General features: G+C 50.7%; 11 protein-coding genes and 1 non-coding gene across 15 annotated transcripts in view; 5 read left to right on the forward strand and 7 right to left on the reverse strand.

Annotated features, from left to right (window-relative positions):
- The window catches only part of OXTR (oxytocin receptor), a 7235-nt gene extending 571 nt beyond the window's left edge, over positions 1 to 6664 (reverse strand). The window contains exons 1-2 of the mRNA XM_036391011.2: positions 5591 to 6664; positions 1 to 1391 (exon numbers count right to left, since the gene is read on the reverse strand). The exon at positions 1 to 1391 is cut by the window's left edge and continues 571 nt beyond it. Coding sequence (XP_036246904.1) covers positions 1150 to 1391; positions 5591 to 6521 — 1173 coding nt within the window. The 5' untranslated portion in view covers positions 6522 to 6664 and the 3' untranslated portion in view covers positions 1 to 1149. The remainder of the gene's footprint in view (positions 1392 to 5590) is intronic.
- A 7405-nt stretch (positions 6665 to 14069) lies between these two features.
- RAD18 (RAD18 E3 ubiquitin protein ligase) lies at positions 14070 to 43087 on the reverse strand. Of its 2 annotated transcripts, none has more exons than XM_036391129.2 (13): positions 42974 to 43087; positions 42782 to 42863; positions 40463 to 40524; positions 39474 to 39544; positions 35098 to 35426; positions 33803 to 33902; positions 31301 to 31485; positions 30054 to 30130; positions 29310 to 29370; positions 26980 to 27114; positions 23723 to 23870; positions 16794 to 16856; positions 14070 to 15143 (listed from the first exon to the last, which is right to left on the reverse strand). In XM_036391129.2, the coding sequence occupies exons 1-13, from the start codon at positions 43031 to 43033 to the stop codon at positions 15044 to 15046; spliced, it is 1473 nt and encodes a 490-aa protein (XP_036247022.1). In that variant the 5' UTR covers positions 43034 to 43087; the 3' UTR covers positions 14070 to 15043. The 2 variants fall into 2 exon arrangements, with proteins under 2 accessions (XP_036247022.1, XP_036247021.1); XM_036391128.2 differs by having other exon boundaries at positions 14070 to 15146.
- An 11531-nt stretch (positions 43088 to 54618) lies between these two features.
- SRGAP3 (SLIT-ROBO Rho GTPase activating protein 3) lies at positions 54619 to 130668 on the reverse strand. Of its 2 annotated transcripts, none has more exons than XM_036390762.2 (22): positions 130385 to 130668; positions 100178 to 100370; positions 96421 to 96583; positions 91004 to 91066; positions 83312 to 83497; positions 81800 to 81928; positions 75789 to 76010; positions 75249 to 75350; positions 74827 to 75024; positions 73475 to 73559; positions 72928 to 72955; positions 69767 to 69797; positions 69064 to 69124; positions 68634 to 68711; positions 67509 to 67643; positions 66092 to 66197; positions 65303 to 65530; positions 64254 to 64333; positions 61713 to 61893; positions 61005 to 61154; positions 60220 to 60547; positions 54619 to 59094 (listed from the first exon to the last, which is right to left on the reverse strand). In XM_036390762.2, exons 1-22 carry the CDS (start codon positions 130449 to 130451, stop codon positions 58678 to 58680), a joined length of 3231 nt encoding a protein of 1076 aa, XP_036246655.1. In that variant the 5' UTR covers positions 130452 to 130668; the 3' UTR covers positions 54619 to 58677. The 2 variants fall into 2 exon arrangements, with proteins under 2 accessions (XP_036246655.1, XP_036246653.1); XM_036390760.2 differs by lacking the exon at positions 69767 to 69797 and adding an exon at positions 71091 to 71193 and having other exon boundaries at positions 130385 to 130523.
- Positions 130669 to 150034: 19366 nt separating this feature from the next.
- On the forward strand, positions 150035 to 155756 carry THUMPD3 (THUMP domain containing 3). Of its 2 annotated transcripts, none has more exons than XM_036390921.2 (9): positions 150035 to 150336; positions 150708 to 150785; positions 151291 to 151827; positions 152651 to 152781; positions 153219 to 153288; positions 153670 to 153785; positions 153962 to 154072; positions 154286 to 154409; positions 154643 to 155756. In XM_036390921.2, the coding sequence occupies exons 1-9, from the start codon at positions 150124 to 150126 to the stop codon at positions 154772 to 154774; spliced, it is 1512 nt and encodes a 503-aa protein (XP_036246814.1). In that variant the 5' UTR covers positions 150035 to 150123; the 3' UTR covers positions 154775 to 155756. The 2 variants fall into 2 exon arrangements, with proteins under 2 accessions (XP_036246814.1, XP_036246815.1); XM_036390922.2 differs by having other exon boundaries at positions 153965 to 154072.
- Positions 155757 to 156235: 479 nt separating this feature from the next.
- VHL (von Hippel-Lindau tumor suppressor) lies at positions 156236 to 159396 on the forward strand. Its single transcript, XM_036390924.1, has 3 exons — positions 156236 to 156487; positions 156883 to 156993; positions 157364 to 159396. The coding sequence occupies exons 1-3, from the start codon at positions 156271 to 156273 to the stop codon at positions 157534 to 157536; spliced, it is 501 nt and encodes a 166-aa protein (XP_036246817.1). The 5' UTR covers positions 156236 to 156270; the 3' UTR covers positions 157537 to 159396.
- A 1847-nt stretch (positions 159397 to 161243) lies between these two features.
- On the forward strand, positions 161244 to 175722 carry LOC118691866 (interleukin-1 receptor-associated kinase-like 2). The gene is given in 14 exon segments (XM_036391291.2): positions 161244 to 161445; positions 162786 to 162965; positions 165660 to 165824; positions 166516 to 166628; positions 168010 to 168204; positions 168643 to 168707; positions 169505 to 169619; positions 169911 to 170020; positions 170397 to 170592; positions 171270 to 171332; positions 172366 to 172566; positions 172735 to 172789; positions 172792 to 173253; positions 173547 to 175722. Coding segments are annotated over 14 exon segments (2238 nt in total). The 5' UTR covers positions 161244 to 161246; the 3' UTR covers positions 173666 to 175722.
- A 614-nt stretch (positions 175723 to 176336) lies between these two features.
- SEC13 (SEC13 homolog, nuclear pore and COPII coat complex component) lies at positions 176337 to 182907 on the reverse strand. The gene is made up of 9 exons (XM_036390700.1): positions 182821 to 182907; positions 182367 to 182411; positions 181267 to 181382; positions 180695 to 180846; positions 180003 to 180136; positions 179090 to 179223; positions 178484 to 178604; positions 177556 to 177702; positions 176337 to 177193 (listed from the first exon to the last, which is right to left on the reverse strand). The coding sequence occupies exons 1-9, from the start codon at positions 182821 to 182823 to the stop codon at positions 177083 to 177085; spliced, it is 963 nt and encodes a 320-aa protein (XP_036246593.1). The 5' UTR covers positions 182824 to 182907; the 3' UTR covers positions 176337 to 177082.
- A 54-nt stretch (positions 182908 to 182961) lies between these two features.
- Positions 182962 to 198058, forward strand: LOC118691504 (cullin-associated NEDD8-dissociated protein 1-like). Its single transcript, XM_036390699.1, has 15 exons — positions 182962 to 183263; positions 186548 to 186691; positions 187918 to 188072; positions 188476 to 188599; positions 189238 to 189494; positions 190107 to 190212; positions 191314 to 191459; positions 191619 to 191911; positions 192302 to 192443; positions 193046 to 194551; positions 194917 to 195012; positions 195701 to 195870; positions 195981 to 196145; positions 196419 to 196526; positions 196730 to 198058. The coding sequence occupies exons 1-15, from the start codon at positions 183196 to 183198 to the stop codon at positions 196955 to 196957; spliced, it is 3708 nt and encodes a 1235-aa protein (XP_036246592.1). The 5' UTR covers positions 182962 to 183195; the 3' UTR covers positions 196958 to 198058.
- Positions 198059 to 198175: 117 nt separating this feature from the next.
- RPL32 (ribosomal protein L32) lies at positions 198176 to 199972 on the reverse strand. The gene is made up of 4 exons (XM_036390701.2): positions 199853 to 199972; positions 199202 to 199302; positions 198826 to 199007; positions 198176 to 198348 (listed from the first exon to the last, which is right to left on the reverse strand). Exons 2-4 carry the CDS (start codon positions 199295 to 199297, stop codon positions 198219 to 198221), a joined length of 408 nt encoding a protein of 135 aa, XP_036246594.1. The 5' UTR covers positions 199298 to 199302; positions 199853 to 199972; the 3' UTR covers positions 198176 to 198218.
- On the reverse strand, positions 199366 to 199502 carry LOC118691905 (small nucleolar RNA SNORA7). The gene has a single exon (XR_004981093.1). It is a non-coding gene; the product is annotated as a small nucleolar RNA SNORA7 (small nucleolar RNA).
- A 641-nt stretch (positions 199973 to 200613) lies between the features above and the next one.
- MBD4 (methyl-CpG binding domain 4, DNA glycosylase) lies at positions 200614 to 204277 on the reverse strand (the record flags this gene model as incomplete). The annotated part of the gene is made up of 7 exons (XM_036391216.1): positions 200614 to 200820; positions 200953 to 201056; positions 201705 to 201854; positions 202089 to 202223; positions 202502 to 202576; positions 202929 to 203734; positions 203928 to 204277. Coding segments are annotated over 7 exons (1698 nt in total), but the record flags the coding sequence as incomplete, so codon positions are not given.
- A 177-nt stretch (positions 204278 to 204454) lies between these two features.
- On the forward strand, positions 204455 to 234598 carry IFT122 (intraflagellar transport 122). The gene is made up of 29 exons (XM_054516042.1): positions 204455 to 204565; positions 204798 to 204864; positions 205989 to 206073; positions 206871 to 206949; positions 207676 to 207752; positions 208179 to 208245; positions 209014 to 209160; positions 209847 to 209922; positions 210458 to 210649; positions 211357 to 211493; positions 212089 to 212293; positions 212769 to 212906; positions 213623 to 213787; positions 214632 to 214829; positions 216385 to 216525; positions 218195 to 218248; positions 220510 to 220671; positions 223388 to 223554; positions 224408 to 224579; positions 225141 to 225243; positions 226715 to 226855; positions 227829 to 227926; positions 228796 to 228896; positions 230026 to 230191; positions 231150 to 231261; positions 231663 to 231791; positions 232613 to 232692; positions 233331 to 233495; positions 234161 to 234598. Exons 1-29 carry the CDS (start codon positions 204525 to 204527, stop codon positions 234248 to 234250), a joined length of 3555 nt encoding a protein of 1184 aa, XP_054372017.1. The 5' UTR covers positions 204455 to 204524; the 3' UTR covers positions 234251 to 234598.
- The last annotated feature ends 2799 nt before the right edge of the window (positions 234599 to 237397 follow it).

The following is a 237397-nucleotide window of genomic DNA, read 5'->3' on the forward strand; positions in this document are numbered from 1 at the left end:
CAGGGCTGGCATGGTGCAGGCTGGCATGATTCAGAGCTGCAGAGCTGCAGGGCAGCCAGGGCGCAGGGCTGCAGGGCTGGCATGGTGCAGGGCTGGCATAGTTCAGAGCTGCAGGGCTGGCATGGTTCAGGGCTGCAGGGCTGGCATGGTTCAGGGCTGGCATGGTTCAGAGCTGCAGGGCTGGCATGGTGCAGGCTGGCATGGTGCAGGGCTGCAGGGCTGGCATGATTCAGAGCTGCAGAGCTGCAGGGCAGCCAGGGCGCAGGGCTGCAGGGCTGGCATGGTGCAGGGCTGGCATAGTTCAGAGCTGCAGGGCTGGCATGGTGCAGGCTGGCATGGTGCAGGGCTGGCATGGTTCAGGGCTGGCATGGTTCAGAGCTGCAGGGCTGGCATGGTGCAGGCTGGCATGGTGCAGGGCTGCAGGTCTGGCATGGTGCAAGCAGGCATGATTCAGAGCTGCAGAGCTGCAGGGCTGGCATGGTTCAGAGCTGGCATGGTTCAGGGCTGCAGGGCTGGCATGGTTCAGAGCTGCAGGGCTGGCATGGTTCAGAGCTGGCATGGTTCAGGGCTGCAGGGCTGGCCTGGTTCAGAGCTGGCATGGTTCAGGGCTGCAGGGCTGGCATGGTTCAGAGCTGCAGGGCTGGCATGGTTCAGAGCTGGCATGGTTCAGAGCTTCAGGGCTGCAGGGACGGGGCTGCCTCCGCCCCGCAGGCTGCAAGTGAAGCGAGCACTCCGTGCTGAGACCGTGGTGCCAGGCGCTGCCATCCTGCAGGATCCTGCTGCAGGGGGAGTGGGACAGTGCCCAGCCACGTACCAGGGGTGACACCACCCATCTCCCTGTGCCGCAGCAGCCCCTTCCATCGCACCTGCCCCAGCTGCACCGCGTCCTTTGTCCCTCCTGGTGGCACTCACAAGACACTGAGGTCAGGTCTGGGGCTCAGGAACGGGTTCCTGCTGTCTAATCCCAGGCAGCACTGAAAGCTGGACACAGAATTCCTCGCCCACTCCAGTCTCGGTTAAATAACGCCTCTGTACATGCTTACAGCCATATATACACCTGTGTACAGACCCCTCCTGTCCGGGCCCGCTGTCCCCAGGGAAGCACCAGAGCAGCGCAGCAGAGGCACAAAGTCCTGGCTGGCCGTGGCCTCACGTCGTGGGCGGCTGCACGAAGCTCCTCTGGCTCGTGGCCCTGCAGCTGAGGACGAAGGAGGAGGAGTTGCTCCTCTTGCTCAGCTCGCAGGCCGGCCGCGACTTCAGGTAGCGCGTGGAGCAGCAGAGGAAGCGGCGCATCAGGTCATGGAAGAGGTGCCCGGTGTAGAGCATGTAGATCCAGGGGTTGCAGCAGCTGTTGAGGCTGGCCAGGAGCATGGCGATGATGAAGGGGGAGGCTGCGAGACAGAGGCACAAGAGCTGGCTCAAGGTGTCGGCACGGAACACGGCCCCGGGCAGAGCCCCAGGCACCCCGAGACCCCTCCCCGGCAGGGCTGAGCCCCCAGGGACACCCGGGAAAGGAGAGGCCACAGGAACAGCAGGGAAAGGAAAGTCCACAGGAACACCCGGGAAAGGAGAGCCCGCAGGGACAGCAGGGAAAGGAGAGCCGGCAGGGACACCAGGGAAAGGAGAGCCCGCAGGAACAGCAGGGAAAGGAGAGCCCGCAGAAATATCCCGGGAAAGGAGATGCCACAGGAACAGCCCAGGAAAGGAGAGCCCGCAGGAACAGCAGGGAAAGGAGAGGCCACAGGAATATCCCGGGAAAGGAGAGGCCACAGGAACACCCGGGAAAGGAGAGCCCGCAGGGACAGCAGGGAAAGGAGAGCCGGCAGGAACAGCAGGGAAAGGAGAGCCCCCAGGAACAGCAGGGAAAGGAGAGCCCGCAGGAACAGCCCAGGAAAGGAGAGGCCACAGGAACAGCAGGGAAAGGAGAGCCCGCAGGAACAGCAGGGAAAGGAGAGCCCGCAGGAACAGCAGGGAAAGGAAAGTCCACAGGAACACCCGGGAAAGGAGAGCCCGCAGGAACAGCACTGACAGGAGAGCTGCTGCTGCTGCTGCTGCTGCTGCTGCAGGGGAGGGAAGGAGGGGACGAGTCTCAGTTCCAGCGCCTCGGGGTTCGGCTTTTCCCCACCAGAGCTGCGTTTCTCCGCTCGCTCCGGCGCTCCCTGGCGCCGCTCAGGAGGCAGAGCCTCGAGGCGCCCGAAGCGGGGAAGGCACCGCGGCCCTGGCAGCTGCCCTGGCCAAGAGCAGCTCTGGGAGCAAGCGGAGGCGGTGGCTCATTCGTGCACAGCGGAGGCTGCTTTGGGACGGGCTCTCGGCTCCAGCCCTCGGGCTGTGGCACAGCCTCGCTCCTGGGCTGTCCCCACGGCCCGCCCGGCCCTGGCCGAGCCCTCGGCCCGGTGCTCTCCCTGCACCTCTCTCCAGCCATCTTTCTTTCCCCGAATTAATGCTCCCCACACGGTGCTCTGCCAGGGGGGAGGACATTCCCACATCAGGGATGAAGCCCGGGAGCCTGGCATCCCCGGTGGCAGCGCAGTGCCAGGATGTCAAGCCCTGGCTGCTGCTGTCTGTGCCCAGAGCACAAAGCACCGACTGTCCCACCTGGAGGCTGGATCAGCACCGTCTGGTGACAAGGGGCGGGTGGCACTGGCATCTGCCACGGCACCAGGACAAGGAGGGACGAGCCCTCCATGAGGTGGCTGCGGGTGGAGATGGAGCCTCTGTCCTGCTCCCTGTGCCCCAGCTCATCTCCTCAGCCCCTCTGCTCCCAGAGGACACACCAGCAGCAAGGATGAGCATGACGGCTTTGGCTGCTCTGGCCCCTTCGTGCCTCTGCAAAAAACCACTGGCAGCCTTTAGACCAGTGAAGAAATGTGGCTATAAATGCTGCCTTCCAAATTCCTTTAGCCAATGGATGCGTAATGCCTGCTCTTGTGACGTCTGCTCCAACTACTTTTAATTTCAAGTATATTCTAAAAAATAATTAACAATTAATTTCAAGTAACATTAATATTTCAACAATAATTAATTTCAGGTATGTGCTAAAAAAATAATTCCATGCAGAGGCACAAGACCTGAAATATATCCCAGTGTTTCTACCCACTTGAAAACATCCAGCCAGGGCTGACTCAGCTCTTCCTCTCTGCAGGAGGCAAATTGAATTTCAGGGAGCTTGCTGCAGGGCAGGTCTGGAGGGTGGATCGCTCCCCTCCCTGGCCGGAGCACCAGGGACGCCCGAGGCGTGCTGAACTGCTAGTGTCCCTCAGGGACGGCCTCTGTCCCCAGGCCCTGCTGGAGGGTGGGCAGACGTGCAGGCTGCGCCCCAGCAGGGCTGGGGGGCTCTGCTGCCAACACCAGCACAGGAGGAATGGGACAAGGGGGTCCCCAGCTCCCAGCACTGACTGCAGCACCTGTCCCAGGGGGAAGGGGCTCCGAGGGGGAGGTAGGACAGCCGAGGTGTTTCACAGCCCTGCTCTTGCCCTCACAGGTGCCTTGAGCCAGCTCTGTCCCCAAGCTCAGAATCCTGCAGGTGTTCCCTGTGATGTGTGTGCAGCAGGAGCCTCCCGTGGAGGGGCCCCAGTGCTTACACCAGCACCTGGATCATAGCGTGCAGCTCCCACTCACCTTGCAGAGGCTCTGGGGTGTGTGGCCACCCAAGGGGGATCTCTGCTGCCTGGCCAGTCGCCCCCAGTGCAGCTCATGGGGTGCAGTCGTGCCCCCATTGCCGCTGACACCAGGGACCCCCTGCCCTCCTTCCCCTCTGCCCACACAGCTGTGGGGGGAGGAACAGCCACATTCCCTTCCCAGCACGGGGAACCCCTCCCCTGCACCCACCACGCTGCCTGGGCCAGCACCCGAGCCCCAGCACGGGAAGGGTGCGAGGTCAGGCAGGGCTGTGGGAATGCTGCAGGCAAAGCCCCAGTGCTCTGCAGAGAGATCTGACTGCGCTGCCCCCCTCGTGCCTCTGGGCAGCCAAAAGGAGCAGGAGAGCACGGAAGGAAGGGTTGGGGTCTCCCAACACTTGTATCCACCCCAGGCTTTTCCTCCCCGTGCCTCCAGCGAGAGCCCTGGCAGAGCTCCCACCCTGTGCCGCAGCCTCGGGCTGCCCAGAGGTGGGAGTGGGGAAGGGGGCACAGCCCAGAGGGGATGGAGAGCACTCCTTCCTGAAAGCAAAGGGGGAAGGGAAAAGGAAAAGGGAAAAGTGCTGCAAGGCCTACGGCACAGGGTGAGCAGGGAAAGGTTCCCCATGCAGCCAGAAGGATTGGGATGGACAAATCCTGTCCATCGAGGGTCAGCAAAGCAGCAGAGATTTGGGTGCTGCCGAGGGCTGTGTGCTGGGAAGGGAGGGGCAGCCCTCAAGGCCGCAGGATTAAAATAAGCACAAGGAGGGCTGCTTCACCCCGGAGCCCGTGTAGGAACTGGAAGTTTTGACCAGCCTGAATCAGGTGGAAAACCCCTGGAGCACCCAGGGAGGTGCATGAGCCACATTCCACTTCTCCTGAAATAAACGGAGCACAGAGAAGCAGGAGAGGCAAAGCACGGCTCCCTGGCAGCCCGGGGGCACACGGCTGCGGGGCACGGGGCTTGCCCTGGGCTGCGCGGCGGGGATGGGCTCGGCACGGGCAGGGCTGGGCTCAGCTGTGCCCTGCGGGCTGCCCCGAGCCAGCCGCACAGCCCGGGCCGCCAGGGAGCAGCTCCTCCTCGGTCTCCTGCTGGGCTGGCTCCGTCTGCCCGCGGCGCTCTCATCCCTGAGGGCCCTTTCCTGCCCCGTCTCCCACCTCACAAAGTCGTGAAGAGTTTTTGCTTAAGGTCTCCCAGGTGGTTCTCCCGTCTGGCGGGGACAGCACAGACCTGCACAGCTCCAGCCGTGTCAGACCAGGCAGGGGGACGCTTTCTGTTCTATCTGCAACTTCAGGGACGACAGCAGCCAGCCCAATATAAAAAATGGCCAATCCGTGACACCCAATCTTTAGGAAAAGGTTTCGCTCATAAATCAGGGTTTTTCTACGGGAAGCGTGCTCCAGTCAGAGATCAAATAACAGCAGCACAGTGCCGGGGTGGATGGAGCAGGAGGAAAGGGAGAAGAGGCCAAGAGCAGAAGGCAAAAAGTCAGCGAGGAAGAAACAATACAACAAAGGAAAGGAATTCAGGCTGTGCAGTTTCTCCTGAGCTCCCGCACAGCCCCCGGCATGTCCCAGCACCCGGGGTGGGGAGGGAATCTCCAGGGACCCCAGAGCAGCCCCCAGGGACCGGCACCGTGCAGGGACCGGCACCGTGCAGGGACAGTGGCCATGCAAGGACCGGCACCGTGCAGGGACCGGCACCGTGCAGGGACAGCCCCTGCACTGCCCACCCACCCTGTGCAGTGCCGGCCCCGAGCCGCAGTGCCCGGAGTTTGCCAGAGCCACGGCAGCCCTTCAGCCCTTGACCCCGGAGGCTGCGGCTCAGCCACTGCTGCCTGCCGGGGTTTCTGTGCTCAGGACTTTGTCCCCTCTCCCTGCCACCCCCAAGCCCAGCCCGGAGCGGTTTCCCCCGGGTGTCGCCAGGTGCTGAGCAGAGCCCCCAAGGCCAGCAGGGCAAGGGAGGGGAGCTGTACCTTCCTGCGGGGCGTTGGTGTCCCACACAGACCACATCTGCACGAAGAAGAAGGGAGTCCAACACACGATGAAGGCCAGCACGATGATAAACGTCATTTTGACTGTCCGGATCTTGGCTTTAGAGATGAGCCTGGTGCTGCTGACCCTGGCAAACACCATCCCGCCGCGGGAGCCCGAGCCCAGACCCGCGCTGGGCCCGTGAGACGTCTTCAGCTTCACGTTCTGCCAGATTTTGAAGCTGATTAAGCCATAGCAGATGCTCAGCATCAACACAGGGATGATATAGACCATGAGGGTGATCCAGGTAACATAGGCTTTCGGTCCCCAGGGCTGGATGAAATCTGCCCAACAGTCATAAACCCCGTTCCCCACATCCCTTAGAGAAAATATGTGGATCTGAGGGATGCTGACCAGCAGGCACAGCAGCCAGGTGAGGAGGACAGAGACCCGGTCAGCCCTCCTGTGCAGGGACCTCAGAGGCTGACAGATGGCCAAGCAGCGGTCCAGGGACATCAGCAGCAGCATGTAGGTGGAAGCGAACATTCCCACCACCTGCAGGTACTTGATCAAGCGGCAGAGGAAGTCTGGCCCGTAGAACCTGAAGGTGATGTCCCAGATGAGCTGGGGCAGCACCTGGAAGATGGCCACAACCAGGTCAGCGATGCTCAGGTGCTTCATGAAGAAGTACATGCGGGAGTGCTTGTGGCGGGTGGTGTGGATGGCCAGGAGCACGCAGAGGTTGCCGGTCAGGGCGAGGAACAGGATGAGGCACAGGACTGTCACCTCCACCTTGGCCATGTCCTCGTTCCTCTTCAGCGGGTCGGCGGTGCTGTTCCTGCCGGCGCTCAGGTTCTCCAGCCGGAGGCTGCCGTTCCCCAGGGAGCTGTTGATGATCCAGGTGCTGCTCCCCGCCAGGTACAGCTTCTCCATGGCCAGCGCCGGCCCGCATCGAGCCTGGGGCAGGGTGAGGACAGAGAGTGGGCAGAGCTCCTTCCGATGCGTTCCCGTGCGGTAGCTGGCTGTCCCCGCCGCTCTCTCCGCGTCTCCCCGGTTCTCAGTGTTCCGCGGCTCTCCGTGCGCCCCCGCTCCGTGTCCGCTGCCGTCCCCTCCCCGCCGTGCCGCTCCCTGTGCCCGCCCGTCCCTGTCCCCTGTCCCGGCTGGCGGCTCCTCCCTGTCCCCTCGCCGGTCACTCGGCGTCTCCGCCGGCGGCTGCCCCGCCACCAGCCCCGGCGCAGGGGCCGGGCGAGCGGCGGGGGCGCGGGCAGAGGCGGGTCCGGCCCGGCCCCTCGGGGCCCGCCCGCGGCCTCTGGCCCCGCACCCGGACCCGCCTCAGCATCTTCCCCGCGCCCTCTGCGGAGCGCGGCCGTTCGCGCACCCGGCCGGCAGCGCCGCTTCCCCGCAGCCCCTTTCGGGCAGCCCCGGTTCCCCGGGCAGCCCCGCTTCGTTCGGGCAGCCCCCGCTCCCCCGGGCCGTCCCCCTTCCCCGCAGCCCTTCTAGGGCAGCCCCGGTTCCCCGGAGCGCTGCTGCGGTGATGGGCGGGGGCCAGCGCAGCCCACAGCCCAAAGCCCCCGGTGCGGCGGCTCCGGGCACGTCACGGAGGGTGGGTGGGTGGGTGGGAGCACGGACCAGGCTCACCCCCAGCCCTGCCCTGCCGGGGCTGCTGTCACAGGATGCCAGGGAAGGTCCCCCCGTTGGTGCCAGCCCGGCCTCGTCCCGGGAGCAGGTTCAGGAGTTGGGCACTCGGCAATTAACACACCCACCAAGAACTTGCCTTTCCTTTATTATTTCTATAAAAGATGGAGCAGTACTATGAGTGACACCATTTGTCACCAGCTCATCAGCACAGCTCAATGGCTGTCCCCATTTTCAGGCTCCCTACAAGGGATCCAGAACCTGAAAGTGCAGGTGGGATGCTGAGAAGAGCATGGAACCCTCCCAGTCCTCCCCTCAGTCCAGCAGCCCTGAAGGCCCCCAGCATCACCACCCTTGGCTCCCCACTTCCAAGTCACATCTCAAATCCTCCTCAGCCCAGCCTTAGGCCCTGAACAAACATCCCTGCAGCTATTTTTAAAGAGTTTTTGGGAAGTTTTAGCTCCATGCAAGATGAAGAAATGTTACATACTTTGGCATGTTCTTCCCTCTAGGGTTCACGTTCTTCCATCTTCAGGCAATAAAACTGCTGTGGGAATCGCTGCTCACCATGTGCAATGCTGCTTTTTTTACTGTTCTGCTGGTTCTGGGAGAGCTCTCGGAGGAGGTGGCTGGGGCAAAGTAGAGGCAAGGAAAGGTTTGTCCTTGGCTTCTGCTCAGTTCCCTGGGGACTCAGGTGTGGCTGAGCACCCGTGAGAGGGTGCCTGGGTGAGGCAGAGCAGGCACTGCTCCTCTCTGGCCTTGGACGAGGTGTCACTCACAGCTGCATAGACCCAGCTCCCTTCAGAACAGACCTGAACTGCTGGAAAGAGCCCAGTGTCCCTCGAGCAGCCCCTGCACGAGGCAGCTGAGCAGCTCCAGGGGTGCTGTGCAGCTCTGAAATGCATTTGATGGCAGCAGGAGGCCCAGGTGCTCAGCTGGGGAAGAGCTGTGCCAGGATTGCCCCTGTTTGTCCCCATGCCAGTGCCACACTGCTCCCAGGGCCACGTGCTCTGACACACTGCCTTGACTTGGAGTGCAGGAGCAGCAGAGCGGGGACTGCACACCCAGGGCCTGAAACCTGGGGATCCATCAGGATAACATCCAGCTCCTGGGGCCCTTCCCCAGGTGAGCCCATCAGGGCTGGGCATTGGCCCCAACAGCCAGAGATGCTCAGTCCTTATTCAGGCAAAGCTGCAGCTGCTCCACAACTAAAACCCAAACACACGTGATTTTGAAGCAAAGAATCCTGTGAGAATCAAAGGGTTTTCTGAGTCATCCCTACTTCTTCCAGCTTTAAATGTTCAGGGATGCCATGGAGCTGGAAACAGTTTTATTTTAAAATACATGCTTCGGGACAATCAAAAGCACAAACACTAAATAAAGCTAAATTTAATTGCATTTTGGTTTACTGCTGGATCTGAAATAGCTGTTTTTCCAATAGCTATCTGGAATCACAACTTTATGGTCCCCAGGACAGTAGAGGGCTGGCAAAATGTCAAGCCCAGGCCACAGCTTTGCAGATGGAGCTGCAGCCGCCCATGAACTCGTGCATGGCTGCAGCCCACAGCAGGCTGGAGAGCCAGGGTACAGCACCTGGCTGCTCTTGCATGGCAATTTCTCTTTATCCTAGCATTTTTCCCAGTCCTCATCTCTTGCACTCAGCCTGCAGGAAGCCTAACTCTGGTAAATCTACCAAAACCATGGAAATGAGCAGTGCCATGGACTCATCTTCATGGAAAAGGCATACCTGTGCTTCCACACAGAGCTGATGAATGCTGGGTGTTAAATCAGGCTTGGGAACATCCTGAGGGCACAGTAAATTACAACTTTTCTGTGTCTTTCTTAAATGTGCACATGAGTAAATTCTCAAGTCTGATATCAAATTCCTCCATGGCTCACCAGCTGGTGTACTGATTTCCAGAAAAATACACAATCAATATTGTAATCTGCACCAAAGGAAACAAGGCTTTGGAGACAAAACATGGAAATATCAGCAATGCACAGAATTATTTGGTTCCAAACCCATACACCCAATTCCTTGTGTCACTGGGTTCACTGCTCAGGGGGAACATAAGCCAGTCCAGACCTGTGTGCTCAGATGCAGGTGACAGTCACACTGCTGGGTAATGCTGTGTCATCCATCACATCCCCTGCACCGTCCTCTGGCCATGTTATTTCTTTCTGTTAGCTGAAAAACAACAATGACCAAAAAACCCAGCCAAAAACCTAGTACTCAGATTGATCACAATTAAAAAAATGAATAATAAAAAAAAAAAAAAAAACAGAAAAAACCTGCAAACTGCAGCCATGGTCAGTGCCAGAATTGCTGGCCTGTCACACTACCTGGCTGCCAGACTTGTGCTGTGGCTGGGGAGGGCTTTGGAAACTGAGTCATCAGAACATTACTGGGAAGGGAGAAGGAGCCAGAGAAGCTGACTTGTGTACGCAGACAAATGGAGAAGGGAGGATCTACTTGGATGCTGCAGTCTCGAGTTCTATAAAGCATTCACAGCAGAAAGAGAATTCACACGAATTCACGCACATATCAAGAAAATTTCTTCTTTTCTCTTCCCCAGTGTGAAAAGAAAAGAAGTGTGGCACTACACTAAACTTACTCAGTGCTAGAGAACCTTTCACATCATGTCCCTAAAAGGTTTGTGGGATTCAAACCATTTCCTCTGGGTCCCCAGCTCACTGAAATCCACCGGCCTCTGCTCCCATGGCCTCCAGCCCACAGCAGCACTGGAGTCAGGCTCATCCAGCTTTGGGAGCTAAATCCTGGAAAAGGAGCCTGAACCTCCCGGCATGGAGCCAGCACACATTTCCATGGCCAGGATTGCTGGCACTCCATGAGAAACCCGCAGAGCCTCTGCAGACACATCCCAGAGCACACAGGGGCCACCTCCGCCCCAGGGCGAGCCCTGGGACACAGCAGCTGGGCTCTGATCAAATCAACCGGCCGAAACCCATTTAGAGGAGAGCAGGCTATGGATCCTGCTGATCCGATAATCCAGGCTGATCCTGCCATCCTGACAGTCCCAGCCAGGCTGGCCGCAGCCTCACAGGGTGGATGCAGGATGGTTTCTGTGGAACTCCCCCACTCCCAGCCGCCCATCGCACCCCGAGCCCAGCAAAGGGGGACAGAGGCTCTCCCCAGGCACCTCCCTGAGCAGCCAGGCCTGCACAGGGCTCCCAAGGACGCTGTTTGTGCTAAAATGTTCCTTGCTTCATCCCATTATGGCCTCAAAGCCCATAAAACCAATGGAGCCTGCCCAGACCCTGGGAGTAACAAGTTGGGATAATAAAGTTGAAATATGTATCCATGTGGTTTTTAACAAAGAGGCTTCAGGTTCAAGCTGTTGGGAGATAATCATTTTACTACTTTTGGGGGGATTACTACATTTGTGTGTAACTTCAAGGTGTTCATTGCAGCGCCCTGAACTCCCACTCACCATGAAGGAATGAAAAGCAAAGTGAGCCCCCGAGCCCTGGGGCTGTACCCGTGGCACTGGGATGCACACCTGCAGCACTGACAGACAGGGCCTACAGGACCTGCACACCCAGTGTCACACTCAGTGCCACTCCTGGGTCGGGGATGTTAACTAAACCTTCCCAGAGCCAGAGGTGTGGATCAGCCAGGTAATGGCAGGCACAGCACTGCCTGCAGCCCCTGCACACACCCTGATGCTTCTGCCCACTGAAGAGAGGCACTTTTCTCTTTGAACAAAATATAAATAGCAAGATCTATCTGAGATTTTGTTAGGTAAAAATAGAAGACTCAGCAAAACCAGAATAGAGTCTGGTTTAATGTATTCATATGCAAATTCTACATTTATTTGCATATGTATATAAAAGAAAGTGAGTCACGTTTGTTGCTCATCACTCCAACAATCTTAGCCAAGTGATAGGAAGGAGACTGCAATCCCCAGGATAATTCAGTAGATATGTGAGTGTCTAAGCAGATGTGTCTGGGAATGCCCACATAGGTGAGGATTCTTCCACACAGCCCCCATTTCTCTCCCACCAAATACCTGCAATGAAATCCCCAGTCCAGGCTCCAGGAACGCCTCTGTAGGGCCAAATAATTAACCAGAGCAGTGAGCTTTCACTGCAAGACTGAAGCCCAGCTACATTTATATAAACTTTTCAGCCTCACTAATTACTTCCCATTGGCAGTAATATGTTTACCTTCTTCCTGAAGCTGGTAACTCATGCTCTTCTTTATTTAGTTCCAGGTGGTTGTTTTGGAGCCAACTCACCAATTTGTCCAAATCGTTTTGAATTCAGGCCCTCTGGCTCCTCCAGTGCCAGGTAGGACAGAACCATGATTACTCTCTCCTCTGGGCAGCAGATCCTCGTGTTGGGTTTGCCCAGCAGGTAGCTGTGATTCATCTTCAATTCCTCTGCTCGTGTGAGGTGCTCCAACTCCAGAATAGCTGCTCTTCTATCAAAACAGACCCTCCTTCAACCAAAAGGCTTTTTATTTTTAACTCCTGCCAGCAAACACAGCACCCTGGGAGAAGTGGCCTCGAGAGCCCCTGACCCTCCTGTCCCCAGTGGCCACAGGTCCCTCCTGGGGTGCTCAGCCACCCCCGTGTCCTGAGCTCGCAGTGCCTGGTCCTGGCTGGCAGGGAACCTCTCCAGCCCAGGGCACTGGGACAGCTCCCCAGGTGCCAGCTGTGTACCAGCTGTGTGCCAGCTGTGTGCCAGCTCTCCCTGTGTGCCCAGGAGTGTGCCAGCTGTGTGCCAGCTGTGCCAGTGACCCCAGCTCTCGCCGTGTGCCCAGGAGTGTGCCAGCTGTGTGCCAGCTCCCTGTGTGCCAGATGTGTGCCAGCTCCCTGTGTGCCAGATGTGTGCCAGCTCTCCCTGTGTGCCCAGGAGTGTGCCAGCTGTGTGCCACCTCCCTGTGTGCCAGCTGTGTGCCACCTCCCTGTGTGCCAGCTGTGCCTGTGACCCCAGCTCTCCCTGTGTGCCCAGGAGTGTGCCAGCTGTGTGCCACCTCCCTGTGTGCCAGCTGTGCCAGTGACCCCAGCTCTCCCTGTGTGCCCAGGAGTGTGCCAGCTGTGCCAGTGACCCCAGCTCTCGCCGTGTGCCCAGCTCACTCAGTGAGCTTGAGGAAGGTCTGGGAACAGAGCAGGACCTGTTCTGAGCAGGCAGAGCCTGGCACCCAGCCTGGGCACAAGGCACCCCTGCCTGCCAAAAGCAATGCCACAGAAGCCCCCTGGTATCTGCAGAGCCGACCAAAGCCAGGTGCTGCCCCTGCCCCACGCTGCAGGGTCAGCCCCAGCTGCTCCTTGCAGAGGGTGCCTGCGGTGGGAGGCAGCAGGGAGGCGCCTGTCCTGCACGGTGACTGCTCCTGCTTCTGCCCCGCTGCCTTTCTCACGGCTCCTGCCGGCCTGGGGGACAGGAGGAACAGGACATCTTTGCTTTTTGATTATTTTGTTTCCACTTTCGCCCTTCTGCCCCGGCCTGAGGGACTGCTCCGTGACTGAATTCATTTCCTGCAGAATGGACTCCCTGCCCAAAGCAGCCCTTCCCAAAGCCTTCCAGGGGCAGCCCAGCCCAGCCCCACCCTGGCTGCCAGGATCAGTCCCCTGGGAGCTCCTGCCCCACTCCCAGTTCTCCAGGGAGCCACAGTCATCGGGAACCTGCCTCGGATCCAGGAATGGGCCCACAGCAGGGTGGGATGGAGGGGCCCCAGGACAGGGTGAGACAGGGGGCCCTGGACTCCCACCCCTGCCCAGCCCAAGGCTGCAGGGATGTGACAAACACCACTCACCATCAGTGAAAGGTATCAGGAGGCTGCACAATGGTGGGTGGGGTTTTCCCCCGATGGGGCCATGCTCAGCCCCAGCAGGACCCTGTCCCCCATCACCCTGAGCATCACCCCCGTCAGCGCCAGCTCGGCTCCTCTGGCTGTGACCTGTGCCCCCAGCCCGGCTGTCCCCAGCTGCTCCCGGTGCCCCTTGACTCAGTGACGGAGGAGCAGAGCTGCCCAGGGGAGAGCGCAGCGTGGGGAGGACACTGTGTTTCCTTCCCTGCTGTTTTTTCCCTTATGTTATGCAGTTCCTGTGACTCTTGGGTTGGTGAGATGTGCAGCAAGCATCATTTATGGCACCCGGGGGACCAGCAGCCACTCCGGGCAAAGGCTGGGCCTGGCAGCACCGTGGCACTGCCTGGGGCTGGAGCTGGCCCTGGGTGTGGCACAGAGACTGGGTCCTGCCCAGGCACCCACTCCATGGGGGTGGCAATGAGGCAGACCATCAAATCCTTGTGTTTTCCTAACCCTGCATCCACACTGCCCAGGGTGCAGCCTCCCCCTGCACCTCAGCCACCACCATCTCTCACAGCCACACACCCCAGTCACGTTTGCCAACTCCAGAGTGGCACCACCCTCCTCTGGCATCAGCCCCATCAAAAGGAGGGGGAAAAGCTCCAGCTCAGGCAAAGGTCACCAGTTTGGACGTTAAATGGTGATGACAACAATAAGTGATATAAAAAACCCTAATCGTCACAGCTTGTCAGCAAACCAGTCTGATTTGTGCCCTATTCAATGTGTCAGCTGCTCTCTGCCCTCTCTGCCCCCTGGAATTGCCACAGCTCTCGTGGCAGTGGCTCCTCAGCTCCGTTCCAGTGGGAATGTCAGTACTGCAGCCACAGCAGGCTCGGTGTCCCCACACCAGGCCCTCCCCAGCACAGCAGCAGCTGCTCTGCAAACGCCTGCAGAAAGCCCTTTATGATACTAATTTACTGTATTATTACCATTCACTGGCCAACTGCAACCAATTCCAATGCCTGAGGTGAGCTGCTGTGAGAAAAAGGCAGCCCTAAAGCAGACATCAATAATTGTCTTTCAAAAGGTTTGGTTTAGTAAAAAAAGAACAAAATCAACACAACCAGATTTCTGTTTTGCCTCTGCATCACTCCACTTCATGCACTTGTGATATTTATATGTGCCATGATTTAGCCTGTTCCAAACACAAATACTCCTGGGAACCATGGCTTGAGGAGGATTATTCCTGAATCCCAGCTTCACTCTGAAGTCAAGACACAATAACCCTCAATCTTACCCAGACTTTGTGCCTTCTTTGCCAAGCTCCCACTGACCAAATCTTCAGGGCTCAGCAAAAGGACCTGAAGTATTTTCATATTTTGCTTACAAGCTTTATTTTTCAAAGCCTTTCCTGGTGTTCAGGTTTCTTGTATTTCCTTCATTTTCTTGCACTACAAAATCCCACCACCGCCTAAGGAAGATCACACTTTTCAATGTAACTATTTGCTTGAAAGCTAAAATATTTCATGTCCAACAACCTTCCGACTTCCTCCCAGTCTCAGGACCTCAAACTGAAATAATGACACATAATACTGAGTAATTTTACAAAGACATATATAAAAAAAGCCTGTGAGTGTAGGGCAGAATCTCCCTGCCTCCCTTGGTCCCTCCCTCCCCTGGCTGTGCCTGTACTGGGGCACCAGGACCTGCCCACCCCCATGCAAACACCGTCCTGCAGCTGCTCCCAGGAGGGCACATGGGGCTGGCCCAGGTGCAAGCAGAACAGGGGCAGCACAAGCCCAGGTGCTGCACCAGCGAGGGAACTCGGGCACAGGAGCCAGGCCAGGCTCCTGCAGGGCTCTGGACTCCGTGCCCAACCTCAACCATCAAGGGCCCGCAGGGCTGCGGGCAAACCCAGCAGCCCGGTGATGAAGGCAGCTGGAATGGCAGTGATGTGAAAATACAGCATTTTACTCAGCACCCGACAGGCAGAGAATGGGAGAAGGCAGGAGGTGTTTCCCAGGCTGAGCTGGGCATGCCTGCAGCACTAGCTCCTCTTCCTCTTGCCCTGGGGCACGGCCCCGCTGCGCTCGGGGACGCGCGGCCGCCGCAGCTTCCTCTTGTTCCCGGTCGGGGCCACGGAGCTGCTGCTGGGGAGAGAACACAAGGGAAACGGGGTTTGCCAGGGCCCCAAACACAGCACACGCTGCTCCTGCTGCTGTGCACAAGCACTGGGAGCAGTACACAGATGCTGCACACGTACGTGCTACAGGTCATGGGGAACCAGGGCATGGTTTGGGTTGGAAGAGACCTTAAAGAGCATCTCATTCCACCCTGCCCTGGGCAGGGACACCTTCCACTATCCCAGGGTGCTCCAAAGCCCTGTCCAGTCTGGCCTTGAACACCTCCAGGGATGGGGAGAGAAATATTTCTCTGCCTTCTCATTTGAGGAAGGTGACAGCACCACAAATCACCCCACAGCCCCAGAGCCCGCAGGAACAGGGTCATCACAATGCCTCTCCTTCTGTCCCCAGAGACCAGTTTGGAACCCAAGGAACAGCAGCAACCCCCTAGATTCTGTGTCCATAACTGAGGACAGCCCCTGGCGCTGACAAAACCATAAGGATGTTCTATCAGAAAAGGCAGTTTGGGGCACAGCCACCTGGAAGCAGGATGAGAGGTTGGTCAGCATTACCCCCAAAGGAGGGCTTGGGGCCTGCAGCCTTGCCAGGCACTCTCCTCATTTATGGACAAAGTATTTCCCACAGAAAACTCAACAACTGCTTTATTTTTAGTCACAGTTAATTTTAAAGAAAAAATTCTTAAACAAGCTGTATGTAAATGAAGCAGCTGATTTCTATCATTCAGCCTTGGAGCTTAAAATTCCACATCGTGTTGACACAAAAGATGCCACTAATCTGTCAACAGCTTTTACTAATTAAACATTCCTTTAAAGTGCACTCTGTTTTGTACCATCTGCTAGGCTGAATCCATCCTGCAGGGACTATTCATTTGTCTTAAACTGGGAATTCACAACTGAAAATGACAATGAACAACTCCGAGATGCTCAGTCCACATCTGCCGACTGCCACCAGATACACACTAAGATGCAGCAGGAACAAGTTGTGTTTCAGAGCTGCACCACGATGGAAATGGCTCTCCTGCATGCCTGGGACCCCCAGCCATGCCCAGGGAGATCTGTGTGAACCCCAGCATCATATCTGGGCTTTGGTGCTGGCACTGAACACACATTCCCAGAGCACCAAGGGGCCTCGTGGACCCAGGGCCCTCTCCAGCTCTCCCCAGCCCCTTCACATGGATTTTCATATGGGAAACAGAAACATGATTCAAACTTGCAGACACTGAGATTTTAACAACCAAGAAGTGCTCTTCTAATCTCAAACAGAAGTAAATCAAAACAGATGCTCAATTCCAGCGTGTTCAACTTGTCAGCCTCACCTACAGCTCTGTCAACAATGGAATTTTCAAATGCAATAGAAGATCAAATTTAATTTTCCATAACAAAGTAGTTTCATCTTTTTTTTTTTAAATTAAAATATATAGTTATATATCCCTTGGAATAAAGATATTCAGTTGGGCATCTGTGGATTCTTGGACGACTCAGGGATCCTTTTTCAAGGATCCACATACACTGACCAAACTGTGCTTCCCAGAACTGTGGGGATTCTTCAAGAATCTGACTTTCCTGAGGCATTTGCTTCTCCAGGATTCCACCAACTGCAAGCTACAGACCTAAACCCATCCCAAGGACTTCAGCTCTTGGATATTCTACTCACCTGTCAGAGGACGCTGAACACGTCTCAGACCCTTCCACATCTGCCAGAATGTCCGAATTGGTGCTGAAGGGGAAAACAAAATGGATGGAAATTATTTCAGCCACACCTACAGCAATGCAGGGCTCCACTCAGCAATGGCAGCAGAACCCCTGGATGAGACCAACCCCTCCAGTACCAACAGCAATGAGAAATAACACCAACCTACAGCACAGTCCAGAAACTTCTGTCTCACTTCATTTTTAGTTATCCCTGGGGTCTCATTACCATTATTTAACACATGAGACAGTTCTATGTTTATGTCTGTTAGGTGGTAACTACACCACCTCTGTATTGCCAGGCACCAGAAAGTTTCTCTGGAGAGGATCTGCAAGGGGTCTTGGGGAGAAAAGTGTACCTTCTTTCTTTAAAGTCTCTCTTAAATAAATCAGCGTGACATAAAATTTCTGTAAGACAGCAGGATTTTTTCACCCTTTGCCATTTTGTCTCCCCTGTGAAGTGAGAGTCCTCAGCTGTTACTGTGGCGATAACTACAGAACCAACAGGAATTTGGCTGGACAAACAACACCAAGTTAGAGTAACCTCCAACACATGCACATTCAGTCATACAGATAAAAAGGAAAAAGATACCAAAAATGGATGGGAAACATTTTGAAAGTCAACCTTGTTTTTACTCTCAGAATTAGAAGCCCATCAAAAGCTCATTTTCGGTGCACAAAGTGGATGCCCAGGGAATGAGTTATCATCATATTTCCAAACCCCACTCTGATGTTCCAGTTGCATTTTAAAAAAGAACTGGGGAGGACACAGGGCTATTTGTGTGCTTTTAGTCCCCCAAAATAGAAAAAGAACAGGTTTGAGGCCTGAACATGATGTACTTCCCTGCCTTGAAAACTGCAGCATTTATCACCCGCCGCGTTTGTCACCGCAAAACAATAAAACTGAAGAAGTCTGGCCAACGTTCAAACCAGTAATGTGCGTTCAGAATTCACATGTGGAATCCATGGTCTAGGCCTACCAAACTTTTTTAAAACCAAGTACAAAACGTCCTGGAGCGAGTTCCACCTTTGGCCTACACATGGAGCCATGAGGGGCCCTTGACGCCACAGCCGTCGTTCCCCAGAGAAGCCAATTAACTCCTACGCCCTAATTGCAGTGAGAGACTGAGGGGCTGCAGTAGCTGTGCAAAGCAGGGCTCTGGACTTCCAGCTGAAGCAGCTTTGCTTCAGGATCTCTTCCAGCATCCCCCTGCTCCATGCCAGCCACTCAGCGCTCTGCATCCCACTCTGCCAGACATCAGTCTCAGTTACTGAGCCCAAGCAAGGCTGGCTTTGGAGCGGAGGTAATTACACACCTTGCTGGTAATTACACCCCCTTTCTGCCAGGGGACAAAAGTGTTTGAAAATTTAAAAAAAATATCCTCAAATATGCCATAGCTGAAAAACAATTATCAAAAACCACTGTCAACTAAACAAAAGCCACTTTGACCACCAACTGAATTTGTATTTTAATTTAACTTTTTCTTTCCCTGAAGAAAACTCCTCCCTCTTCTTAGCATCAAATGATTAGCCCTTAAACTGAAGACTATGAATTAAATAAGAGAAACAGCCACCTCATTCTGAAGGAGTCTTTTTCTATAAATTTTAGCCCACAGAAGCTAATGAGATCACAGAATTTAGAATTTTTGTTTTGTTCATTTCTCCAATGTTTTCTGCCTTTTGAATACTTCAGAGGTATCGATCTACATTGCATGCAGCACAGCAAAACACCCCTTCAGACTTCATTTGGACTCCAAATTCAAGACAAATTCCCACAACAGGTTATCTGTCCTTTTCTTAAGTGAAGGTCACTAATCTCTGCCACAATTTTACAGATCATTTCCAGATGAGTCAATTTTTACAGCCAAAGCAATTTAAGTTCTTCACCTGAACTGCTCAAGATACAGCCAGCATCCTGTGGCAGGGTGATCCTGCACTTATTCACGCCTCCACGTTGGGAAAAATGCATCTCCAGTGACTCAGGCAATTCTCCCACTCCATATTCCTGCAGGATTGGTTCCCCTGATCCCCTACAGCCAGTCAACCAAGAGTCAACTCTTCCTTTCTTGACCATCAGCAGGGTTTGACTTCCACCACCCCCCCTTTTTCATTTAAGATAAACACACCACCCAAAAATAGAGAGAAAAAAGCTGATCTAAGTGTGAATGACATGTCTTGCTCTAAAACTGAGAGGAGCAAACAGCCCTTTGAATTGGTTTATTTTAAGGCAGATTAGGTTCCTCCTCGGCCTTGTGTGAGCAGCCAGCATCCTCCCATCCATCCATGTGCTCTGGCCCAGGCTCCAGGCTTGTTTTCCCTCAATGCTGGCACAAGAGATGAGCTCCAGCCCATCTCATTTTACCAATGTTATCTGGAGGTGAATGCCCAGGAGTGAGGGCAAGCAGCTTTCCCCTCTTGCAATCCTGCCTGCACCTGTCCCCCTGCAAGGAACGGGATGAGCTCGCTGCTGGAGCAGCCAGGCACCATGCCATGTCCAAGATGAGCTGTGCAACACAGCATCCTCCATGGCTTTCCAGAACCTCCTCTTCAGACCACGTGCCTGTGGCTTGCTGCTCCTGTCTCTGGCTTTCTAGAACCTCCTCTTCAGAGCACATGGCCATGGATCCATGCTCCTGTCTCTGGAGAGGTCTGCCAGCCTTGGCTTTGCCCAGGCCCCCACAGAGGGCTCTTGTCTGCACCAAACCCTGCACAGGTTCCACCATCTTGCTGGTTTTCTTGACTCTTTCCAGGCTTCCTTAGTTTTTCACGCCCCCCTCTGCAGCCTGAGAAGATTTCTCAAGGAACAGCCTCAGAGGTAAGGGAAAGATCTGCTGCATCTTCCTGAACTGCTTCCCTCAGGAGTCTGGCAGCAGTGGGATGTGGCGGCTGAAGCACCAGGAGCACTCCCTGCCACAACTCCTGCTTCCAGGGCTCAGAGATGTCCCCAGCCAGGGGGACCAGGGACTGATGGCCTCCTGGACACAGCCTGTATGTAAGAGCTTCCACCACACACATCCGAGGCCACCAGCCGGCCCTATCTGACAAGCACCCCAGGACTTGCCACCAGGCCTCACAGCTCCTGCCATTTGTTACAGCTCAAAGTTTTGGGAAGAAAAGTATGAATCAACAGCATAGCAGAAAAGTATCATCATCCTTTCACCATGAACCCGTATTTGAGGCCAAAACTCACAGATCAAACACTGTGATACAAATCATCGCTGGGCCAAAGCAGTGCAAGATTTATTAAGTTAAAAAGTCCTGAAGATCTATAAAAGGCAATTATTGCACTGATCAACACATTTTCATACACTTCTCTCATCTGACAGCGATGGCCAGGGCGCAGGACAGCGCTGCCTCCAAGCTCAGGCTGAGGCAGCTGCCCAGGAAGAGCTCACACAGCATTTCCAAGCACTCCATCCTGCCAGCTTTGCCAGCCCCTGTCACCCATTTCAGAGGGTTGCTGCCATCCAGTGCACTCTGTTTCTACCTCTTCTGCTGAACTAAAGCCCATACTATGTAAAGCACATAAATCCAAGGATAAGTGACCTGCTAAACCCAGAGCTTGGATCCTGATCAATGGCTCCTAAACTAACTGCCAAAAAGCCCCATTTATTGATTGCAAATGGGGCCCCTTCCTTGGGCATGAACCCCTCCTGGCAGACACTGCAGTCACTCTGGGTATTCCAACAGCACAGGGATTTATACAGGCTGTGGACACAGCATTTCCCCACCAGGATTTCAAAATTCTGACTGTGTTTCAGCATCTCAGACATGGCCAGTGCTGGGTTTTGTCTGCTGTTCAGGTCTCACTCCAGTCACCAAGAACCGACACTTGTGTAGAACACAGTTTTAAGAAAAAATAATTTGCTTAAAGAACTGCATGTTATCCCCATTATATAAAACACTTATAATGGAATATTTCCTTTAAATAGCTCATTAACTGGCTTATCATTGTTCCTCCTAATTTATTTTCTAATTTTCCTATTGTTTAAGCAGTTGCGTAAAATCTGGCTTCAGTCCCAGGAAGTCAAAGAACTCCACAGGACTATTCACATGGAGCACTGCAGTCCTGTGGAAGCCCAGTGCAACCATGACTTCAGAGCTTGGAAAAATTACACTTTCAAAGCCATGGCTGTGTTTTGGTGCTTATCTGTAACACACAGTTTGCTCTCTTGGTGGGATCATCAATCTCCCTAGAGCACAAGCACGTTTGGGGCACTGCTACAACCTCCTTGCCTGGCCTGGATCTTTTCTCCAGCAGGAGTAAAATTCTCATTTCTTCAGTTTTAGCAAAGACCTTTGAATAATATCAGTTCATCAGTGATTAGTGTACAATGGATGAATTTCTAATCTTGACCAACTATTCCCTTAGCAAGTATTGACATGAAACTGAAAAGGAACAAACCTTATGAAGGAGAAAACAGAAGAATCACATCTTTTTGCAGAACAAACATTTCAACTCTGACTTGTGGATTATTCTGTTACATTCTATATGCTACTCAACACCCTCATTTTGTTTTAATTCATCAATACAACAGCCCTCCATTTAGAAGTGCCCTCCTCACAGGAGCATAGCATGCAGATTGGAATTCCAAATATATTTCCAGTTCTGACATTTCAATGTGAAAAACATTTACTCTTGGCAAAGGATACCCTCTCGTTATCAGAAAAACACAAGCCTCAGAAACCCATTACTTGATACAATACCACAATACTACTAAAACCATCAACATCTAAATCATTCTTGTTTGATTGCTGCTGGATTTATTTCACTACAATTAACAAAATCCCAGCCTCATGGTAAGACAGTGATAAAATGTCTTTCTTTCATGCAGTTGGAATGACTACAATGGTTTTCCAGCCCCTGGCAGTGCTGCCACAATGCAGGGCCCTTTGGACACGGAGCCCTGGGGAGCAGCAGGCTGGGAGGAAGAGCTGCAGTCCTGGATGGAACTGCACAGTCCAAAGCTGCTCCGTGGGCACAGCAGGACCCCACAGGCCTTACCAGGACCTGGGCACTGCCAGCAGCCCTCCTGCCCCTTCACAGCAGCCACCAGGAGCACAGAGGGTCCAGACAAAGAGCACATTTGACTCTTTTCAGTACGTGCTCCTCTACCTCAGCATTTGCAAAGGGGGAAACTCCCTGCAGCCTCTCTCTATTTCCCAGCAAACCCAGGAAAACACTCTAAAGTGCTCCTTAGGAAGGCACATGAGGAACACTGTGGTCGGACAGGAGGGACCTTCCATCCCCAGCAGGCAGCACCTGTCACCTCAGCTGAGCCTTCCCTGCATTACTGCTGCTGCTGCTCTCACCTCCTCGTGCTGGAGCTGGATGCAAAGGAGGAGAAGCTGCAGGGTGTGATGCCCCAAGGCTCCCTGGGCCTCTCCAGCTGCCCCTGCCCTGGGCAGAGTCAGACCAGGGGGTCACCCACCCTCTGCAGTCCCACTGGGAGCTGGGGCACCTGCCCCAGGCAGCACACCTGGAAACAAGGCACTCCACCAGGGGCTGTGGCAAGGTGAGCTCTGGGACAACCCAGACACGGGCAGGAGAACAGCTCCCTGGTCACAGGGAAGGGAAAACTGCCATCATCACTTACATCCTGAGAAACTGAGAGAAATCTGGTCCAGTGCTCACCTTAAAGGCTTCTTACACACTGAACAGCAAATAAACTGATTTGTTGCCTTTATCAATTTTATAGTCCCAGCTCAGGCAGAAAGACACAGAGAGCACAGAGGGGAAAGGCCACAGGAAGGGAAGGGCTTTACTGGGTATAAGGCAGGTCTGAAGTCAAACAGATGCAGAGATATTCTGAAAGGGCAACAACGACCCTTCCTGCCTCCCCAGGTGCTTGCCCATCAGCAGATTGCTGTTTACTGACAAATATTTACTGTATGCTCCCACTCAGGCAAGTAAATGGAAACAGGCAGCAAAGTCTGATCCTGTAAAGCAAAGACATTTACTGTTTGATGCTCTCTCATCCCCCGAGCTGATCTTCCCCTTCCAAGGTCTCCCTAGGCTTTCACTCAGAGCTCAACATTTCCCTCTGTGGAAGGGAACCCTCCTGATGACTTCTTAAAGCCCTTTAACCCTCATGATGACTTCTTAAAGCTCTTTGTGAACCAAATGACTTTAGGAAAATTGGTTTCTGTTAAAGTATTTCAATTAGATTGCTCTGTTAATAACCAACAATGATGCCAATCACTACCTTACTCTTAATATTTGCAGAACAAGGAGGAAGAGGCAGGTACTAGGGGTCTAAGGGGTGGGAAATCAAGAAATGTCACTCCTAGCTCAGCTGCTGACCTTCAGCTACTTTCTCTGATTATCTCCCACTTCTAAAAACACAGGAAACCCTTTTATTCCTGGCAATGCAGACCTGCATTCTCCTCTCAAATCTGTTACCAACAAGATGGTAAGATTAGCTCTCTTGCTTTCAGACACATAGCAAAACCCAATTATTCTGTATTTGTTTTCAATGACTTTTTCACCTTTCCTCCAGAAACTGGGGTCACAGGTCCTTACAGCTATACTATTTAAAAGCCTGAGGCCATATCAATTTCAGGACCTTTCTAATAAAACTTCCAGCAGATGGGAGGGTAAAGCAGTGGAAGGGACTCACCAAACACACTCCTGGTTCCCCAGACATTCCACTCCCTGCTTCTGTATCAAAAGGAACAGTTACACTAGCAGTCCCTTATGAAGGCATTCCAAAGCACGAAGTGGATTCTACATGTACTTTAGCTCCATTGCTGAAGCTAGGGAAGCCCAGAACAGGTGCAGCAGGAATTGTGAGCCCAGCCAGCAGCCCTCCTGCGAGCTGGGTGCCTGCACTGCTCCCTGGCAGTGCCACAGCTCTCCCCAGCACACAGCAGCAGCAGGGCTGCCTCACTGACCTGCATGTTGAGCCAGATGACAGGGAGAACTCGGGAGAGGCTGATCTCTGCCATTGCTTCAAGCCAGGAGATTCACTTCTTTGGCCATCGGGAATTTCTGACTGGAGTGCTTGGGCTTTTCCAGCTGTGGGATCCTCTTCTCCAGGTTCTACCAAGTGGAAAGACAGATGAGAATGAATGATAATGCAAAATACTATTGTTTAGGATTCTGCAGCCTAGAGATAAGATTTTCAAGAAAAAATTAAGTTATAAACATTTAAATACCAACATCTCATTCCCACATACTTATTTTCCAAAACTTTAACAGTTTCAAAGGTTGAATTTCTTTTCATGTATATTTAAAAAAGAAACCAACCGACAACTCTCTGAGAACCAGAAATGTTTCACGTTGAGTTTCAAACACAAGGAGAGAAATAAAGGGTGAGGATGTGTTACACATTTCAGAAGATGGAATTTATTTCAGAAATTAGCAAGCACTTCATGAGTGCTGCTGGCTGCTTGTGCTACCAATTCCTTTCAGCCCCTACATCAGACAGCTTGAGCTTTAAGTTTTACAGACCAAGTTAACAGGCTTATTTTCAGTTGTGATTTACTTCCTTATGCAGCTCAGACAAGGCCAGTGCACTGACATTTCCATTTCAACAGGAAAAATAATTTCTACAACACAACAGACAAAAATTGAAAACACTTCTTCTGGTTTTTGTGTCAAGTGTTTTGTTCAATGAAAAGATGAACAGTTCTCTGAAAAGAGACCTCCAAAGAGAAAACAGATACAGGTTAAAGATTCTGGTATGAAAAGGCAGACTGCCCTCATGCCATACCCACAAACATTTGCAAGTGAGTTACTGAACTAACAAACCACTCAGGACACGAAGCCTCTGCAGCCCCATCTCAGCGATAACTGATTCTGGCAGTCACAGACATCCCTGGCTCCACCCCAGGGCCCAAGCCCTGCTCCTGCTCAAACCACCCCGACTTCTCTGCCCCTCCAGCAATGCTTAGGACAGAAATGGCCAAAAAGAACTTTAATGAGAGTGTGGAGGGGCTTCACAGTCTTTGGACTCAGCTCAGCTTGCCCTTTCTCTCCTGCTAACAGGCATAATTAAATACCAGGGGCATATTTTTGTCTGCTGAAAACAACCAGCAGATCCCAGTGAGTCGGTTGTCCAACTAATGAAACACAACTCTCTGAAATTAGCAGGGTAAAAATAGCAAAGGCCTGTGCAATAATGCAGCTCAGCACAGTTAATATTTATTGAATCAAATTATTTAGCACCAATATATATCAAATCCTTATGGCGCCTTCCCCTTAGACAAAGCACAGCCCCATGTTTAAAAGTTATAAAGACTGGGAAACATATTTTAAACTTAAAGATGAAAAGCAGGATGACGTAAATCAGGAACAGATGATTAAAATGTCACCACAAACAGAGTGAGGTTAAATTACATCAACCAATACAGGAGAGGCAATGGGAGAGATGGAGGAGGAAATGAGTATAAATGAACAAACCAACAAAACCCCAATCAAACCAAAGATCTCTTTCAATTCTGTACAATTCCACCACTTCCATGAGAACACAAAGCAAGTGGGTAAGGAATGCAGACAAAGCCTTGGCTTTACCAGCTTACCATCAGGCCATTACTGCCTTCTTCCTTTCCCATGCTGTAATTCCCAATTTAATACAAAGGCAATTGCTGTTCCAAGGAACCAAGAGCAAACAGGCTTTAGGCATCTGTTCCCTCCCCTGTAAATCACCTTTTTCTTTTTCAGTTGTTTATAAACAGTCATCCGAGTGCAGATGTTTTGCATAAAACTGAAATTCCAAGGATTATTGGAAGCTCCAAGAACAAAGTGTAATGGAAATTGTGCAGGTTTGCCAGAACCAAATAAGGTCCTGTCACATTCTGAACATGATGCAGAATGATACATCTGATTCAAGTTATTTTCTACCTGATCACTCTTTTGGAAAAACTCCATGGTTTTACATCAGTTCTTCTCAGAGCCTGCAGGGCAGCACACACAGAACAGCTCACACAGGAGACAGAAACCCCAAAATCCACAGCAGCCCATCCCTCCCTTCCAGAGCTGGAAATCAAGGCTGTGACCCCACTATCCAATAACCCATTGCCTCTTCTTCTGCTATAGAAGAGGAACAGTTTAAAATCTTTTATTTATTTATAAGGAATCCTTGAGATTTTACCCTTCACACTGAATGGATCATGCACTGGTCCAAGGTCTGCAGGAAACAACAAGGATAAAATTCATACTATTATACTGTTCTCTTAATTTCTTTTCATTCTGCAGAGCTCTGCTGGAAGAGCTAGCACTGGAGAGAGGCCCAGATGAAGTCAGCTCAAGAGCACAGGGATTTGTGAGGGCTGGGGCAAACAACACTGCCATGTTTTCCTGAGAGTTCCGACAGCAGCACGTCCCACTCTGGCCAGGGGGCTCTCCAGAACTCAGCCTCTCACATTAGAAATCCACAAGTTCTGTTAGGCTGAGGAATGCTCTCCTAAACCCCACATTCAAAGCCAGATGCTCCCTGCCCAAGCAGCCAGGAAGCACAAGGCAGAGGAGACCAACGGCTCCTGCAGGCAGCGCTGCCAGGGCACAGCCCGGTGATGCCTGGGGCTGGGGAGGATGCAGAACCAGGTGCCCCTTCCTCCCAGCCAGGGAGGAGCTGCAGCCATCCCTCCCAGCTCCCACTGTGCTCCAGGGTACAAACACAAAACACAGCAAGTCAGAGAGGGGCAGCACCCTGCATGAACGGCCGGAAACAAGCCCAAGGATTTTATTGCTTCAGTCTCAGGACGAAAAAATCCTGAACCCAATTCCCACAAATGCATCTGCAGCTCCCAGTTACCAACCCCCTCTCACAGTAATGATCCTGGAAGGCTGAAAGGCAGCAAGCAGCACCCATCCTCACCTTCATTCCAGAGTGGTCATGGGGCCACCCTCAGCACACCTGAGCCAGAACCTGACAGCCCCTTTCAGCCCACTGAACGTGCCCCAGATAAAGCACATCCACACCCAGCACACAGAAACCAAACTAATGTATCTATTATGGGTCATGCCTATGTTCCACACTAAAATCAATAGCAGTAAATCACTCTAGGGTCTGTTTGATCTTTATGCTGGTTGGGCTTTTTACCCCTTAAAGGGTCTAAAAGAACAACAACAAATGAAAGACCATTTCTTTGGGAATCCATCACTTCTTAGTGTGGTCCAAGAGGGGACAATATGAAATGTGACTGACCTGCAGCTGCTGGCAGCTCTTCGACAGCAACTTCCTCTTTGTTTTGAGCACTTTCTGCTTTCCTCTCACCCATTTTCTTCCACCGTTTATTTACTTGATCCACCAAGAACTTGAATTCACTTCTGTGTTTGTTTCCTGAAAGGTACAGAGCATCAGTGACCACCCCCACAGGACTAAGGTATGGCACAAACACCGCAAGGATGTGAACAGAAATGGACACCAAAAACTGAATTAAAAGCATTTTTGTTACAGCAGAGGAAAACCAACCCAGCACTGTGATATGTTCCACATTCTATTAAGGATCCAAATCCCTGTCTGTGCTGTTACAGAGCTGCCCACAGCCCAGAGCACAGCACAGATGAACGATTCAGGCTCTGTGTCACGCCCATTACACTGCTGGGATTCAGATCCTTTAAGTAAGTTAACACTCCAAATACTCTCTGCACTTTCAATCATGTTTTAAGCGCTCCTCTGGTGCTCAGCCAAAGCAATGGAATTGTTTAAGCTTGGCAGTGCAAATGCTTTACTGAGAGGCTGGGAAAATGCCCGGTGTCCTGAGTAGGATGCTGTGGGTCACCTCAGCCTGGCCAGGCAGGGAGGGACAGCCAGGTGTGGCTCAGGCTCTGCCCCCAGGAACAGCCTCAGGCTGGACATCAGCAGGGATTTCTCCTCAGAAAGGACTGCCAAGCACTGTGTCACCTCCCTGAGGAGCCCATTCCAATGGCTGACCACCCTTCCAGTGAAGAAAGTCTTTGATGTATTCAACTATAAAACACCAAGTTCTGCCCCACAGAAGGAAACAGATTTGACAGAGACTCCCTTTCCCTGAGTAGCTGAAAACACCACATAAGGCCAAAAATTCTGTTAATAAAAAGCAAGTTCTGTCCCAGATGTCGTGTCTGAGTGGCTGCGCTCTCATTACGGAATTCCTCTGGCACTTCAGTTTTTCCAGCATTACTATCTTTTGTTGTGCTGGCTCATGGCAGAACTACAAAGCTTTCTGAAAAGAAATGTCCTGGCACACAAGCACTGCTCAGCTATGCTGTAAATCACTGTGGTGCTGAAACAACACCCCAAGCACATCCCACCAAACTGCAGCAACATAAACCAGCCCCAGACAGAACAACAAATATTTAAAACACGAGACAAAGCAGCAGACCTCCAAAGAACATGGCAAATGAAAAGATTTATAGCAGAAAAGGCAACCAAATATTTTTTTTTCACAGATGTATTTCCTTTCCTGTAGACTTTTAACTCTTTAAATAGAGACCACAAAAAAAGCAGAGTGGGCTGAGGGTGTCTTTGAGTCCTGTGGGGCAGAAGGAAATGACAGTGGCTCTAAGTGCCAGGCAGAGCTCCCATCCTCAGGTTCATCAAGCCAAAGTATTAATTGCTATTTCACAAACAGCAAAAAAAAAAAAAAGCCAACAGTGCAATGTGCAAATTGCCTAGAGCCTGGGGAAATGCAAAGAAGCAGAAAAAAAGTGTTTTCTCCCAAACAGTTTGTCCTGCCTTTCCCCAAGGCTGCTCACAGTGTGTTTTTTTCATATGGAAAAGCAGAACAAAAATATATCTGAAGGTTTTTATTCAGAATTTACACCACAGTTCATTAATTCATTCAGCTGGAATTAGGGTCTGGGTGCAAATGCTGTAAAATAAAAGAAAAAAAAAGCATTGTGCAACAAAGCTTTTTAAAGCTTTAAAGTCTATCTGTTTTATGGTGAAATAATGGCATTTGATAAGAATTCTTTAATCTCAAACTGTTTTTGAATTTTAACATACAGTTCTTTTTTCATGCTTATGATTTCTTCCTTATTATGAGAAATAATTACCTGACACCACTTACCATTTGCCTCTTTGGTCAGTATTTTTTATTAATTTTAAAACCATATCTTCCCATTAAAATACTTTTCTATCTTCCCCTTTTTCCTATTTTTTTAACTTCTCAATTTTCAGTTAACCTGCTTGAGACTATCAAGAACTCCAAGTGATTAGTCTTGTAGCCATGCCCTCTTAGCAATCCCAACTCAATCAAATACCTGCCTTTGAAAAATTAAGACAGTATTTAATATATTTTGTTCTAAATGTGTACAACAGGCCAAGAAAATAAAACCAGGAGCAGGAAGGCCTTCCAGAGCAGTGACCACACAACTGCACATCCCACACCCTGCTCTGCTGCTTCCATGGCCAGCAAACATGGCAGCACGCTAAGAAAGAACAAAGTGCATAAATAGAGAAGCCTTTGGAGGCAATCAGTGTGTGCATTTCAGCTCAAAGGAAAAAAAGGTAGATTTAAAAGCAAATTGAGGTGAAATTCGCATGTTACTTACGATATTCAGTGTGGATCTCATCTATTTCTTCCTCTGTCTGGTCCTTTGTGAAGGTCAAGCTCTACAGAAATCACACAAATGTTTTTAACATAAATAAAAAGATGCTAAAGCTGCAGACTTTGAAATTACAGACGTAAAACTGGAAGAAGCAACTGTTTGTTTTCCCCCCCAGCTTTCAGTACCTCATCACATTAATCCACATTTCCAGAACATGTCCACAGTGTCCTGCCCTGCTTCCACCGAGTCACCAGGACCAAGCCAGCCCATGTAACACTCAGCATATTATATAAACATACATATTCCTACCACTGTGCAGCAAACAGGCTTCAAAAGTCACCGCAGTATCAGATGTCATGGGAAGAGAACAGGCGCCCTCGCTGATACGGAAGCATGGAATTTGCTAGCTAAATCCTAGAGAATTCTAGGAAGCAAAATATTCCCCACACTGCCATGAAGGGTCAAAATCTTCCAGCATGGCCAAGGAGAACTTAACTCAAGAATGTTTACTGCAGTCAAAAATGGCTCCTACTTAAAGGGTTTGGGCGTAAAGCTCAGCAGTGCACCCAGGACTGCCCACGACAAATGTGTGGTGTGAGAAAATCAGGTTCACTACAGGATGCTGAATGTGAATTCTAATATGCAGGCTGGGAATTCCCACAATAAAGCAATAGGCAGACATTCCCAGTGCCCTCTCTGCAGTTTCTGCTGGCCACCCCTCTGTGGGAACCAAGAGCAGTCACTTACATTTTCACCAGGTTTATTACACTCCAGCTGAACCCGAATCTTCTCATTCTTTTCCAGCTCTTTAACAACCTCTGCAACTGTTTGGAAATACAAGAAAGAGATCACTGAAACAGGAGCTGGGTAATAAAAAGCTGTAATAACACAGACTCAAACTACCCTGCATTTAAAACACAAACAGCATTAGCCCTCCAAGAGGGAAAGCTCAGGCTCCAATCCCAGGCAAACGTGCTGACTTTCCACATCCTACCAACCTTCCCTCCTGCACACAACAGTGCTTGTGGCACACAGGCTGCCATTCAGAGAGATTTTCCATTTCACATTGGATGTTTCAATGGAAGCACAATAATTGCATCTACTGTTTATCTTACTTTGTCCCCCAAACCACCTTCCAGGGCAACAGAACCATGTGCAGACTCAAGGGGAAAGCTCACAGAGGAATTACAACCAACTTCACCAAGTGTCAGACACATCCAAAGCCTATAAACAACATAACTGTAACATTTAACTAGAGCCACAGCTATGCAGAACCCTGCACAGTTTACTTTGACATTTACTTCTACAAATCTCTTTCTGCATTTCATCATCCCCACAGAACTGCCAAGCAGCTGTGGGCAGTTATTAAAACAAACACTTCACCAGACAGTGAAGCAGGCAGAACAAAAGCTCATTAAGCTGTGAAAGAATAAAACCTGTTCCAAACTGGTTTAAGCACACTCCAGGAATTTGGCACCTGTGCTTCCTCAGAAGCTCAGCTATTGGTGTTCCACAGCGACCTCAGGCTCCCTGCTACCACCCAAAATGCACATCTGCATCTTAAGTGTGGCTTTAATAATTCACCCTTTGTGCACAGGCTCTGAACACAGGAGGGGTTTGGCATTACTGGGCACAGGCTCTGAACACAGGAGGGGTTTGGCATTACTGGGCACAGGCTCTGAACACAGGAGGGGTTTGGCATTACTGGGGAGAGCAGCTGGAGTGCACGCCACACACCCCAGCACTCTTGCTGCCCTCTGGCTGAGCGAGGCACAGGCTGGGTGCCACTCCATCCACCAGCAGCACTGAGTGTGGGCTCAGCCCAAGCACCCCCAGCAGGTTAAAGCAGCATTCTGCACTGATCTGGACTTCCCAACACAAATCCTTCCAGCTCCAGTTCTCCCAGTGTTCAGCCTACCCTGAGAGCCAGCAGAAGGGGAAATGCAGACTGCTGGTTTGGGATGGCAGCAGCCTCCCTGCAGCCTCTCACTCACCAGATTTGGGGTTCAGGGAATCACACTGAGCATTGTACATGTGCACAAACTCCTGGTGTCTCTTGATGAGCTGCTGGCGGGTCCCAGAGGTGGACAGACCGTGCTCCTTGAGCTTCTTCCTCAGATCCCGATCCGACAGCAGGTTATAAACAACTTTGGACATCAGCTTCCTTTTGTGGTCAGAACTGCCAAAGGAAAACAGGAGAGACCTTATTTAATTAATACTCCTATGAAAATCAAACTATTTGCAATTACTTAAGGGTACCTCATCCACTCAGGATAACATACACATGAAAGAACATACACATTGGGTTTTCCACCCCAGTGCTGGCCATGGCTTACTTGAATCAGCTGGAGAAATATTAAAAGTATTAAAACATCAAGCCAAAACTCAAATTAGGAGATTTTTCCAGCTTTCTGGAAAAATGTCTTTGAGAAAAATAGTCATGTACCTGAAGGCAGCAGCTCTCAGCTAACAGAAGGGTGGTTTGGTGATACAGAGACATTAAAGATAAGTAACAGTGCTCCCAGAGGAATAACATCTAAATCCAAAACTTACTGCTTTCCACTGCTTTCTGTCAGGACCCAACATTCCTGGCACAGCTGGGGAAAACATCTTAATTACAGGAAACTGCCAGAGAAAATTCAAGTCCTAGCACAACTTTTGTCACCTAAAATTAGCAGAGCATTTCCTCCTGTCAAATTAGCTCAGGCTGCCCTACACCTCCTGGTGAGATACTCTCAAACCAGGAAAAACAAAGGGGCCAAAACCCATCTGCAGCCTTACTCATCTTCTGCAACTGCAGTAATTCACAGAGGAACAGCATTTAATTAGACATTTTTCTTTCTGCAGCAGAATAAAGCTCAGCTGCATTACTCTGGATTAGAGAGCAGCTAACAGCTTTCCACTGTGAAAATGATAGATTTATTTGAAAGCCATTCAGCACTTTCAACTTAGCACATTGAAAATTTCAAGGTTAAAAAAAAAGTTTTACACAAAAACTGTCAATAATTCATTTACTCTCATCCAGGCCTGTAGCATGGCTGGTAAACAGAAGATGGATTACCACAATACACTCTTCAGGGAAGCTTTTTTCAGATTCTTTTGGGAAATATAAAAAATTTCACTGAATAATTAAGGTAAATCTTTTGAAAGTCCTACAGAAGCTTGTTGTGTATTCCAGCTCACCAGCAGCATGACCTAAAGTGTGCTGACAGCTTTCCAGCAGCCAGCCACAGGAAAACACCTCACAACAGGTTTAAATCCTAATGTTGGTTGGGTTTCCCCATGCTTGAGAAACACAGTGTTCCCTGGAAACGCATTCACATGTTGGAATTACCCCTGTGGAGCTTTGGGGGCTGACTGAGCAGCTCATTCTGGAACTGCTCAGCTGTCAACACAGCCTGGGTTGAGAACAAACAGAGCTCACACTCCTCAGGGAGGCACGGGGGATGTGCTGCTTCCAGCACCAAACAGCGCCCAGCAGGCTCTGCCCAGGGCAGTGTCTGCTCTGACTCCTGCTGAAGGCCCAAGCAGCCTAGAGATTAAATAAGCAGAACCTTAAATCCTGTTAGGGACATGGGCGTGACACCAAGGACAGATCTGGCTTATTTGTCCATTTGTTAAGAACAGAGAAAGCACTCAACCACTCCAAATGGAAATTAAATGTAACATCAGATTTCAATATTCATTTACCATTTTTTTATCTTGAAAGTCCTTTAGCTTACAGATTGTGCCCTAGGCATGACTGGGCAAAACAAGAGCTTTAACATAAAATTACTTTCTAATTCAAGTTTCAGGGGAATTGGGAAAACAAGCATTGAAGTACAAATCCTCCCAGTTCTTCAGTCTGATCAGTCAGAAATAACAACAGCCTAAACTTCAGTCTGATCAGTCAGAAATAATAACAGCCTAAATTTCTGCTGTAAGTAAAACAAACTGAAACTCCACTTCTGATGTGAATGTGGTGACCATGACCAATGCTGGGGCAGGGGCACAAAGCCAAAGGAATGAATTAATCTTATGGAAATCGAGATCTTCAGGAAACCTCAACAGCCCCACAGAGAGGGGAGAAAGGTGCAATTTTTATTCTTTAACTTGACAGCTATTGAAGAAAATGTCTCTTGGCACACCTGAACGGAAGGAAGCAATTCCTTCAGCAAATGAAAAATGGGAACCAGTGTTATCTGAGGGGAATTTTAATGCCAGGGAGCAGAAAGGTGACAAGAACAACACACAGACTAAGCTCTCCCTGTGATGAACCTTTTAAAGAATTGGCCACTGTTTTCCTGCCACTAAAAGCCAAAGAGTGACTGAGCTGGCAATCCACACTCTTTCTCAAGGGGGGACAATGCCCACAGTGATTTCAGAGCGCTCCACACAGCAGGGAAGCCAGAAACAAACACAAACCACCAGTAACACACCCCAGCAGCACACAGCTCTCAGTCCAGCAGTGCTCAAAGCAGCCACACACGTTTGGAGCTCTCAGAGCTGCTCCTTACCTTCGCAGGCTGTCCTTCTTCTCCCCTCTGGTCAAGCAGCTGTCCAGATGTTTGTTTATGTATTGCTCCAGAATAGCAACCTCACAAACAGGACATTCCACTGAAAGCAAGGGAGAAGGAATTTACTAGTGTGGATGTAACAGCAAAGAGCGAATGTTTTCCTCTAAAACAAAACTAACAGCTGGGACAGTAACAAAGCACACTAGCCCTGAGCTGTTACTGTGCTGGAAGTTACATCTGAGGTCTCAGAACAGGAACAAATAACACTAAACCCTCTCACTTCAGGTGTTTCACAAATACTGTCTGACCAACTACTTTGCATCTGTGGAGATAATTTCCATGTGCTGCACGCTCAAAGATTCAAAAAGATCATAGAATGGGAAGCAAGTGAAAGTTTTAATTGCTCAAAAATAAACACACAGTAAAATTTCACGTGAGTTTAACTTATCAACACAAGCAGGTCTGATGTAAAACCATGACAGGTTTCCCCTGGCTCCCTTCCTGGCTGTGGCACCTCTTTCAGCAGGATCCATCCAGCTAATGAATACATATGAACTTCAGAGTTCCAGATGAATAAATCATTACACAAAACAGCAGCTAAATTTGAACTAATAAGAACCAGGGGTGTACTCCTACATAGTGTTTTGTTTTAATTTAGGCTTTTAGCTAGGCCAATAGGATGGCTGCCAGCACATCAGAACTAAGAGGATTCTGCCACTTTATTGTGGTTGATTGGTATAAATGAGCTTTTTTGTGCTTCAAAGTAAATTCACCTTAACTCTCTAGAATTACAAAGAATAAAGCAGATGACTCTTTTAGAGAGTGTGGAAACAAAAAAAATATTAACAGAACTGCTGCCATGCTCATTTTGAGTTCAGGTTCACCCCTCAAATAACAAACACATTATAAAATAACCTGCTCAAGGATACAAGAGCAGAATAAATGCCAGTGTCTGTCTAGTCATTAGGGGGAAGGAGAGAAATTACTTCATTTTTACTAAGACTGTTGCACAACTATTGTTTTTCCGTGTTGTTACTCAAAGCAAAGGAATCCATAAGCACTGAATTCCATTTAACTCCTTGGCAGCAGCTGAAGCTTTTTGTGAAGACACACTTGGAGCAGAGCTGTCCCACACGAGCAGTGCTGTGAAGGCACACGGGCCAGTTAAAGGGGAAGGAGCTGGACGTGCCAGCACAGAGCAGAACCACAGGAGAAATGGGATGAGTGCTCTAACACATGCAGCCAGCCACACGTGGGGGAGAGAGCAGGACACAACCAGAAATCAAACACCTCACCTTTCTTGTCTCCTTTGAGCACAGATGTAGAAGGCTTTTCATGACTTTGGGTGCACCCAGGAATCTCTTGTGAAATCACTTTGCTGTCGTTACCACCAAGCTCTGCAGAAGTGCTGTGTAGGCCATGGTGTTCCTCAGTTTCGAGACTCTTCTCACCAGTCCATGCCAGGCCACCTGCCTTGGTGGAGGTGCAGACTTTGTCCTTGCTCAGGGAGCTGTCAATGCCTGGCACCTGCTCAGACTCGGGCTGAGAACCAGGACTCCAGTGGCTGCGGGCCGGGGGGGATGGAACCGGGGGAGCCTCCAACACCAACTGCAGCAGCTGCTGCCTAGGAGCACCCAGGAGAAAGCACACGGCTAGCACACTGCATGTGGGAGGAACCCGAAAACCTGTGTGCCAACACACGCTCTCTTTGGGCTGTGAAAATCCTAGGACTGAGGGCAAAAGAGGAGGGACACACTGGCTTCTCCCAGAATGTGGTTTTTGGGCTCATGAGCAGCTGGGTGACAACATCTCACAGTCCCACACCCCAGGGACAGAAGGGCCAGGGCACAGCAGACGCTCCTGGCACAGCCCTGGGCTCTAGGACAGAACATCATCACCTGCCTCCCTCCCTCCCTCAGCACCAGAGTGAAGCACTCAAACTTCTCAGTAATCACAGAAACTCTGACAGGTGTGACTGGAGAGATTCAGACACGCATGACTCAACTAGAAGCTCATCCATCATCCAGCAAGCCCAGAGAAAGCACACAGTGATGGAAGGGTCCAGCCTCTGCCAGCCCCAGCCTGGCCAGCTCACCTGGGAGCTGCTCCTATGGCAAACCTCGTGTTCAAACACCTCTGCATATTGGGTACGGTCTCAGCATTATCTGTGATACTCTAAGAACTTAACAGACTGCTACGAGCTCTGAGCTGACAGAATTTTACCTTCCTGGCACAAAGCAGTAACTGCAGCACAGCTGACAATGCTCAGTTTATGAGCAGAGCAGTGTCCTTCCCTTTGAAGGCTGAGAGATGAATCAAGCAGGTGTCAGAACAGCCACTACCCAAACCCTCCTGCCAGCCCCATCCTCCTCAGTCGCTGAGACGGGTCAGGGCAGGGAGGTAAAAATCACCTGTTTAACTAAGATGGATGGTTTCTAAACATCCTCCCCCTGCTTCAACAACAGCATAAACAGCTTCCCACTTTTTTCCTTCAGATCTGTAACACCCACAAAAACTAAGTGTCCTTCATCAGGCTCCTGGTTCCCATTTTACAGTCTGTTTACTTCTCTCTTGCTGAAGCAGCAATGAAGCAGAGTTGTTGGGAATCTAAGGCTTCCACATAAATAAATTCCAAGGAAGAGATGGAGCTGTGAATTTTCCTAGCAAGAACTCACACAGAACAGTCCCAACTGCACTAAAAGCAATGTATCTCTTTGAAATTCCTCCTGCATTCCTGCTCAATCGCTGTATCAGCAATGACAGCACCTGCTCTCTCCAGCACCCAGAGTCGATGTGTTTATTCCTCTGACTCACTACCTGTCCCCCTGACTAGGAAACAGAGATAAAGACATAAAGGTAAAGACATTTTTCTTCCCTATGTATGAAGAAAAACAGAGATTCTTTTCAGCAAGGACTACTACTTTTCTATTTAACACGGTGATGCAGAAACTGACAAATTTTCTCAAAATAATCTCTTTAGTAGAGGGCAATGAAATCAATTCTTTACACTTCACACAAAACTTCGCCTGTTATTTTTAAAGGTACTGGCCTCACTGCAACTGGTAAGAGAAGTCTTCATTAAGGTCAGCTCATGCAAATACTGCTCCTCATCTTTCTCTCCTGGCCTGGCCAGAGCCACGAGTTCTGCCCCAGAGCACAGACAGGTGAGGGAACAGAAAAGTGCTCACAGCAATGCCCCCAAGCTCCTGCCCCGCTGGGGTCAGGGTGTGCCCTCACCAGGGCACTGCACAGCCACAGGAGCCTGCTCCTCTCCCTGCACCCACAGAAACACCCACAGACAGCCCCAGTGCCCCTGAGAGCCCACCTCTGCACAGGGAGGGAGCTGCATTCCCACACACCCCCACAGCATGCACACACCCAATGCTGAGCAGAGTGAAACGGGATTAGTGCTGTCTGCCTGAATGATCCCCATTGCCTGCAAACACCCCCCACAGCATGCACACACCCAATGCTGAGCAGAGCAAAACGGGATCAGGCTCAGTCTGCCTGAATGATTCCCATTCCCTGCAAACACCCCACCTAGGGGGCACACACCCAATGCTGAGCAGAGCGAAACGGGATCAGGCTCAGTCTGCCTGAATGATCCCCATTCCCTGCAAACACCCCACCTAGGGGGCACACACCCAGTGCTGAGCAGAGCAAAACGGGATTAGTGCTCAGTCTGCCTGAATGATCCCCATTGCCTGCAAACACCCCCCACAGCATGCACACACCCAATGCTGAGCAGAGCGAAACGGGATTAGTGCTCAGTCTGCCTGAATGATCCCCATTCCCTGCAAACACCCCCTACAGCATGCACACACCCAATGCTGAGCAGAGCGAAACGGGATCAGGCTCAGTCTGCCTGAATGATTCCCATTCCCTGCTCAAGCTGACCTTGGAGCACAGCTTTCACTCTAAGTGCCACCAACATTACCATTTTCTTCCCCTCCAGGCCTGACTTAAGAAATGGGTTTGCACTTTGTGAAATGCTGAGAAGATTTAAGGCCTAATTTTCATCAAACTACCCAAGGCTCAAAGTCAAGTTAGAACATACTTGATCTTTCAAACATGCTGATTCCTTCAAGCCCTGGACTGTGGATTTGGCTCTGGGGACAGCCAAGGGGAGACAAAGCAGATGGAGAAGGAGGGGGAGACAGAAGAGCTGTCCTGTTCCAGCACCAGCAGGACAGAGAGCAGTGCTGCTCTGACTGAATGAGGCTCGTGCCCTGGGACACTCTCCAGACAAGCAGTGTCCCCTCAGCTCAGGGCATCAGCAGCCCCAGGGACAGCCCCAGCCCAGGTACCGAGCCCTGGACACCACACTGCCCACTGCCTGCTGCCCCAGGGGTCTGTCCCATCAGAGCAGCCAGCAGGGAGCCTTCCCCACCCAGACCCTGCTCTGGTTCCCCCCAGCCAGCCCAGACTGGGCTCCACAGCCCCACTGATCCAGCTTCATGTGAGAAATGGACTGGAGCTCCAAGTCACAAAAGGAAAGGTTATTGAGCTACTCTCACTGGTAAGATTTATACTGATCCATTAAACCAGTCCAAAAAAAAATTAACATTTAAGATTCAATATCATAATGGATCCAAGTCAGCACTACTTGTTCCCCACAAAATTAGACGTTAGCAAAAAAAATAGTAATCCATTTATCACTAGGAAGCACCAGAATTCGAGCTGAAACAGGGGAACTGTAAGATTTAAATTACTCAAATAAATCAATTAAATCCAGTAGTGGTCATATAGAAGATTAGATCTATCTACATTCTATGATCTTCATCAGAGAAAAATTCCCTCATGAAACAAAGCCATCAACTGAACTATGCTTCTTGTCACTAACGAAGCCAAGAGTCTCATTGACTTCCACCTCCAAGTTAATCTCAGAGAAAAAGATGAAAGGGCATTTGTCTCGTACAGAGACAGGAACACCCACAGAATTCCCAGCAAATCACTGAGTAGCTTCTCATCAAAAGAAAACAGATACAGGAACTTCATGTATCTACTGATGTATCATCATCTGTGATACACGTTGTGACACTGTTGTGATATTTTACCAAGTCATATTTATTCTGTTGTTCCTGTCTTTTAAAGGGATGTGAAGCTCAAAAATGACTTAAAAACAAGAAAAGTAGCTAAGAAATCAAGCTGAAAGCACGGCACTCCATTACTTTCCTTACCCAAGAAAACTCACATTTTCAGTCTTTCAATAGCTGTATTTTTCCTAGCCAGTGACTTCACCAAAAGAATGCTCTTGCAAGGTGACCATAACCACTGGACAAAATCCTTCTATTCAGAATCTCCTCTGCACACATAGGAAGGATCCTGAAGAAAATCTTTACTGCCATTATTTCCCCCAGAGAATCCTGACATATCTGTTGACTTCCTACACATTGGCAGGGACTGCAACTTCCAGAGCAGCTAACCAGAAGCAGAACCAAAACAAGCTTGTAAAACCTCCACATCACTTGAGTGTGCAGCACCCTTCAGCCAGAACACTGCAGGATTTTCCCAAAGTGTGAACATTCATCCTGGACAACGCTTCTGTGACACCACATTTGTTTTGCTCAGTTCTCACACCACTCCCCTCCAGGGCTCTGAGCTTGGTCACACACAGTCACACCTTGCAGCTGCCAAACCAGAGAGAGCAGCTATAAAATTACATCAATACCTTGCAGAATTAAAGCTCTTCACTAGATCATCTAAAATCCGGTTGTTTTTCAGGTCAGATTCTGAGACTGCCTATAAAAGAAAGAAAGAGAAAGAAAAAAAACAAAAAAACCAAAACAAACAAACATTCAAATGCAGTGAAAGCAGCAAGTGCCCACAAAATGTTCAAGTGATCAATAACTTGCTTCTTGGCTCCATGCCTCAACTACCCCCACTGAAGTGCTACAGGGATTAAAATGCTTAAAGGGTAAACACCTCTTCCCCAAAAATATCTCATATTAAAATAACTGCCTGAGAACTTAATTCTGGGATATTAAGGTAACAGGTAAAAACAAAGCATAAAGCTAAAGAAACAAAGCCCAGTCTGCCCAGGCTCCAACAATGGTTTACTGCAGCACACGTCTAATAATTTTGAAAACCAAACCAAACCATCTTCTGAAGGTGGTAAGAACCTTAAGCAACAAAGCATGAAAACTGAAACTGATGAAGGGAAATGTTAATCTTCTGATTATGGAATGAAAATATTAATTATGAGATGCCTTTCTGCATTCAATTCATTCTTTTTAAACAATTTCTGATTTTTACCTCATTGCAACTCTCTCTGCTCTTCTTTTAAACAAAGCTTTTATTATTTTTTTAATTTTTAATTTGAGATGAAATGGAGCCACTCACACACAGAAAATAAAGCGATTATGTTTCAGCACTGCTGGTTTAAATGATGGCGTGTGTTAACAAATTAACATTAAATGTTTTGTGGCAGATTGTACACACAGCCCTGAGCCAAGCCCAGGCCTGATGCTCCATCCACGTCTGCCTGCGCTGACAGAGGAGCGCCTCTGGAACAGGAGAATTCCAGGTGCAAGAGCACCACGCTTTGCCCATGCAATCAGAATTGATTATTTGGTGTGGTCCAAAGGGAAAAGCTCCTGAGATTTGCCAAAAGAAAAAAAATAAACTGAGGGGCAAAAACCAACCCAAAACCACGCTTACCACACAGCACGTTGGACACTGGGATTTGTAGGACAAAGACTTGCGGATACAAAGGGAACAATCTGGAAAAAGGAAACACATCATTTTGAACATTATTCCAAATGCAGTTCCACATCCTTGCTCGTGTATTTCCTTGTACAATACATGCAAGCTATTCCACAATACACAAATATTGAAAACACACCATTTTTACATGGAATTGAGATTATCATTGTTACAAAACAATCCATATTTTATACAAACGTGTTTCAACATCAAATATCAGCTCCTCCACCTAAAGCTGATGTTTGTTTCCTTTTGTTCCCAGTGCAAGAAACCCTTCATCAGCCCCCACCACTCCAGCAGTGGTTGCACTGCTCACTCCCTCACCACGCTGGGTTTTTGACATGACTAATGCTGATCACTTCTATTTTCCTGCATAGCCCCAGACAAACTTGTTGCCATCTTATTGCAAAAGTCCCCATACCTTCTCATGATTTCTCATGGGCATCTTTTCACAGTACAGCCAACAAACTCCATCTCTCTTCACAGCACAACCAACAAACTCCAACTCTTTCTCAACCACCTAATCCCCTCTTTTGCAGCCCTCAGCTCCTTATTGGACACCGCTGTGGCCTATTAAGGGCAGGCCTGGTCCTAATCTTTGGTGATTAGTACAGCTACAACTCCTCAGGGGTGAGATTGCTTTCTGCACTATTCTCTTACATTCTATCCTTCCACACAAACTCACAATCCCCTCTTTTCCCCAGGCTCTTCTGCCCCTTTCCAAAACAATACCGATTTGTTGTTGAAAGAGGAGGCTAAAAAGGAGGGGAGACAGCACTGAAATGCTGAGAGACAGCTTAATGCCACCTCAGCATGGCAGGATGCCTCAGCAGATGGGTGGTGAAACATGCCACACTGTCAGAGTAAATTTCTGCGTTTGTTACACTTTGACAATTTCTCCATGAGCTTTTACGGCCACTTCAGGATTTTAAAAGTCTCATCACTCTCCAGGAAAACATTCCCGCACTAGATCATCATGGGTGAGAGTCTCAGCACTAGCTCCTGAAAGAGATCTGTATTTCATACACCCTCTGGGACTGCATCAGAAAAGCAGCAGAAGCATTAATTAATCCCAGAATGGTTTGGGCTGGGAGGGACCTTAAAGCTCATTTCATCCCACCCTCTGCCATGGGCAGGGACACTTTCCACTAGACCAGGTTGCTCCAAGCCAAATCCAACCTGGCCCAATGCACCAATTAACACTTAAAACCACAAATCCATCTAAATGCTCAAAAATTACTACATACATAGTAAGAAGTGAAATAGGGTGAGAAACCCATAAAGAAACAAACTTTAACTGTATGAAAAGAATGAAGTGGCAGATCCAGGCTGGCAGCATCTGACACCCACGTGTGCAATGATTGCTGCCTGGAGCCACTGTGCCCCAGGCAGGCTGCACCACCAGCAAGTGAAGAGAATTTCCAGTTTTGTGCCTCCCCACACTGGCTTCAATGGTGACAGCTTTGCCAAGCTAAACTTCACTGCCAAGCTACAATGTCCCCCTTCACAGAAGGAAGTGCTACAGTTTCTGAACCAAACAATCACAAACATTTATTTTAACGTGAGAAAAGGCAAGGTATCTCCCTCCTAATCTGGCTTCAGCAAAGCACTTGGGGCCAAGTTCCAGCAGATATCTCCCAGGGCAGACAGACAGAGCAGGATGGAAAATTCGAGCTTTTAGTACTCTGCACATAGAGCTTTGCATTTGTACCACCCTCAAGATGATAAGAAAGATATTTAAATGCAGAATGCCAGATGCCACATGTTTGTATTACAGCAGGAACTACACAAGGGAAGGTTCTGGCTGCTTCCATCTTGCAAAGCTCCTCCCAGCTTCCATGGCAAAGAGAACCACAGAACCCTAGAATGGTTTGGGGGGGAAGGGACCCCAAAGCCCAGCCAGTGCCATCCCCTGCCATGGCAGGGACCCCTCTCGCTGTCCCAGGCTGCTCCAAGCTCCAGTGTCCAGCCTGGCCTTGGGCACTGCCAGGGATCCAGGGGCAGCCCCAGCTGCTCTGGGCACCTGTGCCAGGGCCTCCCACCCTGCCAGGGAAGCTTCCTCTGGATCTCTAATCGAACCCTGCGCTCTGCCCGTGGGAAGCCATTGCCCCTCGTGCTGGTACTCCGGGCCCTTGCAGTTTCTGCCCACGTTTGCTGCAGGCTCCAGCGCCTTCTCTCTGCCGGGCGGAACAATCCCAGCTCCCGGCCTCTCCCCGCAGACACCCCGGACGCACAGACAGACAGACAGACACACAGCCCCCGCCCGGCACTCACAGCTGTGCGAGCACTGCGGGATGATCACGGCGATGCTGAAGTAGTCGAAGCAAATCCCGCAGCGCAGCAAGTCATCCACGGCCTGCAAGGAGAGCGGGCTGAGCGGGGCTGGCCGCGGCAGGCCCGGCAGCGCGGGCCGAGCGGCACCGCCCGGGACCCGGCCCCGGGACCCCCGCCCGGCCCCGCACGCACCTTGAGCGGAGCCAGGCCGGGCGGCCAGGGCGGCTCCAGCAGGGGCATGGCCAGCGCCATCCGTGCCGCCCCACGGCCCCGCTCCGCCGCCGGCGGGCCCCGCGCGCTTCCGGCCGCGCTTCCGGCAGCGCCGGGAACCGCCGGGAACTGCCGGGAACGGGGATGGGGAACGGGGAACCAAAGGGAACCGCCGGGGATGGGGAACGGGGAACCAAAGGGAACCGCCGGGAACGGGGATGGGAGCGGGAACCAACGGGAACCGCCGGGAACGGGGATGGGAGCGGGAACCAACGGGAACCGCCGGGAACGGGGATGGGGAACCAACGGGAACAGGAACCGCCAGGAACGGGAACTACGGGGAATGGGAGCGGGGATGGGAGCGGGGACCAAAGGGAACGGGAACCAACGGGAACTGCCGGGAACGGGGATAGGAACGGGAAACCGCCGGGGAACCAACGGGAACTACGGGGAACGGGGATGGGAACCAACAGGAACGGGAACTACGGGGGACGGGAGCGGGGATGGAACCGCCGGGAATGGGGATCGGGAACGGGGATAGGAGCGGGGATGGAAGCACCGGGCACGGCAGTGAAGCGGAATGGCCGAAAGCCGCCAAAGCGTCGGGCAGTGAGCGGTGAGGGCTGAGCGCTCCCCGCGGGCTCTGGGCAGGCTCGGCATTGCCGAGCTCGGGGAAATGAAGGCCCCGGGGGTGGGATCCAGCTGCGAGGGCAGGGTCGGTGCAGCTGTGCCGGCGGACCCGGCCCGACCCAGCCCGGCTGCCCCGCTCCCCGGCACGCTTCACACTGTTAACGATATTGCTGTTGGCTAAACTTGCTGTGGTAGAGGTTTTTACGCACACACATGAAGCATATGTAGCCGTTTTTTATAATACTCTACGGAACAGCACTACCTCCCTCTGCTTACTTCATGTCACAGTTGTGTTTTAAGCCCTTCGCTTTTTGCAGCTGCTGCTGACTCAAACGTGCTCTTACCTGAAAACTCTGTGCACCTGTGCCTGATTTTTCCTATGAGTTTTTTTGTAGCAGTGCAATTTCTGTGTTCTTGCTCCTGATCTGAGCTAGTCTGATTTTTGAATCAAGCCCAGCTCCCTCAATTGGCACTCAGCAACACTCATATATATCTGTATAAAGGATACTCCATGACCCCCATGATGGAGGAGGTCAGAATAAACCATCACAATGCTCTCTGCTGGCCTTGGGCACTGTGAGTCTCTGAATTTATATATTTGAATGGATCTGATTACTGCCTGTCCCTTGCCAAAAGTACTAGATTTTACAGAATAGTGTCATTGCCACTTAAGTGCCTGTTCTTTTCACCTTAAGGAATCCATTTCTGCTTTCTCTGTGAGCTGTGACCTGATTAATGAAACTCCTACAATTTTCTGTTCTCTTCGTTCCCTCATGCACAGGGCAGATCTTGGTTCACACATTCTGACAGGAGTTTATTGGATGGGAACGAACTCACCCAGGAATGGGCACAGAAAGTTCATGGGTTCATTTCTGCAGCAACACGTTTATTTTTTGTTTAAGTGGACTGATGAAGAACAAAGGGCAGTGAATTCACAGCCAAGCACCATCCACACAGACTGCTGCTGAATAAAACACAATTTAAACTATTTCCACGGTAATAGCACCATATAAAAGAACCCTGGAAAATCTGTGCTCTCAGCTGAATCCTGCACGCTGCAGAAGCTGGGGAGCATCACCTGCTCGGGTGCATGGCAGGATGCTCCCTTTAGCCCGGGGCGTGTGAGCATTTGTGTATTTCCCGTTGGGATGCGGTGCTGGGGCTGCCCCCCAGGGCAGAGCCACCGGGAGGCTCCTTCAGCCCTGCCTGGGGGGCAGCAACCCCTCCCTGCTCGGCTGTTTCAGGGGCACTCTGGGCTTCTGTGGAGCAGGAATGAACGTTCTGTGAACGTTCAAGCTACAACTTGTTATTATACACAGAACACATCTCCTCCTTCCGAGCCCCTGAAATACTCATTTAAATTGCATTTTCATACACTTGTTGCCCTGTTCTGTAAGCAGAGAAATGTATGGAAAAGCTTAGCAGGAGGTGGAGCAGCCTGACACAAAGCAAGTCTCCAAAATCTACTGATTTTCACTTGTGTTGTTGAGACGAAATATTTAAGTGGGGTTTTATGTAATTCCCATCTGTTGTGCACAAGTTAATAATGTAAAGAGCATTTGTTCCCCCGTGGTGCTCAGGGCCTCGTGCAGAAAGGCCTATTTCTTCCTCCATGCCCCAACAAACAAACAGCTCATCCTCAGCTGCCTTTAGTACATGGATCTTGAAACTAAAACCTAACACTCCACCAAGGTCTGCCTCGTGTGTCTGTGTGTCACTGGACATTCTTCATGATAGATGTACAAATGCACCACAGAAACAAGCGTCCGGACACCAGCATGTAGATTGGCTGGAAAATCAGCAGAAGAACATACTGTACTTAAAAAGAAAATACCAAACCCCAAAACAGAGAACATTTTGAGTTAATTGTTTCTAAGTATTCTCAGAGATTCCTTAATATTTAAAGCAGTGGAAAGTTTCTCATCATGTCATTCCCAACTGGAAAGGAGAAGAACCTGAAACCATGGGTAAAATTGTTCAGAAATATTTAACATTGACCTTGCTGTACTCTTGTGTTAAAGTTGGCAACCATTTATTGATTTCTCCAGGGCTAAATTTAGTCTGATGTTGAGACTTTTGGAACAAAAGGTCCCACATCATCGTGGTTTAACCCCCGTCAGCACCCAAGCCTCACACAGCCACTCCCTCACTACCCACCAATGGGACTGGTGATAGACTCAGAAGAGCAAAAGTGAGAAAACTTGTGGGCTGAGATAAAAACAGTTTAATAGGTGAAGCAAAAGCCACACACACAAGCAAAGTAAAGAAATTCATTCACTGTCTCCATGGGCAGTCAGGTGTTCAGCCACCTCCAGGACAGCAGGGCTCCATCTCAAGCTGCAGTAACTTGGGAAGACAAACTCCAATGACCTCACCCTTGGACTGAGCATGATGTCCTGTGGTCTGGAGCATCCCTTGGGGCAGCTGGGATCACCTTTCCTGGCTGTTTGCCCTCCCAGCCTCCCATGCTGTCCCAGCTTTGGTGCCAGTGTGGCAGTACGAGGAGCAGGAAAGGCCTTGGTTCTGTGTGAGCCCTGCTCAGACAGGGCAAAAACATCTCTATTTATAATCACTGTGTTCAGCACAAATCCCAAACACGGCCCCATTCCAGCCACTGGGAAGAAAATTAACTCTAGCCCAGGCAAAAGCAGGGCTGGAGCAGCCAGAGGATGTCCTGGAGTATCAGAGCACCTCGAGGGGTGTGGGCTCAGCCCTGCAGGACCCGCTGGTGTTTGCACTGCGATATTCAAAGACAGCAGGCTGCAGAGGCGGCTCCAGGGGTGCTGGTTTCCATTTCCTGTCATGTCTTTGGCTAAAGCCTCTGTGCTAGCCATGGTCCCACCAGCCCCCTTGCCATTCCCTCGGCAGCCTCGTGTGCAGCCAGAGATGCTGGAGCCTCCCTCGCAGCCCTCGAGGCCTCAGGAAATGCTCACAGCCTTTCACTGGTCAAAATGTTCCCAACCCATGTGCTGAAGCAATCTATCACCCTAGCAGGGGTTGTGCTGGCAGATCCCTCAAACACAACCTTTGCTGCTTTGGCTGTGCCACAGCTCCACAAGTATCTGGTCATTTCACACAGAAATTACTTGAAAGCACAAATGAAATCCTTTTTTCTTTTTTTGTTTTTCAGTCTACTGCAATGATTTTAGGCCAACGTAAGTCAGCCAAAAGCATCTTACTGTTTTACAGAGCAGCGTGGAAACTTCCATGAAAATGCTGTGAGAGTTAGCAGCCAAAGGAGCCAGAAATAATATTTAAACTTTCTCCTGGAGTGCTTTAAGATGAACATGATGAATAAAATCACTCTGGGCATTTCATAGCAAGCCAATGCTGATTGAGTTGGGCCTGACCTGAGGGCAGGATGAAATGACAGTGGCTGCTGACAGGCACCTGGGAGAGGAGGCAGCAGGTGAAGAGCACAGCCCTGCCCTGGGACAGGGACACGGAGTCGGGGAATGAGCCAGTGGTGAATTGGCCTTTGCTGGTTTGGGCCCTCTGCCAACAGCAACAAGCAACACTTGCTGACATTTCAGAGACATTGTTTTGCACATGGAGATATCTCCCATTTGGACACTGATGCTGATCCAGTAAATGTTAGAAAAATCATGAGTAATCCCACTAGCTCCAAACTGCTCCAGTATAAAAACTCCCACACTGACAATAAAGACAGTGATAGGTCTGTAATACCTTCCATTCTCTTTGACTGTCTCCCAACAGCGTATTCCACTGCCAGCTTTGGGCCTTAGAGTCACTCTTTGGCTGTTTGGTTCTTAGCCTGGGTGCAATTCCTTTCCCAACCATTCTAAATAAACCAAAGGGGAAAAAAAAAGAATAAAAGAAGAAAAAAAGCTGAATTAAATTAATTCAGCTGCTTGCAGAAACATGAGGATGCTGAGCATTTTGAGAAGGAGTAGCAGCAAGAGCCCAGAAGCAACATGCCAGCCCCAGGAAAGGCTAAGACCCTTCCTTCTCAGTGGGAAATGACTTTACTTTCCAGTGCCTAGTTTCTCTCAGTGATTCCCTCGGCAGTTAATCCGTGTGTAACTGCAGTGCTCTGTATCCCACCTGAGACCTGCTATGGAGGTCACAGGCAGGGGCTGACAAATAGGAAACAACAATTTGCATTCCCATGCAGACAAAAGTGAGTAAATCAGGTGAAATCTGAAGGCAAGAGAGTCAACACATTAATAGAAGTGTGTCTTAGTTGACGTTCCAGCTCTCCTGCACAGATTTAGCATTTTTCAGCTCGGAAAGGGACTTGGGACTAGGAAAAGGACTTGGGAGCAGTTTGGATACAAATTGCTGCCAGTCCCTTGTGCCATATGTCTGCTGCTTTGCCACCAAAATGCCCATTGTTAGGACTTCATTCCTTTGCTGAAAACTGTTAGGGTTGTTCTGCTGCTGTATTTATCACTTCACTGCTGCCTTTCCCCGTTCCTAAACATGAAGCACTTCTCAGCCTTTGCAATGCAAGGGTAGCAGCAGACCTCCCTGCACCTCTCTGCCAGGGTAAGACATTCCCCAGCCATGCCCCTGCTCCTGAGAAGGTTCATTTATCCTCCCTGTGAATTACTGGGAAGTGCAGGAGAGGCCTGAGGGCTCCTCACAGGGCTCTGGCCCCTTCAGCGCTTCCCAGCTCTGATTTAATTAAGAGCACAGTTTTCACCAACAAGGCTGCCATGCTTTGCCATGGATTATGCACTTGTGCCCAGAGGTGCCCGAGGGCAGGGATCCCTCCCACCAGCCCTGTCCTGCTGGGACATTGGCACCCTGCAGCACTCCCAGCACTGTCTCACCAAGAGGCTGAGGAGTCCCAGGGGCCACTGCAGATGCATTTCCCTGGACCATGGGGCCTCAGCAGAGTCTGGCTGCTCCTCGTGCTGCTGTGTGTGACCTCCAGCTCAGCCCATGCCCTATCTCACTGGAGAATGCTGCTCATCAAATCAGCGAGGGTAAAACACTCAGAGCAAGAGAGCTATGAAGAGGCAATTTCAGCTTCTGCTGAGCTTAGCCTGTTCATGCCTGGATTTATGTGCCAGAATGAGACTAAACAGAGGGAGGAGGAACCATTTGTCACCAGAACACATGCAGAAAAAGCAGCTCCAGCCTGTCCATGGCACCACAGCCTGCTCTAGTAGTGCACAAACCACTGCTGATGATCTGGGGTGAGATGGGTGTTGGGATTGACGCCAGTGGTGAAAAACAAAACCTCTCGAGTGCTGGCAGCTGAAACACCAGGTAATTACTTAATTGACTCCATGATCTCCACCTTGGAGCAGCAGTCTGCAGCACTCAGGCTAAAAGCAGAAGCCCATTAGTAATTCTGGCAGCAGTTAATGTCCCAGACCATAGAAAGCAGAAACCAGAGCGTGGCTGGTGCAGTGTTTGACACCTGCATCTCTCCATCTGCCAGGAGCACTCACCTCTGCTGGACCCAGCAGCTCCTCCTGCCCTGACCAGAGACACAGACCCAGAGTGGCCAGAACTGAGACCCAGGCAGGGAAACTGCACCAAAATTCAGGACATATCAATAGAAACTCAGCGCAGAAGGGAATTGGCCCCGTTCCCTGCTGGGTGGTACTGGGCAGACTGGCAGCCACAGGAGTCCCACTGGGATGTGGGGAGGTGGGAGCCTTGGGATGGGCAGGGGGCACAGATCCACACAAGGTCTGAACTGGAATCAAGAGGCAAACAGGTGAGCAGAGTTATAAAGATGCTGCAGAGTACCACTGCCAGAATGGGGGAGCTCTGTGGGAATAAAGCCACATTTGGGGGCCACTTTGGCCGTTGGGGCTGTAAAACATTTCCTTGCATTCCCCTCAGACAGACCAGCCCTCAGCAACACATTCACAGCCCAAAGGGATGCAGCCCCTGGCTGTGTCCCCTGCTGCCATCAGCCTGTCCTGGGGAAGGCTCCAGCAGCCCTGCTCTGGAGGGCACAGCAGTGCCACCACAGGCTGCCACCCACAGCCCAGCACCCAGCTCATTCAGCTGGCAGCACTGTACATCCATAACCTCACTTGGACACAGGGGATTGTCCACTCAAGCTGGCTTTGGCAGGAATAAATCCACCCTGGCACCAGCTGGGCTGGGGACAATGTGTTTGGCCCCTGCTGTCAGCTCATGGCAGCAGGGCCAGGAGCAGCTGGATCCAAAGCCACAGGCAAGAAGCAAAAGGGAAGGGGTGGCTGCACTCAAGGCTTGTCCCCAAAAGCCCTATGAACAATGTATAACTTCTTACAGGAAACAATCATTTATACAATTCCCATGGACTTCAGTTGCCACACCAGGGAGGAGGGAAGGCATTAGTCATGCACTAGCAGATGTTTTGACTTACGTAAGGCCAATTTTTTTTCTTTCTTTCTTTTAAGAAAAAGGCTGCATCTCACCCTAGAGCCTTCTTGAGAGCCTCCTCACCCTCAGCCACTGCCACGGCCCCACAAGCTCAGCACTGCCCTGCTCCATGGCACAGCTCTGCCAGCCTCAGCACTTGCCCAGTCATTGCTAAATGTATTATTTTTATTAAAGCTGTCTTGAAGGGGGTGAAAAAAATGGATGCAGCAAGAGTTTAGAGACAGAAATCCAACACGAGTTCCATCAGTGCTCAGCAGCAGCAGGTGGGGGGTAATGCAGCCAAGGGCAGTTATTTCTTGTCAGCCGAGACCCATCCAGGAGGGAAGAAAGCTGGTTACCTTTGAGCAGGATAGGAGGGTTTGGGCTGGTGACCAGCAGTGCTGACAGCCCTTTCCTGGGCGAGTCACAGGAGCACAGGGCTCTGCCAGGCTGCAGAAGCCCACCCAGCCCCATCCCCACTGCACCAGCTCCCTGGGACAGCAGCCAAGGGAGCTGCACCAGCTCCCAGCCAAGCTCTTGCTCATCACAGCCTCCCAGTGCCCCAGGCAGCTGCAAATCCTAATGAAGAAATTCATCTTGGTTAGATAGAGCCGGACACGTGTGCATGTCCAGAGATGAGCCTCATGCTGATGGGGCTCGGGTGGAATCAGGAGCTGTCGGAGGGCGCCTGGCCTTTGGATGCTGTCAGGAGGCTGTTATTAGATTTAAAGGTCTGGGATAAGCTTTGCTCCAGCGTCATTTCCAACACACAAACCTCACCTGATTTTGCAGCATCAAGGACTCCGAGCCCAAGTCTCTGGAAGCTTCCTGGGGAGGACAGAGGCGTCTCTGTGGAACAGAGCAAGGCTGGGTTACCTGCAATGCTTATGCTGATCTGATGCACAAGATATTTAAAATCCAGCAAATTACACTTTTCTCTCATGAAACACTTAAACCAAGATGTTTCAACAGCTGCTGCCTTCCACCCCATAAGCAAGGGAAGTGATCCCAAAGGGCAGCAGGAATGTGGTGCTGTTTTCCAGCTGAGCTGGGATCATAGAAAGGTTTCCAACTGCTCCACAGTATTTACAGAAGATGGATAATGCTGCAGTCTCTCAGGCCTGCTGAAGTCTGGTTTCCAGTGTTTCTATAGTGAGGCTGTAGGTGTATATTAAGGGGAAATAAAAAAGTTATCAAAGTTGGGTAAATCCTCCTATTTTCATTGTGTGCCTGCAGCCAGCTGAGGCACAGGACACAGCACAGCCTCCCCAGGCTCACTCAGCCCTGCCTGCTGCAGGTCCTGGGCAGGGGCCGGGGACAGCTGGGGGCACCAGGAACTCTCCAGACACCCACCACATCAGCCCTTTGAACTACCAGGGGAAGGGCTCCACTCCAGGGACATGGGGACACTGGCTTGTGCTGGAGCAGGGAGCCAAACATTCAAAGGAAAATACTAAAATTGAAAGCAAGCTCAGAATGCACCAAACCACAGCAGCTCTGGCTGGTGCCAGCACTGTCCCTCCCATGGCTGATGAGCTATCACTGGGCAGGCCAGGGGAGCTGACAGCTGAAAAACATGGGGCCAGTTTCAAGAATCAGTCTCATCTGGCAAGCGTTTTCTCCTCTGCACAGGAAATCAGACATATGCTGCAGGGAATGCCTCCAAACCCACGCACACAACACAGGAGAATCTCTGCCCCGGGGGGCTGAGCTGTCGGGCAGCCCCAGACACGAGGGTGCCACGGGCAGAGGGGATCAGGCAGGAAAAAGGGCCCTAAATGGCCCAGCAGGGCATGGTGCAGCCACAAGCAATGAGGGTGCCATGAACCTACAGCCTTAGCAATTCATCCCCCCCTCCAAAAGCCAATGTAACAGAGCATCTCTCAAATGTTCACAAGAGCAGGGAACTCCAGGCAAGTCAGAGCTGCTGCCCAAAGGGATCTGCAGCCACATCTGAGCTGAAACAGCAGCAGGGGCTGCAAAATCCCTCTGCACTGGGATGCTGGGGTGGCCCCAGAGCGTCCCACATGGCCCTGGCTCCCCCTGGGAAGGAATGCCCTTCTCTGCACCCTGCGCTCCATGCTGGCTCCCGCGGCTGGGCACAGATGTCATTGCCAGGGCAGAGCCAGGGCCAGAGGCCACAGGAGGGACAGGGCAGCCATGCACAGCCCCTGCCATGAGCTCACGGCAGGCTCTGGGCACCCCCAGCACACAGCTCTGTTTTAGTTTTAAACATCAATGGAAAATCTTTACCTCATCCACTAAAAGCTCTTTAATGTCCTCGCACATGAAAAAAAATGACTATAATGTATTAGCAATTTGGATTATTTGATTCAGTCAGCAGGACTGAGAGCACTTGTTTCACTTTGGGTCCAGGTTCAGAGCACTAATCACTAAGTTCTGCATCATTTCCTTTACATTTCATTTCTATGTCATTTTTTCATTCATCAGCTATGAGTGTGAGTGGTGCCAGAGCGCCCTTAGGTGCCCCGTGGGGCACGCAGAGTGAGATCCAGGCATACTGAGCTGCTGGACCAATCCAAGCTAAAGGCAAGTCACCCCCGGGCCATTCCCTGGCAGTCAGGTACCCCAGAGATGACTGGAGGAGGCTGAGAGCTCCTTCCATCACCTCGGAGGGTTCCAGTGCTCGCTGAGGAGCTGCTGAGGCAGAGCCAAGGCACTGTCACCCTCCAGCCCCTGGGCAGCACTCCCAGAGCTGACAGCGAGGGCTCTGCTGTTTCTCCTCACCTGCAGAGAGCAGCGCTGGCAGGGGCAGCATCGCCGCCCAGCCCTCTGGGTCCGCCCCTGCCTTCCAGCAGTTTTTCACTGGGGCGATTCCCTGCCCTGACCCCCTGAAGCGGGATGGGAGGAGCCGGCCCCTGCTCAGTCCGGGCTCCGTGCCACCAGCCTGGCTCTGCCCTGTGCCCCATGCCAGCAGCATCCCGCGCTCCAGGCACACCGTGAGCCACAGGCTCCCGGCGCTCACATTCTCCGCCTAAAAGGAATTCCTGCCTTCAGCAGGAAACCAGCACACGCGGCAGAGCGCAGCAGTGTGGAACGGTAATTCAAATGCAAATGCTGCAACCGGCCCGCAGAAATTAATAAATACATTCGATTTATTGATCACACTCAGAGTTAATGATTATTACACCTCACCTGGGTAACTGGACTCTCTGGAGAGAATCAGGTTTTAATTTCAGTTCAATCAGTCAGCGGCAGCCCGTGCAGCACTTTTGCCCGGAGGAAAGGAAAAGGAAAAGAAGGAAAAGGAAAAGAAGGAAAAGGAAAAGAAGGAAAAGGAAAAGAAGGAAAAGGAAAAGAAGGAAAAGGAAAAGAAGGAAAAGGTCCAGTCCCCGCTCCCCGCGCGTCGCTCGGCCCGGCCGGGGGCGGAGCGCTGCTGCCCTCTGCTGGCGGCGGGCGGACACTGCGGGCACACCGCGGGACGAGCGGAGCACCGAGCACACCTGGCACACACCTGGCACGCACCTGGCACACACCTGGCACACACCTGGCACACACCTGGCACACACCTGGCACGCACCTGGCGGGCACCTGGCACACACCTGGCACACACCTGGCACACACCTGGCACGCACCTGGCACGCACCTGGCACGCACCTGGCACACACCTGGCACGCACCTGGCACGCACCTGGCGGGCACCTGGCACACACCTGGCACACACACCTGGCGGGCACCTGGCACACACCTGGCACACACCTGGCACACACCTGGCGGGCACCTGGCACACACCTGGCACACACCTGGCACACACCTGGCGGGCACCTGGCACGCACCTGGCACGCACCTGGCGGGCACCTGGCACGCACCTGGCACACACCTGGCACGCACCTGGCACGCACCTGGCGGGCACCTGGCACACACCTGGCACGCACCTGGCACACCGGCACACACCCCGCAGAGGCCTCACAAGTGTCGCGCACAGCTGGCACCCTCCAGGGCCTGGCCAAACCCCGCTCCTCCACACGCACCCGCTGCCCAGGGACCTGCCGGAGCCACCCCCGGGCTCTCCCCCGGGCGGTGCCAGGATGCGGTGGGTACCGGGCTGTGTCAGAACCGCTGCCAGCTGCTCCCGGTGCTGAGGAGAGCGTGGTGACCAGGACGGGCATGACAGCCCAGAATCCACCCTGCACTCACCTCCCCTGAGGCTGAGCCCATTAACCGTATTTAAGGAGGGGTAATTAAGGACGGGGTGGTGCAGGTCGAGCCCCACCTCCAGCTTGCCCAGCCCTCCCCCTGCCCGTGGCCCACGCAGACCCCGGCTCGAGCATCACCAGCTGTGTCTGCAGCTGCCCCACCTCGGGGATGGATGATGGACGGAATCGGGGAGGTCTCTGTCTCTCCATGCCACCAAGATGGGTGGGAAGTGAAGCCACGACCCAGCAGCAAAAAAAAAAAAAAAGAAAACAACTGGGAAGAGACATAACCCAGCCAGAAGAGTCCAGCGCAGTTCCTCACAGCCTGAGTGCGAAGGGCTCTGGGGCTGTTTGTTTAGAATGTGAGCTTTTTATCTCCTCAGCACCCATAAACAGCACCCAGAGCCTGGCTACAGGGGCAGGAGACTGTCTGTACTGCCCAGGGCAGGAGGGTGTGGGGAGGAGGCACAGGCAAGAGGCAGCAAATCTTCTGAAATCACAGACAACGTTTTTGAGAAAAGTTAAGCAGTTTATTCAACAGGATGAGTCCACACCCAACCAGTGGCTTCATCTACATGGCATCACCAGCACACACGAGGACCCACTCAGACACTCTAGCTGACGGCATCTCACCATACGTTACAGAGACAACACCAGAGGAGGAAGGGGAGGAGGAGGATGGCCGGTACAGCAGGCAGCAGCCAGCGTTTCCCACGGCCTCCCGGCACAACCAGCCCCGTCCCCACAGACCTCGCAGCCCAGCCACGCAAAGCAAATCAGACTCGGGACATCTACTGCCGCCCCGCAAGAACCACAACACTGCTAGTTAAATAACACACCTGGGACACAAAAACCACCTACCAGGGACTTCAGCCTAAGGAACAAAGTGCAGTCATGGCCGCCCCGGGCCCGCGCTCAGGCGTGAGGGTCTGTCCAGGGCAGGGTGGGTGCCGCTGCGCTCACCTCATGGCCGGGCCATGGCTGGGATGGATGGCAGGGCCACAGTGCCACCGTGCTCCCCTCAGCCCCACAGCAGGGCCATGGCCATGGCCAGGATGGATGGGGCAGGGCCATGGTGCACCATGCTCCCCTCATGGCATGGCCATGGCCAGGATGGATGGCAGGGCCGCGGTGACACCATGCTCCCCTCATGGCATAGCCATGGCCATGGCCAGGATGGATGGGGCAGGGCCATGGTGCACCATGCTCCCCTCACGGCATAGCCATGGCCATGGCCAGGATGGATGGGGCAGGGCCATGGTTCACCATGCTCCCCTCATGGCATAGCCATGGCCATGGCCAGGATGGATGGCAGGGCCGCGGTGACACCGTGCTCCCCTCAGCCTCATGTGAGGGCCATGGCCATGGCCAGGATGGATGGGGCAGGGCCATGGTGCACCATGCTCCCCTCATGGCCAGGATGGATGGCAGGGCCGCGGTGACACCATGCTCCCCTCAGCCTCATGTGAGGGCCATGGCCATGGCCAGGATGGATGGGGCAGGGCCATGGTGCACCATGCTCCCCTCATGGCCAGGATGGATGGCAGGGCCGCGGTGACACCGTGCTCCCCTCAGCCTCATGTGAGGGCCATGGCCATGGCTGGGCTGGACGGGGCAGGGCCGCAGGAGCTGGCCCAGAGCTCGCTCTGCACAGCAGACACAGCTGCCCCGAGCAGCCGCCCTCACTCAGCTCACCCGCCCTGGCTCTGGCGGCAGCTCGGCCGTGGGCTGTCACAGTGAAGCTCTGTGAACTCTGAAGCCCACACACAGTCTGTGCCCTCAGGGAGGTACCGAGGATCGGAGTCAGTCACTCACAAACCATGAGTGAGTTCCAGTTACGATGCTCCTACAACGTATGTGGTTCAATTTTGTGCCAAGTTCGCTTACAGAAAAATACATTTCTTCCCTTAAATTTACAGTAGTTAAAACTACACTTGGAATACCATATTACAAAGGGGGAGTTTATTCTCCAACAAAAAGTCTTGGTTCCCTTTTCATCAAACAGAAAAATGGAAGGACTTTAAAAGCAATCACCCCCAGCACAACACAACTGCCCAGACGAACCCATGTGTGCACAGCCCCCAGGCCTGAACTCCAACCGTTTGTTTTGGTGCTCAAAAAGGCACTTAAAGATAAGAAAGCAATTGTATTAAAACCCACAACAAAACAAAACAAAGGAAAATGAAAGGCAATAATTTAATAGAAAGACACTGGAATTTGTACCGTATGGTCAAAAGTAAGGGAGGAAATAAAACCCCTAATGAAGATGGGCTTGCTCTCAAGTCATCTCAGAAAGCATACAAAAAACAGAAAACTGGCAAAGTGAATGTTCTCCAGGAACTAAATGGAAACAAAAGTAATAATTACTGGCAATGGATACACAGCACTCGTGCCAAATGGGTCCTTCCCTCCCCAGCACAGGTCCCTGACCAGCCCAGCCTGGCTGAACATCTGCAGCTGCTGCACCAGGCTGGGCAGCGGCCAGGGGCTGTGCCAGGAAAGGGGCATGATGGAGAAATAAACACCAACGTGAACCAAACGCCAAGGACGTTCACAGACACGCACACACACCGTCTGCCCTGCCAGCGTGACAGGGAGGGACATGGGCAGAGCTGCTCCCCACGGGCTCTGCCAGGGGTGCCGGCGGCTTCGCTTCCCTTCGGGATTACTAGTATTATTACTGGGTTTATTTGTACATTGAGCTACCTACTAAGTGCAAAGATTTGTTGAGTGGCATCGGCTTTATCTAACTTTAGCCTATTTTTGTACAGTTTACAGGTTAACAGTTACCTTCGAGCAGTTAAGCAAGTACAGCAATATTTACAGGGCTGGCAGAGCGGGGCGTGAGGGGACACGTGCGAGGGGCAGGGGACAGGCACCAGCCAGTCCCACAGCCTGTGCCCAGTGCACAGGGGTGCAGCTGTGGAGGGGCAGAGATGGGGTGCAGCTGTGACAGGTACAGAGGTACAGGTGTGGATGTACAGGCAGTCTTGCACACGTGGAAGCTCCCCAGCCGAGGAGACACGAGCCACGGCAGGACTGACGGGTTCTGCCACCCTGGTCAGTGCCTCCACTGCCTTCTGGAAGTCAGGCCGCTTCTCCTGCAGAGCTGGGGTCCACAGCAGTGCTGGAGAGATGAGGGAGACAAAGCAAAGCCCCAGGGAGGGTAAGTGGCTGCTGGGTGAGTCAGGAGGGCTGGCAGGCTCTTTGCCCAGGCACAGAGCAGCAGGATCAGAGATAGCAGGGAGGAAGGATGAATGTTAGGAGACATGAGCATGTGACCATGGGGAAGTGCCAAATCAAACCGTGGGGCATTGCATGGAAATCTGTACAAGGAAAAGCTGCAGGAGAAGCACAGAGCATCTCGGATTCAGTGCTTACAGAGGAGTCTGGATTATCACACAGGACCATGCAATCCGCAGCCTTCTGCATATTTTTCCTCTGGGTAAAACAAAATGTAGATTCTTTTGCATAAACTCAAACTGTTGTATTATATGGTACAGTACAGAAAGTGCAAAGTATCACCCATCAGATCAGCTTTGCATCTGATGTGGTCAAACACGGCTCATGCTTCTCATGCGGGACAACCACTCTGACCTGAGACCCCTCCTCGCTGCTCAGGCCTGACTCTCAAGAGACCACTGGGTTGGGTTTTGATTAAAAAAAAAAAAAAAAAAGAAAAAGCACGTGGGGAAAGGGAGATGAAGAATCTCCAAACTCTGTAAGTTACTCCATGCTTTACCACAGGTTTGGTCACTAGTCCTTGCTCACTCTGAGAACTTGCAGAGAAGCAGCATTCCACAGTCCCAGTGCAGCGCAGCGTCCTCCTGCACGAGGGTGATGGCACACACCTCACTCTGTCCCACTCATGACACTCACTTCACTCCATTCCCATCCATGGCACACACCCTGCTTGTCCCTGCTGCCAGGGAATCACGGGCACATGAAGACATCTCAGGATTCAGGACTGGAAAGACTCCAGCTGGCCGGTCACACATGGTCATGTATGGATTTCCAGCTCTTCTCCACAGCCCAGCAGTGAACAGACCCCACTGCATTCCCATCCTTTTTTTTTTTTTTTTTCAATGCCAAGAGGTACAGAAAATAAATTCCAGGATGGCCTTGTATTGCTTGACGCACAGCTGCTGCAGCGTGGGCTTCCAGGTGCACACAGACAGCCTTGGAAACCCAGACCAACCCACTGTCTCAAGAGAGGACATTTCAGAGCCAGTTTCTGAGGTAAATCTACTGTTTTAAAAAGTCACTGAATTCTGTACACTTTGTTTTTAATATATACTTCTACACTGAATGTGTTCTCCAGTGCCAACACTCAGACCTGCCGTCTCCTCCTGCCGTAGGACTGCAAGCTCGGGAAGTGTTTCTGCATGGATGGGGTGTGTGCACACCTATGTACATACACACACACGTATGTACAGCACCAGGCCCAGGCCCCACGCGTGTTTCCTTCCACAGAGGCTTCCCAGCAGGGCTCTGACCCCTGCCCACCCGGCGCGGCTCCGCTCGCCCCGCTCCCAGCGTCCGGGCGCCGCAGTCCCCGCGCCCCGGCCTACATGGTGCCCGATTTATCTGCCGAGCTGCTGGGGAAGAGCTTCTCGGTGGGGGTGACGGCGGGGCTGCCCACGCCCGAGCTGCTGCTGCTGCTGGAGCGGTGCTGCACCACGGGCCGCACCGGCCGCATGGGCGGCGGCCGCAGCTGCGCCCCGGCCAGCCGGGCCGACAGCGCCGGCTTGAAGGTGGTCATCATCTCGGAGGTGGAGCTGCTGCTGCGCCGCATGGCCGCCTCGGGGTCCCGGATCAGGATGGTGTGCAGCGGGCTGGCCGGCTCCGAGTTGGTGGCGCCCATCGGAGGGTTCTTCATGGGCTCCAGCGTGTCCAGCACCACGTCGGGTGCCTGCTTGGCCGTGTTCTGCCTCTCCAGCTCCCGCAGCTCGTTCAGCGCCGTGCTCATGGTCTTCTCGATGTCCTGCAATGCCAAAGCCACGTCAGCGCTGTGCCACGGCACCACCTGCTCCCCTGCACTCCACCCCACCATCCTGGCGTGCCTGCCTGCAGGGGGGGTCTCTGATCTGAGAGCTCCCAGGGAAAACGGCAGCTTTGGGACAAGGTGTGCAGCCCAAACTGGCCGCACTAAGGTGCCCTGGGCTCCCCAGGTCCGCAGGAGCTTGGTCACCAGCTGCAAAGGGCATGAATCCTGAGCACCAGGAGTGATGGGTGAACAGCAGCCTGCCCACACAGCTCCCCCACAGCACTGAGGCTGGCTTTTCCTCACAAGAGAGGCCCTGCAGCCTCCACTGATGTAGGGGGCCTCTGCTGCCCCATGCCCACAGGACATATGGCAGGGACAGACACCGGGATGTTTATGGAGTGAATGGCACAACAGCAGCTCGCCATGAATGTACGAGAGGCAGCAACAAGGCCTGAGGCAGCCAAGGAGACATTGGCTCCAGCCCCTCAGTGCCCACCCACCTCCAGGCTCCACAGTCTGTCCATGGAGATCCCCCAGAAGGTGAACCCAGTTCAACCAGAAGTGCCCATGCACAGGGAACTAGCTGTGGGAACTAGCTACTGCCTACGGCTACAGTGCTGGGGCCTCCTGTACAAATGGAGAGGCCCTAGTTTGCCTTTGCTTAAATCCACCTTAACTTAATTAAGGCCACTCAGCAAGACCATTGGAGAAGCAATTTAAGGCACCAGAGTCAATTGTTTGAAAAGTCACTCTAGTTAATGTTGTCCTGGTGTAGACAAGTCCTTAATTTTATAACACCTACAAAATGCTCAGTGACCCTCAGGTAACATTCAAAGGATCAGCTGAAGGGAAATAACTATCAAGTTAGCTCCAATTCATTCTATTAAGCTCCTAAGATGATGAGTCAAAATACTCTTCCAGAGAAGTCTCAGAACTCCCAAGCCCAGCAACCCCACAAGATTCAAGGTGAAAATTAACATCATCTGGGTGAGCATCTTTTCCAAGAACAACCCAAGAGAGCTGGGTGTGACAGCAGCTCTGTAACCGTGTCTGAGGTGAAGGGGCTCCAGGCACTCCCCAGTGAGCTCCTGCAGCCTCTTGGTGCCCTCCCGGCCCTCTCACCTCAGCAAGAGCTTCTGCTTCCAGGGATTTCTGATCTCCAAGGCTGCTGTGCCGGGTGGACCCACAGGTGGATCTCAGAGGGTGGCTGTCAGCCAGGGCCTTCCTGTCTGGGAAGTTGATGCTGCCCGCGCTGCCGAACGTGGCCATCCTGCGCTTCTCAGGGCTCTCGATCCTGCCCCTGTTGAGGGGGATCTTGTGGGGGCTGCTGGGGCAGGCTGCTGCTCGGGGAGGGGTGTCAATGCCAGGCCCCATCCCTCGGGGCGGGCTGTGGGTGTCTCCTCCGCTGCGGCGCCGGGGGATGGCTGCACCATCAGACCTCAATCTCACCCTGCAAAGAGCCCGGCACAGCACAGGTCAGCGACTGTCAGCCCCACTGCTGCATGCTGCAAGGCAACCCCTCACCCTGAGCTCAGCTCACACCAAATTAGAGCCTTCCAGCCTCAGAAGACTCAGGCAAGAAGGAAAACAAATATTTTAGCCAGTACCAAGAAAGGGACAGCATCAAATCATAGGGGTAGTTTGGGTTGGAAGGGACCTCAGAGGTCATCTTGTTTTGATCCCCTGCCATGGGCAGGGACACCTTCCAGTATCCCAGGTTGCTCAGGGCCCCTGTACCCTCTGTAGATGTTAAAACCCCGTTAGCAGTGCACATAAAATCCCCTCCAAGCCCCTATTACCCTGCAGTGCTTTCTAGAGCATTCCCTCCCATCCTGCCCTGCCCCACACACTGACTGCTCACACCTGTGACAGCCACCACCCCCATGGTCAGGAAGAATGTGAGTTACCTGCCCATCACTCCCCCAAAGCCATAGTCCAAGATGTGATCTGTGGGTGACTGGATGTCGTTCTTGGAGGAGGCTTTATCGTCCAGCAGCGGCCCGCTGCTCGCCTCGCTGTCTGCCTTCTGGCTCAGGCTGTCAGAGAAGGCATCATCCCTGGGAAAGGACACCACAGCAGTGACAGGGCTGTGCCCCGGGCGAGCCAGGGCCCGGATGCCACGCCAAGCTGAACATCACCACGGCAGCAGCTCCACACGTTGTTAACAAGGGGCTGCACCAGGGCCACCACCTCACTGGGAACTTGGAAACAGTGCACATCTGCCTTCCCATCCCCTGTGATGTGGCTGCCACTGTGATGGCTCCAGATACAGCACTTGCAAAGGGCCCTGGGATCTGCCCACAGGCCAGGTGAGCACTGAACAACCCAGGCCAATGCTCACAGGGACAAGGCCAGGGGTAAGTCTGGGTCACACCACGTTGGGGAGTCAATGAGAGATGGGGCCCAGGTACACTGAGGTACAATGTTTAGTGCTGGTCTTTATCAGCCCAAATGAGAAACAAATGGAGCCAAACAATACACAGAGAGGGAGAAGTGAACAGGAGCAGATTTCTCACCCAAGTCACTAAACAAAATACAAAACTGACTGATTATTTTAGGTGACTGAAGTGGACCTTGTGCAAGCACACGATTTTAACAACCCTCACTTTACTCACATGTCTTGCACCACGATGTACTGGTGGGGAATGAGCCCGTCCACCCCGTTGTGTCTCCCTTCCCACCAGTCTTCCGACGCCCGGTGGTACAGCAGGAGTGAGGCCCCTTTCTTGAAGGAGAGCTCCCGTGGAGATCGCCCAATGTAGTCAAACTTGGCTATGGCTTCAATCTGCTCCACCTCTGCACAGGAGAGAGGCACAGCAAGAGCAGCTCAGCTCAGCCCTAAAGAGAGACTGAAGCCCTGAGAGCCCCTCCCCAGAACAGCAGAGCAGTGCTGCTGCCGCCCAGCGCCCCCAGAGCAGCTCACACTGAGCACAAGCCTTCTTGTTTTCAGACTGATCAATTCTTATTGTTGTTCCAGGCTCTCTGGGACCTCTCTCAGACTCACAAACTACTGGCAATTACAAATAGCTACAAAGCAGATGGGGAGCAGCAGGAATCTCCCTCTGTGCATATGGCACCCTCACTCACATTGGTTACAGAAACCCATTATCCTCAAGCCTGAGATTTTGTCAAGCCATGTCAGATGCTGTGACCAAACCCCACTTACCTTCTCCTCCCTTCCTTATCCTAGAGACAGTTTGGCCTGAATTATTGATGAGCAACTAATGCCCCTTTGGGGATCCCCATGGAAACAATGATACCAGCTCCAGCCAGGCAGCTGCGCTGCACCCCACCATCTGCAGCACTCCGCCTCACTGTTTCCCCGCTTTTCCTAATGCGAGCTCTACCAAACACCCGTGACTCAAACTGAGAGCTCAGGGCCTGAAATACAGGAGGGCTGAGGCAGAACTTCACTTTGGAAGGTCACGAGCACACCAGGGTCCTCTACGCCTCTGGGCAAGGGTGTCACCCAACGGCACTGAGGAGCCTGTGAAAGAGCCTGGCTCCCATGCAGATCCGTTTCCAGCTGGGGAATCCTAAAGAAACCATTGCAACAGCTGCAAAGCAGCAAGAGTGTCTCCCTCCTCATTAACCAGAGTGACCCACACTGTGCCTTGCTTGGGTGGCAGAACTGCTGCCACTCCCCAGCCACCCCTGCCACTGCTGGAGCATTAGCATGCCTTGATTACCTGAGACAGTGGATCATTTCAATCCCCACCTGGAGACTGGCAGACAGAAAATGACAGCAAAACAGGGCAAGCCCCCCCAGTTCCTCCAGATCTGCCTCATTTTCATTAAACATGGAAACTTGCTGTGCCCCATTACTGACTGTGGGCTCAGCAGCCATCAGTGTGTGACCCGACACTGCTCAGGAACCAAACCCATGTAGAGGAGGGGACACCAAAGGAGGACAAAGGATGCTGCATCGGACCCTTGCCCCATTCCAGCCCCACCTGGGACAGGCCAGGCCACTTCAGCAGATTCATCTTCCCCACCTTAAGCAACCTCCACACGAGGGCAGTGTCTGGGAGCACCACAGGAGGATCAATAGAGATTTCTGGAGGAGACGGAGCCAGGAGAGCTCCCACAGCCCTGACACAAAGCTGGGCTACCAGCAGGGAGTGTATGCAGGGCAGGGGGAGAGGGAATATGTAAATCCACAGAATACAGCTGCTCATCTGCTCCACACTTGGCACCACAGTTAATCACTTGGGAACCTCAATCGGAGCCATTAACGTGGTCACCCAAGTGTGAAATTGGCTGCACAGCAGCTCCCTTGCCTCCCTTTGCCAGGCCTGTCGGCTCCTGCCTGGAGCTGAGAGCAGGCCTGGAGCCGCCCAGCCCTTCCCTGTGCCCTTCCCTGTGCCCTTCCCTGTGCCCTTCCCTGTGCCCTTCCCTGTGCCCAGAGCTGCCTGGCCTCGTGTGCTGTTCCCTGTGCCCTTCCCTGTGCCCAGAGCCACCTTGCCCACCATGCCCTTCCCTGTGCCCTTCCCTGTGCCCTTCCCTGTGCCCAGAGCCACCTTGCCCACCATGCCCTTCCCTGTGCCCTTCCCTGTGCCCTTCCCTGTGCCCGGAGCCACCTGGCCCACCATGCCCTTCCCTGTGCCCTTCCTTGTGCCCGGAGCCACCTGGCCCATCATGCCCTTCCCTGTGCCCTTCCCTGTGCCCTTCCCTGTGCCCCGAGCTGCCTGGCCCACCATGCCCTTCCCTGAGCCCTTCCCTGTGCCCTTCCCTGAGCCCTTCCCTGTGCCCAGAGCTGCCTGGCCTCGCGTGCCATTCCCTGTGCCATCCTGCTCCCGTGGCCCCACTTGCCAGGTGAGCCCTCCCTCCTCCCCAGAGCCTCGCAGGGCAGGTGTGCTCTGCCGAGGCAGGACACAGCCAGGGTGGCAGCAGCTGTCGAAGCAGAAGGTGCTCAGCTCCCCAGGGCCCTTCCAGCACAGCAAGCCCTGCCATGGCTCCCCACCCAGGGCAGTGCCAGCGGCGTTCCCCCAGCCGCCCGCTCGCGGCTGGTGCTGCTGGCACGCAGGGAGCACAGCGCTGCCTCCTGCTGCAGCCCAGCCCTGCCAGCAGCCAGCCTCAGCCCGTGCAGTGCCTGCTGCTCTGCTGCATGCACAGCTCTGCTGGCACGCACCCAGCCCCTGCTCAGCCCTGCTCACCATCGTCACTGGTGTGCGGCTCTGTCCCGTTGTCGTGGTCCACTTCATCGATGGTGCCCGGCTCGCTGTGCGGGCTGTCACTGCAGAGGAACACAGCAGGCTGTCACACAGCAGGCTGTCACACAGCAGGCTGTCACACAGCAAGTGACACTGCTCCCAACGCACTCAGCACCCCTCATGCTGCCCAGCGAGGTGGTGGAGTACACCTCTCTGGAGGTGTACAAGAAACAACTGGATGTGTCTGGGCAACAAGGTGGTGTTTGGTCAAAGGTTGGACTCAGTGTTGGAGGTCTTTGCTGACCTAACTAATTCTGTGATTTGTGATTCTCTGATTTCAAACCACAGCAGATCCCTGAACTTGCTGAGAACAGCAGACACTCGCACCACAATTGCCAGGCCCAGAACGTCACGTTCTGCTGGCTCTTGTGTCTTTAGCAGAGTTTGGCAAAACTAACATGAAGTGACACCAAGTTAAATGCCCCATTCCCTAAATCACAGTGAGCTTCAGCTTTAGGTCCTCTGCTGCATCAGGAAGGATGGTGGCAGGTGACTAGTAAAAGACATGGTGAGGTCTCAGAAATGTACGAAACTTGTAGAAAATCAGTTCAAGTATATTACTGATCCTGGCTTGCTAAATCCAGACCTGAATGCTGGGTTAGAATTCCAGCAACAAAGGGAACTGGAAGGTTTGGGTTAACCTCAGCCAAGGCATTTCATCCAACCAGCAAATTCTGATGGAACTATGGGGTCTTTACTCAAAATTTCCAGCCTAGGAGGAATTTGGACAGAATTTACTCAATATTCTGTTTTGCTCAACATGCTTCTGTGGGTCTACAAAACTAATCTTCATCAGTATTAGTATTTGCCCTGGAAAATGTTTCTTCTGATGTTTTTTACTGAGATTTAAAATACTGAGTCAGCACAAGAAAATGAAATACCTGGTGAAACTGCCTGTTTTTACTAGTAGGACTAAATCAAATGGTTCAGTGTGCAAGAGCCTCTTGGCCTGATGAAGGTGTTTGTACCCAGGAACCCTGCAGAGAGCTCACCAGTACTCCTCCCCTCCAGTCATGCACTTCTCGTAGACAGGCCCCTCCAGCTCCCGGTGGCTGGGGAAGATGCCCTCGTGGTGAATGATGATGGTTTTGATGACCTCATTGACATGGGCCTGGCAGGACACCGGATCCTGCCCGTCAGGAATGTGCATCAGCGTGGGCCCGAAGCAGATGGCCAGGTTGTAGGGATCCATCATGTTCTCATCGCTGTACTGGGACAAGCTGCAAGCACACGGTGAGGAGCTGCCGTGCCATGGTCCTGCTTGCTGGGACACCTCCCAGCAGAGCCCCTGCCCTGGCACGTACCAGCACTGAGCTGTCCCCTCCCTGGGCATGCACCGGCACCGAGCTGTCCCCAGTGCCCTGGCACTGAGCTGTCCCACTGCCTGGCACTGAGCTGTCCCCTCCCCGGGCATGCACCGGCACCGAGCTGTCCCCACTGCCCTGGCACCGAGCTGTCCCCACTGCCCTGGCACCGAGCTGTCCCCTCCCTGGGCATGCACCGGCACCGAGCTGTCCCCAATGCCCTGGCACTGAGCTGTCCCCAATGCCCTGGCACTGAGCTATCCCCTCCCCGGGCACACACCAGCACCAAGCTGACCCCTCCACCCTGGCACCGAGCTGTCCCCTCCCCGGGCACACAGCCACGGCCAGCAGGGCCGGGAAGAACCCAATCACAACTCCCCATGGCAACACCAGAAGGGACTCGTGCACCAAAGACAGGGAAGGCCTGGCAAAGGGGACAGCAAGGAGGAACCTGGTGAAGCAAGAAAACAGACTCACTGGTTAAGGAAAGCAAAGAGGTATCTCATGACCACGATGACAGCCCGAGGCAGAGTGACAATGATCTGCTGGATCTGGTGCACTCTCTCTGCAGGGTTCTCAATTTCTGGAACACATGGATAGAAAGCACATCCTTAAAAACCTTTTCAGGACCAGACAGCTCAGCACCACAGGGACTTGTTCCAGATCTAGTGGCCCAGTAAGTGAGGAAAACAAAAGCCTGTCTCCAGAGGTCATCTGTCAGTCTGGTACTAAGGTGCAGGCAGAGAATGGGGGACACTGCTCCTCCAGCAGGGAATTCCTATGTTCAGATGCAGTACGAACAGCAAATAAAGACATTTCCGTGGGTTTGATTTAAAATAAATGTTTATGCATTATTCATTTCATTCCTCAACAACTCCTCTGTTCCTCAAAAGCCTGAGTCAATGTGACACTGAAAACAGAGCACTGCTTGCTTTTCTAGGGCAGATTTTTAAATGAGGTTTTTATTCAGGTTACCCTTCTGGGTTATGCATTGGATCCTTCTGAGCCCTTCTGCTCCGTCTGCTGCTGCTCCGAATAGGAATTAGGAACTCCCAGGAAACAGGTTAGCTGAACCAGTGCTGAGTCAGTGCTGTCAGACTCACTGCTCTCCACTCCTCAGGGCTGCAGAGCCCAGAGCTGCCATCAGACACCTGCTCCCTCCCAAGGGAAGGGGGTGACTCAGGGCTGTCCTGCCCTAGGCTACCCTGTGCTCTGTAGAGAGTTAATCCTGTGGCTGCTGCTCCACAGGAAGCAGAGGACAAGCACCAGAGCTTTCTGGAGCAGGCAGATCACACAGAAGTGCTTGTTCTTCTGGCTCAAACTATGCCATTTGCTAATCACAATAAAGTTCACTGACAACATGTAGCTAGGCTGCCATTTAATCAAAATTCTGAGCAAAATCTGGCCTCAATACCAAGATGGAAAGTTTTGTAGTATTTCACGCAGGGAATTTTCCCATTTGATTTATCCCATTATTGCCTGCTGGGTTCTCTACTTCTTCAGTTTGGTTTTACAAAAGAGAGTATTTCCTAAAAAAAACCCCAACTAAATACAAACTGGATAAAACCCTATGCCAATAGATATCTGTTCTGACACCCAGAGAAACAAACTCTCAAAACACTTGCCCTTCTCCCAGAGCAAAATGTTTCAACTGGGCATATGGAATTAACAGGGTACCAACCACCACTGCACACACAAGGACAGCCCCATGTGGACTCTGGAAAGTGCCTTTTGACCTGTCTATTGTCCTTGTGCCTTTGAGGAGCTTCCACATAAACCCCCAGCCCTGCAAGAGCAAAAGGAGAAGTTCTTCACCCTGCTTAGGCTGGGACACTCATTTAGTGCTTCTCTTGTCCCACCCAGCTCTCCACAAAGAGCTGTCACATGTACTTACTTATAGTAGATATCAAATCTTGAAACCTTTCCTTAGGAAAGAGGGGGTTTTCCAGTCCTCGGAAATACAGCTTCAAGACTCCAGCCACTGAGTTAATGTCTCGTTCGTTCTGGTCATCAGCGAGGGGGTCTTCGCCTGCCCACAGAAAAGGTTTTATATCCCGCATCCCCATCAAGCTGGACTAGCACAAGTGGTTTTCCTCATTTAGTGGAACACCCAAATTTCCCAGGGTTCAGAAACCCTCCTCATCTGCAATGGCAATGCTGATTTTTCCTGAAAACCAGTTTTACTGGGGGATTTCAAACCTTTCCTGAGGACAAGGATGATATTGGTTGTTTCTCCTTCACTGTTTCCAGCTCAGTGCATTCCTTCCATTTACAGCACCAGCCCAGAAAGCTGAGGAGGTCTGAACGACACAGAGTGAGAGGCTGAGAGGACAGGCTTGGCTGGAGGATACAATTACACCTCTGGAATGGAACCAACAGCCCTGGATAGCTTTGTACTGACTTAAATCTGTGAAAGGCTTTCAGTGCCCCTGAGATTCGGATACTAATTCATCTTAAATTGGATGTGCAAATCCTCCAGCCTTTGACAATCCTAACACTGCCTTATCCATTGGCCCATCCACCTTCATCCTGATCCTTCCAATGCTGCTCAAGGATTAAGGGTCACTATTCCCAGCAGGACTGTCCCTGCCACAGCTCCCCTCCACTCAGGACAGCAGGACTGCTTTCCCTTTCTCACTGGCCTGGCATCCTGAGTGTGATTTTCTCAGCAGACTCCCTGGCACCAGGCACAGGGAATGCTGTGCCTCCCTTGGCAAATTGCTGCAGGAAGGATGAACATGGGTCCCCAGCAAACACTCTTATGGCTCTTGTGTTTTTAATGACTGTGGAAAAGACCTCTGCACGTACCCCTACCTCTCATACTCCTTCCCTGGGTAACTCTTCACTACTGCCAGAGACACAACACCGGGAAACTCAGAAGGGATAAAACCTGCTCATGTCTCATTGCACAAAGGGCTTTAACACAGGCTTTACAGCCTGGCTAATGCACCCACCACCTCCCATAAGGATCCTGCTCAGGCAGGACATCCTGCTGTACCTGCACACCCCAGCTACACACCTCTCTCAAACGAGTTCTTGATGTCGTTGACTTCCACCTGGGAGCCAGGGACTCTGAAGATGCCCTGTTGCTGGAGGCCTGGAAGAGAACAATGCTTTAGGAGAGATTTCTGGAACTGCTGGGCAATACCTGCAGGTCAAACCAGCAGAACCCAGGAGGTGATGCACCAGACAGGCTTGGACCAAGCAGGGACAGCCTGCTGCACCCCACTTCTGCTCGTATTCTCCAACCACAGCCCCCAGATCAAGGTGCTGAAAGGGTGAGGGCTAATAAAACCTCACTGGTGGCCAGTCAGCCAATGCCAGTGGAATTCTAAACTGAGCCATGGAGAACGGAGTGCAGGCAGCCCTGGGAGTCCCTGCTGGCTCTCACTGCTCACTCAGGTACTTTCTCCTTGGCAGGCTGCTGGGGCTGTGCTGAGCCAACTTACCATACAGATTGATGTAGCGGATGCAGCTTTCTACAACAAGTGGAATGGCCTGTCCTGAATCCTTCAGGAAAGGAAAGGAAAAGAGAAAAATGACTGGTTTGTTGCTAACAAAGCATGGGAAATGCATTAAAGATTGCAAGACCAGAGATTTGAAAATTAATGCTGTGGAGTTTAGTAAGAGGACAGGCAGGAAAGGAGGTGTTACAAACATGGAGCCATCAAAGAGCGCTGAGGATACCGTGTACAGCCAAAAATGCCCAGGAAAGCTGTCACTCAGGTGTGTGAAACATTGCTGCTCCCTGTCTGGCTCAGACAGGAGACTGCCACGAGGGATCACAGCTATTCCACCCCAAAGGTGGAATGCTGGGCTGAAATAAAACTTGTGCTATACCTGGCTGATGGAATAAGCTTCCCATAACACAGCTTACAACAATATTTCCATCAAAGGAAAGAGCCATTGTCAGCAGGTGCTAAAAAGCCTAACAAACACCACTGGGTACAGAACCAAGTGCCTGAGTCTGAACCAGTGGTGAGTTCTGGCTTCTCCCCAGGCCCCTTGTGGCAGAAGCTGAAGGGGACCGTGGGCCAGGTCTGACAGCCAAGGGGACACATTCCTCTTTGGGTTTTTCCAGCAGAGCACAGTGGCATCTCTGGGCAATTCCCTCTGTCTCACAGATGGGAATCTGGGGTCTCCAGTAAGTACCTGATTCCTCGTTCGTGCATTCCTCCTTCCTCTGAGCACAAAAAAAGCAGCAGAGTGGAAAAAGAGAACAGATTAAGCAGGGATAAGTTCAGTTAGAGGTAAGCATCTCCTTCGGAGGCCGTGAATGCTCAAATGCAATGGCAGCTTAGCAAGGGCCAACACAGGCCTTTGGGATGTCCACCCTCCCTCCCAAACCCCTTTGGCACGCTGCACCCCAGCCTCGATGACCTGCAGGGATTTCCTCCCTGCCTGAACCTGTGGCCTTCCCAGGAGCCTGAGGACAGGGACAGCCCTTGCCTGGGGCACTGGGCAGCCATGGGGGCACTGGTGACCAGGGGACATCTGGGCAGCTGCCCATGACCCAGCTGCCTGTGAGGCTGTACAGCCCAAGGGCAGGCAGCCATCCCCCAAAGGGTCTCTGCTAGCACGGGACAGTCCTGCTCAGATGGATCTCTAGAGCAGGTAATTCCTCCTTCTCAGTGCTGAACAGGCTGGGATTTAATGAGCATTACTTTTTTAAAAACCAGTTTAAGTCAGGAGTAATCACAAATCCTAACGGGATTACAGGCTTTGCCAGTGAGGTCAGTACTCCCCGTGCTGGTGCTGTGTACAGACACTGCCCTCGGGCTTAGGGCTGAGCTTGAGGCAATAAACCCCAGCCAGATGATGCCTATTAGTCACCTAATCCAACAGTTTGTCTTTACAGCTTCTCAAAGTGTTTTCCCTGAAGCTTTCTCCAGAGCAGGATTACAGGACACCACTGTCAGCAGCTGGCAGGGGATGAGCAGCTGGGCTGGCTGCTGCTGCTGTCTTTGTGTGTAAGGCTGAGGGTCACCTGTCTGCCCTCCAACATGGACACCCCTACAACAGGACTTCTACCCCAGGCTGACAGTCCTTGAAAGGGGGAAACACTTCTGGGGTCATTTTATCTTCCTTCTCAGCCACAAGGATGGATGAGCACCAAAAAGAGGAAGGGGGTGTGTCTGCTGCTCCTTTGAGGGCTGGGCTGAGCTTGTGCAATCTTTCTTCCCAGGATGGGTAGAAGCAGCAGGACAAGGAGGACACTCAGTCAGCACTGCCTCATAGTGCACATGGCCAGCAGCCATGGGTGGGGTCTGGAGCACACCCATGATGGAACAGAACACCAGGAATGCACCAGGGGAACTATGGAGAGAAATCATCACCAAGGCAAAGCCGTGCTGGCCACGCCAGCTGGGTGCAGATGGGCCAGAGGGACCCCTGAGGATGGCAAGCAGCCAGGACAGGAAAGCCACCATTCCATTCCCAGCGTTCACAGACACTCCTACTGCAAGCCAGCAAGTACCTTAATGAATGTTTCCATATTGCCGTTAAAGAGTTTATGATTATACACTGAGAGAGGCCTAGGTCTCCTCATTTTCTGTGGCTTAGGGGGAAGACAGGGGGGCCTGGGAGAAAATGGAACAAAATAAATCAACAAAACACCAACATAAATGCAAAGACAGGGCGAGATCTCACAGGTTATAACTGAGAATAAGAAATCAAACAGAAGAGTCCCTCTGCGAGGATTTGATGTGTAGCTCCACACACCCTGCAGCCCCTGACACTGGTGTGACCCACATGGACACCACTGCAGCAGGAAACCAGCAGCACTGGTGGCCAGCTGGATTTAACACCTGCCTCCCACCACCGCCAGCTCAGCACTCCCTCAGCCTGAACAGGCACCAAGAGCAGCTGAGGAGATACATCCAAAATAAAGAATATATCCACAGCTATCCCAGAGAACGCTGGGGTATTCCTGTTCCTAAACAGATTGCACTCTGCTCACAGAAAGAGGCCAGAATGAGGACAGTGGGAACAGCCCCACAGTGCTGTATCTAACTTTTGTTTGGAATCCCAGGGATGGGGATGAAAAAACACCACGAAATCCCAAACAGATTTCTGCCCTGCCCTCTGGCCCAGGCTGTACTGATGTCTGCAGGGGAGAGAACACGACTGCAGACACACACAAAACTGGGTGCTGGGAGCCTTCATGCAGGACATCTCATGGAACAGACATGGACACTACACAGAGCTCGATGCAAAGGGGACAGCAGGGGTCTGCTGGTTCCTTAATCAGATGCCTCTAACTAAGCAACGTGACTGTACACTCCTAGAGGTTCCAGGCACTCCTTTGAGGGGTAACTGAGGAGCAGAGGTGATGCTGCCTGTTGGAGCAGCCCTGCCCCACACACTGCAGGGACTGTGCCTGCAGCCCCAGGCAGGGCCCTGCACACAGCCCCGGGGCCCACAGTGCACACATGGGAGCAGGGCCACTTCAGCTCCTCGGAGTGCCACACTGCACAGCCCTGCTCTCTGAAGGTGGCTCTCTGTCCTGACAGCACCTCGGTGCCCCGCTGGTGCCCAGCCCTGGTGCTGGCAGCACAAGGAGCCTCCTTCCTGCCTGGCAAGGCAGCCCAGGCTGCACCATCTGCTTCTCCACTTCCAACAGGGAACGCAGCTTTTGGGGCTACTATTATAAATTCTATCAAACACAAACAAGGTTGGAACGAGCTGACACATAGAGAGCATCTTCTAGGGAGCTGTTTGGAGGCTTTGCTGGCCTGTGTCTCACTGTCAAAACACCAGCACACTCCTAGCAAGCCACTGGAGCTCGGGGGAGATGCTCCATGGACTGGACACGGATCAAAGCCTCCTCTCTGTCACATCTGCCCCAGCCCTATCTTCTGCAGTAGAGGGATGAAGTCTGTGATACAGGCATGCTCTGCACTCATAGGTAAAGCAGCCAGAGCTGGGAGAGGATTTCAGGGAGGTATTGAAGTCCTCAAAGGAAGAGGGATGGCAGGGAGTGAGTGGACACCTTGGTGTCACCCTGTCTGAACACAAGCCCACCTCAGCTACGCTCCAGGGCATTGCACTGTGCTGACAAAGCACATCCAGGCACATCAGAGCCAGCCAGCCAGAAACCACACTGCAGCAGAACCAAGGGCTGCTTGCCATCCCCCTGCGCCCAGCACTCCAGGCCATGCAGCTGGGAAGCAGGATGTGGGCACAGGGACTGCCAGCACAGGGGCTGAGCCCCACCAAGCTGCACCAGCAGCAAAGCAAACCCCCCTTCCCACAGCCCCCTCCTGCCAGTGCCAGCCCTCCCCAGGAGCAAGTAAGGGGAAGAAAGCGCTCACCTGGTTGTTCCACACTCAGCTCTTTCACCTGTAAGAAACACAAGTTCCCATCATCCCTCCACATCAGCCACCAGCAAAGGACTGCAGAGCACAGCTGCACAGGAGCTCACACCCTCTCTGCTGGCTCCTACCCCCCAAGGAATGGCTTCCAGCAGAGAGAAGCTGCATCTGGGGAGGAGAGATGCCCACCTGGTGCCCCCACCATTAAAAGACAGATTAGAAATCTGGAGGGAGATGAGGGAGAGGAAGGAAAGAGGCAGAGGTGGGAGTGAGAGGCAATCTCTGCTGCTGGAGAAGTAAGCCAGCACTTCAGCATACAATTTCAGATTCAAAGAGATTTCCCCATGTGCACTCCCAAAGAGAATTGGGAGGAGAAGTCCAAGGAAATCATGGTTTTGTGTGTCACTGGTTAGGCTGAGCAGCAGCAGGCAGGCACAGAACCCTCAATCACTCAGGAGAACACCCACAGGGGAGGCTGGCAGATGACACTTGCTTTAAACCCTCTGAGGTGATGGGAGGATCCTCCCTGGACCTGACCCCAACTCACCTTCTCCCAGAGTTTGCTTCAGCAGGTCGTGTTTAGCCTGGAGCTTCGTGATGAGGTTACTGCCATTCAGATACTCCTTAAATTTCTGGAATTAAAGAACAAAGGGGTGAGTTAAGCACACAGCCCCTAATGGATGCTCACTGCTGCCTGGGGGCAGCCGGGGGGCTCAGGAGGCTGCAGGATGCACCAGCTGTGCTGCAGGGCTCAGCAGGGTCTGATCACTTCTCCCTGCTCCAGCCCCTGCCCTGATGGTCTTATGAGCCTGGTCTCCTTGGAGCTGCCCCTCCTGCCTGGGAACGCAGGGAGGGACAAAGAGTTCAAAGCTGGCTTTCTTTTGTCAGGCCTCTGGGAACAGCCTAGGAAATCAAAGCAGCTTTCCCTGCACTGCCAAGGCTTCGCCTCTGTGCAAACCAACAAAGGCAAGCAAGAACTCCCAGTGCTGAGCCCTCACAGGCAGGGACTGCCAGGTGCCCCATGCAGCTGGGGACACTGTGCACAACAACTGCCATCCCCCAGCGAGGCTGTCAGACACCCAGAACACTCCAGAGCAAGGCACTACACAGGTAAGAGCACAGAGGGAGACAAGAGATAGAAAATGGAAGATGGAGAATGGGAAAGAGCAAATCTCTGCAAAAACCATTAAAGTAATCCCAAGCACAATTCCAAATGAAAATTGCAATTTCCCCCCAATTTACATTAATATTACTAAGAGAAAGCAGAAGCTCTTCTATGCATATGTAATATACCACAAGATGCTGTTAACCATAGGCTATGACCCACACTGAAATGAGGGAGAATTCTGGTGAACTCATGGCTGCTGCCTGTATTTCAGGTACCAGAACAGAGACCTGAGCCCTGCCTGGGAGTGCAGCATGAGAGCTGCAGGGCAGGCACACACACCACAGCCCTGCTTTTGTGCCTTCCTTGGCATGTCAGCAGCTTCAGCTCATCCCTGGGCCAAGGGCAAATTTAGGCTGTAAAGGCTAGAGAGGAAGACTTGGCTCATAGTTCACAGTCCTGAAGGCATTCCTGAAGGGACCCTGGATGGTGGCCCATGGTGAGGCCATCTAGAGTCTGCACCCTGCTCTGAGCCTCTCCTACTCCACTCAGTAAGTTTTGAATCTCATCTGGCTGCTCCAGTTGTTCCTTCAAAGAGCAAAACAAGGCAGGCACTGGATTGTCAGTCCCTGTGTAGTGCCCTGCCACTGAAATGCATTCCAGACCCAAATCTGACAGAAGACAAGTACTTAAAGAGACTGAATTGGTTCTTGCTCTTCACTAATGAGCACTTAACTGGGCCTCAGCCCTGGCAATTAATGCTTCGTGTCCTGTATGCCTGAGCTGAGACTCACAGTGAAATAGAACATTTCAGTCTCCTGCTGGTTGGCTCTCCTCTTGGCAATGTTGATTTTGCTCATGTAGGTCTCTGAAGCAGCTGATTTGACCGACTCAGTGGAGCGGCTGTGCTGGAAGGCATCTGAAACATCGAAATCTTCCACTGTCAGCATGTCCTGCAAGGTCTGCATCGTGGCATCCAGCGTTTTCCGTACCTATTGGAAACAGGACAGCGTGGGTTTGAGGCAGACTGGGAAAAGGACGCATCTTGAGCCAAAACAACCCCTCAACAGGCAGCTGCTGAGCCCTGGGCTAGCACTGGCTGCAGTCTGTGGGCACTTCCAGCTCTGCCATAGGAGGGGCTCCACACCTGAGCACACCAGGAGAGCTCCAGTGGAAGAAAGGCTCAGCAGTGCTGCCCACAGAGCCCACCTCTTACCTCTTCATTCTCTATCTTGAGGGTGGCCAGCCGAGACTGCAGCTGGTGGTACCGCATCAGCAGCTCGGTCTGCACAGGCTGCTGGGCGCTCACCTGGCACACCTGAGACAGGAGACATTCCACGGGTCATGCACGGACCAGACACACATTTCCATACCCACACCATTCCCTCCAGCCCCCACAAGCTCCTGGCAGCCTCCAGAGAGGTTGTGTTGCCATGTGTCCCATGAGCAGTGCCCTGGACCCAGGCCAGCACCGAGTGTTTCTGCCATCTCCCAATTACAGCAGGTTAATCACAGCTCCCCTGTGCAGATCTGTGGGGCAGAGAGAGCCAAACCATGGGCTCCCTAATTGGGACAGACATGGAGCAAAAGGTGGCCTGAAAGGAGGAGCCCTAACGAGCCCAGAGTCTCATGAGGAAAGGACACGTGAACAGCAGTGTGTGAAGGCAGCAGAGAGGGGTGAGGATCTGGAACAATTCCACAGTGATGGTTTAGAGAGGGCCAGGCCCCTGCGCAGCCCCACAGGTGAGCACGTTACCTCATCCCCCATGTGGGGCTGGAACTCGAACTTGAGCGGCGGGCAGAAGACCTGGTTGCACATGTCCATGACGGTGTGCTTGTCGCTCCGCGCGTCCAGGTTGTCCACGGCGTTCTCGATGACGTCCAGGCCCTCGTGCCGCGACGTCTCCAGGTTGTACTCTGCAGACAGGTACGTCCTGAAGGTGCGAGCGAGGCTGGCGTGGAACCCCAGATCGCAGCACTGGGAAACACAAAGGAGGGTCGGGTCACACAAACTCCCAAAGCATTTTGCAAGGTTCTCAAACACAGATGGAAGTTGAAGCAAGGCGTGGCAGCGGACACCAGGCCCTGTGGTGTGGGCACATCCTGCTCTGTCCCTGGGCAGCTGCCTGCCTCCCACCATGGAGCAGCTCCTCATCACTCTCATGTCTGTCTTAGGGAAAATGATAAAACTTGAGTTAACTGCTGCCAAAATACTGTACTTTAGACAAAAAACTGGTTTTAAACATTGTTCCCACTATAACTGAATTTGGCATGTCAAGTGTCATACCAGAACAGGGATTTGCTGCCCTGAAAGGTCCATCAGAGCTGAGCCAGTCCAACCTGTGACCAATCCCCACCATGTCACCCAGCCCCGAGCACTGAATGCTGTGTCCAGCTATTCCTTGAACACCTCCAGGGATGGAAATTCCACCACTTCCCTGGGCAGCCCATTCCAGTGTCTGACAACCCTTTCTGAGAAGAAATACTTCCTGAAATTCATATTGATAAACTCAGAGTGAAACCCAAAAACTTAGCTGGTGCCACAAGCAGCTCTGACCCAAGAAGCCATCTCATGCTTGGTGCCAATGTGAGGTGACACCACTCAGCTCAGATCACATCATGGCAGGGCTGTGCTGGCTTCAGCCTCTGCTCAAACCAGCAGCAGCAAAGTTACACTGCATCAGTTCCCAACCCCACTGTCCCTCCTAGTCTTTAAAACCTGTGAAAACCCATGTGCAATAATGAGCAGTTTTGTAAAAACTATCAAATTGTCACAGCTCTCCATTTATCCTGCTTCTGTTTAGCCTCTAATTACATTAATTGAGAGTATGGGCAGCTATGGACTGGCACAGACCTGCCTTAAAAAAATCAACAAGCAACACAAAAAAGATAAGGGGTGGATTTTCATTTGCTGCTTGGGGCAAATCCTCATTCTGTGCTGCAAGTCTTTCCTGTGAGACAGTTTCAGCATGAACACCTTTATGACCATTGCAGGTTGTACAGAAAGCCCAGAGCTGGAACAATGCAGCCAAGGGGCTGCACACAGACAGGGCAGGGACCAGGGCCAGGACCCCTGTGCCAGCACTGGGGGAGGACCAGCACTGCTGCCCTGAGCAGCTGACCACAGCCCTGTGCCCTGGGAACGGACTGTGCGCTGCTCAGCACCTCCCACCCCCTGAAATCACAGCTACTTTGCTACAAAAACAGTCCCAGGAGGAAACATGGGTGGGAATTCCCAAAGCACACAAAACCAAGAGGTACTACAAGGCAAAGCACGGAACGGCACACAGCCCGAGCAGAGGGGCTCAGGGCATTGCCAGCTGCTTTTAGGACAAAATTCCACGTGAAATGTTTCCCCTTTTTTGCTGCTGGGCTCGCCCTGAAGCCGGCGGTGATTTGCAGTGCCCAGAAATCAGCTGCTCCTGAAAAGCAGGGCAGCACCTCCGGCACACACTGCAGCCCTTGAAGCCCCTGGTGATCAGCACGGCTGCTTCACACACGGGTGCCCAGAGAAGAAAAGACGGAGCAGGGATTTCCACGCCATTCCCAGAGGAACACACAATGGGGAGGGGAGAAGAAAAAGGAAGAAAAAAAGACTTCAAACCAATGCTCCCAGCCCCAGAACAAATGGCATTTTCTCACCCCTCTCATCCCTTTGATGGCAAATAAATTAGAACCACAAATAATAATCCTGGCCCTTCCGCAGCGCCTTTCATCTGCCAAGCTCAGAGCTCCCCAAGCATTAATTCATCACGGCTGGTAACACCCTGCAAGGGCTGGAAATATCCCAGTGTTCAGCTTGAGAAACAAACCGGCTCCTGCAGCTCAAGCAGGCACATTTGGCCAAAACGCCATGGGAGCAGCCAAATACCTGTGTGCCTCCCACTGGCCACCCAGAGCTGCACGGGGGCACTCCTGGGCTCCGGGAGAAGGAAATGCACACAGTGCTCTGTGGCTCCAGCAAGAGAGTCCCTCTGTCATCTGGGAGGCTGAGCCTGCACATGACAGAGCTCAGCCAGGCCCAGGCCTCGGACCTGAGCAAGTGGAACCTCAGAGTAACACCTGAGTAGCACCTGTGTGCCCTGCAAGCCAGGCCCTAACATCCCAGCAGAGCAGTAACGCCCCTGCCTCCACAGGACCCTGCCTGCAAACAAAGAGCCCAACTCATTTGCTCTGCTCTGTTCCCTCTTCTCTGCATTTTTTTCCTTATCTGCTTTTAAAAAATATTCTGCATTATTTTTAATTATATGCATAATACAAAATAATTATATGTTTATTTTAATTTCTAGCCTCTACTCTCTTGACATTGCTGCAAAATCCAGAGCTGTACTGTGCGGCAAGTAAATCACAGAATCCTAGAATGGTTTATGTTGGGAGAGACCTTAAAGATTATTCCATTTCAACCACCCTGCCACGAACAGCAACACCTTCCACTAGCCCAGGTTGCTCCAAGCCCTGTTCCAACCAGGCCAGTAAAGCCAACTGAGGATATTTGGCATAACTATTTCAGCTGCTGTTTCTGTTCCCTAACTTGACTCAGCTAATTTTTCCAGGGACCAAGCAATTCCACAGTTCCATGTAACGCTGAATTTCCTCAGAGTTCCCCTCCTTTCCTGGCTTGTCTCAGATACAGCAATCACTAATCCATAGGGAAGTGGGCTACTGCTCCAGAAGGACTCAGAGGAGGCTGCACACGTTTTGGCAGATCAGTTTGTATGCAAACTGCCTGTTCCATTTTCTCTGCTGAATCTAGTGATACCTTTCATGTGACCACTTCAAACTATCTTGCAGCCATTTCCCAGAGAACTCCAGAGGGATGGATAAGGAGCTTTATCTCCTCTTCACATACGTGGCTGAAAAGATTAACTTGGTCACACAGTTAATGACAGTAATGAGACAAGCCCAGGCACTTAAACAGGCACATTTGTCATCCGAGGAGGAGGCCCCGTGGTGCACTGACAGTCCAAGGCTAATTTGATCTATCTCTATATTCCTCCCTTCCTTTCTAGGACAAAACAACAAGGCCACAGGAGGCAGAGGGGCAGACGGCTCTGCGCCCCTTCACGGCTCCTCTGATGGGCTTCACAGTTCTCATTAAGCCACAGCCCTGCGAGCCTTCCCTCCCTCCCTCCCTCCCTCCCTCCCGGAGCAGCTGGGGCCTCTGTCTCGCCAGAGCAGGAGAGTGGAGCATGGCTTTGTCACCAGACACTGCTCTGCAGGGACACCCAGGGAGCAAGTGATGGCAAGGCTGTGCCCAAGAGATGACACTGAGGCAGCTGGGATTTGGGGGAAACGCCGGTAAATTGGCTCTGCAGTGTCCTGACGGTTCGGATCTGTGTGAAACCAGCAGCTGCACGTGGCAATTTGTACCGGAGATGCAGGGGTGTGCGAGCCCTGTCGCCTCTCCTGTGTCCCAGAGAGGCAGCACGGTGCATCCCGGGCTCAGAGCTGCCCCAGGCTCAGACTGGGGCCAGCCGGGCTCAGAGTGTGCCCAGCCGGGCTCAGAGTGAGCCCAGCCAGGCTCAGAGTGTGCCCAGGCTCAGAGTGTGCCCAGGCTCAGAGTGTGCCCAGCCGGGCTCAGAGTGTGCCCAGCCAGGCTCAGAGTGTGCCCAGCCGGGCTCAGAGTGTGCCCAGGCTCAGAGTGTGCCCAGCCGGGCTCAGAGTGTGCCCAGGCTCAGAGTGTGCCCAGCCGGGCTCAGAGTGTGCCCAGGCTCAGAGTGTGCCCAGGCTCAGAGTGTGCCCAGCCAGGCTCAGAGTGTGCCCAGGCTCAGAGTGTGCCCAGCCAGGCTCAGAGTGTGCCCAGCCAGGCTCAGAGTGTGCCCAGCCGGGCTCAGAGTGTGCCCAGGCTCAGAGTGTGCCCAGCCAGGCTCAGAGTGTGCCCAGGCTCAGAGTGTGCCCAGCCAGGCTCAGAGTGTGCCCAGCCAGGCTCAGAGTGTGCCCAGCCAGGCTCAGAGTGTGCCCAGCCGGGCTCAGAGTGTGCCCAGGCTCAGAGTGTGCCCAGCCAGGCTCAGAGTGTGCCCAGGCTCAGAGTGTGCCCAGGCTCAGAGTGTGCCCAGCCAGGCTCAGAGTGTGCCCAGCCAGGCTCAGAGTGTGCCCAGCCGGGCTCAGAGCTGCCCTAGGCTAAGAGTGTGCCCAGCCAGGCTCAGAGTGTGCCCAGCCAGGCTCAGAGTGTGCCCAGGCTCAGAGTGTGCCCAGGCTCAGAGCGTGCCCAGGCTCAGAGTGTGCCCAGGCTCAGAGTGTGCCCAGCCAGGCTCAGAGTGTGCCCAGGCTCAGAGTGTGCCCAGGCTCAGAGTGTGCCCAGCCAGGCTCAGAGTGTGCCCAGCCAGGCTCAGAGTGTGCCCAGGCTCAGAGCGTGCCCAGGCTCAGAGTGTGCCCAGGCTCAGAGTGTGCCCAGGCTCAGAGTGTGCCCAGGCTCAGAGTGTGCCCAGGCTCAGAGTGTGCCCAGGCTCAGAGTGTGCCCAGCCAGGCTCAGAGTGTGCCCAGCCGGGCTCAGAGTGTGCCCAGCCAGGCTCAGAGTGTGCCCAGCCAGGCTCAGAGTGTGCCCAGGCTCAGAGCGTGCCCAGCCAGGCTCGGAGCGTGGCTCACGCAAGCTCAGCTCACGCATCCAGTATTTTGTTTCTTTGGTGAACAGACTTTGTAATTGGGGAAATTTCATTGCTCCATGTTAAAGATGCTTTAGCTGAAGTCCCTGAAGGGATTTCTAGAATGTGGGAGAAATGCCATCTGCTGACTCCAGAGGAAGTGTCAGTGAGGAAATAAAAGTTGGGAAGAATAATATAAACAGACAGAGCTAAAATGGAACTCAGCAAATCTCCAGAAAATCAAAGTTCAAAAATCTCCACAAAACCAAGTCATTCTTGCTTAAAAAATAATTGAACAAAAGAAAGATAGAACATGCACTGCAAAAGCAGAAAGCCTGCAGATAAATCAAGGTGTTCTCATACCCTGCCATTCAAATGTCTCCAAGATCAACTTACTTGTTTTTTAACACATCTTCAATAATAAAGAGAACAAAACATAATGAAGAGTATTTTATCATATATGAAAATCTTGAAGTCATTGGGGATTTGCATCAGACTTACTTTAATTCTCAGCAGTGTAACTACATGCTAATGGGGTAGGAAAGGAGGTAAACATTCAAGCAGCTTTTTAAATTGTACATTTAGGTAATGATGGTAACTCAGTGCTTCAAGCTCAGCTATTTATGCACTCACTGAGGCAACTCCAGCAGGCAGAAACTGCGCAGTGAAATCTACACACTGTGGGATGCCCGATAAAGGAAGAAGCAGAAATCCCTTCTCTGGGTAAATCCCTTCTCTGAATCATCTCAAAGCAGTTTGTAGGAGTCACCAGCGCTCAGCTCCTGCCGTTGCCATGAAGCTGCCTCCAGCAGTTCCTGCCCTGAGGCTGTTCCCTGCAAGGAGCACCGGGACAAAGCCCCAAGGCGCCTTCCCCACCAGGACAGCGCTGCCACGTGTGCTGAATCCCCACCAAAGTCACCGGGTCATAGAGAGAAAAACCCCTCTGGCTCAGCACCACAACGAAGGCTGTGCCTGACCTTGGGGAGCATTTCTCTGTCTCCAATCCAGACTAACCAATGGGCCAAGAAGAAACCTCAGTCTCCCCTGGCTCACCCCAAGGCAAACCCAATTGACAGGACACTTCAGCCCCAGTTAAGAATATCCTAAGGCCCCAGAGACAGCCCTTCAGCAGCAAGGGGTGCAGATAGGAGCCCAGCAGGCTGGCTGGGCCCAGGAAGGCACTCACATCAATGAGGTCGGAGACGTCGTGGATGTAGTACTTGCTCACGGCCGCGTTGGTGGCTGCCAGGTTCAGCAGGTAGTCATTCCTGGCTTTTGTACACTTCAGCTTGTTCTCAGAATACTTGGCTTGTCTCTGGAAAAGCAGAATGCAGTGTCAGAGCACAAACAGGGTGGTATTGGCACAGTTTCTCCTGCCCAGACCCCCACAGCACCCTGCAGCCTGGGTGTGATGAGGTAATTACTAAAACTTGGTGTCTGGTATGAAAACAGGGACCTTGCCAGGGTGGAGGAGATCCCATCTGAACACCCCTCGCACTGCCAGCCAGCCACGATGAGTGCATCCTGCTCAGAGGTACTTGGAGCCCCTGAGCACAGCTGCTGCTGGGGATTTTGGCATCAGTCAAAACCAGAGGGCCAAATTTTCCCCCCAGAAATGCTGACATACGTTTGGACTTGCTCCAGATGTGTGCAGCTGTATCAAAGTGGAATCTGGCCCAGAGGCCCAAGCTACACAATTCAGAACAGGACCCAGAATTCAAAACTGTAGGAAAGCAGATGTGCTCCAGATCTGGGACATCTGCTCAGGCAGATCCCTGCTCTGAAGGCTGAATCAAAAGATTAACCCTTCCGAGAAGTTCACTGTTAGAAATGTCCCAGGGCTGGGTGAGCCAGTGAGCAAAGGCATCCTGGTTGGGGAAACTGTCTCCTTTTCTCCAAAATTAACACAAAAACTTGTGGAGATCGTGAGGTGACAGGGATTTGCTAAGGCCAGAACAGCACAAAGGGTTTTGCCTAGCAAATCCATCTAAATACTGCACTCTCACTCCCAGACAGTCTACAGAGGAAGAACACTGGTATTTCATAGATCCAATTGTTTTTTTGCTACCAGGAGTCAGTGCCTGAGCGAACCCAAGGCTGTGGTTCATTTTTAAAAGCCCTTTTTCAAAGAACACATCCCAGACAAACCCCAGTTTTCCAGACCAGGGTGCATCCCCACGCAGAGTGGGGCACCCTGCTGCACTGCCCTCCTCAGCACAGCCTCTGGGGTCCCAGTGGCACAGCCAGGCCCCCAGCACGCCGTGGCCCGAGCTGCTGCTGGAGAAGCAGCTCCAGCACCTCTCCCTGTCCTGTGCTCCAGCAGCCATTGCCCCCAGGGCCCCTGTCTCAGCTCTCCCTCTGCAGAGACAGCCAGGAGGGTCCACGTGGCTGCTGTGCAGGTCCACCCCTCCATCCAAGGCTGCACTGCCTGTCCCTGTCATGCCATCCTGCCTCTGAGTCAAGCCTTCTCTGGAAGCTGGTCCTGGCCCTTCTCCACAGCCAGGAGCAGGGATGACACCTGCGATGGCCTCCTTGGGTTGCCTTCAGCAGAACGCGCACACGAGACACCAGCCCTCCCAGCCCCTTCCCAGAGATACAGGAATGGCCTCACAGACAAGGACAAGGCTGAAGCCAACCCCCACTGCCTGCAGGGAGCCCCAACCCCAGCCCAGGTCCCTCTTCCTTCCTTCTCACCCACCTTCTCCTTCATCTTCTCAATCTTCTTGACGGAGCTGCGCCGCTGCGGCCGGTCCTCATGTCGCAGCAGGTTCACACTGATGTCCCCTGACTTGTTGAACTGCTTTTCCTCCTGCTTCTCTGCCTCCTTCAGCTTGCTCTCGGCGCTGATGCTCTCTGCGTGGTACATGTGGTAGGTCTTCATCACCTGCAGGCACAGGAGGTCATGAGCCCCCTGCCCATGGTCACCTGCAGCACCAGAGCAGGACAAGCCAGCAGCCCTGGGCAGGGCAGAGGGGCTGTGGGGCATTAAGGAACACAGTGGGGAGGAAAGCTTGAGAGATGAATCCCAGCCCCAGCCCTATTTCTAGAGGCTCCAGGCTGGCCTAAGAGCTGTGATGACACTCGGTCCCACAGGGGGGACATGATCCAGCCCATGCCTGCAGTCAGAGCACGGTGCGCCTGCCAAGAGGGAAATAAGGAATAACCTCAGAGCTCTGCAGCTGGGATAAGGGTCTCCATGACAAGTGACTGCGAGGGAGGCCACAGTCACTCTGAACTCCCTTTTGACCTAACCCCTCTGTTCCTACACTTGGACTTGCTAAGCCATCAGCCAGCCCTTGCTCTGCCACCCAGACAGCAGAACCACCCAGAAGTGGAGGAGCTGCAATCCCCAGGCAGAAATGGGGTTTATCTCCTGTCACCAGCTCATCCTCCCCTTGCTGCCAGCAGCAGGCACAGGCAGTGCCAGCATAGGTGCAGCAGCACCTTCTCCTTCACATTCCAGATCCAGGAGGGATGATGCTGATCCTGGAACACTCTACAGGCAAAACTTCCAGCACAACCTCCCCTTTCAGAAACAAGGGCCCAAAGGGCACACTGGATCATTTTAATGGAGCTGGCAAGAGGGACACATCTGCTCCTCTCTCTTTATGCCTTTAGTCACACTGTCCCCTTCCATCATCTCCCTTCGGGATGTGGGTGGTTTATTTCACATTGCCTTGACACAGCACACAGTGCCTGACTGCTCACTGCAATCAGCCTCAGCAGGGCTGGCACTGCAGCCTGGGACACACTGGGACACTGGGACACGCTGGGACATGCTGGGACACACTGGGACACGCTGGGACATGCTGGGACACGCTGGGACATGCTGGGACACACTGGGACACGCTGGGACACGCTGGGACACACTGGGACACGCTGGGACATGCTGGGACACGCTGGGACACGCTGGGACACGCTGGGACACACTGGGACACGCTGGGATGGGCTGCCTGAGGCCCAAGGGTTAAAACAAGCAGGAGTCCCCAAAGGCAGGGGATTTTTACACAAGGCTTAATGAAGCAAACACAGCTTTCCTCAGCTGCCAGCAGGACCCAGGAGTGTTTGACTTGGAGCAGGTCAGGCTGAGCTGCAGGACCCCTCCTCCTGCCAAGCACAGCCCTCAGCCAAAGCAGGCTCCCAACGCCCTTCAGAGTGCACAAACTCCAGTGTGCAGGGACACCCCAGTGTGCAGGGACACCCCAATGCCAGGGACACCCCAGTGTGCAGGGACACCCCAGTGTGCAGGGACACCCCAGTGCAGGGACACCCCAATGCCAGGGACACCCCAATGTGCAGGGACACCCCAATGCCAGGGACACCCCAGTGTGCAGGGACACCCCACTGTGCAGGGACACCCAGCTCTGCATGGACACCCCAGTGCAGGGACACCCCAGTGCAGGGACACCCCAGTGTGCAGGGACACCCCAGTGCAGTGACACCCCAATGCCAGGGACACCCCAGTGCAGGGACACCCCAGTGTGCAGGGACACCCCAATGCCAGGGACACCCCAGTGTGCAGGGACACCCCAATGCAGGGACACCCCAATGCAGGGACACCCCAGTGCAGGGACACCCCAGTGTGCAGGGACACCCAGCTCTGCATGGACACCCCAATGCCAGGGACACCCCAGTGCAGGGACACCCCAGTGTGCAGGGACACCCCACTGTGCAGGGACACCCCACTGTGCAGGGACACCCCAGTGCAGGGACACCCCAATGCCAGGGACACCCCAGTGCAGGGACACCCCAGTGTGCAGGGACACCCCAATGCCAGGGACACCCCAGTGTGCAGGGACACCCCAATGCAGGGACACCCCAATGCAGGGACACCCCAGTGCAGGGACACCCCAGTGTGCAGGGACACCCAGCTCTGCATGGACACCCCAATGCCAGGGACACCCCAGTGCAGGGACACCCCAGTGTGCAGGGACACCCCAATGCAGGGACACCCCAATGCAGGGACACCCCAGTGCAGGGACACCCCAGTGTGCAGGGACACCCCAGTGTGCAGGGACACCCCAATGCCAGGGACACCCCAGTGCAGGGACACTCCAATGCCAGGGACACCCCAGTGCAGGGACAGGCAAGGGGCAGTGAGCAACGGCTCCTGCTTGGCCCTGAGCTGCTGCATTTCCAGACCCCAAAGATTCTTAACACAGATTCCAGCCACATATTTCAAACTGCCTTTTCTGCAGTGAATGTCACAGGATCCACATAGACAGAAGATTCCTGGGATTTTCTTAAAGAGAAAGACCAGAGGGTTTCACTGAGCCCTCCTCACCCTCACTACCTACATCTTGTTGTGAACACACAGAGGGAAGTGAAAGGAAAGTGCTGCATATCAGGGCTGCAGGCAGCAAGAGAGAAGGCTTCTGCAGCACGCAGAGAGGCCCTGACACGACATGACAGAGAAGCCCAACGAGTAACAGGGCTCCCCATTGCAGGGTTCTGTGAAATCTGAAGGTTATGGGACAGTTACCCAACCAAAACAGACACCTTAAACAACTCGCTGTGCTCCTCACCAGCTGCCCTGCCACACAGCTCACTCCTGGAAATTCAGAGCATATTTCTGTTTATATCTGCCTTAATTTTGGCCGGGGCCAGCCTGCGGTGCAGCAATCAGCCCTGATCTGCAATTCCCTGGTGCCATCTCGGTGCCTGCAATCAGATCAGGCTGTCCCTGGCCTGCAGTGCTGTGACACAAAGACAAACTGCCACAGCTGCGTCCCGGGGATCCTTCCTGCAAATCAGTTAATTAGCTGCAGCCAAGGAGGAAAAATATGTTCCAATGTTCATTAGTTATTTAACAACACGAGTTGTGTTTTCCATATTAATTACACGTTCTGGATAAAGGCTGTTGCCAAAATACCGGCCATAAATGGCACTGCTGGCAGTCTCCAGCTACAAGGGCTTTGTTCTCCTCAACAGCTCATCCCCAAGGTTCTGACCCAGCAGAGGAGCCAGAGCAGAAATGGGGGGACCGTGTCAGGTACAGGCTCAGGCCCGCTCAGCCTTCTGCCTTTACCAGCTCCAGCTGGTACCTCTCTCTGGAATCCATAAGGAGGAACCAAAGGAACAAAGCTGGTTTTAACTCACAGCTGAACTATTTCTGCACAAAACCATTCACAAGCATCTCCACTTCAGAATGAAAGTCATCCACTTCCATTTTGATTAAAATCAGTGTGGCTTTGGTTCTCTCCATACAGACTCCACAGGGTGACTTGCATCAGAACAGCAACAAGGCTGAGCTAAAATCAATGTGGTTGTTTTGGCTTAGGTTTGAGACAGTGTATGCCTGAGAAGCCTGTAAAAAATTGTTGTTTCCACCCAGCGCACAGAATTCCCCTCGCAGAGGCTTAAAAAGCAGTCTTGCCAGGGCATGGATGAGCTGTGGGTAAAGGCCTGGCCAGAGGCAAGAAAATCAACTTCTCTGTGCTGACAGCAAAGTGACATTTCTGACGCAGCAGCAGCCTGGTGTCCTGTGAGCCAGGTCCCTACCCCGTGCCTGGCTTTGTCAGCAGCCGCAGCCCCCGTGCTGCTCATGGGCACCCCACGTGCTGCACAGAACACACAGCAGCAGCTCAGCCCCAAAGCGTCCCCAGGCACCCCCAGACCCCTGAGCTGGGGGCAGCTGGGCCCCTTCACCTGATGGCTCAGGAACAGAACTCTGAGAGGCAGGAGCTGCTGGCACCAAGCACACGTGAGGTGACCCCGATTGCCCCGCGGGCTTTTTCTTCATGCTTTTGAAATCTGTCCCCTCCCTGCTCCCTCCCGCCTGCATGACACAACCAGTTTGTTATCTCAGCAGCAAGGCTGGGCGCAAACACAGAGCTCCTCCAGCTGTCCCAGTTTCCCACTCAAACCAGTTTGTTTCACCATTCAAGCCCATTCTGCTCAGCACACGGAGCAAAGCAGCGAATGGCAGAAGTCTCAGCTCCTGTGAGGACGAGCAGAATGACCCTGTGCTCCTCCCTGGTCACTGCCTGCAGTGGGACTCAGCACAGCGCTGGCCCCCGTGTCCCCAGGGATGCCCTGTCCGTGGCTGGGCTCAGAGCAGGCTGCTCCACAGCTATGCAGCTCAGGCCAGCCCTTGTTGGCCTTCCCTTGTTGTGCATCTGTCATGCTGCTGCTGCAATTAATCCTAATTAGTCACCACCCCTAACACAGCTTGTGACATTCAACCATCAACAACAAACTCCCAAATCTCACACAGGCTTTTTAATCTGATCTGCTGTCCACCCACACTGCAGGTCTCACAACAATCAAATCCTTCAACAGCCAGTGCAGGAACCAACCTGTTAAGAGGAGATTTATGGCAGAAATTTCAAATACAATCATTCATGCTCTGTTGTTTAGGCCTGTTTTTCAAAAAGATGAAATAGAATGATTGTTTAGGAATAAACCTACTGCAGCATTATTTATGTACCAGTTACAGATACAACCAAAGAAAGGAAATATATTATCTCAATTTTCCAACAAAAGGCAGACTTTATATGGTTTTGTTGCTCCTAAACCACAAATAAAATATTTTTTAAAGAAGACTTGCTACAGGGCAAGAGGCAAAAGCAACACAAAGACTTTTACTACTCTGCTATGAAAACCTGCTTGAAGAGCCATGTCCTGACTAACAGCACATGATCTCACTGGGAGGCACAGACAGCTCTGCAGCCAAAGTGCTCCTCGGGGCACAAGACAGAGCTGAGCCCCTATGAGCCAGAAGTTTTCTGCATTCCCCAGTAGAATGTCGTGTTCAGCCATCCCCCCAGGGCTCACAGGGGCACAGAGGCATCCAACAGACAAGCAGGGCCAGCTCAGAGCCATTGGTGCCTGGAAATCAGCAACCTAGGGTCTGAGCAGGGCCAAAAGGTGATGTGGTGCCCAATCCCCAGCAGGTGAGGGCACTGCAGACACAGGGATCTGACTGGATCACACCCCAGCAGGTGAGGGCACTGCAGACACAGGGATCTGACTGGATCACACAGCCCCAGGGGTGAGGGCACTGCAGACACAGGGATCTGAATGGATCACACAGCCCCAGGGGTGAGGGCACTGCAGACACAGGGATCTGACTGGATCACACAGCCCCAGGGGTGAGGGCACTGCAGACACAGGGATCTGACTGGATCACACAGTCCCAGCAGGTGAGGGCACTGCAGACACAGGGATCTGACTGGATCACACCCCAGCAGGTGAGGGCACTGCAGACACAGGGATCTGACTGGATCACACAGCCCCAGGGGTGAGGGCACTGCAGACACAGGGATCTGACTGGATCACACAGCCCCAGGGGTGAGGGCACTGCAGACACAGGGATCTGACTGGATCACACAGTCCCAGGGGTGAGGGCACTGCAGACACTGGGATCTGACTGGATCACACAGCCCCAGGGGTGAGGGCACTGCAGACACAGGGATGTGACTGGATCACACAGCCCCAGCAGGTGAGGGCACTGCAGACACAGGGATCTGACTGGATCACACAGCCCCAGCAGGTGAGGGCACTGCAGACACAGGGATGTGACTGGATCACACCCACACTGCCCAGGGGTGAAGGCACTGCAGACACAGGGATGTGACTGGATCACACCCACACTGCCCAGGGGTGAAGGCACTGCAGACACAGGGGTGTGACTGGATCACACAGCCCCAGGGGTGAGGGCACTGCAGACACAGGGATCTGACTGGATCACACAGCCCCAGGGGTGAGGGCACTGCAGACACAGGGATCTGACTGGATCACACACCCCAGCAGGTGAGGGCACTGCAGACACAGGGATCTGACTGGATCACACAGCCCCAGGGGTGAGGGCATTGCAGACACAGGGATCTGACTGGATCACACAGCCCAGCAGGTGAGGGCACTGCAGACACAGGGATCTGACTGGATCACACAGTCCCAGGGGTGAGGGCACTGCAGACACAGGGATCTGACTGGATCACACACCCCAGCAGGTGAGGGCACTGCAGACACAGGGATCTGACTGGATCACACAGTCCCAGCAGGTGAGGGCACTGCAGACACAGGGATCTGACTGGATCACACAGCCCCAGGGGTGAGGGCACTGCAGACACAGGGATCTGACTGGATCACACAGCCCCAGGGGTGAGGGCACTGCAGACACAGGGATCTGACTGGATCACACAGCCCCAGCAGGTGAGGGCACTGCAGACACAGGGATCTGACTGGATCACACAGCCCCAGGGGTGAAGGCACTGCAGACACAGGGATCTGACTGGATCACACAGTCCCAGGGGTGAGGGCATTGCAGACATAGGGATCTGACTGGATCACACAGCCCCAGCAGGTGAGGGCACTGCAGACACAGGGATCTGACTGGATCACACCCACACTGCCCCAGGGGTGAGGGCACTGCAGACACAGGGATCTGAGTGGATCACACAGTCCCAGGGGTGAGGGCACTGCAGACACAGGGATCTGACTGGATCACACAGCCCCAGCAGGTGAGGGCACTGCAGACACAGGGATCTGACTGGATCACACAGCCCCAGGGGTGAAGGCACTGCAGACACAGGGATCTGACTGGATCACACAGTCCCAGGGGTGAGGGCATTGCAGACATAGGGATCTGACTGGATCACACAGCCCCAGCAGGTGAGGGCACTGCAGACACAGGGATCTGACTGGATCACACCCACACTGCCCCAGGGGTGAGGGCACTGCAGACACAGGGATCTGAGTGGATCACACCCACACTGCCCCAGGGGTGAGGGCACTGCAGACACAGGGATCTGAGTGGATCACACAGTCCCAGGGGTGAGGGCACTGCAGACACAGGGATCTGACTGGATCACACAGTCCCAGGGGTGAGGGCACTGCAGACACAGGGATGTGACTGGATCACACCCACACTGCCCCAGGGGTGAGGGCACTGCAGACACAGGGATCTGACTGGATCACACTGCCCCAGGGGTGAGGGCACTGCAGACACAGGGATCTGACTGGATCACACAGCCCCAGGGGTGAGGGCACTGCAGACACAGGGATCTGACTGGATCACACAGCCCCAGCAGGTGAGGGCACTGCAGACACAGGGATCTGACTGGATCACACAGCCCCAGCAGGTGAGGGCACTGCAGACACAGGGATCTGACTGGATCACACAGCCCCAGCAGGTGAGGGCACTGCAGACACAGGGATCTGACTGGATCACACCCACACAGCCCCTCCAGGCTCCAGGGAAGCAGCTGGGCACTGGGACCCAGCCCTGGCCTCCAGCACTGCCACCCCCAGTGAGGAGAGATCTCCCAGAGGATGGAGGGGAAGGGATGGGCCGCGCTGCAGGACAGCCAGGGCAGAGCCTCCTCAGACTTGCTGAACAAGCCTGTGCTCCCCAGGCTGGGGAACAGTGGGATCGCTCAGTGCTCACCGTGTAGAGCTCATTGGTGACTTTCAGGAGCTCCTCGTGCATCTGGAGGCCAATCTCCTTGCTCTGCAAGACAAAAACAAGAAGAGGTGAGACTGTTATGCTCAAAACATGCAGATCTAAAATGAAAATACATTTCAGAGGAATCATAAATGTGAATGCACAGCACAGCAAAGTCTCGTGCAGTTTCAGAGCGGCTCTGTATTCATTTGAGGTTGATGTTTGCCCATAGATCACCCAAGCTGTGTTTCAGAGACCATGAGGAAGAATTTCATATAATTTAACCTATTTACCCTGCAAAACAGATGAATCTAAAATTACAGGCAATACTGCTTTGCCTTTCCACTGGTAAAATTAATTCCCAGCCCACAGCCAACTCCCCATTTGGGTATAACTCACAACACTGTCCCCCAGTTTGGGGACTGGCAGGGTGTACATCATCCAACAGCCATTTGTGTTCCCTAGACTGGCATTCTCCAGCCCCACAGCATCACCCATCAATCTGTCCTGATCTGAAAACTCTGCTGCTCTGTGATTAAACACATCTGCTGCTGGGCCTGCAATTCCAGCCAATGCTGGTATTTCAGAGCAAAGACTACCAGGGCTCCCCAGCACCAGCATCCCAGGTTTACAATTCCCTTGGCCATGACCCAGCCCCCAGCTCCTCCTCAGTAGCTCATTTTCACTATTCTAACCTGAGTGAACCAAAGCATCTCTGAAAAAGGACATTACAAAATAGCTACACCACAGTTATATAATAGTTTCCAGTTTCACATCAGCAGCAGCCAAAGTTCAGCCAGCTGAGGAGACACTCCGTGCCAGTGAGGAACTCCTGGCATCCTCCTGTCTGCTGAAATGCCATTATCAGGCTGTGTTTTCCCTTTCCTTGCCAGGCAGGATGAGGCAGATGCAGTTGCCAGCCTCACAGAGCATGGACACAGCCCTTCATGGAGAGGCCATAGCATGGGGAGCTGCCCAACACTGGAGCCTGGCTGCAGATCCAACCAGCTCCTGCTGCAGCCCAGCAGCTGGAGGTGCTGGGATGTGCTCACACTGCTTTCCTGCCTGCCTGCAATTACACCACAAATCTCTCCGTGGAATCTTCTTGGCTAGGAAATACTTATTATAGCTTGAAGATGTGTTTAAACTAAGTATAGACACCCCCTCCTCCCTCCCCTAAACCAAACCAAAACAAAACTGAGCAGTTTCTCCCAGATTTCCTCAAATAACTCCAGGAAGTTTTGTGCACGTGGGCAGGGAAAACAACATTCCACCAGTCTGGGTGATGAGAGAAGCCCTCGACATGGAAATGTCCTCTAATTCCAGTCAATGGGATAACCTACAGACTTTGAAAGTTTAATCTGGATTATCAGAAGTTAGGCTTAAAGCAAAACCTGAAGCAAGGAGTCCAAAGGGTCACAGTCCCACCCAGTAACCACAGTGTGTCTGTGAGTTAGTGCAGGGCACCTGGGACAGCCCCACCCTCAGAGGCCTGACTGAGCACTCTGCTCCCACTCCCATGGGTACCAGGGAGGTGCCAGGATGATGCCAGTGACCACAAGGTTGGACCTCATTTGAGGCCCACGGCCACCAGGAACCCATCTGGACTGGAGCCCAGTCCCTGTCCCCTGCCCACCAACACTGATGGTCATCACTGCCCCCAAAAATCTCACTGGGGCTTCATTCACAGCAGAGCTGTGACAGATGTGCATCCCCCCAGACACAGCCCAAAGAGGTTTGGGGACCTCCTCACCCTCTACAGCTCCTGACAGGAAGGTGCAGCCAGGTGGGGGCCAGGTTCTGCTCCCAGAGAACAGGGGACAGGACAAGAGAAAACAGCCTCAAGTTGTACCGGGGAAGTTTGGGTTGAATACTTGGAACAAATTTCTTCTCCATTCCTGGAGGAATTTTAAAGCTGTGTGGACGTGGCACTTGGGGACATGGGTTAGTGGTGGCCTTGGCAGTCCTGGGGGAAGGGTTGGGCTCCACGGCCTCAGACAGCTTTTCCAACCCAAACCATCCTGTGATTCTCATGTGAGTTACTGCAGCCAAGGTCTCCAGCCAGGGGGCTTGGAGCCCACAGCCTGCAGGAGTCACACGCAGCCTGCAGCCACCCCTGCTGCCAGGACCAGGCCCCAAGCCACGGCTTCCCAAAGGCCTGGGGAGGACAGGACAGGCTGCTGGCAGAAGCTGTGGCCCAGCTGGGCTGCAGCTCTGCCTCTGCCCCGGGTTTCCTGCACCGTGCAGGGCAAGGCCACAGAGCTGTAATTTTCAAACCCAATTTTAGACTCTGAAATAGAGCAACACAAACAGGCTCAGTTGTTGCTCCATGAGCTACACCTGCACAGGCAGGCACAGGTGGGGAGCACAGTCAAAGAGCCAATTGCTTCCAGACACTAACCCAGCACCTGGCCCCTGCTGCAAAGGGCCTGCGGCACTGCTGGGAGACTCCCAGCATCCAAGAGGGCAGTGAGGATGAGTGAGGATGTGCAGCCTCTTCCAAGCTGAAGGACTTGCCCGTCCTCCAAGCCTGCTGCCTTCCCTTTCTCCAGTGGAGAAATTTTATTTGTGTACTTACAGAAGACAACACCAAAAGATCATTCCAGTTCCTGGGACCATCCACAAAACCCGAACTACAATTTAGGTGCTTCCTTTATGCTTCACATTCCTCCTAAAACCCACAGCTGCTCACTGAGACAGCAATGGCTTCAAGTTAGCAATTTATTAAAACTCCTGCCATGCTGACAAAGTCTGGGGCAGCAGCAGCATGGATGACTGGCAGTGGACATCCAAGACAAAGACAAGAGCTCCCATCCAGACACTGCTTCTTCATCCAACCTCCATCCAGGACAAAGCAGCATGGGCTGTAATTAAATACACTGTCACAGCACATAATTAAATCCCACACTGGGGAGTAAGCCAGCACCCTTATTTTGGACATAGCAATGCTCTGTCTCAATCATGTAATTTCCTGTATCCCATACCTGGAAGAAGCATCATACTTCCTTCCTTCTGCACAGCAGGTTAGAGTGCAGCAAACATCTCCGTGGCAATGGGTGCCTCACCCTGGGTTTGAGTGTGCCAGGACACTGGGGTGGGGAGGGACAAACTGCCTGGTTCAGAGACAGGAGGACACTGGGGTGGGGAGGGACAAACTGCCTGGTTCAGTGACTGTGACCCCACCTGTGCCAGGCTCAGCCAGGGAAGCCGAGGGAGCAGCAGCTCTGCACCCACATCTCTCCAGGCAGATTACCACGTGCTGAGCTCCTTAGTTATGCTCACCCTGTAGCCCTGAGCCCTCCCCACCCTTCCCCAGGACTGCTGGCATTTACATAATGAGTGCAGGAAACACAAAACCTCCTGGCTCCTCATGTCCCTGCAGCGTGTCACAGGCCATTAATAAACTCTAGATGGGAAGAATTAAAAGTGACATTTCTGGAAAAAAATGTTACTCTAATTTACCATCAAAGAGCAATCTCCAGCACACCCAGCAGCTGAGCCACGACTGCTTTAACCCTTCTGCAGCCAGGTTATCTGCCAGCAGCCTTGCACAGCCTGGCCCCCCTTGGAGGGTTTTACCCACCACACTCAAATCCAGACTGGGCACCACAGTGAAAGCTCCCTCCTCTGAGCAGCTTCAGATGCTGCAAGGCTGGACCTTCAAGATCCATTTACCAGCATGCTCCTGTTTCCACATGGGTGCCCCAGGTTCCCACTGAGCACTGCTGTGAAGTGGAAGTGCAGCCTCAGATCCCTTCAGACAAGGTGTGCCATAGGCTGAGAAAAATAAATAACCTGAATATGCCCAAAAGTGGCAGCCTCCCTGTCCACATGAAAGGCAAATGTTGACACAAAGTCTTTTCCCTGATTTAGCTGAACCTTATTTCCAGGGACAGGTAAGTCCAAGGAACAAGCCCAGTGAAATCACAGATGCCCACAGCTGTAAAGGCTCCTCTGGATGCAAAGCAGGTGCTGGCTCTGGCAGGCTGCAGAGGGAGCCACCCAGCTCTCCTGGAGGAGATGGAGGAGGGACAAACAAGGAGCAACCATTTCTATCAAATTTAAGTGTTGAGCCTTAGAAGTTGAAATTTAAGTTCAAAAATAAGGGGAGATGGAAGAACACCAAAAAACAAAGAAATAATTCTGCTGAATGGATGAAATTCTTCACCATCCTGTCCTGACTGAGGATTGACATACAACAGGAAAACACTCAAAACATTCAATATATGTCCTTGTTTGCAAGCTGGCTGTGTTTCCAAACAAGACACACCATCCCCAGACATGGGCAGGGAAAGCAGAAGCATAGTTTAAATATAAATCTCAAAAACCGGTTCAGAGCAAAATGCAAATGAGAGGAACATTTTGAGATAGAACTGGACTAACTGACATCTACCAAGTATCTCCATTTCTGGAGGGCAGGAGAACAGGAAAAGGGATGAAATCCCATATCAAATCAGCCAACACAAACCTGACCTTGCAGTTTAATTTCTAGGTCAGATCTATAAACTAGAGGAAACTGGCCATAAAAATATCACATGAAATTTATTCTCCAGTCAGGCTGAAATTTCAAGATAAGCCCTGATTATGAGCCTTCTCCTGCTGGAGAGGCAGGTGCCCTGTGGCTCACCCTGCTCCCTCACTACAGTCCCCTGATGAAAACAAGGCCACAGAGCCTACCCTCTGCTGGGACTCTTCATGCTCCTACCACACTCCACACCTTCAATGAACAGCTCTGGTCCACCTGACTGTGTGATTCTCAGAAGTCTCTGCTGCTCCTTTTTAATTTGGTTATCATTAATAATTCTGTATCATCAGCAGATTTTGTCATCATACTGTTCAGGCTTTTTCCAAATAATTTCTTAGGAACTGCACTGGAACTCTCCTTCCCTTTTTTCCTGCCTTTTAACTAATCATTAATCCAGAAAACAACCCCTCTCTACGCTTCAACAGCTCCTCAGGAATTTCAGCTAAGTCCCTTTTCCAGTGAAGGCCCTAATGACATGATCTCTGGCTCCTGGAAATACCTCCCCTGAATTTCTGAGGCATGACTCTTGCCCTCAGGAAGCACAGTGACTCCTTTCTTGTGCTGCCTCATAGCTGTCATCCTGCTCCTGGGCAAGGTTCCACCCAACAAGCCTGTTGTGACCTGCTCTCTGAAGCCCTCCAAAGAGTCTGGAAAAAAGAGTCAGCCTGTTTCCACCTCTCGCTTCTCTGGCACTGACACTTTGAGCACCAGGTCACACCTCACACTCCAGACTTGACAGGTCTAGATCTCAGTTCCTTTCAAACTCTAGGATAAATACTACCTGGAACGACTTTAGTGATAGTCCCTTGCAAGATTTGCTCTGCAACATTGATGACAATTCTATTTTAGACTAAAAACCAGGATGGATGCTCATGAAGCAAGGCTGCCCAGTCACCTTTTTGAAGAGCCTGATGACATCCTCACTGATCTGGGACAGCCGCACGATGACATTGTTCATGAAGATGTCGTTCAGGGTGGCGTGGTCCCGGCTCTCCCGACGCGTCTGCGTCAGAACCAGGTACCAGCAGTTCACAGGGGACAGGAGGTGCTGATCTTTCCTAGAGAATCGTGGGAAAGAAAAATCAAAAAGGCCAGGTGAACACGTCAAGAAGGCACACATTTTCAAATGAACGCTGTGGGCACATCGCCTCCCTCCCTCCCCTGCACACAGCGCTGGGATTCAGGGCGTGATCTCCCCTTCCAGCTGCAGCAGCACTGCCACACAGGGATGTCCAGTGCCACGCAAGCACCTGTACCACACCCGGCCCCCAGCCAGCCCCTCACAAACTGTGCTCTGGAAGATGGCACAGGAGAAGAGACATCCCTGGAAAGGGAGAGAGCTTTGCTCGCTCTTTCCCCTCACAGTACAAATACAGCTGTCACTGCTGCAGAAGGGCCCTTTGCCCCCCAGTGCACTGTGCTGGCTTTAGGGCACTGAAAAGTGCTCACCAAAGGGCTCTGCGTCCAACGTTAGCTCAGAGTGTCTGTGCACAACGTGAACACACCCAGGTACGCTGTGGGGGACAGCGTGGAGACTGCAGACCCTGTGCATGCACACACAGACAGAACAACTGCCTGCAGACTGCAGGACGGGCCCTGGCCCTGGAGGCACCACGATGGCCAGAGCCAGGGCTGGGCACAGCCCGCTGCCCACGGCTGCACGGGGACAAAGCAGCACTGCAGGGACGTGAATCCCGAGAGTCACAGCCTCATCACAGTAATGACACACATGAGCAGCTGGGGAAGTGCTGCAGATGGGCCTGCTAAGGGCAGGTACACAGCAGTCTGGAAGATAAAAATGTATGAAGGGAGTCTCTGGACGTGGAACGGACAGTGAGGACTCAGCAGGAGAGAGCACTGAAATCAAGCTGACCCAACTAACACCACCAACACCAGCACTTGTGCCCAGGTCCTTTAGAGCAGTGGAGAACCACTTGTCACCTGTGGACACTGCACAGCAGCAGCTTCTAGAATTGTAAGCAATGCAAAGTCCCAATACTGCTCTGAGCTAATGGGTGAGGGCAGACACCCCCTGAGCCTCTGTGGGCTCCATCTCTGAACCAGAGCTCCTTCAATTCCTTGGTGCACAGCGCAGCACCCAGCACCACACAACCAACATGCAACAGCCAGATGCCAAAAGGACAGAGAGGATCTGAACAGCGACTCATCATCAGCAGAGCTTGGCATAAGACAGCGGTAAAGCCTCACACCAGAGAGACCAAGTAAACAGATTAAATGGGATTTAGTAATATGGAATAAATAGGATTTAGTAATGTGACAGCAAAAATCACTGCTCTTGCAGCGGAAACAGGAAAAAAATCACCAGGGGTTAGAGGAAGAAACAGACTGTGAAGAAACTCTCACAGAGAGGAAGAGACTGGGGCTGGTGAGGAGAAGGGCAGCAAGCAGGCAAAGCCCAGGCTCTCTCTGAAAGGCACTGAACAGCAGCTTCAGCCTTTGGCCACTGACTGAACGACATGAGCTTCATCTGGAACAAAGGGCACAATTCCAGCTGAGAGACTTTCACAGACACCGCTGGCAGAAACAGAGACAGGGACAAACGCTGTGGCCCAGGGAGGCAAAGGTGGAGAGCTCGGGCTCAGGTGCTGCAAGGAGAGCAGCCAGGACCAGCACCTGGCTCCACGCTGCCAGTGCCACACGGTCCCAGGGCACAGGTTGTGCTGGGCACACAGCCTGCCGGGTACTGGGCCTGCAGGGCACTGGGCACACAGCTCCTGCAGGGCACTGGGCACACAGCTCCTGCTGGGCACTGGGCACACAGCTCCTGCTGGGCACTGGGCACACAGCCTGCTGGGCACTGGGCACACAGCTCCTGCTGGGCACTGGGCACACAGCCTGCCGGGTACTGGGCCTGCAGGGCACTGGGCACACAGCTCCTGCAGGGCACTGGGCACACAGCCTGCCGGGTACTGGGCCTGCAGGGCACTGGGCACACAGCTCCTGCTGGGCACTGGGCACACAGCCTGCAGGGCACTGGGCACACAGCCTGCCGGGCACAGGGCACACAGCTCCTGCTGGGCACTGGGCACACAGCCTGCCGGGCACAGCTCTGCTGGGCACTGGGCACACAGCTCCTGCTGGGCACTGGGCACACAGCTCCTGCTGGGCACTGGGCACACAGCCTGCAGGGCACTGGGCACACAGCTCCTGCTGGGCACTGGGCACACAGCTCCTGCTGGGCACTGGGCACACAGCCTGCCGGGCACAGCTCTGCCGGGCACTGGGCACACAGCCTGCCGGGCACTGGGCACACAGCCTGCAGGGCACTGGGCACACAGCCTGCCGGGCACAGGGCACACAGCTCCTGCTGGGCACTGGGCACACAGCCTGCAGGGCACTGGGCATACAGCTCCTGCTGGGCACTGGGCACACAGCCTGCAGGGCACTGGGCACACAGCCTGCAGGGCACTGGGCACACAGCTCCTGCTGGGCACTGGGCACACAGCCTGCCGGGCACAGGGCACACAGCTCCTGCTGGGCACTGGGCACACAGCCTGCCGGGCACAGCTCTGCTGGGCACTGGGCACACAGCTCCTGCTGGGCACTGGGCACACAGCCTGCCGGGCACTGGGCACACAGCTCCTGCTGGGCACACATCCTGACGGGCACAGCTCCTGCTCTGCCCATGCTGCCCAGTGAGACCCTGCACCCTGACACTGCCAGGAGAGCCAGCTGTGGCAGGGGACACAACAACCCACAGCAGCTGCCAACCCCAGCATGAGCACCAGGCGTGGCCCCACAGAGCCCAGCCGGGTCCCTCTGGCCTGGCACACATGGGGAGCAGGGAGCAGCCCCCAGCTGCAAGGGGCAGTGGCCTCCTCAGGGCCTTGAGGTCACCAGCCAGCAGAACGGCACAAGCCAGTATCCTCAACACAGAGCAGTCGCCTCCAAAATGAAATTCTGAGTCAAGGTTGTTTTCCTTTCTATTTTCTTCAGATATTTTCTGGTTTAGCCAAGCTCACAAGTGTGGTTAAACTGAAAAGAAACTGCTTTTGAAAACACATATTTACATATTCATGGATTTCACAATTGCATCACTGGTTTGATTCTCACACAATCCCAGGACTCAGTTCATATTTCCTACTTCAAAGCTTTGTTTCACAATATTTCCACTAAGGATCTGCCTCCCTCCAACACCATACGGCTAAGCACAGAAAAAGCACATACTTTATTGCAAATAAAGTGCAGTAAATTCCATTTCCAGAAACTGCTTCCAACCCTGAGCCTGCCAGTGAGCCTGCATGAAACACCCAGCACCTGGATAGCTGGTGACTGGGCTACACACAAAAACCAGGATTATGGACCAGGCCCACCCCTATTTGCACAATCAAATCAGTGGCTGAATTCAAGACCCTTCAAAAAATCAAGGGGTTTGACTCCTTCCTAGTCCCCAGTTCCTATTTTATTGTGTTGCTCAGGAAGTGCTCAGTAAGTGCAATTCAGGCAGCACAGGTCAGCGATGCTGTGGTGCAAGTCCTGGACAGACAAATGTCCAGTTCCTTCTGTGAGCCACGCAGGGATGAGACAGTGGAGGCTGACGTGACTTCACTCTGCTTTAGGAGCACGAGGCCGCAGGCCAACCCCCAGTGCCCCTTGCTCTGCACCAGTCTGCCCTGGGAACAGCCACTCACTTGAACTGGTGCTCCCTGGAGCTGCGGATCTTGGAGGAGAAGCGCTCGGCCAGCTTCTCCAGGCTGCGGGAGTACTCCAGCTCGATCTCGGCCTTCCTGCGGAAGAACTCCTGCAGGTCCTGCAGCAGCTGCAGCCGCGACTCCGACTGCTGCTCCAGGCATTTGAACTGCTCCACCAGCTGCGTTCGGATCTCTGCAGGCACAGGACAGGAGAGGAACAAAGACATCAGCTACAGACACTTCTCCTCCCTTGTCCCAGAGCAAACAGCACAGCTCTGCCGGAGCTCCCTCCAAGCCCTGGGTGAATTCTGGGCTCAATAACCACAGGATCTGCTTCCCAAGAGACAGCAGAACAGTGCCATCGACCAGCCTCACATTAAACCTTATTCTTTGTCAAAATAAACAGTCTTACAACACTGAGACCAACCTCAGAGCTTTCAATTGCCTTTTGAAACCAGAAAACCATACTTCTATCTATCTGGTACTACCTGAAATCACACACTATTCTCATATAAACTAAGGTTTTATTTCTTGATAAATGTCAATGTGAATACCTTCAATATAGCCAGCACTGACCTTAAGGAAGCTGGCACTGCCATGCACCCGTCTCTCACCCCATCCCCCTGCACTGCCAGGTTTAACAACAAATCCAACCCAGCTTTGGCTCAAAGGCTTAAAAAGTCTTTCACACCCTCCAAATCCCAGTTCAAACCACCAAAGGTTTCATCTGTTCCGTGTTTATTTGCTTTCCCCAGAGGACCTTCAGACACCAGGACAGACACACTGCAGTCCCCTGCGACCTTCCCCAAGTGGGCTCAGCAGCACTGGAGGTGCCTGTGGAGCGTGGGACAGGCTCCTTGGGCAGCTGGTGTCCCCTGCAGCACCTGGGTCCCTGCTGCATCCTGTAGGAACAGGCACTGCAGGAACAGCTGGGCTCCAGTGCTGGCCCTGCCTGGCGCTGCCAGAACCCAGCCCCTCGGCTGCAAATCCCACACTCGGGGGATGCTGATCCCAGCAAGGCAGGCAGGGAAGGGAGAGCTGCTCACGGGCACAGCCAGACCCCTGGCCCTGTCTGCAAGAGAAGCAACACAGCACCTGTGGCACAGGATGCGATGGCAATATACCTCCCCAACTCTTCCCAACCCCGGGCAGGGTTTCTGCAGCTCTGTGAAGTGCACCTGGCCAGGAGCCCGTGCAGGAGCTGCTCACTCTCCCTGGAGCAGCAGCTGAGCTCTGCCTGGAGGGCGTGTGCAGAACTGAAGGGAGAGGCAAAACGAGACTAGACCATAGGAAAATCTATTCAAACTGAGAACAATTGGGCTGAGCTGGCTGCAGGGGGCAGCTGCACGGCAGAGGGATCAGAGGAGCTGGAATGGCAGGGGTCAGCTGATGGAAGGGGTCCTTGTGCTGCCTCCCTGTTCCCAGAGCCCTCGGGGACAGGGGAGAGCAGCCCCAGCTCCCCAGCACCACTCAGCCCTGGCAGAAGCAGGTGGGCACAGCTGAGGCCAGGCAGCTCCTGCACGTGCTCACCTTGAGACCCTTCACTCCTCCCCTCATGTGCCCAGAACAGCCACGGCACTTGTGGCCATTTTAGTCCACCTACAGAAACAGCCTCTTTAATGCTCCTAACAGCTGTACCAGCAATCCACGACACACAGGATGTCCTTTGCCTTCCCTAAGGTTTGTAAGGTCTGTTTTTCTCACTTTGCTCACCTGACACCGGTGAGAAGCCAAGGGCCCCAGCAGAGGAGGACGGGTGAGGCAGAGCAGGATGCTCAGCACAGCTGCTGCCTCTGCCCAGACAGGGCTTTCCCTGGCACTCTGGGCATCTGCTGCACACGGACATACAGACATCAGCCCTCACTCTCAGCAAGCTGCAGAAGCTCCAGAATGAAGGACAATCCCACTCCACTGAGAATGCTAGAGATACCTTCAAAAGTTAAATTCTCTGCTAAAAGAATGCAGGAAAGGATGCTAAATTGCAAACAAGGTCTCACAAGAACTGGTCTTTATTCCCTCTGTTCCCAGTTTGCTGGAACCCAGCTCTCTCTGTCCCTGGCACACTTTGACCTTTGTCAACAGAATTTCTTTGTTTTTCCAATGCCTGTAACGTGTTGATTTGACACTTCTGTTTCCTTGCAGGAGTTCAGCCAGGTCAGTGCCAGCCCAGCACACAGAGGCAAAGGACAGGCCCCGTGGACAGAGAGAGCTGCCAGCTGTGTCCCTAAAGCCACCAAGTGACAAACCATCACACCAACAGTGGAGATGGGCACTGACCCCAGGGGCTGCTGCTGCATGCTAAACGGGAAGGGTTTGTGTAGAAAGCAAAATGCAAAGCTGCTGGCATCACCAATGCAAAGACAGATGTGGTGGCAGAGAGAAGGACATTGCTCAGTGCTCCAAGGGTCCCTGACAGTCAGCACTCCGGGGCAGCCCCGACAGCTCCTGCACTGCTTGCAGCCATGCTACATCCATCCTGTCCCTTGGGGGATTCACAGGCCTGCAATTCCAACCTTCAACCAGCTGCCAGTTATGCTTTCCACGGTAGATAATCTTCTCTTCAGCACCAAACCCCAAAACTTTACCTGTGGCTCCTCAGCTGGCATCAGCCACCATGGAAGCCAGCCCCAGCAGAAGGACAGCAGGATACCCTGCAGAGCTCATGGTCAGGCAACACACGGGAAGTTCAGCACGGGCTATTAAATAAACCCAATTCTCCACAGGCAAACAGTGGGAAATCCTGGGCAGTTAAGACTTGCAAAGGTCGGAGCCTAAACTGACACAGGGGAGGCAGGGGAGCCAGGAGAGCCTGCAGGGTGGGCTTGGTGCTGCTGCAGCCCGCACAGCCTGCCCCAGCAGCTGCGGACCGGAGCCCGCTCCTGCTCCTCAGGAGATGGGGCTTGGCACAGCACCCCGAGCCGCGCTCTGGCTGCTCAGACACGGCCAGACAAAGGCGGAGGTTTCTCCAGCAACGGGCTGGGCCAAGGCAGCCGGAGCTGCGCCCCTCCCGTGCCCGCGGCCCAAAGCCCGGCACGGAGCTCGGGCCACCCCCGGCACAAAGCCCCGCACGGAGCTCGGGCCACCCCCGGCCCAAAGCCCGGCACGGAGCTCGGGCCACCCCCGGCACAAAGCCCCGCACGGAGCTCGGGCCACCCCGGCACAAAGCCCGGCACGGAGCTCGGGCCACCCCCGGCCCAAAGCCCGGCACGGAGCTCGGGCCACCCCCGGCACAAAGCCCCGCACGGAGCTCCGGCCACCCCGGCACAAAGCCCCGCACGGAGCTGGGGTGCAGCCCGCCCACCCCCGCTGCTCCACCGCGCTGAATGATCCCGATCATCCATCCAGGAGAACTGCGCTGTCACGGATCCTCCCGCCGGGCAGCCTGAGACAGCCGCTCCTCTAACATATGCCTCACCCCACTGATTTGTGACAAGTGAGAAAATATGCTTGGCAACAAAAGCCATTATTTTCTCACAACTGGGATTAGACCCAATAGTTCATTGCAAATATAGCACAGCAAGCTGGACTCAGGGAGGATCCAATTCTTATACAAATACAGAACACACTAACAAGGCCATTTGACTCTCAATTGTTTTTGTGTCACATTCAGAGTATCCATGTGCTGCTTTCCCTAGAAGTCCAGCCCTCTCCCTAACAGAAATGCCTTGGGTGCATTTTCCAGCGCTTTGTCACCCCATGTGTGACCAGCACACGCGGTTTCCCCGGGGAGAGCCCTCACGCACACTCGGAGCTGATGCAGCTCCTGGATGCACTGTGGAGCACCAGCCAGTGTTCGTTCCAGCAGGAGTGCCCCAGCTGCGGGCAGTGAAGCCAGCACAGCCCCGGAGCCATGCCCAGGAGCCAGGCTCAGTCCGGGCTGGATCCCAGGCTGGCAGGGCATTTTTCAGAGCCCACACGGTCCCTGGGGTGCTCCTGCTGCCGGCACCTCGGGCACTGCCTTCCCTGCACAGCAGCTCCGGGGCTGGAGCAGCAGCAGAGGGATGCACGGGATGGGCTGCCACAGGAGAGGCTCTGTCAGGCCCCAGCAGTGACAGCACTGAGCCCCACAGCCAAGGAGCTGCAGGCCCTCAGCCTGGAGCACCCACAGACAAATGCCAGGGGTGCCCTCATCACTACTGTGGAGCAGCCGGAGGGGACCGGCACGGAAAGCAAACAGCCCAAAGCTGCCCAAGCCTCCCCTCTCCTTCCTTCCGTGTGATTAGTAACATCACTGCCTAGACAAAGACAAGAGATACGGCTCCTGGTAAAACAAAGAACAAGACAAGCCTTTTATCTGAAACGAGTGCTCCCGGTTAAAAAAAAAAAAAAAAAAAAAAAGAGAGAAAGGAAAACACTTCTCTCCAGTATGAAAACAACTCCTCTGGCAGTGGCATTTCTCAGGTATTTTCATGTGTGTCTGTAATCCCCAGCCCGTGCCGCAGCCCTTTGTGGGCACAGCCCCAGTTTTCCCTCGTACCCACATCATGACTTGCTGGGCTGTGAGGCAACAACTTCATCTGCAACCACTCCGAAGGGAAGTGAAAGTGTAAGATAGCCTATCTTGAACCCAGGGACTTCTTCCCTCCTGGGAAACCCCTGCCCTGGAGCAGCCCCTCGTTTAATGCAAAGGGCAAAGGAAGATGAGAACAGCCCCTCAATGTCCAAGAACAAATACCACAGCTGATATGGTGACAATGAAGCCTTGAAATGATTAATAATGAGCTTAGCAAGCACAAGAAGATGGTGGCAAAGCTCTGCCACCGAGAGGCACAGTACCAGCAGATCCCACACGCTGCTCCCTTCCCTCTCCTGTCCTTGCACACGAGGGTGGCTGCTGCTGCCAAGGCGGTGGCATTTGTCATAGACTTTGATACTCCACATCCACAGGAGCTACTGACAGCGGACTTCCCTTTAAAAACCATCTCTGAATGCAGATCTGAAAGCAGCCAGCCTGGCTCGTGAGGAGGCAGCAGGGAACAGTAAGTGTTTGGGGTGAAGAGAGCACCCAGTTCCTTCCACAGGCAGCACTGCCCGCATCACAGCCCGTGGTCCTGGGACACCAGGAGCCAAAAACCAACCAAAGGAATCCAAACAGTGGGTACTGTTAACTTCAACTGAGCCTCAAGGCCAAACTTCCCACAGATCAAGAGTGAGAACAGATATAATGGTGTGCGGCAATTATGTCCAATTTAGAAACAGAAACAGCACTTCAAACCACACATCATGTGTGCCAGATGGGAGGAGAGCTGGCCACAGTGTCCAGACCCGGCACCAATGCCAGCCACAGCTTCCCTGGCTCTGGAACAGCTGGGCAGCTGCCTCTCCAGGTTCTCTCTCATCTCCTGGACAATGCTGTCCAGGGATGCCACAGTCCTTCCTCTCTGACACTAAGGAGAAGGCAAACCCGCTTGCAGAGGAAATCCTCACTCTCATGGGAGCTGGTTTGTTTCACTCGGCACCACTCACAGAAATAAGCCAGACTGACCCAAAGTGGCTCTTTTCCCCACCTCTCTCTGTGAAGAGAGGCACAAGCAGAGCTGGAGCCTGGCAGCAGGTACTGACCCAGGTCCTTGCCAAATGCAGGGCACAGGACCAGCACAGGACAGCTCCACACTGTGTCCCCTCCAGGGAGCACCCAAAGTTCCAGAGCACCCCAGCTCTCTGCTTCCCTCAATCCTGCTGTGCTTCGGCTCAAGGTTAATGCAGCAGAGAGGTCTGTGCCAGCCCGCCGGGCCTGGCAGGGACACAGCACAGGGACACAGCACAGGGACACAGCACAGGGACCCCCCGGCACAGGGACACAGCACAGGGACCCCGGGCACAGGGACACAGCACAGGGACACAGCACAGGGACCCCCAGGCACAGGGACACAGCACAGGGACACAGCACAGGGACACAGCACAGGGACACAGCACAGGGACACAGCACAGGGACACAGCACAGGGACACTGCACAGGGACCCCGGCACAGGGACACAGCACAGGGACACAGCACAGGGACACTGCACAGGGACCCCCCGGCACAGGGACACAGCACAGGGACCCCGGCACAGGGACACAGCACAGGGACACAGCACAGGGACACTGCACAGGGACCCCCCGGCACAGGGACACAGCACAGGGACCACCGGCACAGGGACCCCCGGCACAGGGACCCCCCCCTCAAGCACAGGGACCCCCCCAAGCACAGGGACCCCCCCAAGCACAGGGACCCCCCCCCCCCCCAAGCACAGGGACGCCCCCAGGCACAGGGACCCCCAGGCACAGGGACCCCGACCCCAGCCCCAGTGAGAGGGCTGGCGTGGGGGAAGCCCCTGGCCTGGGCTGCAGCATCCTCCAGCTCCTTTTCCCACAGCCCCTGGCACCTCCACGTTTCCCTGGGAACAGAGACTCGTCCACTTGTAATTCACAGCCTGAACTGGTCACATCTGCTGCCACTTTTGTCTGACTGCGAGCAGCACCGAGGGAGTAAATCTCATTTATTGTCCCTGCACCCTGCTGTCTGGCTATGCAGCCCTGCACTCATCATGCTGATCAATGGGAAGGAGAATTTACAGGACTAAAGTTGGAGTGAGACCCCAGAAATGCTCATTTAAAAAGACTCGGAGGAGGCTGGGGTTGGTTTTGTTGTTTGGGGTTTGAATTTGGGTTTGTTTGTTTGTTTTGGGGTTTTCGGTGTTACATTAGAGAAGCCAAACTTTAGAGAGGTGCACCCCAAACCTCCAGCACTCCAAGATCCCTGGCAATCCCCTGCTTGCTGCCTGTGTCTTGTGGGGAGCCCCTTGTGCCCCACAGCCAGCACTTCTGCCCAAGTGAGCTCTGTCCCCAGGAGGAGAAGGGGGAAGGCAGAACAGCTGCCTTTGCTGAGTTTGTGCCTCCTCTGGTTTTGCCTGTTAGGAACACAAGGGATGCACAAAAGCATTAAAGAGAAAGAACCAAACAGATCTTTTGTATCTGTTCACGATTCAAGAAGAGCAAAGGAAGCGTCACCAAACCAGATGGTGGCTTTCTCCCCAGAGAAAACAGCTCTTCTGCCTGCCCTCCTGCACAGGCGGCAGGAGCTCCAGACCCTCACTGCCCGCTTGGGAGGCACGGGGTGGCTGGAGAAAGGGGGGCTTTCACAGCTCAAAGCCCTGAAATGATGTAACCGGAGCTCCGGGCTGGCGGCTATTAAGATGCAAAGGAGAATGTATTCAAACTGGAAAAGAAAGAGCTGAACAAGAATGAGAATCCTGCCCTGAGCCACTGAGATGGAATAAAGGAGAAGATCATTAAACGGTTCACTTCAGCACCTCACATTCCTTAATCCAGGCATGGAAAGATTTCACAGATCATTAAGAGAGTGGCGCTTTGCAGGCAGTTCCTAGAGCCAGCCCCTTGTATCTGTGCGAGTTCCCCAACCTCTGTACAGCCCTAACAGGATCAAATATTATACACACAAATCAGATCAGATTACCCAGCAGTGCCTTCTGGCCTGAAAAATCTGTGTATTCATGGATCCACTGAACCAATTCTCTTCCAGAGTAATACTTTACATGCATTAAAAACACAGGATAATTCCTTTTAAGAACTTTTCATCTCACATCTCAAAGTATCCTATAAGCCTCAACATCTTCCAGAAAGAGAGACGGATTGGATTACAACCTAATTTTACAGATAGGATAAAACAAGTCTTTCCTTGGGCATCTCTGCCATTGCTGTTTCCCACTGTGCTTTTCTGCAGTGGAGATGGGCCTGAACTTTGTTTCAAGGCCAAACTGCTCCCAGTCTGAAGGGACACAGAAAACAACAAGAAAAACAAATTCCAAAGCAGTAGACTCAAACTGAGGAACCTGCAGGAATGGGCAACTCCAACAGCAGCAGTTGCCCAATTTCTCTTATTTGTTTGATTTAATGTTCCTACAAATACCACAGGCAGCTGGCTCCCTGGGCCCTGTACCTGGCATGGCCAGCTTCACACTGTGCCTCTGACCAAAACCTCCTGAGCCCTCCTGGAGCCTGATCATGCTTCCTTTGGAGCATGTCCTCATCACCCAGAAATGCTGCTCTTCCATGTCCTCTTGGCTGACTATCTCCACTGTGCTTTTTCAATTTCAGCACAAGGACCTGGCCAAAGGCAAGAGCAGATGCTCTGCCCCTGCCTCCATCAGCACTGACCAGGAAAGCCTCAGCTGCTGCCAGGGAATCAACAGCGCTGCTTCCTTCAGAGCCTCTGCCCCAGAGATCAGCAAAATGCCAGCCCAGGGCTGACCCTGCTCTTCCCTGCTCCTCCTTTCCAGAAAAAGCAGAGTATCGCAATAGCAAGGGAAAGCTGCGCCGTGACCAATGGAAGTGCATCATCCGTCACCGGATCCAGCCAGCCTGGAACTTGCACACAGGAAGCACAAACGTGGGGAGGGATTTCACCTTCCCAAGAGCCAGCACAACCCTCCCCAATGGCTGCAAACGCAGCCTCAGGCAGCACCAGCAGTCTTGGGGTGTTTCAGGGTGAATAAAGACCTTCAGAACGCCCTGCTGCAGTGCAGAAGGATGGATATTCACAAGGATATTCAGAAGGTAACAGACATGCAATGGAGCATCCAGCAGACTGTCTCCAAAGGGCTTTCGCTACCAGACAGGATCCAGCCCAATCCTTCACAACCTCCTCATGAATTCATCATTTACTATAGACCTGGAGCAAGTTCCAGACTGCAGACAGCTTAGCTTGAGGCTAATAATATGTTCTACATTGGGATCACTGGGTTGTGCAGCTGCCACCCACAAAGCAGAGATTATTCATTTCTTCAGTACAAAGTGATTGTGCTCCTGCCTTCTAAAGAAGGGTAAATCAGCATAAAGCATATTGTCTGCTCTCACCATCTTCCCCAGCATCCCATTTATTAGTGGGTGCAAAACCAGATGGTTATAGATAAACACCAAAGAAAATACAGAAATAGCCTGGTGTAGTACAGGAGTGTTAAATTCCCACCCAGAAATAAGAAAGGGCATTAAAGGTACTTGGGCAGCTCCAGGGGAAGCGAGCCAGCAGACAAATGCAATCCATATGCACCAGTGTGCACAGCTTTTCCTGAAGCCCTATCAGGACAGAAAGGGCTCCCGCAGCTACAGCTCTGGCTAAAGTCAGCTGTCACTGCAGGTGTCCATCACTTCCAGAAAATAATCCCTCAGATATTTCAGCTGATTTCCTTGGTATGCAGAGCAGGGCTGCTGCAGCACCGCTCCTGCAGGACTCTCCTGCCACGCTTGCCTCGTGCCACACGCATATGGAAGACAAGATATAGATGTAAACATTCCAGCATTCCTTCTGTCAAAGCACTGTTTTCTTAAAAAATCCCCTCTTTCTCTTCTGCTCCCACTCTGACATGCAGAGTTCTCCAATTCACTGAATTCACATCCCTTCATACAAGGAAAACTACGGGGCTGAGATGCAGCCATGTTAACGATGGTCACTGAAATGAAGCAATGCATCATCCTGGCAGGGGAGAAAATAAAGACTGGCATTTGTTTATTTATGTGAACTGTTACCGAGGGCAGACTAAGCCCTGGTCAGATCTCCCCGACAGGGTCAGCCATGGCCTGGCCCAGGGCTGCTGGGTGAGGAGGCACCATGGGATGTGCTGGGGCAGCCTGTGCCCTGTGCTGGGGCAGCCTGTGCCCATGGGGTGTCCTGGGGCAGCCTGTGCCCTGTGCTGGGGCAGCCTGTGCCCCATGGGGTGTCCTGGGGCAGCCTGTGTCCTGTGCTGGGCCAGCCTGTGCCCCTGGCAGGGATGTGCTGGGGCAGCCTGTGCCCTGTGCTGGGGCAGCCTGTGCCCATGGGGTGTCCTGGGGCAGCCTGTGCCCCTGGCAGGGATGTCCTGGGGCAGCCTGTGCCCATGGGGTGTCCTGGGGCAGCCTGTGCCCATGGGGTGTGCTGGGGCAGCCTGTGCCCCTGGCAGGGATGTCCTGGGGCAGCCTGTGCCCCATGGGGTGTCCTGGGGCAGCCTGTGCCCTGTGCTGGGGCAGCCTGTGCCCCTGGCAGGGTTTGGCAGCCATGCCTGAGCTATGGACACAGCTGCCTCTCCTGTACAGCACTGCTGCCACACTGCCCTGCCTGCACCTGAGCCCGTGAGGCTGCAGCCTGCAGCTGCAGTCCAGCAGAACTCCTGCACTGCTCACCTGCAGTGGCTCTGCTCCAGCTGGCAGCAGGAGTGCTCGCCCACACGGCCACACTGATGCACAAAGGGGCTCCATGGGGACAACTGGCCGAGCTCAGCAGACAGCCCAGTCCTTTGCATGCCACAGAGCTGCTGTCTGCCTCTCTCCTAGCTCCTTCCTGAGCAGATTGCTAATTGCTCCTGATTTTTGCTCTTCTAAAATAAGCTCAGACCGCAATCTGCATAAATGCTGCAGGAAGAGTAATGAACTGCCCGCCCACCTGAAATCCAGACTTGAGCAGAACACACAGGAGACAGAAGGATGGAAGCAGCCACCAGCAACCCTCACCATGCCACTGCCACCCCATCTGAGGACAGGGAGAGCAGGGGGGACAAGGGGACTGGTCCGAATAAAGCCACGGATTTCTACTTAAACTAAGGACTGAAAACAAAGACTAGATGGAAGCACAAGAAGCTGGATCATTCTGGCAAGCAGGGACAGCAGAGGGGAGCATGTCAGTGGGCAGAGCCCTGCAGGAGTGGAAAATTAAACCTGTCAGCCCTGGTTTCTACCATTCATTTAAAAATACATGGCTGCAGACGTCCAAGGTGCAAAAAGGAAGCAATTACATAGACAAAACACAAACCTCCCCACAAATAAACATCTCATGACTTTATCACCAGATAATCTTCAATTGCAAAAGCACATCAGAACATTATTTTGCCCTTAATCTTTGTGCATTGTCAGCTGTGACCATGCCACTTCCGTGCACATCCCCAACCTGCAGCATGCAGGCACTGCTCCCCTGCTTCTGTATCTCCCAAAAACACCACACAGAGACAGTGAACACAGACTTTGTTTAAAACTCTGCTAAATTAAAGGTTTGTTTACTGTGAACTCTCCCTCCAGGGTGCTGGGAATACAGATGCACAAGCAACAGCAGTGCTTGCTCCAGTGCAGGTGAAGTCCCTGTACACCTGCACAAGCTCCCCCTGCCACTGAAGCACAGCTCTGAGTCACCTGTTCTGGTTTTTTCTTCATCTTAGGGAGAACCTAGGAAAACCAGCCATTTAACTCTAGACTAAGCATCTGGAGAGCACCTTGTAATTACCAGTTCTGGTTCTCTTCTCTCTGACAGCTTCTCAAAACACATGTGGATCCTGGTACATCCCAGAGCCTCTCCACTCCTTTCTTCCCTGGTGGCCCCCCCAGCCGCAGCTGCTGCATCAGCTCTGGTATTTATAGCCCCTCTCTGCTGACTCAGAGCTGCTCCTGGCTTATTTGGAACCTGCTTTAACTACATTTACTTTTGACAGCGTCACATTTATCACTCTCATTGTAATCTTGACACTTTGCCCTTCCAAAACTTAGAGAGAAGAGACAGAGTCCTCTGCCTCTCTGTGCAGATGGGTGGGGATGTCCAGAACTTCCTTGCCTTCCACTTTCGTTCCTTGTCCCGACTTCAGGAGCTCAGAGGAACAGAACCTGGCTAAATCTGATAGAAACGCTCTGAGTCAGGCAGGAGAGCTGAGGGAACAGGGCAGCCAGCTCAGGATGCCTGCTCTGAGGCGAGGGCAGCTGAGCCCATGGGCAGCTTCTCCCCGGCCCTCCCCCGGGTATCCTTCCTTCCATCTGGCCTCAGGATGTCCATCCACACCATGCTAACATTGCCAACACTAACTCCCCCTAGCTGGAAAGAGGCTACAGCAAGCAGTTACAAAGGGAGAGGAAGGATTTGCTACAGGCAGGTATAAATACACTAAAGCACAGAGTTTAGGCGGCAGCAGCAGCGCCTTACACACATCACCATCCTTTAATGTGTTATTGTTACCTACGAGTCTGTATTCCATATGGAAGTTGTTTTACCCCAGCCCTCCCAAAATCCCCTTTTGAAATGCTGAGTTTCTCTGAGCAGAAATCTTGAACTTCCCTTGCCCCGGGATCATCTTGAGGGGTCAATACTGTCAGGCAATTTTAGCACATTTTTAGGACAGGGTTTGACATTGGAACAGGCTTATAAAAACACATGGAACTGATGCTCCCTGAGCACTCCCTGCAGTGACTGACAGGCTCTCAACCCCCTCCAACCCAGCACCACACCTGCAGTCCCTTTGAGAACCTCCCTTTCTCTGCTTGACCTGCATGACCAGAGAACCCGCTTCTCCCAATTTGTCAGCCTAAGAGTGAAAAAGAAGAAAAATTACTTTCAAAGGTGTTTCTCTATCACTACTGCGTACAACAAAGCTCTCACTGACAGCTTGACAAAGATCTGGCAAAATGTTTCCAACTGATTTAAAAAAAATTTCAAGCACAAAGTTGTTACACAGAAACCTCACAGTTATCAAAATACGCATTGAAATGACCTTAATAACAAGTCAAGCTTAGCTAGAGAACTTAATGGTCTTGATATTTGCTTTGTCCAAGTAGCCTGTGGGCTCAGCTACTTTAAACATCGTTTCCCGAGCCTACATAATACATGTGCAATATGTTACACTTTGGGAGCATTCCAAACACGTATTCTCTGCTCTGCTCTAGCCCTCCTGTGTTTGAAGGCATCAGCCACAATCTCACCCCCCTAAAATGGCAGAACAGGCACAGGAGTGCAGATGCCACCCCAGGCTGCTCCCCACAGCTGTGCCCGCTCCGGGGGCAGAGCTCCCTTTGTATCTGGTATCATCTATACCCCTCTGGTGTCATTTATCCCGGGGACAGCGGCGCACAGAGGCACCTCGAGCCTCTGCCTTTGGGACCCCCATCACCACCCGCCTGCACGAACCCTCCGAAGAGTCAGAGTCCCTTGGGCTCCTCCCAGAGCCAGCCTTTCCTTCCTCTGCCCCATGTGTCATTCTCATTCTCTCCCGCACATCCAATTGCCCGTTTATGCGATCCTGAGCTCTGTTTAGCACCCTCTCTTCACAGCTAGGTCTGAACTGGAGCCCAAACCGTGAAACGCCTCCTCGTGTCTCTGGAGCACGCAGGTGTGTGGGCAGAGCAGAGGCAGCCTGGAAGGGCAGGGATGGGTCTGCAATCCGTGCACAGGGGCAGCAGTCAGCCTCAGCACATCTGGGGCTCAGCCCAGACCCCTGTGCACAGCAGTGTAACTCACACACACAGGGGACACATTCCTCCCTGCTCCTAAACCAGCTCTGCCCACCTGGGCACAAACCAGGCAAACCCACCCACGTGAACAGCTCACCACCAATGCTCAACAGCACTTTGTGGACTAAAACCCCCCTGGAACTGCACCTACTGCTGCCAAGAGGTAAGCATGGCATAGTCCAACGAATCTTGAGGTCCTAGATAGGGGGCCTCATGAGTTCAGACCCCAAAGTGAAAGAAAACATTACAAGCTTTTTTTTTTTTAAGTATTCTTTGTGATTGCTCATCCATGCTTATCGAATAATTTATAAATCAAATGAAGTACCAAAGCACTGCTGGTAGAAAACTGTATTTTCCTCTTCTCCTTATGCTGTAAACAGATTCCTTTAGATACAAAATTTCAAACAAATAAAGGTGGCAGCATGCTGTCACTGTTCCTCACACGAATTCCTAATTTTGTGATTACATCCTGCCATCAGTGCCAGGAATAAACAGAAGTCTCCAACACTGCAGTAACTGTGTTCCTCCTTTAACACAAGGCTCTGGTGGAACAAGTCCCACTCTATCACACAGATCCAGAGCGTGTCCTCATTCCAATCTGACAGCACAAAGCTGAAGCAGTGATGAACTCGGGGGCTCACTTATTTAGCCCAAAATAATGCACATGGAATGCGGAACAGTGCATGAATGACGTGCAGCAGAATCCACAGAGCCAGCCTGAGCAGCATCCCCGTTTCATATCTCCTGACAACACACTATTCCAGACTAATAGAACTGACACCCACCCCTCCCTGCGCATGAAGTGTGTAACCAACCCCCTGCAAACGTTCCTCAATGGAGATTTCTTCTCAGTTACTAAAATCCTGACAATGTCAGCAAAATAATCCTGGAGCTATATCTGCCACAGCTCACTAGTGTTTGTTTTCCATGCAGGAGCCATTCCTTCTGTGAGACACTCCCAATGAGGGATGACTTGTGCTCACTGCAAGCAGCCAATATTGACTGGAACCACACTGGGCTGGGGAGCTGCTCCTGCCGAGCAGCACCAGCTGATCAACGCTCGTACCAATCTGCACAGGAGCAGTTCCAGGCTCACTTGAAAAACAGAAGAATTTATCTCCCTGAATTGAGAAAACAAGGTTTTAACCACTGAAGCATCACGAAGACCAGCCCTATATATGCTTGCTGTTCTCCTCCTCCAAAACGTGTATGACACTGCTCAGCCTGTCCTCTGACCTGAACTGAACCCTGCCTCTTCCTGCCCTTCTCGAAGGATTACTCACTCCACATCTCTGTCTACCAAGGCACTCTTATTTCATCACATCACATTTGGCTTTCAGAGCAGCATCTGTAACCCAGAGCAAAAGAACACACTCAGTACTTTTAAGCCACGAGTCCCACGTGACACTCGGATTTTTGCCTAGTTCAAAGTCAGAGAAGACTCACCCTGATTGAGAGAGCAACACTTCACAGCCCTGCTCAGGTGTGTGACCCTCTAAACAACCCAAGATGTGACTGTACTGTCAAGACCTTCTCCCCTCCAAAGAAACACCCTGGCCATGAAGAAGACTCCAGGGCTCTTCCCTGTGGCTGAGGGCAGACAAGAATCTGCTGTATCCTCCAAGCTTCATGTGCTCCCTGATAATAAAAGCACTTGAGAATTTAACCCTACCTGTGCAGGGACAGGCAAGGCACTTTGGAATGGTGAAATGACCTAGTATATGGTTTTGCCTGCTTTCATGCTCATGCTGTGCCCCCAAAAATGATGTTGTTTCTTTCTGAAGGGACACAGAAGCGAGACAAAGAGCATGGTAGGTAGGGAGCACATTGTGGCCTTTAGCCACAACCATCACCAATGACTGCAGTCTGAAGGGAAAAGCTGGCAGTGTCTTGACATGGTCATTACGTAAAATGCACCCTATTTCCTCTGTGCCATATGCCTTTGATGCATTATCATTCCCACTCTTCTTGATTGCTTTTCAAAAGCCATCTAAATTAATGTGAATTGGTAAAGGGTAATTATTCTTATGAATAATCAGTGTATGCTAATAAATGCAAAAATAGAACAAAATGCTAAGTTTCAGCAGCACTGACTGTTCCTGTCGATGATGGTCCCTGGTGAAGGGGACGGTGCTGACAGCAGGACAGAGGACAGCTGTGTCCTTCCTGCAGGAGCACAGTTACTCTGCTCAGCAGAGAAGCACACAGGAGCACAGCTCCTGCTCTTTGTCTAAAGCACCATCCTGCCAAAGACTGGCTGGTCTGCTCTTAGCAAAATCCTATAGGAATCTATATTAATAAAGATACAGGATACTACAAAAAGAGAAAGAAGCTATTACCAAGAAGAAAAAGATAAAAGATACTGCCAACAAGAGGACTCAAGCAGAGGGTTGTGTAAGTACTTGCCAGGGACTCTCAGCGTGCTGCTCCACTGATGGCTGGGCAGAGCTTGGTGCCAGCACACCCCGGGTCCCCCAGACCCCAGCACTAACGGGGCCCCACAGGCTGTGCCCCAGGCAAGCACCCAACCTTTATCAGCTCCATCAAACTGAACTGAATGGAGCCACACAGCACGATTTCAGGGGCCTCCACACACTCATGGGATTAAATAGCACACAAGAACAAGGAGAAATGTTTAAGCCTTCTCAGTAATGGCAGGAAACTCCAAGTGAGAACTAAGATCCTGCTCAAAATAAATGGCCATTTGGAATTCTCTGCAACTTGCATTTGCTGCCTCCTCAAAGTCACAGCATACGTTCTGGCAACATGATGGGAAGTGCATTAGTGAATTACAAGAAACATTTTAAATCCAGCTAGAGACCAGCCCACCATTATTTTATTAGAGTGCTTTTTAAGAAATGTAGCTTGCAACAGCACAGTGAGTCTAAAAGGGCTATTTCCCCACCTTTGGGGGAAAAAAGACTTGCAGGACTTGGCATTTCCCCTGCTGAACTTGATGAGACTCCTGCTGCTGTGCCCCCAGGCTCTCGAGGTCCCTCTGAGCAGCAGCACGGTCCATCAGCCACGCTCAGAGCACACAGCAGCTCCCCTGCACACTCCAGCTGGAGCACTGCCAGGCTGACTGCCTGCTTCACCTAGGATACAGCTGGACTCCCAGAAAAATGTGATTTCTCTGCAGCACTCTTCCCAGAGAATCTCGTTTCACAAGCACCAAGGAAAACACAGGAACGAGTCACCTCCTTCAAGCAAAATAAAATTTAGTTTCAGTACTGGGACAAAAGTATCAAATCAGTAACAGGCTAGCCAGGGAGGATGTCAGATCTCCCAGCACTGCAGGATTTTATCTGCAGACTAGAGGAACATATGTCGAAGATGCGTGCTCTGCCAGAAGATACAGAGATACAGCAGAGAGGCATTAGGAGATTTTTGGCAGAGCCAGCGTTCCCACAGCACCAAGGGGGTGTCAGTGCCCGCTGCCCTCCCCAGCACAGGGCAGCCAGCCCACAGCGCACATCCGCACCGAAAGCCACAGAAATGCCCTTGCAAACGCCCCAAACCACGCTACTGCTACACACGGGGCACAGCCGAAGAGATTTCAGCACAGCACACATGGAAGTTCTGCCAGGAGCCGCGTGCTGCTCTGGGATGGATGGATGGAGGGAGGGAGGGACCCCTGGTTTATCCCAGCACACAGAGCCACAGCAGCTCTCTCCAGGCTTTATCATCATGGCCCTGTGCTCACTCCCTGCTCGGGAAAAATCACAGTATGGCCTTCGGGGAGCTAATTAAGAACACACGGTGAGCGGAGGAAGGCACAGGCTACGGACAGACTGACCGCCAGGCAAATGCAGGCAAGAAAACATCCAAGAGCCTCACAAAAAACTGTGTATTTCTAACATGCTGGAACTTTTAAGATCAAACTCGAGATGCATACTTTTAAGTTTTAAAATATAAATTACAAATAAAATTACAATCACTTCAGTGAAAAGGTAGAAGGCTACACATTAATATTTCCCAGAAATAATGTCCATATATTAGGTTGACTGCCTCTTACTAGGGAATAATTGCAAACTCAGGAGAATTAGTTAAGTGAAAAAAATCTCCCTTTAACTTAGGAGCTTTTCATTCAAATGGATGCTGAAACTGAATAAAACAAAGCAGAGCAGTTGTCCAAACTAAGGAATGTGTAAAGAACTCACCTAAATTTAGCCATAGATTTCATTAATAACTATAAGCAAATTAACGTTTTTTTAAATTCATAGCATTTATCCTAACAATTTTACTGTAAATTTTAATGGATTATTTTTTCTCTCTTTCCCAAAAAAATCTCAGAATATGCCTTTGCTCATAAATTGTGTCCAATAAGTTGCCTCCAGCCAGGACATTTTAATGAGATAAGACACAGCTGCATTATACAGAGCTAAAACTATGTTTCAAGGAAAAGATCATCAACAGGGATACGATTTTCTATTTGGATTTAAAACTAGTGAACAAAACTAGTGCCCATGTGAACAGCACTGTACAATCCCAGGCTCCTCTGGAGCATCTCCACAGCTGCACCAGCACAGCCCCAGAGTGCCCACAACCCTGTCAGGGCTCACCAGGACAGCCCCAGAACAGCCCCAGAGTGCCCACAACCCCAGCAGGGCTCACCAGGACAGCCCCAGAGTGCCCACAGCCCTGTCAGGGCTCACCAGGACAGCCCCAGAGTGCCCACAACCCTGTCAGGGTTCACCAGGACAGCCCCAGAGTGCCCACAACCCCAGCAGGGCTCACCAGGACAGCCCCAGAGTGCCCACAACCCTGTCAGGGCTCACCAGGACAGCCCCAGGACAGCTCCAGAGTGCCCACAACCCCAGCAGGGCTCACCAGGACAGCCCCAGAGTGCCCACAACCCCAGCAGGGCTCACCAGGACAGCCCCAGAACAGCCCCAGAGTGCCCACAACCCTGTCAGGGTTCACCAGAACAGCCCCAGAACAGCCCCAGAGTGCCCATAACCCTGTCAGGGCTCACCAGGACAGCCCCAGAGTGCCCACAACCCTGTCAGGGCTCCCCAGGACAGCTACAGAGTGCCCACAACCCCAGCAGGGCTCACCAGGACGGCCCCAGAGTGCCCACAGCCCTGTCAGGGCTCCCCAGGACAGCCCCAGGACAGCCCCAGAGTGCCCACAACCCCAGCAGGGCTCACCAGGACAGCCCCAGAGTGCCCACAACCCTGTCAGGGTTCACCAGGACAGCCCCAGAGTGCCCACAACCCTGTCAGGGCTCACCAGGACAGCTCCAGAGTGCCCATAACCCATGGGGGAACACAGGAGCCCCCATATTTTCAGCTTTAAACTATGGTCCAGTATTAGGAGAAAGAAGAGGAAAATCAAAGGCCATTATTTGTCTCTAACTGTTTCAGAAAAATTCCTATGAAAAGCTGTTAACAGGAACCAGCCCCTGCTGAGAATCGGGGAAACCATGGATTATAACACAAATACCAATTTCAGCATGCTAACAGTCACCAATTACAAAGATCCCATCACCAAAAGCCCACATTATGTGGTACTAAAAATCTGAGCTAAGAGGTCAAAGAACGTTCAGAGATCTGGAGGTAAAATGGGAATGTCCTACCTCACTCCCATTGCCAGACTAGCTCACCCTTATGGAAAATCTTTTGTTACCATGGTGACGGGGAATCAAAAAAAACTTAGATCCCTGTAAACACAGGTTTTCCTATACAGATTGCAGTGTTCTGTACTGACAGTTAATCCCAATTTATGAATTTTCACTTATTCAGCCAGCCAGAGAAAAGCGAGTGATTATTCATAAGTATAAAAGTTAAAGTTCATTCCTAGATAAATCGCAAACAAAAACAGGTCTGAGTTTCTCATATCAATTATTCACAATAACCAATTTACTCACCTCCAGCTACTTGCCAAAACCCAGACATACTAATCTCAATTACTTATTTTAGGGGGGCAACTCCTCCCTGTTTTCCTCGTGCTGTATTTGTTTATATATGTATATAAACAAACATACGTATGTCTCTGTCTCCTCCCCTCTCTGGGCCACACACAGAGTAAACAAGGAACAGAGGCTGTTAGTGAAGGCTTCTGAAATTCACTATATTCAGCTTTGAACTGCTGGCCCAAGGGTGAAATCAGAACTGACTCATAATGTCTCAGTTCTTTTTTAAGCTGCAACTGAACATTCATAGGAAAACTAAAATAGTCTGAAACAGTTTCAGCTACCAGATCCGATGGTTTTTATCTCCAATGTCCCGACACCAGCCATTCATTTTTCTCCTTTTTTGAGCCTTTTCAAAGCTGAGTTCCAGGAACACGCTGAAATCAGAGTCTCGCACCCCAGGCACCTTCCACCTCCTCTTGCCTACATGAACCCTACTCTGAGACTACAGCTTCCAAGGAGGAATCTAGTCCTGCCTCGATTATCAAGCAGGTTTCTGGGAGATTCGGAATCTGTAAGATTGGGAACTTTTCTCAGGTGGGCATCCTGCAGTCTGGATTCCCACAGCTGCTGCAGCAGCCAAAGGGCACAGAACACCCACCCGAGTGGCACCCACCACCAGCCCCTTCCAAACAGCCCAGGCTTCCAGCTTCCCCAAAGTCCAGGCTTCCAGCTTGCCAGCTCCAGCAGGGGTGTGCGTCCTTCTGCTGTGAGCAGGGCACAGCTCAGCCAGCCTGTGTGCATCCTTCTGCTGGCACAGCTGCCCCGTGAGCAGGGCACAGCTCAGCCAGCCCCTGTGTGCGTCCTTCTGCTGTGAGCAGGGCACAGCTCACCCAGCCTGTGTGCATCCTTCTGCTGGCACAGCTGCCCCGTGAGCAGGGCACAGCTCACCCAGCCCGTGTGCATCCCTCTCCTGTGAGCAGGGCACAGCTCAGCCAGCCCGTGTGTGCGTCCCTCTCCTGTGAGCAGGGCACAGCTCAGCCAGCCCCTGTGTGCATCCCTCTCCTATGAGCAGGGCACAGCTCACCCAGCCCCTGTGTGCATCCCTCTCCTGTGAGCAGGGCCAGCTCACCCAGCCTGTGTGCATCCTTCTCCTGGCACAGCTGCCCTGTGAGCAGGGCACAGCTCAGCCAGCCCCTGTGTGCATCCCTCTCCTGTGAGCAGGGCACAGCTCACCCAGCCCGTGTGCATCCCTCTCCTGGCACAGCTGCCCCGTGAGCAGGGCACAGCTCACCCAGCCCCTGCGAGGTGCCAGAGGCAGCTGGTGCTCATGGAGCTGCTCTGCAGCAGCACCTCCACCACACCTCTGGCTCCACGTGGGGCCAGGACATGCACACACTGCTTCATCTCTGCCTGGTCTGCACAGCATTTGTCACCTGAATCACTGATTCCCCTGTTCTACACAGAACACCCATGCAGCAAAGCTCCAGGCGATGCCGGCACAGGAGCCTTTTGGTAACTCAGCAGCAATCCAGGCCTCACATTATTCTGGCAGCTCTATCAGGCAATCCACGGCCAGATGGATGTATTTGTAAATAAGGCAGATCAGTTTTGTCAGGTTGTAATTGGTTTTAGAACAAGCAATTCCCACGATGACAAACAACAATTAAAGAGCCCCACAGTGCAACACCAAGCAGGCAGCACTTAGGGACAACAGCAAAGGGCAGCGGTGGCACTGCCATCAAAGGCACACAGATGGATTCACCTGGGACAGGCCTTGCAATGCAGGAGAACAGGAAAGCTCAGCCAGGGTGATCCCAGAAGCCGAGGATGTAGGGTGCCCATTGAAGCTGCAGCTGGAGCCACGGCTGCCACCTTGGCAATTCAGAGCCTGCAAGGACCAGCTGTGCTCCTGTCCTGGCAAGTCTGGATGCAGGCTGACAAAGAGCAGATGAGCTCCTGGGAAACCTGAGACGTCACACTGGGGACAAGGAGCTCCTCCCAACAAACTCTGGACACATACAGCCTGGTGAAGACTCCAAGAAAGTGAAAGAAGAGGACGCTGAAGATTTTTTCTTTCTTCCAAAGGTGTACTGCCACCATGAATTGCTGCAGGCTCCGTAGTTAGCTTGGTGACCATAAATGTCTTTTTCACTGTCATTGTGATGTACACCACACACAAGGACACTGCAGCAAACTCACACTGACAATGTGACCAGCCTCCAAATTCTTGGCACACCAACAAGACCACACGGGCCAGAAACCAGCAGGGTTTGCACCCAGCTCTCACAGAGTCAGGGAAATCCTGGGGACACAACCTGGGACTCTTCCCATGACTGCTGCACTAAACCCCCAATGAAGGTTTAATTCTGAAGTTACTCTTCGGCTTTGTGACCTGCAAAATTCCTTCCTTCCACCCAGAGCCTTAAGAAAGGTACACACCATCTGCTCCAGGCTCCTCTCCCATGCCACACAGATGTCTCCTCCCTGCCCTGGACAGGCATTTAAAAGCAGTAGGCAGCTACATCCACACCACAGTCCCAGGGATGAACGAGTACATGCTCTGTGATTAGGAGGAGAGGCTAAGAGTGTGCGTTTCTTTTTTCCTCTTCTTCTCACTCCCCCTTAGCTCGGAGCTGACCTCTCCCACGGAACAGATAATTGTTATTTCAGCAGTGCATCTCACACTGCCATCCTGCAGAACAATGACTACATGGGTACTCTTTGTAATGATTTCACTTCCAGGGGTTTAGAATATGACATTTTCACTTACAATATGTTTACTTAGTATTTCTTTAGGAATTTTAGCAACAGTAGGTCAAGAGCGCACAAGCAGGAAAAAACATGCAGGAAAAAATGCTTTTAAAGCCATGAGTCACTCAGAACACGATCCAGCAAGGATGTTAAAAGAAACAAAAAATGCTTTGAAAGAACCTACTGAGAGTCTGATTCCCAGGTTACTTGATCTATTCCAAATTAAAACTCTTTTTTGCCACACTTCCTCAGGCTCTTCCTGAGCTATCTGAAAAATCCGATTACAGTGGAGATCCTGATTTCCATGTTCATTTATTACCAGAGTAGAAGTCCCATTCACTTTGGTGGTAAAAAAGAACAGGGCAATAGGAAATCCCCTACAAAACATTTAAGGTATTTAATGGAAAATAAAATCTAGAACGATTAAAGGAAGAGCTGGCAGAATACAAGAGTTTCTGCCTAGGACTGCAGAAGTGAATTCCAGGTGGTCTGAGCAGGACGTGCCCGGCCGTGGGTGCAGCAGGGGTGCAGGCAGACCTCGCACAGGGCACTCACAGCCACAGCAGCCTCTACACACACACACGCCTTTCCTTCACACACACATGAGGCCAGCAACCTAAAATTATCAAACTGATGATCTCGAGCTTAGATCGGTTCTCGAGATCATCTCCTCTTGAAGTTCCAAAGCACAACATCCCCTCGGGCTCTCACCGTGCCACAGAAGTGCCTGGAGACCACAAACGACTCTTCAAACAAACAAACAAAGCAGCAACACTACAGCAGCAAGAAGGAAACGGATCTTTGGGCTCTGTCATGGTGAAGGAGAAGCAGAGCTTCATAGCCAGGAAAGCACATTTGTAAAGCTAATAGAAACACTTCTGGGAGGCAGATTGTTTAAGGCAGCTCAACAGCACAAGTCGTGCAAGCAAGGGACTGACAGCAGCAGCTTTTCCCCCAGTTTCCAGCCCTCTGGTCCCCAATCCCTCCCAGGCCAGAGGTTCCCAAACTAGAGAACCCACCTAGTACAGACAGACAGACAGACACTCCCCAGCCACATGAACACCAGCAGAGGCACTGCTGCTGCTCCCCTCTGATAACGCTGTGCCTGCAGAGCTGACTTTGGGGACCCACCTCCGCAAGAGGCTGGGAAGCACCAACTTCCACTCTGGGATTATGTTACCACACCTTTTTTACATGCCTTTGTCGGTAAAATAAAGTGGAATATTTAAATTAAGGAGGCTTTAAAACCTCTCCTTCCCTACTGTGGCCATCCTCCCAGCTGTCTCCTCACTGCTGAGTACCAACAACCCTGGGAGAAACAGCACAACCTTGGGATGAGCAGCGGGGCTGCATGTCCCTGCCTGCTGCACTGTGATGGGCATTTCTCACGTGAACTCTGAAGCCAAGCTGCTGGAAAATCACAGACAGCAAACACTCCCACATACAGCATCTTGGCACTAAGGAACACACAGCCCCATCACAGCAGCCCAGGGAACACACCACAGCCGCATGAACTCCCTCACTAATTTTATTTTGATACTCCATTTCCTCTCTTAAAATTGCATGTTGCAATACACTGTTCAGTGGCTGCCTCTGCCCAAACCACTGCAAGTGCCTTACAGAGAGAAAAGGGAGACTGAAATAAGTTATCTCAGGCCAGTTTGTCAGGGAAAAGTTTACAAATCAGGCTCTCAAAGACGTGAACAGCATAAAGTGCATCCAATAACCACAGGCCCAGAGCAGGAGCATGGGGCAAGGGCTGGCAGCCCTAGGGAGGTCAGCAGTGACAGGTACAGCCCACCTGCACATGGTCAGCAGTGACAGGTGACAGGTACAGCCCACCTGCACATGGTCAGCAGTGACAGGTACAGCCCACCTGCACATGGCCAGCAGTGACATGGTCAGCAGTGACAGGTGACAGGTACAGCCCACCTGCACATGGCCAGCAGTGACAGGTACAGCCCACCTGCACATGGCCAGCAGTGACATGGTCAGCAGTGACAGGTGACAGGTACAGCCCACCTGCACATGGCCAGCAGTGACAGGTACAGCCCACCTGCACATGGTCAGCAGTGACAGGTGACAGGTACAGCCCACCTGCACCCACCAGCACACGGACTCACACTGCTCACCCTGTCCTCAGCCACTGCTGAGGCACACACCACTGACACAGAGGTGGGGCACACACAGCACATCAGTCATCAGGAAGGAATATTCCCCTTTTCAGGAGCAGGGCTGGTTGGCAGCTCAGCAAAGGCCTCCTGGGATTAAGTCAACAGTCAGGACGCAGAGCCACCCAGGCTGTAAGAAAGGGGAGATTACTTGGTGCCAGTTGTGCTGAGGGGTGGCAGGAGGAGCGAGGAGCGTGCCCGCACACGCTGCTGAGCCCTGGCAGCCCCGGGCCAGGCGTTACCTGTGTGACCTGTCCCCTGTGTGACCTGTGTGACCTGTCCCCTCCCTGTCCCCTGTGTCACCTGTCCCCTGTCACCCGTGTGACCTGTCCCGTGTTACCTGTGTGACCTGTCCCCTCCCTGTCCCTGTCAGGGGCACGGCTGCTCCCAGGGCAGCAAAGGCATCCCAGGAGTGACTGCTGCCGCTGCTGCCATGCGTGGGAGCTTGACAAACAGCCTCTGAAACCAAGCCAAAGCCAGGCAGGAGAAAACCTGAGAGCTCCCCCCTCATCTTCCACAGGCCAGCAAAAGGGAGAGTAAATCCTGCCCCTGACAGGGGCTGAAACCGCACACACAACTTACAACATTCCACCTTACAGAGGCTTATAAATATCTGCTAAGCACCTGAAGGGCATTTGGTGCTGCACTCTAACGGCCCTTAAAACTCTTCACCTGGAACGAGGACTAGCTACAGGCCTCGAGTAAGTGTTGTAAGAGGATTTTATTGTTATCAGGAGGAGAGGTAGACTCACAAATAATGCCAGCTGCACACCCCAGCACCTGCCAGCTATCAGGGAAGAATACCCAGGCTTAGAGGACCAAAATACCCTTTTCCTGTATCTAAATCACCTGAGAGCACGGCAGGACCCCAGCTCCTGCCTCCTGGGACAAGCCATGACCCCCACATGCTGCCCAGCAGTTCTGGCCAAGCAGACAAGAGGAGGAGCTGCTGAGGATGGATGGACCATCCCACCACAGCTGCACAGAGCTGCTGGTGCTCAGTCACAGGCAGGAGCTGCTGACTCAGCTGAAGCACGCAGGACTTGCACTTTGCAGGAACATCTCTGATAAATTCAAATTGTTTCCATCAGAAACTGACAATTAATCTTTATTAGGAATCATGTCTAAACTCCCTGCTCTCCCTGCACATGGCCTGCCCGGTGCCCGCACACGGAGGGCTCAGTAAAACCCAGCTCCAGACCCGCAGAGGAAACACAGCAGGGAAGGGGTGGCAGGAACCAGGAGCAGCGTGGAGCAGCTCTCCCGAAGTCACAGCAGAAACCAGATCAGATCCATCAGGACCTGCTGCAGCCAGCTCCACCAGAGCCAGCTGAGCTGGGCCAGGCACACTGGGTGCCCTTGGGTGACGCTTCCCCACATTTTGTTAAGCACGACAATTAAGCCAACAGACATTTTCTATCTGTTTCTGTGATTAATACTTAGCAGTTCCCCACTGGCCCTCACGAAGGGGTGCAACTTTCCCTCTTGCACAGAACTACTTCATTCAATGAGCTGCCAAGTTCAAGCCTTGATGCCTCTCCTCGTTGGGAAGCAGAGCTCCCTCCCCTGAGCAAACCAGTATCCTAGAAAATTATTTGGCATGGGAATTTTCCCAACATTTTCTGAGCAAAGTGGAAAGAGGGCAAGAGGTAGGAAAAGAAAATAGACACAAATAAGGGATGCAGCTACTGCAATAGAAGAAGTCAAAGGAAGCTAATGGGCAATGATAAATTAGCCTAAACTTTATGAAAATGAGAAAGAAAGAATACATTAGTTTTCTTAGGCCCAAGTCTGCAAATCTTTTTAGTGTCTTTAGATGCTAAAACCATCAAAACTCTAGTTTTATTATCAATTTATGCAGCAACTAAGAGTCACAGGAGTCAAGGAATCATCCCCTTGCCACGGTGCAGCCAGAGGCACCATTTGGAGAGCCCCACCTCCAGGATCACAAGGGATCGTGTCACCTGCCAGTCACACCACACAAGATGCCACTGCCTCACAGCAGTCTCCTGCCAACAGCAGCCAGAGGGATCACACAGGGGCCTGTGTTTTGCCAGGGTTAAGGCAAAACTGCAGGAAGCAATATAAAATTAAACAGCCAATCAACACAATGCGCAATTTTCTGCAAGACTGCCAACGCTGGACCATAGGCGGTTGCATCTGCATAATTAAAACTGGTTCGTTTTGCTGCATTAAAGCCACAAATCAGGCATATAACCATAATGAGGAAAATACATTTATTTAGATTTCTGGCCAGATAGACCAAAAAAAAAAAAACCTGTACGTCTGAAAACACGCACTTTAAATTGTGCATCCAAGGATCTGCTGTGCTCTGTATTCCGCAGGCAGCTGTCATGTGGCAGTTGTAAATCTGCAGCCATATCTCCATTGGTGTTTATTTTTAACACCACCACTCCTGTCTGCAAGGCTAAGGCAAATAGAAAATATTTAAGAATACTTTTAGGAGGCAGGTTTTCTTTTCTGGTACCATCCAGCAAGCATCTCCTGCCAGTGCTGGGGCCAGCTCTCCCCTCTCTGGACAGCTGGAGGGTGCAAAGCAGCAGCAGAAGAGAAGGACAGAGCCCGGATAAGTGACAGGAGACACTGCACCGTGGGCAGGAGCCTGCCAGCACTGCGTGTGTGCAGGAGAGGTGACAGAGAGGTCTCCGTGCACGGGCAGAGCAAACACTCTGCAGAGCTGCGCTGCAGCCGCCGCGGACAGCAGCCCTCACTGCCGGTGCTCCCACTCCCGCAGCACAGTGGCACCGAGCAGAGCCTCACCCGCCCTGCAGCACGGTCAGCCCCTGCCCCAGCCCCCAGGAACAGCGTGCGCAGCAGGGCTCGCAGCGCCCCACACGCACCCCACACGCACCCCACACGCCCCTGCTATCTTTGCAAGCATTTTCAGGACAACTCCTTCCCACCGTGAGAGGAGCAGACACAATTCTCCAGGGAAGGAACAGAGCCATCACGGCCAGTAAATCACCCTGTGCACGGAGATAATTCCCAGTTCAACCCTCCCCCATGCAATCTCACTCCCCACACAGCGCGTGGGCTCCTCGATTGCTGGAGCCCAGGCTGCGGCACCCGCGGGTCGGGCAGGGCTGGGCTCCCACCCCAGCCCTGGCTCCAATTCCCAACAGCCAGAGCGAGAGGCTGCAGCCAAACTGCCCTGAAAGCAGCCTCAGTAACTTTTCCCCCTCCGTGTCCTTCCAGGTGTCTCGGCAGCTCCTCTCTGATTTTACGCACCTGAGGCACTGCTGGCAGATCATCGCCTCACCCATGGCTGGCACCTCACAGCAGCAGCACCCTGCCTGCTTCCAGCCCTCTCTGACCTCAGCTTCAAATGCATTCCCAGTGCAGCTTTGCCGAGGTTACTTCTCTTCCGTGCATGCTGACAAATGCCTGGAGCTCACACGCAGGGTTTTCCACCTTTCTCCCTTCCATTTTCTCCTCCTGTCCATGCCGTGGGGACAAGCACTGTGCGTGTTCAGATTCCAGGCCCGTCCTCCCTAGCATGAGATCACTGCTTCAAATTTTCAGCTATTATCATTTTCATATTTCAGCATTTCTGCATCAACACTTTGGTTGTTAGTCCCCCTTGCCACCACTTCCCCTCTTCTTATCTCTCCTTCTCTTCCATTTTAGTCTTTCTCTGGAGGTTTGGGCATCTGTCTTCACGAGGGTAGCAAGGGATTAGAGATGAACAATGTAATGACTCAATCCTTGAAGAAAATAAACAGGATATCTGGGATAATGAGGTAGTCTACATCCAATCCTTCAGTCAAGCCAGGAGAGACCACACTGTGCACAAGTGGAGGTGGGTGTTCATGGTCACTGCCACAGCCTCAGAAGAGATTTAGATGATCACAAACCCTGGTCCATGTCAGGCTGGCACACTCAACACACAACTGAGCACAAAAAAGCCCCCTCCTTCTGCAGTGCATCCCTGGCCACCAGCCCTTCTTGGGTCCCTACAAATGCAGTGACAATGCTGTCCTACCTGCTCAGCCACGTTTGCTCACATTGCCCCTATTTAGTGAGGAAGCACAGGCCACAGCAGAGCTCTGCACCAATCCCTCCAAACTCACATGGTTACCCTCCTCCAACAGTTTAGCAAGGTGGGAAAATCAGGAGCAGCCTGGTCCCCACAGGGAGGTGACAGCAAGTGATGGCTACCCCGTCACAGCTGTGAGGACTGGAGCCCTGCACCTCACCACGGTCACCCCAAGATGACCCTGGTGCTGCGACAGACCCAGCGTGCCCAGGGATGGACGCCACCTCCCCAGAGGCAGCACACTCGGGCCTCGGGGCGTGACTGCCCAGCTCTCCCCAGCCACAGGCACGCTCACATCCTGTCAACACAAGAATTAGCCTCTATGCAGATGAAAACACAGACCAGGTACCCCATATCAGGAATCAGACGTTCCTGGAGGTGTAATTATGCACAGAACAGTACCAAGGAAATTATTACTGGCCCAGCAGCAAACTGCCTGCATTACAGCTGCCCAAAACGTGATCACTTGTGGTGTAATGTAACACCCTCACACACTCCAGCATTAACTGCCTCACATATGGAAACCATGAGGCTACAGAAGCCAGGCCAAGAATGATCATGGCCTGTGAGTACTCCACTCACAAACAACAATCAGAAAAGCACTGGAGACATCCACAGCCAAGCTTTCGGAACAGCTCAGAACCAGTCCTGCCCCCAGTGACCCCTCTGCCCCTGAGCACCCGAGAAAGAGGAATCACCCGGCCCAGGACATCTTTGAGAATAAGGTGAAACCATGGGACAGTCTCTAGGAACAAATGCAAATCCCCTCCCATAAAACGAACAATACCACAGACTAAAAGAATATTTCATCTGCTTAACTGCAGGGTGCAATAACATCAATTTGCCCAAATTACACACAAGCAGAAAGGTAATTGGCACCGAGCAGGGTGTGTTGTGACTGTTCCGTCACTCTCCGAGGCCAGCTACAAAAGACTGAAATTCACGAAAGTAAACAATGGCACGAAACCAACAGCCAGCCCCTTCCCCAGAATCCCTCCCTCTGGCATCGCGCTGCCGCAGTTGGGCAGAGACTTTTCCAAGCGGAGCCTGTGCAGCCCAGCCATCACCCAGCTGAGCTGGGATCTGGAGAAAAATGGCAGCTCTTGAGTTTGCACAAGCACAAATTAATCTGCAGAAAAGCTATTTTACACTTTTAATTAACCACGTCCTGGACATAAATATAATGAAGTGGTGAACACATATCCATACAAAACAGCTGAGCAAAGGGGGAGTGGAGCTGGTTTTATACAATAGTGGGGGCACTGAAGGAGGCAATGCAAGTGAAAGGCATGAAGTAAGCAGAGAGTATCCTCCGTCTGAAGGTGGGAAAAGGAACTGTCATCAACTAACAGAATTAGCAATAATCGCAGTAAGGAGTTGATTTATTACCAAGTTACCCAGAAATGCCCATTACTACAGTTTGGAACCAACGCGAAAATCCCTGGGCGTGCAATAGACAGAAGGTTACACTGGCTCATTTCCCTCTGCCTCCAAGCCGCTGAGCCCTTCCCTGGGCTGCAGAGCTGCCGTGTGTCACAGGGTACCAACTTTCCTTCGAAACAAGAATTAACTTGCAGCCTGGGATTTGCTGCTCAGTGGTCTCAACAGACAAAACCTCTAGTTTTATTCCTCTCCAACACTCAGGAACGCAGCGACTGCCGCACAGCTCCGCACTCCGCACCACCACCGGCACTTGCATAATAATGACAGCGGGCCTGGAGGCGAGGGGCCGGAGCACGAAGGCGAACTTCCTTACATAAGGACCGCAGGATCGATGCCCTCCGCACCGGGAGGCCGCGGGCAGCGCTCCCGCCCCGCACAGCCCGGGGCTCCCTCGGCCGCCGCTGGGCGCTGCCCGCCGAGGGCGGCCCCGGCCAGCGCCGCTTCGGGGGCCGAGCGACCTCTGCCCATCCCCGCGCCCCGCACGCCGAGCGCCGCACGGCGATGGCAGCGCCCGCCGGGCAGGGCCGGGCCGGGGCTCCCCCGCCGGTGCCTCCGCGGCTCCGCGCCCGGCGCTGCCGCAGCGCGGGAGGGGCGGGGGGCGGCGGCGCAGCCCCGCGGCCGGAGCCGGCCCGTCCCCGCCCCGCCCCGCACACAAAGGCGGCCCCGCCGCGCCCGCACCGGCCCGCGCTCCGCACCTTTGACCTGCGCCTCGTAGTCGGCGATGATCTCTTTGTCCTTCTTGAACTTGCCCTGCGCTGACATCGTGCGGGAGGGCGCGGGCCCCGCCGGCACCGCCGCGCTCCTCCGCCGCCGCCGCCGCCTCACCCGGCCGCGGCCCCGCCGCCGCCAGCGGCCGCCGTCATTGGCGGCGCCGGGGACACCGCGGGGAGCCCGCGCAGCGCCCGCGGCGCGGGGAGCGGAGCGGGGCCGGGCAGAGCCGGGCACAGCCGAGCCGAGCCGAGCCGAGCCGAGCCGAGCCGAGCCGAGCGCAGCCGCTCCCGCCGCCGGCCGAGGCGGGGCCCTGGCGCCGCTCCTGCGCTCAGGTTGCGCGCAGGGCGGGCGCTCCGGAGCCCCTTCCCCGCCCCGGCCCCGCCCCGGCCCCGCACGGCTCGGCCCGGCTCGGCCGCGCCCCCCGGGCCCCGCCGGGTGCGGAGCGCTCCGTGCCCGCCCCGCTGCGGGATGTGTCGCTCTCCCCGCGTGTCCCGCCCGGAGCGGCCCCTCCGCAGCCCGGGGCTCCGGCACCGCCGGGCGCCGCTGGGACAGCGCGGGTGCACTGGAGCAGATTTGTCACTTCTTGTTAAAACTGAGGAAAAAAGGAGAAAGTGTTCGTTCCAGCAGAGGCAACATCAGTGGTTAAGGCGCTGTATCGGGGTCCTCGCTAAGCGCCCAGTCCACGAGAGCTCACACAATTGCCAGCGGCGTGCTCACGGGCACACCCGAGCCCTCGGACAGCGATGCGCGGACTCAGCCTCTGCACATCCACAATCAACTGAGTGAGTCCCTCTGTCCGGCCCCGGCTCCGCTCCCATCACTGCTCCACACAATGGGGTCTTTTATGGGTGTCTTGTGAGGAGTGAATTCAGGGAGATTTGATGATTCACAGTTACTCTGCCAACTTTAACGAATAACCCGAGCCCATTACACAAATAATTTACCTAGTGCAAGCAGGCGGCACAGAGGAGCATTCTGCATCCCAGTGGCTGTGGAAAGGCCTGGGGAGGAGGGAGAAAAAGCGAGTCCTTCCAGGGAAAGGCCGCCACAGCAGAACGTGAGGCACAGGCTCGGGGCTGACCAGCGTTACTCCAACTCCAGGTGGACCAAGGGGCTCAGAGTCTCGGGGAAAGCAAAAACTGTGCTAGACCCCCCTGGGCACAGGGAGAGGCAGAGGACAGGGACCACAGGGAAGGCACAGGGACAGTGGCTGTGAGCGTGGGTCAGCGTTTTGTGGCACGGCAGGAGCAGCCAGTACCAGTCCCTAGGGTGAGTTGCTGCATCCCCTGCCAAGAATCTGAGAAGGGGCTGGGCTGGGCTGGGCTGCTGTGTGTGACTGCTCTAAGCTGTACTTGGAGCAGGGCTGGAAAGGCATCAAGGAGAGTCAAGAGGTATCAAAGAATGATCCTCCAGGAACATCAGGTCTCTGGAGAGGGTGCCACTGGGGTGTGCAATGATTGCTGTACACCAATGGTGTGTCATCTCCCAAAGAAAGGAAAAGCCAATTTACACAATGACCAGAAAAGTCCAGGGATTACGATGTTGTGTTCCTTCACAGCCAAGAACACCCTGGAGGGACCTGACGGTTCTGAGCTCACTCTCCACAAAGAAAAAATAAACCAAACTAAGCAAGGAAAGAGAGGCACAGGCCTTTGATAAAGGATTTGTCTTAGCAGCAGTCACTTCTCCTTGCAACACCCACAGGGATTCAGAGAGCAAGGACCAGCATGCCTGATAAACACCTGTGCCGTGAGACAGATTTTGATTTTCCTGCCAAATTGGTTCAAACCTGTGAGGCCAGCTCTGTGGTCAAAGCTGAGTGTCCGAGAGTGTTAAGCATCTTTTCTCAGAGTGGTGAAAGAAAAATCTCAGTCATGAAATGATCCAACAGCATCAGGGGTTTCTGCTACTCAGATATCATAAAGAATAAAGAAGCAGCGATGGCTGAAGAAAAATAATCCAATCATGAATTAATGATCTTTAATAAATATCAATGTCTAAGATACTTTGTGGAATTTCTACTTGAAACAGCTTCTTAAAAGGAAGGATTACATTGTAATTCACTTTGTGACACTCTCAACCCAGAATTTTTTAATGAAGAATGGGACGGGATAGGATTTAATCATCATAAACACTTCAAGCTTGAGGTATAGAGAAACCAACAGTAGCTATGGCAACGTGGTCACTCCAGTAAGGCTAATGCAGATTATTTCCAGGGCAGTAGCCTTGTGTGTGCTCAGGAAGCAGAGGTAATGTTGGCTTAAAGCAATTCCTAAATTAAGGAAAAATTTTTAAGCAGAAGCTGTCTTGCAATCTTTGTTTCCAGCTTCAAACTGTAAGTGTTTCACAGTGTGCTGAATTCTTCTGGTACCACAGGGGTCCCACACAGCAGCCTCAGCAGAGTATTGACCTGCTGCTTCCAGAGACACTCGCGTATGTCACCATGAGCTGGGCAGACCCTCTGGTCATGGATCCACATGGCTTGGGTTGGAAGGGCCCTTGAGGCTCATCTCATTCCAGCCCCCTGCCCTGGGCAGGGGCACCTTCCAGTGGACCAGGCTGCTCCGAGCACTGTCCAGTCTTGAATACTTCCAGAGATGGAGCATCCATCATTCCCACTCTCACACCAGGGAAGCTTTGCCAGAGAAGGCTGGAGCCAGGCTGGAGGCCACACCAAGCCACAGATGACATGGACACCAAGCTGTGTGATGAAACCCTTCACAGCCTTACACAAGTGCCAGAGCTGCAGCACTGCTGCCAGCTACTCATCCCAGAGTGAGGCAGCTTGTGACATGACCCCAACTCTCCCTTGGTCTTTCTGCCTTCCTGAGGTCTCTGAAAGGCAGAATCCCTTGTGCCATTCCTTGGGCTGAAGAAGTTGGGGAAGGGGGACGACTTTGGCCATTGATACGTGGCTAAACCCTCTGCAGCCTCTCTGGGAAGTTGCTGTAAATCCCTGCTTGGTGATGGAAAGTATTCCAGTCCAGGCTCGAGGGTCCCAAGGAGGTGTGGGCTCTGCCTCAGGCTCATGAGGCCTGCAATACACCAGCCACACTGAGAGAGATTGCCCTCACAGGACAGCGCTCAGTGCAGCAGGGTCAGCTGGGGAATAAAATCCATATGAGCCGGGGCAGCAGAAGCCAGCCCTGCTGGCTGTCCCCTCTGTGGGAACGGCATGGCTCTGACACAGCATGCTGCACTGCTGGGAAAGGCTTCCATACACACCTTTTCAGTGTAAGAGTAAACGAGCTGGAGACACCTAACACAGCAGCTGTTGGTGCTGCACTACATCACCTTTGTTTTTTGAACCTTACATCTTCTTTCCTGCCAGCAAAGTGCTGTTACCTTGTCATATTAACAGAGAACTACTTCTCACTCTGTTCCCTTTTTTATCTCTGTAGTGAAGTGCAGTTGTAGCTTAGCACTGACAGAGCTTCATCAATGGGTCCTGCCTTTGCACCCAAAATAACTGCAGCCAAAGATTTCTGTATGTGGAAATGCAGGTTGTTTTTCAGGTAAAGCATCCCAGAAGTTTGCTTTTGATTTTTATTTTATTCAGGTCTCCAACAGCTCAGTTGTAAGCAGAAAGGTATCATCTGAAAATACACGTGTAGTATCCTTGAGGCCATGAATATTCAGAGAAGAAAAAGAGTGTTCTAAAATACACACCCATCTTGATCCCAGCCTTTTCCACTATTGCCATATTAAGCCCTTGTGGTACCAGGAGAATTCAGCTTTACGCTGGTCAATAATTCAAGTCTCTGTAAGAAATGGGAATATTTATGTGTGACTAAATGCATGAAGAATTATGATAAACAACTTGGCAAGGCAACAGCAATTCTTCCCAGTAGCTCTAATTCTCCTGTAAAAGGCACTGGAGTCCCAAGCTACTCAGAACCTGTGGTAACTGCACAGGGCCGTGGCCACGCTGCACGGTGCTTATCAGTGGTGAAAAGGCTCCTGCGAGCAGTTTCCTGCTAGATCTGCAGCCCCCGTTTCCTCAGGGAGATTGCCCAGGCTCTGTGGGCAAAGCTGCGCCTTCGTTCCCCTGCTGCAAGCAGCAGCTTCAGCTGGTGCTTGAGCAGCCACTGCCTTAGGGAGAGGGCCCTCAGCATCCACGCCCAGGCTCTCCAGGAAGGACATGCCCTGCTCAACGCTGGCATTTGCGTGTTGGTCTCCAAGGTGTGCATCTGAAATCCCAGTGGCTGCTCAAGCCTTGCCCTTGGGGGGGCTTGCAGCCCTGTGCCCTGTGCTACGTACGACCCCAAAGAAGTGCTTTTGTACAGAGCTCTCCAGGAAAAGCAACAGGAGCTGTTTGCTCTGCTGGGCCATTCCCACAGCTTTGCTCTTGTGCTAAACCAGGGGAGCCCAGACTCCTCCTGGGCCCATCCCTCCTGTGCACACTGTGCTGAAGCTGAAGCTGCCAGAACCAGATTGCTAATTATACTCCTACTGATTCAGAGGAAAGCTAAATATGTAATAATTCATGTCCATCAGTCATCCCCCTTTTCTCCATTATTATTGTTCCTCTCTGCCTCCATTTTCCCCCGTCCTCTCCCTCCCCAGGGGTGAGGATACCCCACCCTGCGCTCCTGAGAGCTGTGGCTCCACCATCCAGCATGGTCCCACCATCTCCTCTTCCACCATGCAGGCACAATTCTCTTCAAGGTTGGGTACAAACCTCTGCTATTTGGAGCAGCTGGATTTGCAGTTTGGTTGTGACCTGACCCATGCCTGGCTCTCGCAGGATGGTGCTGCTCTCCCCTGGTTACCTGCTCCCAGGAGTTCATGCAGTGCCAGAAGCAGTCACGTTTGTGTCATCTCAGACCAGCTCCCCTGGCCTTTCCTGCCCTCACCCCTGTTCCCTGCAGCGCTGAGCTCCCTTAGCCCTGCCTGGAGCACACACGGGTGACAGTCAAACACAAAGGGACAGAGCTCCAAGGCTGTCCCCACGCAGGAGCTCTGGAGCTCCAGAGCCAAGGTGGGCTCTGAGGGTGACAGGCCCTGACGTGGGGCAGGTCCTTGCGGGCTCTGCTCCCCCAGAGCCAGGGCTCTGCATGTGCACACGCGGCCCCAGAGATGCAGGTCCGTGGCCTCCTCAGGGCCTGCCCCACAAGAAACACAAGCTGTGGGGAGGGGGGACTGAAATGCAGCAGTGCTTTAAAACCAATTTTAGCATTCCCAAATCCACATGACCTCTGTTGCAGTTACTCAGATTTCACATTTCTGGTCTGTGCCACTGGCATATGTTGAACTTTGCTGAAACGGTACTTGCCAAGAAGTGTTTGTTTCTTTTTAAAGAATATCAAAGCTTTGGGGATTTTGGTACAGAATATGATTTGTGGGTAAAATACATGATGTTCACATGCAAAAGAAATAAGGCCAAGAAATTCAGCGCTTATAATCACCCACTGGATTTAAATAAATTGATTTAATTGGTTTCTGAGGGGAAGGAGGAAAGAGCAACACAGGAATTCTTGTCACACGACTTCCATCTGAAATCTAACACAATTAGTACAGCAGGATTCAGTTACCAAAGGCAAAAAAAAAGAAGGGAAATCAGGAGTCAATTGAGTTGCTGCAAAATTTAATATCTTGCTGTCATCTTTGTTCTTGGTAGAGAGTTGCTGTAGCAACAGACCAAAAAAAGAACTTGCACAAGAGGAGGAGCTTGCTGCTCTTTTAACAACATCTCTTTACCCTCCCTGAATTACTGTTTACAGCCAATCAATCACTTCCTGAGGATCAATGACTATGGACACAAGGCCAGAGCCTGCAGGTGTTACACCTGTCACACACACAAAGGTGTTCTCAGCTCCTCTCTGCAGGTCACATGGTGGCAACTCTTTTCTGTAGAACTGAGCCCATTCTTGTCACATGCAAGATACATCTATTCCTTGATCCATTTCCATCACTGGGGGCTCTGCGCCCTGCAGATCAGCACTGCGTGGGTCTATGCAGCTATAAATAAGAGACAGCTTTCCCCACCACTGCCTTTCTGGACGAGGCCAAGAGCACAGCAGCTCAGGAAGGACAGGCCGTGGGGCAGCAGAAGGCAGCAGCTGCAGGGTAATGATGCCAGCAGCCTCAGGTCTGCCCTACAGAGCTGCATGCAGTTGGTCATGCTGCAGCAAAGGAAGCTCCAGGGGTGGTGGTGCTGGGGCTGTCAGTGTTTTCCAATAGTTGGGTCCCTGCTGTTTGTTGTTCCCAATTAATTTAGTCACACACGACCTCCAACTCTCCACCTGCAGTGAGAAACCCACTAATGGCAATTTTAGGCATTTTGGGGTGCAGAGCTCCTAAGTGCAGGAGCAGGTTGGACAGCAGCTGCAGGAGCTCTCCCTGTGTGCCCTGTGGAAGGGCCCCTCCACAGCCCAGCAGGACCAGCAAGCCTGGCCACCATGGCCCCGAACATCCCTGCACATCCCAGCAGGTGTACCTGAGGTGGTGCTTGGCTGGATTTGCCAGCAGGGACAGAACTGAGGGTCAGCCCCCATTCCTGCCGGTGCCCCAGCGTTTCCAGCAGCATCCCCAGCCCTCGGCAGCAATGAGGGGCAGGCAGGTGGGCATGGCCCACTGGGCCAGAAACGGGCTCATCTGGGACACCAAGGTCTTGCTCACATCCCCATCTCCACATCTATAATTGGAATTAGCATTCCTACTTCCTTCATGGCTGCTGATAGAAAGGAGCATCCCCTTGTGATGCAGACTGGTTGGCCCTGCAGTCTTGCCTGTGTGAAGGGGCACCACCAACCTGTTGCAGAGATTCAGCCTAGTTTGATTTCCTTTAAGCTTCCCTCTGTAGCTCCCCTCTCCAGCATCTCCATCTGCCTTCAGGGAGCCCTCACCGAAGCACCAGGGCACTCGGTGTCCCCCACGCCAGCCCTGGTGCCATCACCGTGTCTCCAGGCTGCAGCAGGGGCACTGCTTGCCTGGGGACCTGCTGGAGCACTGGCTGGAGCCCTCCTTGCATCCTGCTGTGCATCTTTGCTCGAATTACTCGGTCTGTTGTACTTGAGGAAAATGATCCAGTACCTGCAGCTGGAGCCAGGGGCAGAGGGGCCCACCCCACTGCCTTTGTTCGGGGCCAGCAGCCCCTGCTCCGGCCTGCGTTGCCGGGGGCTTCCAGCGGGACAGGGGACAGGAGAAAAGGAAAAGCCTGGGAAACTGAGCTTGCACTGTGTGCTCACACAAAGCGCTATTGTCCGTGGCTCAGAGATGCAGTTTAGTAGGGCAGGCTGTCCTCCCCGAGCAGCCCCGGGCGGCACACAGGCCCAGGGGAAGCTGCATGTGGGGCCTCTGTCTGAACTGACAGCGATTGATGAGGGAAAAGGGGCCAAATGGAAAACACAGCTTTGAGGGAGAATTCAGCTCTCTCATTAGAGCTGAATACAGCTGGCCAAAGGGGCCTTTTCCTGGAGAAGCCCCGGGCTCCAGCCACATTCACAACTTCATTGCAAATTCCAGCATGAAAGTGTTATTTCCTGAAAGAGTGGGAAGTTTTGGGGTGTTTTTAAGTGCCCCTTCACACGGGCACAGCCGCGGCACAGAGACCCAGTGACCTGGCCTGTGCACCACAGCAGCACCGAGACACTGAGGTTGGATTTTGTTATCTCAGGTCTCAGTCACTATTAGCAGCCCACATGGAGGGATTTTTTTAGCTTTTCTCAGGAACTCGGGCTAGGAATCCATCGTTGTCCATCCCATGGATTGTCCACCACTGGGCCCACACAAGAAAACACCAGCACTTCCACATACAAGTTGCTTCCCGGGCTCTTGGCTTCAGCAGTAATTTAGCAGCTGGGGATTTTCTGATTTCCTCCACCAACTCAACTGAATACAAAGTAGGTTGTGATAATCACAGCTACAGGCGTGTAAGGGCAGAGAGGAGGGGAATGGCCTGCTGAGCCCCACTGCACCACGTGGGTTCTTGAGGTCTGTGTCCTCAGACATCGCCTTCTGCTCAGGCCCCACGACACCCAGCCTTGCCTCGGGAGGTGAAGGCAGCCCTTGGTACAAGGCATAAGCCACTGCATGTGCTTTCATACTTTCACACTTTCACATTGCAAAATCAGGAGAAAACTGGTAATTATTATTATTGCTATTACACAATGAGGTCACACTGAGGAGAGGAGAGGAGAGGAGAGGAGAGGAGAGGAGAGGAGAGGAGAGGAGAGGAGAGGAGAGGAGAGGAGAGGAGAGGAGAGGAGAGCACTGGCACGACACCCTCATGCAAGGGAGTGAACAGGGTTGCACCAAGGCCTTCCCTCTCCTGCAGGGCTCACTCAACACACTGTGCAAATCTTCTGCACCATCAGTGCCGGCTCTGGCCTCTAACCTGGGCGCACAGCCCTGCAGGGAGCACCTGAAGCCAGGGAGATGTGCTGATGGAGATGTACCTTCCCTGGAGAAGGAAGGCTGTTTACTGGAGCAGCATCAGTCGAACCTTCCCAGAACAGCTGAAGCAGCATCAGCACTTTGCTGACATGAGCTGTGTCAGCACATCCAGACCTGGCCAAGCCCTCCTGGATCTGCATTGGCAGCAGTGAGGGGCCCCCATGGCCAAGCCCAGGCTGCCACCCCTGTGAGGGTGCCAGGCCCTGCCTCAGCTGTAGGACAGGGATGCTGCTGCAGCTCTCAGGGAGTCCTGAACCTTCACGGGCTGCAGCTCGGGCTCAGCCGTGGGGCTGCCCTGCAGGGAGTGAGGTCTGGCAGCACCAGGATTGTCCCCTCCAATCAGCACCATGGGGACAAAACAGCTGCCTGGGGCAGGCACTACAGCATCTCAGCCTGGCTGTGCCTGCAGGACACAAAGAGACTCCCAGAGTGAGGCAAGGACAGCAATCCACTTTCATGCCATGTTTTTAAAGCTGTTTTCTTCCCTCTATGACCACATCACTGTGCTTTGGGTTTGACAGTTTGTGTGCACAGTGAATCTAATTTGATTTTTATCCTTTTTGTCTCCCTCTATTTTGCACACTACATTAGGCTTTTGTTCCAAGGCAGTTAAAGCAGATTTGCTGTGTGCTTTGAGCTGCCTTGCAGTGCTGGCAGAGCCTCAGAGCACAGATGAGTGTCACGTAACAGATATGCAATCGATAAGGGGGAGGCTTGCACAACACGGAGGCCCAGAAAACTAGAATTCTCAACACCAGTAAAACCAATTGTGTGTGAGCAGGTCCCTCCAGCTGGAGAACTGCACCTTGCAATGACAGCACTGTGGCTGCTGGAGCTGCAGCCACTGGGGGGAAGCTCCAGGGAGGCTCCAAGAGCTCCAACAGAAATAGCAACCCTGCTATTGTTCAGCTACACTCTGATGTTTGATTTCTCCTTCCCCTCTTTCTAAGTTCATGCTGTGTTGAGTGTGCTGCTCTCACAGCCCTGTGGAATGTGGACTGGCAGAGCAGCAGCTGTTGGTGGCCCAAGGTCTGCTCCTGCAGCCCCCGAAGGCACCGTGGGTCTGCTCAGCAGAGCATCCACCCTCCACTGCTGGGATGGGCCAGCTCCTCCTGTGATGCCACTCAATGAGCTGCATGTGAATCCTTCCCTTTGACAGCATCAGGAATGCCCCAGCATGTTCTAAGTATTGCCATGACTGCTTTCCAGAAAAGACAGAAGACAAGGCACTGACCCTTTAACCCTGCAGCACTGACCCTTTAACCCTGCAGCACTGACCCTTTCTCCTGCAGCACTGACCCTTTAACCCTGCAGCACTGACCCTTTCTCCTGCAGCACTGACCCTTTCTCCTGCAGCACTGACCCTTTCTCCCTGCAGCACTGACCCTTTCTCCCTGCAGCACTGACCCTTTAACCCTGCAGCACTGACCCTTTAACCCTGCAGCACTGACCCTTTAACCCTGCAGCACTGACCCTTTAACCCTGCAGCACTGACCCTTTAACCCTGCAGCACTGACCCTTTAACCCTGCAGCACTGACCCTTTCTCCTGCAGCACTGACCCTTTAACCCTGCAGCACTGACCCTGGCTCCCTGCAGCACTGACCCTTTAACCCTGCAGCACTGACCCTTTAACCCTGCAGCACTGACCCTTTCTCCTGCAGCACTGACCCTTTAACCCTGCAGCACTGACCCTTTAACCCTGCAGCACTGACCCTTTCTCCTGCAGCACTGACCCTTTAACCCTGCAGCACTGACTCTTTAACCCTGCAGCACTGACCCTTTAACCCTGCAGCACTGACCCTTTCTCCTGCAGCACTGACCCTTTAACCCTGCAGCACTGACCCTTTAACCCTGCAGCACTGACCCTTTCTCCTGCAGCACTGACCCTTTAACCCTGCAGCACTGACTCTTTAACCCTGCAGCACTGACCCTTTAACCCTGCAGCACTGACTCTTTAACCCTGCAGCACTGACCCTTTAACCCTGCAGCACTGACCCTTTCTCCTGCAGCACTGACCCTTTAACCCTGCAGCACTGACTCTTTAACCCTGCAGCACTGACCCTTTAACCCTGCAGCACTGACCCTTTAACCCTGCAGCACTGACCCTGGCTCCCTGCAGCACTGACCCTTTAACCCTGCAGCACTGACCCTTTCTCCTGCAGCACTGACCCTTTAACCCTGCAGCACTGACTCTTTAACCCTGCAGCACTGACCCTTTAACCCTGCAGCACTGACCCTTTCTCCCTGCAGCACTGACCCTTTCTCCTGCAGCACTGACCCTTTAACCCTGCAGCACTGACCCTTTAACCCTGCAGCACTGACCCTTTCTCCCTGCAGCACTGACCCTGGCTCCCTGCAGCACTGACCCTTTAACCCTGCAGCACTGACCCTTTCTCCTGCAGCACTGACCCTTTAACCCTGCAGCACTGACCCTTTCTCCCTGCAGCACTGACCCTTTCTCCTGCAGCACTGACCCTTTCTCCCTGCAGCACTGACCCTTTCTCCCTGCAGCACTGACCCTTTCTCCGTGCAGCACTGACCCTTTCTCCTGCAGCACTGACCCTTTAACCCTGCAGCACTGACCCTTTCTCCTGCAGCAGGACTCCAGAGGCTCTGTGTCGCTGCTGTGCAGCCCTGCAGAGGTGAGATACCTGTCAGCTCTCACAGCTTCTCTCCAGTGAGGACATGACCCTGCGCTCTGGGGCTGCTGCTCCAAAGCATGCCACTGCAGGAATGCAGCTGGCTCCAGCAGCTCCCAGATCTGAGGGGCAGAGCAAAGCACATGTGTAAAACAGGAACTCGGCTGCTCTGTGCCAGCTGTCCGCGTGCCCGGAATTGGTGCAGAACACTGTCAGATCTAACTGGCAGCCTCAACTGTAATACAAACAGCACAGCCTGCTTGCTCCCAGGCACTCACAGCCAGTACTTGTATGAGAGGCAACATGTTGTGGGGGATTTTAATTTGAAATAAAGGCTGGAGTGACCTTTCATTTCAGGTTTTAATTAAGCTCCCCTGCCTCAGAGCTGCTGAGAAAAATCCTGAAAAATATAATCCAAGAGCATGGTAAAGTCTCAAATGTCAAAGGCGAGCAAAATTCTGAGCTGCTGTTGTTTTAATAGTAAATTTGTTAGTCCAAAGGACACAGCTTCCCCAGTGCTCACAGTCTGACTTTCTGAAGGACACATCAAATGCCAGACAAGTCGTAGATATAAGCCTGCATTTCATCTTATCACAAGATGCAGATTTACCTGCATTCAGGATATTATTTTTCCATCCTTTCACTCCCTCAACTCAAAAGAGCTTCTTGCAGAGCTCTTGTCAGTCTCTGGCTGAAGGTCTGGATCTCCATTCTTTATGAACTAGTCCCAAACCTCCTGTTCCTGTTCCCAAGCAGCATGACCTGGGCTCCATGGGATCTCAGCATGCTCATCTCAGGTTTGCTCACCTGCTTCTCTTTCTGTCTGGAGTATGTTTCTCGCCAGGCAAATGTGCAGAGAGCCCAGAAGTATTTACAGAAAAAGGCTAACAGTGGTGTCCAGCATTAAGAGCGCCTTCCTTTCTGCTGGACTGAGGGAAGCAGTGCTGGAAGCTGCAGTCCTGCCCAAGCACCAGCCGGGCAGTTACTGTCTCCTGTTTCTGTAGTCTTGGCGTCCCTCCCATGTCCTCTTGCACTCCTGCTCTAGGTTCTTCCAAGAGCTGTTTCATTGCCAGTGTTTGAGATCTAGGCCTTGGCGTGCTCCTAGGAGGAGGAAATTGAGCTGACACCAGCAGCAGAGCCTGCTGCAGCCTCACGGGGAAGCTGCTGCATGCACAGGGAGCTGGGCCAGGGCAGAGGGAGCCCCATTTCCTGAGCAAACCACCCACAAGGTCACTGTTTCATAATCAACTTGAGCAAGACCATGGGGGAGCAGAATGAAACACTCCTGCAAATGCTTCAAAACTGCGACAAAAACTCTGCACCAACACTGCAAGATCTTTGCTCTGACATATTTCCCACTAAACTGAGTCCCACTAATCCACAAATGGGTTGCTGTGTGAGTGTGGCTCAGGTCGGTACAGGGGGATGAGTTGTTGCTCCCTCTTCCCTCAACTGTCACTTCCTCTCCAGAACAGCTCCAGTTCACAGCGCATCCAGGTCAAAAAGAAGAACCAGGTCAGCAGAGACAGTGACTGACACCTCCAGACTCTCCTAAGACATGAAACACTGGGAAATCGCTGGGCAAGGAAAACCAAGAATTTGGGACAACTGGCACCTCCCTAACTCTAACTTCCACCTACTGATTTACCCCACAAAATAAGGCACAACTGATTGAACAGATGAAATACTGTCATCCCATGCAGGAGCCACACACCACAGGCTGTTGGTGCCCTGCAGGCTGTGCATCACAGCCCTCACACACAGCACAGCTGACACACCAGAGGCAGAGCTGGCCAAGGCCCACCACAGGAGCAATGAACACAGCAGGTAATGGGCTCATCACCGTGGAGGGAGTCCCATACCCTCCAACCCAAAATCTTACAGGTAGGAATTTGGGTGAGTGACCCATGGCAGTGCTTAAGTTGGATTCATTCCAACAAAGGGTTATCTTCCCTCACTATGAAATCACATTTCAGAGTTCCAAAATTACAAGCCTTCATTCTCTGACTTCACTGTTTTGCAGCTCAGTCAAATCCCTGTCTCTGCTGACGGGATTCCCTCCAGCCCAGAGTGAGGCATGCTGGAAGGGCAGCTCTAGAGAGCAGGACAACCTAGCCAGAGGATTGGCATCCACAGCCCAGGAGACTGAGGAGCCTCGAATTATTGCCATGGCTGCAAGTATTTCATACGAGCCACATTTGATGATAATGTCTGCAGCCATGTAGTCATGGATATAGAACAAACAAATCACTAAATTGCAGGAAAACAGTGAGAAAATTTAAACCTGGAGTTTGTTCTGGACTCTGCTCTCTGCAGAGTTGCACAACGTTCCCGGTTTCACTTTAAAATATCTCTGTGATTTAATGCCAAAGAGCTGGGTTTCAAGTGAAGCCTGGATTCCCCACGGCTGACTTCACAGATTGAATTGAACACTGTCTAACTTGGAAGGCATCTCCCCTCAGCCTCTGAAAAGCCAGTGCTGCAGAATCTGTGAAGGAATCAGTCAGATATCTGCTCAGACAGAACATTCATCACAGCACAGTAATAGCCAGAAATTCACACGTGAACCAGAGTGTGCAGGGGGTTGTCTCTGGCCCAGAAGAGCACGTAACTGCATGAAGAATTAGCACAGATCAGTGGTGCTTCATGAGACCCTGCCAGGGACTGCGGGTTTGGAATGGAAACAACTATCAGATCTGAGTTTTCATCTTACTGACATCATCCTTTCAAAATGATTTAGCATGAAGGTGTAGCAGTAAGCAGACGTGTTACCCAGGATCAATCACTCCTTTTCCCAGCCGAGGAGGGGCTGTCCCTCCAGCAGTGTGAAGCACATGCAATTGCCTGTGAGTGCCCTGTGAGCTGTGCGAGCCCTGGGCCGGAAGGAGATGCTGGGTTTGGCAGGACAGGCAGCAGGAAATGCAGCGTTTGCACATGGCTGCTTCTCACCTTGATGCTCCCTGCACTGCACTCCCAGGAGAAGGACCTGCAAGCAGGCACAGACGGGTGCAGCTAGATCTGCACTGCTGGATCAGTTTGTGTGTTCCTGTGTGCTGTTACACGGCCTCACAGAAGGTACCAAAGATCCAGCCACATCATTTAGGGAAAGCCCCTTGCAGAGTGTCTCCCATGGAGACAGCTTCCTGTGCACACACTCCCCCACTGCCTCCACAGGCCTCTGAGCAGCTCTCCTGCTTTGAAACCCCAAGCACAGGCACAGGTTTGTGCAGAATGGGCTTTAAGGAGGCGATCAAACTGTTTGCTTCACGTGGTAAAAGACAGTGTAGGTTTCCCATTTAAAAGCATGTTTAAAACAGAAATAAACTAGTACATCAGAGTTTTTAAAATAAAACTCAAACCCTCAGGCTCCCCAAAAATGTCTTTTTAAGTGTGTGTGTGCCAGTTTTCTTTCAATATTCCCAACAGAAGGATTTCCATTCAGTAACATAATTTAAATCTTCTCTGCAGACATATTTGAAGAAATTAGCTGACAATTCAGCTGAGCTGTCCACCGCAATCTCCAGCTGCAATGCTCATAAAGGTTACATGCAGGCTAAGAAAATTCCCAACAGAGTCATTGGCACAAAGGTCACTCCAGTGTCTGCCAAGCTTCTGCTGTTTAAGGAGCTGGGATTTCCCAGTAAATCCAGCAGAGCTCCCTGCACTGTAGAAGCTGCTGTGGGCAGGACACGGTGATGTTCATGCCCAGACACACAGCACCTCACATGTCACTGAGGTCTATTTAAGCACTACAACAATTCTGCTTTTCCTCCCACAGCCATGACTAAGGATTAGCTGGAAATGACCAGCTAGCCAGGAACAAAGGTCTGGACAGCAGCCTGAACAGGCAATCTCTCTGACAGGTGCTGGTTGTGCTGGCTCAAAAGAAAAGAGGTTACAGCACTTGTGTGCCACTGCTTGGAATGCAGAATGCTGCTTCTAGGGAAAAGAGCCTGAAACTGATTTCTTCTCAGCTCAAAATATCAGCAATAGCAGGAGTGCTGAGCAGCTAATGCATCCTCTGAATATGTGGTTTAACATGACAGATGTTGAGCCAACAGCAAGAGGAGTGACAGATCCTCAAGTCCCTGGAGCAGGGTCACACAGAGGTTAACAGAGGTAAATTAACTGAAATCTTTTGATATTGCAATACACTATGCATCTTGTACATTCCATCCTAGAGAATAATTAAATTGACTTTATAAGAGGGACAGCTTTTTGGGTGTGGAGGAGAGACTTTATAATTCCATTAGCCTCTGTTCTGGCCCCTAAGTAATACTTGGCAAGTCTGTTAATATGCAAAAGCCTCAATTTGCTCACTAATAAATTAGCTGTTAGGAAAACAAAGCTTCAGATCAAAGGCATTAGTAAAACACAGCTGCAGACTCTGAAGATGCTCAGCAGTGCCTGTGGTAACTTCCCAAGGCTGTATATTTTTAGCATCGGTGGCATTTTGGACTCGGGTAGGAGCTAATCAGGTGTAACAGAAAAATACAACAATGCACATTGCAGAGTCACAATGAGATTATATATTCCTGACTTGTATTTCCAGATCTGTTTAAAATGACTATAGGGTTTATTAGCTTTCCATTCTTTAAAGTTCATGCTAGCTCCATCAGCACTGTGAGCAATCTCAGTCTCCTGGCTGCCAAAGCAGATTCAAGACCATCAAGTTGTATCCCTGGCTAGAAGAGGAAGAAATCCTGAACTGTGCAGTCTCTTCCCTTCCTCACACAGGCCACTGAGGCAGCACAAAGGACTGGACCCCATTAGCCCTGTCTGACTGATCTGCAGTTCACACCACAGGCTGCCTACCCACACTTCATTCAGACCTGGCCAGCACCAGTTGAGGTTAAAATCCCATGAAAAATTCTGAATTGTAAACTACTTAATCTTTGCCTGCTTTTTTGTTTAATTATGTGTGTAGGAATCTTCTCTTTACTAAGTTGTCTCAAAGTAAGCTGGAGTGTCAGGTGAGAAGCAGATGCTGTAGGTTAAGAGGTGATCTGAACACATCCCCGTGCTGACCCTCACTCCTGTGGTAACCTTGTGAGCAGCAGGGAGGTCCTGCACAGGAGGCAGTAACTCCAGTACCAGAGAGCATGCAGCCTGAATACCACTGAGGAGGAAGTGGTACAGCCTTGCCTACAGTCCCCTGAAAGCAGAACTTTCTTCAAGAGGTCACAGGAGGGAAGAGCCTGGCACCCTCACGTGCATCTTTCTCTGAAAAGCTTTCTATACTGCTCACAACATTTTTACTTTGGAAGGGCAAAGTTTTGATTTCACTTCTCTGTGCACATATTGCAATAAAACCTAAATTTTTAAAAGTAACCTCTGGAGCCAGGAAGCAGCCTGAAGAACTTTAACCCTTGCAAACTCAAGTGCTGAATGGAATTTATACAGCACGTGCCTATCACTGCTAGACGAACAAGATCAGTTCACACCAAATTCTTCCTGCAGCTCTGGAATGAATGAATTCAAACCAAGCAGTTTTCCCAGGCAAGACAAGTGCAATCACAACTTGGCACTTCCGTATTGGAAATTCAATTCTGTAAATTCGTTTATGCCCTAAAAATTAATTAAAGCAATCCAAGAAGTTAATTTCAGTTATCTTGGTAAAAATTAGGCAAGACTTTGGAACACATCTCACTGTTTTCACAAAACTCAGAGTGGTAAGGTTTTGTGTGTGCACAGTGTTTCTTGCTGATGAGGCTCCCTCAGCAGTTTCCATTTCACAGATCTCACAGGTGACAAAGCTCGGTCCCTGGGCAGAGGTGCACGATCAGTACGGCAGAGCTGGCCAGTCTGACATTTTCAGCACGTTCTGCAGAATGAGCTGCTCATCCTCCTGGCCTCATCACTGCTGTAACCTCCCAGAGCCGCTCTGCAGCCACCCACACTGCCCCAGCACAAGTTGGCAATTGTGGCTTATCTGTTGCTGTGCAAAATCCGCTGGGGACAGGAAAAGAAGGACAGCCCCCTGTTAACCACACACCTCCAGCATCAAGGGTTTGACACACAATTCCTCACTTAGACTTGTGAACTCTTTGTCATGTCCTATCACCCAGCAGCCTCAGTTCACAGCTCTTGGAACTAAGGCACTGGGCTCACCAGGGCTGCCACAAACACCGACTAATTCTTCCCCCTCCAGTGACCGTTAAGCAGCTAATTCACTTCTCTCCTAATCTCTTAGTGTCAAAATAACATTCCTCTATCCTTCGGCTGTAGATTCCCAAACACCATACTATGTTCTCTTTCTCACACACATGAAAGTACAAAACTTGAGAAAAATTAGGTAATGAGATTAGATACTGGGAAGAAATTGTTTTCTGTAAGGGTGGTGAGGCCACCAGGATGCCCAGACAAGCTGTGGCTGCTGCACCCCTAGAAGTGTTCAAGGCCAGGCTGGATGGGGCTTGGAGAAACCTGGTCTGGTCCTAATTACAGGGTAAGTTATTGGTTTTAATAAGAAAAGCGTATGGCAAATGTTCTTTAGTTGTGTGCCAATCTTGTGAGACAAACCATGATGATTCCAGGACAATATTAGGACCCCTTGGTTAGTTGGACAATTGCTATGTCCATCATTCCACTGACAACCCTGAGGAGCGAGAGTGCAGAAACACTCAGCATCCTCTGGGATCCAGCCTGCTATTGATACATGCCTTCCAAATGGCCAGGCCTGGAGCACAAACCCTTCCAGACAGGTGGACAGCAGCAATGCTCCTCTGCAGGTGTGCACTCAGCCAGCCATGAAAACGATGCTGCCAGCTCATCAGGAACCACTGCTCCCTGTAAACGGGGCTCCCAGACATGCCCAACAGGCAGCTGCTCACTTGAACTGAATGCTGCTGAACCTGGGAGCCAGCTCAGTTCCTCGGCTCTGGGAAGGGGCTCAAATGACACAAAGCACAGCTCTGGTTCGGTCGTGAAGAGTTTGTCGTATTCTCTCCCCTCCCAAAACACAGGTAGGAGAGCTGCTACAGAACCTTCCAGCAACCAGAAACTGCTCTGAAATGGTGCTTGGACAGATTCCAAGAGCTGCAGCGGAGCAGGCTGCAGCTCTCACCTGCTTCTTACCTTCCAGTGTGAGGCCAGCTGTGAGTGAGGGTCAGAGCTGCTCCTGCTAGGTCAGCCACATGGAATTCATTTAACTGTCTGGCAAACAACTTCACCAAAAGATGCTGAAAATTCTGCTAGTGAACATAGCTCAGCAATCCGAGCTTGTTGTCCCACTTGAACCAGAAAGTTCTGCCTTGCTATAGGTGTGACTGCATGTGGAGGAATAGAATGTAAGAGAATAGTGCAGAAAGCAATCTCACCCCTGAGGAGTTGTAGCTGTACTAATCACCAAAGATTAGGAACAGGCCTGCCCTTAATAGGCCACAGCGGTGTCCAATAAGGAGCTGAGGGCTACAAAAGAGGGGATTAGGTGGTTGAGAAAGAGTTGGAGTTTATTGGTTGTGCTGTGAAGAGAGATGGAGTTTGTTGGCTGTACTGTGAAGAAGGAGGCAGTGCTGTGAGGAGATGCCTGTGAGAAGTCACTGAGAAGGTATGGGAGTTATGTAATAAGATGATAACAGCTGCAGGATAAAGCTGAGCAAAATCTGTGACTACCTCTGCTTTAGCTTATTTTTAAAATCTCATTGAAAGCCATTTCACAAACTTTCTCCATTGTGTCTATGACCCAAATTCCTTGGTTTTTATCCTATATTTTCAGACTTGAATCACAAGTCAACCCACACCTTCCCTCATCCTTCTCACGTGAAAGTAAAGTAATGCTTCAGAAGGTTCAATGGCAAGAGCAGTGTCTCAGGCCTCCTGTTTCACATTAAATGTGATGGCAGAACCAGAACACACAGGGGGAAATGAACACAAACGCTGCTGCTGACAGTTCATGCTGCACCTGGGGAGGTAGAAGCTGCAGGGACAAGATGTGTTTACATTTATCATTCCAGTGCTGCGTGTAAAGACCTCGGGAACTGAAATGAGGAAGGAAAATAACGCCGATTCAACTTCATACAGATCACACTTGGTCATAGTGGCAGGGGCATAGCCATGGCAGGTAGAGTGGCCTCTCTTTTTGTCTCTCCTGAAAAAAGACATTTAGTCACTAGATTTTTCTTAAAAAAAATAATTCTAATTCTGAAAACAGCCCAACCATCGAAAAAACTGAGCAACAAGGAACCAAAGGAGCAATGGCCAGCCCGTGGTTTGCCACCCACGGCACAGGGGTTACGGCAGCAGCGGCGGCCGTGCCCGGGGGTCAGAACCCCGGCAGCCCAGCTCGGGAGCTCAGCGCCGGGACCCGAGGGGCTGCGGGGACACCCACACCCGGGGTGCTGGGCTTGGAACCGGGAACTGCCCCGCGGGCCCGGCAGCGCTCCGCCAGGGAAACGAATGACCGTGGCACAGCGGGGAACGCGCACAGAGCCGCGCCGAGGCTCCGACAGCCGGTACCGGCGGATCAACAGCCCGCACCCGCGGGGCCGCGGCGCCGCCTCCCGCCCGCGCCCAGCAGCGGCCCGAGAGCTGCGGGGGCGGCGCCGCCCGGCGCGGAAGCGGAAAGGGCGGGCGGGGCGGCGGCGCCTGGCGCGGTGTGGCCCGGTGTGGCCGGGGGCTCCGCTGGTCGGTCGGCCGGCCGTGGGTGGGTAGGTGCGGGACGGTCGCCCTCCCCGGGCAGCCCGGCATGGCGGAAGCGGAGGCGGCCGGCGACGCGGGGCTGGCTCCGGCCGCAGCCCAGGACGGGGCGGAGCTGGCGGCCGTGATCGGCGCCACCGTGCCCACGGGCTTCGAGCAGACGGCGGCCGAGGAGGTGCGGGAGAAGCTGGGCTCGGCCTCCAGGATCAGCAAGGATCGGGGCAAGATCTACTTCGAGGTCCCGGCCCGGAGCCTGCCCCAGGTCCGTGCGAGCTCCCTGCCCCGCTCCGCCCGCCGCTGTTCCCCCTCTGGCCGGCTCCGTTCGGTTCGGTGCGTCCCAGCCCGTCCGAGCGGAACGCTTCGGTGGCGGAGGCCGCCGGTACGGACCGCATCCCGCACCCGGCCACGGCCGGCCTGGGTGCAGCAGCGGTACCGCCTTTACCGGGGTGTCCGGGGGAGATGAAATGATAGATGGGGTCAGTGCAAAGACGTAAACTGATAACTCATGTGGGGACTGAAGGTGGAAAACTGTAATCTCTGAAACCTCGACGTAAGATGGCAAAATTCTGGCAACAGTAGACACAGTCCCTACGGCACACGGTTAGTAATGTGTCACCTTTTCATCTCTTCCAGGTCCATCGTCTGAGGTCGGTGGATAATTTATTTGTTGTTGTTCAGGAATTCAAAGACTATCAATTTAAGGAAAATAAGGTGAATTACTCTTTCTGTCGATTCTGGGGTTTGGAGTGTTGTTTGGGTTTTTTAATTTAAGACTGGTATCAAAATAGTCTGTTTGTTTAACAAGTTTTTTATTTGTGATGTTATTCTAGTTCTCTTTTTCTGGCTTGTAAATGGAAGTGTGGCCATGTGGTCTAACATCATTTCTGCAGTTAAATACTTTACATTAGCAAAATCTGGGATAAGAGGTGATGCTATGTTTGTAGGTCACAGACATAGAACAGTGAAGTGTTACTTTGGTCACTTAATACACTGTTAGTTGTCTGTATTACAATATAAATGATGAAATCCTGTGGGTCTTGTGATTTTCAGAGTAATTCAATTTAGTTATAGCAAAAACCAGACAAAAGCCTGTAAGTTTTGCTTAAACATGTAGTGGATTAATGTTTAATAAACTACTTTGAGAGACCTCACAATAAAGGATAACTTTTAAAAGGATGGAATAATTTCAAAGCACCACTGTTTCTCTCTTTTAAAGGAAGATGCTCTAAAGGATTTGGAAGAGTTGGTTAAAACGCTACCCTGGACTGATCCGTTGAAAGTTTGGGAGTTGAACAACAGCTTGAAAAAGAAAAAGACAAAACGCAAAAAACACAATCTGCAGAGTCCTGCAAGCAGAGGGAAGCTGAGTGATGCTGGAGAAGAGGGAGGAGCAGACCAAAATAACACGAATGACCAGGAGGACTGTGCCCAAAACGCTGTGGCTGTGGAACCCACTGGTGGCCAGGATAAAGAGAATCCCCAAGGAGTGACATCCAGAAATGGGGTGGAGGAGGAGGAAGATAATGAGCAGTCAGAGGTGAAAGCTGAAGTGCAGGCGAGTTCTGAGAGTGGGAGCAAGGCTGACGAGGGTCAGACGGGTGAAGGAGAGGCCAAGGTGCTGAGGTTCCGAGTGACGTGCAACAGAGCTGGAGACAAGCACAGCTTCACGTCCAACGAGGCCGCCAGAGACTTCGGTGGAGCCGTGCAAGAGCACTTCCAGTGGAAAGCTGACATGACTCATTTTGATGTGGAGGTATAGTGGCATACCTTGGAAATACCTACGTTTCTGCAGCACAAATACTTAGTTCTTGTTTCTGATGCTTAGAGATCTCCAAACTGCCTTCCAGAGACTCTGGAACTGAAAACTGGTAATGCTGAAACTGGCCTCCTCTGAAGTGTTCTTTTCCCTGGCAGCAGCGTGTGTGTCCTCTGCTGCAAGCACTTGCCTTGCTTTCACCTTCCTGTAATGCATTGTTTAATAGCAGTCTAAGTCACCGGGAAATGCTCCAAATGGAAGCTGGTTTTGGGGTGAAGGAGACAGAAGGAGTTAACAATAACTGTCAGGTATTTATTTTCTGTCAGGGGAGAGCAGAGGCTGGGAAAATACAACCAGCACCCCTGGCCTGTTGGTGGTGAGGAACCACTGGTTTTGAGGGGCAGAAAGACCTAAGTTTTTCTTGCAGCTTTACTAAGGGCTGGCCACTGCCCTGGAGTGAGAGTTCACCTTCCTAGTTAAACTGGTCCCCACCACAAAAGATTTTTATTGCTGCTTTTGCAGATGGTTCACTGTGTCTTGCAGGACGTACTCGGCTTCTGCCCCAGACTTACAAACCAAATCTTTTAAGAAGCTGGTGCTATGGTTATAACTTTGAGAGGTCTTGTGCAACAGATTTGGTGTGAATGCTCACCTGAATTCTGTCCTATTAAAATGGTGCTTTGCTTTACTTCCAAGAAAAGCTTTTTTATGTGTCATTCCTGGATTTTAAATTACCATCTAAGATTCTTCTAAGTATTTATTAGGCATTCTGTGGAAAGCTTCTGTTACTCCTGAAATTCACTTCAAGCTTTTTCTTTAGGTTCTTCTGAATATTCACAGCAATGAAGTGGTGGTGGGGATTGCATTAACTGAAGAGAGTCTCCACAGACGGAATATCACACACTTTGGACCCACAACACTGCGTTCCACTCTGGCTTACGGCATGCTCAGGTCAGGGCAGTTACATTGTATTATGCTCAGTTAACAAGTCTTTTTGTTTAAGAAACAGCAGCTTTTGTTTAAGAAATTAAACCTTTTATCTCCCCCACTGCTTCCTCAGAAGCCGTGTCTGTTAATTCTTAAAGAAAATAAATAAACCCTGGAGTTGCTGACACCATGTGCCTTGTAATAAAAGTGGGTGTTTCCCAGACAAGTAAAAGTAAACATTTGCTGTATTAGCCAAGTTTCAAAGTAGTGTACCACGGACTTGAAAGAATTTCACTTCATTTCTGGTTATAAAAAAAATGTAACTAGTGGAAAAAATAATCATGTCTATTTTTTTGTTAGAAGGGTAGAATCAGAGAGATTTAAATAGTTCACTTTCCCTTATGTACAGAAATTCAGCTTTTTAAGACATTTCTCACCATATCTTTTCTTCTGTTCCTCAGACTCTGTGATCCCCAGCCCACAGATATCATAGTTGATCCCATGTGTGGTACAGGTGCGATACCAATAGAGGTGATTCTTCCTTGATTTTTTAAACTTAATTAAACTTGTCTATATTTTAGCTATATTCTATTATAGCTGAATAATATGTGTAAATCTTCTTAGTAATGACTGTATAGTAAGCTCCAGTCTCACCAGTTTTTGAACAGATGCAAATACATTTTTTGTAAATATCCTCATTTTCCTTCCATAGGATGTAGCAGGAAGACGCTAAATCCAAAAGTATTTTGAGCTTAAAGGTGCAAAGTACAGCTATCTGTTACAGAATTCCATATTTCCAGCCATCCACTTAGAGTTGTTTTGTTGTATTCTGTCATGTTTGAGAACTTATTCTGGGTTTTTTCATTCAAGCAATGTTGATGCTAATGTTGCTTATTATTATTTCCCCCGCAGGGAGCTGCAGAATGGCCCTGCTGCTACCACATCGCAGGGGATAACAACCCTCAGGCAGTGAAGAGAGCAGCAAACAACATCAGCTCCTTACTGAGGAAAAACGAGAGTAAGGACAGGTGAGAGGAGCCTGAGGGATTTACCTTTCCTGCAGTGTTGCATGCACAGAAATCCACTTTGCATTGATGCGCTTGAGTGTCTGGTTCTTATTTTCTTGTTTATTTTGTTGCCAACATTGTAGACCTCCCCAGTGTAAAACCCTTCTGAGTGCCATTGTCTGCTTTTGCTCTTGCAGCAGCACTGCCCTGGGCGTTCCCTTGGACGTCATCCAGTGGGACATCTGCAGGCTGCCTCTGCGGACGGGCTCCGTGGACGTCGTGGTGACAGACATGCCCTTCGGCAAGAGGTGAGCTGTGCTGGGGAGGGGCTCCGTGCTCTCCTGGCCAGGCAGCTCCTCCCAGCTCGGTGCTGAACTGGGGTGCTGGGCAGGAGTCATGAGCCCTGTGTTAAAAATGAGCTTGAAGTGACTGTGGTCCTGAATGAGCAGATTGATGTCCGAGACACAGCAACACTGAGCTGGTGCCAGGGGTTGCAGTGGGGATCTGAATGTATCTTGCAGGATAGGGTCGAAGAAGAAGAACTGGGACCTGTACCCAGCCTGCCTGATGGAGATGGGCCGAATCTGCACCCCAGGGACAGGCAGGGCTGTGCTGCTCACCCAGGACAAGAAATGCTTTGCCAAGGTTTGTTCTGTGAGACAAAATCAAACCTATTTACACTTGAAAATACATTGAGGGAAAAATTGTAAGCTGCCATCATTGCAAAAGATACTCCATTTGTAGAGCAATCATTAGTAACACTGAAATTCAGTTTTGGACCTGGGAAGTCCTTTGATGTTCCCGTCAGATGTGATATAGAATAATAAAAATGAACGTTACTGTCCTAACGGCGCTCTTTGGCTGTTTCTGGCCCGCAGGCGCTGTCGCGCGTGGGACACATCTGGCGCAGGGCTCAGACCGTGTGGGTGAACGTGGGGGGACTCCACGCTGCCGTGTACCTGCTGAGGCGCACCTCGGAGCCGGCACAGGACACCAGGCCCTTCTGGTGAGCTGCCTGGAAGACAAGAGACACCTGCAGGCTTTGTGGAATAGCCCGCTGGTAAAGCAGGCACCTGAGAGCATAGGTCTGTCAGTTTGAAAACCAAACAACCTGCGGGGAAATTGTCACACAAATATTAAACCAGGGATCAACTTGAGAGCTGCCAGTTCTACTGTGTGTTCTGAAACCTTATTTGAATCACCTCTGCTCCCTTCTACCCAAACTGAAATTCATTACTGAATTGGTAATTCTTTCCTTGGCTTGAATCTTCTCTTGTATTATTCAGTTAAACGTTTATTTTTTCTGCTTACAGTAGAAAACATGTTGAGGCAGCTCTGGGTGTAACAGTTAATTTATTTACCAAGCTGTATCCTCAAATGACTAACAGTGCTACTAGGACAGTCATCTTAAAGGGTTCAGAGGTAGTATCTCTAATGCAGCTTTCTAATTTATGCCATTGCTCAAATGTAAACTAATAATAAACCAGTATCTGGTTTTTGTGGTCTGATAAGCCGATTCCAGTTGGCAAACAGTATGCTGTGCTACTGGTTCTCTTGCCTGTTACCTCACCTTAGGGCTCATTACCAGTAAATGTCTGATCTGTATTTTAGTGTTCCATTGCCATGGGTGAGGGGATAACACACAGCCCTAGAAAACAATCTGTAGTTAACTATTTGAGGACAGAGGTTCTTTTAGCAGTTATGTTAAAAAGTTCATGGTTTCAGTGTCTACCATGGATGCATCAAGGTGGCAATTTGAATTTCTTAGGTAATTTAACTATCACAGCTATGCTCTCACAGTATTCACAAAAGTATTGTTGCAAACATTTTTTTTTTCTTCTGTGACCATACTAGGATTTCTCAGGCCTCTCACTCAGAGGCTGAAAACAAATTACCAGTTTGCCATTTCCATTACAGTGTGTTCATGCTAAGATTGTGTAACTGTTCAGAGGTGAATTAACAAGTATTAAAGTTTTAGAAGTTTTGCATAAAGAGATGAGTCCTAATTGTGTTGTTTTTCTGGTTCTTGTCCAGACTTTCCAATATCTAGTTTATTTTTCTCAAATTTTAGTGTTTTCATGTCTGTGAGAAAGATAATATAGTGTTTGTGAATCTACAGCTGAAGGATAAGGGACCTGAGATATTTTGGCACCCTGCGATCGGGAGAGGAAGGAACTGGCAGCTTAACTGTTTCTGGCTGAGGAAGAATTGGTTTGTGGCAACCCTGGTTAGCCCAGTGCCTTAGTCACAAGAGCTGTGAACTGAGGCTGCTGGGCGATAAGACACGACAAAGACCTCACAGCTCTCAGTGACGACTCGCGTTCCAAGCGCCCGTTGCCGTTTTCCGTCTATTTGTTAAAATGAGGGTTTGGCGGCTCCGTGCGCCGGCCCCCCTCACGCCGTGCCCCGCCCCCAGAGCGCATGCGCGAGGGGCGGTGCCTGCAGGTGGGTGGGGCCTCCCTCGGTGCCGCCCCCTGGCGCCTGCGCGCGGCGGGCCGGGGCCGCGATGTCGCCGCCAGACCCGGGGCGCCCGGGCGGGGCTGGGCCCGACGCTGGGTCCGGGTCCGCGCTGCGCTCGGTCAACACGCGGGAGCTCTCCGAGGTTGTGTTCAACAACCACAGCCCCCGCTGCGTGCTGCCCGTCTGGCTGGACTTCGAGGGCCGGCCGCGCTGCTACCCGGTGCTGCAGCCGCGCAGCGGGCGCGTCATGCGCAGCTACCGGGGTGGGTACGGCGGGACGGGACGGGCTTGGGCCCGCGGGGCCCGGCTGGGTGAGCTGGTGGCGGTGGAATTTACCCTTTTGCCGTCCCACCACCCCCTTTTTCCTTTCTCTTCCCTTTTTTCCGTCTTCTACTCTTTCCTTTTCCCCTTTTCTCTCTCCGTTTCCTTTGCTCTTCTTTCTTTTCCTTTTCCCTTTTTTCCTTTTCCTTTCCTTTTTTCCTTTCCTTTTCCCCTTTTTCGTCTCCCCTCCCCATTCCTACCAGTGTCTGGGGCAGTGGTAGTGCCCTGTGCACACAGGGCTAAGCTGGAGAGCTTGGTCCCTTGCGAGCAGATGCCCCTCAGAGGCGCTCATTAAAACCTTATGTAATTGGCGCATTCCCACCTTGTTCCCTGCCAGGGCACCTCTGGCTGTTCCGGGATGCAGGGACCTATGACGGGCTGCTCGTCAACCAGCAGGAGCTGTTCGTGGCAGCCCCCAATGTGACCAAAGCTGACATCACACTGCCAGGTAAGGGACAGGACGACACATGCTCCAGGGAATTCTGAACTTGGTCTCTCTGGACCTGTTAGGATTACTGAGAAATCAGATCCTCATGAAATTAAACCTGTTCAGACACTGGAAGAGGTGGTGAGGGGTTGTAGGTAGAACTGTTGTATTGGATGGAGCTAGTGGCAGAGCTCTCTTTTCAAGGGGTCTCTGAGGGGTTTTTGTAGGTGCCTCATGGCAGAACCACATCTATCTCGTGTCTGGGGAGCCCAGCCTGTGGTGGGTCACTGCTGCAGGCTGTGCTCACAGGCTCAGAGCAGCACTGTTGGCATTGGAGCAGCAGCTGGGAGCCCTCGTGACGAGGCTGTGTTGTGCTTGTGTCTGACTGCAGTGTTCACCCTGAAGGAGAGGTGTCTGCAGGTTGTGCGCAGCCTGGTCAGCCCCATGGACTACAGGAAACTGGACATTGTTCAGTCGTTATACGACGAGCTGGAGGATCATCCTGACATTTGGAAGGATCTTCAGCGGCTTTCTCTGGAGAGGAATGAAGCACTGAGGAACTAAATTGTGGAATACAGGATTACTCACTTCAGGCTCCTCATTGCAAACCACTGAGTGAGCAGCGAGAGTTGCCAGGACACACACCAACTGATGCCTCTGTTTAATGTTTTGAAACATAAACTCAATAACTTTGGTGACAGTCAAATCCCAGAGACTGAACAGCACTGGGAGGCATGCTGGGTTCTGATGGTTCAGTTAATTTCTTCATTGCAGGTATTGCAAACTGTAGGGTAAGATCAGGGCAGCTAAATGGAAAATATTCATACAAAGTAATTTTCATTGTATTAGAAAGTAAATTACACCAAGGATTAATTTAGCCCAGACTAATGGTTGTAAGTGTCGTGGGTTTTGTTTGAGTAATTTGTTTTCATGGAATTTCCCTTTCACATGTTGCCTCAGTGTGTCTGTGGGTCACAGAGCATGAGGGGTTTGTACATGAGGTTTGTTTTCTAGCAGTGCCTGAGGGTCTGACAAACGTTACCTTGCTGGAAAGATGATGTGTAAATGCTTGCAGGTTATTCTGCCTCTAACCTTTCCACGTACAAAGCCATGTACTATCTGCTCTAGGTCTGACATGTTTTTACTGTCATCATACCTCAAATGCCTTATTTGCCTTTGTCATAGGGTTCTTGTCTGGCTGATCTCAGCCACACAGACCAGACCCTCGTTTTTGAGCACCCTTGTCCCCCTCAGCTGCTTCCCCAGCAGCCTGTGCAGGGTTCACAGGAGGTAGATGCTTTAAGTTCTGTCTTTTCCCCTCACAGTGCTGTAGTCCAGGTTGTAGTAGGAGGCCTTTTCAGGGAGCGTGGGCCTCTCCAGCTGCCTGTGTCTTCTCAGGATCAATGGGAGCTGTATTGGCTCACACAGCCAGCTCACAAACAGGGCCATGCTTACGACAGGCTGGAGAAGGAGAGATGATATTTCTTTGCCTGTATTCTGTTCCCCACATTTCAGTGGAATGTGCTCTGGTGTGAACACAGAGAGTTTAAAGCATTGTAGTTTAGTGTTCCATTAATTGTCCATCAAGCAAGATGTGGTGCAGCTCAGGTTAGAAACAGATTGGTTAGATTAATTAAAACAGGTTATTTCTGTGAATATGTTTCCCTCCAGTTGTACATTTTAAGAGTAGCTGTGAAACTGAGAATCTCAATGTATTTAGTAAGTATGCAATGTCTCCCTATTTGTAAACGTGTTTCTCTTATATATTTGAAGAAATTGATCTTTGACATAAAAATGGAAATGCATGCTAGCTTTCTGAGTGTAATTCTGTCAGGTAAGTCCCCAGTGCCTCTGTGTTTGTATTCTGTTCATACAGATACTGATGATACTCTGACAGTCGCTGTGGTTGGGCAGTAAACAGACACTTTGGACTGTACAGCCTGCCCAGCCCATTGCTGCAGGGCTGTGCTGTGGCTCTCATGAGCTCTCAGCACAGCTTCAGGCAGCGTCTGGGCAGGAACGGGGCTGCTGTGCAGTTCTGCTCTCAGCACCTCTCACAGATCTCTGAGGGGAAGGTGAGCCCATGCAGGGCTCTGGAGCAGACTTGGGTCCGTGCCCCAGGGAGCCTGAGGCTCGGAGAGTGCTGTTCCCTGCTCCTGACCATTCGTGAGAGCAGGTTCCCCCTGCTGTCTGTGGGGCTGTGCACTGCAGTTAGCATGGCACCATCGCCGACCTGCCTGGCTGCAGCTTTTCCTGTAACCTAGTTGGTGGCAGGGGTTGGGTTTAACAGTCTGTACATGGCACACACCTTCTGGGTATTTCTGAGTTGAGCAGGGTCTGTGATTTCTTGTGTTTCTTATTAGAGTGTATTTTTCTGTTCTGGAGTGCTCCTTTGGATCAAAATAAAGGACTGGAGAAACCCCAGGCGGCTTTAACCCATGAACACTGGGAAATGCAGTCTCCTAGCAGTTACTCAGATGGGTTAGTAACGAGCGTAAGCCCCCATTTACTTGTGGCGGCTGCGTTAGCCCGGGGCGGTTTCAGTCGGTCCAGCACGGCCTCGTTGGCCACCCCGGGAGCAGCAGAGAGAGCCGGTGGGCAGCCCCGGGAGCGGCTGTGCTGTGCGGGAGGCGCCGAACCGGAGAAAGCCCGGGCAAGAAACGCTGCTGACACCGCAGCCCCGGGCACAGCACCCAGCACTGCAGAGTCTGCCCACAGCACGGAAAGGGAAGGCCTAAGAGCAGGCACATACAGCATTGTTTCAGCCTCTATTCAGTCGACTTCAGTTCCCCAGGAAGACCCTGCATTACTTGTGACAGTCGGAGCAGAACCGAAGCCCTACACGCGGTTGGATGTGGTCTTTCCCCTTGTTTCCAGCCGGGGCAAATAGTTCAAATGGTTTCACAAGTTTTTCCAGTACCTAAGGAGAAGAAGTATTTTCTTCCTACTTTTACATAGTTCTTTGCAACACAATTTCAGTCTCATATTGCATCACTTTCAGAGCATTTAGGTGTGTGTCAGAGGGACAGTAAGCAGGGGAAAGGGAGGGGAAAACCCCATAAATGCAACTATTATTGTTGAACTGGTACTACTGATAAAACAGCTTATCCCAAGGCAGTCTTCGAGTTGTCAAATACACTTTTGGTAGTTTTGTTCATTTTTTGCCATTCTTTGATCTTATAGCTACAGCAATATTGCATTTTTCAGTTTTTCATTGTCACAGCAGAGCTAAGAAGTTAATGATTTCTGAGGCCAGGAGTGTCGAAAACTGCAAAAGTTTCAAAGTTTGAAAACAAGAGTAAGCTGTACTGTAACATATATGCAGAGTACAAAGAAATGGTGAATTAAAAGCTGTCAAAACTTACAGCATTTCTTTCAATTCATACAAATTTAGACCTAGGGCTAAGTATGAACAAGACCAGAAGACAGACGGTTACACTTTTGTATCTGCTGGCAGTCTCTAGCAGCAGCAGTATGGCAGGAAGGCTCTCCTTTTTCCCAGAAGTATTAGTAATATTTACACTGGCAAATTAATTAATTATACGTTTTTATCAAAATCAGGTTAAACAAAAAAAAAAGAAAAAACTGTTGACTTTAAGAACATATTTTAAACCTAACCCCTGACAAACGGCCAGCCCTGTGACCGCTCCTGGTGTTCTTCAGCTCTCGCTCCTTGCCTATCGTACCGTACCGCGGACTGTAACGGGTGGGCTCCGGTGCGCTGCCGTGAGGGCGAGCCCCGGCCGGAGGGTCCCTGGAGCGGCTGAGCAGCTTCCCCGGCGGTGCCCGTTCCTCTGCAGGCACTGCGGGACGCGTGTCTCGCTGCCCAGCGGAGGGCCCCGCACGCTGCTGTGCTCGCAGCCGCCCTCCAGGGCCAGCCGGGCTCCCGGGGTCGCGGCTCCACGGCCGGGCCCATCCCGCTGGGCCGAGCCGCCGGCTCTGCGCAAGGCCCGGGAAAACGGCTCCCGCTTCCGGCACTCGTAATTAGGCAACCGCGCTGGAGCAATGACCGCTCCTGGAAAGGAAAACCTGATTTGCATCTGGGGCCGGGGCCTGACGTCAGCCGGAGCAGGAAGCAGCCCCGGAGCGCGCCGGGGATCGCGGGCAGTGTCGCGGGCTCTTTCCCGGGCAGCGAGCGCGCCTGCCGGGCTGGGGCGGGCTGGGGCAGGCTGGGAGGGCAGCGGCGGAGAAGAGAAGGCTCCGGGGGAACGCAGGAGAGGCCGGAGAGCTGCCCGTGCCGCGGGCCGTGCCCCGGCGCGCAGCATGCGCTGCTGATGGCCGCGGCGGGGAGCGGGGGCTGTCCGGAGCGGCCCCGGGACCGGCACGGCGCGGGCATGGCCCTGCAGCAGCCAGCCCTCGCCGCCAGGGCCGGCCCGGCCCCGGCGCTCTACATCCACAGCATGCCCGCCTGGGTGCTGGAGGACTTCTGCCAGAAGATGGACTGCCTGAGCGACTACGACTGGATGCGGTTCGGTGAGGGGCACGGCGCAGCGGGGCTGGCGCAGGGACAGCAGCGCCTTGGGGACGCGCTGTCCCCCCGCGCTTCCCAGCGCTCGGCAGGGCACGTCCTGTCAGCAGGGAATTCCCGGGCACCAGTCTGGCTTTGCTTCTCAAACACTGCTGGAATGCCAGACTTGTGTGGCTCCTTGGCCTTTCCTGGGCAGCCAGGCTCCTTCCTCTCACTCTCCCCAATGTTTCGCACTTCCCTCTCCAGTCACTCTGTATCTCCTGCCACTTCTCACTGCCTGTTTCCACAACGTCCCTCACATGTGCTCAGATGTTCTGGTTTTTAATTTCCTCTTTCTCTTCATCTGTATTCCCTCATACTTTGTGCCCCTGTTTTTCTCCGTCCTGGCTGTGTGCAGTCAGTAAGTATAGAAAATATAGTCCCTGAGTTATTTACTCTTTTTTCTGTATCCCTGTGCAAACAATTCTACGCTGAATCTTTTCTTAGTACCTGCTTTCCTTTATTTGACATGACGTCCCTAACTGTGTGCTGAATAAGCTCTTACGCACGTTAAACTTCCTGATGTAGAGTGGGATTCATCTCCACTACCTTCAGATGCATAAAGCTGTATTTCCGATGTCTTTCCAAAGCCAGCCGTGGTGAGAACTCGGGGATCTTTGTCTCCACACGAGCACCCCAGCCCCTGGCCTTTTCCCTTCAGGCACAGCCCCCTGAGACTCCAGCTCTGGGTGTGTGGGGTGGAGCTGGGGACTCGCCAGGGGACGGGGGTTTTGTCTGGGTAAGTGAGCTGGGACGAATACAGTGAGGTGACGGGCATGGTCAGGAACTGGGACACATTGTGTAGGGTCAGCTTTGGCACAGGATCTAAAACTAGCTGCATTTCCCTGATAGCTTTATCGGAGTGTAGCTAACACCCGGGTGATCCAGTTCTTGCTTGGCTCACCACAGCACAGGGATTTAGGAATGCAAGTGGCAGTGCAGCCACTCCACTGACTGCTGTCCCCTGTTTTGGGAGAATCACCCCAGGAATTTAATCTAACCTTACTTTGGTACAAAGTATTAAGGAGAAAGATTACAGGGAAAATACGCTGAAAAGTATGAGTGGGTCTTCAAGTGTCTCTGATAGAACAAAATTTTTTCCAGAATAGTTGAAGGGGGAAAAGAGATATCTTACTTTAGGAACAGAAATTTCTTCATGTCCACGTAGGTAATTTATTGTGATCCTTTCTTTTAAAGATATACAAATGCAAAAGCAAACTGTGTCTCACACCTTAGCCTGCCCTGCTTGCCTTTGCCTGTTTTTCTCTAATATTTTTAATCAGAAATATCCATTCTCTCCCACCAGCCTCCTATGTGATCACTGATCAAACAGAGCTACGGAAAATCAAGTGCATGGAGAAGACAGGGATCAGCATCACGAGGGAGCTCATGTGGTGGTGGGGAGTGAGGCTGGCGACAGTGCAGCAGCTCCTGGACCTGCTGCAAGGGCTGCAGCTTTACCGAGCAGCTCAGGTCATCCTGGACTGTGAGTAGCTGCCCCTTCCTCCCACGGCTCTGTGCTGCTCCTCACAGCACCCAGGCCTAGGATGTCTTCCTTGCTAGCTGAAGAAGCTTTTTGTTAGAAGTCACATCCTGTGTCAAATTCTAAAATGTCTCCACTGATTGTGATTCCCTGCTCACTCGGGTAGAATTGGTGGTGTGAGTGAAGAGGTACACAGGTAGACTCATGGGTCCCCACAGCTCATCACCCCATCTTTGTGGTGCCCATCTTGGACCCTTCAAGAAGTGCCAGGAAGATGAGCTGTGGCCAAACCAGGGCTGGTGCTTTTATACATCAGACAGGATTTCGGAACCAGAGGCTGCACAAAGAGTCCCTGCCCTTCAGGCCTGGTCCTGTGGCCTGGATCACAACCTGAGAAATGGCATGTTGCAGCCCCTGCCAGGATTGCTTCCAGTCCAAGAGCAGGTTCCAGCAGTTAGCCCTGAAACACAGACACAGCACAGACAAAACCAATCACCATCCCTGCAGGGAAACACTCGCCATCCCTCTCTGGGTCTGCTTTGCTCCCTGAGGTGTGTCAGTATGGCCATGGCTTGCACAATTTGCACCTGGCACAGGTATGACAGGGCATTACCTGCTTTCCCTTATGCTGCTGTCAGTTACTTTTTTTTTTTTTTTTTTGAGCTTTTCTCTGTGTACTCAGGTAATCCCTCTTGGGCAGATACAGAGGACATGTTGCTTGTTCTGTTGGGCACTTCAGAAAACTAAGTGGTCCTTACATGACCGCAGTTCAATTCATTCCTACTTAAAGGAATCAGACACAGCACAAAGGGAGATCTTTTGCTGGCAGATTACTTCCCAAAGAGTTCTACATCCATTCAAGAGCTTTTTGTGCTCTCTAGTCCCACTTCTGAATGCCCATAATGATGTTTTCTGTGTCAGTTCCTTAGCTGCAGTGCTGCCCTGTTTGTCTGACATGCAGGAAGTTGCAAAAGTCATAAAAAACCCTGAAAAGTAGGTTGAATAAGGGAAGTGATGCTAAGTTCTGAGGCTTCTAGGTTAAACCATGTGAGGAAAAAAACAATACAGGGACTTACCTGCAGAATGAAGGGACTGTCAGGTTTGACTCAAGGCCTGCAGACTGTTTGACAGCTAATCCTAAAACCCTGTAAAATTTGGGATTTTATAGCATTCTAACACAGTAACAAAAATACCTGAGTGTTCTGAGTTTTAGTTTTCAGACCTGGTTTCATTCAGAGCTGAGTTCAGAGGTGGCATTGAAGAGAATAGATGGAAAGCTCAAAAGAGCATGCCCATTTCTGCCATTGTGGCTCTTCATGCCCTGCTGTTCTTCAGCCCCAGAGCCTGAGCGTGCTTGGCTTCTCTCCCACAGTCACTGGCTCATGGTTCATACCAGTAGCCCAGATTACACAACAAACACTGGGCTTCCTGCTTGTTCCAGGTACTCCTGGCCTTTGTTTGTACAAGTAAAAGAACACAAAGCTGTGGTCTGGTTTCAGATGCAAACAGAGGCCTGGCACATTTGATTCTAAGATCACCAAAGCTCTTAGAACAGCAGGATAAGAACCACCATGTAATAATATTTGTGTTTATGTTTTTTCTGTATAAGGTATAAAACATTAATTTGGATTTTTAAGAAAATGTTAAATGTATTGCTGATAAAAGGTGCCATATAAAAGTTTAAAACTACAACCAGGAAAATGTTATCAGGGAGTAGAAAGCCCTTATATCACCCCTAGTGCACTCTGGGCATTTTCAGGCTCCTTTTCAACCTCAGTTTTAAGAGCATTTTAAGAGATAAGAATTCACCTGCTTTGGAGATTTTGACAACCTCATATATCACAGCATCCTGAACTTTTGTACTGTATTTCTTCCCATCCTAACTGTAGCCTAATCTCATCTGAATAATCCCCCCTCAGGTGTACATGGCTTTAATTTCCTGTATTACACTGTATCTTTGCACTTCTTTCAGTCAGACTTCACGTTGCTTTTTCAGGCCTGACTCTGAGGTTTTGCCGAACTGTGTACAGCACAGGATCTGTTAGAGCTGAAGTGAATCAATAATGCATCCTTTAAACTTTCCTTATATATCAATAAGTTTTGAGCTTTGACCATTTTTTGTTTTCCCTAGATTGTCTTTGGTTTGTTTTTTTCTGTTGCTAAGTAGAAGTGTGAGTCTTTCTCGCAAATAGTCCTGTATAGGAAAGTTTTTCCTGGGAATGAACCTAAAATGCCACTAAAATCACACAATTGCAAATAGTCCTAAAATATTTAACTGGCTAAACCCAACACAATTCTGTCTATCTTCCCCTCAGTCCTATGACAACTGCAGAGAACTCAATGCCTTCCTTAGGCTGGGAGGTGTTTGTGATATGAGATCATTACCTGAAGGATGTTATATAGAAAATGATAAACATATCATTATTGCTAATTTCTTCTTGTAAGAGACTCTGCATCTCTGGAATAGTCATTGCTGGTATTTATTTGAAGCAATTAGTTCCTGTTGATTTTAAGTAAAAGTTAATGTCATGGGTATAGTCTCAATTTAAATACCATCTAAATTGCTTGAATGTTCATTTTAATGTTGATGTTAATTTGAAGTCTGATGTCCTGATTAGGATTATTTTGTGGTCACTGATTAGAGTCAGACTCTATTTTCTCTGGTTATCTTTATCTCCCCTTTGCTCTGTTTTGAAGGGACATCAGCCTCTAGCATCACCAGCCCTGAGAAAGAAGAGCCAGAGCCACCCAAACAGATCATATCTGTACCTCCCACAGAAGGCAAAAGGAGAGACAAAGAAAATGCCCTAAGTTTGTTGCCATCCCCAGACTCCTCACACCTGGGAGCAGTCCCATCAGGCAGTAAGTACAGTGCTGGACTCTGGATTTGCTCTGCCATGAAAGGACTGTATAGTGGCTGCTGTGTGTTTGTGGTCAGGATAGTACAGTGAAGGCCTTGTCTCCCAGATGGGCACAGCTGAGTGCTGTTTTCCTAGCACTGCTGTCTCCTGTTTATTCCTGACTTCAGCACACAGCCTCCTGGTCCCCCTTCCTTTGGCCCCCTTGGCTGTGTCTGTCCTCTGGGATCTCAGGATGATTCCCAGGTCTCTGAATGCCTTGACCCCACCTTGGCTCCATACAAACACCACACCAGTGCATGCATGTCCGCCCCGTGTCCCTCTCTTCATGCACAGTCACCCCAGGCCAGCAGAGAGCCAGGCAGGGCTCAGCAGCCCCTCTGCTGGGAGAGGGAAGGGAGAACCCAGCACGTACTGGGGCGAGCATCTGCAACAGCAATAGCACCAGCACAGGGAGCTCCATGTCCCCAGCCAGGGCTGGAGAGGGCTGCACACTCATCCTGCCAACCAGAACCAGGAAGAGAGCTCCCTGTCTTCACACAGAATATCACAGTTTGACAGCTTGTCACAGATTATCTTTGGTCAGAAAGCTGAAAAAAAAATACCCCAGATCTTCATAATTCTTAGACCTTTGTCATTAGTCACAGGTGGTTGTATCACAAAACTAAGGTGTGTTTTCAATGCTGTTATCTCAGTTTCAGGTGCTATTTCTGAAGGAGCCTTGTATTCCCTCCCTGCTCCACCACCTCCCCCGAGAGACCTTTTGAATTCCCTACAGTCCAATCCTCCTGTTTTATCGAGTGTGAAGGTAAATCCCCTTAGTGCTCGCTGATTATACAAGGAAAATTCCCTTTATGACATTCTGTCTTTTTTCAGCTAAAGTTTATCCCTCTACTTGTACAAAAATGTTGCTGTAGTGAAAACGTTGAGCTCAGTACAAAGGGTTTGGACTGAATACAGTACTAATGCTTCAGCTAGATTGCTTGTGGTTACATCACTTTTTTGCCAGTGAAGGACCAGTGAGGAAAAAATTGACAGTATTATTTCCTGCATAGCTCAGAAGGGATAGCATACCCACAAATAGCAACTGAGTTTGAAGGACTCTCACATGTAGATTTTACAGAGGAGTTACATTTCTGGTGCAATCGCAGGACAGGACAGTATATACCACTGATTAGTCAGAACCACATACCTCTTTTAGTTTCATGGTAGACTTAAAATGTGGTTTCTGCTCGAAACTGGGCTAGTATTGAATTTAGTCATGTTGTTCAAAGCCTTGTGTAAGGCTGAAAATCTCCCGAGATAAAGGTTCCATCACCTCTCTGAGCCCCTGTTCAGCTGCTTAACCGTCACAGTGGGAAAAATTCCCCTCATGTTCCTGATGATTTCAGCATGAAGTCTCCTGTTCCTTCCTCCCCACAGTTCTCTCGTCTTTCATACAGTCTGACTAGATCTGTCCTGTCCACAAAGTGTTTCCCAGATCCCAGGGCACACCTAGTCCATCATGGTTGTTCTTGGCCTGTTTTCTCAGGTTTATTTTGTCTGAGGCTCTAAACTCTTCCACAGTGACATGGTCCAGGACTACCAGCCAGGAGGGAAGACTGACTCACAGTGCAAGTAGTTTCAGAGTTTCTTGAGAAGAAGTTAGTGCTTTATTTCCTCAAGTTGGGTGCACATTAAGGTTGTGAAAGCTGCATGATTAGGCTCCAGGGGGACTGTAATTATACTTGGTATTAGGACTTGCCACACTGGAAGCAACAAATTATTGTGCAACTGAGGCCAGATGCTTCAAAAGTAAATACGAAGTTTACCAGAGCATAATTACATTATGAGGGGCCCCACTTTCTCATCCAACTGTTTCTTAATATGTAACCCGGCTATAAAGATTAAGATCTTTTGTAAATCAGACTAACATCACTTCACATAAATATACGGACTTTTTCCTGGGAAAGGTGGAAATGCAGATTGGTAACTGATTTCACTTCTACTGTGCAAAAGTTTTACATCATCCCAACACATGAATACAGGAGTTACCTACACCCTAAGGAGTGATTGCATAGTACCTTTCACAGTTTCATTCAGCAATCACAATGATTGCTTAAAACGTGGGAAGGAAAATATGACACTGAAAGAGGGAAAAAGCGTATGAATTATCATGAGATAAACTTGTTTCTTCTACACATGTGTAGCCTTGCAGCTCTTCTGCTCCTCAGCAGGAGACGATGGCTGATCTCCCTAGCGGGAGTCTCCTGTGGACCCAGAGGGAAATTGCTAATGCCACCAACAGCTTCAGTGACAAGAACAGAATCTGTGAAGGTACTTTTGCAGATGTCTACAAAGGTCAGAGGAACAACATGGTGTTTGTCATCAAAAGACTCAAAGAGGTAAATACTGCACTTTTTTGTAGAAGAGGGTGTGTTATTAGCATGACTTGCCCATTAGAAGGTGTTGTTTAATATTGTGTGGGAAGGAATCAGAATAACTACACAAGAGGGGAGGTAAAAATGAAATTATGTAAATAATTAAACCTAAATTCAGAAAGCACACTTTGATGAATACTTTACTCATGTGAGTAGTTCCATTAACTCTATAGACAGGAGCAGCCTGCAGTAGAGCTGCCTGCATTGATGATTGGACGGGGGGTGTCTTTACACAAGTTTTTGTTCTAATTGCCAATTAATTGTTACCTTTGACTTAATGTAGCCATGAGTGATACTTGCCTGTTTCCTGCACTAGCTTGTCATCTAGAGACTACCAGATCTGTATAAATGCAGAGTCCTGGTAATTTCCAATGCCATTCTCTTGCGTGTTTTCATTTTCAGCTGGAATGCACAAGCCCAGATTCCACCCAGAGGTTCTTTCATACAGAAGTGCAGATCTGTTTTCGGTGAGTGGCTGGCTTTCAGAGGCAGTGATGCATGTCCTGCTCGTGGTCTGGTGCTGGGTGTTAAACACAGGGGTGTCTGCTCCAGGCACTGTTCTGGGCTGGGACAAGCGGTCCCGTGCTGCCTGTGTGGGAGCCCTGGGCCAGCAGCCGAGTGCCCGGGGGTACAGCTGGTGCTGGCTGGGCTGGCACAGCCTTGGGCCGGGGAGGACACGGTGCCCACCCTGTACCCACCCCTGCTGCAGTGGGTGGGCTCTTGCTCAGTCAGCCTCCTGCTGTCTCCTGCCCAGACCGTGCTGTGCCTCCAGCTCTGCCTCCAGCTGTGCCTCCAGCTGTGCTGCCAGCTGTGCTTCCAGCTTTACCTCCAGCTGTGCCTCCAGCTCTGCCTCCAGCTGTGCCTCCAGCTGTGCATCCAGCTGTGCCTCCCGCTGTGCTGCCAGCTGTGCATCCAGCTGTGCTGCCAGCTGTGCTTCCAGCTGTGCTTCCAGCTTTACCTCCAGCTGTGCCTCCAGCTTTACCTCCCGCTGTGCCTCCAGCTCTGCCTCCCGCTGTGCCTCCAGCTGTGCTTCCAGCTTTACCTCCCGCTGTGCCTCCAGCTGTGCATCCAGCTGTGCCTCCAGCTTTACCTCCTGCTGTGCCTCCCGCTGTGCCTCCAGCTGTGCTTCCAGCTGTGCCTCCCGATGTGCCTCCAGCTGCAGCACACCATTGCCTTGAATTTAGGAAGTTACTCCAGCTTGGGAATGTATTTTCCTGTGTTGCTCTTACATCATTTGCAAATCACTGCTGATCTGTGCCTGCAGGTGTTGTCACATAAACATTCTGCAGCTGCTGGGGTTCTCGGTGGAAACGGGATTGCACTGTCTGATATATCCCTACTTGCCCAATGGCTCCCTGCAAAACAAGCTTCAGTGCCACGTGAGTAATAATCTGGGTCTGACACCTACTTGTGATTGCAAGTCCTCTCCCGCAATTCCAGGAAAAACAATTGCATCTCTTTGATGTCTGAGAAACAGACAGAAAAAAAGGGTGCCCAGTGCCCTGGCTGCAAGCACCAGAAAGGCAGCAGCTCTTCTCCTCTTCTCCGGGGGTTTGGAGTTTTGCCTGGAGTTTGACTGGGACTCAGCTGAGCCTTTGGTTTTCTAAACTACCAATGGCTTACAGTGTTTTATTCCATTAATCACCAATTTTTTCCTCCTTTCCTTGCAGGATGATTCTGCTCCACTGACCTGGGAGATGCGAATTAGCATTTCTTTAGGAATTGTCAGAGCAGTGGAGTATTTGCATAATTTTGGGATTCTTCATGGGAATATCAAGAGGTGAGTACTTTGGCATATCAGCACTTCCTTGGTTACCTGGTAATTTAAGGATTTCTTTAAGAGTCACGGCTAAAGTTTATACAATTTGGAAATCCATTTGCAATATTTTCTGCTGTCCTTTGTTCTGTAGGGCCTTTGCCATTTTTTGTTTAACCTGTCTCTCTTTCCTAAATGATGGCAGTAAATTATTTTGAATTTTTGGGTGCTTGTTTTTTCCCCTTCTTGCTTTCTAACATTCTTAATCCTTTCAGTGCTATGCAGGAGGCCAAATGCTGGACACTTGGAGTGCTTAAGTTTAAAAGTATAAAACTAATTCTTTGCCTCAAGATAAAATAATGATTTGACCAATATTGTTATTTGTCTGTCATTATCGCAGCTCAAATGTCCTGTTGGATGAAAACTTTACACCAAAGCTTGGGCATTCTGGACTGCGGCTGCATTCTTCTGATAAAAAATCAGAATATGCCATGATGAAAACCAAAGTCCTACAAGCTTCTCTTACTTACCTGCCAGAAGATTTTGTCAGACATGGGCAGTTAACAGAAAAAGTGGATATATTCAGCTGTGGTGTGGTATGTTGCCTTTTTTCCATGCTCTGGTTTATTTTTTGATGTTTCTAGACAAGAAATTGAATATGAGAGCAAGTGCCTCATATGGTTGTTTTGCTGGCAATTTCATATTGTAGTTGCTGGCTCTATAATGTGTTGAAATCCTGGTTTTAATTGTTCACACTCCAAATATATCTCAGTTCATGGCAAAATTAGGTGAATCTTTTGAATAAAAGAAACAAAAGTGGTTTTTATTGTAAATAAAGTATTACTGCTGATGGCTTAAAACAAACTAGATGCTCAAAATTCTTGCAGACTCACCACATGAACTTCTACAAACATTGCCTGTTCATTTATAGTTTCAGCTAAAATAATTGAGAGTCTATGATGTCACCATCTCCAGGTGTTTCCATTTAAGTAGGAAGTTACTCTGTTCAGTATGATTTCTTATCTACATTTAGCTTTACTTTCTTCTTGTTCTTTGTTTCAGCAATATCTATTGAACTATAAAATCTGGGCTTGGCTCTGGAGGTAGATCTAAAGTCTCATAAATGCCCTGAGCTGGCATTGTTAAGCCATCTGAAGTAAAAATATAATATCAGAATGCACTGAAAGTTCAATATTTATTCAGTTAGAAACTTAATTTTAAAATTATAGTTAGTTCTGAACAAATAATTTTATCTTTCAAATATACTTTCTAGGTCTTAGCAGAGATACTGACTGGGATGAAGGCACTGGATGAAGAGAGACACCCAATTTACCTGGTAAGAAAAAGCAGCAGTAATGAACACCAATACAAATGAATGGGGTTTCTGTCATAAAAATAATTTTAATTTTATTTAAATACAATTTGATATTTGCTGTCTGCGATACATGTCCTGCAGAAGGGAGGTTTAGGAGCCATATCCTGGTTCTATTAATGTTAGTAGCCTGCCTGCCATTAGAACAGAAGCACAGTAGATATTCCCAATTCACATACCCACTCATGGGTGCTGGCCTGAATTGCATTAGGAGAGACTGCAAAATAAATAAATATTTAGGAGACAAGGCTTTGTGCTGAAATGCTGCTGCATATTTTCTGTGTGCCAGGAGGAGGTGGTCTAAGCCACAGTGAGTGGGGAAACCTGGGTAGGCAGGAGCTGCAGGAGTCCATCATGATGTTTATCAGGTGTTTGTCTTGTGCTCATGCCTGGAACTGATATCCTCACCAGTGTCCCAAGCTGAGGTTAGAGCTACATGAACCACTTTCACAAGCAATCGGAACAGCCAAACTCACTGAATGCCTTAAACCATCTGTAGAAAGCAGCCTTCCCCTGCATTCCTTCTGTGGCATGTGCTCCTGAGTTCTTGTCTGGCTGAAGCCTTGGAGGGGAGAACAGCAGTATTCCCACTATTTGCAAGCAATTCAGAAGTGTCCAGAGGGGTTCAGAGAATCAAAGATCCTACGTTCCTGATTTCTTTAACATGTGCTATAAAGGCTTGCGTAAGAATGCTGCTCTACACAGTGTTGGCTCTTTTCCATTCCTATATAAATGAGCACAAGCCAGGAAGAGCTTGCCCTGCTTTAGGGAATTTGACATTGGACACATGCAGAGAAAGCCACTGGCCTTTTCCTCTCCTGTGAGAACAAACATTTCAGTCAGTTGCATGAACAGAGATTATTAAAGGTTTTAAGTCTGTAAACCAGGCATTGAGGAACACCAATGACAAATACACAGCAATACTGATCCTCAGAGATTGAGACAAAAATAAATGCTTGTGTTCATTTTGCCTAATGCATCTCCTTCCTTTGAACAGAAAGATATGATTGCCGACGAAGTTCAAGCAGCAAAAGAAAGCTCAAACTCCAAAGTAAAAAATTTGGAAAAACTGGCTGCCAAGGAAATCTGCTGCAAATACCTAGACAGAAAAGCAGGGCACTTGCTGGAGGAGGTGGCTGTTGATTTTGCATCAGTGATCTGCCTTTGCCTGAGAAAGAAGAATTCGAACATAGCAGAGGTAATATTTTAAATACATGGCCAAGATTTAAGTCTCCTTGTCATCAGGGTGTAAAACTACAACATTCATGTCTTGCTTATTTTGTGAGTGTTGACGTAGGAGAATATGTGTAAGCAGGGGTAGGTACAACAATTATTACGCATTCACAGATTTGGTTGTTAAAAACAGGTACGTGAAATTATGGAAACGGCTGAAAACAAATTAAAAGAGCATTACATCTGTGGAGCAGCACTTCTGGATTCTCCATGAACACTCCAGAGGAAACTGATGATGAGACAGCCAGCGTGAGCGTGGACGTGCCCTCAGCAGTGGGCAATAAGGAGGAGAGCACCCAGGCAGCAGCCGGGAGCAGTGGCAGCCCCTGCGCGCCTTCCGTGGGAGCCGTGGCACCTGACACGTGTGGCATCTACGTGTCACGGGTCCCTTGCGAGTCAGATGAGTCCAGTAGTTTCATATGGAATCCTCCAGAAAAATCCACCGAGGAGTTACCTGGCCACAAGCGTGCCAGTCCAGAGGAAGCGCCGGGCTGCGATGAGAGGAGCAGGCAGGGGACGCCTGCCCAGGGGCTGCAGGAGAGAAGCCTGGCGTGCGCCAGAGGCGATGGCACCCTGGAGACAGCAGCAGCTGCTGCACAGGGCCCCTGTGTGCAGGCAAACGCTGACCTGGACTCTTCGTGTGCTCCACAAGGTAAAATGCCCTCCTCTGACAATATGGGGACAAATTACTCCTTTCTCCAGAACTGCTTAGGTTCCTCTTCCTACTTTTAAACACATATGAGTAAATCTTTTCTCCTTGGTTATGAATTTACTAATAAATCTACAAAACATTTAGCAGTTTTCTATCAGATTTTTTTCCTAAGCCAGTTTTGGCTGGTTGGTTGATTGCTTGCTTGCTTTTTCTTAAATTTAAAATTATCATCTATTTCTTAGACAATACATGGATTTTTTTCCCTCAGTATTTGGGTTTTTTTTGTTTTTCAGCTTCAGCCAGAGAGACATCTTGGAAAATACAGATAAATGATCAAAAAAAGAAGCTCATGGAAAATATTTTGCTGTATGAAGAGGACAAGTTAAATAGTTCTGAACTTTTTGAATCATAAATTGGATGGATTAGTTAGCAGTGGCCAGCTCAGAAGAAGAAATAAGGACTGTCTCCTCATTAGAAAGATGGTAAAAGTGCACCTTTCACGTAAGATTAGGTAGCAGGCTTCGATCAGGAACACTAGCCCTGACTGAAGGAAACAAGAAGTACCACATAGAGAAGCACCAGAAAATACCTGTTCTATAGCAGATTAATGCACAGTCCCACTCTGTGCACAGAAATGCCTTCTGCCTTTTCATCTGCAATGTGAAAAGGAATGGCAAACCCAAGTGCCATAATTATTTGTGATTGATTGGCAGTGTGTTTCAGGAGGTGTCTGTTGGTGTCATTAAACCACGGTCCCAGAGCGAACGCTGAGCAGTGGCAGGCAGCAACGCCCTGTGCTGTTTCCCCAGACAGGAATCCTCGGAGCTGCTGGCAGGTTTGCTCCCTCCTGTTCTGTACAATCTTAGTCCACACACCCAGAGCCACTGCATTACCTGAGAGGGATTTTAGTGCAAGGTCTCAGAACGTTGTACAGCTTCATCTCAGTTTGACTGCACTGACCACAGGTGTAGGTAACTAACTTCAGCCACTTTCCTCCACCCTCTGAGCTTCCCTCCACATACACATGTGTCACCATTTAAGTCCAACCTTTCAGTTCACTGTTGGGAGCTCTAAGACCATGTTTAATACTTCATAGGAGTATTTTTGGGAATTATTTTTTTCTAAGTGTCCTTTACATGGAAATGTTTCTCTTTGTGTTTCACATGGTAACTGTTGTATATTTTGGATTAGGGAAAAGTTTTTAATTTAAAATAGCTTTGATTTTTTTATAGGACGCTTGAAACATATTTTTTTTGTATTTATTTTGGCAATGGGTCAAATATAAGCTAATAAGGGGACTGGTTGATGGTTCCACACTCACCAGGCATTCTCAGAGGAATCCTTGTGGTTGTCCCTTAGTTGTAGGAGCAGTAGGAGCCTCAGTCTCAGGCCCAGGGATCACATGCAAAAGAAAAAATAGAAACTTGTATGCTGGTGTGTTTATGATCAAGTGAAAGCCCCCTTAAGCAAGTATCACTTTTGTTTTTAGGATATTTATTATTTTTATTGTTGCTAGCATATTCCACTTGTGTGCAATCTAGGGAAAAACAGGTTTATGAGGGACCAAAAGAATTATCAGAGTATGTAGCTCTGTTTACAGACAGGTGAGCTGCCTCCTGAGCATGGGGAACAGGGCCTGATGTGCAGAAATGGCTGCAATTCACAGTGCAGTTCAGGGAACAAAAATAAAATTAATTATATGTAATTATTTTCAGTGGAATTGTGTACTAGTATATATTCCTAGCTTTACACAAAGGCTTCACCCCTTCTATTTTTGTACAGTACCCAGTTCATTGTATGTATTATTATGAGCAAGTATTTTAGCTAAAGACCTGAGTACTGGAGTTATCTACACATTCCTCAAGTTATTCTCTACACTAAAAACTGGCAAAATTCCTTAATTATAAGTGCCTTGGATACTGTCTTTATATTTACATGTGTTTTTTTATTTTACCAGAAGAAAACCAAGATTAGTACTGACATAAGAAACATTGTATACTCAGATTGGTCAATAACTACTTAATTCTACAGGAGATTTATCAAGATACTTCATTGAAAATGTAATATTCCTTGTTTTTCACTGGTATATTCTGGGAGACCCGTGGTAAAATCGTTGTGTCTTCTCCAGAAAGGAATGCACATGGATAAACTGCAGAGCTGAATGGCAAACCCGAGAGTTTGAAACTGAGAAATGTAGTTTGTGCACAGTTCTGTTTCACCAAAGTGCTTTAGAGGTTTTGTTCTCCTGTAGGCACCAGATGGAATTGCTATTCTTTGTCTTGTACCCTGATAGTTTTGAAATATTCTGAGGTGATTTAGGTAGTCTTACAGATTACCTAAGTATTTAGTATGGCATATATAAGACACTGTGTGGTCTTACATTAACACTGTTATGTAACTTGGCAGTTCACAAGTCAGTTTATGCATTACCATTTACTACTAGCTTTTTGAATAAAAAACCTGAAAAACTCCCTTCTTTCTAGCCTGCTTTTTCATGATTTATGGCACAGAAAATGTACCTCATTCCACCCTATTTGGGCAAAAGAAGCTCAAGGTCACTTTGCTCTCTGTAGTAATTATTAGTACAAACTTGTTTATTCAGTCTTCATTCAGTGTCAAATAGCTGATTTTTTTTCCTTTCTGATGGCTCTAGAGAAGAATTTCACTGTAAAATTAATTACCAAGGTTCCTGTGGTGCAGACAGGCCGGGCAGAACTGTCACAAACCCGGGGCTTCACTTTCCACTGGCTAACGTTGGTTCGAAAAATAATTTCAAAGTGCGTGCATGGGTTCATGTCCTTCTTTCTTCCCTCATTACGAGTAAAGCTCTAAGAGCAGAAAAGGGAAGCTGGCACTGCTTACATCCTCCCTGGGAATTGCCAAGACCAAAGGAAGAGCAATGGCTTTGTAAAGCCTTGTCTCGTGATGTACCATTACAGGAAAAAAAACCCACCAAAAAAGCCAAGCTCTTGCAAAGCTAATGACATGGATGGATGGGAAGATGTGACTATGGCTTGGCTGCAGACACACTGCAGATTGCCTCAACAAGGCAGTCCTGTGAAAAGATTATTTAATACAGCACACCAGGTTTTAACCAATAAGATTTTATTCTGTCGGTATTCTCAACAAAAAAAAATCCAAACAACTGAGGTACAGTACAGAAGTGTGACTAAAAAAAATAAATCTTCAAACCATGGTTTGATTTATTGATGTTGGTTAAATAACCCAGTTTGAGATTATTATATAGCAGAAGACATATGCATTCCACTACTCCTTTTCATCTTCAAGAAAGCAAAGAGACTTTCACCAAGCAGGTTATTTTCAGAAAGACACAAGTACAACGTCACTGTTACCAGCAGGGCCAGCTAGCACACTACCAGCTAACCCGCAAACTCCAGCCCATTTCCTCACTTGAAACAAAGTTCTGGTCTTTGAGGGCACAGAGTACTTGTCCCCTGCATCAAGGAGTATCACATCTTGTTGTTTTGACAGCTTCCCCCTGTTCTGTTGAAGTGCATGAACTCTGACCACAGCACAGCCATTCAAATTTGACCCCTAAACCAGAAAAGCAGGGAATAATTCCTACAGTATCAAGGAGTAGTATCAGGCACAGTACTTGGCTATACTGTTTATCTTAAATTTAAGGGAATGTCAATTAAGGCTGATTATCAACATATTGTAGCCTCCCAGTAATAGAGTGCTCATAAAATTGGATAATTGTTTCCCATGTTCACGTCCAGTTCAGATAAAATCAGTTCTCATCCAGCTGAAGACACACTGCAAATCAGGACAGTGGTGACTTGTTGCAGCTGGAGTATTCCATGGTGCATCACTGCTCATTCTGCTGCCCCTCTGTCACAGCAGACACCCCTCCTTGGCCCTTGTTCACGTCGCTGATACAGGCCCACAGTCCGTCCACCGACTCCTTCCACAGTGTCACCTCAAAAACAGAGCAGCAACAGCTTTCAGCTTTAAACATATCCTGCTTCCCCTTTTCTGTAGCTACCACAGCATGGGTTTGGTGATAGCCTGCAGTCATATGAGGAGAGTATGTGAATTGTCAGTACCCCACAAAATCAAGGTCAGCCTGCATTTCTACCCTCCAGTAAGGACTCAGAATGCAGTGCAAGCGGTTTCCAAAGGTTATGGTCTTCCTGTCCTCCTGATTCATCAGAAGAAAAAATGTCCCCATGGCAGCAAAGGAGACTATGACAGCCCTGTGTTAAACACGTGACAACAGTCTCATCTCAGCTCCTCTGGAAACAGGGTGCACAGGGTAAAAGCCAAGGCAGCAGTACTCACTTTGTTGTCTCCTCCAGACACTGCGAGGATGTTGGCAGTGATGGACCAGCTCACGTGCCAGACAACATCATTGAACTTGTGCAGCAGCTTTGGCGACCAGGAGTTTCCAGAGGCATCATCACACGTCCAGATAAACACTCGGCCATCCTGCAAAAGCACCGAGACCAAGGCTGGGCAAAGAAACATAACCCTGAATTGCCCTTGGAGCTACATTTCCAAATCACAGCTTGCACACCACCCTTGATGTGTCTGCATGGATTTGTGCTCAGCACAGCAAGGGGCTGTCTCCTTGCTATGGATAAAGGCGAGGCAGGAGTAGAGCTCTGATGAGAAAAACTACCAACAAACAATGACTTGCAAATACCAGAGAAGAGCCCCCAAAATACATATGTATCAGCTGAAATACTTCCCCAGAATGAGACTTTGTTTTCCACTCACATGGCAGGAGCTCATTAAGCACTCTTCTTGATGTTAAAAAAAAAGCTTTTACAGATTAGCAACAAGAACACAACAGTCAATATAAAGGCTGATGACATCAGAGCTGATTAAGAATGCCAATTATTAGAAAACAGTATTTTTAGAAGGAAGTTCAGTAAATTTCATCCAAAACCACTAATACGTTATTTGGAAGGTCTTCCTCCTAGCGAGATCATCCCGCTCATGATTTTCCAACCAGAAGCCAGTCTTTGGTACAGAGGCACACACACCCATAAACCCTTCTCCAGAAATGCTTCTATTGGGCTTCTGAGATTGGGAAGAACAGGAGTCAAAGGCTCTTATGCAGAGACCCAAATATAGCAACGGATGGCCAAGACGACCTTTTTGAGCAGCTCTATCCCTACAATTCCTTCACTATGGAAAGGGGGAAGGAAGCTTGTGGAAGTGAGCACACCTGGTGCTTGCCCCTGTCACTCCAAGGAAACCTCACCTGTGAGCAGCTAGCAATGGTGCTGGTGGGCAAACCTATGGATGGAGCCCAGGCCACGTCTCGCACCCAGTCACTGTGAGCCTCCAGCTTCTGCTCTTCTTTCCACTGACCCTCTTCTTCCCTGAAACCACAACTATATCGTCAGAAGGGTAGTGGCAGCATCCTTGATCATCTCATGCCCTCCTCGGGAAGGCTCTGGACTGTAGCATTCAAACTCCTTGTTCATCAATGCAATACAAAGCACAAGTGTTCCCTACTTCTCCAAAAATCTTTATGGCTTGAACTGACAAAATCTCTTCCAGGGGACAGAAAGCAGGAGAGGTAAAGAGGCTCTGACCTCCAGTTACTGTCAGAAATCTGCTACAACCAAAGTGGTAACCAAAGACCATTACAAAGCCACCCTTGGAGACAAGATCACACAGGGCTGGCACAAACTGCAAGAACCATGGGAGATATTGTGCATTACTAAGTTTCCATTTTTAAAACACTTCTCTAAAACAGTAATTCGAAGATGATACAATAGGGAAGCCAAAAATATTACTTGAGATACTAACAGGGACACTTAAAGCCTAAAGTGTCAGGTTTTATCTGCAACAGGGCACTTACTTCCAGATCTTGACCAGGTTGTCACAGCCACCAGATGCAAATCTTTTGATGTAGTTCGGCTTTTGACCAGAGGGTTGTTCTATAAGGCTTCCTGGTACAACAGCAGGAGCCCAGCTAACTGCATTACATCCAATCTAGTTAATGAAAAGCATCACTGTTAAAAGTTGATTACTTTAATAACTAAGTAAATAGATAGAGGCTGCTGAGGGGGTGAAGAACATGTAGCATACTCTCTATTGAGAATGGAGAATAAGCCCATCTCAGAAAAATTGAAGTCTTGCACGCTGGATGAATACCAGATGAATAAGAAATCCAGATGCAGAGTAGCCTCACTAAGGCACTTACTCAGAAAGCCTGAGGTGGATAAGGGTATTTGCTCACAAAATAGTTCATCTTGGATGTGCAAAGAGGGGAGACAGAGACAGAAACCACAAAGACAAAGGCACATACAGTTGCTAAGATTTAGGAATACAGGAGTAGAAGGAACCTTTGGTCCTAAGCTGAATTTCTTTCTACTGGGGGCCACTGCCATTAGCTTATTACGTTCTCCTGAAACAAAGATCTCCACAATTTTGGGAAAAACAGGAGTCCCACAGTTGTTTCCATCTGGTGCAGGTATTCTTAGGACCAAGACCATTTCTTATCAGGTAACTTTCAGCACTGTGTTTAACAATAATGCCCAATAAACAGGGATTGCCAGTGCTGTTTAGTGAACTTCATTGTATTTCCACTTCATTTTAGTGACTAAAAAGTATACCTGCCTACTCTGGATGAACTGAAACTATTCTTGGTTCTGGATGTTTCACATCATTTCACTGCATTTCAGTATTTATTTGCTCAAGTCTCTGAGGTATCACCTTGGTCTTGTCTGTAGCTCTGGGAACTCTGGGCTGCTCCAAAGGACCAGACTCACCGTGTGTGCATTGCTGATCTTTTTGACTTCCCACTGCCCATCACCCGTGTAGCTCAATAAGGAAATGGCCCCGTCAGAGCTGCCACAGGCCAGGATCAGTCCATAGTCGTGTGGTGCCCAGCAGACAGAATTCACTGGGAAGGGTGAGACAGACCAGATTACAGCACAGGGACTACCTAAAACTGACTGACAAATTCACTGACTGGTATCGGTGGCACAGTCACCAAAAGCAAGTGGCTTTGAAAGCTGAGAATGAGTCAAATTTCAGCAAAAGCCAGCCAATTAGCATTGTTTACTGAGTAACAGATATGCATTGGGAGGGTAAATCATCTGAACACAACAGTTTCAATTTTAAAACAAAATACAGCATGATAAAATGCAGTCTTTCTAACTGGAAGCAGACAGTATTTTCCTCAAGAATTCTGTTCCCTGCCATCTTTATTTCAAAGCTGACTTATTCGTATAATAAAACCTACAGACACATGGTATGAATCAATAGTGGCTTATCCAGCAATACAGTCTTAGGGAAATGTCCTGTTAATGCTGAACACATTTACTCTCTCTTCAGTTTTTATCGTTTTCTTTTTGACAGAGGCTTTCTTCCTCAACAGTCATAGATTTATTTCAGTCTTGCCCAAATCCCCTCATCTCCTCAGTCTCCCTTCCCAGCTCCACACTCCAACCCTCCATACCTGAAGAATCATGTCCCGTGTACTCATAGGTCTTTTCCCAAGTGCCATTTTCTTCCTTCCAGATAATGACCTTCCTGTCATAGGAACAGGAAGCCAAGATATTCCCATACATAGGATGAGCCCAGGCAACCTGCCACACGGGACCTTCGTGCCTGCAAGAAACAGCATCATTAGGAAGAGCTGAGAGAAACCCCTTCCAACTGCAGCTGCCCCACAGACCACCCTTGTGAATTGCTGCTCTGGGAGGGATTAGAGATCTGACATGAGGAATGAGTAATGCTAAGATGGCAATGTTAGTGCTGTGACACAGGGCTCTCACTGTCACAGAAAACAACCCACACTTGTATCAGTCCATGGTACTTCTTGAAAATTACAGATGCAAAGTACTAAATGAATGACCAAGCCCCACTGTGGTTCCCACTGGGGCTCTATCCCCACCCCAGCTCCCAGAAGTTCTTCAGCACTCTTGGAGTTCACCCTGGAATTCAACCTGCACTCTGTGCTGCCCAAGGGCGAAAGGACAAAGCACCAAGGTTTCGCCCTGATTAACCTCTGGTGTTGTGCCATCTCACCCCCTGAGGTCCGCAATGAGGATCTGCCCCCCGTTGCGGACATCGAAGATCTTCACGGAGCGGTCTGAGGAGCAGGTGGCCAGGCGTGTGCCGTAGTAATCCATCTGTGCATCGTGCTGCGAGGAGGGAGGAGAGAGGAGAGAGGAGAGCCGTGCTCAGCGCGGCGTGCCCGGCCTGCTGACCCCACCGCAGCACGGCCGCCCCGGGCCCGCACGCCGGGCACAAAGGAACCATCCTAAACAACCCAGCCGTGCCACACAAGCCATTTGTGTCCCCAGCTGCTTCCTCAATCACTGTACAAACGTTACACAGAAGGAATCCAGGGAATTCTGAGCAACCACCACAGCATTTTCATGACAGGGAATTCACGCTGCTGACTACAAAGCAGTGACAAGTTATATTTGTGTTTCTTAAAATGTGAAGTAGGTGTACAAATACTGCTCTTAATTATATTTGAAACTTCACCATTACCAAGCCACAGAATCTTTAAGGCTGGAAAAGACCTCCAAGGTCACTGACTACAACCTTTGACCGACGGTTGTCACTTGTCACTAGACCAGAACACTTCGTACCACATCCAGTCATTTCCTGAACACCTTCAGGGATGGTGACTACACCACCTCTCTGGACAACCCTTTCCAATGCTTGATAGCCTTTTCTGTGAAGAAATACTTCCTGAAGAATTAGGCTTATCTAACTGGGCTCCTTCCTTCAACAAATTACTTTGAAACCTTTCTTCCTACCCATATTAATACATCTACTCCCAGACACATCCACTTAAAGAAAAACCATTTTTATCAGCTGAAGGTCTGTACCAGCAAATATACACATATCTCTATTACTTCACAAAAAAGGGCAGAAAAAGTCCTCACACGAAAATTAAGATTTTAAATAATTTCCCCTTTCCTCCAGCCGAGTTTTTCTCTCCACACAGTATAAAATGGCAAGATCAGGATTTCAGACAGCATTCCGAATCCAACACCCCACGAGTGTGCTCTTTCACGAGCACATACATGCCGCGCTCAGTGCTCACAGAGAGCCCCAGAGCAGCTCTGTCACAGCCGCCGCCGGGCCGGCGGAGCAGCTCCCCGCACACTTACGATCATGTCCTCGTGGGACGTGTCCACGGTGTTAATGACCGACACCTGCGGGGAGAAGGAACAGAACGAGCTCAGCGCAAACAACGCGCGGCCGTGGCCTCTGGAGCTCCGGTCCATCCCCGGCCGCCCAGCCGGGTCCGGTGTACCCTGTGCCGTGCCCCGGGCTGCCCGGGCCGCGACGGGACGCCGCCGCTCGGGCCCCGCACCGGGACGCCGCCGGTTCCCCGCTCCCCCCTGCCCCGGCGCTGGCGGCCCCGGCCCCCGGCCCCGCTCGCCCCCGCCTCACCACGGCGCCGGCCCCGGCCCCGCTCGCCCCTGCCTCACCGCAGCGGCGGCTGAGGCCCCAGCCCCGCTCGCCCCCCCTCACCATGGCGGCCCCGGCCCCGGCCCCGCTCGCCCCCCTTCTCCATGGCGGCCCCGGCCCCGCTCGGCCCTGCTCGCTCCCCCCGCTCACCATGGCGGCGGCCCCGGCCCCGCGGCGCTCCCGGCCCGGCCTCTGCCCGCGCGCTCAGACGTGGCACGCCGGTCCGCGCACAACAGGCCCCGCCGCGCCCCGCCCGCCTGCGACGACGTTCCGCCCGTGCCGGGTTCCGGGGGCGGCCACTGCCTTGGCTAGGCCGGGAGAGGGCGAGGGCGGGAGCGGCCACTGACCGGTCCTGCCCCGGCGCCGCCAGCCGAGCCCGCCGAGCGGCCAGAGGCACTGCCGGGGCCCGGACAGAGCCCTTCATCGGCCCCCAAAGCCGTCCGGCCCGGCTCCTCCCGGCGCCTTGGGGCCGCCCGGCACGGCACGGAGCGGGCGGCGGCCCCGGGCCCCGCAGAGCCCTCCGCCATGGCCAGCGTCTCCTACCACATCTCCAGCCTGCTGGAGAAGATGACCTCCACCGACAAGGACTTCAGGTGTGGCACCGCGGGACGGGCCCTGCGGGCGGCAGCCACCTGCGAACGGGGCCCTGGGAGGAGGGGGCTGCCGTGAGAAGGGTCCTGCCGCGCCAGGGGCGGGTGCGCAGGAGACCTGGGATTTGCATCAGCTGTATTTACAGGGTATCTAGCCGACTGTGTCCTAGCTGAGGGGGGGTGTGGAGAAGCTAGAGGAGCTCCCCTCCCTTGCCTAGATTGGTGCCTGATGAAAGTGGAAGGGGGAATAAGTCTGGGCAGCTGGACTCCAAGTTGTTATTTCTTTTGTGAATAAAGAACATCGTAGCAGAGATGCTTCTAGTTTGTTTTGATAATTTGTGAGATAGTCAGTGCATTAAAAGGGGTGAGTAGACCCCCGTGTCCCTGGGTGATGGATGCTGCACATACTAGCTCTGCTCAGGCTGCTTGGAAAACTTTTTCTGTGTGATGGGAGAATATGCCTTCCTAACAGGACTGAGATGCTTTTGTTTCTTTGTTTATGTCAGCAGAAAAGTTGACATCTTTTTAGGGTAAGACAGATGGCTCGATATGTAAGGTAGTCTATCAAAAAGTAAAAATGACGTGTAAGAAAGATTTCACTCCTTAGTATATCGTTCTCTCAGTATCATCCTGGAAGGTAGTGTTTGGGCCAGACTTGGTATTTTGAGGTCTAAGAGAGGGGTTAGTAATAGCCTAAAAGTCGGTTGATTTTTGTAGAAGCTGCTGATGTTCTCAGATGTTAAAATAGGTACTTTATAACCAAGTCAGTGATGGAGCAGTTGTGCAAACAGTTTGTTCAAAGAATTTACAGTTAACACTCCAAAGGAGATGTGCCCAACACCAGGCACGTCATGTCCCAGAGGTACTGCAGGGCCACTTCGTCCCAGCACACAGCCAAGCATGACCTGTTTCTCTTGTTCCCCTTACAGATGGATCTGTTGGTGATATCCCAAGGTCCTGGGGAGGGATGGCAGCGAGGCCAGAGCGGGATGTGGGGCAGGATGGCAGTGCAGCCAGAGCAGGTGCTGGGGCAAGATGGCAGCGAGGCCAGAGCGGGTGCTTGGGCAGGATGGCAGCGAGGCCAGAGCAGGTCTGGGGTGGGATGGCAGCAGGCAGTGCAGCCAGAGCGGGTGCTTGGGCAGGATGGCAGCAGGCAGTGCAGCCAGAGCAGGTCTGGGGCAGGATGGCAGCGAGGCCAGAGCGGGTCCTGGGGCAGGATGGCAGTGAGGCCAGAGCGGGTCCTGGGGCAGGATGGCAGCGAGGCCAGAGCGGGTCCTGGGGCAGGATGGCAGCGAGGCCAGAGCGGGTCCTGGGGCAGGATGGCAGCGAGGCCAGAGCGGGTCCTGGGGCAGGATGGCAGCGAGGCCAGAGTGGGTCCTGGGGCAGGATGGCAGCGAGGCCAGAGCGGGTCTGGGGCAGGATGGCAGCGAGGCCAGAGCGGGTCTGGGGCAGGATGGCAGCGAGGCCAGAGCGGGTCCTGGGGAGGGATGGCAGCGAGTCCAGAGCGGGTCTGGGGCAGGATGGCAGCGAGGCCAGAGCGGGTCTGGGGCAGGATGGCAGTGAGGCCAGAGCGGGTCTGGGGCAGGATGGCAGTGCAGCCAGAGCGGGTCTGGGGTGGGATGGCAGTGAGGCCAGAGCGGGTCTGGGGTGGGATGGCAGTGAGGCCAGAGCGGGTCCTGGGGCGGGATGGCAGCAAGGCCAGAGCGGGTCTGGGGCAGGATGGCAGTGCAGCCAGAGCGGGTCCTGGGGCAGGATGGCAGTGCAGCCAGAGCGGGTCTGGGGCAGGATGGCAGCGAGGCCAGAGCGGGTCTGGGGCAGGATGGCAGCGAGGCCAGAGCGGGTCTGGGGCAGGATGGCAGTGCAGCCAGAGCGGGATGCGGGGCAGGATGGCAGCGAGGCCAGAGTGGGTCCTGGGGCAGGATGGCAGCGAGGCCAGAGCGGGTCTGGGGTGGGATGGCAGTGAGGCCAGAGCGGGTCCTGGGGCAGGATGGCAGTGCAGCCAGAGTGGGTCTGGGGTGGGATGGCAGCCAGGCCAGAGCGGGTCCTGGGCAGGATGGCAGCGAGGCCAGAGCGGGTCCTGGGGCAGGATGGCAGCGAGGCCAGAGCGGGTCCTGGGGCAGGATGGCAGTGCAGCCAGAGCGGGTCCTGGGGCAGGATGGCAGCAGGCAGCGAGGCCAAAGTGGGATGTGCTGCTGTGGAAGGCTCTGTTCAGCCCGTGGCCATAATTGGTCATGCTGGTTCGGCACAGACGCTGAACTGCGGAGTGCAGCTGAGGAGCTCTCGCAGAATCAGAAATAGATTGCACGGTAACATCCTAGGGCACGTTACTGCAGTTTGCTCACTCTGGATCTCGGGCTGCCTGGGGAACACTGCAGCACTCCCTCGTTCCAGATGGACCTCATTGCTGCTCAGGAATGGGCTGGCAGATTGAAGCCCCTCAAACGATGACATGTACATGAGAGCTCTTGTGTGCTGAATGAGTGACATCAGAGCCTAATTTAAAAACGAGCTGTCATTTTGTAACAAGAGAGGACTTCGTGGTTCCTGTCAGACGTCCATTCTGTGCAGGGCTAACATTGGAAAGCAGTTAACACACGATAGCCACACTGAGACTTCTTAGAACCTCAGACTCCTATACCAACACCTTTTGCTTTCCTGCTCCTGGGAAGATAGATACTTTCCAGAATTTCTCAATATCCATTCTGTTCCTGTTAGAAAACTGACTGTCAGTTGGGTCTTTGTTTTTCTTTCTAATCTGGAGTGATAAATACTCAACTGGTTTTGCTCACAGCAATCTAAATATAGCCTAGTATACTTCTGAGGTGTAGTTTGCATGGAGTCATTACTTGATTTTTTCATTTTTGAAAGTGAAAGGACTTGTCCATGTCTGGAGTCATACTATCAGTGCTAAGCTAGCCAGAAAGAACAGAGCCAGGTGAATTCTTAGACCCCAGACTGCTTTTCCTAGGCCAGGTGAAAATTTGGTGAAAAAAGCCATCATGATTTTTTTCTGGCATAGTTAACCATGTTCATGTAGTCACTGAGAAAAAATACCCATGCTGAGTGCCGCTTTTAGAGTTTTTGTTTACCTGACCCCTGTTAGGTAGTTATCTACTTACTACTAGTAAGATAGTAATTTTCCTTTTTCTTAGGACAGTGTTGTAAGTTACTCTTCTGTAGTGTGTTTTCATACAAGCACCAGTTGCCAGATTCTGCCCAGATGATGCAAAGATGATGCATTTGTGTCTGCACATCAGCCAATCCACTTTCTCCCTGTGTCCTTTCAGGTTTATGGCCACCAATGACCTGATGATGGAACTGCAGAAAGACTCAATAAAACTAGATGAAGACAGTGAGAAAAAAGTTGTGAAAATGCTTTTGAAATTGCTGGAGGACAAAAATGGGGAGGTACAGAACCTTGCTGTCAAATGGTAAGAGCCTAGACAGTAACATCCATGTTCCCTAGCACTAATAAAGCCATCACAGACTGCAGAGAGTGTGAGAGCAGAGCCTGGCCCTTGACACCTCCCTCAAACCTCCTCTGCAAGGGACTTTGCCCTCTGTTGCAGGCACTGCACTTTCTCCCAGTGTAGACAATCACAAGGGTTGAGCACACAGATTCCTTTGTAGCAGCAAGAGATGATTTTGGAAGTACTTCAGTGTTCCTGTTATAAACCTTACCACATGGAAGGCAGAGGCCTAGGATTTTATTTCTTCAGGGAAAAGCACACTTAAAAATTTTGCTCATCAACCTCTTGACCTCTCTCAGGCTTTGAAATCCAGTACTGAATTTCTCCATGGATCTGTCCTTGATAGCAATGGTACTAAGCATGTACAGCCCTTATGGGCTTTAATTTCAGGTCCAAATCCTTCTCTTCAAAGGAATTTTAATTGAACTCTATAATGCACTTGGATTTTTCTCTGACTTGACTCTGAGTGCAGCCTATGCTGTTGCTTTGCCTTTGACCATTCCCGTATTTTTTTAATCCACGTGAACAAAAGTAGCAGGTTCCTCTATTAGTGAATCCTCTGATAAAGGGATCCTGCTGCTGACATGTTCTTTCCCATCTCTTTCCCCAGCATGGCTAAGTGGGCGTATTCAGTCTAAAAATGCCATTGAATGGCTCAGTTCACCCCAGGGCTCCAGAAAGGTGGGCCATTTAAAGACAACTTTGGGTTCCTCTATTTTTTCCTGCTGTGGATCCTATTCATATTCCCTTCTTTTCAACCATGTGCTGCTTCTATCCCCGTTCTTTCCCTGTTATCTTTGGCCCTTTCTTTCTGATTCCCACTGTCCTGACTTCTTTTGGCCATGCTCCTCTCTCTGCCTGGTTTGGGTTGGTTTATTCTGGGTTTTAAAGCAAAACAGTTGGGCACTGAGCAGAGGACCTTCTCAACTTCTTTGCCTGGTTATCTCTGGTGGTATCTGCAGTAAGTCCATACTCGTTGCAATCTCTCATCCATCCAGAGTGTGATAATGAGGAGGCCTCAAAATGGAACCAGGAAAGTTTCCTTCCCGTGCCTAAGGAGGTGCTTAGAGTGGAATAGTCATTCCCAGATAGGTGGCCAGGATCTTTAAGAAGGAGCAGTGTGATGGTTTGAAGGACGTGGACAGTTGGATTAGGCCCTTCACCCTGACTGGCTTCTCGTCCCGCAGCCTGGGCCCGCTGGTTGGCAAAGTGAAGGAGTACCAGGTGGAGACCATCGTGGACACGCTCTGCACGAACATGCTGTCCGACAAGGAGCAGCTGCGCGATATCTCCAGCATCGGCCTCAAAACAGTTATTTCTGAGCTGCCACCAGCTGCCACAGGTACACTGGCTGTCCCCATTTGTCACTGAGGGACGGGGAGTCCCAGCCTTTGGCAAACGGGGGAAAATGTTGAGTCCAGAGCCTGGAAGTTACCGATTCTTTACTGGCCTGCCAGAGGACAGTCTGTGAAATCAGACTGTAGAGCTGAGGTACCAATGGGATGAAAGGCAGAATTAAATGAAAACTTGAGCTGTATTTGGAACTGTGTATCCCAAAAATGCATCAGCTTTTCAGGGGATACCTGAGACTCCCAGCAACAGGATTTTCCTCTGCAGCCATTTCATGAATCTGTCCTGATTAGATCTCCCAGTGGTGATTTCTTTTTTTCAGCATACCAGGAGTTGAATGGTTCCTAGCAGTAAAAAGTGTTAACTGACAGCAGGGAAAAATATCTCTCTTGCAGGTTCCACCATGACAGCAAATGTGTGCAAAAAGATCACAGCCCAGCTGACAGGAGCCATTGGCAAGCAGGAGGATGTGTCCGTGCAGTTGGAAGCTCTTGACATCCTGTCAGATATGCTGAGCAGGTACTAGAGGATTTCCTTCTGGCAGCTGTGCATAGGAGGGGGCTGCAGGGATGTATCTGCTTTTGATTTCTTTATTTCTCTAATCCTATTACTGGGACTTAAAAGCACAGGATTTGGTTGGCTGCTCCTAGGGAATATCTGAGTAGAGCAGGTCCCCAGCAGGGATGAGAGATAACATGCCAAGCCTTTCTGTGCTGGGAATGGCAGTGCCTCTGGTGATGGATCACACAGAAGCTTAGCTCACGCAAACGTGCAAGGGTGAGGCAGGCAGGGAGGTTTATTTTAGCCCTATGAGCCCGTCACATAAACTTTTTTTTTTTCCCTGGCTGCCTCTTGTTGCATAAGTCAGAGTGACAGTGTCGTATGTCATCTGCATGCAGGAAATTATTAGCACACCTTTGGGTCATCCAGAAGGACACAGTCAAAAACTCCTCCACGATGGAGACAAATTACCTCTCCCTGTATTTTACAGACCAAGTCAGTGTTCAGACCAAAATGACAAACCCATCCTTCTCCTCCCCCTCCCCACAACGTGCATGAAGTCTCCAGAGCTGAAGGATTTTCAGATTTGTTGCTGCCAAAAGGGATTTTTTCTGAGCCTTTGACTTTCACCTTGTGCCTTGTTCTGTTCATTGCAGGTTGGGAGGAACACTCTACTCATTCCATTCCTCCATCCTGACCTGCCTGCTGCCCCAGCTGACGAGCCCCAGGCTGGCAGTACGTAAACGGGCCATCATTGCCTTGGGGCACCTGGTCTTGACCTGCAGTGGAAACATCTTCTCAGAGCTTACAGAGCATCTGCTGGCAGAGCTGAAGAGGAACGAGTCCACATCTACCACCAGGACGTACATTCAGTGTGTGGCTGGCATCAGCAGGCAGGCTGGGCACCGCATAGGTAGGATGAGCACCTTGAAATGATGCTGGGAAATGTACATGCATTTTAGAGCAGCTCCTCTTAGTGGTAAAAGAAGAGTGCTCATTTTTCTTAATGTGTTAGTGGCTTCTGCTTGTGATCCTCTCTGTGCCTCTGGTCTGGTTCTCTGATCTTCACTTGCAAAGGGGACACCAGAGTATCTCTTTGGCTGCCCTTTGCTAGTGGCTATGGTCTTCCCCTCAAGATCTTCCAGCTCTTGCCTGGTTTGAATTAACACCTCTGTGAACCAGGTCAGTGGATTCACCCATTTTTAAATGACATAGGGGATGGCAACATATTGTATTACTTGTGTAAAAGACCTGCCAGAGTTGAGATTAGGTTCTAAGGGATCTCTAATGACAGCTCTTCCTGTGAGTGAAATGCCAACAAGGGGCTGCAGACAGGGAGCGGGGATTGGCTGCTGAAAACCAGCACAGCTGGTTTTGGTGGGCTGCTGGCCCCTTGCCCATGAGGTCTGGGGCAGGAATGCTCTACCAGACACAGGAAGAAAGTGGCAGCTGGCTGAGTTCTCAGCTGCCCAGGTGAGTGAAGGCTGGAATGGATTTTCAGTGCTGTTTGCTTTGTTTTTCCCAGGAGAACACCTGGAGAAGATAATTCCTCTGATTGTTCAGTACTGTAACGTGGATGACGACGAGCTGCGAGAGTACTGTTTCCAGGCCTTTGAGTCCTTTGTGAGAAGGTGTGTGTCCTTGGGGAATGCCTCTGCACCATCCAGGGCATCTGTGTCCTCCTGGTGTAGATATCCATACGTTCAGCATCCTCAAAGGAGGGCCTTCCTGCAAGTATTCCTGTTGGGAAGACAGTTCACATATGAAATCTCTTCTGCACATGCACAGTTGGACTGGAATCATGAGCTGCTTTACCTCAGCATGTGAGGCTGTCCTTCTGTATTGGTTTTGCAGGAGTGGGAGTTTTCCTTGTCCTTGGAATGTTCCTTAGGCAGAGGGAACTGCCTCACTCCTGGTGCCTGGAGGGAGCTGGAGGCAGCAAGGGGGGTGGGCAGAAGAACTGCTGAGCTGCAGCTCTCCTGTTGTTTGGTCAAACATTTACTGCTTGGAAAAGGAGCCCTGCAGAGCTGTTGAGGTGTTCTCCCAAGGAAGGGAGGATTCAACCAGGATCTGTATGTGTGCATTGACACATACAGGTAACCAAGGGCCACCATCAAACCACAGCTGAAATGCCAACAGTAGGTTTATTTTGTTATCTTGCTAATTATACTGGGTGACAGAGACACATGGGGATGCAGGCTCTGTTTGGTGTTTGGCTTAGTTATCCCAGCTGAGAGAAGGGCAAGGGGGCTCGCTGCCTGCCTCACTCTAACAGAAGGCTTCCTGCATGTCTGTGAGAGTGTATTATCTCTCCACAGGAATTGTACTTCTGAAAATAGACAGAGGATGAACAACATTAGGTATAATAAATGGAGTTTTCCCACACTGACATCATTAGCCTTCCCAGTAGCAAGGTTTCTTTGAGTAAAACTATTCCTTCCTCACCAAATCTTCTGGTTTTAACTCAGTCCTCCCAACAGGGTGAAGGCAATTGATTATTTATTTGTCCTTAAAAAATTATTGCATCCTCCCCATAGGAGATGTTCCTTCCTGCTGTGCAGGAAGCAAACATGTTCCTTACTTCATGTACAGCAGGAAGGAACATCTTCAGTTTAACTCATATTATCAAAATGGTCTGTGAAGCACTTTATGATTGTTTTGAGATTAATATTATTTGGATATTTAAAACAGCTTAGTCTCCTACTAACTCTTACAATTTTCATTTGTGATAGGTGCCCAAAGGAAATGGACCCTCACATCTCAAGTGTGATGGGACTATGTTTGAAGTACATTACCTTTGACCCAAACTACAACTATGATAATGAGGAGGAAGAGGAAGAGATGATGGAAACTGAAAATGGGGAGGATGAAGAGCAAGGTGCCTGCTTGTGAGGATGGCTGTGCTCAGCAGAACACGCAGTTAACATTTCTCCCCTTCCTGCTTTCTCCTCCTGGAGAGGGCAGCTCTGAGGATCAAGTGATCCTTTAGCTCCAGTTTTCTCATAGTTGCACTTGTTTCCCCTTGTGTTGTTTCTAGAAAGCGACGACGAGTACAGTGACGATGACGACATCAGCTGGAAGGTCCGCAGGGCTGCGGCCAAGTGCCTGGAGGCCATTGTCAGCAGCAGGCACGACCTCCTGCAGGACTTCTACAGAACTCTCTCCCCAGCCTTGATAAGCAGGTTCAAAGAGAGGGAGGAGAATGTCAAAGCTGACATCTTCAATGCTTACATCTCCTTGCTGAAGCAAACACTGCCTGCCCAGAGCTGGCTGCACACTTCAGATGCCTCTGGCAAGGATGACGTTCCCTTGACAATGCTTCAGAACCAGGTGTGTGAGCAGGTGGTGGCTGGGCTAAATCACAAAGCAATGGGAAGTAGGTACCTTGGGAATGTGGCTAGCTGAAGGAGCCCTGGGGCAGGCATCTAGAGGGCCCCAGATCCAGAGAGGGCTGGCTGTTTACTGTCAGTCTCCTGCCATTCCCGGCTGGCACAGCACAGGAATGCGGGACTACAGCCAGCACTGCTCCTCCACCAGCCCTGGCATGTGTGCAGCTGAGGCAGGGTGGCTCCTGGGTGAAGTGTCTGGCTGGTACCTTACTACAGCTGTTGCTTGAGAAATTCACTGAATAAACTGTGGTAGAAATGTACCAGAGTGAGCCTCTGAGAGCAGCTGGGGTGACTGAGGTGTCCCCTTTTCATTTGCTTCTCCAAACTGCAGGTTCCCAACATCATCAAGGCCTTGCACAAGCAGCTCAAAGAAAAGAGCATAAAATCCAGACAGGGTTGTTTCAGCCTTCTGACAGAATTGGCCAGTGTTCTTCCTGGCTGCCTGGCAGATCATATACCTGCACTTATCCCTGGTAAGCTTGTCTGTGGTCTGGGGTGAAGCAGCAGGGCTGGCAAAATCCATTCTGAACACATGTGCTTCTTGCCTGTGTGATGTGCTTCTTGCCTGTGTGTTCCAGGTTTACTCCTGTGAGTTATTCTGCTAAGCATTAGGACAAACATGAAGTTCTGCTCTGTGCTGATGTGCTGAACAGCTCCCTGATTAATTCTGGCCTCTGCACTGAAAGCCAGGATAAAAATGTCAAGTTCATTTCCACAGTCCCCTGACAAGATGCTTTTGGGAGGGCCTATTCCAGCCTCCTCTGAAAGTAGCTGGAATTGTGCTGTTACCACACTGAGATCAGAAATACAAATGCCACTTCCTTTTGCAGAATGCAGTGGCATTAAAAAAACTTCTGTATATTGACTGATTCTTTAATTTGCACCACCAAATTTTTCTCTGAGCTCTCTGGCTGGTGGACTCATGAAGCATCCCACTGCTGGAAGGCTCCTGCCTTTGCTTTTGGTGTGATTGTATAGTGAATATGAGAAAAGTCTCCTGTGATTGTCCCTGGCTGGATCCATGAACCTCCTTCTTTGGGAAAAATATGACATCATCATATTTTCTTCTGCACAGGTATTGTTTTCTCCTTGGCGGATAAATCCAGCTCCTCCAACATGCGGATTGACACACTGTCCTTCCTCCACGTCCTTCTCTGCAACCACCAGCCAGAGGTATTTCACCCTCATGTCAAAGCCCTGCTGCCTTCTGTTGTCACCTGTATTGGAGACCCCTTTTATAAGATCACGTCAGAAGCTCTGCTGGTAACTCAGCAGCTTGTGAAGGTTATCAGGCCTTTGGACAAACCTTACACCTTTGATGCCAAGCCCTACATGAAGGACCTTTTCCCTGGTACTCTGAATCGGCTGAAGGCAGCTGACATCGACCAGGAGGTGAAGGAACGTGCCATCTCCTGCATGGGACAAATCATTTACAACTTGGGAGACCATTTAAGCACTGACCTCCAGCCAACCCTGAAGATATTTCTGGAGAGGCTCAAAAATGAAATCACCAGACTGACAACAGTCAAAGCATTAACCTTAATTGCTAGTTCTCCACTTAAAATAGATTTGAGACCCATCCTAGGGGAAGGTCTCCCCATTCTAGCTTCCTTCTTGAGAAAGAATCAACGTGCCTTGAAACTAAGCACTCTGAATGCTCTGGACATCCTGGTGAAGAACTACAGTGACAGCCTCAAGCCTGCCATGATTGAGGCTGTGCTAACAGAGCTCCCCGTCTTAATAACTGAGAATGACATGCACGTGTCCCAGGTGACCATCATGTTCCTCACGACTTTGGCCAAGGTTTATCCATCCTGTATCTCCAAGATCAGTGGCTCTGTCCTTGCTGAAATCTTTCAGCTTGTTCACTCACCTTTGCTTCAAGGAGGGGCCCTGAATGCCATCATCGACTTCTTCCAGGCACTGGTCCTGACAAAGACGGCTGCCATGGGTTACCCGGAGCTGGTGAAGCAGCTGACAGCACCCGTTTACTCCTCGGGCTTGGCCGGGGCCTCGCTGACGTTGCACAAGCAGGCCTATCACTCCATCGCAAAGTGCGTGGCAGCCCTGTCCTCAGCCTGCCCTAAGGAAGCCCCTGCGACAGTGAACCAGTTTGTCCAGGATGTGAAAAGTCCCAAGTCCAGCCCTGCTGTCCAAGTGCTGGCTTTCCTCTTCCTGGCAGAGGTGGGCCGCACCACGAACCTCAGTGCTCAGAGGGAGCTCAGAACCGTCATCCTGGAAGCGTTCTCTTCCCCCAGCGAAGAGGTGAAATCCGCTGCCTCCTACACCCTGGGGAACGTCAGCGTTGGCAATCTGAAGGAGTATCTGCCCTTCATGCTGAAGGAGATCGGAAGCCAGCCCAAGCGACAGTACCTGCTGCTGCACTCCCTGAAGGAGGCCATCAGCTGCTCCCCAGCTGACAGCCTCACGCCTTACGTGGAGGATATCTGGGCTCTGCTCTTCAAGCACTGTGAGTGCACAGAGGAGGGGACACGCAACGTGGTGGCGGAATGCCTGGGGAAGCTGACTTTGGTGAACCCTGCTGAGCTGCTGCCCCGGCTGAGGAAACAGCTGTCAGCAGGTAACGGGTAGGGCAATGACCAGAGCAGGAAAATAATGCCTTCTGATGGGAATTCATTTTGTAAACTGCTTGTGGCTACAACAGGGAGCAAATCCAGTTGAGAGGAGAGCAAGTAACAAGATGGATCTCTCTGCAAGGAGGATCAGAGGAGCACTGGTCTGCACAAGAGCAGGAAGGTGAAGGGAACAGGGACTACACAAGGAGATTGTGCAGGATCAGATTCAAACACAGAGTTGATAAGAAGAATCCTCTACTTCCTTATAACACATGTGTAACAGGATCAAGGACAGAATATGTACTACAGAGTTACAGCAGTGATTTTCTCTCTTTATTTTTCACTGTTTTTCTTCCCCTCTTCATTGCAGGCTCCCCACATGCCCGGAGCACGGTGGTTACTGCCATCAAGTTCACGATTACAGACCAGCCTCAGCCTATTGATGCTCTCCTGAAAGGCTGCATAGGTAGGCTGGTTTGGACAGGGGTGTGGACTGGGGGCATGGGAGGTTGGGTGTTGTTAGCACCTCAGGGATTTTCCATTCCTGTGTGAACCTCATCTAGTCCAGTTAGTTTTTATCAGTGTTTCTCAGCTTTTGGGATTAAACAGCAACACTTACTGTGAGTCCTTGCTAACTGCACTGATGCATTGCTCTTGGGCTTGTTCCGTTGTTTTTTAGAGTGCTTAAGTTCTTTCTGCATGTAAACTCAGAATTCCAGCACCCCACAAAAAGGATCTTCAGAAGTATAACCTACACGAGGAGTGTCTGATGTCCAGGGAGCCCACAAAAGGATGTGCTGTATAAAACTGGACCTTCTGTTTCAGAGAAGTTTGATCAGATGGGATCTAAGCAAGAAAAATCCCCCACAACTTCCTTGAATAAGAATGCTTCTGATTTGACTTTAGGGTAGGGTAGCTAGAGTCACATCATTTGTTTTTATGCCCAAATGCAGGAATCATGTTTCTTTGCTGTATCCCAAATGGAGGGAGAGAAAGCATCTCAAATGGCTCTGACAGACTGTGCTACTAGTTATTTTACCATAAATGCTCTCATAACCAGCCTCCTTGAAATACATCCCAATATATTTGAAATGACTGCAAAAATGTTGCAGCCTGTTGGCTGCAGGACTGACTGATGTGCTCTTATCCCACAGGTGACTTCTTACAAACTCTGCAAGATCCAGACCTGAACGTTCGCCGTGTGGCTTTAGCCCTGTTTAATTCTGCTGCTCACAACAAGCCTTCTTTAATCCGGGACTTACTGAACTCAGTCCTCCCCAGCCTGTACAATGAAACCAAAGTGCGGAGGGAGCTCATCCGGGAGGTAACTGGGCTCGGCGGGGGCACATGGTGACTCACAGCAGCCTGCAGAGCCCCGGAGGAGCTGCTGCTGTCTGCTCTTTGGTGACAGCTGTACTGTTTGTCTTGGTTCAGGTAGAGATGGGGCCATTCAAGCACACAGTGGACGATGGCCTGGATGTGAGGAAAGCTGCTTTCGAGTGCATGTACACCCTGCTGGAAAGCTGCCTGGACCGGCTGGACATCTATGACTACCTGAACCACGTGGAGGATGGGCTGAAAGATCACTATGACATTCGGGTAGGTGCTGTGCCCTGACTCTGTCATGTTCTGTGTGGGGCCTGAGCTGCAATGGGGCTGTGTACCCCCAGAGCCCCGTGGTGCAGCGTCCCCAGGGCTGTCAGCCCTTTGCACACACCTGGGCCAGCTGCAGCTCCAGCCCCTGGCTGCCAGGGGTGCGCTTGCAGCTCTTAGCAGAGCCCCTTACACAAGCGCAGAGGAGCTAAGCACAGTGTGGGTGCAGCCCAGCTGGGTGCCCCAGAGCACCCACACGTGTTCTCCCCTCCTGCCCAGATGCTGACGTTCATCATGCTGGCGCGGCTCTCGGTGCTCTGCCCCAACGCTGTGCTGCAGCGGCTCGAGCGGCTCATCGAGCCCCTCCGGGCAACCTGCTCCACTAAGGTAAGAGCAGGATCGTGCAGGGCCGGGCTGGGTCCTGCCCAAAGCTGCCTCTGCTCCTGGCCTTCTCCCTCAGTGCTGCTGAGCACCCGCTTCCCTCACTTCCCCAGCTGGAAAATTCTCTGCTGGCCTTTGCTGCTCTCTTGGTTCTGTGCCTGTATGGGCTTTTCTAAATGCCAACTGAAAACGGGGCTTTGGATTTGCAGGTGAAAGCTGGTTCGGTGAAGCAGGAGTTTGAGAAGCAGGATGAGCTGAAGCGCTCAGCCATGCGGGCAGTGGCTGCTCTCCTGACCATCCCTGAGGTGGAGAAAAGCCCAGCAATGGCTGAGTTTTCATCCCAGATCAGATCCAGTCCTGAAATGGCATCACTTTTTGAGAGCATTCAGAAAGATTCTGCTTCCCTCCCTGCCTCGGAGTCAATGGACATGAGCTAAGATGTTTCTCCCCACCACCCTCCTGCCTTGGGATGCCTCAGCCAGACACCAGCCGGGTGGGGAAGAAAAAATGCCACTGGGCTGCTCTTCTGCCACAGCCAAGTCCAAGTCCCTGGGCAGCCCCAGCAGAAACTGGGGACGGTGTGTTAAATGTGACACCTGGACGTGACTGGCTTGATCCAGCTGCCTTCCTATCGGACACCTCAGAGAATTGGAATGAGACCTGAGATCAGGGAATACAGCCTCACATAGGGGAGGGGCTAGAAGATGAATATTCCCATTTTTTCAGGAAGTTTTAAGGGGTGCACAAAGCAGTCATAGTTGTGGTTCCATGAACAATGGAAATTGCTCCCTCAAATACTCCTTACTGCAGTACAAAGGTTTTTAATCACTGCACATGCACTTTCTACCTTAAATTGCCCAAGAATGTATTTATAGTGTTTAACTACAGAACATGGCTAAAAACTGGAAGCCATGTAATAATGAGTTCATCCCACAGGCCTTTTGGGAAAGAAGAGTTGCACCTGCCAAGCTGCTGAGGCTGCACAGGGCAGGGGGCTACCCAACACCCCCACCCTCCTCCTGGGGCTCCAGTTTGGCATTTGGGCAATATGAAGCTTTGTTGCTTGGCTTTCATATTTATGGTTTTGACTGCAAAATACCTCAGCCATCTTCCCTGACGGATGATTACTGTTTCAGTGACAAACCCTGCTTAAAGCTTTGCTTTGCACTAACACTGGCTTCTCTCTCCCCTTGGAGCACCTTGGTGTTGGTACCACCAGTCATAGGGGTCTGCTGGTCAGTGTCAGTCACAGGGCTCAGAGGTGTCAGCCAGGAGCCAGGGGTGCAAGCACACAGCCCATAGTGGCTGCTGTGCTCAAATCCTGCTTTGTGCAAGAGAAAATGCCTTAAGAGACAAAGGTTCTAACAGCCAACCAGAAGATGAGGCAATCATGTCACATTGCTCTAGCCATGAACTGCTCTGTGCTTTTTTTTCTTTTTTGACAGAGTGGTTGATGTGAATAGTGTTTATAGTGCTGTGTGAAAGGATATCTGTTGTCTGGGTGGTATAGAAAATAAAATACACTTTGAAGCTGTGTACCCTGAGTTCACTGACCATCACCATGACACTGCTCCTAGAGTACCCCTGACAAGCAGAGCCCTGAAGCCAAACACAGGCTGCTGCCCCTCCTGTGCCCATGCAAAACAGAACCCAAGTTGGACTGAGGCTTTATTAAATACACCTGTGCTGCAGAGGCTGCTACTCGTTCTCCTCGCTGCGCAGTCTGGCGTTGGGGTTGGTGATCTTGATGGCGAGCTGTGCAGCTCTCTCCACGATCACCTTCCTGTTCTTCGAGGACACGTTGTGGGCAATCTCTGCACAGTACGACCTGTTGGAGACACACAGCGTTGGCCTTGGCTCCAGCAGCACCCAGAGCTGAGCTCAGGGCATCACTGCACGGGCACTGAACCATGACTCCCACCCCTCACTGGCCTGAAGCAGGAGCTCCCTTCCAGAAAAGCTCAGCTTTTCCTGTGAATGACTCAGTCAAAGGCAGTCGATAATTATTTTCTTACTACTTTGTAGCAAAAACAAGCACTGGAGCAGACTTGTGCCCAGGTCTGACCCAGAGCCCCAGTTCTGACTGAGGTTACCAGTGATGTGGCACAGCCTTGCTCGCCACCATTGTGTATTTTTGCCAAGGGGATGAGACTGCCAGCTCCAGGGCCTCTCTGTGCCCCTACCCTCCAGCAGTCATTCACTGAGGGAATAGTGATGGCATCTACGCTCTCAAAGCAATGATTTTCCTCGTTTCCCCCGACCATGCCACCTCTCCCAGGTGGGAGTACAGCCCCCACACACTCACTTGTTGCTCATCATCAGCACTTCCAGCTCTTTTACATTGTGGACCAGGAACTTTCTGAAGCCTGTGGGCAGCATGTGTTTTGTCTTCTTATTGCTGCCATAGCCGATGTTGGGCATCAGGATCTGTCCCTTGAAGCGCCGGCGCACTCTGTTGTCGATGCCTCTGGGTTTGCGCCAGTTGCGCTGCACAAATGCAGAGAGCAGTTACAAAACAAGACCACCCTGACCACAGCTGGCGTGAGGGCTGCCCACACCGGCCCCCACACTCCCTGCCCAGCTGCTGCAGCTTGGCACCATCCTGCTGGACTTTCCTTCACCACCCAAACCAAAGGCACCCCAAAAGTTCCTGTCCTGGGGAAGCTGCAGCAACTCCTCACCTTGATCTTGACATAGCGGTCAGACTGGTGCCGGATGAACTTCTTGGTTCTCTTCTTGACGATCTTGGGCTTCACGAGAGGCCTGAGGGCAGGCATGGCGGCTGCGGGACAGAGCGGGGTGAGCGAGGGGCGTGCCCCATGTACGGTGCAGCTCCCCGGGCCACGCGTGTCGCAGACTGCCTTCCCCCAGGGGCCACGGGCGGGCCGGTGAGGGAATGGGTCTTCATCTGCTGGGGCTCTTCCTCCCGCCTCCGAAGCTGGCAGAGCACTGGGAGCTCTCCAGATGCGATCCTGGGAGGTGCCGCGGTGTTATCCCCGCGGGCCTGCGATGCTCCTGCCCGGAGCCCGGCGTGGCACGCCGTGGAGACCAACAGCGACCGAGACCCCCCGGCTCCGCCCGCCCACGCTCCAAAGGCCCCAGCCCGGCTGGTGACCGAGCGCGGCCGCGGCGGCCCCGCCGCCCGGGAATGGGCACGGGTGGGCCCCCAGCGCCGCCCATCCTCCGCAGGCAGAGGACCGGTGCCGGCCCGCGGGGCCGCTTTCCGCGCCACGGGGAAAAGATGCGGCGGAGGGGAAGGGAAAGGGAGGAAACCGGTCCGTGCCAGAAGCGCCGGGGCCCGGATGGCCTCGGATGGCGCGGCCGGGACTCACCGGTGCCGATGGCGCGTCCACCGCGGGCCGGGCGAGAGAGGGAGGGGCCCGGCGCAAGCGCTTATGGGACAGGCGGGCGGTCCTGGCAGGGGCGTGTGGCGCTGCGGCCGCGCACACAGCGCACCGGGCACCGGCGGGGCGGCGCGGAGGCCAGCCCGCCGCCGCGGCGAGGTGGCACCGGGCAGGGAGGTTCAGTCCGGCGGGGCGCCCAGATCGGTCCTTCTCGCCCACCGCCACGGACAGCGCGCCTACTACGGGGCTGCCAGGACCTGTCTGCGTCACAGCGCAGGCTGTGCCCGCCAGCTGCTTCCGCCAGTGCGGGCGGGCGGGCGGGCGCCACCCGGCGGCGCGGCGGAGCCGGCCGGGCCCGTTCGGGCGCCGCAGTCCCGGAACGGCGCAGCACGGCCCGAGGGACCGAGAGCGGCCCCGGCTCCGGGAGCCAGAACCCGCCTCGGGCCCTCTCCTGCCGGAGCGACACGGGGCCCGTCCCTGGATGAGACTGGGAAGGCGCCAGTAGCTCCGGCGGCACCGGGGGCAGGGCCAGGGCCGGGCAGCGGGCACGGAGCGGGGTCTGCTCCGTCCCGGGCTGCTCCCTGCACACGCTCTCCCCCTCAGCCCGTGTCCAGCAGCACCGAGATCAGAGCCCGACTGCTCCGGGCCCGGGACAGTAACGGTGGGCACTGGATGGCTGTGCCCAGCGAGCCCCCAGCCCGGGGACGCAGCTGCGGACACAGAGCTGCACTGCAAGAAGAGACAGCCACTACAAAACAGGGACACGTTTATTAAAAAAATAGCAACGACTCTAGCCATGACATCACAGAAATATTTACACCCAGAACTGTGAGGGCACCTGAGGGGAGGTGGTGGGGCCAGGTCAGCCCCAGCTCAGCTCAGTCGATGCTCAGCCTCTCCCGGTTCTCCCACAGCCACGTGTGGTACACGTTCAACTTGTGGTCCTGTGGCTGCACCTGAGACACAGGGAAAATGTAAAATATTTACTAAAATACCTTAAAATATCTCATTGCTCCAACATTGTGAGTGTTGGTTTTCCAGTGCCAGGGGTCGGTGGGCACAAGTGAGACCCGAAGGGCACCACCCACCTCCTTCCACTCGTTAACACAGAAGATCCTGTAGGAGTCGTTGCCGTACTTGCCGATGCCGTGCAGCTCGATCGGGTACCGCCACGCCTTGCTCAGGTACTCACCTGCAGGGCAGGGCACAGCACTCAGCACCTGCACACACACACCTGCCCTCACTGCCTGCACACAGGAGCACCCTGTGCCACTGTTACATGACTTCAGCACATTTCAAATGAAAACCAAATGCACCAGGTGTTTCCTGGTGCACGCAGACCGTGAATCCCCATGGGTTAATCTTAAACTGGGGTGTTTACATTCTCTGTTCAGGGAATGTGAATACCACATTAAACTGCTTTTCAACAAACCACCGTGGGAGTTTTAATCATCATCTCTCTCATCTCAACAAAATTCTCCTCTGCAGGTTCTGAGGATAGAATCAGAAAAATCCCAGGTGGAAGCGCCTTCTGCAGGTCACCAGAGCAACCCTGAGCAGAGCCACCCTGTAACAGTGCTCAAACACAGCAGCAGTGCTGCAGGTGCTTGGGTCTCTTCTACTCCAACCAGTTTCTGGTCTCCTGCAGAACACACCGTGGCTGGCATTTCCCTCCCAGTTCAGACTGAGATCAGCAGCTTTGCCTGTGTGACACCAATGGATCCCAAATGCTGCACAAAATAGCCACCAACCCACCCAATCCTCAGAGCAGCATTTGCATCAAAGCTGTTTGTCTTTTGCCAGCATAACCAAGATGGTTCCAGATGTCAGGAAAACCCACCCGAGAACCTGATGATGGTTTTGGCTCTGAGTTCGTAGAGGCCCAGAGGTTTGAGCAGCTCTGACATTTCTTTCCAGTCTGCAGCCCTGGCTACCTCAGGAGAAGGATACTTCTTCAGGAACTCCCAGAGCACCGGAATGGCCATTTTCCCTGGTGAAAGAATCCCATGAGCAGGAGGCTGGCATGGAGTTCTCCTTCTGCACTATCCATATGCTTTCTCAAGTGAGCTTTTCCACGGTAAGGTACCAACTAAGGATTATTATTTCACAGTGACACACGTTAAAAAAAAATCAATTATTTCATTAATGCCATTAAAACTGGCAGCTGTTTCAGCCCTGTAACACCTCCCAACATTTACACACCTACTCCTGCTACTCTACTTACCTGAAGTTTTGTTGAGAAATATGGTGGCAATGAGAAGCTTCCACGGATCATGGAAGAGTGTTTCCTGAATAAGATTGAAAGGAGAACGTGGAGGAGTCCATTTTCTGAGGGCCTTCCTTCTGGGTGGGCTGAGGGCTGTACAGGGGCAACACGGCAACATTTATTAGACAGCGAAGGATGGCTTTACCTATTTAATGAAAAAAAAGAAGACCTCTGAAGCATTATTGTGGAGGTACTGTGCATAGATGGAGCCACAGCACAGCAGTTCCCACACAGCCTTTATACAGCTGCAGGGGACTGTCCCACTTGGCACAGCTGCAGCCAGTGTCAAGCTGCAAGGAATTTTCCACATCATCACTTGATCCTGAGCCATTGTATCCCTTCCCCATAAAAAAATGTATTTCCCTAAATACCTTCTTTGCTGTATTTACTGGAAAAATAGGGACTTGTTTTCCTTCTCTCCACTTGTGTTCGTGAGATAGACTCTTCTGTAAAGAAATAAACATCAGCATTAAGAAAAAGCAGCAAGTATTTTGTTGTCATGTTTCACACACCACCTCTGCTTTATGTAGTGATGGATACAGAAAGAATTCTTCTCGTGTACAGAACACAAGTGTACCTTAAATCTCCTCAGATTATTGCCTGACACTGTACAGCTTAAGAGCTTGGCACAGTAAGTTTCAGTTTTGAGTAAGTCTGCATTAATTTAAATGCTGTTGGATAAAAATGAGATTTGGATGTCAGAGCAGCTTGACCTGAAGCAGAACACGTGGCCTCAACAGCCAGGAGAGGCCTGGGCAGAAGGTGAGGGCTGGCATCACCCTCTGCTCTCACACGCACCTGGAGACATTGTGACTGCTGCGAGGCTGGTCCCGTGCCCAGCATCCACCTCGGCGTCAGGCTGAACACTCTGCTCACCCAGAGGCCCCGGCTCTGGCACCGTCCCTGTCTCCAGTCCATAGGATTTCTCCTCAGAGCCCACAGCAGGTGTGTCACTGGAGCAGGGCCCCTCCTTTGGCAGGTGAGCCAGCTCCCTCTGTGAGCCAGCCACTGGCCTGAGCCGTGCCCTGGCCATTGCTGGCAGACCTGTCTCTGCACCCACAGGGTCAGTGCCTGCTTCACCCACTCCCTGGCTGTCAGCTCCACAGGAGTCTGTCTGCCTACGGACCCTCTTGTTCTGAACACACTTGGTCTCCCGTGTGTTAGAGACTCTTCTCTGCCTCTTGCTCTTGGCGTCACCTTGGTTCCTCCTTTCTGAGCCCTTCTCATGTTTCCTAGTTTGGACCCGTCTCCCATCTGCCCTCTTTCTTCTGGTTTTCAAATTCTCCTCTGGGTTTGTGCCTACTACTACTAAATCTGTGCCTTCCACAGGAGATGTAGCATCTTCCAGGTGTCCACTCCCAGCCTGGATGTTCTGAATTCCAACCTCAGCACCATTCTGTGCATGGAGCTCCTGCACTTTGCTCTGACAATCCTCCTTTTCCAGGTCAGTCCTCGCAGCTCCTGTACCATATCCCTTCAATCCTGAGCGTGTGCTCCCTCGAGGAGCTGCAAAATCAAAATCTGCTGCTTTCAGTGTTGTCTCCCCAGTTTTCTGTAAATACTCCGCAAGTGCTCGTTTTGACCTCAGCTTCTTCCCTTCAGGGCTGTGGTAGGAAGGGAAAGTAAATTAGCAATGACTTTCTCATTCTACCGCTCTTTGCTTATACATCTTCAATAATACATGAAAACAATCCCAAAACGAAGGACAAAACCAGTTTTTGAGGGCGACGTGTGGGCAGATTTCTGTGGTCCTGCCAAGCTAGGCCACACGGAGCTCACTGACAGCCCCAGTCTCACCTTACGAAGTACACATCGATCCTCCCGGCCGTCCTGCCCGCCCGCCTGAGGTTGCTCACCCGCTGCCACCCGCGGGGGACAGCGCTCGGCCCCGCCGGGCCGTGGTCCCCGCAGCCGGGGCTGGGGCCGGGGCCGGGGCCGGGCCGTTCCGCCGCCGCCGCGCCTCGACTGCCGCCCCCGGGACTGCAGGGGAAGAAAAGCCCGGGTAAGGTCCCGCTGCTGGCGGAGCTCCGGGGACAGCAGGGCGGGCCTGGGGACGGGTCCCCACATGCCCCCGGGGCCGGGCCCGCTCCGCCCGCGCTCCGGGCCCGCTCCGAGCTCACCCGCCCGCCGCTGCCGGCGCCGCCATTTCCCGCGCGCCGCTCACGTGACCCTCAGGGCCCGCCCCGCGCGAGCGGCCCCCGCGGCGCTGGCAGCGCCCCCTGGCGGGGTGGCGGACCCGCGGGCCGCGGGCGCAGGCGCGTTGCCCGTGGCAGCGGCGGGGCCGGGGAAGCGGCGCCCGGCGCGGAGCGGGTCCGGCTGTGAGGGGCGGTGCTGAGCCGTGCCGAACCGTGCTGGGCCGTGCCGGGCGGTGCCGAGCCGTGCGGGGTCCGAGGGATGCGGGCCGCGCTCACCTGGCGCGACCGGGCCGAGCAGTGGTGAGCGGCCCGGGCACAGCCGGCCTGCCGGCCCGTTCCGCTCCGGGCGGCTGCTCGGGGCTGCGGGGGGTCCCAGCGCGGGGTCGGGCCCGGCCGCTCCTGCCGCTCGCGGTTTGTGGGCAGTCACAGTCACGCTCGCTGGCCGCTGCAGTGCTGGCCGGGCGGCACCTCTGGTCAGTTCCTGTCTCCTGACACGCTGTTCTTGGTTTGTTTGTTTGTTTGTTTCCCGCAGCATTTACGACCTCGCGTTCAAGCCGGATGGGACCCAGCTGATAATTGCTGCTGGAAACAGGCTGCTGGTAGGGAAATCTCCTTGTCCTCTCTCCTTTCCAGCTGTATGAGCATGATTTCTTTCACATTAACTTATGAATATAACCTATCTGAAATCCCCTTATCTCTGTCAGTGCAGCCTCCCAGATGCATACATATTAATGCAGGCCAATTCTAAAGTGTTTTGAAGCTTTTAAATATTTCTTACCAAGTTTTAAGCTCTATTTCCAAAAGTAATGGGATTTAAGTTATTTGTGTCATCTCGTCCTCTTGTGCGGTGCCTGGGGTTTGAGGTCCATGAACCCGCCCCTAGTCCTGGCAAAGCGCAGGGGCCGTGCTGGTGCAAGTCTCCTTAAATCTCTGTGGCAAGGGCAGAGGCTCAGGCCCGTGTCCTGGCATTGTGGTGACAGGACAGGTGTGGGAACATTCACCTCAAGCTGTTTGTGGGTCCTTGGGGCTGCTGCAAGAGCAGCTCAGGACCAGCTGCTCACAGGTCCTGCGAAGCTTCAGGTGGGGCAGGTGTAGGAGCTGCAGGAAGGGGCAGATGGGATGGATGGATTGGAGAGTTCAGCATTGCAGGACAACTGCTGTTATTTTCAGGGCTAATGCAATCAAGCTTTTAGTGATGCTCCTTTGCAGTAATTTATTATGCTTAAACATAAAATGCGTAGAGAGATGTTTTAACAGCAAGATGTAAAATATAAAAATAAAAGATAAATGGCCAATAAGATGTAAAACAAGCTGCCAAACAAGCTGTTGAAAAATGTCCTTTGTGCATTCTATTTTCTAGTACTGACTTCTTTCTAAGAATATCATGTTACAGAAAGCTGTTTCTGTGCTAGAAAATGTTTTGTCTTGTATGAACTATATGAAATCCAAAAAGCAGGCACAAAAGGAAATGCATAATCTGCTGGCCTTCAGTAATTTTATATCCCAGCCCTCACACTGGAGGTGTTTGCGCCAGGTTGGATGGGGCTTGCAGCAACCTGGTTTAGTTAAAGGTCTCATTGCCCCACGGGGGCATGAAGTGAATGAGCTTTAAAGTCCCTTCCCACCCAAATGTGGTTCTCTGATTCAATGAAGGGTTGTTTTTTTTTGGCGTAAGTTCTTTTGTTTGTATATTTGGATTGGTTTTTTCTCCCCATTTGAACAGGTGTATGATACTTCTGATGGAACCCTAATTCAGCCTTTGAAGGGACATAAAGACACTGTGTACTGCGTGGCTTATGCCAAAGATGGTAAATAGCACCCTGGGGCTCTCTTAGCCTGGTTTGTAGAGTGCATCTCTCCCGCTGCTGATTGCCCATGGAAATGGAGAAGTGGGCGTTGCTCTGCTCGCAGTGTGGGACTGCTGGGGTTTGTTCCTTAGCAAGTGCTGGGTTTGCTGTCCAGTGGAGGCTGTGATCTGCTGTGCAGATCTACCTGCACAGGTCACCAGTGACCCAAGAGCTGTGGTCCCACTGCTCCTCCTTTTTGACTTTAGTGTTAGGCTTAGCACTGGTGAAGGGTATATTCATGGGTAACGTGAGGAGAGGGCTCACCTCAGAGATTCCTGCTTCTACTACTCATCTGCCTCTGAGTTTTATTCCTGTATTTCCTCTGTCCCAGAGCTTCCTGATCTCCTGATCCTTCATATGTTACCTGCTCAGTGCACTCTGCTTCCAGTTCTCTCATGGTCTACAACTCTCATTCAGTGGGACTCGCTCTGTGGGCTGGGGGGGCCTTCCTGCAGGTGCTGCTGTTTGGGTGATGGGAGTTCCTGTGACACTGTACCAGTTTGTTTCCCATCAATCTCCAGCCTGGGGCTGGACAACACTGGAAGGACTGGTTACTAGCAAGGCCATGGAAATGGTATAGTACAGCCACTGGAACTCCATGTGCCTGGGGAAGCACCACCACATCCAGGACTCAGTGTCAGCCCCTTTATTACTTGAGCCTTGTCAAGTTCAAGAACTTCTTGCTCTCTCTTTGATTCAGTATTTGGAGTGAAAGTGATTCTTGTATGTGTGGGATTTAAATTATCTCTAATTCCTAGGCAAGCGTTTCGCATCTGGCTCTGCTGATAAAAGTGTGATAATTTGGACTTCAAAGTTAGAAGGAATTCTGAAGTACACGTAAGTGATGCTGTTCAGTTCTATGCTTCAGAAGCTGATTTTGATTATGCACTGCTGCAATTAAAGAGCACAAGCTGTTAGATTTGGGAGAAGGTTCACTAAGGTCAGAGAAAAGGGGTGATAGGGGAGGGAGGAGGAAAAGAGCAGCTGAAGTATCTGAGTGAGGCAGGAAAGCAATTAAAGGCATAAAAGGAAGTGGGGAATCCAGAGAAATCTGTGAATTTAGAGGGCTGACAGAGAACTAGGGAAAGTCAGAATAGGTCAGAATAAAATTAAACATAATATGACCAGTCTTCTATAATAAGCCATAATTCTGGTTCAAAGATCAAATTAAAGATGGTTTGTCACTTCTGGTATATTTCAATCATTTGGCTCTGTTTTCAGTCAGCCCTCTGAAGCAACAGCTTCATGTTCTCCTGAGTGCACATTTATCAGGAGTTAGCTGGTCACTGCACAGAGCCCGCACAAGCACACTTGGTTTAGGATTTGGATACAACCTTCACAGTTGCTGTAATCTTGGTGAAATACAGTGAATCCTGCTACTTGGAGACAGTTTTTACAAGGTTTATTACTTAATTACTTTACAGTAATAGCAGACTTACTTGATGTACTATAAACCAATCCAATTATTTTGGCATCTGCTAAAGCTTTCAGCTCACTTGCTGAAAGTCAGAAAAGGAACATTTAAGAATGATTTATTGAAATCTGATTATAACTTCGTTCTAGGCATAATGACTCTATCCAGTGCGTTTCATACAATCCTCTCACTCATCAGTTGGCATCCTGCTCGTCTGGGGATTTTGGTATGTCTTCTCCCTTGAACTTTTCCATCAAGACAGTGGATTCCATTACAGCTGGATAGCTTAGCTAACTGCAGATAGGTACAGCTCTATGACTCCAGGAGAGATGGGACACAAAGCTATCGAACATTCAGTGACATTGGATACTGATTTAAACTACTTAAACTCAGTGAAAAAGGACAGTAGTGAGGGGTCACAGGATCAAATGTGCTGCTCTGTTACTGGAGTTTTTTGCAGAGACACCCTCAGTTATTTAGATGGATTTTTTTTCCATTTAATAATAAATAATATGTATTTAAATGTCCACTAGCAGTGTACAAGACTTTGGTGCCTCTAAAATCCCAGCTGAGTTCTCTGACAGTATTGGTTTCCAGTCTGAGCTCTGGCACATACTCACTTGTCATTGGCTTTTTGTTTTCTTTCATCAAGGCTTGTGGTCTCCGGAACAGAAGTCAGTCTCTAAACATAAAACAAGCAGCAGGATTACTTGCTGTAGGTAAGTTTTAAGGGTTATCTGTGTCATTTAAGTTAGTTTCAATACAAACCATTTCAAGTAAGATGGAAGCTTAAAAAAAAGGACTTTTCCCTCCTTCTTTTTCAGTAGGAAAGTGTTGGGTTATGCTTGGTCCTGTTTATAACCAAGTCCTTCTGAAGGCATCAGAGACAGATTCTGGTCTTGAGCAGGTGTCTTAGCTGTTCTTTCCCTCTGTTCATCTCTCTTGTGCAACAACAATAAAATGAAGTTACAGGAAAAATAATTCCAATGTTTGTTTGTCGTTCATTCCCTGTACTGTTGGTGTTTTCAGCTGAAGAAGGTATTACCTTTGTGGGGAACCTGAAGCAAGGGTTCATAACTGAAGTCATTCATCTGACTGAAGAAGAGACCAGAATAGACCCTAGGCCTCCCCTGTCCTACACCAGACAGTTCCATCTGATCATGTTCTAAATGTGGCTTTTAAAGCATTTTGGTCTGCTCCCAGACTGCCATCCCCAAACTGGATCTGACTTATGTTACAAATATTGCAAGCTTTAATTTATTATTTTACTTTTGTGTAAATGATAAAATGTCCTTGATGTAGAGAGTGCTGTTCCTATAAATGTGGATTTAGATGCATAAACAAGCCAAAGGATTACTAGCCACCTCCCAGAACTCTTAGAAATATACTTTAATGTACCATTCCTGTGTGAGTGTGCTATACACCATCCTGCCTTCCTGCTGCTTGTTTGTAGTAGTTTACTCTTCAGTGTGTCTGTGTTTTCTCAGCTGGACAAATGATGGCCAGTACCTTGCTCTGGGGATGTTCAATGGCATTGTCAGCATAAGGAACAAAAATGGTGATGAGAAAGTGAAAATAGAGAGGCCAGGGGGCTCTTCCTCTCCAGTATGGTCAATTTGTTGGAATCCTTCCAGGTAAATAATTTCATCTTTCTTTTTTTTTTCATTCTGAATAGATAATCCTTGGCTTATTGATTGCAGAAAGGCTTGACTTCTATCCCTGCTGGAGCAGGTTAATTCCCATATGTGTTACCTTCTTTAAGTGATTATATATTGGGGTTTTGGCTTTGCTGCCAGTCTTCAACTGAATAGAGTACCTGGGAACAAGTTTAGATTGCAGACATGGGATTGTTTAGGTTGAAAAAATCCTTTGAGACATTGCAGTAATCCGTTTCGTGTAATACAACAAATCCAACCACTCCCACAGCAGTGCCAAAGCCACTACTAACACCTGTCCCCAAGTGCCACATGCACACAGCTTTTAAATCCCTCCACCCCTGATGGACAGCCCTTTCAGGGAAGAAATTTTCCCAATACCCAGCCTAAACCTTCCCTGGCAAAGCTTGAGGCCGTTTCCTCTTGATGTGTCGCTGTTCCTCCGCTCAAGCTTTGAGTTATTCCTGTAGAGGATACTGGTTTTGATTTTGTGTCCCCAAGCTGTTTTCCAGAGGTTTAAATGACAAACTGCTGTCCTTTCAGTTTGTGACTTTTAAAGAGTAGCATGAAGTGAATTCTACTATCCTGTGACTTGGTTCTGTTGCTCTAAGAGATTTGTTAATTCAATTGCTGTAGAATTACTAGTTTGTTTTCTTTTTTGGCAGAGATGAACGCAATGACATTTTAGCTGTGGCAGACTGGGGTCAGAAGCTTTCCTTTTACCACCTGAGTGGCAAGCAGGTATGTCTTAGAGAGTTTATTCAAGAGTCACAGGGTATTTTTTGTTCTATTTTGTGTCCCACAATCAAAATACTTGTATACAGGTGCTTTATTAATTTCATTAAACGTCTTCTGTTTTCCCATTCTTTTATGAGTCTACTTTTTTTTAACCATTCCTCCTTCAGCTCTTATTCTCACATAGCAGCTCCCCTGCTGTCTCACAGTTCTTCCATTAAAGCCCTTACAACTCTGCTGACTTGTGTGACATGGTTCACTGGTTTGTAGAGAACATCTTTGTGGGTTTTTTCAGCTGGGCAAAAGGGGTTTTGTGAGTTGTTGTGTTCTGAGCAGAATGGTTTGGGACTGGAGGGATTCTTGGATGTATTTTAGAGCTATCTTTGGGAATCTTAATATAGCCAGTGGTTCTGGGTATTGAAAGTCCATGCATGGAGGAGATGAATGGTGTCAGCGATGGCACTCGTTGTTTTCAGGAAAGATGAAGTGATCCTTTTGTTAATGTCTTTGATTGGGTTTTTTTGTTTATTTTCCCTTGTAGATTGGGAAGGACAGAGTGCTCAATTTTGACCCGTGCTGCATCAGCTACTTTACTAAAGGAGAGTATCTCTTGCTGGGAGGTTCAGACAGACAGGTTTCTCTCTTCACAAGGGATGGGGTGCGTCTGGGCACTGTGGGAGAGCAGAGCAGCTGGGTGTGGACCTGCAAAGTTAAACCAGACTCCAACTATGTGGTGAGTAGGGATGTTTTTCTAACATTTTCACAGGGAATTTGTTAGTTAAAGTAGGATCATACATTCTCAGCTTAGTTGCTTGGACATTCCTGCCGAGGCAGTAGAACTTCAGCAGTGACTAGGGAGGTCCTATAACTGCCACTGGAATTACATATATCTCACAAAAGTAAAACCTGAGCTGTAAGAAGGATCTAAGGAGCATAACACCTGCTCTCAAGTCGTAAGGCATTTGCTGCATTTTGGTTAAAAAAGAGGAGGGAAAAATAATTTAAAATATCAGCTAATAACTTCTGGACTCGACCAAATCTAATTCCATGATGGGAAGAAAATGCCTACAGGGCAACTGTCAGGCTAAAATGCTGCACTCTTGAGTCCTGTAAGAGGGAAGAGTGGGAAGAGAATTAAAGCAAATTTAAAAGTGAGCAAACAAACACACCCCCTCTGTGTGTTTGTCTAATCAAATCTAACCAAAACCCCAACCAAATAAACTCAAGGCCCCCCCCAGCATGGTGGTCTCCATGGTCTGTGGTGAGGTCAGTCCATTCTCCGTGCACTTGTGCCATGGTTAAGTATAAGTCAGCTGTAGCTGGTGTTGGTCTATTCATTATGCAGGAAGAAGGACGTGGTCTTCATATAAACACCACACACTCTGTCAGTTCTCACCTGTTTGTACCAATTAACTGAAATCATTCCCTTCTTGTGTTCAGGCAGTAGGGTGTCAGGATGGAACAATCTCCTTCTACCAGCTGATTTTCAGCACTGTCCACGGCCTCTATAAAGACCGCTACGCCTACAGGGACAGCATGACCGATGTTATTGTCCAGCACCTCATCACAGAGCAAAAAGGGTAATTCCACACTTGCAAGCAGGCCAAAGCTTCATGCAGCTTGTTTTAATTAATATCCATCAGGACACTTGGAATATACCCTGCATGTACCTGACAGGCTGTTGTCACTTTGGCAGTCAAACCGTGGAACACACTTTGGATGAGGAGAGGGCAAACTTGGAGTGTGCAAGTTCAGCACTGACAAGATTAATGAAAGATGTGGGCATTGGCAAAGAGACTGGGAGGGACAGGGGCTCTTAAAATAAGGTTCTAATCTCTGAAAATGAGATAAAAATACTATGTGTTATATTTAGCTTTTATTTTCCTTACTTGTAACCTCAAGCATTTGTGCTTATTTTGTTTCTCCATTTCTGCTGTCTTTTTATGGCAAGGATTCGAAGTACTGCTCCAGAATGTGCTGTTCATAGAGGGTGGTAAACTGTGACAGGGATAGTCGATTACGTAGATGCAGAGCAGCAAACGTATCTGAGCAGGAATGTGCTTTGAATTTTAGAAGTGCTCTAGGGAGATTCAATTTTACTGTATTAGTTCTCTGATTTCTGTATGTTATACTTACAGCTTATACTTTATCATTTTGGTGCTTTTTCTTTCTAGTTAGGATAAAAGGCAGAGAGCTTGTGAAGAAAATTGCAATCTACAAAAACAGATTAGCCATCCAGATGCCAGAGAAAATCCTGATTTATGAGTTGTACACGGATGACTCTGCAGATATGTACTATCGGGTGAAGGAAAAGATCATAAAGAAATTTGAATGTAACTTGCTGGTGGTGTGTTCAGATCACATTATTTTATGCCAGGTATGTGCCTTAAAAGCTAGAATAGTGCTGGGATGTGTTCAGTGTTCAAGGCAGCTGTCCCAGACAGGTGGCTGGCAGGACATGAGCGTCCTGTGGGATCTGCTGCAGCACTTCCCAAGGCAGTCCTGCTGTGCCCTGCCGTGCTCACATGCTGCTGGGCAGCCACTGTGGCGTGGCTCAGGTGACTCTGGTTCAGTAAAGCAGGCTCTAGAGTGAATTTGATAAATTAGCACAGAATCCAGGGGTTCTTCTGGCTGGGAGAAAACTACTAGAAAAAGATTGGGGGTGTTTGTTTTTGTTTGCTCATAGGATTGGAAAATCTTAAAGAATTCACCCATTAAATTGAGTAGTTGACTTTATGATTTTCAAATGTAGAAGTAGACACACCTGCTAGTATGGGTGTAAACATCACACATCAGACACAGATTTTTGTCTTCACCTCCAGGCTGTGTTTTATACCTTACTGTGTCCTTAGGAGAAGAGACTGCAGTGCCTCTCATTTAGTGGTGTTAAAGAACGAGAATGGCTGATGGAATCTCTTATTCGTTACATTAAAGTAATTGGAGGACCTCCAGGAAGAGAAGGCCTCTTAGTTGGTCTGAAGAATGGTCAGGTAACACATCAGCTCTGGTATGTGTCTTTCCACAGCAAACAAAATGTGTTCTGTGCTCTTGAGGGAGACCTTAGGAGCAGCAGGCTCTTCTGCAACCTAGAATTTTATTTGACAGTCTCATTTTGGGATTAAAAATTAATTACTTCTGTCTTTCACATTCTCTGACAATAAAATTCATATAAATATGTTTAACTGGGTCTGGAGGTTTGTGAGTTGTTAGTATCAACTGACAAAATTGAGTTCTTGGTGAAGAAAGCAGGTTTGCCTTTAGTGGGGGTTGGAGGTGTGTACACTTCTCCTGGTGACCACTTGTGAGGGTGGGGCTGTTGTCTAGGTGTAGGGGCTGTCTGTTTCACACGCCAGGTGGCAGCTGGATGTGCCAAACTGGAGCCCAGAGGTACTGATAGCAAGGACATTGAGATCCTGTGTGTCTTCTGTAAGTAATGTATTCCTGTATTGATGAAATCGTGTGACTAGTGGAGAATCCAGGATGCATGGCATCTGATTTATCTGTATAGGCTTGCGACCTAGAGCATGTTGTATCAGCCAGGCTGCTCAGGAGACAAACTGGAAGCATTTCCCTAATTTTACTGCAGTTTGTCTCTGAAAAAGCTTGCAATTTCACACTTCAGCCAGCACTGAAGGTTTTACGCGCTGTGCTGTCTCCAGCTGTGGGACAGGGCAGGTCTGAGCGGGTTTGTTTCCAACGTGCCTAGATCCTGAAGATCTTCGTGGACAACGCGCTGGCCATCGTGCTGCTGAAGCAGGCCACGGCCGTGCGCTGCCTGGACATGAGCGCGTCGCGCAGCAAGCTGGCCGTGGTGGACGAGAACGACACCTGCCTGGTCTACGACATCCACACCAAGGAGCTCCTGTTCCAGGTGAGCATCAGCACTTGCTGGGGTTTTTAAAAGGGGGGGCAGGAGGGCAGGAAGTAGTTTGGTGCACAGAGCATCCCAAAAGTGTTGCTGTGCAGAAATATGTGTAACTCATTTAAGCTGTTAATCGCATCTTGTAGAATTTACCTGTGATCTGTTTATCAAAACCACCCTCTCAGAGATGGGGGAGTAGGAATGAGAAGATAGGAAATCTATGTGAGCAACAGCTGAATAAAGAGCTCTTAGACATGTGACCTTTTCAGTTTAATTTAGAACTCTGCCCTGCTTCCCTCTGAAGCATTACAGTTAATGAGCATTTTAGTTTTATCATTAGTACGAACGGAATTAAAGCCTAAACATCTTTGTTCGTTGGGTATTCATAGGCTATAAAAGGAATCATGATAATGCTCTCTTCATTGGCAGTTTAGCAGTCACTTATTAATGTTGATTAAATGTTTTCAGAACATACTGGATAGCAAGGATGGAGTGCTGCAAGATAGGGTCTGCAACTTCCTTTGCGTAATGGACTGAGAAATGATCAATTAAATGTACTAACTAGCAGTATATTGTTGTGGAATTTGGTATTATGTTTTACAGATTGATTCTAGAGATTGCTAGTAAATATACATAAAAGGCAAGACAATTATAGCTGAGTATTAAAATGTAAAATACATCCCAGTGAATCTGTTCAGGAATATTCTAGGCTTTAGGATATTGCAAATGTAAATAATCAGTGTATGTGTACACACCAGGCTATAATGGGTCAAACACTCCAGCTGAAGGAGGCATGTTTCTTAGCAAAGATGTGATTGCATCAGTTGTAATCCTGAGATGTTTTGCTCATTAGGAACCCAATGCTAATAGTGTGGCCTGGAATACCCAGTGTGAGGATATGCTTTGCTTTTCTGGAGGGGGTTACCTCAATATCAAAGCTAGCAACTTCCCTGTCCACCAGCAAAAACTGCAAGGCTTTGTTGTGGGTTACAATGGCTCCAAGATCTTCTGCCTTCATGTTTTCTCTATGTCAGCAGTTGAAGTTCCGCAGGTAATCCTTTAATCTCATTAAGTGTTGCTTTATATCTCATAAACATGAATGTTTAACAAGTGAAGAAGCTTTTCTGAGATTTACTTGTATTTCATTACTAAAATGATTGCAGTTCACACTTCCTTCATTGTTATTTAAGTTATATTGTGTGATCTATTTTATTTTTGTTTCTTTGGCATTAATTAACTTCCTTTTTGCTGTTGGTAATTGTCTCTGATTCTCCCTTTCTACTTGCAAATGCACATAATCTAATATAGTGCAAGCCTTACCTCCTGCAGGATTTTTGCTGTGTTCTCTCTATATAACTTTTATCCATTGTAATTTCATTTTCCTTGAATACATAAAATACTGTTTTATTGTTGCTTCATCTAGATGTCTTTAGGCAATATTTAAACAGAATATTTTAGTCTGAATGTTTAGTACCTGTGTGGTATTTATATGCAAAATTTAGAGATTGCCTTCCATAAAATGCTGATTTCTGTCATCATGGAAGTAAAAAAAAACAAAGCAAAAAAAGAAAGTAAAAGGATTGTGACTCTGTGCATCCAAGAATGTGCAGGACTTGCCTCTGAGAATTGATAAATAAAGCAGAATGTCCTGTGCTTGTATTGACTGAGGGACACCTGTGTTACAGACCCTCTGTCCCCTGAGGCCCCGGGCAGGTCCTTGGTGAGGCTCTGGCTTGTCCAGGGTGGTTGGCAGCCACAGACAGGAGCACTGGGCCTTGAACACTCCTGTCTGCCTTTGGCATGCTGTAGGCACAAAGATGCCACAGAATTACTGCGCAGCATCTCAGAGGCAGCTTCTCCAGAGCTGTGCTTTTGGAGAGAGGGAGTAGTAAAGGGTGTACAGTGTTCAGATAAACTGGTAAAAGTAGCGCAGAAATGGACCTGCATCGTGCTGGGGCTGCAAAGCCAGGGTAAGGCAGTGGTGCTGCCATGCTCCCTGTTCCCCCAGAGGGCTCTGCAGACCCACACGTGTCTGTGTGTCACCCTGCAGCAGCTGGCAGCGCCCCACGGGGATCTCCTTTGGGGCAGGCCCTCGAAAACCCCAGTGTGCTTTGTCCCAAGTCGCAGCCTGGGTAGCACGGCTTTGTCCTCGAGGCTGGGGCAGGAGAGTTGCTTTACTCCCCCTTCCTGTGTGTCTGGGTGTTTCCAGGGACATGCCACTCCTCCTGCTCTTGGCCCTTGAGAGCACACTGCCCCTCCTTTGCTCTGCTTCCACAGTACTAAAAAAGCGCAGTGTACAGCATATTTAGCATGTTCAATGCCCAGAAGAATTCGCATCCTTAACTACTTCCTAATATTGCAGGGAACTGAAGATTTCAAAATGGATGAGTTTGGAATGTAATTAACCCAGCTTGTCTAAAGATAAGATAAAGATCACCCCAGAATGTTATTCTGTCTGTGTACAAAACTGAGATGTTTATTCTCTGTGCAGCTTGTAACGGTTGTAATTAGAATACATTTTTTTTCCCAATATATGTAGAAAATTTCACTAATATATCTCAGTATTATGCTTTCTGATACATGCTTTTTTCTATGACAATCCTCAGTCTGCACCCATGTATCAATATCTGGAACGAAAAATGTTTAAAGAAGCCTATCAAATTGCATGTTTAGGAGTGACTGATGCTGACTGGAGAGAGCTGGCCATGGAAGCCTTGGAAGGGCTGGAGTTTGAAACTGCTAAAAAGGTAAAGCATTTGTTTATTCGTTTAGCAGAAAGCTTGGGTTTGATATTTATATGTGTGTGTGTGTGTATGACTATAATGCACGTTTTGTGGCTGGAATATGTGGTATTCCTGGGTTACTGTCTTGCTTGTCTTTTGTGTCTTATTCCACAAACAAAGCAATTGTTTTTTATAAACTCATGATTTTGAGATGAGGTTTTGAACTGAAATCTAAAGTATCTCTCTGGATAAATGCCATGTTCTAAATCAAGGTGTTTGACAGAAAGAAAATGGTTTCATCTGGGCAATGCATTGATGGGTTTAGGGGAGCAGAACTGGGAAGCAGTGCCCACCGGGTGGCAGCAGAGGATGCTCACCTGCCTTTGGCTCCTACCTTCCTTAGTGCTACAAACTTGCCCTTGTCCCCCCTAAACATTTAATATAAGCTCGGTACAAATGTGAAGATTTCCTGCTCTTTGTTATCTCCCGTTAAGGCTGTGTGAAGGCAGTGGTGCTGGGACAGTATCGTTTCAGTCCTTTCCTGTGTGGCGTGCCTTGCTCTGGGGAGTGGTCTGTGAGTGGGCATAGACTGAAGAGCTGAGTTTCCTCTGGCATAAAATACCTCCCTATTTCCTTTCACCATCTCTTCTCAAGTAAGAGAGAGCAAACTGAGTTCAATGTCATGAATATTGTATGGAAGACAAAACATTCTAAAAATACACTGAGAATGGTCTGAAGTGATAGACATCTTTTAATAACAGATTTTTTTTTTAAAAAGGAAATTAAATGCCTTTTTTTTTTTCTTAAGTGGAGGCATCAGAATAATTCCAGTCTCATGGATGGCTTTATGCAAATAGATACTTTTGAAAAGAAGTTTTCAGTGCCTCCTTGGAATTTTTAAGTAGTGCCCTCTTAGAATTAGAGCGGATTAATTCAAACAAAAGCAGCTTCTTGACATTAAAGGCTCTTACAGTTCCTAGTTCAATCCCATGTAAGCAGAATATTCTGTGCCCTCTTCAGTTTGGTTGGAAGTCTTGAATGTGCAGCCCAAAGAGTTAAATTTCTGTTTTGTGATGCATGTCAGGAATAAGTGCTGAGCTGCTGCAACTTGCACGTGACTTTGCCACTTGAGACTTTGGGTTGCACATTTATCTCCATTTGCAAAGATATTACACTGTCTTAAAGTACTTTTATCTTATCGTCTTCTTACTTCCTTTCCTCTCTCTGAGCTCCTTTCATGCTGGATTTTCGGAATGGTTTAAAAACTAGGAGCATATGCAGCCAGCTTTGACAATGCGATCGGTTATGTGCCCTTCCTTGTAACAGTTTCCTGAGATTTCCTTGTCTGCGTCACACCTCACATCAAAATGGAGAAGCTATAAAATAGCCAGAATAAAAGCATGTAATATTTTAATTGACACTTTGTATTTCTTGGGGGACTGATAGGCGCAGCTCCTGCCGCCTGCTGTGCCGAGCTGTTCCCGTTGTGCCTTGTCTCCTTTCCTGTCACAACTCAGGGGCCACAGTCACAGTCAGAGCCCTTCAGGCTTGGGACTACACACACCCAAACCCAGCAGACTTCTGCCTGTCCTTTTTGCATGAAGACAGCTTGATTCATGCAGAATAATATTTGGTGTTTTCTGGGTTTTCAAGTTAATGCCTTTTACTCTTTTTTTAAAATTATTTTCAATAGGCATTTACCAGAGTACGAGACCTTCGATATTTAGAACTGATCAGCAGCATAGAGGTAAGCCAGTGTTCAAGAAGGTGTATTTTCTTAAAGTTACTGCTGTACCAAATTCAGTACTTTCTGTTTTGGAAGGACTTTTGTTTGGATAGTGCTTCTGACTGTTGGAGATGTGTTTGAAGTGAAAAATCCTGGGTAGTAGAGGTGACTCAAGTTCTAATCATAGGATTGGAACTTTGTGGACCGAAATGTGGGTGTGGGATGGGAACTTCTGAAACTGTCTTCAGGAGAACTGGAAAAATGTTCAGTATTCAATTAATAATTGGTAGAATACTACTGTGCTGACGGAGCTTAGTACAGAATACTTCATAAACATGAGTTCATTAAGCCTTTCCCTACCCCCTGGAGGTAGGTAATTACTATTATCTCCTCCTTGCAGAGACAGGCACAGGCCCAGAGAAATGAAATGACAGACTTGGGGTCTCATGACAAGTCTGTGACAACTGGAAATAGAATTTGGGATTCCATACTTCTATACTGTGCTCTAATCACTCCTTCCTATTCTTTTCACACTTCTTGATAAAATTTCACTCAACAATAACTGTCTGTCATGAGCACTTGAAAATACACTCATCACCCTTGTCCTTCTGCAGAGATGGCAAGATAATGCTTAAAGATCTGCTTGGAGATGGCATAAAGGGAATTCCTCTTCCTTGTTTTAATTAAATTTACACCTTCTCTTAAAAGATACACTCCTTGTCTTCATGTCTGCAGAGCTGTCCTGCTGCTGTCAAAATGCCATCTGGTTGCAGTGAACTTTTCTCTAACACAGGACAAAGGTCTGCATTAAGAGCCCCTTTTTTCAGTTGGTTTTCTTTTTTTTTTTTTCTTTTCAAGGGTATAGGTAGGTGAGAGTGTTTTCTCACCAGTAGTAACCTTTCTTTTCCACATATGCTTCTCCAGATCTTCATATATTGAGGATATTCTGGATTTGTCATGTCATATTCTGTTAAGTAAGAAAGAATCCCCCTAAAAATAGGCATAAACTAACTTTCACACATCCTGAAAATGCTCCTTTTACAGTGAGTTCTACATCCCCACTTACCCTCGCCTGCAGTGGATTGGATTCCTTTTAAGGCTTGTAGGGTGTAACTAAACACACATGTTCCATTAATGCCATGGTTTTCTCTCAGTAATGACACTTTTTCTTTCCCAATTGATGACAGACAAACATTGTTGCCATCTCTATCTGACAAGATTCTGTGGAGTCTTCAAAAAAGGGTGTAACAAGTCCCCTGATTATTCATTTAACCAAGGTTTTGAAGGAAACTTTGAACACCAGCTCAGTGTCAGCCCAGTCAGTCAGTGTGGCCATAGAGTGATGGCTGAGACCCTCTGGCAGCAGAGGATTGAGTTTGGATGCTGGTGGAATGCTTTTCCCCTTGCATGCCGTTTTCTTTAAATTCAGTTCACAGCTCTGTGTTTCCATACGATGTGGGCAAACTGCAGCAATAATTTTATCCCAGGCAGGGTAGTGGTGTGTGTCCAATACACAGGATAAGGCACACACATGGAAACGCACACGTGTGCACACCTGTCTGGGTCCCTCAGAGTCAGGGTCCTGCTGCAGTTTGATTCATGTGCCAGGGTTTCTCCATGGCTCTGCACACACATGGGACGTTACTGCATAGCTCTGCACTAATGCTGTCCTCATGGTCCCTTCCCAGGCCAGAACAGAACAAGCAGTTCTGGTTTCCAGGAGAGCATGTACAGGTGCTCTGGAAGTGACTGGTGCTGACCCAAATCCGTGAGCTCTTGCATGTGGGGACAGTGGAGGTGTCACTGGTTTCTATTCAGAGCCAGGCTAACATGCTTCCTGAATCTACTTATTGCTGGCAGTTATCCTCCTGTTTGTCATCCTACCTGCACATATTGTTAATGTAGCCAAATTATATGCTGGTGAGATTGTAGGGAGAAAATGAGGAGCCCATCAGATGCCTTTTTAAAATAGACTGGCATAATGATAGCATGTGTTCATTTTCCTGTGTGAAATCAAGAGAAGTGACTTTTCATCACTTTGGTTTGTATAGTGACATTTAATTTTGCTCTTCATAATTTTAATTAAGGAGGGATTTAATCCTTTAATTATAAATTCACCAGAAATGTAGGAGAGGCATAATTATGCTATCCCGTTACAGGTTTTTAATTATTAGCAGTTAAAATCTAAGCCTGAAAATCTAATTCCTCAAAGGCTATTTCTCGCCTAGGTGCTGATCATCTAGAATATTTTCTACATCTCTTCAGCTTTTCTATTTTTCCAGGATCGGAAAAAGCACGGAGAGAACAACCAGGAGCTGTTCCTGGCAGATGTTTATGCCTACCAGGGAAAATTCCACGAGGCAGCGAAGCTGTACAAGAGGAGCGGCCACGAGAACCTGGCCCTGGAGATGTACTCGGACCTCCGCATGTTCGAGCACGCAAAGGTAGGACCTGGCACCTGGGCTTCAAATGCAGAAATTCTGATGTACCTCTCACTGTGTCCAATGCGTGATCCTACAAAAGAGCTGTGGGCTTTGAATTCCAATCTCATTTTCTCAGGTATTTGTTTGGAGGTTTTTTGGCTTGTAAGGGGAAAAGTATTTCCGGCCTTGGTGTAACAGTGGCATTTTCTTCAGAGTCTGCTGCCAAGGCAGCAGGTTGTGTTTTGTAGAGTCTCAAATATGGCTGTGGAAATTCAGGGCTTTTCAGTGAATTCTTTTAGTGGACCTTGTGATTACATAGTATTATCCCTAGTAATTTTCTTTCTTTCAAAATGAAAAAGTTTGGTTTTATGACTCCTTTTCCATTATCTCATTTGAGAGTCCCTTTTTGTTTGTTTGTCCTCCAAAGATGACAAGGTAGTACCCACGTTATAATAAAAATATATGGGTAGGAGTAAGTCAGGTCTATATTGATGCATTTTAAAAACTGCATAATATGCTAACCTAGAATATTTTTGTTTACTACAGAATTTCTTCCAAAGATTCAGTGTTTTGGCTTTTTTTAAAACTCAGTTCCATGTAGGAATAAATTGAATATAATTCTGAAAAGTGTTGTTTTTATATGGTGATAAGGAGCATTACTAAGTCTTCTGTGGTGTTTTCTTATCGAAATCCCGAGAATGCATGCGCTGTTTAGTCTCATTCATCACTCATCAGAGCCCTATTCTGCCCAATCCAGGACAAAGAATTCACCGTGATATGCACAGAAACTCTTTAGCAGAGATTCCCCAAGCCATGCTGCAGAGATCTTTTTCTTCCAAGAGCTCAACAGAAACATTTGGGGGCTTTGCTGATGTAAGCCTGACTTCCGCTATTTTTGGCTGATGAGTCTTTGTTAGCTTCAGTGTTTTGGCTCCTCTTGAACATAAATGTAATTCATACAGGAAAATGTTCCCATAAGTCTTCGTAAGAATCTTTTAATTCTTGGCTGCAGTCATGTCTAAATTTAACCAGTAGAGAGCAAGAGGTCTCATGTCTCCTATACTTTGGAGTGATTCCATGCTGAGAAATTCAAGGTAGTTCATAAGGCAGCTTCTTGTGCAGGGAGTGCACAGGGCATGGAAGAGCATGTAAACCCCCCTTGTTTTCAAGTTGTTTATCCAAGGAAAAATACATGGGGGAGGGGTGTGTTTTTGTGGTGCTGTTTTCACTGATGCTGCCAGAATTATTCAAAGGGACCCACAGAACCTGGTTTCTTGTGCGTGACTTTGATGAGGTCTGGACGGAGGGTCCAGACTGGAGGCAGAGGTTGGGAGTCCTTTGATATCTGGTCAGAGGCTCTTTATCACAGCACCAGATCGCTAATTACTGGCAACTCACAAAAAACCTTTTATACTGTGGGAAGCTGAGCTTAGCTTTTGATTTGGGGCTTATTTTGATGACCTAAGCTGGAAAACAAGTCATGCCAAAGAGACTGTTTGACTTCACTCTGGAGTGCAGTTTTGCGTATCCAGAGGCTGTTGGGATACCTGTGTAGCTGCTCCTGGAGCAGGGCTGTGCTGCAGGAGGCAGGCCTGGGGCTCGGTTGGAGCTGGCACAGATGGGGTGCACTTCTGGCTGGAGCAGAGAGCTGCTGAATTGCAGTGCTGGAGCAGCCCTGGTGTACAGGTCTTTGCCCATTTGTTGCTTTGGTTCTGGTTTTTTAAAGCTCTGTCAGAATTTGCCAGAAACATAGAGGATATGCAGTTTTCCACTCTTTTCCCACCTGTCATTTCTCCTCTGTTCTGATTTTCTTTTGATAGAAGCTGTTTAATGGGCAGTAGCCTGTTCTGTTAACAGTCAAAATTGCCCTTAATCGATCTTCTGGTGTTGAAGGGGGGTTTTATATTTTTTTCCTGGCACATGATGTCAACAGATGTGAACCATATGGTGCCAGAGCTTTAGTTCTGGCAGAAGAAGCTGAACTAACTATTAGAAATATTTCCAAAATGGTTGTCAACACAGGGTCCAGGCTTGGTGTTTGCATTCCTTCCACAAGTCCAAGCAGTGCTTCAGAGCACTCTCACTTTTGAGCAGCTGTGGTTCTGGTATTATAAAAGAACTTAATGGATATATTTTTTTAAATACCTTGTTTCCTGCAAAGACATTTGATAATTATTTCAGCCTTCAGTTGATTTGTGGTGGGACATCCTGATGCCAGTGTGTGATTAAGTGGATGTGCTGCTGTGGGCTGGGACTGGGTTGTCATTGAGAAGCAATCCATACCTGCTTGGCTTGCAAGAGAAAATCTAAAACTTGGAATTATCTATTAGAGTTTTAGATTAGTACCATTTTGTTTTGGAAAGGCTTGTTCCTGACAAGCTTGCAGAAATTGTAACTCGTATCCACCGAGCCAGGCTTAGCAGAGAGCAGGAGGGGACATTAGGGTTGCCTCTGAGCACCTGCACTGTCCTTCTCTGGGCCTGGCCACAATCTCCTGCTTTCTTTTTAATTGAAAACTGTATAAATGTGAGACTTGCCATTGTTTCCTCCCAGACACCGGGCCTTGATGATGAGCTGCTGAAGGCTGGCTCAGTGCATGCTGCTCTCCATGGAGTATTTCTGTCCTTGGGAGGCATCATGGTTTTCATTACAAAAGCCTTTATCTATTTTAGAGTTTAGACTGTAATGATGTTTGTGACCAGAAGATAATGCAGACTTCTGTATTGCACTGCTGCAGGAATTTCTGGGATCTGGAGATCCCAAAGACACAAAGATGCTGATAAAAAAGCAAGCAGACTGGGCCAAGGATATCAATGAACCAAAGGCAGCAGTGGAGATGTACCTCTCTGCTGGAGAGCACATGAAGGCCATCGAAATCAGCGGGAACCACGGCTGGGTGGATATGTAGGTTTTTTGTCTCCTCAGAGATAACAGATAATAAAAGCTTGAATGAGATATTATGAATTCCCCGTAATTTTAAAATAAGACCAAATGTATTTTGTATCTGCCTTTATATCAGGTTGAGTAGCTGAAACACACCTATGATTTAAAATGTTTTAAAAGTTGCATATGTTTAGAGGGTAGGGCCATAAATATGTTACAAAAACTAATGCATTACAGCAATGAAGAGTATGCATAGATTTATCTACAATATGAGATTGTCTAAAATAGTGTGAATGCCTTCAGAGTGATCATCACAGCAGTAACTGTACGAGGTAGCCCAGTGCTGCTGTTCTCAGCTGTTTAGCATAATCATCTAGGGGGTAGAGAAGTCACCTGGAGCACAGAGTCTTTACAAATTCGGTGGCCATTCCTGTCTCTGGTTGTTTCTCATCAATGTAGGTGGCACTTGGGTCATTTGCTGGGCTGCCTTGAGATCGTGGCCAGGCCCTTCAGGCTGGCCTTGCCTCTGTTTTGCTGTGTGGCACAGGGGCTGCTATTTATTCAGGAGCCTATTGCTCAGGTCAGGGTTGGGAAGTGTGTCCTGTGCCACTGAGTCATGCAGGACGTGTTCCCTCCTTCCATCTGCAGAGTCTGAGATACGGAACTGAATGTGTGAGCAAAGAGGGAAGGAAGGGCTTTGAGTTTGCAAAAGGAAAAAGCTATTTGGAATGTTTACTGAAACTGTTTAAACACTGTTGCATGGTAGTACTATTAGGATGTTTATTAAATGTTAACTGATTAAAGGTGAAGTTATGACAATAATTAAAAGGCAAAGCACCAAGGCAAACATCTGGCTTCTTTCTTCTGAGCCTAGGTTAATCGAAATTGCTCGAAAACTGGATAAAGCTGAGCGTGAGCCTTTGGCCAAATGTGCCTTCTATTTTAAGCAACTTGATAACCCTGGCTATGCTGCAGAAACCTACATGAAGGTTGGTGACCTGAAAGCATTGGTCCAGCTCCACGTGGAGACTCATCGCTGGGAGGAAGTGAGTGTGCCCTTGATTTGTGTTTTGAAAACCACTGCTTCTTATTGTCACTGGTTGCAACTAAAAAGGGAGGCAAATGTCTGGCTCCCCCAGCATTGTAATGAGGGAAGAAGGCTTCTGCAGAAGGATTCAGAGTATTTCAGTTAATTGTGTATGCCAGCATGTGTTTGGTGGTGGTATGGTCTTCTGAAACTGAATCTAAACTGCATTTATAGTGTTACTTCAATTTCTTTAGAAAATGCATTCAGTAAAAATACAAATATTTTTTGTCTCTTGCTGGGAAATCTACTAAATTTCCCAGATAATCACTTTCAAGTCTTTCTGTTTCAATAGTCAATCTGTTATTATGCTAAGCTTCTTTTCTTTTGTTGTTGATTGCTTTTTTATTTTAAAACACATAAGTTTCATACTGGAGAAAATATAGATTACACTCTCTATTCTGTGTATATGTTTCATTGTGAATTTTCTTAGAGCTGAAGGATTGATCCTTTGGAATACTTTAAAACCTTTAACCTTTTCAACCGTGCAATATTCTAAGAATAAGCTTTTTATTTATGTCAGGCATTTGCTCTGAGTGAAAAGCATCCTGAATTCAAAGATGAAGTGTATGTCCCTTATGCTCAGTGGCTGGCAGAGAGTGATCGATTTGAGGAAGCCCAGAAAGGTGAGAATGTCACTGACAGATCACTGCTCGCTCCATATTTACTCCACAGTAGACTCTGCCCAGGCAAATTTCTTACCAGTGGTATTCAAAACCAAATATAACCCATCTTTTCATACTGGTTTTAAAGTAACTGGAAATCTCCTTATTTTATAGGAAAATGTGATAAATCTGTCAGAAATTATGGAATCTAAATATAAGTCCAGATTTTCTATCTTGTTGTGTATCTGAGTGTGGCACATAAAGAGGTATTTGGCATATAATCCTAACTGTTGTAAGATTTTTATCCTGCAAAAAATCAAAATATGGCAGCTCTATTATTAGCCTGAGTAATTTTTCCTTCTATTTAGACAATACTGGATTTGCACAAGTCAAGTTCTCCTGTTCCTTTAAGGTTTTTGCGGGGTTTGTTTGGCTTATAAGATTACATTTGAACAGAACTGTTAACTTTCCATTCTGTGGAAAGCCTTCAAAACTCAGTCCACAAACTACTGGAGAGCCAAGAAGCTGTTGAAGGGAGAGCTCTGTGTGCAGTGCCTTGGTTCAGGTGCAGTTCCATGTGACAGGTGCCCCTGCTGTTGTCTGAGCCAGCTCGGATCCAAGGCTGACACTGCTTGGCTTAGAAGGGCCAGGTAGGGGCTGGGCTGGGCCTGATGTGCCTCTGCACAGGACGAGTTTGTGTGTCTTGGCACCAAGCCTTTGAGCAGCTGGTTGAGGGCAGGGTGGTAGTTTGCACTCTCTGAATGCAGGTCAGAGGCCCCATGTGCTCCACAAAGCTCTGTGCTGCTGGGGCTCAGCAAGTGTAGGTGCCCAGAGCTGGAGGAGCTGGAGGTCCTCACGGGACTCTTCTGGTCTCAGAACAGAATGTGAGGTCTGGTTCAAGCTGAGCTGGCTTCACTCAGGGGGCAGCAGTGCTGTGGGGCTGGGTTTTTTGGGCTTGGTTCCCCCTCAGCCCTGTTCCTTTGGCCAAATGCAGTTTGCCAAGTGAGAATTCAGGGTGTTACTTGGTGCATCAGAAAAGGAGATGCTGTTAGTAAATGACGAGAGGGTGTAGTAGCTGTACTCTTTTAAAGTATTCATACACACCAGAGCACTGGCTTCAAACAATTTACTGTAGTTTTGAATGAAGTTGGGATTTGCAGTATTTGGAGATCACTGTTGTTTGCACAGAGATCTAATCATCACAGCATCTTCTCTTTTCTATTTTAAAAAACCCAGTAACCTGTATTATATATACTCCTTGAGCTCAAGAGTTGCTGAGACAGTGCAAAAGCTTCAAAATACCTGCAGGTTCTTCTCATGTTCCATTAGTGTCACTGCATTCAAGGAGGAAAATACTAGTGTATAATCCCTTTTATCCTGCCCTGGACAGAGTGTTTGATACGGGCTGAATAGAGTGCTCTCGTTCAAAACCATTAGTTTCCGTTAATTGATGTAATCACACAGTGAGCCCCTCTCTGTTTTGGCTGGGCAGCGTTTCACAAGGCCGGCAGGCAGGGGGAGGCCGTGCGGGTGCTGGAGCAGCTCACACACAACGCCGTGCTCGAGAGCCGCTTCAACGACGCAGCCTATTATTACTGGATGCTCTCCATGCAGTGCTTAGACATTGCCCAAGGTGAGTCACCGAAGGAAGTGTGTGTTTGTTACCTTGTTGTGCACGTAGACAAACAGCTCTGCATTGTGATAGCGTTGCTGCAGCTGCTTCTCCGCTGGGTGCTTTGATTTGGGTTTTTTAATGCTGTGCACATCTTGGGCTTGTGCTATTTTTGTAGTCCCCTGTTTTTCCCATGTGCTAATTTAAAACAAATAAACAAACCAGCGACATCAGCAGGCATAAGGCTCCTTCTGAAGTCTGGCTGGGATGAAAATCCTGCCTCCTGGGACCATGTATCCTCCTTCACCCTCCCATCACGCCCATTGCCTGGACGGTTAAAGTGCTAGTAAATAAAAGATGTTGGAGAGTAAGTTACCTCAAGTGTTTGAACATAGGTTAGGGAGGTTACAAATCATTTCTGCCAACAGGTAAAACTGATTGTTCGCTAGCTGTCATCTTGTCTCCAAACTGTATGTCACTGGGAGAGAGGTGTCAATAGTTAATAGGTGTAGTTTAGTGATAATGCAGAAGGTTGGGAATACTGCCTTTTGTCTGGTGCCTTTGGTTTTAGTTCAGCTGATCTGTCACCCCTCAGATGTTTGAGATGCATGTTTTTCCAAATGGCTTAGTAGTGTATTTGGTATTTGTGAAAGTTTTCAAAACCAATTGTATTTGTGAACTCTGGCATTCTGGAAGAGGTTCCCAGGGATGCACACCTGCTGCTCTCTGTCTGTAGCTCTTCTGTAGCCTCTGGCTGTGTTAAACCATCGCTTCAACTGTCCTGTGTTTTGCCATGCTTGTTTCAGGCCAGAAGTTTGCTCAGAAGAATAGCAACTCTGTAAGCATATGATCTGCATGGGTAGATGGGGCACACTTGACCTGGTACCTATCTCCTCTGGCAGCGCTGGTGCTAAAATGATAACAGGTTGTTTTCTCCCAGCTGAGTTCATAGACTGCTCTTTGAGACTGACACCAATGCTTTTGCCTCCCACAGAGAACGAAGGACAGCAGACTGAAATGTTGCAGAAGTTTCATCACTTCCAGCATTTGGCAGAAGTTTACCATGTCTATCACTTTATCCAAAGATACACTGTAAGATACTCACTTTAGAACTGTGTATTTATGCTTCCTGAGCTTTTTTCCTTAGGGAGTCCAAAAATAACTACGACTTTTCAGGCAATTATATATTGAATGTACATCAGTGATACTGTATAGTAACTTTATTTATTTATTTAACTTTATTTTATTTTATTATGCAGTCTTCAGCTGTCCTGTACAAGAGCTTGCTCCTCTCTTTACAGCTGCAGGTGGGGCAGGGCTGTGTGATGCCTGAGCTCCCTCCTGCCCATGGCACTTTCTGCTGGTTGCCTTGGTTTGGTCCCATGGTACCTGAGCCTCTGCTCCTGCACAGGCCAGGGTCAGTTTTTCCCTTAGTCACTGGAAAACGGGGTTCAACAGAAGGCACATTAGCCCAGGGATTTCCACAGGGTGCTGCATGTGTCACTGATGTGCAGTCACGAGTGAAGAGCTCCTACTAATTCCAGCAATTAGAGTCATGCTGCCATCACCCTTGGTGCAAATACCTGTTGTAGAACATTTGAGAACCCTTGCTCTGTGCCCTTGCCCAGAAGAAGACTCTGTGCTGTGGAGTCTTTGCTGTCAGACTACTTTAGATCTCACAGCCACATCTCTGTGGCTGTGCAGACTGCCCTCATTTTTAAATAACCTGTTAAAGGTTCTGTCTTAGCTACACTGATCTCTGTCTCTCTTTTCTCTGTGTATTAGGCATGAGCTTTGGTGATACAGATATGCAAAATCCACTTGTTATGTTCTGTCAACACCTCTTTTCTCAACGGATGAAAGAAACACCGTACTAGAGATGCCTTGTGCTGTGTTGCTTACTGATGTAAGTTGTTGGTTTTCCAGCTTAGAAATGTGTGTCTATGTTTTTCATACCACAGGAGGAGCCTTTCAGCTTCCACTTGCCTGAAACCCTCTTCAATATTTCCAGGTTTCTGCTTCACAGCTTAACAAAGGAGACTCCTTTGGGGATCTCAAAAGTGTATCCTTCCAATATAGTACAAAATCTAAAAGTTATCATGTGATACATGAAAGGAATAGCTGCTGTTGGTCCAAGGCAGGCACTTACTGCAGGGAATCTTTGGTGTCACCTGTTGGTTATCATTAATGGGAACTGACTTCTGGCCCTCAGGAATAATCAGCATCTTCAAACTATTGAGCTGCACTGGTTTGTTATTTGATATGGTTTTGGAAAGCTGTGCAAATCAACTAATGTCAAACTCTGTTAGGCCACCTTGAACACCTGCTCCTCTGGTGTGTCACCTGTGTCAGAAGAGCAAGTTCTAGGACATCAGTCAGTGCAAAAAGGTGTTGGCTCTGAATCTTGACAGCGTTGTTACAAGGAGACTGAACTGAGGCAGAAGCAGGGAAACCCAGGAGCTTTTGCTTCCTGTGAGGTTGGTGTGGCCACGTGGTCTGTCAGGCCACCATCTGCATGGCCCTGTTAGTGCTAGTGAACCTCTGGGAGTGCTTCCTGAAGGGGCTGTGTGAGCCCAGTGAAATGCACCTTTCTCTAAGAGATAGCCACAAGGTCACTGGATGCCATAGGGAGTTCTTGGTTTCACTTCATTTCTGGCTTTGGATGGGATATTAGCTTTCCTTTTCATAACTTCCTTGCTTAGAAATGTAGAATCTTTCATGAAGTTTTTGATAACAGGCCTTGTGGTCAGTAGGTGTAAACAGCAGTTCCCTCTGGCGGGAGGGAAGGACAACACTTGGTTGCTAACATGGGGCACACTCTTTCAAACCACATCAGGTATATTTACTCAGTGTCAGAGACTTACTTATGCTGTAAGAAATGTTAGGATTTTGGGTTTTTTGTGGCTGGGGGAAAGTGCATGCACCCCAAAATTACTGAAATATTGTAAATGGAGCCATAGCAGTATTTATGTAGCATCAGTTCCTTACCTTGCTAATAATTGCCCACAGATATTTTGATAGTCCTTTCACACATGTTTGTAAATGAAGTTCTGTAAATAGATTTCTCTGGTTAAAGCCTGTTTGAAGTCCCGGTGTTGGATATGCTTCATTGCACAACTTCTGTGATTAGACAGAGTATTGCGTTTTTTCATAAATGCTGTATGTATTTTTATTCCTTAATTAAATTATAGCAATACATTATTGGCCCTGGCAAAGCAGAGTAAAGCCCTTGGTGCATATAAATTGGCTCGTCATGCCTATGACAAGCTGCAGGGACTGCAGATCCCACACAGGTTCCAGAAATCTGTTGAGCTGGGCAGCCTGACAATCCGATCCAAGCCATTCCATGACAGTGAAGTAAGCTGTAATGTGTTTCATGTTAATCATTAATATGTGGCCTAATCCTAGAATATGAGTTCCTGTGTGCACAAAACAGTCTGAAATATATTATGCATGGCTCTGTGATACAATTGTATTTCTGCTGGAAACACAGTCCTTTTATTGTTATTCTTCGAGTCAGACTTCCTTCTGCTCCTGAGAGCAAATTAAAATCAGCCCTCTCTTTGTGGGCAGCTTCCTCCCTCTCCTCTCTTGCAGTTACCTTCCTCACTGCCTATTAATTCTTCCAAGCCCTTTTCTTCCCAGTTCACATGCTATTGTTCCACAGTCTTTGTCTCTCTTCAGCTGGAGGTCACTTTCATTTGTCCCACTCCTAACACTCCTCCCCTCCTCCCTCCATCCCTTCAGTGACCTTCCTTCCGTAAATCTTATTTTAACACCTTTTCTTCTTTCCCTGAAGTCTGGCTTTCTGCAGTGTTCTATAAAGCCATGTCTCAGGGAGTACTCACTAAAAATAAATTGCATTGTACCAGTGAACATACACCTGGCCTCCTGAAATAAGAGAAACACACCCTTTAAGAACTGCCTAAAATAACTCTGCTCTTGAAAAGAGATGAATTAATTGGAGAACCTAAATTTGACCAAATCTTAGAGCAAAAAAACTTTGCTTCAGTAAACTTCTCTTCAGCTTCTTTTGTCCCTGTGTATTTGATGCAGAATTGTGCTTCTGTTACTGCAAGGCAAGGTGAAAACTTAAAGTGGTGAAGACAGCTATTTTTAATGGGAAAACTTGCTGTTTGTTAAAAAGGGAAAGCATTTTCAGATGTTGAAGGGTCTGATTTCACAGCAGTGCTTCTCCAGACTGGCGCTGGTGCTGTGTCGGTGTTGTCAGCCGAAGGGGCCCGCATTTAATTGAAAACAAAGAGCTGAGGATGTGCCGGTCTGTGGTTACCATGCTCTCCATCTGTCTTTCCAGGAGCTCGTGCCCCTGTGTTACAGGTGCTCCACCAACAACCCCTTGCTGAATAACCTGGGGAATGTCTGCATTAACTGCAGGCAGCCTTTCGTCTTCTCGGCCTCCTCCTACGGTGCGTTGGGACGCCGCGTTTGCTCGTGCTTTGCAAGTAGATAAATGTTAACAGAGTAGGTCAGTGCATAATTCCTTCTTTCTGCAGTGCTGTTTGGACAAACAAATGTTCCTTTACTGTTGCTAAATTTGACTAAGTGGGGGTTGTTGGCTCTCACTGCAGAGCAGCAGCACAGCATTGTTGCATTGCCAGACACTGAAATGCATCTGGTGTTCTGTGAAGGTGAACACAACCCTTTCAGAAGTGTGGGGGGTTTGGTTTGCTGCAATTTTATTTTATTTAACTTGTTTCATGAGGGAAGGTGGGCAGAACACCAGTGACATGAAGGAGCACAGTATCTGCTATGAGGCATTTCCTGAGTTCCTGCAGGTCGAACATTTCCTGCCTTTCCCTCCTTTCAGAGGTGCTGCATCTGGTTGAGTTCTATTTGGAAGATGGCATCACAGATGAAGAAGCTGTAGCTCTCATTGATCTTGAAGCTCCAAGAGTGAGTAAAAGAGAGAATAAATGGCAAGAGATGATGACTGACGGTATCCTTTTGATTAAAATTGGTTTCCTTTTCTTGGGAAAAATTAAACCATTTAGAGTTTATTTTTTCCTCTTAGGTTTAAACCTTTCTGTCATATGACTGATGTAAGTGCAATTGCATCTTGTTTCTTTGTTGTGTTAGTATAACAACCAAAACACAGTTTAGCTAAACCTAATATTGTCAAGACGCTTTTCCATCAGGACAGTTTATTTATTATCCTGGCAATGTTTGTTTTTAACAGTGGAATGCCATGCTTTACCTATTCTGTGTGAAATGCTTTCTGACCAGGATGAAGGGAATCTGGAGTGTGTTGCTTCCAATAACAGCTTCTTTCAGAGGCTGCCTTCTCCTAGCCAAGGGAAGTAGCACTTCACAACTGTTCCTGTTGGGATCTGGTTTGGAATGCTTTGGCATCCAGAGCTCCCAGTTGCTGTCAGGGTTATAGAATATGAGATTGATGTAGAGTAATGCACAGGAACACACAAACTCTGACTAAAGCTGCCCAAAAATGTAACTTCAATAGATTGCTTCCTTTGCTCTGTCATCTGTGGAAGGGTAAGAGCTGATGTCATGCCTGGCTGTGGTCAGTCTGTTCTGGCTGTTCTACAGCAGCTGCAGTGATAAACTTCCCCAGTCACTGGAAACCCCAGCAGGGCCTTCTTGGTACTTTTTGTAATGGTCTGGGCACTGTCACAATTTGAGATACTCTGAAGCAGCAAGGGTCCTGCTGGGGTGCTCTCACACTGATTCTGTCATTGCTGGCTATGGTAAGCAGAGCCAGTTTTACAGGAATTCTTGTCCTTCCTTAAGACATGCATACAGATGTTCAGAGTTTGAAGCTTGATGACAGTACAGATATTATTGAGGATGATGATCCCTTTACAGCAAAACTGAGCTTTGAGGTAAGAACCGTACCTGTGTCAACCAACAGAAAATTTTTAATAGAATTTTTTTTTTTAATAGAAAATTTTACTTTACAAAGTCACTTTTATGGTGTGTATGTGGTACAAAGAGAGCTGCAGAGCTGGGGACTGGGAGGGGGATGGCACTTGAGAGGGAAATGGACTAACCAGTTAACTCCTCCCTTAAGAACACAAACAAAACCCCTCAAAACAGACAAACAAACCAGCAAAATCCACACAAACCCCCCTCAAACGAACAAACACAGACCTCACAAAACAACAATGATTTTAAACCAAACGCTCCTGGAATTTTGTTTCCTCACCATGCACTGGTGCAGCAGCAGCACACCTATAGAGCAGGCCTTACTGCAGGGTTTCATAGGGACTGTGAGCGTGGCTGTTATTTGCAAGGAGCTGTGTTAAAGAGACAAGCGAAGCTGACTGGAAACAGATGTGGCTGGATGCTGCTGTTGCTGGAGGTTTTGATAAAACTGACAGGGAGTTTGGTGGGACAAGGCTTGGGTCAGGTCTGCATTAGCTTCTAAAATTCTACTGGATTTTACTTAGCTTCTTAAAACAAGCTGAAAGCCTCAGGGGCAGCGGCGGGCAGGCGGTGACAGCGCTCTTTGCTCCTGCAGCAGGGAGGCTCCGAGTTCGTGCCGGTGGTGGTGAGCCGCGCCGTGCTGCGCGCCATGAGCCGCCGCGACGTGCTGGTCAAGCGCTGGCCGCGCCCGCTGCGCTGGCAGTACTACCGCTCGCTGCTGCCCGACGCCTCCATCACCATGTGCCCCTCCTGCTTCCAGGTACTGCTGCACCGGGCTGTGCAGATAAACACAAACAGCGCCAGCCATTGAAACCTCGTGCTCTGAAACGTACTCGGCAAATTCCTGAGGGAGGTAGAGGCCGAGCAGTGCCACCCCAGCTCTGAGCTGTGTGATAGACAGGGGAACAGCTGCCTTGGAAGACTTGGCCAGAGCTGAATTTGAGAAGTTGCCCTGACAGCAAGTCAGAGCCTCTTGAGCAAACCTTGGCTGACCAACAGAAGCCGTATTTATTTGTATTTATTTCCTTTTGTTCTGTCTCTCTGACTTGCAGCCTGGTCTAGCAAGGAGACCAGTCAGTGACTGTTGCCTTGTGTTTCAGACCTGCTCCTAAAGGATCCAAAAGGGTCCAAACCCTTGCTCAGAAATAACTTTTTGAAACGCTGGAATTCAGTCATATTTGCTTACTCAACTGCCTAACTGTCAATCCTTTTGCAAAAGTAGTTAGTAGCTCTGGCAGAGGTCTGTGACATGCTCGCTGCTGTGTTCCAGGCTGTAGCATCTCAGGTGACTGAGACCAAGAGGCCCGATTCTCTGTGGTGGTGGTTCCAGAGTTTCTGTGCTATTGAGTAGCCATTGAACTCAGTTTGTATTTTCTTTGAGCAGGGTACAGGCTAACTTGTTTTAAATGTGTTCCTAATTAACAGATGTTTCACACAGAAGACTATGAGCTCCTCATACTCCAGCATAATTGTTGTCCCTTCTGTCGGCGGAGAATAGATGAGTCAAACCAATGAAGAAAACCAGTCTTTTACCTCAACAACAGACTCCCCTGTTGGCTCAGCAAAACCCTTCTTAGATCTGTAGAGCTTTCCTAATAACTTAGTTATGTCATCTTGTCTCATTTTGTATGTAAGAGTGGAACCAAGTTGAAGAATTTAAACTATTTTTTTAAATTAAAACGTCTGTTTTTTGTGAATGTGCTCTGCATTTTCCAGGCAAGCAGCTGAAGTGCCACAGAATTTTACAGGAACATTTCTAGAATCAAGTTCAGCCTTCAAGTAATTGGTTTTACTCCAGATTGTGCTCCTTAACACACACCAGTTATTGACAGATCTTCAAATAAATGGGACTATTTTTCACTATTTATTGTCTCAGAATTTGCTATAATACTCACGCTTCTGATCAGAAATTTCTTTTTCCTTTCCATTCCGTTTAGGCAAGAACAGCATTTAGAGCCCTTCAAATATAATCTGAAGAGTTCCACTACTCTTGGCACTGGGGGCATCTCACAGCCACCCTGGGGCAGGTGGTGGCTGAATCTGTGTGGAATTCACCTGGTTAAAGTGCAGCATGTGAGGCTGTGCACACCTGAGCTCCGTGCTGCTGCCATGGAGGGCTCTGTATGGGAGAGCTGCTGAGCAGGGTGTCCCCAGCACCGTGTCAGTCCTGAGCCAAGCAGGAGCTCTGTGGGCGTGTGGCAGGAGGCAGACACACTGCTTGCTCTCCGCTGCAGCCTCTTGTGGAGGCATGAGACACGGGGGGCATCAGACCCAGGCAGCGCCTGAGCCCCTACAATGGCTTGCTGTCCCTGCAGGACTGGGCAGGAAATAGGAGAGCAGAGGCCAAGAAACTCCTGTGTTGAGATAAAGATGGTTTAATAGCTGCAGCACAGCTCTGCCTGCAAGCAAAGCAAAGCAAGAAGGAATTTATTCCCTGCTTCCTGGAGAGCAGGGCTCAGCATGAGTAACTGTCACTTGGGAAGGCAAACACCACAAACACAACATCCTCCCTTCCTCCCCCTTCCCCTGAGCTTTTATTTTGGAGCACATCATCTGGAGTGGCACACTGCTTTGGCCAGCTGTCCCAGGTCTGTCCCTCCGTTGCCAGCCCTGCTCTGGTCTGTAGCTGAGGGGGACAGGGCAGGCAGGATGCAGCTGCGCTCTGGTGTGTTCCCAAGTGCTGCTTTACACCCCGACACTCACACCCCGCTGTGCTGCTGGGAGGGAAGTGAGCTCCGTGCCGATGACACCAGTGTAGCCCCGGGCAGGGAATCTCGTGAGGAGGGACACAGGGTCATCCCAGCAGCAGGAAGATTCACGTAGGTCACCAGCTTGGCTGGAGCTGGGAAGTGGTGCCTCTTGACTTTAATCCAGTATAGGCTGTGCCCGTGTTGCCACAAGTTCTGTGTGATGGCAGCCTGTGTATTCCAGCCTGCCTTTACCCTGAGTGGGAAAGGACATGAGCAGCTGGCTGAGGTGGTCGGTGCGGGCAGGGCAGCTCCCACGGGAGCAGCACTTTGCGCGTGAAATGGGATGTCTGTCTGCTCGAGTTGCTCTGGAAAAGGAGACCCTGCAATCACACTGCCGAGTTTCCGAGTCCCTCAGTGGTTCCTGACCAAGTTTGCTTGATTTACCACTTTAAAAACATTCTGTTCTAATTACAGCTCGTCTGCTTTCTGACTCAGCTGTCACTGTTTGCAGTGAAGACTCTGCTATTGACATGGATAAACAATGCTGTTTGAGATGGGAGCCAGGGTGGAATTCAGCTCCTTCTGGAACAGAGCTGGCTGTGCAGAGCCAGTGGGAATGAAAAATTATAAAACTGAAGAGAAAGGGTTTGCTGTGACACAAAGACAAAATGGACCGATGTTTTTTTTTTAAATAACTCTGTGAATACAGCCTAGCTTTGAAAAGTGTTTTGGGCTTTTCTGGGCAGAAGCACTCTGCATGTCTCATACATACATGATGAAAGGTTCTAGTCCAGGCTGCCCTGTGCCACGGAGCCCACCAGCTGGCTTCATGCTGAGGAGTCCCTGGAGGTACAAGAGGTCCCAGCACAGCACTTTGGCTGGAAGTTGTGAGCAATTTGCCCTGTTCCTTTATCTCTCGGCTGCCTGCCTGTCCCACTGCTGCATCCAGTGGTGACGCACGCCAGCCCTAAGCTCTGCATAGCAGCTGCTACCTCAGCAGTGGCTTACTGCATCAGCTTAAAGTGTTTTAGGAAATAAACCTTTAATCCCTGTGTGCTCAGGTACAAGTGTAAAGAGCTGCACTTGCAGTTAGAAAATGGCACTGCTTTGGCCTTGGAAACAAGTGTGAGAAATTAATTGAGAGGGACTTAGGGTGAACAGAGTGTGTGTGAGGACCTGGTGTTTTCATGTTAAGGTGAAGGAAGACCTTTGGGACTGTCCGGAGACTGTGGCCTGCACTGGGCTGCCAGCAAGGTCTGCCCTAGTCTGTGGTGCCAGCACTTCAGCTCCTTCCACCTTCCCCACTTAGAGGGCAGGTTCCCAGGTTGGGCTCTGCTCTAAGGAGAGTACAGTGCTTTGTGCTTTTTTCCATTAAACTTATTTCTGAACTAACTGACAAGGAACATTGGTGAAAACTAGGCCAGGCTGGAGGAAGTTTTTTAAGGCCAAGAGGACATGAACTTCTGCCCACCTTACACCCATGAGCTCCAGCAGCTCTGGTACATCCTCCTGTACTGGACGAGGCCCTCGCATTCACCTGCTCCTGGCTGTGAGGAATGCTCAGCTCAGCCCTCAGTGCAGCCAAAACAGCAAGGGGAGGTGGGTGCTCAGCTCCCTTCCAGCCTCCATCACCTACAAAGGGACAGAGCAAAGTCTCTCTTTGTGCTCACCTCCTGTACATTTTGTCCCACTGCCTCTGAAAAATTAGGAAGATAACTCAGCTTCTGGTTGGCACAAGAAATGTTTGAAGCACAACTGAGTGTACAGAGTGGTGAGTCAGAGAGACATAGAGGGCACAGAAGGCTCCAACAATAGCCTTCCCTGTGGAGTTTGATAATTATGCAAGGTTTGAGGAAAGTGAGGTTGTCTGTCAACCAGTATATGAAGCTGAGGGCTGGCTTCAGCTCTGAACATCCCATCAGTGCCCTGGTCCAGCAGCCTTCTCAGCACCATTGCAGAATGATTCCAGTCC

Source organism: Molothrus ater, chromosome 11 (genome assembly GCF_012460135.2).
Source record: "Molothrus ater isolate BHLD 08-10-18 breed brown headed cowbird chromosome 11, BPBGC_Mater_1.1, whole genome shotgun sequence".
NCBI classification, from domain to species: Eukaryota; Metazoa; Chordata; class Aves; order Passeriformes; family Icteridae; genus Molothrus; species Molothrus ater.

Coding starts and splice junctions, on each gene's coding strand:
- THUMPD3 (XM_036390921.2), top strand. CDS start 150,124: ATGGCGGAAGCGGAGGCGGCCGGCGACGCGGGGCTGGCTCCGGCCGCA. Junction 150,786..151,290: donor ATCAATTTAAGGAAAATAAG/GTGAATTACTCT, acceptor TCTCTTTTAAAG/GAAGATGCTCTAAAGGATTT. Junction 153,786..153,961: donor AAAAACGAGAGTAAGGACAG/GTGAGAGGAGCC, acceptor TTGCTCTTGCAG/CAGCACTGCCCTGGGCGTTC.
- RPL32 (XM_036390701.2), bottom strand. CDS start 199,297: ATGCCTGCCCTCAGGCCTCTCGTGAAGCCCAAGATCGTCAAGAAGAGA. Junction 199,008..199,201: donor ACCGCTATGTCAAGATCAAG/GTGAGGAGTTGC, acceptor GCATTTGTGCAG/CGCAACTGGCGCAAACCCAG. Junction 198,349..198,825: donor GTGCTGATGATGAGCAACAA/GTGAGTGTGTGG, acceptor TGTCTCCAACAG/GTCGTACTGTGCAGAGATTG.
- VHL (XM_036390924.1), top strand. CDS start 156,271: ATGTCGCCGCCAGACCCGGGGCGCCCGGGCGGGGCTGGGCCCGACGCT. Junction 156,488..156,882: donor CGTCATGCGCAGCTACCGGG/GTGGGTACGGCG, acceptor GTTCCCTGCCAG/GGCACCTCTGGCTGTTCCGG. Junction 156,994..157,363: donor AGCTGACATCACACTGCCAG/GTAAGGGACAGG, acceptor GTCTGACTGCAG/TGTTCACCCTGAAGGAGAGG.
- RAD18 (XM_036391128.2), bottom strand. CDS start 43,033: ATGGCGCTGGCCATGCCCCTGCTGGAGCCGCCCTGGCCGCCCGGCCTG. Junction 42,864..42,973: donor CCGGCCTGGCTCCGCTCAAG/GTGCGTGCGGGG, acceptor CTCTCCTTGCAG/GCCGTGGATGACTTGCTGCG. Junction 23,871..26,979: donor AGAGCTGCCAGCAGCTGCAG/GTCAGTCACATT, acceptor TCCACTTGGTAG/AACCTGGAGAAGAGGATCCC.
- LOC118691504 (XM_036390699.1), top strand. CDS start 183,196: ATGGCCAGCGTCTCCTACCACATCTCCAGCCTGCTGGAGAAGATGACC. Junction 195,013..195,700: donor TCTCCTGAAAGGCTGCATAG/GTAGGCTGGTTT, acceptor CTTATCCCACAG/GTGACTTCTTACAAACTCTG. Junction 196,146..196,418: donor AAGATCACTATGACATTCGG/GTAGGTGCTGTG, acceptor CCTCCTGCCCAG/ATGCTGACGTTCATCATGCT.
- IFT122 (XM_054516042.1), top strand. CDS start 204,525: ATGCGGGCCGCGCTCACCTGGCGCGACCGGGCCGAGCAGTG. Junction 209,161..209,846: donor ATTTGTTGGAATCCTTCCAG/GTAAATAATTTC, acceptor CTTTTTTGGCAG/AGATGAACGCAATGACATTT. Junction 231,792..232,612: donor GCAAGAGATGATGACTGACG/GTATCCTTTTGA, acceptor ACATGCATACAG/ATGTTCAGAGTTTGAAGCTT.
- SRGAP3 (XM_036390760.2), bottom strand. CDS start 130,451: ATGTCAGCGCAGGGCAAGTTCAAGAAGGACAAAGAGATCATCGCCGAC. Junction 100,371..130,384: donor CTACGAGGCGCAGGTCAAAG/GTGCGGAGCGCG, acceptor CTGTGCCTGCAG/AGATCCGAACGCAGCTGGTG. Junction 75,025..75,248: donor TCAAGATAGAGAATGAAGAG/GTAAGAGGTGGG, acceptor TGTTTCCAATAG/GTACGGAAAACGCTGGATGC.
- SEC13 (XM_036390700.1), bottom strand. Junction 181,383..182,366: donor CGTCCCACGAGGACATGATC/GTAAGTGTGCGG, acceptor CCCTCCTCGCAG/CACGATGCACAGATGGATTA. Junction 178,605..179,089: donor AACCTGGTCAAGATCTGGAA/GTAAGTGCCCTG, acceptor TTGTGGTTTCAG/GGAAGAAGAGGGTCAGTGGA.